General features: G+C 42.9%; 2 protein-coding genes across 3 annotated transcripts; one reads left to right on the forward strand and one right to left on the reverse strand.

The window, feature by feature from the left end:
- Window positions 1–9,813: 9,813 nt before the first annotated feature.
- LOC148022879 (uncharacterized) lies at window positions 9,814–12,206 on the forward strand. Its single transcript, XM_087695817.1, has 4 exons — window positions 9,814–10,302; window positions 10,387–10,526; window positions 10,749–11,131; window positions 11,250–12,206. Exons 1-4 carry the CDS (start codon window positions 9,905–9,907, stop codon window positions 11,802–11,804), a joined length of 1,476 nt encoding a protein of 491 aa, XP_087551943.1. The 5' UTR covers window positions 9,814–9,904; the 3' UTR covers window positions 11,805–12,206.
- A 24,916-nt stretch (window positions 12,207–37,122) lies between these two features.
- Window positions 37,123–237,029, reverse strand: LOC148022880 (plant/protein (DUF810)). 2 transcript variants are annotated; one of them, XM_087695818.1, is made up of 27 exons: window positions 236,714–237,029; window positions 236,548–236,616; window positions 192,107–192,282; window positions 191,935–191,999; window positions 186,458–186,734; window positions 182,383–182,449; window positions 182,122–182,278; window positions 169,489–169,656; window positions 169,250–169,360; window positions 148,874–149,083; window positions 148,651–148,752; window positions 130,053–130,283; window positions 129,728–129,805; window positions 129,422–129,514; window positions 129,149–129,334; window positions 128,831–128,986; window positions 128,618–128,710; window positions 69,212–69,283; window positions 68,019–68,136; window positions 44,620–44,798; window positions 44,412–44,502; window positions 44,178–44,294; window positions 43,670–43,776; window positions 38,880–38,957; window positions 38,675–38,770; window positions 38,502–38,597; window positions 37,123–38,318 (listed from the first exon to the last, which is right to left on the reverse strand). In XM_087695818.1, the coding sequence occupies exons 2-27, from the start codon at window positions 236,553–236,555 to the stop codon at window positions 38,133–38,135; spliced, it is 3,318 nt and encodes a 1,105-aa protein (XP_087551944.1). In that variant the 5' UTR covers window positions 236,556–236,616; window positions 236,714–237,029; the 3' UTR covers window positions 37,123–38,132. The 2 variants fall into 2 exon arrangements, with proteins under 2 accessions (XP_087551944.1, XP_087551946.1); XM_087695820.1 differs by having other exon boundaries at window positions 236,548–237,029.
- Window positions 237,030–288,358: the final 51,329 nt, after the last annotated feature.

Below are 288,358 nucleotides of genomic sequence, written 5' to 3' on the forward strand. Positions count from 1 at the left end.
TGTATAAGATGCCACTTCAATCGCAAGAACTAAAAGCTGGCCATATATACTCATAGAACTAGATCTTCTACTCATTGGTAGCACCATATAAGTATTGAAAACCATATGAGACAAATTTGAGGGATGCCTCTGATGAATTGAATGTTAGCATACTGAAGGTGGCTTAGCTCTAGGAGAGTATGAGAAGTAGAAAATAAGGTTTGCCTATTAATATTATCACACCAAAACAAGAGATCTTTGTGCCATTAGCAATGTATATGATGGTTGGGCCTTCAAATTATTATGCAATAAATGAAAAATATAATCCAAAAAATCACACATCATTTTGCATGTTGACCACGAACATTCTCTTTTAGTTGTTGAGATCGTATATTTTCATTGCACATAGTTTAGAGGGAGTTCATTAGCATCAACCGTAAGAACACGTTATTGTGATTGTTAATATGCACTCCTAGATATAGCAATTGAATTGGCTTAAATTGAAGTTAGTATCATATAAAATGGATGTACATATTAGGTTGAGTCTGGATTGGGTTGAAGGTCTTACTACTATGGAATATGGGGACAAGGGATGTGAGTAGAACCTTCCTCCAAAAAATCACAATGCCACTAGGCAAACTCAAGATCAAATGAAGGTGGCAATGCTCAATGGTGAAGTAAAAAGAAGCTTGTTTTGACTTTGGGCCTATAAAAATAACTTTGATGTGATCTTAGTGCAATAATATAAGATGTATGACCATAGCCAAAGCTTCTCAAGATCCAACTTACAAATTTAGGCCGAATGATGGAGGAATGCTAACCATCTCTATCAAATGGAAGAATGAAACAAATTCTATAGTCAATATGTATGGATCCAATGATGGAAGATTAAGAATGTTCCAATGGAAACAACTCAATGATTTGCCTAACTTTGACAAGCTAGTTGGAGGGGATTTCAACATGATCATTAGCCACAAATTGGATGCCCCTTCCACATTCGTGACCCTATCTAGAGGCGAGTTCGAAAATTCGGTTCTTGTTATTGATAAATTAGGCATGATTGATATGGTGGACTACCTTTGCATTGACAAAGATTTACCTTCAATTCATGTGGCCACAATGGTTACTAAGCTAGACTAGACACGTGAATATCAACACTCAAGGTGGATGTTGACTACCTCATTTTTTATCACATGCGAGTGAGATTGCAACTCAAGTTAGTGGAGTTGCGGCATATGGAAGGGGCTCATAAATTTTTAATTGCTAATGCTAGGCATTTCAATGAGACTCCATTTCAATAAATGTTTTTAGGACTGGCGAAGAAACTTAAGGAGGACATTAATAATTGGAAAGAAGATCCTTGGGATGCTCTCACAACCACTTTGCAACATGCCATTATGCTCCAAGGTGCTTGGCTAAGTAAGAAGGAAAGAAAGGAGATTACATGGGTTAATAATGTGATGTTTGAGATGGAGGCAATTGCTAAAACTAAAAATTTGATGAAATATAAAGCATAAATACAAAAGCGAGCACAATTCATTAGAAGGGTGGTTCTCATAAAGGAACTAGAAATACTTAGCCCAATTTTCAACAAAAGGTTGATCCTTGATCCTGATTGCATTTTGCTTGCATTTATAAGAAGTCTACACATTTAACAAATGTTGGATGGCCACTATTCCATGGGTTTGCATTTTGAAATATTTGCTAGCAACTAAAAATGCCAACTTTTGTAGAAGGTGGAAGTGGTTAGGAGAGGATCTCCTTTTGATGGAGGCGATTTTCAAATGAAAATTTTAGCATCCTAGATGTCAAAAATAGGTTCGAAGAGCTAGCTTTCCAGTTTGTTAAGCTTTAGACTTTGTGGGCCATATGGGGGTGCGTATTGGATTGATTTTTTATGATGGTAAGGGTTTAGATTTCTTGGGCAAAAATTGCCCACAAAGTCTCCTTGTTTTGGGAAGTGAGTATCTTGTGAACTTTGAAAAGTTAGCACAAATGATCTCTCTAAAATCATCAAGGTGATGGGTTTACTGTCCATGAAAACCAAGGACTAATGTAAAGTGGATTGCAAAAGTCTCAAAAAAACCTTCAAATTTATAAAAAAGTTCCTTAAATAAGATTTATTTATAAAAATAGTAATATCATGTGAAATCCCTTTAAAATTTTGAGTTAGAGATTTTGGAATATGCTAAGAAAGATGTCTTTTGATGAACACATGTTGGGTTAGCCGAGATCTGCTGCCCAAACTTGTGGAGTCCATGTAATTTTGGAGGGATACGCTAATTCGATAGAAATATCCATACGCGTATAATGCGCCTCGGTGGGATGGTATTACGAAGGGGACGACGGATGATGGATGGTCCACAGAGACAGAGACAGAGAGAGAGAGAGAGAGCGCCCGGGCCCCGGACATAGCCTCGAGGACTGCGCGAATGCGAAGTTAACGAAGGATATAATCACGAAATAAAATAGAAAATGATGATAATAATAATAATGGACGGCCACGAAAAGGTGAAAAAAGAATGCGAAAGCAAACGGGCCAAAATGAACCCGGGGTGGCAGACTGCCCAACGCACCCCGCATCTCTCTCTCTCTCGCTCTCTGTCTTTTGGTATTGGACAACGCAAAGTGCCAGAAAAGCAGCCGGTGGTCGACCGATGAACGTGCTCTCCTAGGCCCTCTCTCTCTCTCTCTACTCATGTCCTTCCCTATGCACATGGGCCCCCGATCGCATCACCCCACCCACTCCTCCCTTCGATACCGCCCCATCTCTCTCATATGCGCCTTTGATTCCTCTCCCACATCACCACCCAACATGCGTTCCCCCCAAGGACAACACCACTTCCTATCTATTCATCCATTTTATTACCCGGCCTTTTTCCCACCCCTAGCATCTTTCAGCATCTTCCCTTGCCTTGTGCTTCACATCACCTCCTTGCTTTCCTCCAAGCATAGGCCTTCCCCCCTCCATCGTTTCACATTGCTAGATGCATGCCACACGTGCATCCTCTCAAGACCCGGTAACATGGCTAAGAGGGTGATGAGGATAGCATGAGTATTTTGTCGGTACAAGGAGTACTAGTGGCAACTAGAGGCGCACCCATTTGAGACCATCCTAGTAGATCACCCAATCCCTAAGCAAAGTGTATGCCTGCTTGGAGTCACATGCAAGGTCCCTTTAAACATGTTTATCCACCACCTCCGCGAAGTTCTGCATGACTTATTGCAAAACATAGTGTGTTTCTATTGACTTGCACTAAACTTAAGGACAAGCTCTCCTTTTTTTCATGTTTGACAAAGTGCTTTTAAAACAAGAATTAGTGATGCCTTTTGAACATTTCTCAATGTCATTGGTGCCATGGTTAGTGGTATTCTAGGAAGTCAATAATGCTAGGCCCTTTACAATTGTCCTTCAAGTTTGAAGAATCATATTGGCAAACTATGTCAAATCGTACTAAAATTGGCATAGCAAGTGCCAAAAGAATAGATTCCTAACCTATTGAAACCTTGAAGCTAAGAATAGAAGTGGCAAATTAAGGGGTTGGTCAAAAGGGTTGATAAACATGTGCTCCTTACACCTTAGATCTATGAAATCAAGCTTTAGATGGGTTTGCTAAAAGAAGAACTTCAAGTTTTGAGGGTAAGTGAGAAACAAACCCACCATCACTTTAAACCAAATTATTTTACAAATCTATACAAACAAAATAGTGCAAACTATTGCAACTCGAACTATTGCCAAAAGACTCCCCTCCCTCCTCTCACCCCTATGTTGAAGAGTGAAAGAGATATAAATAGTGCCGTTTTAAAACCATTAACTCATATTTTACTATCACTCCCCCACCTTTTTGCATCCTTGAATCCACATATTCCACCATGATGAAAATACACAATGACCCCCACTAAATACATGGGTAGATGTGAGGTAAGGGATGGGGTTTGAATATGAATGTGCTGAGAGAGAGAGAGAGAGAGAGAGAGAGAGAGAGAGAGAGAGAGAGAGAGAGAGAGAGAGAGAGAGAGAGAGAGAGAGAGAGTAGTAACCCACTTGGAAATGATTCATGGCTATGACAACTGGGTTGGTGGTTCACTTCTTAGCATCATGGAGGGGGTAATGTGAATAAAACAAATGGTGTAAGATATGAATCTGACTCTAGAGGTCTAAAGAACAATGGACCAAGTCACATGGGATATGTATGTAGACACATCTATGGAGAAAGATTTGTAAAAGGTCTGCACTAGACAATCTTGTACTACTTTCAAAAACTTTGACAAATTAGGTAGCTTCTTCCAAATGGAAAAGTAACATGTGATCATATAGGTTGCCTCATCAATGAAACATTAAATAAATTGTGATGCATCGTGAATTAGGCAATTACGATGCACCTATTAGTATTTTGGTGAACCTAAACTTGTTGGGAAGATGGATATAGGTTTGTCGTCCACCACTGTGAGTTGTAGTTTACAAGAATACAAGAAAATGTTAAAAGTTTTAATCGAGGACCAATTTGCCACATTGCATTCCAATGCCACAAATCACACAAATGATAGAGAACATAAAGATGTATATGTTGTAAAAAGTGGAGATTGATTATGAATACGTTAGTTAGAATGAGTATTTTGTTGGTACAATAGTGGTTACTTACCAAACTAGTATGCTCTTTGAAAGATGTTTTCATCAAATGACAATTTTCATCTCTTTTATGAGTAATGCCTTGTGAATCAAGAGTCCACACCTTCCTGATATGAGATTAGAGTATTCCTATCCATTTCTAGCATGTACGTACAATGGGTAAAAGCTTTTGAATAATTTAAAATCTTCACTCTCATGGCTTTTAAGGTCATATTGGATTCTTTGTACCCACACTGTAACATACACTTTCTTGTTTTTCTTGCTTGCCCTCTTCTATAGTGCACCAAAGCTCCCTTTTGTGTGCAACTTACTTAATGAGCACAAATTTGGAGTCGTGTCACCATGCTCTTCCCCATACAACTTTTTGAAAAGCTTATTCAATTTAGTAATCAAAGAGTCAATTGTTTTTTAGAATCTATGCTATGAGGCTTGCATTAATGAGTTATATAATGACATGTTTAAATGGGTGAGGTATAGTGAGTTCTCAAGGTTCTTGATGTTTGAACTTCACAAGAGGACCTTTTCTTTGGAACCAAAATACTATGGAAAGACACCATTATTGATAGATCACTAGAGTCACTAGTATCAATATTATATGTCAAGTTACACAAGTAATAAGAACACAAATGTGGAAAAGGTTATTTGTCAGTGTGTATAGAGAGTGGTTTATGGAAATGGAATTACTTATGCTGGAGAGGAACATGATCGTACTTTCCTAACGCTTTCATAAGCCCCATAATTTCCTACTTGGTGGTTGGTTTTGATCCTATAGGATAGCCATTATATAATAACAAGTGATTGAAAGTTATAACAAATACATAGTTGCCCCATTGACCCTTATGTCATTTTCATTTGCTTTCTTTAAACGTTTTTCACACATTTACAAGGGCTTAGAGTCATGAACTTTCCAAACCAACTTCCTCTTTGTCACGAGCCTTAAATCCTACCACACCCTTTTACATTGAAACGGGGAAGTGGTGGCATGAAATTGGGTGGGGGTTTGTCTATGTGAAAGACATTGTGTTGTAGACATACACTTGGAGTGTTCACAATGATTTCTGTTTCCAGTTTCTTTAGAACATTACAATGCATTTTGTTTTTTGGGGATAGAGACTTGCACATTATTCATTACCTCATGCATCACACTAAAAATTTTAGTGTAAGGACTATGGTATCATCAAGTCATGTGAACGTGATGTGGGCCTTCTTTGTTCACAAGGCCAATAATGTCTCAACTTAGAAAGACATGAGGAGAAATAGTATTGAGCATTAGACTTTTGTGGACATCAAGACACAACATGCATGGGAGACACTTTATGCAAATCATTTCAAAATGTATGTGCACTTTGGTAGTGGTTGTGCTAGTTGTTCCTCGATGACAAGTTTTTGCAAGATCTAATAGGCTTGAGGCTTAGTTGGTGGTGCAAAGGTGTTCAAGTAAAGTTTTGTTTTTTTGTTAGTCATTAAGGGCAGAGTCAATGAAGAACAATGTTCTACTTTTGTTAATTGAATGCAAGTCCCTCCATTTTGATATTATCTTGCACAGGGAAATTGGTCTTGACATCAAGTCTCACATATTTATTTGTCTTAAGGGTTGTGCCACACCTATCTTAGACCGACTTTATTGAATAATTGCAAGTAAGGCGAACATCATGTGGCATATTCTTTTGCCTCCTTACTAAAAACATGGGTGCCTTTACTTTGAAAGTATAGGCAAGACTCTAGGTGTGGCACCACCCTAATTGGCCTTGATATTTGATATGAGAAATAGTCAAAGTTCAAGTTTGATGTAAAACTTGAACATGCAAGCATTGTGACAAGTTGCTTCCAAAAATCGCAACCACTAGATCGACAAACTTATGAAGGATATGACTATTTTAGATGGTTGGATGTAACTTTGGTTCACACAACCATTAAGGCCAAGTAATGTTCGAAGGATGTTGTGGTAAAGGTTGATTGGTGAGAGAGTTAGACAACTTCTTGATTTCAATTTAATAGATGCTTTCAAGTTCATAGCAAGTATCGCCAAGCATGTTCATGTATTTCTTTGTAGGTTTATAAGCGGTTTGCACGAGGGTGCCTACAGGCTCCTTAACTTATGTGCTCTAAGATAGCTTATTTTGTATGGCTTGATTGATGGTTGCAATGCCCATAGCCATTTAGTTTGAGAACAAGGTTTGGATGCTTCTAGAGGTCTATTTATGTGAAACATTGGTTATGCGACATGTTTTCTAGATGTAAGAAAACAAAGTAGGCCACATGGTTGGTTTTCTAGTAACCACTTTGCAAAATTGGTTGCACATGTGCTAACAAGGGGAGGAGGGAAGTGAAAAGTGCAACTAGGAGCATGGCCCAATAAAGATGAATTGATATACTCAATTTTGGGAGTTCTTGTTGTGAATAATGTAGAATTTTATAAAAAGACGAATATTTTCTCCTCAAGTGGCTTCATTTTACTAATGAAAGTCAATTGACCTGTTCTTTCGATTTTTCTCAAGTGGCCTTGTTTTACTAATGAAAGGCAATGGATTTGTTCTTTTAAATTGGGTTGTGCAACAAGGGTGATCCTTTTTAGAGAGCTGAAATCTCAAAAACTATCTTCCTAAAAAGGACCTCAAAAGGCTTCATGATAGCCCTTGGCATCAATATTGGTTCCTAATTGCCCAAACATTTTTAAGGGGCACAAACCCTTGCAATATTTGGTAACTTTAGATATTGTTCATCAAGCTTAGCTTTGTCTCTAGAAAGTGCAGTCTTAAATACCCGATATTTTAAGGGAGCATGTAAACTTCTTTCAAGGAGAGTGGAGGGGGGTTAGGCTTGGCCGCATACATCCCTAATTGACGTAGACATTTCCTCTGTTTCTTAATACGAATCTATTCACCGCATTAGAAAACAAAAAACAAGGGCGACCCTGCATTCATTGGTGCGAACATAATAACAAAAATATGATGATTCCCCCGGGGGGGGGGGGGGGGGTTTCTCTCACATATGCGTGTGCTAATGAGACTCCGTAAGCGCGGGTGCGATGAGGCTGGCGCGTGCAAGTGTGTGTGGAAACTTCCAAGGGGGAGGAGGAGGCACGGGGTTCGAATCCGGCCGAGTCAATTCATTGATCTGGTATAATAATATCAGGAGATGAGGCAAGAAGCGTGGAAAGGAAGAACCGAAGGTTCAAGGGCCGGCGAGAAATGCCGGGAGTTCGGTAAGGCCTCGTCCGCAGCACCCGGCCCATTCATTGGCATCATAATCCACTGACACGATGATGACTCATCATCTACAAAGTCATGGATGATGCATGCTTGCTTTGCATGCATCATGGGGGGGGGTATGGCTCCACGTCTTCCGAGGTGTCATCACATCCAAACGCATCCCGTCCTCCGTTTCTCTCTTTTTGATAAAATCTTATTCTCTCTCCTCTCTCTCTCTGTGTCTCTCGCGGAAAGCAACTGCCACCGGGCGCTTTCCCGCGTGTGTGAAGCCGAACCACGGAAATAACTGTAAAAACTGACTTCCCATCGTCCTGCCCCGTTTTCGCCCCCTGTCACCTGCCTACCATCGCTGCCCTGCCCCCGCCTGTACCTTCCGCTAGCATTCACACGCATCCTGCCAACGCCCCTTTGCTTGTTTTCTTTCTCCATTGCAGCCCCTGTGCTTTCTCAAGACAAGCTTCGATGTAAAGTTCTTCACAAGCATATCATTGCACGCAAACGAGACTGCCACTTCCCTGCACCTCTGGGTAGTGGCCATCCATGACACGTGGTGTGAGGTGAGGATATGCATGATCGCCATACACGACGGTCTTGGGACTCCGCAATTATGACCAAATTTTCAATGGTGCGTTTCTTTTGGAGTGCGGTCAAGACTCACGCGGTGTGTCCACATACATATGTGCACGACAAGATGTGGCCAAAAGATATTTCACAACTTCAAACTTGATCGTCTCTTCGAGAGATGAATGCCTAGCAATCCTTAAGGCCGGTTACACACTGCGCAAAATCCTCTGCCTCCTCTCAAAACAATCCATGTGTTTCTTTACACATTAGGCACGGATGATTCATTCAAAAGAGTGCAGCTAGCCCACTCCTAAGAGCAAATCTATGAGCTAATCGGTCAAGGGTTTAAGACTTGTCATATGCTCTATGATTTTGTTTTAATAAAATATTAAAGGAGGTTGTTCTCTTCTGACTTGGGTGTGTATTCTCCCCTTGGGCATGCTCATATATCATCTACCATGTGGGTGATGTTGTGGAACCAATCATTCGATTATACACCATCTTAACACCCCGTTGTTTTTCACCGCGAATTGTCCGTTTGGGGTTGTGTGCAAGTCGATAGAGTCTAAACATCGGATCTTTAGATTATTTGCTAGAGAGCTTAAAACTATGGCTTAAGGCCATGTTGCATTGCTAATGCCATAAATACACTTTACTCTTTTGATGATAATACAATATCACTGCATTATTAAAAAAGCTTTAAACTTGCTATTAAACATTTTGTTTACATGAAAACATACATTAATGAAGAGTGAAGAGAGAATGGGACATTGTGTGTTTTCAAACTTGCAATTGGGTATTTCTTCTACTCAAAATATACATTAACAAAGAGAGAGAGAGAGAGAGAGAGAGAGAGAGAGAGAGAGAGAGTGTGTGTGTGTGTGTGCATATGCAAACTTTGCATGGATGATTACCTAACCACATTAGATCCATATCTTGATGGAATGGCATGTGTACATACATACACAACGTGGAATGATTAGTGCCCTACTTAAGAGAGAGAGAGAGAGAGAGCATCATTTATTGTGAGAGAGAGAAGAAAAGAGGAGGAGGACAGAGAGTCCAATAGTGTCCAAATGGACTTTTGAATAAGAGAGTGACTGGCCTCTCTTTTACAAGGGAACACGCTCTAACGGGTTTTGTAGAGAGACATCATCTACCGGCAAGTCTGGTGTATTCCCGGTGACGCGGAAACAACCTCTACTGGGCATTGGAGAGAGAGGGGGAGGTGAAACATCGAAGTGCGAGTGGGGGCCGCACGCGCGCCGCTGGGGAGGAGAGGTGTTTTAAAGTGGGACCCACATCGAACGCATTTTGGCCACGTGGACGGACAGCTTTGGGACCCACACCCGGACGCATTTCCGCCACGTCGACGGACAGCCCTTAAAACATGATACGCAGGCGCTGCTCGTCGTCTTGCTCCCCCGCGGGCCGCGACCCCTTCTTCTCCTCCCACCGAAGAGCTCTCTCTCATCAGAGTCTTCTCTCTCTCTCTCTCTCTCTCTCCTTCCCGTCCTGCATGACATTACTATCCACAGGGCCTCCATCTTTTATTGCCCTCCCACCGCCTACAAAACAAAAAGAAAAAGAAAGGAAAAAAAACAAACAAACAAACAGCAGACATAAAGCTCTCCCCCTCTCTTTTCCTCCCCCCGGCTCTAAAAGAAGCGAAAGAGAGAGAGATAGAGAGAGAGAGTCTCCCTTCCCTTCTGCTTTGCAACCCAGCCGCTGGCTTATTAAGGTCACAAGAAGAGCACCCCTTGTATCGTCTCATCTATCTCATCACCTCACCCCCCCCAATTGGTTTCCCCTCTTTGATCAGCGTTTATACCTGCCACCTGCTCCTCCCTGCCCTCCCATGGCAGTGCAGGCTCAGCACACCCTCAATAATCCACTCGGTACCGATCCACGGAACAGGTGTGTAGCGCATGTCTTGGCCATTGCTTGCACTCCTGCTGCTGTTGGAGCCTCCTTCTGATATGCCATGATTCTCTTTTCCAGGACGGCGCAGCTCTCCGGTTTCGACTTCTCGGGAATTGATGCGCATGCTTTCTTGGCTCAAATTCCCTTGGGGGTCGTTGATGATTCGCAGCCAATGATAGCGGGGTCGACGGCAGCAGCACAGAGGTCTTTTTATCAAGGTACATGTTCCAAGTAATGTGTGGCAGGCTTTTGAGTTGTTTTGAAGTCTATGGGCATGTTGCTTCTGAGAGAAAATTGAAATCAAGGCTTGAGATTTGTATAGAGGTACTGTCATAAAGACCTTTGGGGTGTCAATCGTCTCTATGCAACTGTGTACATGCAGCACCAGTTACGGCCTTCGGAGCAACAAGCTGATTGGGTACTGCACTTTGCAATTGCAGGAGGAAATGTGGCTCCTGTTATGAGTCCAATGATCCCCAATTTCGCTCTATTTCAGCAGCCTGCAATGAACAATCCTCCACCCACTCCAGCGGTCCCAAGTCGCAAGAGACGGAAAGAAGCATTGAACCGAACCTCACAGCCTCGGCAGCAGGCTGCTGCCCTCCAGCTAGTAGATCTTAATCAAACACAGGGTGCCCCTGCCATCACTATGCCACCAGCTGTAGTCTCCACCGGTCTAAGATTGGCTTTTGATGATGAGCACTCAACTGTTACAAGCTCTCGGCCCGAAATTAGATCAGTTTCAGGTCATTCTCTTCAGGAGGAGCTTGCCGCAGAATTTACTCAGCAGCAGGAAGAGCTAAGCCAGTTTCTGAAAAGTCAGGTATGGCTGTTCAAATGCATCCTTGCAATTGGCAGCAGTTGTCTGTTTTGTTTGTCGTGTAAAGTTGTGATTGATGCATGGTTTGAGAATAATTTGGTCTCATATTGGTCCTGTACAGACTGAACAATTACGACAAGTTCTAGAAGAGAGGACACACAGACATTCACAAACAATGCTGGCAATGATAGATGAACAAGCTTCTCGGCAGCTGCGTGACAAGGAATTGGAAATAGAAAGGGCAAATCGCAGGAACATGGATCTAGAAGAAAGAATCAGGCAACTGAGTTTGGAGACTCACATGTGGCAGAACAAAGCTAAAAGCAATGAAGCAATGGTGGCAGTGCTGAGAACAAATCTGCAACAGGCAGTAGTTCAAAGTAGGGATCAGAGTAAAGCAGAAGGGTGTGGAGAAAGCGAGGTGGATGATGCTGCATCAGCTTATATTGACGAAAATGCTGGAGCTCAGCAAGCAAGGTCGATGATGATGATGATGAAGACAGGACAGGATAAGGTTCCCTCTAGGGTCTGCAAGAAGTGCCGTACTAAGGAAGTTTCCGTTTTGCTGCTACCATGCCTGCACCTTTGTCTCTGCAATGACTGCAGGGGGGAGGTTGAAAAGTGTCTGATATGCAACTGCATCTCAACAGCTTGTGTGGAAGTCTATCTGTCGTGATGGCTCATGTTCGCTGATTGCCAGAAATGGTTCTGATTGCAAGAAATGGGTGCATGGTGGGTTTCTTAGCATTGTCCTGCATGCAGAACATACATCTAAAGAAATTTGCTGAGATATATGTATGTTAGCAGTTACTGAGTTGCGGATGAGATACTTGCAGATACATCCTTCCAGTAACTTACATTACCTTTCACTCTAGGTGACCATACCAATGGATAGCAGTCTTTTGCAGGAAATAGAAATCCTCACAGGGAAATGCTTGGTTGCTAATGGCTTAACATCAAAATCTGTGGTACATGTGATCTTTGGGTATGGGTATTTTGGGTCCACATAATGCTCCAGTGGTTCAGGTTTTTGTTAATCTGTAGCAGTTTCCCATATTAACTAGGGCGCTCTTACACATTTAAAGTTCCTAGCTAATTCAGCATGCAATTGTCTAATTCTCTATAATATGTGGATTCCTAAACACGGTTAATTAACAGTCACCTCTAGTTAACTTGCTGTGGCTTCAAAAGTAGATTACGGCCATACTTTCATGTAAGACATACCTGAAAAGGATTTGTCTCACAGATAATCAATCAGTCAACATAGTCTATGAACTATGATGGCCTAGCCTAAGTTCATTATGTTTCATTTTGTTTTAGGATGAACTTCTGTTGGTTCATACCATAACATAGATAATCAAATAACTACCAGCAAGACAGTGTATGATCTGATAGATGTGCACTTCTAAAGAGCAATAATTATTATTAAGAATTCAATGTATCTCGGAAAATTTGAAAGATTTTATTGGTTCTGGTATATATCAAATTGAGTTCGCAGAAGTGAGTGGTATTTAAGGTCTGACCATTCTTCAGAGGGGCACATCCTCTGAATACTGCTGTAGAGGAACGCGAGTTGGAACATTTTCAAGCTGTAACATTGTTTAAGGTCTAAATTTGTAGTATACACTATAGAGCGCAGGTTATAGAGAATGCAGTAAAGTGCATTGTGGATAACTAGGTTAAGCATGTTTTGAAGTTGTAATGCTTGACCCTTGTAGGCTGCAACAGTTTCCATTTATATCCCCCGGACATCTAAATTCTCAATGACACTACACATCCGATTGACTTGCATGTGATGAGCTGTATTTTTATTTTGGGTGTGATGGCAGTATGATGCCATCGTGTAACAGCTTTAAGCCATAAGCAGCATATGTCAACATCTGAAGTTGCTGCTGTTTATCTGCACGTGGGCAGGGTGGTGGTTAATGTGCAGGGTGATCTTCCAAGCTAATATTTCATGTCGAAATCCCTTGGTCTGAATGAGCTGGAAACTCTTAAACTCTAGCTGTGCCTAACACAAGTACATGACGCTTGTTACAACAGGTACAATTATCACCTTGATTGTTACAGCAAGAGTAGGAATGATGTAAGTTCAATTCAAGGTGCTGCTGATTTAGTTATTGGATTTTGGGCAGGCTGACACCACTTTGGTTCTGCCATTTTTGAGCCACTTGGTGGGCATGTATCTAGGTATCATTGAGCCCTATGCAAAACTGGAATCCATGGCTGGGAAAAGAAATGCACTTAATGCTTGTGACAACCATGTAGATTAGTATATTGTTCACATGAGGTAGCAAAGGCAGCCATTACCAACTGAGAAAGTAGCTTTGTCAAGGAGATCTAAGAAGGTATGGGCAAAGTTGAAATGAAGATTAGAAACCTAAGACATAGCTATGTTTGCTTAGGGTGGTGTTGCTGCAAAACTATCCACATATGCTGCAATAGCTTCATTGGAGGGATCTAATCATTTTCTTTCATGTAGTGATTAGTTCTAAGAAGACATGGGCAAAATTGAAATGAAGATTAGAAACATAAGCTATAGTGATATTTGCTTAGAATGGCGTTGCTGCAAAACTACAAAACTATCCTCATATGCTACAATCCCTTCATTGAAGGGATGTAAGCTTTTTTTTTTGTTGCGTAGTGACTAATGTTGCAGTCTTGACTACTCAAAACATTTGACTCGAAAATTATTAATAATAGGGCTTCCTTGTGAACTTGAAGGACACTTGTTACTTGAAATTAATCATTGCACCTCTCTTTGTATTGCTTATCCAACCCAAAAACCTAACATAGCAAGAGAGAGACTTTCCTTGCTTATTAGTGTGCACGAAAAGTTCGAGGAAGAGAAGTCTAGTCTCAACTAATTTGAGTGGGTGAAGATCTTGACCATGGCATCTTGGTTGATACAACTTGAGATGAGAAGAAAATAATTAGGCTCTATAAACAAATATCAAGAAGTACAGAAGGCTTAGGTGAGAAAGAAAATTGGCCATCCTTTTAGGTGTAAATGATGGGAACACCTATCATTACGTCAAGTAATGTGAATGGTTGAAGTACTTGACCATGGCATCCTTGCTTAGAAAATATAGGTGCAAAAATATAATTAGTACTTCTAAGTCAAAATAATTTGCAAGTGATGGGAAAAAACCCGAACAGCAAGAGACATTGCTTGCACTACTACTACTACTCTTTCCTTCAATAATGTGACTGGTTGTAGAGTCTTTGACCATGGCATTTGGGGTAAGACAACTTAGATGAAAAATAATATTAGTTGTAAGTAATAATTTGGAAAAGTTTAGGTGAGGTGAGGTTAAGGCAACCTTTTTTAGCACCTTGGCCATATAATTTCCTCTAAAAGCATTTGCCTTGTTTGCTATTTGCTTCCTCTTGATTTGAGTTTTGACTTCCTATAAGATTCGCCTTGCCTTCCAAATTACCTAGAAGTTGAAGGGTCTCATAGTTTTACATTTTTCCTTATATTGTATTCTTGACCCTCTTATTGTTTAGGACATAAAAAACTTGCGTTTCTTCTTCATTCCCTTGAAGATGAAGATGGTGGAGTACTTTAAATGCTCTAAGGCAATGCACCCATCTAAACAAATGTTCATGGTCTCCTTTATCTCCACATGTGCCTTTCCCATATGATATGCTTCTTTCCTATAATTAACCAGCTTTAAATTTGGCTCCCATGAAGAATCCTCCATTGAAGTATTTTGTCCTTAAAGGGGAAGTATATGCAACCATGATCTCTTGAAACTTTAGTTAACAATACTTTAGTGATATTTGGGGTCCACTTTAGGATATAACCTTCTGATTTCTTTAACGACTTGGTGAGCTAGTGTACAAATAAAAGGACAAGCTAATTTTTAGACTCATTTCAAGGTGAAAGGTTTGTAAGAATGAAATAGCGTTTATTGCACCAATATGAGAAACACAATATGAAAAGCAACTATATTTCTTTCAAAAGAGCAGCATTCACTACACCAATATGAGAAACAAAAATATGAAGGTAACTATATTTCTTTCAAAAGAGCTTCGAGGGTGTATAATGCTTCTAACCTTTAACAAATATATTGGCTTCATGGAATTCTATCGCATAGACCTTAATGCCATAAATAGTTTTGAATGGCCACCCTACCATGATAATCTTATGATAATCCACTATGATAATCCTATAAACCTAACAAAGATATAGCAAATGAATACAATACACATACATTTAGATTTGACAATACCACACCATAATCAAAAATCAAAAAGTATAACTATCCAAATTACTAGACTCAAATAGGTGCCAATATACCAAATGCTACCTTGAAGAATGCTTTTACCTTCCTTACTAATAAATATCCAAAGGAAAGCCTATACATTTACATTTGACAAGACCACACCATAATAAAAAATCAAATGTATAAATATCCAAATTACTAGACTCAAATAGGTGCCAATATATCAAATGCTACCTTTAAGAATGCTTTTACATTCCTTACCAATTAACATCCATAGGAAAGCCTATACACTTGAAGCTCTGTCCCTTATTCAACATCTTCCCTTCCTAATCTAGCTTTACCAAGTCATCTTTATCTTTAGTAGCATTGATTAGCATGAATTTCTCATAATTGATCTAAATCCTACAACTCTTTCATGTCTTCATTAGCTTTAGGGGTTTGTTCGAGTTTTTCTGACTTGCTTTTAACATCATGAGTAGGTCATCACCAAGCCTTGACCACCAGGTTTTGGGAATTGTAGTGTATACCTTCTAGTTGTTGATTATTTGCCATCTTTTCTCTCATGCAAAATAGGGGATGTGTTGCTATTTCAAAGAGCAAAGAACTTAATGGACATCTTTCTCTAACTCCCATGTGTACCTTGATAGCACCAATGAGAGATCCATTTAGGGATATAGAGCCATGAGGATACTCTACCAAAAAGAAAGGAAGGCCATTGATTATTCTATCAAAATATATTTCTCTTTGACTTTTTCAAAAGCCTTATCCACATCTAGCAGTAGGAAGACTACTTCTTAACTAGTGCTTTTAGCTTATTCGAAAGCAATTAATAACATTGTCAAGAAGAGTTTTGACCTTGATAAAATTTATTGATTTTTGTTAATGCATATTTGAATGATTGATCTTAATTTGCTAGCAATGGCCTAAGCAAGGATTTTGTAAAATGTACCCCATCAAGGGGATATGCCTCTAGTGGCCAAGCTTTGTACATTGAGCTTACTTAGGTATTTGATTGATAATGCTTCTTGTCTAGGAGTTTGCTAGTTCCTCTTTAGTCTAGTATTCATTGATCAATTCCATGACATGTGAATCTTAGTTAGACCAAAAGTATTTCATCATTTCCACAATTAACCCATCAAACATCGGGGATTTTTTTTGTGCCTAAACCATGCATAGTCCTTATAAGCTCTTCCATAGGAAAGGATTTCTTCAAGTTTACATTAACCTCCTCAGACACCACCTTGCTAATTGGCTATAATGACCTATTTAATGCCTCCCAGTTAAGAGGCTCTTTACCCTCATACAAAAGGTGAAAATGGTTTTTGTAGTGCAAAGAAATTAGCTTCTAATTAGTGATCAAACATCCGTTCTCTTACTCTAAGGCCAAAAAGTTTTCCTTCATCCTTCTTTGCCTTTTTGATACAATTAGGGGATATGTAGTGTAGATTAACCGTTATTCTTTTGTTAAACAACAAGCTAACTTTTCTGGACTCCCTAACGAAGGAGCCTTTTCTAATTATTTGTGGTTGGTTTAACTTAGCTTGCTCTTGATTAAGTTTATTGTTCTTGATATTATCAAAGAGGTACTTTAGAATGTCTTTAGCCTAGAGTAGATCTCTTCTCTCTTTATCATAGATCAAGATCGTTGTAAGCTTATGTAGTGCTACAAAGTTCAAACAAAAGCATGCTTACAATCTATAACCTTACGATTTTGATATCTTCACAAATCTTTTCCACCACTTCCTTTATCATATAGTTAAAGGCTCTTTGTTTGTAGTGCATAACATTAACAAAGAGCCATTTATGCATTCCTCTAGACTTTGTAGCTCAATTGCCTTCAAGCTAAGGATAATACGTGCATAAACATCTATATTTAGTGGATTTGGATTACCTTATCGCATGTACAAGTATGACACATTTATATGATTCAGTTGGATTATGTTATCAAAAATACACATACAATATGTTTATCTAATCAAATTGGATTATGTTATTACACGTACATGTATCACACATTATCGCATGTATTTAAATATAATGCATGTTATGATATGCACATATACCACATATTCCCATAAATATGCATCACCACAACGTATTTATTTAGCAAATTTACACTTCAAGGAATTAGGCCCATAGGTGGCTCTATTGAAGCATTTCTTGACTTTAAAAAAAACTTATGGGTGTGTCCACAATCGTGTTAATGACGCACCGAAACACATGCGTTTGAAATCACATTTATCCTAGAAAGAATACATGTATTTTTTGTACAATTGTAAATGCACTATGACTGCAAATTTTATAGCAAACAAAGATTAGGCACTTGAAATCAATGTCTAGTGTGGTAAGCATAGTAAGCTAGTCACACCCTCATTGGCACTGTACCACCTATCTAGTCTAATCCAGTAACCTGGGCGACTTAATGGATTGAAGTGAGAAAAGTGTAATTTATGTTGCAAGTATTGTTTCATGTCCACTAGGCCTAGTTAGCTTGACTCCACACCTTCAGTTCTTCCCCCTTTAGATAGGATAATGAAGTAGAAGCATCCATTTAACTAAGCACCATAAAATACGTCCCATTTCTAAATGCACATCCCCAAATAGTCAAAGATTGTTCCTTTCTCTACTTCCATTATATCCATATATGTTGATCAAATCCAAGTTGTCATTTTCCATTTGATAGTGATCGCAAATGGTGTGCCATCCCTAGCACTATGCTTAAGTTGGGGTCTCCCCTTTTAATTTGGGGTGCGCACCCTAAATCATTACCTTCCTCTCCTCCCACAAAACAAAAGTACTCTTTATAAATGAAAGTGATAACACTTCTTCCATGCATCTTGTATCTAGAAGTAAGATTACATCTAAGTTAAATTTAAGCACCTACTTCCAAAATAAGCCCCTCTTAACACTACCTTTTAGACCCTTAACATTAAAGCTAGCCATTCTTATTTGACATTGTATCGTTCCCTTCTTATGTTTAGATTTTTGTAGCTTTTCAAAACCCTTGTCTCCAATTGGTCACTCCAAAATTGGAAGCCATTTGTATATTTGCATCCATTCCAAGGTACTCAATCCAACACAGTCAAAGGCACCCTATTGAGTGGCGTAAAGGCACTGGATTCCCCCCTCGTATCTTTACAAATGTGTAGCTTTATTCCTAAAGTTCATGGCATGTGGTGGTTTGGCCAAAATACTATTAGACACTGACACTCTTTTGCTTTGTATTGACATTCTTGCCTTTTTGCCTCTTGACCAATAATGATCCATTGTCTTTATCAACTATTTGATTATCGATATCATTTGATTTTGCTCCAACTTGTTCATTGTTCTTAACCACATCCACCCAAGAGCCATTTTTTGTGTGGGACTTGATTTTATCACCATCCTTCATTGCGTGAAGACATTTCTTATGACAGCATCCTCACAAACCATAGTTAAAGCATGCACCATAAAAAATGCTATATATCAGTTTGAACATGAGGTCACCCATATATGGAACATCCTAATCTAGATGCATTGGTTTCCTTTCCTTCATGTTCCATGAGAGATAGATTCTATTCTCAAAATAACTAGCCAAAGGAGTGATATAGAGCAGCTTATTCAATCCTTTAGCAATATTAAGTAACAAATTCCTTTGGCAATGTTAGGCAACAAATTCTAAAAGTAAGTAGGCAAAACATACATTTCAACCTAGATTGAATGTTTTTTCCTAAGAATGTCCTTATTGGCTTGGTTACCATGGCATGATATATACTGAATTAAGGCCCCAAAAGGAGATTCCTTGATTGAGCACCTTTTGAGCTCCTTCCTTCTACTAGACATAACCTCCAAAAACCCCATTGCCCACTTATTGAACTTGGTCCACTCTTCTTTAATTTCAAGGATGGTATTGAACTAGGTGGTAGCATCCATGGCATTGGGTAGTTTCCTAGAGAAGAATATGAAAACCGCTCTAGTGTTAAGTGTGTTAACATTACTACATATCTTGTTACCATGGCCAATCGGTCTTATCTTTCATATTCTCCTTGAGTGATGTGAAAGGGTGAATATGTAGGAGTGAAAATGAGAAATGCACAAGTGGAAGCAAGAGCTATGGCTATGGAAGTTTGAACTCAAGAGAGCAAGAATAAAGATGGAGGTTTGGACTCAAGAATGAAGATGACAATGATGGTTGATCGCCACCTGCACTGTATAGGTGTAGCCACATGCATTGTATAGGTGTGTAAGCATTGAGGACAAGGTAAATATAGGTGACTAAGCATGGGGGCCTTTAACCCCCATCAACTTTCCACTTAAAGATGAATGTGCTTAGAGTGAGAAGAAATGTACAATCTTTACATATGAATGCAACTGGATAAGGAAAAACATCATCTCATCCTATGCCCATCATCTTCCTAAGGAAGGCATAACATCCATTGGGAGACTTTTAGTGAGCAAATCAACAGGATTCTCATCTGTAAAGATCTTGACAAGCTCTATTTGCTTGTCCTCAATCATCTCTATGATAAAGTGATAATACACCTCAATGTGCTTGGTCTTCACATGAAAGATCGGATTACGTGCTAACTGGATGGCACTCATAGAATCTGAAAATAGGGTCGAAGTCATAGAAGGAATATCAAGGTGTGTAATAACTAGACGTAATACCATATGGTAGGAGTCATAAAAGGAATACCAAGGTTTCCAAACCTCCAGTAAAGGTGAAGACATAGCAAGAGGTGGACTTCCTACTATATGCATATGCTACATAATTCAAGTCAATGTAGTCTATGATTTCAGTATCCTTGCGTCCATAGCAAAGGCACAAGTTTGCAATGCCCTTAAGGTATCTCATGATACACTTTGTGACATCCTAATGTCATTGGCCAAGTGTTGCCATGTAACGAGCCACAACTCCCACTGCAAATGCTATGTCATGTCTAGTGGCTATTATGGCATACATCAAGCTGCCTATTGCAAATGCATATGGACTCTTGGTTGCATTGGCCCTCTCATCATTTGAGTGGGGTTGCCAATGGGATTACTATCATGCATATGGAATCGCTTAAGTAACCTATGGATGTACTCCTTCTACGACAAGTAGAGGAGTCCCTTAGAGCAGTTGTGCGTAATGCATATACAAAGTGTGTAAGAAGTATGCCCTATATCCTTCATCTCAAAGCTCCTTTTGAGATGAGTCTTCAAAGCATCCAACTCATCATGAGTACTCCTAGCACAATAAACATGTCATCAACATATAATACCAAAATAATAAGGCCACTATCACGGGCCTTCTTCGTGTAGAGACATAGATCCATAGCATTGCGGGCATAGAACTATGAATGCATAAAGGTATCAGAATTATGATACCATTCCCTAGGTACTTACTTAAGTCCATAGAGATGTTTTCTTAACTTGCACACTAGGTATCCCTTGCGCTTTTCCACAAAGCCTTTAGGTTGCTGCATATAGATGTCCTCATGTAGATCTTCATGTAACAAAATAAATCTTAATATCCACTTGGTACAAGTCCAGATCTAACTATGTAACCAAGGCAAAAATCCAAGCAAAGGGTAGTCCTTTTGACTAGAGGAAAGAAGATGCCATCAAAGTTGACGTTATTTTCCTATTTAAAACCATTTGCAACTAAATGGGCCTTATATGTAGGCTTAGGCAACCAAGGGCACTCTTCAATTTATACACCCACTTGCATGGCAATGCATATTTTCCATTAGACAAGAAAACCAAATCCCAACTTTGGTTCTTTCATAGTGAGTCAAACTCAGAATGCACATCCCTTTCCCAAGATGAACTATCACCTTTGTGTATAGCATCCTCATAAGTTAGAGGCTCATCAATATTTGTTACAATGGCATAATGCATAGAGGGCTCATAATGATTAGGATGATGTGAGGCTCAAGTAGAGTGTTAGAAGATTAGCTAGGGAGCTAGTACATCCTATCCTCTTTGTCCATCATCAACATGATCCTGCACAATAAGAAAATCTTAGGCTAGTGAAGCATTAATAGTAGTGAATGTAGGCTCTCTAACTGAGGTTAGTAGGGCATGGAACCACAAACATCCGATTATTGAACAAGGGCCAAGGCTCACCCATACGTGTAGATCTAGACTTCTTATGAGTATAATGAGTCTGCCTGCCATATAAACAATGATCATAAGAATCAAAACAATAGTAGTCCAAGGAGGACAGGAGATACTACAAACGAGTGAAAACTTTCATTCTTTTAAGTGACATGTACCTAAGGTGATGATGCCATCGGGATACACGAGGAAGGTTAGTAATGGCCCATATGTAATCAATTTATCCAAAAATAAGCAAATGATAAAGACTACCAATTTTGTCATCTCTACCAAAAAAATGAGGTTTCCATGAGTGATTTTCGAAGTAGAATAATAAAAAAGAAGCATGATAACCGGCATCATTGAATTTCCCAATAGAGATAAGGCTTTTTGTCAAAGCCAAGGCATAATGTTCATCATGTGAAACAAAAGAACTACTAGTAGGAAGCTGCACACATATATCATCGATGCCAATAATATCATATACATGATCATCTCCTAGGTGTACTGAACTAGAAATAGCATGATAAGTATAAAACTAGTTGTGATGCGAGATCCATGAAATGAATGAAAGGTGAGAAGGATCGAAGCTTGCACGTGAGAGCTATGGCGGGAGAGCAAGAGCAAGAAAGAGAGAGACAAGAAATGGAAACTCCAACAACCACAATGTGTGGCCGGGCCTTCCTTTATTCAAACTGTCACTAAAAGAATAAAGAATAAGTGACTATGACGGGCGCTTGCCTCCTGTAGTGTGCAGTGGCGGGTACTGTCAGTGTAGTAATACATGGGTGGCTAGGCGGAGGCGCCTTTACCCCCAACAACCTCCCACTTAAAGGTGAATCTACCCCAATGAGAGAGAAAAAAGAAAAGACAGTATAATATGTACACATGTACAATAGGATGAGGAAAAAGACGTCATCTCATCCAATGCCCATCAATCTCCTAAGGAAGGCAAAGTGCTTGATAGTGAGGCTTTTCGTAAGCAAGTCTGTAGGATTCTGCTCAGTTGAAATCTTGACAAGGTCAACAGACTTGTCCTCAATGACCTTGTGAATGAAGTAATACCTCACCTCAATATGTTTCGTCTTCGCATGGAAGAACGGATTCTTGGGCAACTGAATGGTACTCATAGAATTCGAATGCAATGTAGGCAAAGCATCTGTCATACCAAGGTGGTTTGCAATCAAACGGCCTAACAAGATAGCCTCCTTGCAAGCCTCTATGGCTGCAATATACTCGGCCTCTGTAGTAGAAAGGGCTGTACACTTCTATACCTTGGACATCCAAGAGATAGCCCCTCCAGCATAAGTGAACACATAGCCAGAAGTGGACTTCTTACTATCTGCATGTCCTACATAATCAGAGTCACTGTACCCCATGACTCCTATATCCTGGCTGCCATAACAAAGACACATATCTGCTGTGCCTTTCAGGTACCTCATGATACCCTTCACGGCATCCCAATGCTTCTTGCTAGGTGTAGCCATATAACATGCCACAACCCTAACTGCAAAAGCAATATCTGGACGGTTGGCTTTCATGGCATACATAAGACTGCCCACGACTGATGCATAGGGAATCTTGGCCATCTCGACCCTCTGCTCATCTGTTTGGATAATCGACCTGTGAAACCTTCACATGAGAAGGTAATGGACAACCAATAGGCTTAACATTGTGCATGCGGAAGCACTCAAGGACTTTATGTACGTACTCCCTCTGTGACAGATAGAGGAGTCCTTGAGATCTATTGCGCATGATGTGCATACCAAGTATATGAGAAGCCTGCCCCAGATCTTTCATCTCAAGCTCTTCTTGAGCTGAGCCTTAAGAGCATCGAGCTCCTCATGAGCTATTTCTACTAAAAGCATGTCATCCACATAGAGTACCAAAATTAGTAAAGAATCGTCACAGGCTTTTCTCATGTACAAGCACGGATCCATAGCATTGCGGCTGTAGCCTTGTGACTGTATGAATGCATCAAACTTATGGTACCATTCCCTAGGTGCCTGCTTTAAGCCATATAGACTCTTCTTTAGCTTGCACACTAGGTGTTCCCTGCCAGGGTCTGCAAAGCCCTTAGGCTGCTCCATGTAAATCTCATCATGCAAGTCCCCATGTAAAAAAGCTATCTTGACATCCATCTGGTACAAGTCCAGGTCAAGTTGTGCAACCAAGGCCAAGACTAAGCGTAGGGTGGCCATCTTGACCACAAGAGAAAATACTTTATAAAAATCAACACCATGCTCCTGCTTAAAACCCTTAGCAACCAATCGAGCCTTGTATGCCGGCTTGGGGTGTCTAGGGGTACTTTTCAGCTTGTACACCCACTTGCATGGCAAAGCCTTCTTACCCTGAGGTAAGGAAACCAAATCCCAAGTCTTATTCTTATGCAATGAGTCAAGCTCAGATTGCATAGCCCTCTCCCAAGAGTGACAATCACCCTTGCGCATAGCCTCATCATAAGTAAGAGGCTCTCCTGTATCTGTAACCAGTACATAATCCATAGAGGGTGCAAAATGGTCAGGAGGTCGTCTATCTCTAGTAGAATTTCTCAACCCAAGCTCTGCTGCCTGACCAACATCTTGTCTAGTATCAGCATGTTTAGCATTTGGGCCATGAGCATCAGGTGATGCTACGCGCTATCTAGCTGGCTGTGGAGTGGGCTGAACAGGAGCAGGGGGCTCCTCTTGAAAGACAACTCTGCATACCTCAATCACTTTTTCAGGCTGCATATGCATTTTGTCCCTCATAAAAGATGACATTATGGCTGCGGATCACTTTCCACACCTACGGATCCCATAGATGGTAACCCATCTTTCCTGCATCTCCATAGCCAATGAAAATGCATTTGACACTCTTAGGATCCACCTTATTGCGTTTGTCCTTGGGCACATGGCAAAATGCCTCACATCCAAAGACACGTAAATGATCATAAGAGGGGGGCTTGCCTGCCCACACCTCCTCTGTAACTTGAAAGTCAATGCCACTACTAGGCGACCTGTTAATGAGATGCACTGTAGTAGTAACTGCCTCAGCCCAAAAGTGCTGCGGTAAGCCAGCCTGGCTAAGCATGCTACACGGACCCTTTCCTGAATGGTTCTATTCATGCGTTCAGCCATATCATTCTGGGGTGGGGTGTAAGGGGCGGTCAACTGATGCTTAATACCATGCTCATCACAAAACTGCTCAAAGCATGTGATACATACTCACCCCCATTATCTGATCTTAGGCATTTTAGCATTTCCCAGATTGGTTTTCTATCAATGCAAGCTAACACTGAAATGTGTCTAAGACATCAGATTTTCTCTTCATGGGATAATCCCAAACCTTACGTGAGTAATCATCTATGAAAGTAACAAAGTACTTTGCCCCACCAAGTGACTGATAGGGCATGGACCCACATACATTTGAGTGCATAAGAGCCACAAGGGCTCACCCATGCGTTTCTTACCAGAATTTTTATGTGTATTTCTAGTCTGCCTACCATACAAACAACGATCACAAGAATCAAAATGCAAAGAGTCAAAAGGCGGAAAATACTGCAAAGCACAAAGCATTTTCATTCCTTTAAGAGACATATGCCCCAAATGAGTATGCCAAAGGGATACATGGGAAAAATACCCATAGACAAAACATGATCCAATGTAGCTCCTGATACAAGTAAGGGATAGAGGTTGCCAAACTTGGTACCTCTTGCAAGTACAAGCCTGCCATGAGTAATCTTCCACGCAGAGTCTCCAAAAGACACAAAATACCCTGCATCATCAAGCTATCCAGTTGACATAAGGCTGCGTGCCAATGCAGGTACATGGCGTACATCATGTAAAACAAAAGAGTTGCCAAAAGAAAATTGCAGCCGAACATCTCCAATGTCCACAATGTCAAGAGATCTGTCATCACCAAGACGCACAGAACCAGACATGGTATGATAGATATGAAACTAATCTCGACAAGGTGTCACATGAAAGGACGCACCTGAATCCAAGAGAAAGCACTGTGCATACGTAGAATGTATCTTAGAAGTCTGTAAGGCATCGCATAAAGAAGCTACAAGTATGTAATCATCATCTGAATCGGTGGCTTGCATGACATTAACCTCTTTTATCTTCACACTAGACTTTGCAGGTACAATACTGCACTCAGAAGACTTTTCCTACACTTTTTCTTTTCCCTTTTCCTTGCACATATCATCGCGTATTTTATGGCACTACAGTCTAATATGTCTTGCTTTCCCACAATAATGATAGGTAAGATCAGACTTCCATTCTCACGGGACTTACTGCGACCACGTGACTTGGACCTAGACTTCTGAGAGTCCCTGCCCTTATGATCATTATCATGCCTGTCATGTCTACCACCTCTAACTTTCAATGCATGTGAAGAGTGAGAAGCATCATTGTTTCTCCTGTTGATTTTCTCAGTCAATAAAGCACTCTCAACATCTTTGATTTTCAGCCCATCAAGCTTGTTCGTGCATATGGCAATATGGAAGACATCCCATGATTCAGGAAGGGTGCCAGGCAGAAATAATGGATGTAAGTTATCGTTGAACTCAATACCCTGTTGACAACAGATTCTTCATGATAGCATGAAACTGACTGAAATGAGATGATAGGGATGACCCCTCCTTCATGCGAAGGTCCATTAACTGCTTCAACCAATACATATGTGATGCATGACTCTACTGCGCATAAAGCTCCTGAATTCCCATAAGTCCCATGCACTCTGACTCTCATCTTCAACAACATTATGATGGACCTCTTCTGAGAGTGAGAAAATAATGGTAGACTTGCATAGCTCATTAACTTCCATCTAAACATCATCATCCATATCCTCAGGTTTGACACCCTTGAAATGCAAGGGTTTAATCTTCAACTTCTGCACCAAAACCTGCCATATTCGGGACTTCCAATACCCATAGTTGGTACCATCCAACTTGGCAATGTTAAAGAGAGCTGTGTCTTTCAGATGACCAGCCATACTGTCCCAAATCAATGCAAAAAGGCAAAATTGCAGGTTGCTGTAATTGGTAGAAAATGCACTAAAACCACTGCTAAAAATGGCTGAAAGAGTGGATTTTTACTAAGAGAAGCACACGTCCACCAAATATGACCAAGATAACATCAAATAGTAAGCATTATTCTCATAGAAGTGCTCAAAATCTGTAGATTTTAGCTTGCTGTAATAAATGACAGATTTCAGTAAATGAGAGCTAATTGTGCTAGAAGCGGATCCCAAGTCAATCATATACTGCCAAGACCATAACCAGCATCATGCGGGCATAACATAGGCATATGACAGTTGATAAGCATGAATCCAACACCCAAACATGTCATGAAATATCTGCCAATGAGTAGGCACACCCCCCGGTCAACGGAGTAAAGTGTGCCTACCACTACCAAGACTTGACACAAGTAGCAAGGAAAGGGACCCAAGTCAAAGAGTCAGCTCATAAGCATCGGAAGGAACCAAGACATATGAACCATGCATCATCCCAAAGGGTAAGAGATCCCAAATAGTCTCAAAAGCTCAAATAGTATAGACCGCATGCACTAGTGACAAGTGTCCAAGATCAAGCATCAATGAGACATCCCGGATATGGAGGCGGTGTGACATCCATATGTAGCATCCATAGACATCAAGTATATTCCAAAATAAACTCTGACAAGCCAATAAATCTCCAAAATATGCTCTAGACAATCGAATGTCAAGCCCAAGTAAAGCTCCAATAGCATCCAAGCTCAAACAATGTAATTGACATAGGTAGGTGACATGAGCATAAGTGCATGTCCAAAGCGATCAAGCATAGACCGATAAGTGCCAAGATACATCCAAGATAAATATCAAAATGCTATGGAAAGTGGATCTCAAGCTCAACCAATGATTAAGAAGCAATTGCAAACTCTTTTCCAATCCTCGATGGTCAATACATCAATGTACATCTCCAAGACATGACTCGAATAGCATAGGCATAAGCATACATGAGTAGAATAGCTTCAGCCCAACTGTTTACAGCAGACATTCACTACTCTAGACTGAGTATTTCAGGCCTCAAATCAGTACCAAAATGATGGCAATTCATTAACATAGCATCTCCATACATGTAGACATCATCCGGGTATCAATATGCATCAAGTGATCAATCTCGGTAAGCATAGACTTCAAGAAATAAGTGCTGCCCTATTTTGGCCAGATCTGGGACTGTTCAAAATAGTCAATGGCTGAGCTAAATCAGCTCCAAATGCATCTCACATAAGAGGCATAACATCCACAAGTGATCCGATATCAATAGACATCAGTAGAAGCATCACATAAGCCATAGGCATACAAATACATGCTGTCTCAGACCTGAAATCTATTGTAGAATGTTCTGTCATTAGAATTTGGCAAATCCGACATCACCATCACATCTGGAGCGTGCCAAAATCCCAATTTAGACTCTTACCTTGCCTGAATCGGGTTCCGAATGCCCGAGATATGACAAAAAGAGTGATTTTTGAGCCATTTTTGCAAACATGCACAAATAAAATGTGAGCATGCTGCTATACTTGATGGGCCAAATCAGGGTGGGTACGAGATAAGCAAGAGCCCAATGAAAGCCTACAACAGGTCTACATAAGCCTAGGACAAGTCCAAGCAAGAGGTGAAGAGAACAAGCTTCAATGATGGAAGCTATGGCTGCCTTTTCATGAAACCCTGTTGTTCATGTCAAAGAATGGCTGAGAACTAAGTAAGAAGCAAGCTCTCATACCTTGTGTAGATGCCGGGGAAGGCTGGGAAGCGCTTGCGAAGGACTTGCTTTGATACTAGTTGAAAGGAGAGAAGGATCGAAGATTGTACGCGAGAGCTGGTGCCTTTTCATGAAACCCTGATGTTCATGTCAAAGAATGGCTGAGAACTAAGTGAGAAGCAAGCTCTCGTACCTCATGTAGATGCCGAGGAAGGTCGGGAAGCACTCGCGAAGGGCCTGCTCTGATACCAGTTGAAAGGTGAGAAGGATCGAAGCTTGTACGCGAGAGCTATGGCGGGAGAGCAAGAGCAAGAAAGAGAGAGACAAGAAATGGAAACTACAATAACCACAATGTGTGGCTGAGCCTTCCTTTATTCAAACTGCCACTAAAAGAATAAAGAATAAGTAACTGTGACGGGAATCCGCCACCTACAGTGTGCAATGGTGGGTACTATCAGTGTAGTAATACATGGGCGGCTAGGCGGAGGTGCCTTTATCCCCAACAATGAAGCCTCGAATCAAGTAACTAGCATGGAGAGAATGAAGACTAACCATTAGTCAACTGTGTGGCACCAAGTGAAGATGCAATCAATATGTAATTAGTTGACATGCACTTCAATGTATTTATCTTTTTAATTTTGATAGTGGATCTAGTAATCTATTGATCATACGAGGACTTATCATTATCCAATACTTTCCCTTTACCTTTATCATGCCTATCTTGGTGCATCTTATGGCACTATGGTTGTATGTATACCTTCTTTTCACAATAATGACATGTGAGAGAAGACTTAAGACCATGGGATTTACCGTGACCCCACCCATGAGATCTAGACTTAGATCTATTCTATTGTGGGCCTCTACCACATCGGTCATAATTGCATGTAGCATCATTCTTGCCTCTTAACTGTGAGAGCATGAGAGATGCGGGTTGCATCAACATTCTTCCTATTAATCTCCTTAATGAGCAAATCTCTCTTTACATGTGAGCATTTAAAACCACTTTCAGGAGCATTAGTACTAATGGTAGTGCAGAATGTAACCCACGACTTAGAAAGAGTGACAATAAGCAAAAACATGGACAATGTTTTCATCAAAGATGATCTTTTGCAATGTAAGTTGGCTGTAAATAGAGTGAAACACATTCAAATGAGTGGATGTAGGAGTGTCTTCCTTCATTCAAAGGTCCACAAGCTTCTTGAGCTATTACAACTATGAAGTAGGGCTTTGCTTATCATAAATATCACATATTTTCTCCCATAACTACCATGCACAACCAGTAGTCTCACAATGATATTAAAGTATACTTGCTTAAACAAAGGAAAAATAATAGTGGACTTGCATAACTCATCAAGCTTCTCCCAAATATCAATATCCATATCTTTTGGCTTTATCCATTTACATTTCAATGCCTTAACCTAGTTCTTTTGTACCAAAATTGCCAAATCTTGGTCTTCCAATTGTTAAAGTTATTGCCATTCAACTTGTAAATATTAAAGATGGCACTATTTCTAGAAGCCCTAGAAGCACTTGCCATTATGATTACAAAATAAAGAAAGAACAACTATTGTAAATTTAGCAAAATAGCCCCAAAACTCAACCAAAAATGAATCAACAAGAGTACAATGTAATTTACTATTGTCCACAAAGTAAAACCATAAGTGCCCAAGATAAATAAAACCACAAAGTAAAACCTGTAAAGTTTCTGCAAAATAAGATTACTAAAGTGCCATGTTGAATATGTATTTGTTCTCAAGAAAATAACTCAAAATTTAATTATACCAGTAATATCCATAAAATTACTATAAATAACAAGTTAAATATGAGAAAATATCCAATATAAAATGCTTCCACTACTAGGGAAGTTTGGATGGCAACATGACTTATAATGGAACTAGCAATGTCCAATGAAGAGCATGCAACTCCATGTACCAAATATTGTTAGAGAATCCAAAAGTGTTAGATACATAGATGCATCCCAAACAAAGGAGTAATTGACATAAGCCAATTATGCATAGGAGATCTCCAAGCAATCGTGAAATCTACCAAGTTGCTTAACCAACTCATTGCTCATGAATAGTGAAGCTTAGAACATAACAAAGCATGTATCTATGACTACAAACCCATTTGATAAGAGGAAGTACTCGATAAACAAATATCAAATAAAGATTAGTTAGCATTGATCAATAACTATGCAAGAATAGTGTTTTATAAACCAATGAGTATATAGAGAGATCTCATGGACTCTAAAGGCCAAGATTTGCAATAAAATTGAGAGTACTCCCATGGAAAGAAAATTAGAGTGTTCAAGAGCAAAGCAAGTTTAATGCATGTATATCATAACATCAAGAAGCCCAATGATATCGAGTAATATATTCGGGAGCATGTAAATGACATAAATCCCCAATTCCAATATTAGATCACTGACCAATGCAATCTTTGACAAATATGACTGTAAAAGATCCTAAAACCAAAGTGCAAAGCTCAAATAAGAGCATATCAAATATAACTAGTAGTGTTAATCATACATATGATCCAAGAGTATTTTTAAGTGGCATAAAAGCATAGACTTCATTGATATTCAAGACATGTGCTTGCTATCCACCATTTATGATAGAAATAAACCTTCCAATGGCTGATAAAAGTAAGCTCTAATCGATCCTTAGAGCATCCTCAAGCATTAATAAATCATCCTAGCATTAAACTTTCAATGAATAAGTATAAAAAAAATCATAGACATTCAAATGTTGGCTATCCTAAACTATGAATAGCAAGTATGTCCACAACTATCAATTAACGATTGACTATTCTCTTCATGAATAATGCCCAAGATGGAGTCCAATATGTTGGAAAGAACCCCCAATAGCTAGGCAAAACATGGGACAAGGTGGTTGGAGTAAATGCTGGTTACAAGACTAATATAGTAGTCCCCTAAAAATGCACAAAAAAACATAGGGGCTAATTCCTAGCACTCTACATGTCGTGGTTGACCTCTAGAGATCACTCGTCAATTGTTAAATGCCCACCTAGAGCTAGGGAAGAAGTTGGATAAGGTGGGGAGCTAATGCATACCTCAAACAAATGAAGACATGGTTGCCATGGAAGGTTAGTTGAAGCTCTCTTTTTTATGTTGAAGTAGAATGCTTGAAGCTTCTTGAATGCTTGCTTTGATAACAATTGGAAGGGTGAGTGGAAGTTGAGGTGAGTAGAAGTTGAGTGAGAAGAGCACAAGTGGAAGCAAGAGCTTTGGTTGTGGATCCAGGTTCGAACTCAAGAGAGCAAGATTGGCATGTGGAAACTCCAATATTCACAATTGTGTCTTGCCTTCTCTTTATTATTTTATCATAGTAAAGGATAAATAATAAATAATAAATAATAAAATTGACAGGGTGGGCGACCGTGCCACTTGTAATGTACAAAGTGTGCATGCATTAAGTACAAGGTAAATATATGTGACTATGTACATATAGCCTTCAAACCCCAACATGATGTTACGAGGATCTTCAAGCCAATTGAGGATTCACCTCAACCTTGAGCTTATTTCCTCACTTTTCTCCTAGACTTCCCTCTACCATGTCCTTATCCTTATCCTCCTACTGTAGGGGCTTGCTACGAATCCTCAATTAAGCTAGCCACCATGCAAACAATTGCATGGACAAGGGTGGATCAAACCTTATCGTATGTGCACATTTAAACATTGTCAAACTCAATGAAGAAGCTTTAATAATGATAATCATGAGTATTACTAGCTCTCTTAGTTCCATGCTCTCCCTTCAAGTCTATAGCTTCAAAGAATTTGGTCAAGACAACTTATAGAGTCATTTGTAGATTTTCTATTGCTCACAACTTGCTTTTAATAGGGCCTTATGCCTTATTGAGCTATTGCCAATGAAAATCCAAATAGTTATAATATTTTACTCAAGCTACATAAGCTATTATAAGAAAATTTGACCAAAAGCTAGAAAATGATATTCTAAAAATTTGATGTTTTCAAAAATAAAGTAGAATGTGCATTGGGTTCATGATAGACTTTGGCAATTGGCATCATTTATGTGAGTGGACGCACGCACGCACGCACGCACGCACGCACGCACGCACGCACACACACACACACACACACACACACACACACAGAGGATGTAGAAGGAGGTGAGAGAGTCCTTTGAGAAGCATTCTATTATCATATTTATGCAACATGTAGCAATCTATTAATTCTTTATCTTTTCACCTTCTCCTTTTCCCACCTCTTATTGAAATCTTCTTTCTCCTCCTCCTAAGTTGAGATATTCAATTGAAGGTCTAATGAACATTCTAACAATAATACTTATATGCACTAGAAACCTAGAGTTGTTGAAGGAGGACTTTCAAGGTGTGGAGACATTTTAGCAGATCAAGCAACAATTGTTGGGGGAAAATCAACATTGGTTAGAAATGTTTTGGTAGCCTATACATTGAGGAAGGATACAATTTTAAAGAGGCAATACTTATCAATGATGAATATTTGGTCAATGAAAATATTTACATGACTTTTCATATTGATGGATGTATCCACAACAGAGACTCTATCAAGGATTTAAACAGAGATATTCACATTCTCTGTGAGAGATGGGAGAGGATACATGGTAGCTTTGAGAGGACGAGGAAGAGAAGAGAGGCTATTCTGTGGATGTGGAATTCAAGCACTTTCTTCCACACACTCTCTCATATGGTTTGGCATTACAACCCATCAGATTGGTTGTTCGCACAACCATTGTATTTGTGACATACTTAGTTACTCTTTGCAGAGTTCCTTTTACTTTGTAATTTGCCTCAAGTTATTCAATGAGGAGTTATTAATAAAAGTTTCTTTTCTTAAAAAAAAAGTGGAGGTCCCACAACAAATTAGGGCATGGAAAATGTAATGATGGAAAATCGTCAACTAGATAAGCATGTGCTTTGTTATTTGACAAGAATGGACTTGTTGAATTGGAATCCCATGTAGAAATGGGAAATGTTTTGGGGGGCAAATCAGTGCTTGAAGAAGTAGTCAACTCATTATGTGTCCTAAAAGGAAAATTATTATAAGTGATTTTTGGCATGCAATCAATGAATACAAGAGAGAGTTGTTTAAGAGTTCCTATTGGTGGAAGAGGTTGAGCCATTGATATATAGTGGATCTATCCTAATGATGACCTTATGAATGATTAGGAAATTATTTACGTCTATATATCACAAAAGCACTAGATTTTAGTTTTTTTTTTTCACTATTACTCAATTTCAATCATTTGTCTCTTTTCTCTTCCAATTTTCCTCCTTAGTCACCATTAGTCCATTCCTAGAGTAACAATCAATCAATCAATCTCTCTCTCTCTCACACACACACACACACACACACACACACACACACACACACACACACACACACACACACACACACACACACACACACACACACACACACACACAATCTTGTTTCATAGGGTCAGGTTGATTGGTCTAGAATCTCCCTTATCATCTCCCCCTAGGATGCAAAGGTAGTACCTAAGGGGTAAGGGTTAGGGCTAAGCTCTTACCCTAATAGTGAGATGAACCCAAAGACTTTTATGGAAGTCTTGGAACTATCGCCCAAGCCAAATTGAGATCCAAGTTCATAGGAGGAGTGTCTACATCAATGAGTTTGAAACTTGGAAGCATAACTTATGGTTTTGAAAGACTCATTTGCCAAAGTGCATAAGCACTTGGTCAAATGAACTAGAGGAAAAGTTGGCAATAAAAGTGGCTATGACCAATAAAAAGATTGAAGATGAAGTCAAATAAATAATGATCAAAGTAGGAAGTATATAAGGAGATTTAAATAACAATCAAGGTAGATCAATAACTACAAATGAAAGCAAAACAAGGAAGGAGACATCAACACGATATGACAAATACCATCTTTTTTGTACTTAATGAAGCCACATTATACAAGAAAATACATTCCATGCTCATATAGAAGACCTCCCTAAGGGATGGTATAAAGAAACAAAAGAGGGACTATTTAGTGAAGAGCTCCAATAATGCTCAATATCATATAGACTAAAGACAAATAAGGCTGGCATTGCAAGTCAAAGGGTTCAAGTGGATGCTCCCACGGCAAGTCATCAAGTAAGGAAAGAATCAAGCAAATTTGGAGTTTCGAAACATGGAAGATAAATTCAAAGTATTGAAGCAATTAAAAGGGAACCAAAGTATGGATTACAAATGAACTTACACCAACACAACTCAAAGTGTGACATGCAAAATTGCAATATGAAGGCATCTAGAAAGAAGGGAAAATGGGTGGTTTATTGAGGTGGCAAAGTCAACATAAAGGAGTTCAAAAAGGCTAACCACTAGGTTACACAAATGGGCACTTTATAGAGTGAAAAGGTCATCATAGAAACAATAAGTTACTTTTGGGTCATGACATATTAAGTAACTACGATAGCTTTAGTTGGTCTTCTTTTTGGTGGTAATGGTGCTTTGTATGGGTTCTTTTTGTGGCTATGGCTCCTTGAAGTGGATTGTAACTAAAAACTTGGATTTGCGTCTTTGTTCTATATGTCTTTAAGGTCTGAAAGATGTTAATATAATATAACTATCACTCTCACTCTCACTCACCCTTAATTTTCATGGAGAGACATCAGAGGCTTGACCGACATGAGTGCATGTAGTATTAGGTACATTGGAGAGACAATGTATGCACATATAGTTCCATGAACCATGCACCAAATTATGGCTCTTTGATACATTGGCTACATCCATACTCCTCTATCAAATAGCCCTTTGGGGTCCAAGCCTTTATGATAAGAAAGTTAACCACTAATCAATTATGCACTAGAGGGGGAGATTTATGATGGATAGGAGCATATGGAGTGATTGTTGGTCATGATGATACCACACATGATATGAGTGAAGAGTTGAATCCCACACAAGATCATTAGAGCAGAGATATGGGGCAACACCTTGTGGAGAGTTGAACCATGTGATTAGAGTATATATCCTCAAAATGGATACAAAGAGGACTTGGATTAGATCCCTTTTTCCCACATGGCATAATGGTAGACTAATAAAGATATTTCTTCAACTCTTCGAGATCAGAGTGATTAGAGTAGATATACTCATAATGGATACCATGTGATTGGAGTAGATATACTTAGAATGGATACAAAGAGGACTTGTATTAGATCCCTTTTCTTGCATGGCATGAGGATGGCACACTATTAGAGATATTTCTTTAGCTCTTCGAGAATGGTTTTTTCAACTGATTGAGCTATATGTATACTCAGTTACCACATGGGTTATGTATATCTCAATGCATCATTTAAGGATTGCGACAGGTAGACGAGAGGCTATGGAGGGAGACTACATATGCCAACTTTGTGACAAAATGAGAGGGTTTTGGACTTCTATGAGATAGGTGTGTAGGCTGAGGATAAGAGGTGTTTAAGATTCTCTTCCTTTTAGACCTTCAAAGGTGGAAAGTTACTATTTTACAAGATATGAGCCCTCCTCATCTTGGTCCACTAATATAGAGGTTTGTCACTAACTTTTTTTTACTACCACATAGTCAAGATCAATCACCATTGTTGATAGATACCAATAGGGCTACATCACAGAGAAGCCTTGTATAGAGCATTGGCACTTAGTTGAGTATGACACCCATGTCCACTTGAGAGGAGACCCAAACACCCTTACCGTAGATAGATTAAAGCTATAATTGAACACCATAGGAGATAGATGCTAAGGTACCTCAACCACGCAAAGCTACATTTCCAACTATGAAAGTGTAGTGATAAAAAAAAGTAGTATGAACTACTTTTGTATTGTACATGTACATTTTTTTTACATAGAATATCATCTAGGATGTAATCTCAAAGACACGTCTTTTATTTCTTTTTACAATGAGAGACCTACTCTTTATATGTTTTTGTGTAATCTCATTGGCCACATTGGTCTTTTAGGGATATTAACACACACACACACACACTCTCATGATTACTATCATTAATTTATTTCATTGATTATATATTTAGAATGACTATTTTTATATCTTATATGGATTTGTATTTTCTACTAATTCACTAAATAATCACAACTTGTTGCATTTGTCAACTTGTAGCAATGGTTGTGTTGTGCAAGGTGGACATTAGGAGGATTAACGTGATTTGTGGTGCTAGTGGATAAATATTTAAACCAAGGAATTAGAGAAGTGAAAATTATGAAGTGTTGGATGAAGCATGAACACTTAGTCTTGGTATTTTCGTAATAACATATGAGTTTGAAGGGAGGCTAGAGAATTTTAATTGTATGCTTCTAAGGTTAAGCATTATTATTATTATTGAGCCCAAATATATTGAAATTATTTTTAAATATTTAGATATTAGGGAGAAGCAAGCTATTCACAAAAAGAAAAAAAGCATGTATTTATAAAATTTTATTGAACCCTAGATTCATGTAAAGACTATCATCACAATAATAAACGTGCACATCTAAGTTTCTTCCCATTTTGAAATTAAAATCACATTTGTGCAAGTTTTTGGATAAATATAATCCACAAATATAACTGTAAAACCAATTCCTGCAATTATAGAGATTGATAGCAAATGCCTTTAAATGTCTAGTGCATGAATAATGCATAGGATATCCATCTTGTATCATCCACGACATAAGTGTCCACTCTAATATCATTACTATGATCACAAATCATACACAATCCTAAAATATAACCATAATTTAGATTCCAACATCAAAATCTTCTTGATGTCTTGTAGATAAGATGCTAGCAAAAAAGTGTACTAATTACTATAAGCCATATACTTGATTCCTTGAAGAGGATATGGGCTGACACACTACATAACCTTTTACAAGGGCAATTTTGTATGAGCAAAACAAGTCCTTATAGGAGAAATGTCAAGTCCACATTAAAATAAAACATTGAATTGGGTCATACACGACAAGATCATACTTCTATTATATGGAGAATACACAACATCATCGTCCCTTGCAAGCTCATTTCAAAGAGATGCTTGAAGTTCCAAAAACTCATACTCCGAGAATCTTTTAGTTAAAATTTCCACGAGAGAGTTCTTATAGAATGTTTTCGGAGATTGTTTAAAACTCTTCGACTGCCTACAACCATTCTTCTTGCTCATGGATATAGGCAATGCACTTGAGGATGTTTGTTCTTAAGGTGGCTACGCATAGGGTGAGGGGCTGCCTTACATATATATGTTGGAAGAACCAATGAAAACCAAGCTTTCAGGTGGAAAATATACCCCCTTTAGCGTATCATATCACATGCTCATATATTCCAGGCAAGAGCTTATATGCCCATGCACTTCATGACACGGCCGTATATCGAGTCCACCGATCAGAGCGGGGCCAAAATATGCGTCCATAGCTGCCTGCCAATGTGTCAAGAGACGCAAGACGCAAGCCCTGCGCGTGGTATGTAACCAACCTTAATAATCTCACTCTCGTCTTGCAGTGTCGTTCATTCTTGAGAACATATATCACACCTTATTATAGACACTAAAGATAAAGATGAAAGCCTCACACCACTCGTAAGATGATTCCCAGAAATAACTTAAAGGGTGATTTCATCTCTTCAAATCCATCACTTTCACGAAATTCGCCTGTAACAGATCTCATCATAATCTTCCACAGACTACGCATCCCATCTGTTTTGTAAACCATTTCCTTTTAGTTTTGTGTTATTGATTAACGTCACTGTCATCAATGATGGTTGCATCTGGATTCTTCAAGTATGGGCATATTGTGACTCTAAAATGTGCACTTATTTCGATTCAATTACAAGAAGACCACAATTTAAATAAGCAACTTCACATGGATGAAGCAATAAAGAATTGGATCCGCTTCAGAATGGTCGCACTAGCTAAACAGACAAATTGGTCTAGATGATTATGACACACAAGAATTGATCGTCAGGGGTCATGATACACATTGCATATTTGTTGACTGCTTATGATGATGACTTTGGAAGCTTGTACTGTTTCTTAAGATAAGTGGACGCTTCACTGTCCATCCTGTGACATAGCACACGAAGGAAAGAGTCTGCATCATTGCCAGTTCTGGCATGTGTGTGTGAACTAGTACCTGTTACCATTTGCTCGCTTGCACGCTTCAAGCTCTCGATAACCCGATGTGTCTGTAAGAAACATCACATGCACAAGTTCCTTATTATTGCTTTATGGGCAACAAGATATATAAAAATATATGGCATCCTGGATTCTGTTACCAGCAAGCTCAATTGTTGTAACACAATCAGTATCTCAGCACAATATTCTGACTGAATGTAAAGGAATCTTGAAGCAACCAAAGAAACACTCACATCTGATCTGTATAGATCAATGATATGCTTGACAGGAAACCCTGCATTCTCCACGTCCCCCCTGGGAAGGCCTTCTCCATTTGCAATGAAGAATTCCTGTAATATATTAAGACATTTAGTACGTAGTTTCTGTTTCCGAGGGTTTCGTACCATTAAGAACATGTGATACAAACCTTCAGAATTCTCAAATCATCATCCAGCATGGTTGCATCACTTTGTGAGAAAAATCGATTTGGGCCCCCGTCCAACAACACACGCACCATACCATCCTAGCAAACCAAAACAAGACTCAGTTGCATTTGAGACTGGGGAAGATACAAAAGACAAAACACAATATATTTTTGCAGGCTCTACTTTGGCACATGCAAATGCGCATACCACAGAAGCATGGAGTAAGCCCAATGCTACGCGGTCCCTCAAGGGCTCCACAATCACCTCACATATTTGAATTAAGACCTGAATTCAAAAACCGAGCAGATGTTTAAGTAATATACCAGATAAACATTCAAGAAAACTCATATAAGCTGCCAGTGTCAATTGATGAAGCTGAAAAACAATAAAGAACACAAAATTTCCAATAAAATATTTTTTGGAACAGAGGTCTGGAGATGTTCCTATGAGTGGGATTTCCCTGTCAGACATCTTGCAAACAATGGATCAAGGAACATTGCCATTGCCTCGGTCTTTCATAGAACAGTTGTGTCATGGACGCGGGTGACAGGTAGCTATGATGATTTCCTGAGGAGGGGATCCTTTCTTATTTTTGGACAGCACTTAGAGTGGGATTCCCCTGTCAGACATCTTGCAAACAATGGATCAAGGAACATTGCCATAGATGGGAGTTTGTTGCTAATATTACTGCTTCGTTCATTTTGAGTGCCCCACATGGTAAGCCATTGATCTGTAGGAGACACTAGCAAGGAGTCCAAAACCACTCCCCTGGTTTCACTGTTGTCAGAAAAATTGGAATTTGGCTTCCCACAAAGGAGGATATATGTCTCCAGCTCTAATTCTTTTGGAAAATTGGCAACTAACGAAGAACAACTTTATGTCTCAAGGATCACAAATCTCTCTCTACCTGCTCAAGATTCCCCATTATTTACTTGTGAGGATCAGCTATGTTATTGGAAACAGTAAATGCTGTACTCGATGTTGACATTGCATGTCTAGCTTCATACCAAGGGCACTGTAGTCTGATTGCACCAGAGCTTGGGTGCCCAATTTTGCCACGTGGCACAGCTGCATTTAGGTTGGACCATCTGTACTCATTTAAGAAGGCTGTGCATATTTCTAGGCTGCCTGCACATAGTTCAGTTCTTGCTGCAGTACCTTTGCAGCTAGGGTTCACAGCCTAGGATTCTTGTTCATATCTGTTATTCTCTTGTGTTCATTCTCTTTCTACTGTCCACTCACCTTCTGCACCTTTGTTTCCCTTGGACAATATCTATCCTTGCCCTTGAAACTTCCATGCAAGTGATAAATAGATATATGTGGAAGTGATGCGTTTTGGGCTTGCATTTCTTGCCACAAAAGGCTCTACAACTGATTGTGCTTACTGATGCAGCAGGTTTTAACACTTCTTGACTGCAACCATTTGTTGCATTCAAGAAGACTGTTTTCCAGCAATTTTCCATGTCATGGCAGCACCTTCCATCAATTCTAGTGAGACTTACAAACACTTCAGCATGCATAACAAGCAGTCCAAGACAGAAGAGCGCTTTGCTTTTTGTACCAGCAGCACATCATCTTATCCTGCTTATGGTACAATTTTCTCACAAGTTTTCCACTCTCTGCTACCCCCTTTCTCCCAGTGCTAGCATTTTCAGGAGTCAAGGCCCTCCCAGCCCAACTGCATTTTGAGCAACAGTGCTACTTTTTGCTGCAGCACACCCCTGCTTCCCCTCTAAAGCTACAGTTTGGGCAGCAGGAGGCTGTGTTTAGCAACCATGCCACCAGATTCTCCACAGGTGCTGCATTTTGCAGCCCCTCAGGCATGCATCATCCTAAGCAGCTGCGTTTTGCAGGTTTCATCCAATTTTTTGATTGTATATTTGTGTTTTACTAGCAGATTTGCATTGATTCTGGCCAAACCGTCCTGAAGACCCCTCACTTTGGGAGTTTATCAAAGGCTTTCTATATTAAGTTAAACCTTCCTAGATCATTTCGTGCTTTCAAGTCTGCCATTAATCTTCCAAAGAAAAAATTGTCTACTTTTCACATGTGCTTCAAAAAGAAATAACTACTTCCACCCCCTTGGAAATCCCAAGGGTCCTGACTCCTCACCCAAACGGGGACCCCTTACTGCAGCTATTGTGATTGAAAGAGCCATAATTGCAGAGGCTACTACAAGCATATGAATGATGAGTCCAAGTATGGTTCTTCTGAGCCCTAGAAGGAGTCATATTGAAGGCGTAATCAATCTCACGTGGTTCCATCCAACATGGCTTCAGAGTATGCTTTCCTTCACAGAGTTCCACCCTCATTCACTTCATCTCTTCATCATTGGCGACCACTGAGGCCCTCTCATCCTACTAGGCAACTCATTCAAAGGCTCGTTGGCTGGTGGTCAACGTTAGTCAAGATGTGTTCTTCAACATGCACCCTTAAGAGGCAGTTGGCCTTGATAAGATGGCACAATGGATACAGGGAGACAAAGAAAAGACTAATGATGACCAAAGATTCCCATCCAAAAATTAACAGCATGCCCATTTTTGAACTACAGGTTCTGAAACATTACATGAATGTGACTACATGCCATGCAACTATAATTGGCTAAAGAAAATAGAGAATGCATGTAGATTTTGTAATCCCCACTCTTGGGCCTTACGAAATTCCTTTTTGGAGTTCAATGGTTGCTGGTTGCCCTTAGGTGGTAGGCACAAGGATCAGGACCTCTCAAATGCATAAACCTCGTACCATCCTACCCCTTTTTGGCATTTCCCTTGGACCTTTCCTCCTCTGTCCCAGCTTGCTCAGCCTGTTTGTTAGGCTCCCTCAGTGCCCTGCTTGCTTTCATTGAATCTATTCCGCAGGTTCACAATCTCCACCTGCCCTGGCCAGTCACCCTTCTACATCTAGCAAGCCTTTTTTTCACTGAAAGAAGAGAAAAGTTCTACAATAGTACCTTGGGGAAAATCCCCCTAAGATAAAATACAAAGTGCAAAGAATCCTGTGTAGTGTAGCAAAGTACAATCACCAATCTGGTGGGCTATAATGCCAGACAATCTGAGGGCTGGTGTGAAACAAGGTACCAAAGTCCTATGTCTACAAGAAGGCATATCTCCTCCTCCTCTCCCCCTTAGAGCTGACCTATACCCTCTCCCATCTCCTGCTGACAGTTTAGATGGTCTCTGTCTAGATCCTTGAAAGAGTCTCCACTGTGGATACATCCTGAAGGTTTGTAGCATGTCTGCACCTTGCAATGCAGATGTACCAAAAATAATGCAAGCAATCAGCTCCCACATATGGCTTAGGGACCATAGACCCAGAGTATGCTACCCCATTATTTGCTCATGTGCTCTTGTTCATCTATGCCATCTCCCTCTTAGAGTTACCTTAGAAGCACTTGTATCTACAGGTAGGTCCTTGGTCAAAGACCCATACTACAGTTCTCCATCTCACTATTGCCTCACCATGAGTACTGTAAAAGACTGAGTGCTCACCTCTAGACCTAGTGAGCCCTGAGAGTCACAAAGGTGCTGTCTCCAGGTTTTTGCCATCACACCATGTCTTGGACAAAGCCACTGGAGCTTAGCCAAAATGAAATTGAGTGTCTACTGCTGCACTCCTATGCACCAATACACAAAGGAAGAGCACAATCTTCATCCTCCAAAGTTGTTCTCCGATATCTTGCAAGGACTAAGAAATGCCATGTCTAAACCATTGCTGAGTAGCAAAAATGGCAATCTAATCCTCCTCATTTGAATCCTCCTCTCCAACCTGGTCATGAAGTGAAAGAAACAAATATAGAGCCTATTCTGAAAGGGTCTCTTCACAGTAACTCTTCTTTGATATTTCAGAAATCTCCACCCCATACAGACACTACCGTTTGCATTGCCTTCGATCCAAGAGGTTTGCACTTAGGATAGTATACAGAGGTAGATGTTAATAACTGGGTGCAGTTGCTTAAGCCATTTTATGCTGGAAAATGAGCCAAGGGTGATTCTAACTGAACTTATTGGTGAGTGGTTGAACTGAAGTTAAAAGGACAGATAACAGATGGGAGTATGTTTCCAGCATCATAGGACAGTTGGATGCAAACTCACTATGGACCACCAGACTGACATACATCAGATATGCAGAAAAGATAGCAGGCTTTGCCAGCCATCTCAGATTCTAGCAGTTTCTTCCATACTCTTTTCCTATGACTTGGTACTCTAAACCTCTTGGTTGGACTTCACTTGAGGCCGTTGTGCAGGATTTTCTCCCTTGAAAATGCCAGCTCGAGAGTATCCTACCCCTTTTTCTATTTTGCATATCTAAGATGATCGTAATTTCTTCTGGACCTTCGAGAGAGAGAAAAGACCACAACCACCAACTGATCTTCAAAGAGTGAGGTGTAAATAAAAGACATAGGTGATTGCGATCAAAATGCAGGGCTTTTGGCAAGCATTAACTCATCATATGAACTAGCCTATAAGAAGCATGAATTGCGTCAACCATATCTATCAAAACAGGACTGAGACCCTGGTGCTTTAATACCATGTTGGAAGTGCAGTGGGATCAGGTGAAGTTGGCACATAGAGGAGCGAGAGTGCATACAATCACTATGAGATCAACAATGTTAGCGGAAAGACAATTGAAAACAAAAATAGTCATCATCACTGTTGGAAGGCATCAAGGCAAGCATGACCAATAGTGGGTCCCAATAAGAGAAATTCCGACAATGTGGCAGTGAGTCCACTGTCCAAGTGCCTTCATACAGGTCTAGTAAGAGGGAAATCCAGATGTGGTGCACATCACGTGTGTAGGCAGCCCATATTTTATGTGGTTCAACCCACACGAGAAATATACCCACTCATAGCACAGAGCCACCTAGGAATTCCTAGAGCCTGACAGGAAGGTTAGACCAAGTACATTAATGGAGGGCCACAACCTTCTGAAAACAATGAAGATGTAAAGAAATTAAACTGGAAGTAACAGAAGTATGATATTTGAATGAAACTTACAGGATCCAGACTTTCAATCACTTGGTCAATCCGAGCATCAACCACTCCTCCCTTGTACAGTCCATCTATAAAGACATCCCTCAAATCCCAAAAAACTACTTTTGTCCCTGAAACCGGACCATATTCATGTAGAGTCAGTTTGCAACAAGACTTTTTCACATTTGTTCTTCATATTTGTTAACAACAGCCCTTAGATACATACTGACAAAATGACCTAAGAACACTTCCTAAATAAGAACAGAATCAAGAAGTGTAATGTATTATCCTGAGATATCTATAAGGGACTTCACATTCCACAAAAAGAACATTTCAGGCCAGAACTCCCTGTACTCTCCACATCTAGGAGTGTTCAAGTAGCCAATCTTAACCACTTGGGGATTGTTCAAAAAGTGAGCAGTAAATGATCGATAAGCATAGTCATATAAATAAACGTGTAATGATGCACATGCAAGCAAGTACAAAAACTGAAGTCATGAATGAACATATTCTTTATAGGCAACTACATCACCTAAATATTCACAGATCTTGTCGACACCACCATTTATGACTTTTCGTGTAGCATCAAATGCCACAAAATTCCCCTTTACTGGTTTGATAGTCGAATGCCCTCTGTCAGTAGATATTCCTGTAGATAACCACAAAAGCAAATGATAAAACCAACAGCAAACTGCATAGAGCTCCAAAATGATCACTTAGTAAAACTTATTTGAATCTTGCAAAACTTTGTCTAGATAACTGTCACCATTTTCAGAGCCAAAGTTGTCTTCAGGTCTCTTTATTATCCAACGTCTTTTGATATTGTCCTCCAGGACATTCACTTGATTCAATATGTACTGCCAGGGTAGTTAACTGTCAGCTTCACTAAAAACTTGTAGAAAACAAGAAACAGTCCATTGCCTTCCTGAACCAGAAATAATAGATAGATCCTAAGGATTTTCAAGGCCCCATACATGAAAAGTATTTAAACGAACACAAAGCCTTGAAACTGTAAGTATATTTATTTGACTATGATGCTTCTCATTGGAAAGCTGTGGGTCTGCATGTCGCCTTTTGGTGAAGGCTTTGACTGTCGACTCTTTTCCAAAGCGTGTTAAACTGGGGACTGGAGGAATCAAATCATTTTTTGCTCCTGCACAAGTGAATATTGACAGAATGATCATAATGAATCAATGCATCTTAAAACATACTTGCATTTCATAGCTAGTCAAAATAATTATCAGTGGAGGAGGATCCAAGCAAGAGTGCATGTGAAGAAGATGGATGCAGCATAACCACCACACAAAAAAGGGGGAAAAAAGCAAGAGTATGCAGAAAATTTTTCTTTCCCATGAGATAATTCTATTAAAAGCAACTCAATGGTGGTTATCACTCAAGTAAATACACAAACTACCCACTGTTTAATTTGAAAAAAAAAAGAGTAATGGGTTGGCCACTCCCCCATTATGAGCTTAAGTGAGATATCTTTTTCTTTTCTCAGTTAACAGTATAATTAAAACTCTATCAAAAGATACCCAATCAATAGTCATCAGTATGCATGCTATTCCTACACCCTTTCTATCATGCTATAAGAGTACAACCATGGTGAATAATCTACCATGAACTCCATCAAGTGCGGTATACCATACATAGAATGGGTGATGAGTCGTTTCATGTCCATTGTGCCTTCTCATGCTCTGCACCCTCTAGAGCTCTACCATGTCCTGCCCAGATATTAATAATCTGTTAGCATCCACTATATTTCTTCTGTCATCTCCTGCTTGTGAGGTCTGTCAGTCTCTGACTGAGACATTGGAGCTCTGACATTGTGACCATGTCATGCATTTGTGTATGCTGCCTTCCCAGCATTCAGCCATTCTCCCCAGCTTTTTTAGGCACATTTCCAAGTGTTGCAGCTGGGTGGCACTTTGGACTGCAGATTGGCCGGTTTGGCATGTGCAATGCCAGGTGGCCTCTTTTGGGCAGGTCCGCAGCAGCCGCTGCCCATTCAGGGCAGCAGGTTTCCTTTGCCTGTATAGGTTACCACTCTTCTGCCTTTTCCATCATCCTCTTCATCCTTGTCTTCATCTCCTCATCATTGCCTGCAGTCTCTTCTCCCTGCTAATCAGTTCGTCACCCTCAATAGCACGGCCTGTCCATGCATGCAGAAAATGTTGTGTTCAGCCATCTTCATTCAGATCAGATTCTTGTTCCTAATCATCTCTGTATTCTTTCTTCTCTCACACTTTCTCTTTTACTCCCTTTCTTGCCTCCATACTGCACACTCACATGGTATCATTGCCACATGTGAACAGATAGACTCCTTTCAGCCTGCTATGTTTTCTCCTTGCTGCTCCATTTGGCTCCCTTCTACCCTCTTCTCAGCTTGATCATACTTGTCAGCATAGAGGCTCCATTGAGGGCACAACCAATGGTTTGTTGTCAGCATTTCTCTTCTCCAAACACAGCTTTTCTTGCAGATTTGAAGGATCAAGATGTCAGACCACAATCACAAGGACTGTTGGGAACCAGGAGGACCATTGTACTCTGATAGACTTCCAACACCGTGAGGACCATCGTGAAGATCAACAAGAAGGATTTTGATGAAGACTACGGAGATTGGGAGGACCATTGCAAAGACTGTCATGATTGTGAGGATTGCAAGGATCAATGCAAAGACCAATGTGATTGTGATGCAGATTGAGATGCCAACCAGCCTCCCTCCCTTCCCCTATCCATTCACCCTTCTCTTCGCCCTTCCCCTTTTGTGACATCTATTCCTCATCTCTCTCTCATGGCAACCCAATTGCAGGTGCCTATCCTTCCCAACCTTTCTCTTGACCAGAAGCTAGTGGGACAAATTATGCCATTTGGTTATGCAAGATTGAGGCCATCCTTGGTACCTTCTACTTATGGGATTCCATTATACTCTCTCACCCAGCCTACTATGGATCCCTGCAATGGTTCTTCTACAAATTCAACAGCCCTTTGGTACATGCTTAACTCTTGTGCTTGTTCATGTCAGATGCATCCACATTGTTGTTGAAGTTGTGTTAAGCTAAAAATGCGTTAGCTTTAATTAAACATCCTCAAAACATAAATTTATTAATGAACTTAAAACCTTTATTTAAAACAAATGCAGTCCTAGAGAGTTTCTATATCCCACATGCACAATGCAATCCCTAATTTGGGAGGCCCCAAACTTTCTATAAATAGACAACTTGTATGTGTATGCGTATGAAAAAACTATGGACTGGAGGCTGTGTTTGCTGCACTGGAGCCGTCAACTACTGCTAGTGGCACTTCCCAAGCTGTGTTTTGACCATGCAACTACCATTTGTCACTCTTGGACCACTTATAGGCTGCATTATGATCATATCTGCTGTCGTCTACACTGCCAAACTCCTAGTGCTGCTGCGTTTGCAGATTTTCTCTCTCCTCTAGCCGTTTGTCAAACCCAACTACCCACAATTGCCCGTAGCTGCATTTGCTATTGCTAGACACCTTTTAGGCTGCCTTGCTGCCTTTGGGAATTTATCAAAGTATGACACTCTCCAACTCATACTCTCTGCTCCAATCCTCAAGACACAGGAGCTTGGGTGTCCTTAATCCTTTGCTGCATAGTGTGTTTGCTGCACTAGCATTGTATCCTATTTGGATTCATTCAGTTCCTTATTCTCAGTGTTCATTGTCTCTGAGTTACCCTAACCCTAATTGTGTTCTATTATCAAGAAGCAAGGAACTACAGTAGGTCAGATGACTTCAAACACCTCTACACCGACTCACTCCCCAAAGGAGCCTATGCCACAAATTGACTAGGAGTGGCATCCACTCCCAACTCCGCAAGGTTCAGACACGGCCAGAGATCCTTTTGACTTCATTGGAGACGTCATCGATGAGTATCTGCAATTTGATCTTTGTTCACACAGCCAGGAAGTCTAAAGAGTTATGTTGACAAGCCTTCAAACAAAAGATGCATGAAGAAGGTATACTTGAATTCTTTCTCGTTAGATGTAGTGCACACGATTGATGATTTTGCAGGGCCACGAAGACCTCCATAAGGGATGGGCCCCCCTCTTGGAGAGAGAGACCTAGAGTACACTCCCTACTTCCAACCTATCTCTACTACTTCTGTGCAAGGTATACAAGTCTCTACTTTTGTTCCTTCGAGTATCTCTTTTTTCTTCACTGTCTTTGCAACATGTTGGTAAAGAACAAGTTGAAGCAAGAGTGGCATATGCTCATCATGGCAAATCCCCCATTGAAGATCCACTCATGTATATCACTACAAGGAGTGATTATAAGAAAAAGTCAGGTATCTCTTATTCTTCCCTCCCTTCTTTTCATTATGCTTCTCATAGTCAGAATGAGTTTGGTGAATCATATTCCTTGCATTCAACATCTTCATCTTCATTTCAATTTCAATTACCTAATCAAAAATAATTTAATGCATCATTACAAATTTCAAATCCATCCATCCCACCCACTTCTTCTGCTACCTCATCATTACCTTTCATACCTTTTACTTTTGCATATTAGTCACCACACGGTCTTAGACACACCACATCGAGGGGTTTGTCAAATATAGGCATAGCCTTTAGGATCTCTTTACAACCTCCATCCTATGTAGCTCTGGGTTACACCCAACATGGGGTTCCTACCCTTGGTTACCCAAGTGTGGATTAGTTGGTGCCACAATTTGCCTCCATAGCTTTACCTAGTGGACCTATTGGTCACTTTGTCGTACCCCAACCAACATTTGGACAGGGCTTAGGTGCTCTAGTGTCTCTATCTCCATTTTCAATACCTTATGTAAACATTCATGTTCCAGAATCTTCACCATCAGCACTATATGGACACTCACAACTTATTTTTACCTACCAACCACCTCTTCCTACTTATTCCCCTCCCTCCTACTCTTATCCTTCTTACACCATATCCGATACCTCATGCTTCACCTTTCTCAATGGCCAAGTATGCCTTCTCTGACAAGACTTGTTTCAATGGATCTACTTACATCACTTTGTCGAATCTAATGATGCATGCACTTGACTCTAGAGCCTATGGGATCTTGTGTAAGGGTTGGAACCCCAACCCAATCCCACACTTGTTGCATATGAGATTGTCCGTTCATGGAAAATTAGGAATGCCTCCGCCATAGTCGAGTTGAAACAAGGTCTTCTTTTTGAGTTTTACTCATAGTTACAACACTTTGACCTAGCATTCGAGAGATGGGTACACTTGATTGATCACTATGCGACTCAGGATAGGATCTGTCGTATAACACTTGACCATGAACTCCAAAATTTCAAAATCAATGACTTCTTGCCAAGTTCTCTACTAGGAGGGCTCGTAAGTCCTTTGATGACCAAGTCTTGTTGTTTCAAACAAGTTGCTGAGAAAATATTTTCATTTTGACTAGCATATGATCTCATAGCCTACCATGTCCACCTATGAAATTGAGTGTTAACCATTGCATTAAACTCGATTGTTCAATCAATTTCATAGTCCATCTTTAGAGAGAGGCCTCATTGCCATTTCTCTTAAGGGGCAACAAGGAAAGGGCAAACGAAACCAAAATTCAAATCAAAATTAAAATTAAAAATGAAATCAAAATCAAAACTAAGCTAGTAAGGCATAAGAAAATTTTTAGTCATCTCTTAAAGTCACGTGGCAGAATGTACCTAAAAAGAATATGTATGTCAATATTGTCAAAAGATTGGCCATTTTGACCACGAGTGTCAATCAAAGGTAAGAGGCACATAGCCAAAATCAAAGACTTAGATCTTTGTCCCTTAGTTAGGCAAACCCCAACAAGAGTGACAAGGTGGTGGCAACCCGAATCAAGGGCAGTGACGTAGTTAGATCTACACTGCCACCGGTCAACCATCACAGTCAGCGTCGTTCTCAACGCTAGAGGGCTTGTTTGACTAGTTTACTAAGGCTCACCTTGTCTCTTAACAGACATTTGAGGATTTGAGTCTTGTTTATATTTGTGAGTTATCTCCTGACGAGGTGACTACTATAGAGACCCACTCTTTACAATTGAGCACTTTTTTACCCCTTTGGATTATGGACAAAGAACCCACACATTACATGACCCCCATCTCGGAAATACTTCTCAGTGGAGCCCCTACAGCCGCAGGTATGTTCGAGTCAAGAATAACTTGGTTAAGATTCAAGCTTAAGGTTGTGTTAGTTTTGCTATTGACTAGGATTTGGATCTTGCAATGCTAGAAGATGTTTGCCATATCCCCTAGCTTGGGATGAACTTGTATCCAAGTTGGCTTAGTCACTAGTGATTGCTCACGATGAGGCATAGCCTAGTGGCCTCTACCACATGACTTTTTATTTCCGAGCCAATAGCTAAGGGCTCAAAGCTCAACCGCTTCCAAGCTTTGGCCACTACACAAGAACCTTCAATAATGAGCATCTTTGGCATTATCACTTGGGGTATCGTAGGTATGACTCTCTTCATGAGTTGTCATGCATGTGTTTGTGATCTTGTGAAGGTGCATATGTATGTGAATGAGAAATGCATATGTATGTGAACATGTGTACATGGATGTGTATGTGATTGTGTGTAGGTGCATATGTATGTGAGCATACAAGTATAGAAAAACTTTTAGTCCTCATGGGCTAGATTGAATAGGATATACGTTTGCCAGAGTGACTCTCTCTTTCTCATAGTGCTTAATACATGGGTGGAGACTTAACATACTCTTTGGAATAATTGCCCATTGGTTTAGAAATAATCCATCATCTAGGCAATGCTTTCCAAGTCCCACTAGCCTTTGCAATTCAATCATCTATTTTGTTGTACCATCAATTTAGTAGATGGGTCCTCTCCGAGGATGTGTATGCATGATCAATTTTTTGGAGAATGCACGTACATTGTCCCCAGAATATGGGATTCAACATGCATTTGCTGTTAGAGATGAATTGCAGGATTTGCATTATCGGAGCATTTTTTGACCTTGCAACAAGCTGCCGATAATTCCAATCGAATTGATAAATTATACTAAGTGGTTGAAATTAGAATTCATGCTATTTTGGATGAGCAATATGCAAAATATTAACTACTGGACTACTTAGATGCATTGCATGACAACCATAGTTTCCATGCATTTTGGAAATGGGCAGAAACAAGTTTCGATCATTTGAAATTTTTGTGGAAATGGTATTTTAGAATATACCAATAAATTATAACATAATTAATAATAATATATGTGTTTATGTATATAAGATACATAGATATACACATTCTAAGCACACTAGGGACTAGAGCCATTGAACAATCTTAACTTTTAACACAAGTTCCATGATTCACATTGCACAATTTCACATAGTTACCAGTTTTGCAGGTTGCAACTCGCAAGATTCTAGAATTAGCATTGAATAAGTGATCTTAAGTCACCCAAAATAACTTACAACATTTTAAAACAAAAGAGCCCACATGTGACATGGTACATAAAACCATCTAAGGATCGTGACTCAAAAAGTCAAGTTCATTAGACTCATGATAATGTGATAAACCATTGTGGATACATAAAAAACACATAATCTAAGTAATGTCTCAAACTTAGGTCTGCCACATAAACGATAAGGGGCCATGGTTATTTGTTGGCTGCAAGCTGCCCAAATATCAAACAAATGAGACATAAGGCTCAAATAGTGTGCACATGGTTGGCAAGACTAAAAATTTCATGTGACTTGGCTGAAAATTGCAGAAGTTCAGGTCTGAAATCTGCAGGAAAACAGCCTGAATGTTCACAACTGAAGCTTATCTTTCAAGAAGAGAGCTTTCACCATTGTTGAAATGACCACAGACTAGTGTACAGCAGTTGGGGCAGGATTGCAGCAGTTCAAGCAGGTGCTGCAGTTGCAAAATGTGCAGGGAACAAGCGAAATGGGCAGGTGACAAAAAAATGAAGCAAATAAGGGGATTTTACCCTGCCCATGACCCATACTGCCTGAAACACTGTTTCAGGAAAACAGAACCAGCCCGAAATGGCCGTTCTGTCTCAGCAAGGTGGAAATGGCGTTTATGGAAACTATGATGACAACAATTGCTAGACTCATGGTTTTTGCTTGTCTTCATTAAAAATGTGCATGCAAAATATTGTCCCCTTGCATGATACTTAGGGGGCTACAATTACTGAGCCTCAAATTTTCATTCAAATGTGCCAAGATTATTACAAAACTTTGTTGGATTACTGGGAAACTCTTATTGATGCTATTCATGCTGCTCATCATTAGATTATGGACGTGGTATGGGACCTAGTAAAGCCAAATTGGGAAGATTTTATGGATGTCAATATCATTGAGGCTAAGGTGGAGGCCTTGTCCCATCCTCCACATAGAGAAAGCTTAGGATGGGATGGCTTCCCAAATGAACTAGTTGCAGCACATGTTCATAAGCTTAAGGATCCACTTGCTTGAATTTGTCAACAAGTTTGGAGAATGTAGATGCCATCCAAAGATTGTAGTGCTTTGATTGTTATCCAAGTTTCCTTTCCCTCGAGCTTTGCATTAGTGGAGACCCATTTCCATTCTGGTTTCCATTTTGGCATCATTGTATAAAATCTTCTCCAAGATCTAATAGGCTTCAAAAACATTTTCCAAAGTTGATTCACCCATGGCAATATGGTTTCATTAAGGGACAGAATATTATAAAGAATATTTTGAATGTTCAAGTTAGCTTCTAGTTAGGAGGCTGTTATGATTCAATTGAATATTGAAAAAGCTTGTGATCATGTCAGTTGGTCCTTTCTTCGACAATTAATGTCTTCCATGGGTTTTGGCCCTCGAATGACTTCTATTGTTGATACAATCAACTTTGATTTGAGTAGCACGTGTAGTGCTCAAGGAGGGAAAGGAGGAAAAGGGAGGAGGTGGGCTGGCTGGGGGAGAAGGTGGGGAAGCATTGTTATAGTCCTTACATGAGAAGCAACATCCTTGAGCAAACATTGCTGTGGATTTTATTGAGAAATTTGACATTTCACATGGTCACACTAGAATCCACACTTGAGGGATGTCTAGAATTTGACTCAAGAACTCAAACAACAAAATCTTTTCTTCTTTTAGACTCGATCACTTCGTGGTAAGCTATCCTTCACTTCACTACTTAGCATTCCTCTCACTCTAGCCAAGAGGCTAACTCATACTAAGATGAGGTTCTAGTTGCATCCACATTGTTTGATTGGCTTGATAAGCATACAGAACATCATAAGTTAAATAGGTTGTCACAATTGAGTTTTAGGACTATACGAAATGTTGCCAATCCTAGTCCCATTTATCTTTTCCACCATATCAATCAATACAATTGAGTTCCTTGAGGTTACAAGCTAATTTGGACCAGCATGGAGGAACAGCTTCAATGGCATACCCATTGGGTTTCAGCCTTCACTCCGAGGGCTTTCGTGTGCTTGAATGATTTCCTCACACAATCAGCCAATCAAATTTATCATAAGATGGTTAACAAGGAAAAGAGATGGGTGACTAAGAAAAGCAAATAAAGTTTAGTGTTGTTGGGATAATAAAGCTAAGTGGTGTGATGACTTGCTTGAACTATGGAGGTTTAAGCTTCCCTATCAAGGGAAGTTTTATATGGAGGTTTCTTATTGGGGGTCTTCCCACAAGGAATATGCTGCATAATCCAAGATCTCCATTGGTAGATGTGTCATTTGTACCACATGTGATAAGACTCCTAATTATCTTTTTGTTTCTTGTCTGATTGCTAGACATGTTCCGGGTTTCATTTTTTGAGTATAGATTTGAATAATACATCAGCATAAAATTATACATTCTTGGGTTTTTGGCAAGATGCCATTCCATGGCCACTTTGAACCCAAAGCATACCTATCATTTTTATTTGTTGCCTTGGACTATCCTTTCACACATTTGGCAAATGCACAAGGATTTGGCCTCAAGTATCCATCTTGAATCTCATAGTATGATAGGCAACTGCCAGCAACAATTGCAATACTTCTCTATCTTTGGCTCTAGCACACATATCTAATATATCTGGTCCTTTGGGGATATGGATCTATATATGCCAGTCTCAATCTCTAACTAATGTGAAGAGGTGTGCAACTTACCAATAGTATATCTAATCCCATTGAAAAGGCGAAATAGACTTCTAGCAACCCCCAAAACATTATTCCCACTTGCATGGGCAAGTTTTGCCAAATGGCATCCTTCTAATCCCATTTTCTAGCATTATCTAGCTTATTGAATTAAATTTTAAAATATTAATTTTGAAAATTAATTTAATAATTACTATAGTGCCTAGAACCCTTGGACTGGTATTAATTAATCAATTAGTGCCTAGTCTCTAATGTCACAATTGACATAAGTGGCTAATAAATTAGTCTAGGCCAAAATATGATATTGGGTACTATCTAGTACCTGTCAGATATAACTTATTGCTGCCTTTGTTTTTGGCACCAACTAATATCTTGACATCCTAGGCCTGTAACTTGCACATCACATGTGTATCTCACATTTGCACATTTGATAAACTTTTAATCAAAGGCTAAGTAAAACAATAAAATTTCACGTCCTTGTGATAGACCACCCCCTTGAAATTCTTGCAATCACCCTCGATTGCACCACAATGTGCCAAAGCATCTGTTACCACTATTGGAAATATATGCTAGCATTGTACTGAAACATGTGCACCTATTGCTCAACCATACTCGTGCCCTTTGCATGCGAAATTCTAGTCACTTAAACCAATTACAATCCGCACACATGAATCATAGCCGTTGTCAAAACCATAAGGGATCCATCCACATCCCAAAATCCGACATTATTCTGACTACCAATCATTGTAATGCATAAATTGAGAATAAATAATACCTCATAGCAATGATGTATCACATGATAGTCATGTAAAGCATACATCAACTGTAAACCGCATGTAACTTATGTAATTGTACTTCTTTTGCGTCCATATATTTCATACATACCTTGCAAATGTACATCACATCAAAATATACATTCCATGTATTTCATACATTTCAATAACCTTAGAAACGTATATCTTTAAAGCTTAGATGCAAACCATACACATCTACATACTAACTCACAGTGATTAGTACATTGAATAGTAATTACAATGACATGAATACTTTAGTCTGTCAACATACTGTGAGAGGTTGAGAGGATTGAAGCTCAGCTAAGAGTGCAGTAGATTGTGTGGAGAGTGAAGCACGACATCCAATGCAATAGACTGAAAGAGTGTAGAATGAAAGTACAAAGTACAACCCTTGAACCTTAAGGTTGTAAGGGGTGTTCATACCCAAAAGTCTCTGCAACATGATAAGAGCCTGTAAATGTGTAACATAGGCACATACAAAAAAGGAGAATAAGTCTAGGGAAAAAAACCTCTCGTACGGAGAGTAAAAAGTGCTCCAGTGTCCTACTGATCACTGACACTCCTCTATGAGCGTAGGCGTGTGTGAAACCCAACAAACCCCCCTCGAGTGAAGAGTGATTAAAATACAAGAGTCATCTGCCACCAAAGGAGATCAAATTTAAAACATTGCAAAATGCTTCAAATTTGTCATGAGGAAGAGCTTTGGTAAAGATGTCTACCACATTATTGATGGTAGGACAATAGACAAGGCTGATATCTTTTGCATGTAGCCTCTCTCTGACAAAGTGATAATGTATCTGAATGTGTTTCGTACCACTACAATGGCTCTTTGACTGTCAGTGAACAAAGGAGTAGGCTCCATGATAGATGCATCTAGATCAACTAGCAAGCGTCTAATCCATACACATTCAATTGTGGTAGTGAAAGCTGCCTTGTATTCAACTTCCCATAACAATGTGGCAACAGTGGACTGTTTCTTGCTAAGCCAAGATATGCAAGATGAGCCAAGAAAGAAACAATGTCCACTGGTGGAGTGACATGAATCATAATCACCGGCCCAATCGAAATCATTGTGAGCATGTAAGTGCAGTGGTCCCTCCTTGGCATAAAGCAATCCAAGAGATCTAGTACCCTGCAAGTAACGGAAGATATGCTTGACAGCTTGCCAATGTGACATGTGTGGCTGATGCATATATCTGCTCAGGGCTAAAACTGCAAGATGTATGTTTGGCCTAGTGTTGCATAGGTAGATAAGGCATCCAACTGCTTGAGCATATGTGTGTATATCAAACAAATCATTGTCATCATGCAATGATAGCTTCAGTCCAGGTTCCATTGGTATACGAACTGGCTTGCAATCATGTAAGCCAAACCTCTCAAGGAGTTTATCAATGTATCTTAATTGTGATAAACCGATACCTCTAGCATCATGTATGAACTGAATGCGTAAATAATAATGCAAAGTCCCTAAGTCTGACATCTCAAAAGTTTGCTGCAAATTTTGTTTAAATGCTGAAATTTGATCAACATGTGTCCCTGTAAGCAAAAGGTCATCAATATGTAGACAAATGATCAGCATGGATGTGTAAAGGGTAGACTCTGATGGGTTTTTTATAAACCCTTGGCTGAGTAAAAAAGCATCAATCTTTGCATACCAAGCTCTAGGAGCTTGTTTTAAGCTATATAAAGCCTTTTTCAGCTTGCAAACCAAGTGTTCGGATCCCTCAACTGCAAACCAATGGGTTGATGTACATATACTTCTTCATGAAGTTCCCCATGTAGAAATGCAGTCTTAATATCTAATTGATGCACAGTCCATCCAAAGTGGGCAGCCAAAGCAACCATAGACCTAATGGTAGTCATGCGGGAGGTAGGAGCAAATGTCTCCTCATAGTTAATGCCTTTCTTCTGTGCATAGCCCTTAGCTACAAGCCTTGCCTTATATTTGTCAATGGATCCATTTGCATTCATTTTCAGCTTGTAGACCCATTTTGTTCCAATGGCTTTCTTTCCAATGGGCAAAGACACTAAATCCCATGTTTAATTCTTAATGATAGAATCAAACTCAGCTTGCATTGCTGCCATCCAATGCACACTATATTGTGGCATCCTCAAAACATTCAGGCTCCTCATCAATCAATTGTACTTGTTGCCATAACAAACTCCATGGTATGTGCAATATCATGCATACAAGCTTGCCTTCTAATATGGCCAGCCATGGGAGCATCCAAATGACTATCTTTCATAGTTTATAAATACCATCTAGGCATTTGTCTTGCCTCTTGATTGTGCACAAGCTCTTGCTGAATATTCAGATCAGTCAATGGCTGATTTTTTGCATTTTCCAATGGAGCAGCTAGCTGAACATTAAGTTCACTTGCTGAAACTCCAACTGAATCACCAAATGAAATGGGGAATAGCCCTTCAAATACATCACGGGAAGCTTGATATGTGTCAAAACCAGTAAGGGATAATTTTGATTTTTAATCAAAAAGTACATCCCTACTGACAAATACCTTTTTAGAGACAGGACCATATAGTTTGTAGCCTTTACTCTCACTGCTATATCCCACAAAAATGCATTTGACAACCTTGTTATTCAACTTTTTTAAGAGTACCTAGGGAATGTGTACATATGCAAGACACCCAAAGGTATAAAAATGCCCAACACAAGGTTTCCGGCTGTTCCAAGCCTCAAAAGGCGTGACATTCTTTAATGCTTTGGTGGGGCATTTGTTAAAAACATGGCAAGCACACATAATGACTTCCATTCAAAAATTGTGGCAAGCTCTTTGCTTTCAACATACATCTAGCCATCTCCATGAGTGAGCGATTCTTTCTCTTTGCAACCCCATTCTGTTGTGGAGTATAAGCAGTAGTGAACTGATGAGCAATACCCTTCTGCTTCAAAAAATAATTCAGCATAGAGGACATATATTTCCCTCCTCGGACCGAACCGAGAGTCTTTACTTTACAGCCAGATTGGTTGTCAACAAGTGCTACAAAAGCCAAAAATGCATCATACACTTCTGACTTTTTAATAAAGAATAAACCCAATAGAAGTGAGTAATGTCATCAATAAAAGTCACAAAATAGTAACATCCACCCAATGACTTTGTTTGCATAGGGCCACATACACCTGAGTGCACTAATTGTAACTTGGCTGTGGCTTTAAAAGCAACATTACGGAGAAACAAAAATCGATGCATTTTCCCCAAAATACATCCTTTGCATAAGTGCTCAGGAGGTCTCTCCAAAAGAGGTAATCCATCTAATATCTGTGTACGCTGTAAGAGCATCAAGCTACCATAGTTCGCATGCCCCATGCAAGCATGCCATAACTCCGCTTGTAATATAGCAAGAGTAAGAGTGGACCCTTAATACGTTGACTGATCAACTGAAAGAGCATCTAGCTCGTATAACTCATGATATAGAGTGCCGATCAAGACCAAAGTCATGTGTTCCTTATCTCTCACCATGTATCTGTCATTATCAAAGGTGACCTCCAATCCACATCATGCCAAAGAAGAAATAGATAGCAAATTCTTCTTTATACCTCGCATAAACAAAGCATCCTGTAGGTGGAAAATAGAGCCATCAATGACTGTGAGCATAATCTCCCCAATACCTCTAACAAGGTATGATGCATTGTTGGTGTATAGACTTGCCAATGGGAGCTGTACCAATAAAAGCAAATAAATCTTTGCAAGATGTGATATGCCTAGAAGTACCACTGTCAAAGAACCAAGTGCCTACATCCTCAGTAAAACTAAACGCTCTATCAACCCAAGAAGAGTCATAACTGCATGTATAAAAGCAATAGTCCCTATTTGCAACAAAGGATGCTGACTCAATAGCAGTGGAAGGAGCATCAGAAACAGACATCCCAAACTCCTTTTTCTTCTCCTTGGCTATGTGCTTTCTACACTCTGTGATGTAGTGGCCTGGCTTCTTGCAATAATGGCATTTGCCCTTCTTGGATTGCTACCCTCTGTTGCTTTTTATTACCTTGTGAAGTGCTTGGATTTCCAAAGCTTAACGGAGCATTCTTTGCTTGGCTGCCCTTGCCCTTCTGTTGTGCCATAAAAGCCAGCTCAGAGGCTATGACATCCACACCATTGTTTCTTCTTGTTTGTTTCTCATCTAGGAGCAAACTGACTCGCTAAAGAAAAGTAATCGGATGTGGGGAAATCCTCATGGTGAGGTTTAGGGCCGTATGAAAGGCCAAGTACGAGGACAGTAATGAGTTCAATGTAGTAGATATCAATTGTGCATTTGAGTAATACTCATTGACCTTCATAAGCTGCTCACCCAAGTCCTAAATTTTGTTCAAGTGGTCCTGTATAGAATCACCCTCATCCATCTTCAGTGTCCCAAGCTTTTTCTTTAAGAAAGAGATGCCGGTCTCATTCTTAGTAGCAAACATTTGCTCCAAAATTAGCTAGGCTTCTCGTGAAGAAGCTGCAGACCAAATGTGAGAGATGATGGACCGCTGAACTGCCAATGCAATCAACGCGTCAAAGCTTGTGCATCCTGTGTATCCCATGCCTTTTGAGCTGTTGATCTTTGGGGAAGTGGCTGAAGTGGAGCAGGCTGAACAAGCTCAGGTGCCCATTGTCTACGTCCTCCTGGAGGAGTAGTAGGAGCCATAACTCTGGGCCTGACTTCTTCTCTGCTTACATAGTCTCAAGATTCTTCACAATCAGCACATTCTTCATCGTGAAGGATCAAAGTGAATAGTTGTTACCATCCAATCTGTCCTCCTTGGATACATAGGTAAATACATCACCTCCCTGATTTGCCATGGTAATCAATGCCAAAAAAAGAAAGAGCAAGAAAGGAGCAATGTCCAAGATGGATCAACATGGAAATCTCAAAATTTCCAGAAATTACAGCAAATAGGTTGTTGCAATTCGCAAATTGAAGTTCACTCTATCAAAACTGTCTGTAATGCATGCAGTCCAAGGTGCATTTAATGCTCAGAAACACTTTAGAAGCAAAAGCCCCAAAATTTCTTGCCCCAAAATGGTAAAAAACAGTCTATTTCAGACTGAGACTGCAATACATTTGCCAATCTCTGAATTGACAACAAAAGCTCCAAATTTTCACAAAATCTCTGCATGAAATGTGTCCTAGACACTTGCAACTACAGAGATATGTTGCCGAGGCACAATCCTTTTCCTGCAAGTAAGATTTGAAATAAAAAATTGATAAAAAATGTCATTTTACCCTGAATTTGACTGTCGTACTGGAGGGGGACTGGACCATGTGCTGCTGAGGCGTGACGGACCAGAGGTGCTGGCGAGGCTGCAGCCGTATGCAACAAGCTTGGTACTGGTGGCATTGGCAGGAAGAGCGCCACAGGGCGGCGCATTGCAGGGCGCGGGGCGTCTTAGTCCAAGCATCAAGTGTCACCGTTTAGGCGGTAGGCAACAGAGTCCAGGCGGGTGTAGGAGGGACCAAAGGCAGCATAGTAGGCAGTGCCGCGGGTGCTGGGGGGGCAGGCACCAGGAGGAGCACCACAGGGTGGCGCTGGGGGCGGAGCAAGCAAGTGCATGCCAGGGACTGATTGCAGAGAAAGGTGCCTGTTTAGGGCAGGAGCTGACAACACGTGAGCTGGAGGTGGGCAACATTGGCACACGCGGGCTTGTACCTGTTGTAGATGCTGAGCAGAAGTTATAGCCCTGGCAAGAGCTCCTGGAGGAGAGTTGAACTCAGCTCTGATACCAAATGTGAGAGGTTGAGAGGATCAAAGCTCAGTTGAGAGTGTAGTAGACAGTGTGGAGAGTGAAGCACGACACCCAATGCAATAGACTGAAAGAGTGTAGAATGAAAGTACAAAGACCCTTAAACCTTAGGTTTGTAAGGGGTGTTCACACCCGAAAGTGTGCAACGTGATAAGTGCCCATAAATGTGTAACATAGGCATATACAAAAAAGGAGAATAAATTTGGGGGAAAAAAACCTCTCGTATGAAGAGTAAAAAGTGCCCCAGTGTCCTATGATCACTAATACTCCTCTGTGAGCGTAGGCGTGAGTGAAACCCAACACATACGGTATCTTGGATGCCAACCAAGTACATCCGAGATCTACTACATAATTGAGCTATCCATCACTAAGGGAGTGGAGATGCCCACGAAGGGGGCCATATACATGGTCCCTTGGTACAATGGCTTTATTGTGGAGGCGTTTGCACTCCACAACAGCTTTCTTCGGCACCCGGTCACCCTTCTTTTCCCTAGCCTGGCGATTGAGTACCGCCAGTTGGTGGAAGACTTTGGGAGGCTCTTCGGCACCATCCTTCCCGCGTCCTTTGCAGATGTAGTGACAGCCACAGGGGTCCCAAAGGTACGGGTGGTAGTGAAGGAGGTCAAGAATATCCCACAGTTCCTAGAGATTGAGGCAGGCGGGAATTCCTTTAGGCAGCAGGTCATTGTGACTAGGCAACCAGGGCAATGCCTGTGCTGCCACTACTTTGGGCATCAGGCAGCAGTTTGTACACATTTCGGAGCCAAGGCGGCTCTGTCCATAGGTCCGCAGGTGGACGCTGACAGGTTCACACGGGTCTAGAGGCGACAGAGAGGGAGACGGCAAGGGGGGGCGTAGGCAGCCCCTTAGGCCCAGCCTCGTTAGCAGGGTGATTGTGGACGAGCGGCCCTCTCTCGGTAGAGCACTCCACAGCCCCCCCTGTCCGCCCCACCCGACAGGACCGCTCCCCCCCACTTTCTCCACATGTGCCACAGACTGCCTCGCCTGAGTTCCCACAAGCCCCTCACCTGGAGCATCTATCACCCCTATGGTCCGGTCGAGGGCCACCATGGGGAACTGGAGCTCACCATCCAGACCGATGGCAAAACGCACCTCCATGCCTCATAGTCTCTCTTCCTCATCTGCAGCATCCACACCGAACAAATGCCTATTCGGTCAATCACAGGTTTCCCCATGAGCCTACATCTTGCATCCTGGAATGTGGACAGTCTCCACTACAGTGGGGCACGTGGCTCGAGGAAGCTGATTGTCTCGCAGGAGTTGCAACCTGCCCTTGCCAGACGGATAGACATCTTGCTTCTGCAGGAGCGCAAGCTCACCCTCGCCGAGGCTCAGCGGGTTGGGAAGGTACTTCCGGGCAGCTCGCATATTTACTGGGAGCAAGCCATAGGTGCACACGGTAGGAGCGGAGGCGTATGCACCTCTATTGCCCTGAGTCTCACCACTTGTGTACGAGACCACAGGACGATAGTGGCAAGAAGGATTCTATGGATCAGATTGGATATCGGGGACTCGTGTATTGGAATCCTCAATGTCTATGCCCCTACGGAGGTTAGGGCACACAGCAGGTTCTGGGTGGAGATTGTAGCTGGACTCCCAGAGGTGGACTCCTCGATTGTTGGAGGAGATTTCAAAAACCTAGAGGCTTTGGAGGACCAGGAGGCATGGGAGGTCTTTTTGCTTGCAGTCGGAGCACGGGATGCCTGGAAAGACCCTACCTTCCACAGGAGGGAGAGGTTGTTGGACTTTTCCTGGGGATACAGGCGGCTAGGTGGAGCCTTGCTGGAGCGGTTGGAGAGGTTTTATGTGGGAGAGTGGGGAGGTTCTCGTGGAGGCCAGATTGAGTAGTTGACAAGCACCACATTATCCGATCACTGCTCGGTTCTCCTGGCACTTGACCCCCCAGCATCCGCCCTAGATACACGATCCTGTCGGATCCTTGACTCGATCTATAGGAGGGAGGAGGTGTCGAGACAGATAGAGCAGATTTGGACCAAAGAGTGGGTTAGGTGGGATAGGATAGAAGAGGAGGTTGCAAAGGTCCTAGCTGAGTCAAGCAGAATTTGCCAAGAGGCAACCCTATAGGCCAGGCAATAGTGCTGGGAGGAGGAGAGAGCACTCCGGCGAGACCTGGCAGCTACGCAGAGATTATTGTAGGAGGCACCAAGGGACCCCACCCTCCACGCACAGGAGGTGCGCGCACGTGCAGCCATTGCTGGCCTAGAGGACAAGTGCTCGGAGTTCTCTTTCCGCACTTCAGCAGCCTTTTGGTCGCGGAAGGGAGACACGATGTGCAGGGAGTTCTTCCAGGTGCACCAGCCCCGCACCACGGGAGAGCATATACGCAGCCTTAGGGATCCATATGGGAGGACCCGTTCTAGCCTTGATGAGGTGATGGAGATTTCCACCGACTATTACACGCGCCACTTCCAGCAGGAGACAGCTTCAATTAGAGGACAGAGATGCAGACAGTAGGTATGGGATCACACCCCGTCCCTCGTCACAGAGGAGATAGGACACGCCCTCCTAGCCCCCTTCACAGAGAAGGAACTACAGGAGGCTTTCCATACACAGGATGGGCAAAAATGCCCGGGAGAGGATGGCCTCTCTAAGGCTTTCTTCACTACCTACTGGGAGGTGGTGAAGGACCCCCTACTGAGGGCTTTCCAGGAGATCTTCACCTCAGGACAGATGCCAGGGAGGCTCTCGGCAGGCCTTATCAGTCTTCTCCCCAAAGGGGGAGACCGGTTGGAGCTATCCCAGTGGAGACCGATCACCTTATTGTGAGTGGCCTATAAGGCTCTGGCAAAGATGATTGGTAGACGATTACGCCATGTGCTTCCAGATATCATTCATGACACATTCTTTGAGGTGACAGAGTGGGCTCAACATAGTGGGCAGAGATTGGCAGTACTACTCTTGGACTTCGAGAAAGCCTATGACAGGGTGGACTGGGATTTCCTAGAGGGTACCATGGTGAAGTTGGGATTTCCCCACGCTTGGATTCGCGGGGTCTCTGGCTTGTACAGATCAGCCACCAACAGGGTTCTCATAGGCGGAAGGCGAGGGAAGGAGTTCCGGCTGGAGAGATTGGTCTGATAGGGCTGTCCCCTGGCCCCATACCTGTTCCTACTCTTTGCAGAGGCGATGCCTCATTTCCTCAGGTCACGTGTGAGCGGACTACGCAGCCTCCAGGAGACTGAGTTGCTAGACTCGGAGTACACAAATGACACAGACCTCTACATAGAGGACAATGAGGTGATGTTGGAAAGAATGAGGCTGGCTCTTGATGTGTTCTGCACTGCAATGGGTGCGAAAATCAACTAGCGAAAGTCGGTTGGTTTCCTCACACACCCAGACTCCAACACGAAGTGGGGCGTCCACTTGGGATTTAGATAGGTGAGCAGAGGGCAGACCATCCGATACCTAGGGTTCCAGGTGGGACTTGATGTCACTCCTGCCCAGCAGTTTCTTCCTGTTCTAGATTCTATTAGGAGGAAACTGACCTACTGGAGCACGGTTCGCCTCTCACTAGCCAGTCGAGCCTTGGTGGTCAACCAGGTCCTCCTAGTGACGGCCTGGTACATCGCCTCGTGTTGGTGTTTCTCCTCATCGTGTAGGTCAGCTTCGCCGCCTAGTACGGAATTTATTTTGGTCGGGGTCTGATGGCTCCAGAGACTCCAGGGCCAAGGTGGCGTGGGCGACCATCATACGACATCGATCAGAGGGAGGGCTTGGGATCATAGACCCAAAATATCAGAGTATGGCCCTCTTCAGCAAGCTAGTTGTCCGCGGTTTCACACCGGACGGGTAGATCTGGAAGGTCTTACTGCAGGAGGGCCTTCAAGACTGTAAACCGAGGCTTGGCGGTGAGTGGAGGCCATCCCTAAGATGGATCTTCACTTCAGCCCAGATCAGCCCCCCCCAGATCACCTTTCCTGCGGAGCGTACTCCGCGTGTGGCAGGGCCTCTGTAAGGCCCTAATCCAGAGTCCCCCAGGTTGGCAGGAGGAACTAGACCGTCAGTCGGTGATCTGCAACCTCCAAGTCAAAGATAGGGAAGGGGCACAGATAGGTGAGCGCCCCCACATCCAGTGGGTTGGATGGGAGGCCGGCCCGGCTTGCTCCATCAAGACATGGCGGGAGGTGTACAGGATGGCAGACAAGGAGGTACTACAGCAAGTATCAGGGTGCACGAGAGGAGTGGAGTTGCGGAGAAGAGAGATAGACACAGCAATACCTCCGGAGTGGCTTGCCCCCCCTGATAGAGGCCGGGGAGGTATGGGCAGCTAGGTTCTCTCCAGCGGGCATCCCTCTTCAGGTGGTAGGTAGAGTGGGTGGCGCCCCCCAGGGGACCTTTTTCGTCGTTCAGGAGGGGGGACGTCTGGCCCTTGACAGAGGGCAACAGGATGAGGGGATTGCCACCCTTTCATGGAGGCGGATTCGGGTGGTGGGTCTTCAGGGGAAGACTTGGCGACTGGACCCCTATGTTTTCTGGATGGAGCTGAAGGAGTGGCGCCTTTCGATCTGGGAGGGTAGACCACTTGATGAGCTGGAGTGGGATCCAGGAGAGTGGCTATGGCCGGCCTCTGCGGTTGCCAAAAAGCTACCCACGTTCCTAGAGTATACTACCAGGATTGACAAACATGTACTGATGCAAGAGGATATGGACTGGGCGCCGTCACGTAGCAGACCCTGGGCGGAGCACAGCATCACGGAGCCCTTCTGGTGCCGCTTATGGGATAGCTGGAGGCCAAGGAGGGTGTCGTATTTTTTATGGCTAGTGGCACATGGAGGTTTGGCGGTGGGAAGTTGGCTTGCCTAGATGCAGGAGGGAGGTTGTAAGCGCTGCACACAGCAGCCTCTAGAAACCCCAAAGCACTGCCTTTGGTTTTGTGAGGAGGCGCAGCTTGTGTGAAGAGAAGCATGCCGTATCCTTCGACGTATAGCCCCCAGCCTTGGGTGTATTTCACGGGAAGCTTTCTGTTGGCAGGCAGTTAGCCAGGGCTATCACCTTTTGTATGAGGCCGGGATGCAGGACACGATATTCATGATCGAGGCAGGGTCATGCGCAGTGGTTGGTCTAGAGGCTTTACCCATCCGCCAGGTACTGGAGCCCACGGCAGACCGCTCAGAGATATGGGAGATCATAGGGAGTCTTACTGGATGGCATATCTAGAAGGCGTGATGCCAGGTGGCTTGCGGCGGAGAGAGACTTTCAGCACTTGCGACCTTAGTAGAGCTATGGATCTCCATCATTCACTCTCTTTGCGGCTGATGGGATTAGGTGCACGGCGAGTCTAGCGCTCGTCAGGAGCTCCGTGGTCACTTCATGCATACCTGGGGCGGCCAGGGCCTATTCTTTGTGATGCAGGCAGGCAGTCCCGTCTAGCGATATACCCCTCCCCCCATGGCTTCTTGCCCCCATCCCCCCTAGACCACCTTGAGAGGCTTGTATACATGTAGTGGTGACTTTGCATCAGCTCTAGTTAATCTGTTGAGCAAGAGCATTCTGTTGTAATTAGTTTTTTTTAGTAATATAATCAGCCACATTTTACTTGCAAAAAAAAAGGGAGTGGAGATGCAACCTCCCCATTGAGCATCATGAAATACTCTAGACCTTCTATGCTTTGTTCAGCCTGAAAGAGCTTGATCCAAAATCGACTCTAATTGAAACACATCAAGGTAAAGTGCATTATCAAGGATGATCTACTTACCCTCATCCATCCATTGCATCCATCATAGGTGAAACAATACTAAAACTTCACCAAGAAGCACATGGAAACTTTATCTCTAACTTTACTTGCCTCAAAACCTCCACTAGGTTCTAGGCCTTTTTCCCTCTTGAGCATTGTGATGCTATATACTTTCACATTGCTGCAATTCCAATTTAACTAATATGCAACATTGCATCCAATCGACGAGCCCCTCATGTATACTTGACATGCTAGGAGCACCAAATGCATTAGGAAACATTCTTGTTTGCATACTTTGGACAATGCCATGCAGTCTACCCTATGTAACAAAAGTTTAATGTGAAACAACTCTTAAGTAGTGATATGATATGTCAAAAACTCCCCCAAGTCATTGTCATCTCTCCACGAGTGCCATGAAAGACCAATCTGAGGCCTTTCTTCCAAATCTCCTCAGCCATGGGACAGCCACAAATGTCAAAAACTCCCCCAAGTCATTGTCATCTCTCCACAAGTGCATGAAAGACCAATCTGAGGCCTTTCCTCCAAAGCTCCTCAGCCATGGGACAGCCACAAATGCAGTGTCTCTGTATCTCTTTTGGTACCCACATCTACTAGAGCTCTGCTGACCTGTAGCCGACTGGCCACTATCAGACTTCTTTGGGACACAAGCCATTGGAAAGGTGTGATCTTCCTTAGCCTAGAATTGTCCCGAGTCTCCTGCACAAATGATACCATGACTATGCCCATGATGAGCAGCTGTCATGGCAAGAATATAAAAGCATAAATAGATTACATACATTATAGGCACTAGTACAGTGGTGCATTGTGCCTAGGGCGAGTCTGCGAACTGATCTGTACTGTGAGTTGCCATTGTGACATAATTGGGACTCATTGGCTGCCCGTCTAGTTTGTAAGGGAAAAGGTCAAGGACCTCAGTTGTGTCAATCTATTCACAGAACCTACCGTTCCTGACAGAGAGATAAGCTACCTTGTTTGTACTGTGTAAGCTTCCCGGCATCCATGTATATCTTCGCCATGGTGACTGCCATCAATTTCCAGGTATCCTCTATGGAGGTTTACTGATCACTTCACCTGGGCTTTCCGTCCACAAAATGATGCTGTAATTTCACTGCCATTTTCATGTAAATGTAACTCCACCAGGCATACTGCCAGTCACTCTGCTGCTTGCCTTCGAAGTTAGGCCTGGTGTACTATTTTGAGTTGTGACTTTCAGCATTAGTCCCGGGCACATTTAGGTTTTATACAGTGGCTTGTTTACCAAGTTAGACAAAAAGCTTGTGTAGCCATCTAGCTTATAAGTGTACACATATATAGCTTTGGGAACATGAATCTGGTCCCTTCCCATACTAGAAAGTCCCCATCATCCAGGTGTGTGTTCCCAGATTTGCTGGTTGTCGAGAAACTGCTACGGTCAGTCCCATTTTTGTCTAGGCCTACTGCCATTCCTCCACCCACTTTGCCTGGTTAGAAACCTTACCTTTCAGCCATCTCAACCTTGCTAGTGCTACAGAATCTTGTTGGTCACATTCACTTATTCTCATCTCAGCTGCTGTCATTTTACTGCCATTAGCTCATCCCTCAAAGCTCCATCTAAGCTCTAACAGGTTGCTGCCCAATCCGTTCTTTTGTCCGACTGGTCCAAGTTGTACTAGTTCTCCAACAATTCAAACAAAGAAAACAATTTAATGGGTCTTTATTTCTCCCTGGCTCTCCCCTTGGTCTCCCATTTCAGTCTGCATGCATGGACATGTATCCCACATATTATCACTAGTGGCTTATGACGATAAGTGGCTGCAAAATGCATGAAACACAAAATTTGAGTATGCACTTCCATAATGGAACTTTTACATGTGTGCACTATTGCAAAATTTTACATATTAAACATCAAAGTTCAAAATGACAAATTGAAATGGTATTAATATGTTCATCTACTTTGCCTTAAGCTTTGGCAAAAACAGAATAACCAAAAGGACACTGTGAAAGCAATATAGACATATTTGTCCATACCAAGCTGGTTGACAACTTTGTTTGAGTACAGCTGCAAAGCATTATCCAGGCCACTCATCAAGCTTTTCAATAATGGAAATCTCATGGGCAACTTCAGGTTGAAGAACTGATCCACAGCCTGCAAGCAAGATTAGTTATTTTAACATTTCCATTGATATGATAACCAAAAGACCCAAAAACTATCACCATATTATTCTGATTTGTTGTCTCTCAGACAATTCCGACATAAATATATATGAGACTACTGAAGCCAGTTTCTGAGTTTCAAAAGATATCAAACATCTGTAAACCTCATGAGTTCTTGATGTTCTTTTCTGGTTCTTTCCAGTAGTTGATTGGACCCAAGAAAACTGTATGACACAATCTTTGTAGTGCAGTAGCACAAACTCCATCATTGGGGAAACATATTAAAACTAGAAAGAGAAACTGATGTCTATCTCAAATCTAAGCATGCTGCATGATTCTTTGGGATCCACCCTAGTTTTTGAACTTGTGTATAAAGATTTTGGGTTTCCCCAATATATATTGGATCTAAAACAAACCATTTGTATTTTGGCCTAGGTTTGCAAACTTTGATATTTAAATGCATTGCATGTGTGTGCGTGCGTACATGTTTGCGTAGTTTATGTATGGCATGGAGTTCCCAATCCCATTCTATCTATCTTGGAAGCTATCCCTAGTTCATAGTCACAGATATTTGCATTCCTTGCTTCCATTCTATTGTACCAAAGAGCCCACCAAAGTCCTCTACTGGGAACTGTCGGGCAAGGAGAATGGCTGAGAACCAAGAATGTCATTTAGCCAATAGAATTCCTACTTAAATTCTTATAGAATCATGATTTTTCTTTTCATATACAAACCACTTTATGTTTAGTGGAGACTTAATCCTATAACAATTTCCAATTAGCAGAAGAGTTTCAAGCCTTTCTGATCATAGGAAAGAAAATACCACTTTATGTTTACTGGAGAGTTAAATCCTAAAACAATTTCCAATTAGCACAAGTGTTTTGAGCCTCTCTAATCATAGGAAAGAAAATACCACTACAAGGACCTACCATCCAAGGAACCCTTACTGCTGTCAAATTGAACGACATGCTTACTCTATAAGACTGTCCTGAAGGAGGACTTCATGAAACCAAATGGCTTCATTGACATGAAAGACACAATCAGATATGCACACCTTTCTAACTCACCTCCTCCATTATTCGGAAGACTTCAACAATAGATCCACAATGACGTTGTTGGTTTGATAGTTGTTCCCATCTCTGCAGAAAAAGAAACATCAATTTACTTCTCTTACAAGACCATCAGTGAAGATTTAGAGCATGTTTTCATGGACGATTAAAAGTCTAATTCTTACTTAAAACAAAAGATTAACGTATGAGCATAGCAGCACAAGTATTGATTAAAAAGGATTGTACCACACCAACCATTTTCTGCTTCTTATATGTTACTTTGTACTAACTCTCAACATCATACAAACATTCTGGTCAAGAAAAAACAGAGACTTGAAACTACTTGTACAAAAAAGCAGTACTAATAGAAATTATCTATAGTAGCAATCTCAAAGCTTATGAACAATATTTCAAAAAGGACTACAGAGATTTACCTGTGCATCAATGCAATGAGCCAGCAGTGAGGAGAAATATACACTCTTCCAACCATAAAAATGGACAAGTTCATCACCCCCATAGACACGGCGACATAAAACAGGTAAAAAATATGTGGTTACAAGTGTTAAAGTTTATGCAGAATCATGAACGATTCAATAGAACACCAAACAGTAGTGTATGTGAGATTATATCAAACAACTGCAATAAATATGACTGTACCGCAATATGGTAAAGATAGTACAAATATTAAATCATAGTTGCATTCGTACTGCATACGGACTAGTCATTCCATACGGTTCGTACTGTACTGTACAGTACGTGCCCGTACCAATTCATACCAAAAAACAGGCTACTTTTGGCCTATGAAGACTAGACCACAATATTTTTTAACTCTTAAGCCTTATGTTTATTATCATAATTTCAAGTCTCTATCACACTCTCTCTCCCAACTTCCAAGATGAGTATGTAATTCCAAGAGTATCCCTCCCCCCCTCCCCGCACCCCCTCTCTCTCTCTCACACACACACACACACACAAAAGAATGAAGAGCCTCTTTGTCCATCCACCCTACACTTTGCTTTGTTGTATGATGTATTACATATACACTCCCATCTATCTTCTAGTAGCGCGTTGCACATGTTGTGCATGAAGTTTTACCTTGTTACCCTCATGTATTCATCCTATTAACTTGAGTGACATTGCTATTTAGCTCTAAACATGTGTTCTATTATCTAAAATCCAAAATAACTAAGTTTTTGTTTTTGTTTTTTTTTTTCCGTACTAATATCGTGCCATACCTTATAAAATCATAAGGTACCAATTAGTACCCTATTTTATTGTACCGTACCGTATCGCACCTTTCGCACCTGACAACCCTGTATTAAATATAGAAAATCTTCATAAAGTACATAGATTACAAAGCATAAGCGATACATGCATGAGGTTGTGGCAACCTAGTACATAGCCAAAGCTGGGAAACACAATGTTAAGCTATACTGTGCATGGAAATGGCAGGAACAAAAGGGAAAATAAAGCACACAAAAATGACTTTTCCAAGTGCAGCCAGTCAGAGTTGCATCGCCTCAGACAACCTATGACCTCAGGGTGTCACCATCTCTCTGACATTGAGGTGCATGACACATCTTCACAATTAAATGGATTGTATTACAGGATGTCAAATTTAAGGCATTTCCAAGAAGTCAACTGTTGGTTCAGATGCAGCAGGATGGAGCTGCCAACATTTGCCCACAGCAGCATCTAAAGACTCCAAAGCATTGTCAATAGTCTTGTGAGGCAGCACCATTCATCCGGGGAGGAGAGCCTATAGGATACTCTGTCGAGTAGAGCCCAGCTTTGGCGGGTGTCACTTGGGATGCTTTCTGCTGGCAGTCAGTCAAGGATGTCACCTACTCTACAAGATGGAGATGCATGAAACCATCTTCGACCTCAGGGCTGGCTTATGGGTACTCGTAGGCCTGTACTCTCTACCCGGCCATCAGGTACTGGAGCCTGCTGAACCATGCAGTAAGGAATGGAAAATCATAGGCAGCCTCACATGGTAGTATATCTAGAAGGCCCATTGCCAGTTGGTATTCAACGTTGAGAGCCTCTCAGTGTATGCAACTCTGGCAGAGCTATGGTCATCCATCATTCACTCCCTTGGCGACTTCAAGGGGACTCTTGGCATCAACGAGCTTCAGCAGCGAGTCTTTTACACTTGGGGTTGCCATAGCCTTGTTTTCCTTCACATAATACATTAAACCCCGGCAGTATTACCCTCCTCCATGGCTTCTTCCCCCACCAAACCACCTTGAGAGGCTTTCTATAGATGTGATGTGATTTGATTTGAACCTAGCTCTGACTAGACTATCGAGCATTTATACTTCATTGTATTTTCTTCAGAGTAATATTTAGACTTTTAAGTAGAGATTGAGAGCATGACACAATCTTCATAGTGGAATGCATTGTGTTACACCATGGTTAGATGGAAGGCACTTCCATGAAAATAACTATTGGAACCCATTGCTCAAAGGCCTGAGTGATTATCGGGGCATCATAAGTGGAACATTTGGAAGGCTGAGCTTTCAAGTACCATAATCCCCCACCCTCCCCTTTCCTCTGTGAGCTTCAACGCAAGTGAGACCCCTCCTCTTCCCCCACACCATCCCTTCCCATTTTCCCTTGGCCCTCACCCTCTGGTTCTTTGAGGGTTCATGGTCTATGCTTGTGATACCTTTCTCTAAGCCTTGGGACACTTTGTCCAAAGGGGATTTATTAACAGAATGGTTCATAGTCTATGCTTGTGATGCCTTTTTCCAAGCCTTGGGACACTTTGTCCAAAGGGGATTTTTCTTTTAAAAAGAAAAGACACGCATGGGCTCCAGCCACAACATAAGCTAGCCCAATCCAATAAGCACAAAGTACAGTTGAGTGCCATTGCCCTCCCAAGTCTTTGAAAGATAGTGCATAGCTTGTCACTATCACTAATGGGACATTATTGCTTGGTACATCTTGACAAGCAAGACTCTCTAGGTCCATTCATTGGAACATGATTGTGTGCTAAGGAGTACAATGTTGCAGCAATTCCTCTAACATAACACTTTATAACCCCTTCTTTAACAAAGTTGGGTGCCAAAGAGTAGGATGTTGCAGTTCCTCTAACCTACTGCTTTGGAAATCCTTTTTTTAGCATGGTGCACTTCAAAAACTATGCCTTGGCTCTTGGAACTGGCGAAAACCTCTAGATTCCAAGGTGAAAAGCATCAAAGCTAGTTCATAGTGTGATGCTTATGAAAAGGACTGCAGATCAAACATGTGAGTTTGATTTATAGTATTCAGCATCCTACAAGAGAATGATCACCTTGGCAACGACATAATATAGAATACCTAGCACTTAAACACTCTCTAATGCATGTCTCTTGATGCCATGATCTCCTTGAAAGCTACACGAAACCATGTAAAGACAAGATCCCAACGGCTCAAAATGAAAGCCATGGCCAATCCATCATCTCTTGGGCACTTGCTTGAATTGAAGGTAAGCCACAAAGCTTTCACAAGCTCCTCCTCTATGTGAGGGCCATAAGAGATATTTATTCATGCTCTTAATGACTACCCTCCTAGTGCTCTCCCATACCATATAGTTGTCTAACGAAGCCTAAAGGTCTAATTGTGGATCCCAATACTTGTGTAACATCTTGAGGGCCCTACTCTACAAAGCCATCTACTCTCCTTAGTCACCTACTCCTTGTCTAGAGTGTCTAAGCCCTATGGTGCAAAAAGCTTTTCTCTTTGCCTACATGTTACAGAATTCTCTCATATGATACACGTACTCCACTTTGGCTCCCTCATGGTATCTATTTTGGCCTTGGCATCCTACATCATCTATGCTACCCATCTACATTCCAATTCTCTCTCCTCTCTTTAAATTGCTGCGATTGAGGCGTTGGATACCCTCTCCCTATGCAAGAGCTCCTCTCCCTCCTTAAGGCCTCTTCTTTGAAGAAGTATTGATTTCCTAAAACTCCAACCAAGTCTTTGGCTTCTTGGCCATCTCACAACATCCTAGACTCCCATTTTTGTGTGATAATGCCCCTAATATCATATGCTAATAATTAAGTGCTCGCAGTCTTATGAGTTGAAGAGAGATTTCTCCACGTGCTCAGCCCCCAGCCCCCCACAAACAACAACAACAACTGCGTGGTCTCCCTCAGTTGCAGAACAAAAGAAGCAAGAACCATTGGAAATATCACAACTTGAGAGTGTAGAAGCAAGAGGGAGACCACCCACCCACATTCTCCAAATACATACTTTACATTTGAAGGAGGTTACCTGAAGTCAACTCGTGGGCCATCCTCACCATGGATTTCCATCAAGCTCTGCATTTGTGGAGGCCCCAAACGGAATTGCACTTATGTGCCAACTAATCATGATCCTTAATGAGCAAATGATATATCTGATTGACTGATGCATGGTCCAACAACAGCCAATGTTTAAATCTCCAATCCCACCAAGGGCTATCCAAGTGTAAGTGGGGAAAGGCTGCCAAACATACAAGGATGCTGAAATGGTTTCCCATAAGTTATGGTAGTCTTTGGGAACATGAAGATACCTTTGGACTAACCAGAATGATATCAAGTTTTGCATGCAAGCAAAAGCACCTCACCAAACGAGCCAGAGCCTTGACATTTTGTTCAGCATACGCCTACCTTGTTGTTTTCCTTTCCATGAAACAACCTTAGAAGCAGCCAACAGTCCAACTTGTAGATAATTGTCTTGTAAGCGATCAATCACTTGGGCACCAAGAAGACTTCTCAAGCACCACTTTCAAAGAACGAACTAAGTGAGTCAATATAATGGAAGATTTGAGGTTGAACACCGATCAGCATTGACAACATGCCACCATGAGGCTTGAATTCTGGTATTTCCATGCAAAACACTTGTCTTCAAGAAAGAATCTCACTGTAGAAATTCAAGGCTACTGACCAACACACATACCTTCAAAACAAAGATCATCAGAGTGCTATCACGTGAGTCTCCACATTTAATATTGCTCCATCTCTCATTCTTTTAGGTATATAGATATGATTCCAAGAAATACCAAAGTGCATAGAGTCCTTCCCATAGCATGAAACAAAGATTCTGTGGAAAACTGGTCTTTGACCAGGGAAGCAATGGCAAGTAATATGAAATCACGGGCAACATGATAGACTAAGTGCCATGTCCACGATTTCTATTTGAAGACGTACATGAAAAGGCCATCCATGCCCATGATTTTCATTGAGAGGGGTAGCAAAGGCCCATCTGGCACGAGGCTATGCATCGCTAGGGGTACTCAAGAGCCAATGTGCTCACATACAATTCCAAGAGCCTTGCACCAAACTATGGTTGCTTGACACCCTAGTCACACCTACACTACTATATGAAGCAAATGTATGAGGCTACAACTTGTACCATAGGCATGTAAGCCCACCTACTGTTCAAATTGAAATAGAGAGATTATTATGATGGCTAGGATAGCATGAAGAGGCAATTGATCATGATAATAGCACATATGATCAAGAGTAAGCCCTCCACCCCCCACATCCATCATTAGAGTAGGGTTGGGGATAACGCCTATAGCCGTGGAGAAACTCTTCAAGGCACTTTTTTGCATAGACTATGGGAGCTCCCATGCCATAGATACTTCGAATTGACACTAGCGACCGAGTTCATCTAGACACCTAGCAACAAAGGGTGAGAAGGACTATTAGTTATCATAGATGACTATTTGGATCCTACATGGTTTGGATATTGACCACCTCCCACCTTTTGAGTATAGTCTTGAATGCCCTATACTTTCTCTCAATCGGTCAAAGCTAAACCAGGTGATCAAAGTTGACGACGAGGACATAGACCTGCCCATTACTCACCCTAGGATCAAGGATGGAGTTCTTCCGGAGTCATTTCTTCTCTATGATGATGGATTCACTATTCGACCACTATACATGGATATCCATCTCTCCCATGCATATTGGTTGCTATTGGAAAGATTCACACCTCCTCTCACAAGCTATAGATGGAGACAAGCAAATGGACAGATACCCTAGTGGAAGATAGGATTTGCCAACTTTGTTACCGAGAACCTCAGATGGAGAAGCGCTACATATGCAAATGTAGAATACAAGGGTGGTATTACTATTGCTTTCATGATAGCTTCCAGAGTATGAGGACCAGAGATGCCTAGCTCTCTTCCTCTTGGAGCTCCAACGGCATCGCATAACACTACTACAAGACGAGGCCAACTCGCCTAGAGGGACCCACACAAAGAGTTGTGATACACTTCTCTCATAGACGAGAACCTACAAATACTACTAGCATAGCTTAGACAAAGCCACCCTTCCAAACACCTTCCATTCAATGCCATGGAGTCACATTAGACACATCGATTTCACTTTGCTAAGCACGATGGCCCTATCTACTAGGACCAAGTCGGATCAAAGCCATCATTGTGACACCGTAGATGACCACCAAGCATATTAGTTGAGCAACTAAGGACCGCATCATAGCGAATATGCACAAATCTTGAGATCAACTTTAGCTTATAGTCTCCACCGCAATTTTGTAAATAGCAGTGTCAAATTATGATTTCTTCATTCTATTGATGAGACAACATTAGGCATGCTTGTACTATAGCATTGTCCCATTGCACACTTATTTTCCAGCATTGTTTTATAGGCCACTTATTGTACTGTTATCTTAACTTTAGTAATGAAAAGACATTTGGGATCAATGCCCACCCCTCAACTATCTAGGTAGGTGATAGCTACTTCTATTTTTGTGAGCCCTTCTATATGACAAGGCATTTATGAGTAGCACTTACCTAGGTGGATCCTAGTTTCAACACTCAATAATGGTTAAATGTGGCGAAATAGCTTGAGACAAACCCTAGAGAGTTGCCAGCATAACTACATGCATGTGTATTATAAATACTGTGTGTAATTCATGGACCCAAAAAGATGTTCAGTGGTCAATTTTAATGCACATCTACTTCACTGTAAAGCCTTCTGAGTAATATAATGTCACTGTTTTCTAGGAAGAAAAATCTTCATATGTGGTTGCACTGGAGTGGGGTATTTGGGCTTGGTAAAGACCCAATCAAAAGGGCGTAGTGACATGCCAACCACAATCCTCCAAATATCCAACGAAAGGGTCCCGATTTTGTGGGCCAAAGAACATGAAAGGAATCTGTGGTGAGAGAGTTCCACACTAATGAGACAAAAAAAAACAATTGCCATTTGAGATTTGGCATTTGAAAAGGGATGAAGCCCACCAACCATCACACGCCAAAGAAAGGCCTACATTTATGTGAAGTTTTGTTCAGCTAACCTTCCATCATAGTCATTTCCACCAAACATGACGTTTATGCAAGCCCCAAACAACATTGGCCTTGGCAACCAGCCAATGGTGATCCTTAATCATAAGGTAATACACTTCGTTAGCCAAAGCCGATTCAAGTTCAAGTTGACCAGCAAGATACCAATCCTACCATGGACAATCAAAATTAGTGGCAAGAAAGGGCTCTCTAGACTACAACACTATCAAAAGCTGATCCCACAAATTTTGATATTCCCCAAGAATTAAAAAATGCCTCCTGGCACTGCAAAAGAACATCAATCCATTGTGACTCACTTGAGGGGCATAAAGAATAGAAGATAAGCCTAGACATGCCTACACTTAAACTAGGATGGTCCTCTTGTTTCCCATCCCATGAGAGTAGCTTTGACATAGCCAATAATTCCATTTGAAAAGAATTTTTACCAAGCAAAACACCAATCAGTTGTCCCATATTAACCAAATGAGATAACATCAAGAGCACATGATGGATTGTCAAGGCAAAGAACAGGGGGCTCAAAGGGCAGCCCTGTTTGAATGAGTGTGCAAGAGTGAATGGCTCAGTGAGCCCAGTGTTCAACATGGCCCACGAAGAGGCATCTATATTGATAGTATACATCAAATGAGACATGTGTGGACCAAAACCTGTGATGTGCATAAGTTCTGCCACAAAAGAGCTATCCAGATAATCAAAGGCCTTTTGAAGATCCAACTGAACCAGAATGACTTCTTGCCTAGAGTGCTCAGCATAGTCAATGCCCATTTGAACACTCAACACATTATGTAAGATATTCTTGCCCTTGATAAATCCATACTGATTAGGGTCCACAAATGCCACAGTTATGGAGGTGATTGGCCATCACCTTCAAAAATATTTTATACATAGATCGCATCAAGGAAATTGGTTGCCAGTGTTTCAACATTGAGGGCGAGGGTACTTTCGAAATAAGTTTGATAACCCCTACCTTCCACAATACAAGCATGATCCCAATGTCCCAAACTTTTTGGCACGAATGTGTAAAGGGTTTCCCAAAAGGAGCATCATGAATATCACCATCCAAAGAAATTTGAATGTCTCGTATCCCTGACCAAGGCATAAAAGCCAGATGGACCTGGGAAATTTGCTCAGCAGCAGGAGGCATGGAACCAAGAACGTCCTGAAAGTAACTTCTGCACATACAATGTATTGTGGAACCAACCATATGCATGTTGAAGCCTAACCATATTCTCTCAAGCAAGGGATGCCTGCAATCCCGAAAGAATTTATGAGATTGGCATGAAGCATCTTGCAATATCGTGTCAAAGTTTTCAGCTTCGCTTGTTGATACAATCTCAACTGGAACTACTAAATGAGATGCATCAGCCTTGTAGCCAATGGAAGCAAAAATGGAACATCCGAGGAATCAAGCAATAAAGAATGGACCAAGGCCAACATTTCTTCAACAGCCTATCAACGCTGCCTTCAGAGAGACACATGATAAATGCCATAGTGCCAATTAATCTTATGCACATTATGGATCAATCACTCAAAAGAGTCACTACCCCTAGAGGAAAGTCAAGTAAAAATCTATCAAGTAACTGCCCCATATAATCATTAAAAATTGGATGTTTTAGATAAGATGAATTAAAGAGCAAACAGAGCCATCCTAGAAATTGCAAAAAAGGAACAACTGGGTGAAAATGATTAGACACGGCATATTGTTGCAGCACTTGCATGTCCAAAATCATTGGTAAAGACAATAGAGACTATGTGGCAATATGTTGTGCTGATTGAAAGGTAAAGCCAAACTCCGATGGTGGATGAAGCCAAGATCAAAAGTCTTGCTTCAAAACAACCAACTCAAAATCATGCCACGTACGGTCTCACATGTATCCATCATCAAGTGCTTAGAGGTAGACAGTGAGTGATGAACACATTAAAATCTCCAATCAACACCTCCAGTTGGCCAAGTGATAGACGAGCTTTTAGGCATTCCCACACATCCCGTTTGGACATTTGGCACATGCACATCATTCTTGACAAGATCCACTTGATATTCCACATGCACGACCATGAGCACACCTAAATAGTATCGTGCCGAACTCCCTGCATGGAACAAACAAAACCCATGTCAATCCACAATTTTGCTTGCTTCACCCCACAACTCTTATGCTTTAAACCCCATGATACATGCCATTGATTATTGTGCAAGATCCGCCCCATGTCATGCTACTTGTTGCGTGAAAAAATGCCACACACATTCCAATTGGCAAGCTGGATATATCATGATAGAAGGGATTAATGTTGAGGCTGATTTTTCCTTAATTGCACTTTTTGAGCATCAATGCCAAGAGTGTCCTCATCAAGAAAGGACACAGGGAAGCTCTGAGAGGATGAGGAAGAAAAGAGAGGCTTTCCTGCGGATTTGGGATTCAAACACCTTCTTTCATACTACTCCTCTGATGGTTTGGCACTTTAGCCCACCAGATTGGTTGTTCACACAACCATTGTATCTTTGATGTACTTAGTTACTCTTTACAGAGTTCCTTGTACCTTGTATTTACCTCAAGGGGTTTTTCTCCGAGGTGTTGTTAATAGAATTCTCTTTTCTTTGGACAAAAAAAAAAGGAAAATCGGCCACAATATTGCAAACAAATTTAAATCCCAACGCTCCACTTTGGAGGTGAAGGGATCATTCCCTTGTTTTGAAGCAGATCGTGGATAGCGGCGATCCCAAGGGGTAATCATCTTACCACAAGGATTAGAAGCAAGCTAAGCAGGAGCGTCCCTCCAACAGCCAATAGAGAGGCCTTTGTAGTTGAAGATTTCCCAAGGGCCAATGCAACCAGATCATTAGCAATGTGAATTGAACACAACTTGTCTTTTCACCGCACATGGTGTGCAAGGGGTTCGATGAAGTGCTACCCATAACTGTTGCCATGCCCACATCAAACTTCTTGCCTCTTCTAGAATAGACATCAATCCAATCCCCATCAGGTTAATCGGCTTGGATACAAAGTTAGAAAATAGCAAGACTAGCTTCTACCAATGCGCCGTTGCTCTCTCGCCCTCGACATCAAACCAACGCGTCCCCCGCTGTCCCGTGGTGTGTGCCTCTACGCCGCTAGTTCCCTGCCACCCCCCCCCGCCTTCTGTGAAAGACACAAAAAGCATACCAAAGTTCCTGGAGATTGAGACTGGAGGTCACTCCTTTAGGCAGCAGGTCATTGTGACTGGGAAACCAAGGAAGTGCCTCCATTGCCATGACAGCAGTCCCCCACATCCATCACTTGCACCATTGACTACCTCACCTGAGATCCCACAACCCCCATAGCCCTGTTTCCCATACCCCCCCCCCACTGACCCTGGCCAACAGACCCCCCCCTTCGAGGGCGACTAGTCCCCACCTCCACACCAGCCACATACCTCCGACCATCCCTCCATCCCCTGACCCCCCTCTTTCCCCCTACCACCTCCCTTCCCGAGCACCTCCCTTGATCCGCACTCAGTTCAGGTGATTTCGCCGAGACCACCCCTCCTCCTCCCATAGGTGGTGATAAGCCACATACGCCTACATCCTCAGCGCGCCAGCAGTGCTCCCCCTCCCACACAGCCACGAGCTCATCTGCCCCTCTGCCCGTCACACTTTCCTGAGACAAGCATATCTGTTGCCACAAGAGTTCTTCCGCAGTGGCCCATGATTCTACTTGAGTGTTGCGGAGCATGGAGAGTTTCCACTACCTCTTGAGATGGGGATCTTCGTGATTCGTAAGTCAAGGAGGGGCAAGGTCCATCTACTAGCACCACCGGATGGACCAAACTACGCTTTTTTCCTTCAGTCCTCTCACTTAGAGGATTGGACGACGGCATAGATAGAGGAGCAGTTGAAGAGTTAGGTGACGGACCGCACCTCCCAATGGATGGGAGAAGAAGGACTAGCACTGTTTGCACAACAGTGGCCTGGTTGCATGATGGACATTAATTCGTGGGCTAGTGCCAAGGTCCCACACTTGAGCATCATCTTTCGAGCCCCTCCACAGTGGAGAGCTCCGCGGGATGTGATCGAGTGGCCCCTGGTACACGTGGCCCATTTCTACCAGTGTACAGAGTCACGACTCTCGCCATGGTGGGTGATGGATGCATTGATAGTACCACCTAGAGTATCTATCACCCCTATGGTCGGCCGAGGGCCACAATGGGGGACTAGAGTTTTCCGTCCGAACCGGCCACAAAATGTACTTGTATGCCCCATAGTTTTTCCTCCTTATCAACAGCCTCCACACCAAACAGACGCCTGTTTGGTCAGTCACAGGTTTTCCCATGCGCTTGCACCTTGCATCTTGGAATGTGAATAGTCTCCACTAGAGTGGGGCACGTGGTTCTAGGAAGTTGATTGTTCGGCAAGAGCTGCAGCTTGCCCTTGCCGAACGGATTGACATCTTACTTCTAGAGGAGCACAAGCTCACTCCCACCCAGGCCCAGCAGGTAGGGAAGGTACTCCCGAGCAGCTCAATGTCTATGCCCCTACGGAGGTTAGGGCACACAACAAGTTCAGGGTGGAGATCGCGGATGGACTCCCAAAGATGGACTCTTGGATCGTTGGAGGAGACTTCAACAACCTGGAGGCTTTGGAGGACCAACACAGCAGAGACAAAGACTACCATGACATGGCTAGGGAGGAGCCATAGGCATGGGAGGTCTTTCTACTGGCAATAGGAGCACGCGATGCCTGGAGAGACCCTGCGTTCCACAGGTGTAAACGCCCCGAAACAACGTAGTATGCTTAACAATTATGATATTTGCTTGTTTTCGAGATTTAATATAAAAGAGAATGAACACTTAAAGCTGAAAATTAAAATTACTCACAAAATTACAGCCATGAAAATGTAAAAGTAATGGAGACAAGATTGATCTAGCCCACACTTCAAGGCATCAATCCTTTCTGTGTGCGAGTCTAACCCTGATATGCGTGAGTTCTGGTCACAGACACCCAATCGGGCCATATAGATGGAAGTGTGAACCATCTTTTCTCTAACCCACCGCGTGGGTCCACCATAACGTGTGACCACTCATCGATGGCCAGTTCCAATGCACTTTTCTTTATATCTAATTAGTGCAAAGGAACTAAATTTAATAAATCATTATATAGACAAATTAATGAAAAAGGATACAAATTCTGTTTCTATAGAGTTGTGACAACAGGAGGAAAAGGTCGTTGGACATCTGTTGGGGATATAGACGGCTAGGTAGAGTCCTGCTGGAGCGATTGGATAAGTTTTATGTGGGAGAGTAGGGAGGCTCTCATGGAGGCGAGATTGAGCAATTGGCGGGTACCACGTTGTTTGATCATTGCCCGGTTATCCTGACCCTTGATCCCTAGTGTGGGAGCTTTCGCTCAACTGCCAAGACCCACGGACCGCTTATTGTTTCAAGTGTCCCAAGCCGAGCACTAATGGTTACCTCTCACATAGCCGACGCGCCATCCATGTCCATGGGTGTAGTGAGCTTATCTCCATGCCGTTCGAGTTACCTCCTCTCCCGCGTACTCCGGTAGCTCCATGATCCAAGTGCAAGCTTCAAGCAAGCTTCATCCTCAAGCCCCACGCTCCAAGCTCCATCACCGCGAGCAAGAGAAGAGAAGAGAAGAGAAGAAGAGAGAAGAAGACGGAGAGCTTCTCCACCCGAGGTCCCTCACCCTCACACACTCACTCCCTCACACTCTCATACTCCCTCTCTCAAGCACAAGCTCAAGCAAGCAAGCAAGAAGAAGAATAAGAAGAAGAAGAGAGCCACTTTTTTCCACACACCAGAATGAGCTTCTCATTCACTTTTCAACTTTATATACAAAACCCTAAATCCCTTTTGGGCGGTCATCCTTTTTTTCCCTTTTTTACATGGCCGGCCGTGGCCTCGGCCCTTTCCCATTGTCCCTCTATCTTCCTAGCTTCTTTTTCACCGCCCGTCTACATTTACAAATTGCATGGGTGAGAGGCCGGCGCTCCTTGAATTAAACCATGATACGCTTGCGCTCTTTTACAAAAGTTTTAACTTGCGCTTTTCCTTGTGCGCCTTTGTCTTCCATTTCTCTTTGCCTTGGCCTTTGTTTTTGTCTTCTGTTTTAGCTTTCCGGATTCTCCACCGCCTGGCACTCTTTTACAGGATTTCAGGGTGCGCCTTTGTATTTTAAAATGCACCTTTCCTCTTTTGCATTTGCCTTGGGCTTTTTAAGGTTGCCCTTGCGCTTTTGGTCTTTTCTCCTCTTCTTTTTTCTGTTGTGCTACCTTTTTTCTGCCTTTGCCCTGCGTCTTTTTTATTTCCTTTTGCTTTATTCGTGTTGGGGTTAACATTTATCCCTCTCCTAGACTAGGAGCCAGTCCCATGGCACTTACCGTGGCAGGTAGCAGGCATTAGCATGCACGAAGACGTGGGTGGCAAGGGCGTCTGTGGTTGCCATGGGCGGAGTGTTGGTAGAGGTGGAGAGGAAGACCGTTGAGGGCACGTTGGTGGGTTAAGTGGTAAGTGGTAGGGCAATGGGAGTTGGAGGTAGGGCTGTTCTTTGGGGGGTTGCCCTGATGGAGTACAATGGCAAGTTTACAAGGTGATACGGAGAGGAATGCAGAGTTGAGTGTTGGTGAAGATGGAACGACATCCTCGTTGGAGTCTTTAATACCTGGAATTGAAAACCTCTCATAGGTGATTTCTCCCTAGGGGCAGTGCCAGTCGTCTTTATCGTGCACAAGACATAGTTCAATTAGTTTGGAAGACAGGTCGAATTCTAAACAAGCTGAGAGTATTGTCCTGCACTTGAGGACCCAAACTGTGTATATACTTTGGTGCAGATATTATGTGAGTGCTCGTGCATACTTAGATATTACGTAGGTAGAGGACCGCAAAGTGGTCCATAGTGGAAAGAAGTACACGTGAAAGTGGGTGCGACATCCTGTGCATTGTGATTGCACGACGTAGCAGGATAGAACACAGGAATATTATACTATCCGTAGATGGTAGACATTGGGCCTGTGCGATGAGGACGGTGCACTGTTCATGGCCATTCGTGCGGTGCTTGCCCCAATTGATTGCAATGGTATTAAGGCAGAGTGCAAGAGGGAATTGTGTGAATGGGTCAAGGTGACAGGTCTAACCATAGGTGAGACAAGCTCCTTAGGTTTGTCCTGCCCTTGATGTGCCCTGAACTATTGTGGGGGGTGCTAGGGGGCTAGGGGAGTAGGGACGGAGCTAGCCGACCAAGGGCACTGGACGCACCTAATTTGAGGACCCCTAGGTGCAGTGCTGCGATCGTGGGTGCTTCTTATTTTTTCGTTCTTTTGTTTTCTTTTCTTTTCATGTCTTTTCATTTCTTTCTTTTTTTTTCTTTTTTTTTTGCCTACATAAAACCATTGCAATATGCTGAGTCTATGAGCCTTTCAATGGGTTGGGAAATATCAAACCTCGAAGGTTCAGGAAATGGATATGACAGTGATGATTGTGCCCTAGCCTCGTTGTTAGGAGAGCCATTGTTGCGATATTGGTGCGATTGCGGTAACATCCGTCGTGAGCTCATTGTAGAGCTTGGCCCAAGAAGAGAGTGTAGCGCATGACTATGCTTTGGTTCGTGCAATGTGGGCACTTGCAAGGGTGATTTTTCACATTCAGTAGCGTGGCGTTGTTGCGGCTCTTTGTACGGTTGGTGGTCTTGCGGTGGCCTGGGTGTTGAACACGTTTACACGAAGACCTGTGTCATCCTGTATCCACTTGTCACTTCGTGAGAGTATATGCTTGCTTGCGTTAAGTACATCGAACAAATGCAATCATGTTAAGACATAATTTTTGAAAATGCTATGATATTTATTGCGATGCCTATTCCATTGCTTGTTAAAGACGTGGCATACATTAACGATAGGTAAAGAAAGTGTGTACAAGTGGGGAGCTTGCCCCTTTACTCATCAAAAGACAAAAAGTTATGGCATGATGACTTGTCAAGCTACTTGTACATCATAGGGGCTTAGTTGATTTGCACAAGGCGGGATGAGTCCGGGTGGTCAGGCGACTGGGGCTCTGCTGGTGCGGGGCTCCCATGAGATTGGGCAGGGAACCTGTCGGCCGGGACATTAGTGTTGTAGTCTCGAGCCGCCACCGTTTCCAAAATGCCTTTGAACAATTTATTGAATTCTTCCCTGTCCCGAGCTGCCCTTTCTACCCTTGAACACCTGGTGCCCGAGCGTCTGTTGGGGGTTTGTGCAACTGGTGTTGCCACATCTTGTGTGCTTTTTTGAGCTTCGGCTTTCTTGGCCCGGGGATTCTTCGGCCTTCGTCCAGGGCGATGTTGCTTGGAACCTCGTTTCTTTGCATACCTTTTGAGGGTGGGCACGTAGCGTACCAGAGGAGGGGCGTGTGCTGCATGTTTCCATCGTCCGCAGAGAGCGTTTCTGCAAGCCAGCTGCCCTAGGTTCTCCATGTTTTTCTCGTAGGGGGACTTGCAAGATGCAAATCAAGGGTTATGCCTTGATACGGAATAAAACCGTTCGTATGGGAGGGATTATAGCATGGGTTATCAAACGCATATGACTAGAAGGGGAGGGGTGGGACAAGCAGTGCTCGTTGTAGAGGGATGGCCCCGGTGATGATGTTCCTTTAGCCTCTAGCCATTAGCAGATCTTGGCTCACGTTGAGTTACGTGGACTGGTGGTCATGGATTTGGGCAGGCCTCATCCTTGAAAGGATAGACCATAAAGGGAAAGGTGTATAGAAAGGGATTGCACCCTGCCTACATCATTAGAGATGTTGGTCAGGGCTTTCCATGGTGGCAATGAGGGGTGCATGCCCTCCGCCCGGAGGTGGAAATGGTCATGTCACTTCTAAATATGTGGTGAGAGGGGAACCGGACAAGCCTAGCCTATTGACCCCAACTCTTTTTCCTGCGCTTGACTACTATTGCTTGTATGTGTGTTGATAGTGTCTACACAGGGTCACAAAAGCCATTGTTTATTTATATATATATCCATGAATCCATGTCGCTTCATGAGGATAAAAACCAACTATAGAACTCCGGATTGTACTGGGGTGTGGCACATGCATCCAGTACTCGTGGCAACTTACTCAATACCGATAGATATTTTGCAACATCGAGTAGCATGGAACCTTGTCCGAGTCTACTGGCAACATGTAACTCCTCCTCAGTGAGAACCTTATCAAACAGCGAGTTCTCTTGGCTAGATTCAGCTAAGTCCGTACCTCGAATGGTAGTCAACACTCCAAGGGAAGTTGGTGCCACATAGGTTGGGTCTCTTTGAGACCGCCATTTGGCCAATCGCTCCTTTGAGACTGTCATGATCTGGGCTCCTAATTCAGCCATTGCAACGCGGTTCTCACACCAACGTTGTTCAAATTGACTTCGGCCCTCTGTTAGTCGCTTTAATTGCTCTAACTCTAAGAGATTTGGTTGGCAGAGCGCATCATTGAATGTGACAGTTAAGCGCAGTTCGTCACCTTTCTCGCCAGAGATGAGTCGCATGCGTTCATACAGGAGCCTGTTATAGTGCTCGTCAAGATGTTCTTGCCCTTCCCAAGATAAGGGAAATGGCAAGTATTCTTCGAGCTGCTCTTTAGGGAATACGCGCATGTCTGCTAAGACATAGACACGTGCGAATACTTTGAGCTTAGCATCCAGCTCAGTTAAGCATTCGGTGACACTTCTATGTTTGCTCGGTTGCTATCTCATGTAAGGTTCTAGGAGTTTGCCTTGGTTTTAGCGTAACTGGGGCCTCCGGCTTAGATGCGCAAGTTTGGCCAATGCTAGGATTTCTTATGATCTTGGGGTCTCCATGTGTCTCCTGAGGCTTCGTTATTGCGTCATGGTTCTCCTTGGATGTGGCTGATATAGGCTTGTCACCCTGTTGTGACAGCGTTATGTCCACTCTTGATTGGTCAATGCAAGTTCCATTCTCGATGGATTGAGCGTTGCAAGCAACCATTGATGGTAACGTCTGCTTTGATTTTTCAGAGCACACGGATGTGTCTGAGGTTTCACTGCTATTAGGAGAGGCATCAATGGGTTCATTGGTGGGTGGACTCGATGCTTTATTCATCAACTCTCCAGCGCTCTTCGTCTCAATGTTCTTGGGGTCCACAACCACCTGCAACTGTTGTTGTTTTCACCGTTTTCTCCTCTTTTTCTTGGTCAGTGAAGGTGCATCTCTCAACGACTCAGGACCCTGGACTAGACCAACCGTTGTTGTGCTTGGTTGGGCCTTAGCATGTCCTTTCTCTAGTGTCCACATGGGTCATAGCCGTGGCTTACTGATTAGCCTCGCCAGGTTGTGAGGGTACAACTGTCTCCCTTTTGGAAGGATCTAGCTCTTCCGCCAATTCCCACGTGTTTAACTCCTCCAGCCTAGGCTTTAGGCACTTTGGAAGTGTTGAGTTGTCAGGGAAGTTGGTTGCGACACCTCCTTCACAGGTAAACTGCTAAGGACACGTTCTGCAAGGGGCATTCTCACAGCCAAGGGCTGTGACTGCTGTGATCCCCGATTGGAAGTAGTAGCGGCTAGTCCAGTGGGCTGGCTACTCTCAGTGGATTGCTGTGTCAGGTCTCCAGGTAGATTAGAAGTGGTCGTGTCTTTGTTGCTCTTTGCGCATTCACTTGTGCAAGTTACACAGCGGCACGAGGCTGCTATTGCAGTGCTTCCCGTGTCCATTTAGGTGAAGAGAGTGTAGGAGATTTGGGACTCCTACGTGGGCTTCGATTCTGTCATTAGCTTTGTTGAGCAATCAGCCTTATCATGAGTGATGTTGTGCCTGTGGTGCTCATTATCCTCTTGGGAAGTCAAAGGCTCCTTGGGCACTAGTGGACCTTGTGCACGCTTGAAAGTTACTTCCGATATCTGCTTGCTAAGCATGCTAGGCTGAGAATATAATTGTTGATAGGTCACGTTTGGTTTCTTGATTTCAATTGTGAGGAGCTCAATCGCTTCAATATTTTTGGTTCGAGACTTGGATTTTCGTTTAGGTTTCCTCCTACGCCTCTTTCCTTTTGACATAATTTGGGCTTTTGGCAAAGGTGGTTTAGCAGGGGGTTTTGGTACCCAAATCCATCGGTTGCCTGCATAATACCCTTGAGCACGAAGCAACACCTTGGATATCCATTGCAGCGTTGTGCTAGCTCTCCATTGATGCCTTCGTCTATAAGGCTTGGGCTTCTTTCGTGGTCTTCTACGATATTTGTAAGTCTAAACCCTATCCTTGGCCTTGTCTCCTAACCTTTTTGTTTCGAGTATGGCCTCACTCATTGGTTCTCTCCGTTCAACCTACGCTTGTATCAACTCTTTCTACAACTCCTTGCTCTCATTACTAGGCTTGCTTGGTATGTTAGAATGCTCCTTGCCCTTCCCTCAAGGTTTGATGAGGTCACCCTTGCTAAAGGTTGTGACTATCCTCACATCCGGTAGTATCAGGTGTATCCTCTGTGCTACATAGTCAGCCTCACATTTGGTCGCCCTTTTGAAGGGTCTTCCCAGGAGAGTTTCCCTAACATATTTAGCACTATTTGGAGTAACATGAAATAAGATGGGCAAGCTTTCAATTTCAATTGTTGCAAGGATACTGCACTTCCCTATGAGTGCTTGTGGAGGTCCCCCATAAGGGCCAAGAGTTGCATTAGTCGGTGTCAGCTCTGGTTGGCCTAGTAGGGTCCATGCCTCATAGGTCAAGACATTAAAATCTGCTCCTTCATCGATTAGAGCATCGATAGTATGCTCTCTTTTCGCGGTGAGTTTGACCCTAAGATAAGCAGGTGGTACCATGTCTTCATCTTCCGGGTCTTGGCTTGTAAATTTAAGCCTTTTGATGAATGCCCTTGAGTCTCCAACTGCACGGCCAGATGTGGATTCTCCACTAATGTCTTGGCTCGTCCATGCAGTGCTATTCAAGAAGCATCTATTTTCAGGACTGTCATATCTAGTCATTCTCGCCATTGTAGCTCGATGTTGTTGCTTTTCGCTTTGACTAGACGTAATCTGAATGCAACACGTATGTGTTTTTGCAACGTGGCCTTCTTGCCCTCGTTGGCTAGGTTGGCCCATTGAGGTTCTAGGGTCTCTGCTTCTCTCGGTTCGGATATGGGCTTTTGGTTGCTCTTTTGTTAGTGAGAATCCATGTTCGTGTAGAGCCATTACTACACTAGGGTCAAATTTGGAGGACCTGTCATGGCGCGCGGTTTCTCTCCAAACTACTTGAGGGAGGTACGGAGGGGCAGAGCCCCCTCTGCAGGGGTCCGGGGGGACAGTCCATGCCATCCATGTCCACGGGTGTAGTGAGCTTACCTCCATGCCGTTCCAGTTACCTCCTCTCCCGCGCACTCTGGTAGCTTCACGATCCAAGTGCAAGCTTCAAGCAAGCTCTATCTCAAGCCCCACGCTCCAAGCTTCATCACCGCGAGCAAGAGAGGAGAAGAGAAAAGAAGAGAAGAGAAAAAGAGAGGAGAAGACGGAGAGCTTCTCCACCCCACAATCCCTCACCCTCACACCCTCACACACTCACTCCCTCACACTCTCACACTCCCTCTCTCAAGCACAAGCTCAAGCAAGCAAGAATAAGAAGAAGAAGAAGAAGAAGAAGAGAGCCACTTTTTGCCACACACCAGAATGAGCTTCTCATTCCCCTTTTCCCCTTTTTTACATGGCCGCCTGTGGCCTAGGCCCTTTTCCCATTGTCCCTCTATCTTCCTAGCTTCCTTTCCACCGCCCGTCTACATTTACAAATTGCACGGGTGAGAGGCCGGCGCTCCTTGAATTAAACCATGATGCGCTTGCGCTCTTTTATAAAAGTTTTGACTTGTGCTTTTCCTTGTGCGCCTTTGTCTTCCGTTTTTCTTTGCCTTGGCCTTTGTCTTGGTCTTCTGTTTTAGCTTTCTGGATTTTCCACCGCCTGGCACTCTTTTACAAGATTTCAGGGTACGCCTTTGTATTTTAAAATGCACCTTTTCCCTTTTGCATTTGCCTTGGGCTTTTTAAGATTGCCCCTGCGCTTTTGGCCTTTTCTCCTCTTATTTTTTCTGTCGGGCTACCTTTTTTCCGCCTTTGCCTTGTGTCTTTTTTATTTCCTTTTGCTTTCTTCGTTTTGGGGTTAACACCTAGCATCTGCCCTAGACACACGATCTTGCTGGATCCTTGACTCGATCTTTAGGAGGGAGGAGGTGACGAGAGACAGATAGAGCAAATTTGGACTAGGGAGGGGTAGAAGGGACCGGATCGTAGAGGAGGTTGTAGAGGTCCTAGTCGAGTCGAGTAGAATCTGCCAAGAGGTAGCCGTACAAGCCAGGTAGCAGAGCTAGGAGGAGGAGAGAGCACTCCGATGGGACCATGCAGCCACATAAAGATTATTATAGGAGGCACCAGGGGATCCCACACTCCACACACAGGAGGTGCGAGCGCGAGTAGCCCTTGCTAGCCTTAAGGACAGGTGCTCGGAGTTCTCTTTCCACACCTCAGCAGCCTTCTAGGCACGGCACCAGCCTCACACTACAAGAGAGTAGAAACGCATCCTTTGGGATTGGTATGGGAGGGCTCGTTCTAGCCCAACCGAGGTGATGGAGATTGCCACCGACTACTACAGGCGCCTCTTCCACCTGGAGATAGTCTCAACTAGAGGACAACGTTGCAGACAGCAGATCTGGGATCACATCCCGTCCCTTGTCACAGAGGAGATGGGACGCTCCCTACTAGCCCCCTTCACAGAGAAGGAACTAGAGGAGGCTTTCCATACACAGGACGGGCAGAAATGCCCGGGAGAGGATGGCCTCTCTAAGGCCTTCTTCACTACCTACTGGGAAGTGGTGAAGGACCCCCTACTGATGGCGTTTCAAGAGATCTTCACTTCAGGATAGATGTCGGAGTCTTTCGATAGGCCTTATCAATCTTCTCTCCAAAGGGGGAGACGGGTTGGAGCTTTCCCAGTGGAGACAGATCACCTTATTGCTAGTGACCTATAAAGCATTGGCAAAGATGATTGGTAGGCGACTATGCCCCGTGCTTCTAGACATCATCCATGACACACACACAAGCTTTGTCCAGGATAGGAGCATCCTAGACAATGTATTCACATTCTTTAAGGCCACAGAGTAGGCTCAACATAGTGGATAGAGACTAGTCATACTACTCTTGGATTTCGAGAAAGCTTATGATAGGGTGGATTGGGATTTCCTAGATGGCCCCATGGCAAGGTTGGGTTTCCTCCAGGTTTGGATTCGTGGGGTCTCCACACTTTATAGATTGGCTACCAGCAAGGTTCTCATAGCTGGTAGCCGTGGGGAGGAGTTTTGGCTAGAGAGATCGGTTTGGTAGGGCTGCCCCCTGGCCCCATACATGCTTCTACTCTTTGCAGAGGTGATGTCACATGCTGCAGCGAGTATCAGGCGGCTAGAGAGGAGTGGAGTTGAGGAGAAGGGAGATAGACATAGCAATACCTCAGGAGTGGCTTGCTCGCCCAATACAAGAGTTGATAGAGCCCAGGGAGGTATAGGCCGCTAAGTTCTCACTAACAGGCACCCCCCTACAGGTGGCAGGTAGAATGGGCAACGCTCCACCTGGGACCTTCATCGTACAGGAGGGGGGGCGTCTGGCTCTTGAGAGAGGATAATAGGATGAGGGGATACCTGTCGTTTCATGGAAAAGGACATTGATGCAAAAGGAGGGAGATTGTTAGTGTTGCACACAGTAGCCTCTAGAAGCCCCAAAGCACTACCTTTAGTCGTGTTAGGCGGCGCAGCTTGTGTGGAGAGGAGTATGCCACATCCTTCGCCGTATAGCACCCAACCTTGGATGTATCTTATGGGAAGCTTTCTACCGGCGGGCGTTCAGCCAAGGCCGTCACCTTCTGTATGAGACCAAAATGCATGAACCTATATTCATTATCGAGGCAGGATCGTGTGCAGCGGTCGGTTTAGAGGCTCTATCCATCCGCCAAGTGCTGGAGCCCACAGCAGACCGCTTTGAGGTATGGGAGATCAGAGGGAGCCTTATTGATTGGCATATCTAGAAGGTGCGGAGTTAGGAGGCTTTCGGCGGAGAGAGACTTTCAGTATAGGTCACCTTAGCAAAGCTCTGGACCTCCATCATCCACTCCCTTCACGGTCGATGGGATCAGGTGCAAGGCGAGTCCAGGGCTCGTTAGGAGCTCCGATGTCATTTCATGCACACTTGGGGCGACTAGGACCTGTTTTTCGTGATGCAAGCAGGCAGCCCTAGATGGCAATACACCCCCCCTCCACGGCTTCTTGGCCCCATCTCCCCCAGACCCCCTTGAGAGGCTTCTATATATGATGTATTTGTGACATTCATCAGCTACAGCTAGTTTGTTGAATGTGAGAGTGGAGGTAGGATCGAAGTTCAGCACAGAAAACAGTAGACAGTAGAGAGTGAAGCACGGCACCCAATGCAATAGACTGAAAAGAGTGTAAACTGAAAGTACAAGGTACAACCCTTAAACCTTAGGGTTGTAGAGGGGTGTTCACACCCGAATACGGTAAGTGCCCGTAAGTGTGTGTCATAAGCACATACGAAATAATACCATAAGTCTGGGGGAAAAAACCTCTCCTACCGAGAGTAAAAAGTGCCCCAGTGTCCTACTAATAAACGACACTCCGATGTGAGCGTAGGCGTAAGTGAGGCGTGAGTGAAATACCCAACAAACCTCCTGGAGTGAAGAGTGATCAAGAGTACAAGGATCATTTGCCACCAAAGGAGATCAAATTTAAACCATGGCGAAATGCTTCAAAATTGTCACAAGGAAGGGCTTTGGTGAAGATGTCTGCCACATTACTAGTGGTAGGACAATAGACAAGGCTGATATCACTTGCATGTAGTCTCTCTCTGACAAAGTGATAATGTATCTCAATGTGTTTCATGCGTGCATGAAACATTGGGTTCCGTGCCATTGCAATGGCACTCTAACTGTCAGTGAATAAAGGAGTAGGCTTCGTAACAGATACATCCAAATCAACAAGCAAGCGTCTAATCCATACACATTCAACTGTGGTAGTGAAAGCTGCCTTGTATTCAGCTTTACATGACGATGTGGCAACAATGGATTGTTTCTTGCTAAGCCAAGATATGCAGGACGAGCCAAGAAAGAAACAATTGCCACTAGTGGAGTGACCTAAATCATAATCACCAACCCAATCAGAATCACTGTAAGCATGTCACTGCAATGGTCTCCCCTTGGCATAAAGCAATCCAAGAGATCTAGTACCTTGCAAGTAACTGAAGACACGATTAACAGCTTGCCAATATGACATCCGTGGCTGATGCATATATCTACTTAGGGCTGAAACTGCAAACTGTATGTCTAGCCTAGTGTTGCACAAGTAAATAAGACATCCAACTACTGGAGCATATGTGTGTATATCAAACAAATCACTATCATCATGTAATGACAGTTTAAGTCCAGGTTCCATTGGTGTACAAACTGGCTTGCAATCCTGTAAGCCAAACTTCTCAAGAAGTTTACCAATGTATATTGACTGTGATAACCCAATACCTCTAACATCATGTATGAACTGAATGCCCAAGTAATAATGCAAAGACCCCAAGTCTGACATGTCAAAAGTTTGTTGCAAATTTTGTTTAAATGCTGAAATCTGATCAGCATGTGTCCCTGTAAACAAGAGATCATCTACATAAACGCAAATGATCAGCATGGATCCCCCCTCTTTACATACGTAAAGAGTAGACTCAGATGAGCTGTTAATGAACCCTTGGCTAAGCAAGAAAGCATCTATCTTTGCATATCAAGCTCTAGGAGCTTGTTTCAAACCATGCAAAGCTTTTTTTAGCTTGCATACCAAGTGTTCTAAGCCCTCAACTGCAAAACCAATGGGCTGCTGTACATATACTTCCTCATGAAGTTCCCCATGTAAAAATGCAGTTTTAATATCCAATTGATGCATAGTCCATCCATAATGCGCAACCAAAGCAACCATAGACCTTATGGTCGTCATACGGGAGGTAGGAGCAAATGTCTCCTCATAGTCAATGCCTTTTTTTTGCGCATAGCCTTTAGCTACAAGCCTTGCCTTGTATTTGTCAATGAATCCATCTGCATTCCGCTTCCGCTTGTAGATCCATTTTGTTCCAATGGCTTTCTTCCCAAATGGCAAAGACACCAAATCCCATGTTTGATTCTTAGTGATAGAATCCAATTCAGCTTTCATTGCTGCCATCCAATGCACACTCTGTTGTGCATCCTCAAAACATTCAAGCTCCTCATCATCGAAGGTGCTTGCTGCCATAACGAACTCCATGCTATGTGCAGTATCATGCATACGAGCTTGCCTTCTAGTACGACCAGCCATGGGTGAATCCAAATGACTATCTTTCATAGTTTGTAAATACCATCTAGGCATTTGTCTTGCCTCCTGACTCTGCATAAGCTCTTGCTGAATTTCAGTTTCAACACTTTGCTGAATATTCAGATCAGCCAATGGCTGATTCTCTGCATTTTCCAAAGGAGTAGCTGGCTGAACATTGAGTTCACTTGTTGAAACTCCAGCTGAATCACCAAATGTAATGGGCAGCAGCTCTTCAAATACATTACGGGCAGCCTGATATGTATCTAAACCAGTCAGTGACAATTCTGATTTTTCATCAAATAGTACATCCCTATTGACAAACACCTTTTTAGAAACATGATCATAGAGTCTGTAGCCTTTGCTCTCACTGCTATATCCCATAAAAATGCATTTGACAGCCTTGTTATCCAACTTTTTCGGGCTGTTCCAAGCCTCAAAAGGTGTAATTTTCTTCAATGCTTTGGTGAGGCATCTATTCAAAACATGGCAAGCACACATGACGGCTTCCATCCAGAAACTGTGACGCAAGCTCTTTGCCTTCGGCATACATCTTGCCATCTCCATGAGTGTCTGATTTTTTCTCTCTGCAACCCCATTCTGCTGTGGAGTATAAGCAGTAGTGTACTGATGGACAATGCCCTTCTGCTTCAAAAAAGAATTCAGCATAGAGGACATGTATTCCCCCCCTCGGTCCGAACGGAGAGTCTTAATTTTACAACCAGACTGGTTTTCAACAAGTGCAAGAAAAGCCAAGAATGCATCATACACTTCTGACTTTTTGACCAAAGAGTAGACCCAGCAAAATCGAGTGAAGTCATCAATAAAACTCACAAAGTAGTAACATCCTCCCAATGACTTTGTTTGCATAGGTCCACATACATCTGAATGCACTAACTGCAACCTGGCTGTTGCTCTAAAAGCAACATTACAGGGAAACGAAAAACGATGCATTTTCCCCAAAATACATCCTTCGCACAAGTGCTCAGGAGGTCTCTCCAGTAGAGGTAATCCATCTAGCATCTGCGTACGCTGTAAGAGCATCAAGCTGCCAAAGTTCACATGCCCCATCCTAGCATGCCATAACTATGCCTGTAGCATAGTAGGAGTAAGAGTGGATGCCAAGTACGTTGACTGATCAACTGAAAGAGCATCCAACTCGTATAACCCATGACATAAAGTGCCTGTCAAGACCAAAGTGATGTGTTCTTTGTCTCTCACCATGCATCGGTCATCATCAAATGTGACTTGGAATCCACAACGTGTCAAAGAAGAGATAGAAAGCCAATTCTTCTTTATGCCTGACACAAATAAAGCATCCTATAGGCGGAGAATAGAGCCATCAATGGCTGTGGACTGAAACTGCAAACTGTATGTTCGCCGGCCTAGTGTTTTATAGGTAAATAAGGCATCCAATTGCTAAAGCATATCTGTGTATCTCAAACAAATCACTGTCATCATGTAATGACAGCTTTAGTCCAGGTTCCATTGGTGTACAGATTGGCTTGCAATCCTGTAAGCCAAACCTCTCAATGAGTTTACCAATGTATCTTAACTGTGATAAACCCATACCTCTAGTATCATGTATGAACTGAATGCCCAAGTAATAATGCAAAGAACCCAAGTCTGACATCTCAAAAGTTTGCTGCAAATTTTGTTTAAATGCTGAAATCTGATCAACATGTGTCCCTGTAAGCAAAAGGTCATCAACATATAGACAGATGATCAACATGAATCCCCCCTCTTTATATATGTAAAGGGTAGACTCAGATGAGCTGTTTATAAACCCTTGGGTGAGTAAAAAGGCATCAATCTTTGCATACCAAACTCTAGGAGCTTGGTTCAAGCCAGATAAAAGCCTTTTTCACCTTGCAAACCAAGTGTTCGGATCCCTCAACTGTAAAACCAATGGGCTGCTGTATATATACTACTTCATGAACTTCCCCATGTAAAAATGTAGTTTTAATATCTAACTGATGCACACTCCATCCATAATGGGCAGCCAAGGCAACCATAGACGTGATGGTAGTAATGCGGGAGGTAGGAGCAAATGTCTCCTCATAGTCGATGCCTTCCTTCTGTGCATAGCCCTTAGCTACAAGCCTTACCTTATATTTGTCAATGGATCCATCTGCATTCCTTTTCAGCTTGTAGACCCATTTTGTTCCAATGGCTTTCTTCCCGATGGGCAAAGATACTAAATCCCATGTTTGATTCTTAATGATAAAATCAAATTCAACTTGCATTGCTACCATCCAATGCACACTATGTTGTGCATCCTAAAAACATTTAGGCTCGTCATCATCAACTGTACTTGCTGCCATAACAAACTCCATGGTATGTGCAGTATCATGCATACGAGCTTGCCTTCTAGTACGACCAGCCATGGGAGCCTCCAAATGACTATCTTTCATAGTCTGTAAATACCATCAAGGCATTTGTCTTGTCTCCTGACTTTGCACAAGCTGTTGCTGAATATCAGCACTTTGCTGAATATTCAGATCAGCCAATGGCTGATTTTCTGCATTTTCCAATGGAGTAGCTGGGCTGAACATTAAGTTCACTTGATGAAACTCCAGCTGAATTACCAAATGAAATGGACAGTAGCCCTTCAAAACATCACGGGCATCTTGATATGTGTCAAAACTAGCAAGGGATAATTCTGATTTTTCATCAAAGAGTACATCACTACTGACAAATACCTTTTTAGAGACAGGATCATATAGTGCATAGCCTTTGCTCTGACTACTATATCCCATTTGACAACCTTGTTATCCAACATTTTTCTAAGTACCTAGGGAATGTATGCATATGCAAAAGGTACGAAAGTGCCCAATAGAAGGTTTCCGGCTATTCCAAGCCTCAAAAGGCGTGACATTCTGTAATGCTTTGGTAGGGCATCTGTTCAAAACATGGCAAGCACACATAATAGCTTCCATCCAAAAACTGTGGGGCAAGCTCTTTGATTTTAGCATACATCTCGCCATCTCCATGTGTGACCGATTCTTCTTCTTTGGAACTCCATTCTGTTGTGGAGTATAAGCAGTAGTGAACTGATGAACAATGCCCTTCTACTTCAAAAAGGAATTCAGTATAGAGGACATATATTTCGAGAATAGTGCCATCAATGGTTGTGAGCGCAATCTCCCTTATACCTCTAACAGGGTATGATGCATTGTTGGCACACTATACAGACTTGCCAACTAAAGCTGCACCAACAGAAGCAAATAAATCTCTGCGAGATGTGATGTGCCTAGAAGCACCATTGTCAAAAAACCAAGTGTATGTATCCTCAGTAGAGCTAAATGCTCTATTAGCCCAAGAAGAGTCATAACTGCATGTATAAAAGCAAAAGTCCATATCTGCAACAAAGGACACTAACTCAATGGGAGTGGAAGGAGCATTAGAAATAGACATCCCTAACTCCTTTTTCTTCTCCTTGGCAATGCACTTTCTACATTCAGTGATGTAGTGGCTTAGCTTCTTGCAATAATGGCATTTTTTCTTCTTGGCATATGTGTCCCATTGTTTTTTATTACCCTGTGAAGTACGTGAAGTCCCAGAGCTCTGCGGAGCATTCTTTACTTGGCTGCCCTTGCCCTTTTGTTGTGCCATAAAAGCCTGCACAGAGGCTATGACATCCACACCACTGTTTCTTCTTGTTTGCTCCTCCTCTAGAAGCAAATTGACTAACTGAAGAAAAGTAATTGGTTGTGGGGCAATCCTCATGGTGAGATTTAGGGTCGTATGAAAGGCGAAGTACAAAGGCGGTAATGAGTTCAACGTAGTAGATACCAATTGTGCATCCAAGTAGTACTCATCGACATTCATAAGCTGCTCACGCAAGTCCTGAATTTTGTTCAAGTGATCTGGCATAGAATAACCCTCATGGATCTTCAGTGTCTCAAGCTCATTCTTACCAGCAAACATCTGCTCCAAAGTTAGCCAGGCTTCTCGTGAAGAAGTGGCAAACCGAATGTGAGGTATGATAGATTGTTGAACTACCAATGCAATCAGCGACAAAGCATGTGCGTCCCGTGTATCCCATGCTTTTTGAGCTACTGATCTTTGGGCAAGTGGCTGAAGTGGAGCAGGCTGGACAGGTTGAGGTGCCTGTTGTCCACGTCCTCGTGGAGGAGTAGCAAGAGCCACAACTCCGGGCCTAACTTCTTCTTTACTTACATAGTCCCAAAGATTTTTCGCAATCAACACATTCTTCATCATGAAGGACCAAAGTGAGTAGTTGTTACCATCCAATTTGTCCTCCTTGGATACATAGGTAAATACATCACCTCCCTGATTTGCCATGATAATCAATCCCAAAAGAAGCAAAAGAGCAATGCCCAAGCTGGACCAACCTAGAAATCTCAAAATTTCCAGAAATTACAGCAAATAGCTTCTTGCAATTAGCAAATTGAGGTACACTATCAAATCTGTCCAAGGTGCATTCAATGCTCAACATCACTGTAGAAGAAAATACCCCAAAATTTCTTGCCTCAAATTTGTCAAAGCTGTCTATTTCAGACTAAGACTGCAGTACATTTGCCAATCTCTGAATTTGCAACAAAAGCCCCAAAGTTTTACAAAATCTCAATGTGAAATGTGTCCCAGACACTTGCGAATGCAGAGATATGCTGTCCAAGCACAATCCTTTCCTTTGAATAAGATTTGAAATAAAGAATTGATAAAAATTGTGCTTTTACCCTGAATTTGACAATCGGAAGCTGTCACAGCCGTATTGGTGGCAGGTGGGGCTGGTCAGCAGGTGTGGCGAGTTGCTCTAGCCAGGCGAAGGGCGGCCTAGTTAGGCTGCGCTACAAGTTCAGAGTGCAGGGGAGCTGGCGGCGCAGGCACAGGAGACAGGTTGCGCAAGCAAACGCGGGCGGCGCAGAGAGGCTGAAGGCAGTAGGGACCATGCGGCGGCACAAGGCAGGAGTCTTGGCGGGCGTTGGAGGCAATGAGCAGCGCGGGCTAGTGCAGCGCAGGGAGGTTGCGCAAGTGGACTGACAGACCAGGCTTTTTGACGCAATTGGCGGGGCACAACACAGGTGCTAGCGACCACTACTGCACTGGTTGGAGTAGTGCTGGGACTGCTCTGCAAGTGCTGCGGGCGCAGTAGGTTGAGCTGCAGATCTTTGGAACCAGCTATAGTGCAAAGTAGCTCGTGGGCACTCCTGAAGGATGAGACCAGAGTAGAGCTGAACCGAGCTGAACTCAGTTCTGATACCAAATGTGAGAGAAGGAGAGGATCGAGGCTCAACTGAGAGTGCAGTAGATAGTGTGGAGAGTGAAGCACGACACCCAATGCAATAAACTGAAAGAGTGTAAGCTGAAAGTACAAAGCACAACCCTTAAACCTTAGGGTTGTAAGGGGTGTTCACACCCGAACATGATAAGTGCTCGTAAATGTGTAACATAGACACCTATGAAAAAAGAGAATAAGTCTGGGGGAAAAAACCTCTCGTATCGAGAGTAAAAAGTGCCCCACTGTCGTACTGATCACTGAAACCCCTTTGTGAGCATAGGCTAAGTGAAACCCAACAGTTACTAACAGAAGCGCATACAAGAATGTTTTTCTTTCAAGAAGAGAAGCATTGCCCTAGTAAGTCCAAATACTAACTTGGTTGATAATGTCCCCTCCGTGCACCAACAAGAACCTCATAGCCCCTTTTTGTTGTTTGTTTTTTTTTTAAGTGCAGTTGAAAAAAAAAAGGGGGGGGGGGGGGGGGGGGGGGGGGGGGGTGTTGGTGGTGTTGTGCTCAATTGAAAAGCACTCAGAATCAATGTCCAAGACTAGTATTAGTCTCAAATAGGTAGGTGATATACTTGTCCATGCTTGGAAAGAGAATGATGACAACATGCCATCCCTCAATAAAAGAGTAGGCCTTGCCTTGGGTGCAATCGGTGAAAAAGGCTACTAATATTGGCTAGCAATAGGCACCACCTCCAACCACTAAGGTGCATCGAATTAAACCTTGAAGCACCTATTTCCCAAGGGTGCTCTTGTTGAGATCTTGCTTAGAAAACTTAATTGAGTTGCTTCTATCACATCCTTGACAATGTGAAGCCGTGGGTGATTGCCCACACCTCAACATAGTCACATGGAAAACAACCATGAATTGCCATTCCCTATAACTATGTGGTCAAATGGTACAGTCACAAGGACAAGAAATGGGAACAAGGAACAAGGGTGTGCGACCCCAAAAAAGGACATCGCATTTGAATATGTGCTCAAGGGCTCCACTGTATCTCCAGTAGCAAGCACTAGAGTAGAAAAGAAGGGTTGGGGGAAATGTACAATGTATGGATATTGTTTGGGAATTGAGTTCACTCCCTCATTTTACTATGTGGACTTTGACTTTGAGGGCAAAGGATACTATAGAGAGCAAAGGGTTATGAAGGGTAAAGAAAAGAATTTAGAGGCCAAGGTTGAAGGGATGGCAGGTATAGGGAGAGGCTAGTCCCACTGTTCTGTTGATGCTCTTCTACCTACAAGCGGGGTTGTCAAGTCTTTTAGATCACTTCGATGCTACTTTTGTGTTACTAGAGGCTATCATCATTTGTAGGACTCCATTTTAACCTCGGATTAATGATTGGCTGCATTTGGTGAGATATTGCTTTCTTATACACAATAAGGATTGACTTGTCCAAAAGGGAAACACCCCCTAGGGTCTCCAAAAAGATCGAGTGTGGTAGAAATGCTGATTGGTGCTCTTCTTGTTGCCTCTGCACTCTCCAAGTGTGGGATTTCCAATGGTTGTTTGTTTCTTTTGTCAGACATCTATGGAAACCTCTCGCCATCAGTTCCTTTCTTGTCCGATGGCCATGAAGGCTTGGTCATTGCTATCAACCATTTGTCCCAAGTGTCGGGCTATGGATGCTTCCAGAAGACTAGACCTTTGGACATCCCAAGTTTGAGGATATTGTCTAAGCTCATATGAAAGTGCTCTTTTACACTTTTGAGGTTGTGAGGAATGCATTCATCTCTGACTCTTCATCAGAAGTGCATAGTTATATAGTCCGCTTGAGAGGCCTTCTTCATTGGTAGCTCGACATGATTGAGTTGGTGGATATCCTCCCTAGACAGGATTTGATATCTTGGCATATTACACTTTTTCCAGCCCCCTTGCAGGCCATTTAGTTCCTTTGGACTTTTGAGCATGTTGTATCTTTGTACTCTTGGTCATGTTGTGCTTTGGAGATGATGTTTTGGTGATTTTAAAAAATTCCCCTTTACAGGAAAAAAAAAAGAGCTAAGATGGATGCAACTCCAAGAGAGACCTGCAAGGGGGCTGGTGTTGCCGCTCATATGATTATTCTGACTACCTCTCATCCTATCTCATGGTTGATGAGTGTTGTGCCAGAGGACTGTGTGTAGGACATCTTTGTGGGCTCAAGGGGGTTTTATGAGGCCGTTCTCTGATCCTCTCATTAGTGTGATGTACTTTTAAGCAAGCTATTGTTTTAGAGCACAAGCTGGTCACCTCTCATTGTTGGTGCCCATGGTTGGCAAGAGGTGCACTTGGAAAAGGGTAAAAATCAAAGGGTGTTCAGAACATTGGATTCTTGGAGGATTCACAAAATGTCATGTGTTTGTAGTAAGAACAAGCCCTGCCTTAGGGTGTTGGTGTTACACCTTTGAGCATTGAGGCAACCTCTCATCGTAAAGCTCCATAAGAGCCATCACGTGCTCGTGCGGTAAAGTCATTACTCTATGGACTGCAGATACCCACACCGTAGCACACTGGATGTGGATCAGCCCTCGACTTCTAAAGCACATGGTAATGGGACAAATGTTTTCATTGTGTTAGTACATCTTTTGGATGAGGATGTTCTTGCTGTTTTGGCAAATAAAGCTCCAGTAAGGCAGCTGCAACCCCACCTTTGATATCCCCTCTCGTCATGAAAATCGCTCTATAGAATGTTCGGGGTATTTGTTCATGTGGCAAGCAACATGCTATGTGGCAGTCCTTACATTCTAATGCCTAGGATGTTTTGTGTGTGATGCAGAAAAAGAGTCATAAAGAAGCACAAAGAGCCCTACACTATGATGGCTTTAAGCTTTTCTATGCCGACGTTTTTACACGAACCCATTCTGGTGTGCTACTAATTGTCAAAGAGAAATTTCAGCCAGTAGTGATTAGGAGAGATGTATCAAGCAGATTCATAGTTGTGCAAATTAATTATGATGGAGAAGTGCTATGACTGGTGGGTCTCTATGCTCCTAATGATGTTCCTAGTCATCGTGGGTTATGACACCAATTGAGAGCATGCCTCTCCCTTGGAAGACCTAGATTTGTCATGGGTACTTTCAATGTGTATGTTGACCCATCACATTCAACTTCTAGACATGGAATCATTGATGGCCTGGAATGCCAAGACTAAGACGCCATTGCTTTAGCAATTTTGGAATAGGATCTATAGTCTTGGTTATCTCCCCTAGACCATGGCTATACCTTCCATTTGGCGCAACACTTGGAAACTTGGAACCGCTTGGATTGGCCCTACATTATACATGATGATTCCTTTTTGCTCAAAGTTTTGGAAATAACAGTTCTACAAGCCTATGTTCTCTCTCATCACTTCCCCTTAGTATTTGAGATGCATATGCATCCCATTCATCCCTTCGAGCCCTTTGAGCAAGCTGCCTTCATGTTTCAACTCCTCCTTCCTCTAGCATGAGATATTTAATGGCTATATGCAACGGTTGCTACATCAATTTCATTGGATCTTCTATCCCTAGGGACACCTTCCCTTGATTAATTGATATGCAACGTGCAAACAGTTGATATACAATATAAAAAATACCATGCTACCTTGTGCAACCAAAGGTTGCAAGATGCAAAGCAACTCTTAGCTATGACATACTCCATTTTGATAGATTCTCTGCAAGATCCCCTTTTACTTTTTGTCTCCACAAGATTGGCACAGCTATGGCCAAACTTGCTACACTAAGGGACTGCAGGATAATAATTATGAGTCGCGCAATTTTTATCGAGACTTACATGCTTTCTTTTCTAGGGTAAATGTGGTCCACTTGAGCAACTCTGGCGGTGAAATGGTCTCACATTTGTGTGTGAAAATATGCTAGGGTTTGCATTGAGAAAACACAGTATGTACGGCCACAACTGCAACACAAGGACTCAGACACAGTGACGTGCAGAACTCAAACTCTAAACGCAAAATGCAAAACTCCAAACTCAAAATGTAAAAAGCATAAACACAGAAATAGAAAGAAGGGAACTCTGAAGTGAATGAATCAATGCAGTAAATGAATGTAAGAGTGACAAAATGCTAGAGGGCACAATGGTGAGTGTTAGACAGTGACATCCACCAAAGATGGATCCCGACTGTTGTAACCACAAGTCACAGATGAGAGAGTGTTGAATATGTTGGGATAAAGGGCCTTTTTCACCTCCGTGTACATTATTTAGTTGTACATGTGAATGCACCCTTACATGCCCTAAGTAAAATTTCATTTTATTCTTTGTGTACCAACACATTGTTGGTACATCCAAATCGAATCGTTCTCTCTCTCTCTCTCTTTTTTTTTTCGTACAAGGTAATTGTATTAATTACGAAAAAAAGGTACAAGATTACATGATTACATGATTACAAGAGACACGAGGGCCCTAGGCCAACGTGTGGGAAATCCACCAATCATGGCAACGACCCAGCGGCAATTGCCATATGCCAGGGATGCAAATCCTCCCGAGGGAGCAAGTCAGAGTGCCGAATGAGATCTAACTGCCAATGCAAGAGCCCTTTAAGCCTGGCAATATGTCTCGGTACATTAGAGGCCGAATCAAAGAGAAAAGCATTGCGTGTGGTCCAAATGTGCCAGCATCCCCAGTATCTAAAAAAGTGAAATAAGATCTTCATGTGTAACTGTGGCGGTGTGGGGTACTTTGGGCGCACAAAAACCCAATCGAAAGGAGTTAGTGAGGACCCCACCACTGCGTGCCAGATTTGCGACAAGAGTGACCAGATATTCTTGGCGAGAGGGCAACAAAGAAAACGATGTCGGGCCGATTCCGCAGTAGTGGTACAGAAGAAACAATTGCCATTCGAGATTCGACGCTTGGAAAGGGCCAAGGCAAGAGGAAGACCACCAATCATTACCCGCCAAAGAAAGACCTTGCATTTGAAAGGTGCCTTATTCAGCCAGCCCTCCATCAGCGTTGCCTGCCACCATGACAGCGATTTCCGCAGTCCCCAAACAATATTAGCTTTCACACCCAGCCATTGGTGATCTTGAATGAGAAGATGATACACCTGATTAGTAGAGGCCTTTTCCAGACTCAACCGGCCTGCAAGATCCCAGTCCTACCAAGGACGATCCACAGCCAGGGCAGGAAAGGGTTGCCTATCCTGAAGCTCCAACAAAAGCTTTTCCCATAAACCACGGTATTCACGCGGGATCCTGAAAAGTCTCCTAGCAGTCCGAAACGATGCAAGGACATTGCGAGTGGCAAGGGTAGCATCCGCAATCGAAGTCACACCTAAACGGGCCATGCGATTAAATCTTGGTCTGAGCTGATGTTTGTCTTCCCAGGAAAGTAATCTCGATACTGCCAACAATTCCAGCTGAAAGGAGTTAGTCAGCAAGCGGTCCCCTACTAGATGCCAACGGGCCTTTTGGAGCACCACTTTCCAAGAGCCAACCAAGTGCAGTAACAAAGAGGAAGAGGGACTGGAAAATTGCGAGTCAGCATTAAGGACATGCCACCAGGAGGCCCGAAGCCGTGTGTTACCATGGCGTAGCCCGCTGTCCTCAAGAAAATAACGGGCTATGATGGTCCACGGGTGATGATCCACACACATGACACGAAAAAGAGACCAACGAAGAGCCAGCATATGAGTATCTGCATCCAAAATAACGCCACCACCCATGCGTTTAGCGGTACATGTATGTGACCATGAAATCCACGAAATGCCTGCCTGCAGCGAATCCTTCTTCCATAGCATGAAACGAATGGGATGAGTGAGAGCCTTCAAAGTAATAGGCATCCACGGCAGCAATGGCAAGAAATACGTTAGCATTGGTAGCATGATTGTCTGAGCCACTTTGAGGCGGACATGGAATGGCCACGCTTGCGACTTCCAATACATAAACTTCGCCGCCAGTTTTTGTGAAATCCACTCCAGTAAGTCCTTTGGCCGTACATCGACCCCCAACGGGTATCCAAGATGCCTAACAATGGAGCCACGGGAAACCACCTCGCCCTGCCAGCCTAATGACTGTAAATCAGGCTCCGTGCAACTGACAATGGCTGACTTAAAGGCATTGATGCGAAGACCAGAGGCCTGACCAAAGAGCGTCCAAAAATCTAATGCCTTTCGAATGTTGTCCCTGTCCGCCCGCAAAATCATAAAGGTGTTATCAGCCAAAGATTGGCTAATGAAGTGCTGCCCCAAAGGAAGAGACAATCCTGCCAGCTGAGCAGAAGCCGCCATTGAGGATAACATTGAAAGGACCGGGTGAGTGGAGAGGATGCACAATAGCTGGAAGGTGCTTGTGAAGCCGATTCGCCAGCACTTTGGAGAAAATTTTATACATCGAGCCCATCAAAGAAATTGGTCTCCAGTGTTGCAGCTTTGACGGCGAAGGGACCTTGGGAATCAGTTTGATAAGGCCTTCTTTCCATGAGGAAGGCATGACCCCTATTTCCCAAACCTGCTGAAACATGACCGCCAATGGCTTTACCAACTGCGTGGCTGAGTTCTCAAAGAATTCATTAGTGAGACCATCCCAACCAGGACTTTTATCCTTAGGCAGGTGCAACAAAACATCCATAACCTCCTCCTCGCAAATATCCGCCTCCAAAGTGGCTTGCATATCAAGTGGAACCTGCTGGCGGACCAGATGATAGAAGACCGAGCGGGCATGCATAACCTTGCTAGAAGGCAAGGGAGAAGAACCAAGAAGTTTCATAAAATAATTTCTGCATATATTGACAATGGTCTGCGGATCAGTGACCATGCGACCTTCCGAATCCTGGAGTCTAGTCATATTTTCGCGAGCCGGAGAAGCATGCAAGGCGCGAAAGAACTTATGAGACTGGCAGGCACTATCTTGCAATGTGTCAGTCAAGTTATGCAGCTTGGCCTGCTGATAAGATTTCAACTGAAATACTTGAATAAGATGGGCCAAACGCCTCTCCAGTGACAGCAGAAAATCATCATCTGGGGAATCCACGAGCAAGGAACGGACCAAAGCCAGTAAGTCCTCTGCTGCATGTCGACGTCGGCGACAAAGAGAGGCATGATGAATCCCATACTGCCGAGCAACCCGCTACACATTAGAGAGCAGCCGTGCAAATGCAGCCAGGCCGTCCGAGGCGAAGTCCAATAAGAACCTCTCAATCAATTGCTGCATATAGGCCTGAAAAATTGGATGCTTCAAATAAGAGGAGTTGAAACGTAAAGGGAGCCTATCCAGCAATTGCATAAAAGGTGCAATAGATTGTGCCCGCATCTCAAGCTAGAGGGGGAAATGGTCCGACAACGCATATTGCTGCAAGACCTTCATTTCCAGCATCTCTCGAAGAAAATCATCCCCCTGCATGATATACATTCGGTCCAACCGCGACCAAGTAGTTGCATATTGTGCGGAATGAAAAGTAAACCCTGAAAAAGAAGGGTGAAGCCACGACCAAAGATCTTGCTTAAGTATGCGCAAAGCAAAGGAATTCCACGCCCGGCTTTCCGGCGTATCCATTACCGAATGCCCTGAAGTGGACTGAGAAGAGTCAACACACATATTGAAATCTCCCATCAAAAACCCCGTTCGGCCAAGTGACATGGAGCCCTGCAAAGTCGACCAAAGATCCCGTCGGGATGCGGGATCATTCGGAGCATAGAGGCCCAGCAACCATAAAATCTCTCCTTCAAATAAGACTTCGATTACCAGAAAGCGGCCCTGCACATCATTTTTAACAAGAACAGGCTGGTATTTCTCATGGACAATCATCAACACGCCCGAATAGTGCGTAGCATGTGTCCCTGCATGAAACAGACGGAATCCATGACAATCCACAACTTTTCCTGCTTCACCGTGACTTTTGTGCTCAACTGCACACAATACATCCCACTGGTTCTCATGCAAGACAGTCCACATGGCATGTTGCTTATGGCGAGAGCAAATGCCTCGCACATTCCACGTGGCTATCTTCATATATCTTCAAAAAAGGAAGTCAAGAACGAGGCGCCTGTTGCCTCGATTTCACCTTTTCCGCGAGAGCATCTAGGACACCCTCATCCAGAAAATCAGCCAATACTGCAAACGAATTCTGGCAACCTGCTTTAGAGGTAGAAGGAAAATCCACTGCCTTGGGAGCGGGGCGGGGATAACGCCGATCCCAAGGTGTAATCACATTATCTTTTGTATCAAACGCCAGCTTAGTAGGTGGGCCCTTGGGGCCGTCTGTATAGACTTTCCTTGTAGATTGATTACGGGGGCAGACGGGGCCATAGCACACGCAGTCGGGTGTGAAGTGAACATTTCTTTCCTGCGCATATACGTGCGCATGGAATCCCGTGAAGCATCAGGCCCGGGATCTGCCAGGCCTGCATCCAACTTTTTACCTTTTTTTTTTACGTGCCTCAATCCAATCAGTGCTACGAGAATCCAAACCCAGGACCTGTTGTTTGCCTTTATCCACGACATTAGGTGGCTCAAGGGCCACCTGTGTCGGGGCATCAAGCACCGTGTCATCCTTAGGCAGCACAACCTGCGCATCCTCGGAAGACGGTTGCCTTTCAGGGCATTCGGCCATAAAATGCCCCAATTTACCACATGAAAAGCAGTGGCCTACAAAGTTGCCCCATTTTAGGCGAAAATGCAAAGGATGCATGCCAGAACAATTGAGACGAAGCCACCTAGGCCTTTTCCTGGCCGTGTCCCATAACATGCATAAGCGGTTTCAATTCATAGCCCTGAGGCTTGGGGGAACCAACACTGTTCCCACAACTGCCATCGCGTCCTTCAACAATGGCCGATAGACCGCCGGACAATTTTCCACTTCCACCCATACCGGGCATTCTCGTTGAAGCAGACGTTGAAAGTCGGCCATAGGGCGCCATGGTACCACATGGACCAAGCGGCGATCAAAGAATAATCACAACTTGGACAGGAGCTCAGATCGATGTGTTTCCGATTTCAACAGCACCTCATAAAAGCCGCGAGGTCCAAGGAAGATCTCCTCAACACACTCCCCTTGCAATAAATGGTGCATCCACTGGCGAATATGCGACAGCACTGGGATCCTGCCAGTGAAGAAAAGTATAACTGCACGGTCATAAAACACCGAGAAGGACCGCAAGACTGATTTCGGGTCCACCGTGGCTTCCAGCACATCATCAGTTCCCGCGTCAGAAAAAGTTTCATTATTATGCTGGACATAATCGCCAAGCAGAGTATTGGCAAAGTCCAGCAAATGCTCCCAGTCAATCTCCTGTGAATCCACAAGATCAGAGGCAACCTGCGCATAGGAACGTTCCTGAGGACCCATTGGCTTGTCAGAAGTATGCTTGGAGCGTTTGCCCGCAGGCGGCAATTCAGAACCCGGAGGCATCTCCTCTGTGCATGGCACCATATCCTCCGCCTCTTCTGTATCGAAATCAAGGCCAAGGGCTGCCACCGTCCGGTCTAGAAAATCCATATCCAGGCCAGCCATACTGCTGTCTTCTCTCTCTCGCTCTCTCTCTCTCTCTCTCTCTCTCTCTCTCTCTCTCTTTCGTAAAAGGTAATTGTATTAATTACGAAAAAAATACAAGATTACTTGATTACAAGATAGTTGATGACACTAAGCCATCAGGTGAAGAAGTTCTCTCGCTCTCTCTCTCTCTCTTTCTGATTACAAGAGGCACGAGGGCCCTAGGCCAACGTGTGGGAAATCCCCGTAGTAATGCACTAAAAAAGTTACACCAATCATGGCAACGACCCAGAGGCAATTGCCATATGCCAAGGAAGCAAATCCTCCCGAGGGAGCAAGTCAGAGTGTCGGATGAGATCTAGCTGCCAATGCAAGAGGCCTTTAAGCCTGGCAATATGGCGCGGTACATTAGAGGCCGAATCAAAGAGAAAAGCATTGCGCGTGGTCCAAATGTGCCAACATCCCCAATATCTGAAAAAGTGAAATAAGATCTTCATATGCAACTGTGGCGGTGTGGGATACTTCGAGCGCACAAAAACCCAGTCGAAAGGAGTTAGTGAGGACCCCACCACAGTGCGCCAAATGTGCGACAAGAGTGACCAGATATTCTTGGCGAGCGGGCAAGCAAGAAAACGATGTCGGGCCGATTCCGTCGTTGTGGTACAGAAGAAACAATTGCCATTCGAGATGCGACGCTTGGCAAGGGCCGAGGCAAGAGGAAGACCACCAATCATTACCCGCCAAAGAAAGACCTTGCATTTGAAAGGTGCCTTATTCAGCCAGCCCTCCATCAGCGTTGTCTGCCACCATGTCAGCGATTTCCGCAGTCCCCAAACAGTATTAGCTTTGTCACCCAGCCATTGGTGATCCTGAATGAGAAGATGATACACCTGATTAGTAGAGGCCTTTTCCAAACTCAACCGGCCTGTAAGGTCCCAGTCCTGCCAAGGGCGATCCACAGCCAGGGCAGGAAAGGGTTGCCTACCTTGAAGCTCCGACGAAAGCTTTCCCCATAAATCACGGTATCCGCGCGGGATCTTGAAAAATCGCCTAGCAGTCCGAAACGATACGAGGACATTGCGAGTGGCAAGGGTAGCATCCGCAACCGACGTCACACCTAAATGGGCCATGCGGTTAAATCTCAGTCTGAGCTGATGTTTATCTTCCCATGAAAGTAGTCTCGATACTGCCAATAATTCCAGCTGAAAGGAGTTAGTCTACAAGCGGTCCCCTACCGGGTGCCAACGGGCCTTTTGGAGCACCACTTTCCAAGAGCCGACCAAGTGCAGTAACAAAGTGGAAGAGGGACTGGAAAAACGGGAGTCAGCATTAAGGACATGCCACCAGGAGGCCCGAAGCCGGGTGTTACCATGGCGGAGCCCGTTGTCCTCAAGAAAATAACGGGCTATGATGGTCCACGGGTGATGATCCACACACATGGCACGAAAAAGGGAGCAACGGAGAGCTAGCATATGATTTTCTGCATCCAAAAGAGCTCCACCACCCATGCGCTTAGGGGTACGGATGGGATGAGTGAGAGCCTTCAAAGTAGTAGGCGTCCATGGCAACAATGGCAGGAAATACGTTAGCATTGGGAGCATAATTGACTGAGCCACTTTGAGGCGAACATGGAAGGGCCACGCTTGCGACTTCCAATACATAAACTTCGCCGCCAGTTTTTGTGAAATCCACTCCAGCAGGTCCTTTGGCCGTACATCCACCCCCAATGGTATCCAAGATGCCTGACAATAGAGCCACGGGAAACCACCTGGCCTTGCCAACCTAATGACTGTAAATCAGGCTCCGTGCAACTGAGAATGGCTGACTTAAAGGCATCTAATGCCTTGCGAATGTTGTCCCTGTCCGCCTGCAAAATCATCTAATGCCTTGCGAATGTTGTCCCTGTCAAAAACATCTAATGCCTTGAGAATGTTGTCCCTGTCCGCCTGCAAAATCATAAAGGTGTCATCAGCCAAAGATTGGCTAATGAAGTGCTGGCCCAAAGGAAGAGACAACCCTGCCAGCTGAGCAGAATCTGCCATGGAGGATAACATTGAAAGGACCGGGTGAGTCGCCAGGGCAAAGAAGAGAGGACTCAAAGGACAACCCTGTCTGACTGAGCGTGCAAGGACAAATGGCTCTGTAACCCCACCATTGAGCATAACTCTGGATGAAGCCGCAGCACTAATGGTGTAGATCAATCGGGACATCCGGGTACCAAAGCCCATAGCAGACATGAGATCTGCAATGAAAGACCAGTCTACATAATCAAACGCCTTTTCCAAGTCCAATTGAATCAATGCCACTTCCTGACCAGAGTGTCGCGCATAGTCAATAGCCATTTGCACATTTAAGATATTATGCAGAATGTTACGGCCCTTAATGAAACCATATTGGAGAGGATACACAATAGCGGGAAGGTGCTTGTGAAGCCGATTCGCCAGCACTTTGGAGTAGATTTTATACATGGAGCCCATCAAAGAGATTGGTCTCCAGTGTTGCAGCTTTGACGGCGAAGGGACCTTTGGAATCAGTTTGATAAGGCCTTCTTTCCATGAGCAAGGCATGACCCCTGTTTCCCAAACCTGCTGAAACATTACCACCAATGGCTTCACCAACTGCGTGGCCGAGCTCTGAAAGAATTCATTAGTGAGACCATCCCAGCCAGGACTTTTATCCGTTGGCAAGTACAACAAAACATCCATAACCTCCTCCTCGCAAATATCCGCCTCCAAAGTGGCTTGCATATCCAATGGAAACTCCTGGCGGACCAGATGATAGAAGACCGAGCGGCCATGCGTAACCTGGCTAGAAGGCAAGGGAGAAGAACCAAGAAGTTCCATAAAATAATTTCTGCACATATAAACAATGGTCTGCGGATCAGTGACCATGCGACCCTCCGAATCCTGGAGTCTAGTATATTGTCGCGAGCCGGAAACGCATGCAAGGCGCGAAAGAACTTATGAGACTGGCAGGCACTATCTTGCAATGTGTCAGTCAAGTTATGCAGCTTGGCCTGCTGATAAGATTTCAATTGAAATACTTGAAGAAGATGGGCCAAACGCCTCTCCAATGACAGCAGAAAATCATCATCTGGGGAATCCAGGAGCAAGGAACGGACAAAAGCCAGTAACTCCTCTGCTGCAGATCGACGACGGCGACAAAGCGAGGCATGATGGATCCCATACTGCCGAGCAACCTGCTGTACATTAGAGAGCAACCGTGCAAATGAAGGCAAGCCCTCAGAGGCGAAGTCCAATAAGAACCTCTCAATCAATTGCTGCATATAGCCCTGAAAAATTGAATGCTTCAAATAAGAGGAGTTGAAACGTAAAGGAAGCCTATCCAGCAACTGCATAAAAGGTGCAATAGATTGTGCCTACATCTCCAGCTGGAGGGGGAAATGATCCCACAACGCATACTGCTGCAAGACCTTCATTTCCAGCATCTCGGGAAGAAAATCGTCCCCTTGCATGATATACATTCTGTCCAGCCGCGACCAAGTAGTTGCATATTGTGCGGAATGAAAAGTAAACCCTGAAAAAGAAGGGTGAAGCCACGACCAAAGATCCTGCTTAAGTACGTGCAAAGCAAAGGAATTCCACACCCGGCTTTCCGGCGCATCCATTACCGAATGCCCTGAAGTAGACTGAGAAGAGTGAACACACATATTGAAATCTCCCATCAAAAACCCCCTTCGGCCAAGTGACATGGAGGCCTGCAAAGTGGACCAAAGATCCCGTCGGGATGCGAGATCATTCAGAGCATAGAGGCCCAGTAACCATAAAATATCTCCTTCAAATAAGACTTCGATAACCAGAAAGCGGCCCTGCACATCATTTTTAATAAGGACAAGCTGATATTTCTCATGGACAATCATCAGCACGTCCGAATAGTGCGTAGCATGGGTGCCTGCATAAAACAGACGGAATCCATGACAATCCACAACTTTTCCTGCTTCACCGTGACTTTTGTGCTCAACTGCACACAATACATCCCACTGGTTCTCATGCAAGACGGTCCACATGGCATGTTGCTTATGGCGAGAGCAAATGCCTCGCACATTCCACGTGGCTATCTTCATATATCTTCAAAAAAGGAAGTCAGGAACGAGGCGCCTGTTGCCTCGATTTCACCTTTTCCGCGAGAGCATCCAGGACGCCCTCATTCAGAAAATCAGCCAATACTGCAAACGAATTCTGGCGACCTGCTTTAGAGGTAGAAGGGAAATCCACTGCCTTGGGAGCGGGGCGGGGATAACGCCGATCCCAGGGTGTAATCACATTACCTTTGGTATCAAACGCCAGCTTAGCAGGAGGGCCTTTGGGGCCGTTGGTATAGACTTTCCTTGGAGACTGATTACGGGGGGCAGACGGGGCGGTAGTACGCGCAGCCTGCTGTGAAGTGACCGTTTCTTTTCTGCGCGTATACGTGCGCACGAAATCCTGGGAAGCAGTAGGCCCAGGATCCGCCAGGCCTGCATCCAACTTTTTACCTTTTTTGGGGCGTGCCTCAATCCAGTCAGTGCGACGGGAATCCAAACCCAGGACCTGTTGTTTGCCTTTATCCATGACAAGAGGTGACTGAAGGGCTTCCTAGGGCGGGGCATCAAGCACCATGTCATCCTTGGGCAGCACAACCTACGCATCCTCCGAAGACGGTTGCCTTTCAAGGCATTCAGCCATGAAATGCCCCAATTCACCACATAAAAAGCAGTGTCCCGCAAAGTTGCCCCATTTCAAACGAAAATGCAGAGGATGCATGCCTGAACAATTGAGGCGAAGCCACGCGGGCCTTTTCCTGGCCGTGTCCCATAACATGCATAAACGGTTGCGGTTCATTGCCCTGAGGCTTGGGGGAACCAGCACTGTTCCCACAACCGCCATCGCATCCTTCAACATTGGCCAATAGACCGCCGGACAATTTTCCACTTCCACCCACACCGGGCATTCTCGTTGAAGCAAACGCTGGAAGTCGGCCATGGGGCGCCATGGTACAACATGGACCAAGCAGCGATCAAAGAATAGTGGCAACTTGGACAGGAGCTCAGCTCGATGCGTTTCCGATTTCAACAGCACCTCATAAAAGCCGCGAGGTCCAAGGAAGATCTCCTCAACACACTCCCCTTGCAATAAATGGTGCATCCACTGGCGAATATGCGACAGCACTGGGATCCTGCCAGTGAAGAAAAGTATAACTGCACGATCATAAAATACCGAGAAGGATCGCAAGACTGATTTGGGGTCCACCGTGGCTTCCAGCACATCATCCGTTCCCGCGTCAGAAAAAGATTCATTATTATGCTGGACATAATCGCCAAGCAGAGTATTGGCAAAGTCTAGCAAATGCTCCCAGTCAATTTCCTGCGAATCCACAGGATCAGAGGCCACTTGCGCATAGGAACGTTCCTGAGGACCCATTGGCTCATCAGAAGTATGCTTGGAGCATTTGCCAGCAGGCGGCAGTTCAGAACTCGGAGGCAGCTCCTCCGTGCATGGCACCATATCCTCTGGCTCCTCTGCATCGGAATCAGGGCCAAGGGCTGCCACCGTCCGGTCGAGAAAATCCATATCCAGGCCAGCCATACTGCTGTCGTCTCGCTTGCGCTCTCTCTCTCTCTCTCTCTCTCTCTCTCTCTCTCTCTCTCTCTCTCTCTCTCTCTCTCTCTCTCTCTCTCTCTCTCTCTCTCTCTCTCTCTCTCTCTTTCTTTTCTGTACAGCGGCACTGTCCAAGGGCGGATTCTACAAGCACAGCCGATGAAACTTGAGCTTTACCTGTCAGCCTCAGTCGTGGCCTGTCCCAAGAACGCGTGTGGCAGGGCACAACCCTAACAGTGCAGGGGCCTGAGGGTGGAACACAGGGCTGGCAGTCGACAGCAGAGTGGGATAGTCGAGGGCGCAGGGCAGGGGCCGCGCCAACAAAAACCCTAACACACAGGGCGAACGGGCGAAACGCAGGTGCAGAGCCCGCAGCTCAGGCGGGCGATAGCAAGGCGGGGGACGCAGTCGATGGGCCTACAGGCAGCAGGGTGGGGGACTCAGCCTCAGCCGACGGGGCGTGAGAGATAGGCAACAAGGCGCCAGAGGCAGCCGCAGCCGACGAGGCTTCAGAGGTAGGCGACAGGCCTGCGGGCGACGGCCAGACGGCGGCTGCAAGCGACGACGATCAGGCGCTGACGACGGGGCACCAGGCGATGGCGACGCTGCAGGTGACGCATCTTCTCTCTCCCGCCATCGCGTCTCAGCTCTCTCTCTCTCTCTCTCTCTCTCTCTCTCTCTCTCTCTCTCTCTCTCTCTCTCTCTCGGTGTCTGTGGAAAGGCGAGGCTGCACTGTCTCCGTGTGCAGGTCGCAGAACCCAGAGGCGCAAGCTCAGGCATGAACAGAGGATACTGCCTCTCGCTGAGAGGAAGAAAAGATCATGCGCCCTGCGAGACGCTGCCACAAACGATGTATTACCTGGGGCGACCACCACGGCGGCTGACTGGCGAGGGCAGCGTCCGACAGCCGAGGTTGGCGTCCGACAGGCGAGGGCGGACATCAGGGGTGGGCAAAAGCCCTGACGCACAAGGCGGACGGGCGTGAACCAGGCGCACGGGCGTGAACCAGGCGCAGAGCCCGTAGCTGAAGCGGGCGACAGCAGGGCTGGAAGCGCAGCTGACAGGCCGCCAGGTGCAGGCGACGAGCCTGCGGGTGACGACAAGAGGGCGGTTGCAGGCGACGACAAGGAGACCGGGCGGCTGCAGACGTGGTGGCACAACGGGCAGTCGACAGGGCGGGACGGAAGGCGAGACGAAAGAGGGCGACGCTCAGGGGAGAGACGGCAGAGACGCGGGGCCACGTGACGGAAGGGCAACGAACGAGCTTACCCGACGAAGGGCAGACGGCAACGACCACGATCTCTCTCTCTGTCTCTCTGTGAATCTCCTCTCTCTCTCTCTCTTTTCTTTTTTCGTAAAACTCTCTCTCTCTCTCTCTCTCTCTCTCTCTCTCTCTCTCTCTCTCTCTCTCTCTCTCTCTCTCTCTCTCTCTCTCTCTCTCTCTCTCTCTCTCTCTCTCTCTCTCTCTCTCTCTCTCTCTCTCTCTCTCTCTCCGTAAATCTGTCTCGCATGGGTTGGTCTAGCATGGAGAGGCTAAAGCGGTGGGGCAGGGCCCTCCGATGGCGGCGTAGTATCCCTTGTATCTTCGACCAGTGTCTTCTGCGGAGACATCTTAGGATGAACACCCCAGGAGCAGTTCCACACCGCACTGGGAGTACCTCTAGATTGTATCTAGTCCAGATATCAGTTGTACCTACTCAATTTAGTTCAACATAGCATAAATGTTAGCTTCACTGGGACTTTTGAAATCTCCCAGACATTTGTATGCAACATTTTGGTCTCATAGGCCAACTTGGCTTGTTGTAGACGTTAATATAACTCTCTCTCTCTCTCTCTCTCTCTCTCTCTCTCTCTCTCTCTCTCTCTCTCTCTCTCTCTCTCTCTCTCTCTCTCTCTCTCTCTCTCTCTCTCTCATATAGCCACGCTCACTCACCTGCTTACTCCTCTAACTGCTAACTTCTACAACAACTGGTATTACAACATCGGGTTCTGCACGCTTCCCAAGACCAAAGGCAACTGACAGTGCAGGCAGCTCATGAATAGGTCGAGCAGAAAACGGCTGCAGGGAGTCGGGGTGATCAACGAGTGTGGACTAAGCGGCAGGTGTTGTGCGCAAGACGAGTTCGTGGTGGCCAGCGAAACTAGGTCAACGCAGAGAACCAGCGTGGTGGATGGAGTCGTGGCAACCAGGTGATAGCACTGTGCATGTGGGCAGGGGAGTCCAGCCGTTGCGTGACAGGCAACAAGCAAGCGACGCTAGCGGGCAAGCGACGTAACGGGGCAGGATCAACGGACCCGTGTGGACTAGGTGGCAAGTGCTGTGTACAAGACGAGTTTGTGGCGGCCAGCGAAACTACGCCAAGACAGGGAACGAACGTGGCAGATGGAGTCATGGCGACCAAGCGATAGCACTGCGCACATGGGCAACAGAGTCCAACGGTCATGTGATAGGCGACGGACTGGCAACACTGGTGGGCAAGTGACATGACAGGGCATGGTCAACAGAACCCCCCACCCACTCTGTGTCAAAATTTAAAAATGAGAATTTTTTATTCTTTTTCAAATCTCTTTTACCTCCTTTTCTCTAACGGGGTTCATGCGTGGAAGCAGAGGTCACAGATTTGTGCATATCTGGCCTGAAAAATTGGGGCTTTTCTTGTTTTCTGAAGTTCTGCTCAGCTGGGTCAGATTGCTTATGCATTGTTGGATCTGGAATTGTGACATTTTGAGTAGAATTTGGTAAATTTCTGCAATATTTATCCGTGTCGTAGCTGGTTCATGTAAAAACAGCAGAGTATTACTATTTGGGGAAGAACAACAGGTGTATTTGCTGGTTCTAGCTTGTGCTTCTATAGTTCAGGTTGAAGGCCTGAAGGGAGAGGAGGCATCAGTTACCCCCGACTGTTTACCTGACCCTAACCAAGGGGGTTGTTAGTCGCGCCAGGAACGTGGACCGAACCCATCGCGTTGTCAAAGAGTTTATTGTTCATAATATAAATCATGGGATTCTTATGAACACAAAAGAGCTTCACCGAAAGTTATATGATAGTGCATTTACTCTTGTGTTCGTGATAAAAATGGCTGCAACTTCTTCTAGTTCTGACATTAAGAGTTTGATGCAAATTCAACGGTTTGATGGTTAGGGCTTTGACCTTTGGAGAGACTATATGTAGGGCAGGAAGATAAACCCGCATAAATGTTTGATGCAGATTGGGCCAGAGTTAACAAAAAGGTTGTGGCTTACATAAAGATGGGTGTCACTGATGAAATTTTGACAAACATTAAGGGTTTAGATACATGTTATACAATATGGAAGAAGCTGAAAACTACCTATGAGATCACCACACCTGTTAATCACGTGCATCAATGTGCAAATTGGTGAATATGCGACTGGATGAGTCCAAGCCTGTAGCTGAGCACTTGTGTATTTATTGGCATTTTAAATCATCTCAAGGATGCAAATTTGGATTTTGATGATAAGTTGAGGGCGATCTTTCTGATCATGACACTGCATGATTCTTGGGAGACCTCGGTGGTCTCTCTCAGCAATAACCTCAATCTCTCATATGATGGTGTGAGGGGTTCAATCTTGAATGAAGAAATTAGATGTAAGTCTACTGGAGAAGGCATCAACTCAGCTTATAATGTTAGGGGCACGCTGAAAAGAAAAATGCAAATGTTGGACAGAGAAACAGAAGCAAGAGCAAAGGAAAGGAAAAGAGTGACATTACTTGCTATCACTGTGGTCAGAAGGGCCACAAGAAGCTTGATTGCGGGTAATACAAGAAGGAACAAGAGAGAAAGAAGAATGCAGGAGACAAAAAGAAGAAAGAGCATAAGACAGATGCATCTGAGGTAGCCAAAGGCAAGGAAAAGACCAATGTGGCCTACAGTGTAGTCATAGAGAAGCTTTCGGATACAAAGGCTAATGTATTATGTGCAGTTGACTATGATGCCCTTGTATGTCACATGCAGGATATGCAAATTACCAAGGCTGATGTGATTGATGCACTTTTGTCAGTTGATGATGGTGTTACTCAAACTTGGATTATAGCAAAACACATACCTTGGTCCATGTAGATGTACTTGGGCTGATTCGTCTTTGTATTCAATGAGCAAACACCGACTTGTGTCAAGTCTTGGCAATGGTATGTGCATTTTGCCCTGTTGATTGGGGGGTGTACTGACTTTACTGACAGACTTTGTCTGACATGCTTGGGTGTTGGCTCATGTCAATTTGAACAAAAGAAAAGAAAAGACAAAGAAAAGAAAAAGAAAAGTGAAGGAATAAGAGAATCACCAGAAGAAAATCACAGGGAATCTTAGAAAGAAAGCCCTAGCCTTGGTATGACACTCCTCGTCCACATGGTCAGATCTTTGGTAGTATGTGCAAAACCTATTTTTCTTAGGGAGTTGCGACAAGTTTTGTTTCTTTGGTTTCATCGAAGGAAGGGTGTTACTCTTGTTTTGGCTTGCCTTCGCATCTTGTGAGTTCTTACCACCACCAATTTTCCCTTGCAAAGAAGAGGCAACCAAACCCCTCTCAAAATAAGAGTACGTGGAGGACTTCTTGTGGACTTGATCATGTAGCCTCATGTAATGTATTGAATCAAATGAAAGTATTTTTCAAGCAGCTTATTCCAAAAGAATGTAACATGATCATCATTTGACTTTACAGAGCTAGTATTGGCAAACACAACAAGTAATTGCCGATATTTTGTCAACTTGACTTTTAGATCATCCCCTTTCCTAATGGAAAACTCCTAGAGCTCAAAATCGTGATTAATACCATGGGTGTGACCCACATCACATAGCCGTCAAGGAGATGACTCCAATTTTCAGATGCAAGGGGCAAACGTTGTAACTCACAGTGGAACTTAGGAATCAACCCTTCTATAACCTCAAATTTTATTGTGGTATTACGGACTCTTCATTGATGGATGTGATCAGGATAAGCTAATAGAGTGTCCGAGCATAGACTCTAGACCAAGGACAGAAGTTCGACCAAGTGGTGAAATTTGACTCATTGACACAACTCTTACTAGATCCTATACACCAAAAGAAGAAATATGAGAGGATCTTCATTCATGCAACTCAAAGAGGTTGTAGCAACTTGACAATGGGCATCTCTGAGATGAAAAAGATAAATTGCCAATTGTCCCAAATGTTGTATGCCCTCCTTGATCAGGGAGGTGGCTAACCTCATGAACCAGTCTAGATGGAGTAGCAAAGCTCATAGGAGGGGTGTAAGCTTGGCTATATGTAATGCGCAAGTACTCTTCAAACTCCCTTGTCAAGAGACTGAAATTTGGAATAGGAGAGGAAAAGAAGGTGAAGGTAAAGGTGGGGCATTGTCTTTCTCATTGAGTCCATAATGCCTCCTTAGGGCCTCCAATGATGGAGTAGCATGATAAGACATCATGGGATCCCCAAAAGGAGTTGTCTGAGACATTATGAATCAGATAGGGGTCGTTTGTGTACCTCGCACAAAACCAAGACTCCACAATATTAGCTAGAAACACCTTACAAAAGCACCGGCTCTGATACCATGTGAAGATATGCTAGGGTTTACATTGAGGAAATCCGAAATATAGAATGTTATTGAAACACAAGGACCTAGACACTAACGTGCAAAACTCAAACCCTAAATGCAAATTGCAAAACTCAAAATGCAAAAAACACAAACATAGACACGGAAAGCAGAGAACTCTAAAGAGAATGAATCAATGCAACAAATGAATGTAAGAGTATACAAAATACTTAAGGGCAGAGTAGTGAGTGTCAAAGAGTGACATCCATCAAAGATAGATCGAGAGTGCTATAACCAGCGATCGGAGATGAGAGAGTGCTGAATAACAAAGGGCAATAGGCTAGTCACCAAAACACATAGTGGGAGGCTAAATTCTAGTAAGTGCAACAGTGTGCCACCGCAGAAGGCTGAAAATTGATCGCCCAAGGCAAAGAATTGTTAGGTGATGTGTTGATATAGGCAACTTGTTGCACAGCAAAACATAGTTATTGCATCAGTCACTTGATGGGAGCAATGACGGTAGCCTGTCTCTTGGCACCAAATGCTAAAAACACAAGCTGATTAGGTGCTATGATGATAGCACAGATGGAGACCTCGAGAGAGCAGGGTAATGGCCGGAAATAGGCCGCCTAGGGCTGGATGGTGATGGGCTCAAGTTGGTGATGGCTAGATAGCAAATGGTAGGTGGCTAATTAGAGTAAGAAACCTACAAAAAAGCATGGGGTTGAATGGTGGGCAGCATGGCTATTTATAGATGTGGAAGCATCCTACCAAATTAGGTTTTGCATGTGAGACAAACACTCTCTAGAGCCGCTCCTTGTTTAATGAAACTTTTGGTAATTTACTACTTTGGGGTTTGTTTAAAGAGCTAATCAGTGGGTATTCAATTATTTACTCAACATCGGGAGCAATTGTGCAAATGTGCAGAACCTATTTCATGGACTAGCTTGGATCACAATCCTCTATTTCTCATGCATCAGTGCGGCCTGCTCATTGTTTTGTGACCTGGTTAAAGAGCAAGTCCCACCAGATGTTCCGAAGAGTTTGAATATGGACATTACTTTAGATGAGGTCATGGACGCCATGTTGCATTTGCCTAAATACAAGAGCCCGAGGTGGGATGGTATCACCAATGAGTCGTTTGAGACCTATGCTACTCAATTGGTTGCACTTTGATAGCTTTATGCTAGTAGGTTTGGACGACTGGACATATGCGGTCCTCTTGAAAGGAGGATGGACGGTCTCATTACACTAATCCCTAAAGTGCCATGCCCCTCACCATTGAAGCATTGGCAACCAATCTCTTTGATGGGCTCTCTATACGAGATCTTTATCAAAGTCTTGGCTATTGCATGAATATCTTCCGAACATTATTCACTTGCCCAATATAGATTCATCAAAGGGAGAAATATTATGCACAACATCTTGAATGTCCAAATGGGGATAGATTATGCTTGATACATGAAGCAACAAATGGTGATGGTTTAGTTGGACCTTGAAAATGCCTTTGATCATTTGAAATGGTCCTTCTTGGTTTAGGTAATGCAAGGCATGGGACACCCTTTCCCCTTCGTCGATTGGTTAAGCAGGGTTGCCCCGCTGAGTCCTCATTCTATGCCTTGGCCACTCATTCCATTATGGCGATGTTGTCTCATCTAGCGGCTAATGGTGAGGTGGTTGGACTCTCTCTCCCTTCATAGGAACAATTAGTAGGGCAAGCCTTGGTAGAAAACACCTTCATGTTTCTTAAAGCTAATCCGGATAATATATGAAGGGCAATGGCCACATGGACTTATTTGTCCTTGCCTTCTTGGAACTACACATTAATGCATCTAAATCGGCCCTTATCAATTCCATTGAGGGTGATCTCTAAGCCTCGGGCTAGCAAGGTGGGGTGGTGCTAAAGGCTCTATTTTCCGGCATTTGGGCAATCCTTTGGGAGTGTAAGTTATGGATTGGATTTCTTTGAGCATTATGGATAAGTTTGTGTATTGGAAATCACAAGCTTGGCCTTTCTACTTAAAATTAAAAATAGTGCAAACAATCATGATACCAACCGTTTCATATTGCCTTCCCTTGCTTCCTTGGTTGAAGTCTCACTTACGAAAAATTACTCAACCCATCGGGTTTTGGCTTTGGAAATAAGATTCTACATGGATGGGTATCTCTTGGATCACTTAGCACCATGTTTGCACTCCCAAAAGAATGGGTCGTGACACTATTCTAGACTTGGACACGCATATGATTTCTCTTTGTTGGTCCACTGTTCCAAGCTTCGTGCGAGAGTAGGCAACCTTGGTCTTTGATTGTGATGTTTTTCCTTGAGACTCAAGGTATTAAGCATGGAAACACCAAGATTTCTGACCCTCGTGGTGGCAAGTGATTAATGATAAATAACCTTTCCATCTTAAATCTTCTATGTGTTGAATCATCTCCTCCACTCTTGGAGATCGGTCCTTGTTAAATCTTCTTGGCGCCCACCTCCAGATTGGGAGGCACCAAACTCCTTGAGAGCAGAAGTGCTACATGTTTCAAAGCTTCTCTCATGGCAAGGTAAAGAGGAACAAAGGTCGATGTTAAATAGGATGGTGCGCCTGGGACTCGTCACTGTTGCTGATGCTATTTTCCTTGTCAATGGGCATGTTATGTCCATGTGATCTGTTCAACGCTCCTTGCTTGTTTCCCAAGGCTATCACAATTTGTGGGATACCATCTCGACTTCTACAAGCCATGCAGCCTCTTCCCTCGTAGAACCAAGAGGCTCCTTGGTAGGATTGGATGATTGATGGTTGGCTTCTTTTGGGTTGTGCTTCAACCAATCGGATATATCATTTGCTTATACACAATAAGGACCAGCTTGTCCAAAAGGGCAATACCACTTGGGGTCTCCAAAAAAGGCCAAGCGTGGTGGAAATCTATGGTAATGACATTGGCTTAACAAAACACCTTTCCAATCCAAGGTCTTCATTTAGTAAATGTTGACTAGCGCACTTCCTCTTATCTCTACACTCTCCAAGTGGAGGATTTCCAATGTTTGTTGCAACTTTCGTCAGACATGTGAAAATACCTCTTGCAATCGGTTTCTCACTTGCCCAATGGCGCAAAAGGTTTGGTCAGTACTATCATCCATTTGGTTCCAAGTGGTTGGGCTATCAATGCTTCCAAAAGACTGGGTCTTTGGACATCCCAAGTCTATGGATCCCATGTAGGTTGATATGAAAGGGCTCTTTCACTTCTTAAACTTCTATTGTTGGCATATATGGACCATGAGGAATGCATTCATCTTTGATGCTTCATCGAGAGTGCAAAGTCATTTACTCTGCTTGAAAGAACTTCATTAGCAACTCCACTTGATTGAGTTAGTAGATATTCTCCCTAGATAAGATTTGCTTGCTTGGCACACTCCAATGGCTTCTATCCCCCTCTAGTCACTCCACATCCTTTGTACTTTGATTGTGATGTCTCAGGTTTTATGCATGGCCTAGAGCCATCCTCCATCTTGTAATCATGTAATCTTGTACTTTTTTCATAATCAATACAAATACCTATTACGAAAAGAAAAAGAGAAATGAGAGGAGAGCTCTCTTGCAAGCATAGAATAAGCTGAAAAGATTTATGTGATAGATGTTCATGAATGTACACTGCTTAGGGCCTCATTATGTAGGCCTAGGGTTTCCCCCAAATCTTTGACCCTTATTAAATGTTGAGAGATGTAAAAGGCATTAAGCCAAAGAGTGCATTATAAACTCATTAGTTGTCACTGTCCCATGAGTCAAACCCTAATTTGCAAGGATCCATTCATCTATAAAATAGAAAGGTTGCCACCATTCAGCCATCCCTTGTCTTGCAGATCTTCACACTTTCTGCAAGGTCATCACACTTCCTCCATATTTCAGCCATCAGCTCCCCTCTCTAGTGGCTGTCTAGCCCTTGCGAGCGCTGCCACATCTCCATCAACTGTCTAGCCCTTGCTGACTGCAACCATGTGCACTCCAGCCCCTGGTACCCAGTTTCCAGCTGACACCCTACTGCTAGGAGGTGACACACAGCTGTGTTTGCAGCCTTCATCCCATATCCAGCTGCTGACATCATCACCACACCTTTGCTGCCTGTGTTTTCAGGCTGTCTCGGCTGCCCTGCAGTACCCTCTTGCTTTGCTGTTGCCTAATTTTTCTTAGCCTCCAGCGGGTAATATTATGCTGCATTTGTTAGATTCAGCCACTAGAGTGCTGCATTTTGGTTTCCAACTTGCTGCGCTTTCACTTCTAGCATCATCTCAGCTCTGACTGGTGGTTAAAGACCTCAGGATCTGTCCCCGGTGGACATCACTCTTCAAGCACTCCCATTGTTAGATTCAGCCACCACAGTGCTGCATTTTGGTTTCCAGCTTGCTGCGCTTCCACTTCTAGCATCATCTCAGCTCTCATTAGTGGTTAAAGACCTCGGGATCCATCCCCGATGGACACCGCTCTTGGAGTACTCCCCGGTGGACATCACTCTTTGAGTACTCCCATTACTCTGCCTTTGAGCATACTTACATTCTCATTCATTTAGAGCATTGATTCATTCACCGTATCAATCTCGATTATGAGTTGTAGAAGTTTTCTATTAAGGAAGGGGATGATTTGGAAGTCAAGTTGGCTGAATATAGGCGGTTACTTGCATTGTTCACCACCACTAGTTCACCAAAGTCAAGTGATAATCAGGTTACATTCTTTTTAAACAAGATACCTTCTAAATACATTCACTTTATGCAGCACATTATTCCTTTTCCCTCTGAGTTGGAATGCTAGTTCTTGCGTTACACAAGGTTGCATGACCAAGTCCACAAGAATACCCCATTTTCCTATTTAGAGGAGGTTCCGGTACAAAGAGAAAGATTGGAGGTGGCAACAGCTCTCAAATCGAAAAGGAAGCTCAAAAAAAGGGTGACATCCCTTGCTCAAATGAAACCAAAGGCACTAAAGAAACCAAACCCATCTAGCAAGAGTTTCCTAAAAAGAATCTATTTTGCACACATTGCCAAAGATCGAGCCATGTAGATGAGGAGTGTGATACTAAGGCCTAGGGTCTCCCAACTAAGAAACCAAAGCACACCACGACTTCCTCCACTCCCCCTGGAAAGTCCAACTATGCCTCCCCCTACGGCCCCATCTACTCCTCCTTGCACACATGCCACTGGACATGTGGCACATGGACAGCCTTAACCACCGTTGCCTTATAATACTCCTAAAGGTTTGTTTGTCAACACCACTCCATTCGCACTCTTTGCATCCATTCCAAGGTCTTCTCTTGCACACCACCTCGCACCATTTTTCTGCATTGACATGAGTTTCATTGGCAAGGACCTACGGATAGCCATGTGCCTTGGTGGACACACACTTAGGCGAGCCCTCTTAGGGTCCAATAGACTAGTCAAACATTACTTCGCACTCTTAGTTCCTTAGGGTAATGACTTGGGCCCATAGACTACTTTGCCCTCAAGCTTCTTAGGATTTAGGATTTCCTTCCTTTATCTTCCGCTGCACTCACAGACTCGATTACACATTTCATTTTTCATTTTAGTTTTGCATTGTTTTCCTTTGAAGAATCTCTTTATAAAGCTTCTCTTTTTGCAGGTTCTAATCTCTTTAGCAAGGTTTTGTATTTTCTAGGACTAACATGCAACTTTGCAACAGTTTTGCTTGGACTAGAGACATGGAAAGTTCACCATTTCATTGTGGTTTTATTTTCCTTTGAGACTTGCTCTTCTACCAACATGGAGGCTCTCTCGAGATGGATCTTGTGACATCTCTTAATGCTATCATAGTAGTACCTTTTGCCTAGCTCCTTTAGCTTAGGTCCTTCATCCACATCCTTCTTCATGGTTCTCCGTACCACATGAAGACCGACATCAGGTTCCTCTTCCTCCTTCAACATCGATATCCATGGTTGAGATGGGGTGCCTACCCTTTCATGGTATTCTACAAGTTTTGGGAATTGTCTTGGACATTGGCCTCCCTTTCCCATTGTACCTACCCCTTGGACTGTATGATCATCATCGTCCTCTTTGCACAAGGGTTCTTGGGCAAGTGCATAATTTTCCCACAAGGGACAGCGCGCAAGTGGCACTTGTTGCATGCACATTCCTATCATGTAGCATTACTCTATGCATCCCATTGTGTAGAGCACCCCTAAGTAGATCCTGAGTTGTTTCCACCAACGTTACTTTTACCACCTTACCACCACACCTCCATACTTCTTTCCCCTTTTCTTTCATCACCCACACCCATGGGTGGTTAGGATAGCTTGTCTATTTTGTGATGTGATCGGATCCCTTTTCACTCTCTACCTAGGGCACAATATTTGATAGGCCACAAAACATATCTCGACCACCTGAAAAGAAGAAGTGGTTCCAGATGCCTTTGCAAGTCCTAGTACACCACTTGGCAACTAAGGAGCACCCTTTGTCCAATACCTTAGCCTCTTTGGGGTGACCCCTTGGACTCTCAATGTAGGATAACCATCGCCTCTATAGTCTTCATTGGCCATTGGATAGCTAACGTCTTCATCCAATGCCCTGACTACTTTGGGGTGGGACGCATCAAGGTGATTCTGGGCTAGAGCTATTGTTGCACTCCCTTTATAGTTCCAATTTCGGTCCTAACAAGGGGTCTTGCAGTAAAGAATGCATTATAAAATGATTAGCTCTTTAGAATAGCACCAAAGCCTGTCAATTACCTAAAGTTTCATTAAACGATGTGCGGTCTTGAGAGTGTCTATGTCCCATAAGCCAAATCCTAATTTAGGAGGATTCATTCATCTATTAATAGAGTGTTGGACTTCATGCTATGAGAAAAGTTTTTGCCCACCGCAACATTGACCATTTGATCAATGGTGGTCAATGGCTCCTAGAGTCTCACATCAAAAAATGCATCACACAATAATGTAGAAAATGAGCCCCAAAGCACTTTTGTAGAGCCTAACAGCCCAAAATCCTTAAAGTGTCCTACATGCATTCACACTATAGAACCATGTTACTAACTCGAAAGTGCCATGAGCCCATTCACGCTACAAGAACTTCACAATTTACTTGTCCCTCATATTAGACTTCGACTTTGATGTAGCTTGTATTAGACTCCATTCTTGATGTAGCCATATATAGGGCTTATCTTGTATCCCATATTTTACCTCAGGAAAGGTACTCCTTGAAGCATGTATTGCTTATCTTATACTCCATATTGCTTTATATTAAATGTTTCAGACATTCAATCATTAAAGTACCAAAGCTTGAAGGAAGTAAGTTGAATTGAAATAGTATTAGGACTCCAATCAATAAGGATCATAATGATTGCTCACAGTGATAGAAGATAATGACACGTACATAAACATTAAATGTTAAGAATCACAACACCATTTAATGCTAAAGTAATATTAACATTAATAGTAACGTTGATATCAAATTTTAAATCATTTGTCAAAAGAGAAACTTTGATGCCCATACAAATTGAGATTTTAGCTACAAATGACAATCTACCATAGCCTCAAAGTGGTAGCTGCTTGGACCCCACCATCAGTACTACCAAAAACCCCTATACATATACATCACCCGAGCACGAGCACCACACAATAAACAGGCACCCCTCATGCATGCCCCTTTTGCTAGCAATGTCCCACACCACCCTAGACGAGATAAAAGTGTAACTATTAGGCATGAACCATCACGGTTCCGTGAGCAAAAGTGTTTTGTGCACATCATCAAACCTTGTGCCAAATTGTTGGCTGATGCTTTGATACCAATGAAATGCACCCTTGGGATCCAACCTACACACAAGATACGACACAAGCCACATTCACAAATATAAGGCATTGGACATCAGCTCATCTCCCATCCATAGAGCCAAATGTGCTTACGCTTGGGCGTCGGAGCTAGCACCACTTTGGGTCACAACCACATCCCAAGGGTTGGCATCCCGTGCCACCAACCCACACATGAATGTGACATGTGTGTAGGTTGGATCCTAGGGGGATGTTTCATCGACACCTTGACATAGACAGCAATGTGAAACGTGAAAGGAAACCTTGAAACATGAAACAAGACAACATTTCTGGTGCCTATACACAACATACTAGTGACTTGTTTGAGATAGACAAAAAGGTTGCTTTTGGGACTGCCCAAAATCCCACTTAGTGTAAAGAAGAGCTCTTACTCGGGTTACACACAAAAAGCCAGTATGACAAGGTCTTTGAGGGAAACATATCTTCTCACACTTTTAACAACACAGGATCAAGCCATTAAGCAGCCACATAATTAGCTATTTTCACAGCCTTTGTAGCAGACACACTCCCTGGACAGTCACCAACCTAAAAGACGTCCATCTCTACGTTTACTATATTCCATACCTCAGAACCTTTTGTTTTTCGAAGAGAAGAGAAAAGCCTATATATAAACCCCTCAGAAAAAGCTTGCCAACAATGGAATACAAAAATCTCTGTATAGGACTACAATGATACATCAAAGGATAAGAAATCTAATACAAGAGGTGTGTAAACAGTCAGCCCCACTACCTATATTGCCACTTTGTATTATATTTCAACCTAATGACGTTTGATACTGAGGTGTTTTTTTACAATACTGTTACTCACATTTCTTATTTGTCTTTCTTTTAGAAGAAGGAAGTTCCAACTGTAAGGTTTGCAGAATGCAGTTTAGAGGCATCCATGCAATTGAGAACTCATCTTGTTGTGTATATCCATTTCCCACTCATGAATCACTATGGTGTTAGCAACCTAGCTCACAGCTCCCATGAACTGTTTGAGTTCCTCGCATACACTTACTTTTATGCAATATTGAAGTCAGTATGAAAGTCATTTATGGTCATGACAAGAAATTTAAGGACATGAGATATATGTGTAATTTAAGATATCTTGTGAGATTTCATACAAAGCTTTAATGGATTATAAGTACAACAAAATAATACTGTCAATGCTTTACAATGCATCAAGCAGGGGTGGCATGGCAAAGAAAAGGGCACCTCTTGATGTAAGGTACGCTCAATCCACTCAGTGACCCTGCTAAGCTGCATGTTTACCCAACGCATGACTAATGTACCTGAGATCTCCTCCACCTACAGCCATTCATATGCCTTGCTTATTAAAACCAACTAATAAATAAAGGGTCAAATAATCCTCCGCCTGAAAACAAATCTAGTGGATGCTACAAACTTCCACAGAAATAGTCTACTTACTCGATATGGTTTCATGTGTTCCTTGTAGAACTCAGCTTCATGCTCATTGCAGACTGCAGTTACAAGTTCCATTAAGTAATGTTCTAAGCTGTCAGCTGCTGGAAGGACTGATGCAACATCATCAGTAAGAAGGGACACTCCATCAAGGAAGGGTTTCTAGCTAGCACACACCACAGTTAGCTTCACTTTAGCTTACATCTTACTGTCAACAGTTTCTGTAAATTTATATAAGCTCAAACAGCTTCACAAGGCAGTTTCTATAAAGTTATATAAGCTCAAAAGGCTTCACAAGGCATCTGTGCTGCGGATAACACTCACCAGCTCTTTATGGTAAAGAGCATGAAAAAGGGATGCAGAAAAAGCAACTGCATGAGAATGCCACTGAGACAAAATTGGACAAAATACAGTTGCATCCCTTTTAGCAAGAGCATGGGCAGCATTTGCAAGCAATGCCAAACGATGTTCATGATCAGTCTCTGATGTTGTGTCTACTTCCTGCAAAGCCTGCCAACACAGAAGCAGGCATCAGAAATTTTGATATCAAGGCACACACACTCAAACGGTTGATAACACAACAGGACATGAATTTACTCTTTCAAAAGCATTTTTTGTAGAAGAGGTGATGTAATCTTCTGCCTGTTGTGAGATTGCAGCCATTTCTGCAGCAGAGGTCAATCTTGTGATCTGTCAACAAGCAAGAAAAATACTCATGTCTTGACACCCATAATGGGAGCATAACAAAGAATACATATAACAACAAACATGGCCTTATGTTATCCTGAGTCCACATATCAACAGAGCTTAACCACTTGCCTGCCACTGGGATACCATATCAAAACTAAGTATTCTCATAAATAGAAGCACGGCTTCAGAAATTCAAAAAATTAAAGGATTTACCCCTGTCTGATCCTTTTCATCAGCTAATAGCCTACCAGCAACCATTGCTAGAGTTATAAACGCTTCCAATGTTGAGGCCTGCCAGAGAAATCAAAAGCATACCCCATCACAGCATGAGTTGGCTGATAATGCAACAACCCCATGCCTAGTTCTAAACAGATGTTGCAAAGCAAATGTGAAACTGTTTGACACAAGGCAACAATCTGCCATGAAAAGAGCAGATGACATCATTGTCTTGACATATGTAACACATTTCTCTGGCGTCACTTGACATGGTACACAAAAATTCTGAAGTGTCAATTGGACTTTAAGACCAAGCTCTTACATCTGGAAAATGCAAGTGGTAATCTTCCAAACGTTTCTCCAACCATTTCTTTATAGGGCCAAGAACAGACTCAACAAAAGACAGTTCCTTGACAGCATCATTTCCCTCCGCAACAGACCGAAGGCTTTTCATGTAATACCGTTCTTGTGGGCTCCTTTGCCCATCTACCGCTATTTTCTTCATTTGAAGAGCTGCACGTTGTAAAAGTTCTTCTTCACCTGTCAAAACAAACTTCCAAACAAACAAGAAGCCATCAGCTTATTAGGACAAACTACCTGCAGAAAACCAAAAGTTAAAGAAGCCAGAATATGGTAATTCATTCAAATAATCTCTGCAGAACCAACACTTTATATGGATTGGGGAAAATGCACTTGCTTGAAGTGCATATGATGTGGTGCCTGTGCACATCTTTAAAGTTGAGCCACTGACCAACATGACATTTCTAGATTGGAAGACTCATCCTTGTATGGACAGAGATTACTCTCACACTCCCAAGGAAAATGGGAGAGGTGGCAAGGGGACTAAAGTCTCAGATTGCATGAACCTTCTAACATCGCAATCTGGCACCTCCATTCATGTAGAGAAATCTAATATTGTTTGGCATAACAGGACACGTGCAATGGTTTCCTGTTCTACTAGCCTATTAAGCTCCCTCCATGAAATAACTCAGACCTGTTGATATGTAGAACCATATACTTGTGATAATCACTACCGAGGTGTTTGTAATAGATTAGCCTTCTCCTAGGTATATATGCCTACATACAAACATACATGAATACAGAGACATCTTTTGGTAGAACAATATGGCTGAATTAGATCAATGTTCCAGAAGTTCATGCTCAGTAAGAATAAAACGCATATAAAAAACACTGAGAAAAAGCAACTAATGTTGCTGGTCTTATTTCACAAAGAGAAAGACAGTCAAACAGAGATGGCGGTAGTAATCTCTGGAAAAAGGTACACATATTTAACGGAGTGATCTCCATGGTCTGTACATGTTGCAAACAAGGTCCAGTATTGTACCCAATCACAAAAACGTAAGTAGGTTCTCAAGGCAGATGCAGAAATCCCAGATATAGAAAAGTCTTCCCCAAAATTGTCAAAGGTAGATCGGGCTCACAAATAAGCCAATAGTTTGTCTAGAAAACTCCAAGGCAATTAAAAAGAACATGTTGATCCATTTCCTGAAGGCAAAACAACCTGGGTTAAAACAATTTTTGAAACGCACTTCCGTTGTGTGATTAAATCTTGGATGAAAACTGGCTTAAGAGGACCACATTCTTTTCTTTGGATAATCACTCATAGTAGCACAGAATCGCTTGTGAATGCGCAATGCAATGGTACTAGACAAATTGCAGCAAAAAGTTCCCATGATTTCATTAAGGCATAGCTTTTGACATAATATGATCATTTGAATTCACAAAACAGTCCACACAGTGCCGGTTAATAAGCTATCGCATTCAAAACTTCTAAACTTCTATAGCTTGCAAAAAAAAGGTAAAAACAGTGATTTTGAGTGCATTTCAATTACTTGAATGTATGCTTGATCCATATGCACAAAATTAAATAAGTCCATATAATTTGTATTGAAAGTTTCTGGTTTATTGCTCTGAGATATTCACCTTACAGGACAAACCGCATCACAGCCAACAAATTGCACATTGCAACCAACGACTTGCATCACAAAACCTATCCCATTGCATAGAAAAACTTTTGCACATTGGGTTTCATGTAACTTTTGACCAGATACTCAAATTACGGTCATATGGGTACTCAAAATGTCCAAAATGATGCTACCTAGCTAGTGAATGTGGTAGACTGGTAGAATTTGTTCAAGTTAAAAATTTACTTTGGATTTTCATATGCAAAATTTTTAATACAGATCCTTGCTAATTGTACATGTTTCAATTATCCTTAAGAAGCAGATATCGGATGTGTCCACTTTGACAGCCATTATGGCTTTTCATTTCAATTTTGGTATCTAGGACTTTGCCTATACATTTCATTTGAATGTCTTTAAACTTCTTACAAATCAAATGATCCCTCAAGTTGACCTAGAGACTTCAAAAGGGATTAAATCAACCTTACCTCTATCTCCTACATCAGCTAAGAATAACAGCAAATGGGAAGACGTAGAAAGAAACAAAACAACCAATCAAAAGAGCACATCAAATGACCTCACAAACCGAGAGTGCCAACAATGGAATCTACCTCTGAGTATCAAACCCTTGAGGACGAGAGGATAGGGACAATATCCAACATTGTAAAAAACTTGAAGTAGTTAAAGAAAAGATCTAGCCCCAAGATTCAAACATGATAAAGAATCCCCTGAAAGCAACCATCGAATTCAAGATAGCAAGAAGAGAGAAAAATATCATGCTTTAAGCTAGTGAGAGTAAAAAAAAACAGCTTGCCTTAACCACGTAGCAAATCTCCTTCCTTTTAGGGCTTAATAAGTCCTTGGGAAACCAAAACTTAACCCTCTAACCTTCAAGCTACTCGAAAACTATCCTCCTCCTAGTAAATAAGGAGAGCAAGATATCTATCAAGGTGTCAACAGAGCTGAAACTAAGACTGTAAAATCTCTTGTCTTGATGAAAGAGGCCAAAACCAGTGCAGACTACACACTAGGGATGGGAAGGCAAGGAGAGGTGGTGTGCAAAATTGACTTTCAGCTCCCAAGGGCTCAATTAAGCTTGCCTAATTCTACCATGATAATAAAGCCAAATTTTTATAGGAAATTTAAAATATGGATCCACTGATTAGAAATATGAGAGAATATCAAACATTGAAGAAATCTTTGAATGCTCATATCATATACCGTATTGAAAATGATAACAGCACAAGAAGGGAAGTTTTGGCAAGACCCATAACGAATTAGATCAGGCAATATTACCTCATCTAAGAGATCATTTATTCATAAACATATTTAGATCGATAAAAATCATGTCAAATCTGGTCTTTGTTGGGAATAAAGGGCCATCGTGTCTTTTATATCTGCACGGGTGTGAACACACGCTTAGCACATTTGTATGTTCATATATATATCTATCTAAAAACCTAAAGAGGTACACTTGTCATTGTACCCAAGAATGTCGTGCTCACTCTCCTCTCTACTCTGCACTCTCTCTGTGTCTCTCTACTACGAGAAAGCATTGTGTGTCTCGATCCTGACACTCTTTGACTTAACAAACTGGTATCAAAGCCTTGGTTACAACGTTCGATTTCCAAGGAATGTCAGGTTGCAGGACTGACAGAAGTCTACAAACAACACTCGACACGTGAGGCAGAATAGGTCACGTGCAAACGACGTGTAGCACAGGTCGTGCAAAAGACCAGCAAGCAGTTGTGTAGAGGACCATCGGCGCCAAGCGAGCAGGTCAAGTAGAAGACCAACGGCGCCAGCAAGCAATCGAGCGGAAGACTAGCGGGACCAACGGGCGCCTGCTAGAGGGCGACCAGATCTGACGGGTCAACGGTCAGATGGGACCAACATGGCGGCCAAGTAGACATATGATACAGGTCGACGTGGGCAGATGAGCGACTAGCCAAAAAAAAAAAAAAAAAAGGGGTGAGAAGTGGCTTATTTTAAGCCTTGGTTCACGTGAGCATGCATGGTCTTCGGTCCAATGCATTTTTATGCCCGAAAATTTGGGGGTTTTCACGAATTTGATACTGGTCATAAATAACATGACAATTTGACCAAAAAATTGCGGAAATTGCACACATTGGTTCAAAAAAAAATTGGGGCAAATTTGTGCACACCGGACCCGAGAAATTTAGGGATTTGTCCAGATCTGATGCGAGCAAGACACGACAGTGATATTTGTCTCAAAAACTGCAAGAATTTGTGACATTTTGCCTATGACATTTGGAGTTTTTCATGTACATGTAAGAACTAAGCAGAAATTTACCCAATTTCTCGACATTGATGCACATTGGACCCCGTGCAATTTGGGCCTTTTGCTGTTTGGGTGAAATTTGTGCGCCATTTGGTCATTTTATGTACATGCGAAATTAATTCCATGCAATTTGGACATCTAGCACTTGAAAATTTAGGGGCTTTTGCTGAAATTTCTCTATTTTGGCAAAATTGGTCAATTCCATGCATGCCAGAGACAGTGTAGATGTATGGTTGATGCTTTGAGCACAAAAATTTTGGGGCTTTTGACCGTGCGTGTCAAATTTTGTACGCATGGGTGCATGTACAACAGAAATTGCAGCTAAAAATTGGTACTTCTCATGCAATGTGATGTATTTGCCCCTGAAACAGCTGTAATCAGTTGTTGAGTGCTGTAGCACAAGGTTTAGTGCTTCTGAAAATTTATCTGCAGATCTGAAATTTCTGCTTCTACGTGGTTATTTATTGTTGGTTGGTACTTCTTTGTACCTTGGTCACTTCTGTGCAGTTTGGGCCTGCATTCGCTGAAATTTTTCGGTCACATTTGGGCTGAAAATCATGGCTGGCAACAGTGACAGCAGTAATCTCATCCACATTAAGAAGCTTGAAGGAGCACATAACTTTGTAGTCTGACAAAAACATTGCTATAATATCCTGTTGCAGAAGAAGCAAGCAAAGCCGATTAAAACCAAAGAGGCAAAGCCCGCAGACATGGAACAGGAAGATTGGGACGAGTTAAATAAGCTTGCACGCTCAACCATCGAGCTGTCGATTTCTGATGCCTTGCTGTTTAACATTGAATGTTTGGATTCTGCCTATGCTATTTGGACTCGACTGGAAGAACTGTATGCACAGAAGAGTGCCGCAAGCAAAGTGTATTGGCTGAAAAAGCTTATGGATTTATGTATGAAAGAGAGTACTGCAATGCCTACTCACTTGAGTGAGTTTAACTCCATTTTCAGCCAGCTAGTTGCCTTGAAGTTCTTGATTGATGAAGAATTTAAGGCTAGGTTCTTGCTTTGCACTTTGCCAGAGAGTTGGGATACATTCAGGACTACTATGAGCAATTCTAATGCGATCCTTTTGTATGCTGATGTAGAGAGTGCTCTACTCATGGAAGAAATGAATCGGCAGAACAATGCATCCAGTAAGTCTTCCAGTGCTTTGCATACTAGGGGCAAATCACAACAAAAAGGCAAATCTGATAGCAAGGGACGCAGTAAATCACGTGGTAAGGATGTTGAATGCCATCATTGTGGCAAGAAGGGTCACTTTAAATGTGATTACTACAAATGGAAGAAAGAGAAAGGAAAGGGCGAGAAGACAGATGATAGCAAGAGAAGAAAGAGAGTCAACCTAAGAAGAGCAATGTCCAAATTGAAGAGGTGAATGTAGTCGCTCATGACAGTGATAGTGGGAATAACATACTCTTTGTCTCTTCACACTTTAGTACAAATTCTTTACTTGCAAATACGGATGATGACATGCATACTTGGATTCTAGATTCAGGTGCTTCCTTTCATGTCACCCCTCATTGTGAGTGATTTTCTGACTATATCGGGGTCGACATGGTGTTGTCCATCTTGGGAACAACTACGCATGTGACATTGCAAGTATTGGCAATGTGCAGTTGCAGTTTCAGCATGGTTCTATCTTCACACTTCAACATGTACGGCATGTACCTCAGCTCAAGAAGAGCTTGATTAGCACAAAGCAGCTAGATGACGATGGATTTCATACCACCTTTGGTGATGGGAAATGGAAGATCTGTAAGGGATCTAAAGTAATTGCCAGAGGTTGTAAAAGTAATACCTTGTATCCTCTCCATGTATCTAGTGTGCATAACCATGTTGTTGCAATGACCAAGCAGCCAAGCTGAAAATGGAAATTTGCAAGCTCAACAACCAGTAAACAATGATCATTGGGTTAGGAGATCTTCTAGGGCTACTAGCCAAGCTGATAGATGTGTTCATAGTGCAAACAATGTGGCTGATTATGTCATGTTGACAGACTGTGGTGAACCGTCTTGCTTCAAGAAAGCAATGGACACACAGGACAGCAAGAAATGGTATAAAGCCATGATGTCACAGATAGAATCTCTTGAGAAAAATGGCACTTGGGACTTGGTGCAGTTGCCTAAAGGGCAAAAAACCCTTCCATGCAAATGGGTTTACAAGATGAAGGTCACTTCCAGTTCCTTGCCAAAGTACAAAGCAAGATTGGTTGCGAAGGGGTACAAGCAGAAACATGAAGTTGAGATGAGATCTTATCTCTTGTAGTCAAGATTACATTGAGAACCATTTTGGGCTTGGTTGTGCAGCTGAAGATATAGAGCTCATACAGATAGATGTAAAGACTGTATTCTTACATGGTGATCTGTATGAAAACATATAAATGCAGCAACCTTAAGGGTTAGTGGTAAAAGGGAAAGAGAAGATGGTATGTAAACTCAAAAGGAGTTTGTATGGGCTGAAACAAGCACCAAGAGAATAGTATCGTAAGTTTCATACATTTATGCAATCTCAAGGTTTTCATAGAAGTCAAGTGGATCATTGCTTGTACACCAAGAAGGCAGCAGATGGCAGCCTAATTAACTTGGTTTTGTATGTTGATGACATGTTGATTGTTGGTAAGGATAGTGCAACAGATGATGGGAGTTGGATAGATATATGTATTTCAGCTTTGTACATACCTAGACTTAGCTGATTCTTTTCTCCTCTTAAGGCACATTGCTTTTAGGTGGGAGGTTGTTGGGAATAAAGGGCCATCGTGTCTTTTCTATGTGCACAGGTGTGAACAGACCCTTAGCACATTTGCACTTTCACACACACACACACATAACCTAAAGAGGTACACTCGTCATTGTACCCAAGAACGTCATGCTCACTCTCCTCTCTACTCTGCACTCTCTCTCTTTGTCTCTTTGCTATGAGAAAGCATTGCGTGTCTCGATCCTCGCACTCTCTATCTTAACAATCTTTGCATTTGCACTACGTGTATGTGTGTGTGTGTGTGTGTGTGTGAGAGAGAGAGAGAGAGAGAGAAATGCTTGACCTTCCTTGTCTTGCAACCCGCCCTATGTACAAATAGAGAGAGACACATACACAGAGGGGGCCAGGCCGGGGGAGGGGGTGGGCAACGGCTAGATTTTTTCATAGAAAAGACTGGCATCTCTTATGGTAGCATAGTTATTCAAGTTTCTTGGTGGCATGTGCTCAACTCCACAAGGCCTATTAAGGTCTCCCAATCTTTTCTCCTTTCTCATTTGATTGCAACCTAGCAGGAGATGTTACATTTTGCAATTTGGCGCCCTCCTAATCTTCGTAAGGAGGAGAATTCGCTACAAGGAGAAGTGCTAGCTACTTCCAGGTTGTTGGATTGGCCTAATAGAGATTTGCTGCAAGATAAGTTTAATTGGATGGCTCGTTTGGGATTGTAGATAGTCCATGATGGTATTATTCCTAGGTATCCCCATCTTTATTATTTCCAATGTATTCGTTAGCACTTTCGGGTGCCTCATGGCTATCATGGCATTTGATCGACAATACAGGACAAGCTTCTCAGGTTCTCTCCTTTGCCTCCTAGCAGGAGATGTTACGTTTTGCAGTTTGGCGTCCTCCTAATCTTTGTAAGGAGGAGAATTCGTTGCAAGGAGAAGTGCTAGCTACTTCCAAGTTGTTGGATTGGCCTAATAGAGATTTGCTACGAGATAAGTTTAATTGGATGGCTCGTTTGGGGTTGTAGATAGTCCATGATGGTATTATTCCTAGGCATCCCCATCTTTATTCTTTCCAACGTATTCGTTAGCACTTTGGGGTACCTCATGGCTATCATGGCATTTGGCCATCCATACAAGACAAGCTTCTCAGGTTCTCTCCTTTGCCTCCTTTATAGCCATCCTCTCCCTGGCAAGATTGGATGTTTGTGCTTCCTGATGATTTTGATAAAAGGTCAGCTAATCAAATCTATCATTAGATGGTTGAGGTCAAGAGATGGATCACAAGAAAGGCTAATAAATTATGGTATATTCAGGATAGCAAAAAGAAGTGGCAAGAAAGATTCCTCCAACTCTGGAAGTCTAAGGTTCCTTATCAAGGTAAAGTGTTCATGTGGAGGTTGCTTATTGGGGGTCTTCCGACTCGGGATGTATTGCGTGCTCGCAAGATCTCTTATGGCTGTTGTGTATTTCGCACTACATGTGATGAGACATTGCTTCATTTCTGCCTCTTGCCCTGTTGCTCCACAAATTTGGAGTTTTGTTTCCCGTGTGTGGTTCTTGGTGACTCAATATAGCAGATATCAGCCCATTCGTGGATTATGGAAAGGATGACTTGCATGTCTGCCTTGCAATCAGATTATTCCAGCCTCTTCCATTTTCTTAGATGGACAGCTTTGTGGCATATTTAGCATACTTGAAATGCCTTTATTTTTGAGTCGGCCTCGGGCATCAATGGTCATGTGGCATGTGTTCGTGGTTTAGTGTTATGGTAGATCTCCTCTATGGTTTCAGCTGATCTAGTTCTTCTTGACATTGTTGCTCCCTAGCTGGATATTATGCACTCCACACCAACTGTCCTTTCTGTGTGTATTTGTGTGTTAGAGTCTTGGTGATTTGTGTCTGCTCTATTTTTCTTAGCCGACCTAATGGTCTGATGTAAATATTGCTACTTAATTCAATTATCTTCACGAAAAAAAAAAGAGAGGACGGGAGAATCGCCAACTGCCGTGGAACCCTGGAGACATGGCAACAACCTGACATCCGCACCGTTTGTGCTGCATCCTGACCCAGCAATCTTGTTTCTGCCCCAGCATGCAACCCCAATCGACCTGCAGACCTGCACGTTCTGCATATCCACAGGCAAGGACAGGTGTCACTGTTTCTGGGTGGCTGTTGCTGTTTGGGCAGACACGGATATTCTGGCCGGTGCCCCACCCATGCGCCCCTGCAGCCCTGTGCACATCTGTAGCCCCAGCAAGTGCACCTATTACCCTGCCTGAGGCTTCAAACAAGAACAGACAGAGAGGATTCAACAGTGATCTGGGTGTCTGACCTGCACAGCTGTTGCTGCTTTCTGTTCCGTGTGTGCAACCAGGGCTCGTCGTGCAGGCCCTCTGAGTGCAGCAGTCAGAGGAAAAGACTGTGAAACAAAGACCACAAGAGGGTGGTTGCAAAGAATCACAAAGGAAAACACAGATGGCAACTGATGGAGACCTCCAGTAGCATCGGCTTGGATTTTCTCAATCAACACTTGGCACAGGTAGAAGGTAAAGATGCTTTGGATTCAGATGGGGAGTCCTGGGCTGAGGACATCCCCAAAGATGCTGAAAGCAACGAAGCAGGCAAACGTCGCATCAAAGCGGGTGAAGGCCAATTGACTGCCCAAATCAAGGGGCAAATCAGATTGAAGACTTGCTGATCATTTTGAACCGCAAGGGGAGTTGGAATACCGAAAGGGATTGGGAGCATCCCATTGTAAATCAACTTCTTCTTCAATTAAATTAAATAAATACCAAAAGGGGTGCCAATGTTGGGGACAATAGGGTGTCCAATGTTCAAGATTATATGAAAGAGTGTGCATTTCAGTTTTGTGAATTTGTTAATTGCTATAAATAGTGCTTAATCAGGTTATTTACCACCCTATCCGAGGAGGAAAGCTAGTTACATGGTTCCATTGCCAAGATACCACTCAATCTCTTGATTTGGTCGGCCCCGAGGCACCTAATTGCAAGCCATAGCTTTATGCTAGTGCTGATTTTTTCTCTCAGCTAAGAAATTACAGCAATATGTCTTCATACAGTGAGATGGACTCAAGCAGTGATGATGCCTCTCAGTATAAACATTCATGTGGGAATGAAGGAAATGCAATGCTTGACCTTGGACAAGGCTCAGACCATGGACAGCAAGCTAAAAATGTTGTTGTTGCACAAGATGCATAGCATTCAGGGCATAAGGAGACTGATGACCAGCAAAGTGAAGAGGAATTTGATGAGCAGTTCAAGAATCGGATGAGGACAGCAACAAATCTCTTTGCTGAATTGGCAAAGGATCCTCAATTTACCCAATTCTTGAATGCTCCAAAGAAGGACAGCAAAGGCAAGAAGAAGAAGACATCTTCTACACCTTCGGGACAATTGCACCGAAGATAATGCCAAACCCTTCATTTGAAGCTCCCAAAGATGCTAATGGAATAAAACAATTGGTACCTATGGGGCAAGGAATGCAAATGCAAGACCATCACGGAAGTGCCAATCCAATGGATTTTGGACAGCCGGGAATGCATGCTATGATGGGGCAGCCATGATATTTTAGTGGAAGCACGATTTTTCATGCTATGGTTGGACAAGGACTGCATACGGGAATATATGACACAAAACCCTATGTAGACAGACCATCAAACTTTGAGGTACTTTTTGACACAAACAAAGTTGTCAGAAAAGCATATGAGATGGGCAAACTTTCTCTCTATGTTTTATTTTTAGATTGCACATATTGATGGTAAAAAGAATATTGTGGCTGATACATTGTCACGTAAGCCACAAATTTTAGTCATCAGCATGGTTTATCACACTGAGTTGGAGTTGTGAAAGAGCAATATGTTGCGGATTTAGACTTTGCTAATGTTTATGATCAGCTTTGTAATGGCCAAAGGCATGAACACCTTGTGCTAAGAGATGGATTTCTAATGATGCATGGATGACTGTGTGTCACAAAGCAATTAAGGCCTAGAGTTATCACTGAAAGTCATACTCCTCCATATGCAGGACATAGAGGTATTGATGCCATGGTCAAGGTAGTGGAGCATTTCTTTTATTGGTCAACTTTGAGACATGATGTAGAATAGTTTGTTAAGACATGCATCATATGCCAGAAGGTAAAGCATGATAGACAAAAGATGTCGGGTTTCTTGCAACCCTTGCCTATTCCAGATAGGCCTTGGCAAAGCATTGCAATGGACTTTATTTTTTAGCTTCCTAAGACACCTACAAGGAATGATGGGATATGGACTATCATTTGCAAGTTTAGCAAACAAGCCCATTTCATTTCGGTGAGTAAGAAAATAAAGGCTGATTATATGGCATGATTGTTTTTGCAGCACATCTTTAAGAATCATGATATACCACAGTCGATCATTCGTGATGGAGACCCCCGGATAACAAGTTTATTTTGGAAGGGGTTGTTTGAGAATATGGGTACCACCCTGAAATTCTCATTATCCTTCCATCCACAGGCAGATGGTCAGTCCGAGGAAGCAAATTCCATAGTGTTAGATCTTTTGAGGTGTTATATTTTAGACCACAAGACACTGTGGGAGAAGTATTTGTCCTTGGTTCAATTTGCTTACAACAACACAATGCATAGTTCTACGGGCAAAGCTCCATTTAAGGTGGTTCAAGGTGGCAAGAAGGTACCACCTATTCTGCAAACTAAGGATAAGATCTTTCAAGCTAATCGTTATGTGGAAAACTTGGATGTCGCCTATGCAAAGATAAAATATGCACTTCAGAGATCGCAAGAAAAGTAAAAGAGGGCAGCTGATCCCAACAGACCTGCTTTGCAGTTTGCAAAGGGTGATTATGTATTGCTGCGTTTTAAAAAGGCAAGGCTGAAAAAGATGAAAGAAAGAGAAAGATTGTATCCGAAGGTGAGTATGAGATACTATGGGCCCTTCCAGATGTTGGAAAAGATCAACGATGTGCCATATCGACTGAAATTACCCAAACATTGGCAGATACACAATGCCTTTCACGTCAGTTTGTTTAGGCCTTTTCATGGTGATGTGCAAGAGGATATGTCTACTGAAATTCAACTTGAGATCGAGGAGCTGGATGAGATTTTGATATCCGAGTAAATTTTGGCATATAAGGAAAAAAAAGTCAAAGGTAAAGTTTCCACAAGATACTTGGTGAAATTTTAGAATTATTCACCAATGGATGCCAAATGGATGGAAGAGGATGACTTGCCAGTCCATCCTTAGTTGTTGCAGCTTTACCTAGATGCCTTTCAATTAGAGCCGACTTTAGTTCAGGCTCCGTCGGGTTCAACAGAGCAAGGGTCTGGAGTATTGTCTGATGCTCAAGGGGAAGGTAGCACTGCCACTCCTTCAATTCTGGACAACTCTTGTATATAGTGGCTCTCAGATGTATTCAGCATGTATCCAAGTTATTGCGCTGACAATATGTTTGCCATGAGATCACTACTTAGTGTACTAGTCACTGTGAGAAGTATGCAAATGAGTATAAGTTTCACCCGAGCACTAAAACTATACTTTTGCATTAGCTTATGATCAATTTGGCATGAATTTTGCCTAATTTTGAGACAAAAATCTGATCAGTTTCAGCTTAGTTTTTTATCAACGCGAGAACCGTTTATGGTCACTTTTTGGTTCAGCTTTTGATTGATTGCTGGTCAGTTTTTGCAATGAGTCTGTAATCAGTTTGGGGTCACATTTACAACAATTTGTGATCAGTTCTCAAACTAGCAAGTAATTAGTTTATGATCAGATTATGCTCAGTTTTCAATGATTTACATCTATTTCCATGGACAATAACATATGTTATGATACCATTGATGTTTTAGCCATGGTTTATGCTTGGTTATGCTATGCTATGGTTTGGTTTTACCAAATGAGTTGAGCTCATGAGAAATAGACATGTTACATAATAATCTGGCAATGTTTTTGAGATTCTTTGTGAGTCTTATGTTATATTATGATTGGTTAGTAATTTTCAGCATGTTCTGGGCATATGGGATGGTTGAGCAACATTGCGCAATGTTGTCTTGACTATGATGCCTTGTGGAATTCATATCCACTATTTTGCTTTTGATGCATTTGGCAGTGCAATCGAGGCCGATTGCAAGGATCTTAAGGGGGAGGGTTGTCATGAGGACATGTGAGATGTATATGGGGTTAGAGTAAATTTGCGAGCCTGGGACCCGAGGAAATCACAAGATGTCAAAGGCAAAAGTTGCTATAAGTTATGCCGCACAGGTACTTGGTGGTATCTAGTGCCAATTGTTGGCCTAGGTCATTCATTTGGCCATAAGTGTCAGTTGTTGGTGACACTAGAGAAGTGGCATTTAATGGAGCCTAAGGCCAATTTGATGGTTAAAGATGGCATAGAGACACTCGGAAATAGAAGTTGTCTAGCCATTTTAATTATTGGCTAGTCAGATTATTTTTCAGAGCACCAAAATAATTATTAGATTAATTTTCGATATTTAAAGACTGAAAATTAATATTTAATTATTGATAATGCTGAAAAAACCATTTGGGAAGGCTGCCACTTGTCAAAAATGCCCATACAAGGCTGAAAAACGTCTTTAGAGGCTAGAGAAAGGCATTTTTAGTGTATTCAACCTGCAAGAGAGAGGAAGGAGAGGCTGTTGGTCTGATTTGCAACCATTGGAGGATCTTCTAAGGCATCCAATGGCAAGAGAAGACCAATCAATAGCAAGTGATAGCATCTACAAGCTGTTGAGATGGGGCAACGACAATAAATGACTAATTTTCTTCAGTTCTTTCCATCTACAAGCTGTTGAGACAGGTAGCAGTAGTAAATGACATTTTCTTCAGTTCTTCATGAAGAAAGTCTGAATTTTCTCTCTCCTCAATATTCTCTCTCATCTCCCATCTTTCTACAGCCTTGCTCTAAAGATTACAGCATTGAGATTACCAGAGGCTGAGAAATTTTAGATTTCTTTGTTGTAGACCCTAATTTGCAGCAGAAATTAGGGTTTAGCAGCAGCCTCGGAAAGCGTGCCGAAAATTGGAAGCTCCAAGACTTGGATTCAACAAAGCTGAAGTTGTCTTTAGCCTATTCAAGTGCTTTGTGGTTTTTCTTGGAATAGAGTTGGCATGATGGAGTTCTTTGTTTTATAACTTTTGTAGGACCTTGGATCAAACAAGTTTTTGGATACACATTTTTGAGATGGGATTTAGACTTGATGTGATAGTGCAATTTTCACACGATTACTATATCTTTGCATGTGGCAAGTAAAGCATCGAGTACTATACCTCTGGGGTTATTATAGCAAAGTTTTGCACCAAGGTGGAAAAAGGGGATTTAAATTAGTACTTCAGGTATGTTTTAGTGTGTATTATCGTAAGCTTTTGAACGCAAGCGAGAAAATGGGTTCTAACTCTATTCTTTGTCATGTGTTGTAGCATGGTTTTCCAGGAATATCTAGCCATGTTGTATATTCTTGTGTTGTTTTGGCAGATTTTGGACCCATTCTTGTGTTACTTGACAAAAGACCCATTTTCCATGCTAGCTTTCTTTTGCCATTAAATGTAGGTTACCTCCCATAATTTTAATATCAAGAACATCATCAAGTAATTTCTCCAGTCGCTTGTACATGTGTATGTTGTCAATGTCAATGGCTCATAGAAATAGATGCAGTGTAGCAAAATTCTAAACAACATTGTACTTATTTTCAGATGGGATTTTTAAGATAGGATTTAGACTTGATGTGATAGTGCATGCTCTCACACGATTACTATATCTTAGCATGCTGCAAATAAAGGACCAACAAATCATTGAATTTGGGGCATTTTCCATCTCCATCAAAGCAGGTGAAGACCAATTGACTACCCGAATCAAGGGGCAAATTAGGTTGAAGACTTATTAGTCATTTTGAACACCAAGGGGAGTTGGAATACCGAAAGGGATTGGGAAAATCCCATTGTAAATCAACTTCGTCTTCAATTAAGTTAAATAAATACCAAAAGAGGCACCAATTTTGGGGCCAATAGGGTGTCCAATGTCCAAGATTATATGGTAAAGTGTGCATTTCAATTTTGTGAATTTGTTAATTGCTATAAATAGTGCTTAATCAGGTTATTTACCACCCTATCGGAGGAGGTAGGTTGGCTACACCAATAGTTGGGATGTTTCTTGTGTGATGGAGCATAAGCAGCACTCCATGGCCAATTCCACATATGTTTACAAGGAGTTCATGGTATTTTTTAGTGGCCGGGTTCCTCATGAATCAAGAGTTATATTGGCTATTTGGTCTTCACTATATCCTTCTTTGGTTCGTCAGGATGTTTAAGGTAGATGCTTGGTGGTGGAAATTATGTACGAGGCGAAGGTCATGTGGTTGGTAGGTGTGCATGCACCTAATAGAGTCTGAGACCTTTCCATGGCTCATACGGGTTTTGTTATGGGGAATTTCAATGTTTGCGTATCTACGAAACAGGCGACTTTGCCTCACTCTGTAATGGATGGCCCTAGGCATCAAGCATTGGTTACATCCTTATGATTCAAGTTTTACATACCGATGTCTTCAACGTTCAAAAACCTAGGCCCAACTCAATAGAATGTACATTTGCCAGAGTGACTCCTTCCTTCCAGCACAAATTGACACGTGGGTGGAGAGGCATCACATCCTTTCGGATCACTACCTCTTGCTTTTGAACATGGCTCATAGACTGGTGCATACCTTCAAGGCTCTTCTTGCCCGCTTGCTCTTGCATTTCAATCGCTCCTTTCTAATGAATGATCAGTTTTTTCGGTACATGCAACAATTGATTGGTTTGTTTGGCACGTAGGTTCTATCTGCGGGTATTGCTACATGGCCTCTTTTTAGGGATAATGCACGTACCTTGTCCAAACAGTATGGTATTCGGCATGCCTCTATTTTTCATGCTGAAATGCAGTATTTGCACTTTTTGTTGGGACATTCACTTAGTATGCAACAAGCTAGGGACAACTCCGATGATTTGGCCACATATTCTGAATGGCTAAAATACAAAGTTCAAGCTCTACAAGAGAAGGAATATGCTAAGTTCAAATCCTTGGCCTGTTTGGATGCTTCCACAGTTGATTCATCCCCGCCAATATGGGTTCATTAAGGGACATGCCATCATGCATAGTATTTTGAAGATCTAGTCAAATATTGAAAAGGCTTTTGATCATGTTAGTTGGTCCTTTATGTGGCAATTGATATCTACCATGGGCTTTGGTCCCCACATGAGTTCCCTTATTGACACCATCAGTCAGGATGTACTGGCACATGTGTGCCTAATAGCAGAGTGACAGAAGAGATTGCTTTATCTCGTTCTCTTTATCAAGGATACCCTCTTAGTCCTTTATTGTTTGAATTGTTCACTCACCCCATGCTTTCTTTGCTGGATCCGTTGGCTAAGGATGGGGAGATTATTGGTTTATCTTTGCCCGCTCTCAATGTTTGGGCCTCAGATGATTCCTTTATGTTTCTTAAGGCTGATAGAACTAATGTCAATCGGGCAATGGCAGTTTGGAGTTTGTTTGGTTTGGCCTCAAGCCTTAGTGTTAATGCTCAAAAATCAACAATGATCCCTTGTATGGAGACAGATTTACAAGAATTGGGCTCACAAGGAGCTGTTGTTTCCAAAGGAGATATTATGCAGCACTTCTGATATTCCATTGGTGTGGAAGTTCCTCCTCGAGCACAACTTGATTGGATGTTTTCCAGAATTCATGACAAGTTTATGTATTGGAAATCTCAACGCTAGCCTTATCATATACGGCTCAAAGTAGCACAATCTATCATGATTAGTATGGTCTCTTATTTCCTATCCCTACTTTCTTGGACCAAGAAGTCTCTCTTGAAATTGGTACAACCTATCCGTTTTATGTCATGGAAAAAGAAAGGCAATCATTTGGGTCAAGTGTGGATATCTTAGCAACATATTACTACTCCAAAACAGTTGGGAGGAGCTACTTTATTAGATGTTAACCTCCATATGATAGCTCTGAGAATGGTGCTTCTGCAAAGCCCTTTGTGTGCAAAGTTGTCCTTGGACTGATGTTGCGAAGTTCTTGATCGAGGAGACTAGTATCTCCCATGGTCACACAGTTATCCGAGCATCTTGGTGGCATGTGCTGAATTCTACAAGGTCTCTTAAATTGTCGCAATCATTTCTTCTAACTCATTAGATTGCTTTCTCGCAAGAGATACTTCGTCTTACAATTTGCCGTCCTCCTGATCTCCAAATGGAGACTAAACCATTACAATCAGATGTGTTGGCCACATCTAGGCTACTTCATTGGCAAGATAAAGATTTGCAACAAGATAAATTTAATAGGATGGCTTGCTTGGGGCTGCAATCTATACATCATGCTATCATTCCTGGGCAGCTCTATTCTTCCCTACGCATACACCAACACTTTTGGGTGCCTAGAGGCTATAGTCAGATCTAATCCACCCTACAAGACCAGCTTCAGCAGTATTATCCATTACCTACTTTCTAGCTTGCTTTACCTTGGCAGGATTGGATGTTTGTGAAACCGAATGATTTTCAAAAGAGGACAACTAATCGGATTTACCACAAGATGGTAGAGGTCAACCAATGGGTCACTGAGAAAGTAAATAAAGTTTGGCGCGCCCAAGATAGTAGAGAAAAGTGGCAGGATAGATTTATTCAATTGTGGAGGTCCAAGATTCCATAAAGCAAAACTTTTGAGTGGAGGCTGCTTATCGATGGTCTTCCTACTGGGGATGTCCTAGGTGCCTGCAAGATCTCACAAGGCCATTGTATCTTTTGCACTACTTGTGATGAGACACCACTTCATCTCTTTATATCTTGCCCTCTAACTAGACAAATTTGGAGTGTTGTATCTGGTGTTGTGGACCTTAACCCAGCAACAGATGCCCATCCGTTCTTGAGTCTTGGGCAAGATGACTTCATTGTCTTCTTTGCACTCAAATTATACCTCCTTTTCCAATTTCTTAGATGGACAGCTCTCTTGCACATTTGGTGTACCCGTAATGCCTTTATTTTTTATTTGGTCTCAGGTATCCATAGTCATATGGCCCATGTTTGAGGATTACTCTTATGGCAAATTTCTTCCATGGTTTCAGCGGATGTGGTCCTCCCTGATGTGGCTACTCCTTGGCTGGATATTGTTCACTCTACTCCAATTCTGCAGCCTACATGACATTTGTGTCTTATTTTATACTAGTTGTTCAGCTTTGACTTGTGTATCATAGGATTTTCATGGTTGGCCACAAGGCTTGATGCAAGACTTGTATACTTTCTGTTTTGGATGTCCTGAAGGCCTGATGTAAACATTTCATACATTAATATACACTCATTCAGGAAAAGAAAGGAATGCCTGATAGGATTCTTTCCCAGGCATTTTTCTTAGAATTTCCTTTTCTTTTTAAAAAAGGATGCCCCATCGGATAAGTTAAGGAGATCAAGTGCAAGTTACTGAAATAGTTGAAACTAACAGCCAGCAGGAGAGTTTGTTCCCATCACCCTAGGAGCTCCTAGTGTACCTCTACCTATGTGAGGTCATGGGCACCCCTATGCCTTCAACTGCTCCAAGTGGCTTTTTCTAAGATCATGCAATGCCATCAAATTCATGCAGCTTTCCAAATGGTGTATAAGTTGGAGTTAATCTTCAAAAGTAGTTTGCAGTAACAACCTTAAACCCTCCCAGTTTTAACTTCTAGTCATTTCTTAAGTGGTACTCCTATTTGAAAGAAACTCAAGTATTTCCTTCAAATACATATACCTACTTAGTATCACATACTAAAATATGTCATTAATATGCAATCTACTCCATGCTCAAGTTAGCCAATCTGTTGACCATAGCTTTGATTAAGTACATATTAACAATCTGATAATGATACTTGAGTGGATCAAAAACATGTAGTATTATCATCATTCCAGAAACAAAATACATCAGCAATTCCAAGGTTCTCACCTGTCGGAAGAGCACCCAAGTGTAGCATATGTCATGGATGGTTTGAGTGATGCCTAGAATCCGCCAAGTGGATTTTAAAAGCCCCATAATCTCTTCTGCTTCCTACAGAACAGTGAAGTTCATCATCTAGTCATACCTCATGTAAACCTTGACAAATAAACATCTACCATTTGACAAACCCAACATTGCCAATATGACCAGAACTTTAGAAGGAAGAGTGCACCTCAACAAGCTTTCCTTCATCCAATATGTCAAAGACACTGCACAGCAGCCTCTCATATATTCGAACATTAAGATGATAGCCATCGGCCCAATGGCAAACCTCCCCAGTCTGATCGCCTCTAGAAGCCCTCTCAGCAAGAGCAAAAGCCACTCCTCTCATAGCTTTTAGACATTCTGCATGTTGAGCTGGGCCTGCTGGGGAAGGAAGTCCCTAAAAAGAGAGTGCTTAAAAAACTTAAACACAAAAAAAAAAGATCTATAGTTGCAAAACCTAATAATGTATTTGATTTTTTCACATCATACAGTTCCTAGTTTGAAATCATGTCTTGCTGTTACATAGGCTTGGTATAAAGTGTGAGTTCCATATCAGTAAAAAACCATCATTCTAAAGTTCCGCTGTGCATTCTAACAAAGTCTATGGCAGATACACTTTTAAGAGATCATATTGAGACAGGCTAACCTGTAAGAGCAATTACCACATCCAAAAGCAGAAAAACAAAACAGAACTATAAATACAAAAGTTTCGAAAAAGAATTTAAAATCTCTTCTATAACAAGTCCTTTCCTAGTTTGAAGAGTAAAATCATTGAGTTATTTGCCCCATTTTTAAAAATTATAAATTTACCACCTCACAGTCCAACAAATGCACACAAATCCCATATATTTGTGCAAAGTCCAAATTTGAACCATGAGGACACAGAACTAAGTGGAACCCTTGGCTGGAGAAATATTTGAAATTGTAAATTTGATCATATCTCGGACATTGACCCATGAGGTTGCAATTTAAACCTCAATGTCTCGCCTGAAATGGGATCTCCGCTGGTTCCAAATTAGGTTGCCACCCAGGTAGTCCACCTTCAATTCTGCTATCTCAAGGTGTGCAATCTCCAGTATGCATGCATCTAACTTATAAAGGCAAGTGTGCAAGTATGGCTAACCTTGTATGCAATGGTTTGCCTATCTATAAGATCGGGTTTGTGTTCAAATAACTGGTATTGATATATGGATCATTTGATGGGTGTCTCACTCAGTGTTTGTCATTAAATTCTTTTTGGCCAAGAGCCTATGCCACTCCCCTCAACCTCAAGACCAGCAAATTGTATATTTTTCACAGAAAAAAAAGTGAGGAATGCCCTATGGAAACTGAAAAATGGGAAAGCCCAAGACCATGATGATTTAGTGGCAGAACACTTCACGCATACTTGTGATATCTCGGCACCAGCGCTGGCTCACATCTTTAATAGGGCAGTCTGTGAGGGATTTCCAACCAGCCAGTCAGACCATACTATTGTGCCGCTCTTTAAGACTAGAGACCCCACGCTACTTAGTAACTATCAAACTATCATGATTGGGCATGTGTTCACCAAAATATATGGCTCTATTGTGGAACAAGTATTGAGTGAATGGGCTGAGATCCATGGCCTGAGATCAAAAAGCCAGGCTGGTTTCAAGAGGGGATATACAACTCTAGACCATATCTTTACATTGAGGGCAATCATCAAAGAAGGCAAGGCATTCAAGAAAAAGATCTATTGTTATTTTGTGGACTTTCGCACGGCCTTTGACACAATGCCATGTGCTAGACTCATGAGAAGCATACAAGACATTGATGTGCCCGTACAGATACAATGGAGTATCTATGCCTTATATGAGAGAATGACAAGCAGAGTAGAAACACCTGAGGGCAAGATACAGTCAATAGCACCATTGGGGTAAGACAAGGTTGCTCACTTTCACCAACACTATTTGGGCTGTACATAGATGAAATCTCAGAATATGTGGCCAGAACTGGTGGGATCGCAGCAAGCCTAGCTGGAGTGCTAATACCATTACTGCTTTATGTAGAAGATATTGTACTTATATCTAACTCACTTAAGGGACTAAAAGACAATTGGATGCATTATCAACTTTTTGCAAAGATAGAGACCTTAAGATGAACCTTGGGAAAACTAGAATTATGGTATTTAACACTAGAGATATAGTAGCGGCCTAGGAGGCGCCATCTTTGGCATGCCAATTGGTGGTTGACCAACCACCGATACACGCACTAAAAGACATGATACATGCAGCTCTCACAAGAACTCCAATGAGAGTTGCAAAGGTAACCCCATTGGCAAAATGGTGTTTCCGAGTCAGCTTTAGCACACCAGAGCAATCTACAGCAATGTTTACTAGTAGCCCATTCGATGTCCGAGCTGCAATTGCCTTCTTTCATAGATGGATTGAGAGCAAGGATTATTCCACTCTTGGACATGGCACGACTATCACGTAAACCTTGCAGAGTACGAGCGGAAGCAAAGAGAGTACACATGTCGATCGAGGTGCAACAGCAGTTCAGTGAATAGTGAGTGAGTGTGAGAGAGAGTTGACAAATAGGTATGTGCCAATGTGGTACACAAAGAATAAAAGAATGTATTTATACTTAGGGTACGGTACACTTACACCCGCAAGGGTAAGTTCACATGTGTAAAGTAATATATACACAGAAGTAGCGTAAAGGGCCTTTAGACCCAACCACCTCCCACTTAAAGGTCCTAAGCGAACCTTTAACCAACTCCCACTAGTCGAATGCAATGCTCATGTTGAGCTTTTGCAAGGATTTTAGTGAGAACATCTGCAAGGTTATCCTGTATTTTGATCTTACTCAGTGTGACTAGACCATCATCAAGAACCTCTCTGATGAAATGATACCTGACATCAATATGTTTGGTACATGCATGAAACGTGGCATTCTTAGCCAGGCATATAGCACTCTGGCTATCACATCGACGTACATGTGTTTCCGCAGGCAGCCCAAAATCCTTCACCAAACGACCAAGCCAAACAGCTTCTTTCAAAGCTTCAGTGGTGGCTGAAATATATTCAGCCTCAATGGTAGAAAGTGCTACTATCCTTTGCAATCTAGAGCACCAAGAAATTGCCCCACCAATCAAGGTAAAAATGTACCAACTATTTTTATTTTTTAGTGCTCCTACCAACGCACCATTGCTCTCTCGGCCCCGACATCAAACCAATGCACCCCCCATTGTCCTGTGGTGTGCGCCTTTGCGCCGCTAGTTCCCCGCCTTCTATGCCACCTCTCCCCCATCTCCCCCCAGCGCGACCCCTCCTCCGTCTTCTGTGCCGTCTCCCCCCCGCACGACCCCTCCCCACAACACGGACACCCCCCCCGTCTCCCCCCAGCACAACCCCGCCCCGTTCGCTCCCACTCAACGCCACACTTTCTGCTCCCTTGCACGCCTTGCCTGCCCTGCCTCAATCACGCCACTAATCGCCTCCACCTCGAAAAACCCTCCCCCGCCTGAACCCGCACTGTGTCCTCCTCCCTAAGGATTTGGTTCCCCGCCCCTCCACCCTCACCCCCCCCCCCCCCCCCCCGCCTTCCCCCGTACTATGGCCCACGGCTGTATCCCATAGGCCTAACACACTCATTCGCCTCGTTGCAGGCTGGACTACAACGGTGTCTAACACCTCCCCCACCGTGCAAACAAGCTTTCCCCACCCCCCCCCCCCCCCTCCTCGCCATCAACCCTCCCCCCTCCAGTTGCTCCCTTCCTCTGCAGCAACATACCCCCCCCCCTCCGACAGAGTAGCAGCGTGAGTGGTAGGTCCTCAACAAGGACGCACAATGGAAAACTCTGGTCAGATGTCAGTGCATTCAACGAGTACCCCCCACTCAAACACCTTGTGCATCATCCTCTCTGAGGAACAGCTCTTGGCAGTCCGGGCCACTAAGTTGGAGCTGAAAGAAATAGCGATCTTTGCTCACGTCATTGGGCACTCCCTATCGAGGGCCCACCTGCAGGATTGGCTCCACTCCACGCTGCGCATTGGTATAGCGCAGATCATGGAGGCTGTCCCCATGGGCCGAGGATCTTCATGGTTCGACTCACCTTTGCGGAAGTAGCCCGTGGGTTAGTGGAGAGCTCACCATAGATGCCTCCACGAAGGGGGTCATCCACATGGTTCCCTGGTATAGCGGCTTCACAGTGGAAACATTTGCGCTTCACAACAATTTTCTCAAACACCCAGTCACCCTACTTTTCCCCAGACTGGCGGTAGAGCACCACCAGTTAGTGGAGAACTTTAGACGGCTCTTTGGCACAGTTCTTCCTACTTCCTTCACGGATACAATGACAGCTGCATGAGTCCCAAAGGTACGAGTGGCCGTGAAAGACACAAAAAGCATACCAAAGTTCCTAGAGATTGAGGCTTAAGGTCACTCATTTAGGAAGCAAGTCATTCTGATTGGGCAACCAGGGCAATGCATGCGCTGCCAGAACTTTGGGCATGGGCATCAAGCAGCAGATTGTATGCGTTTTGGAGCCAAGGTGGCTCCATCAAGAGGCCACAAGTGGACATTGACGGCTTCACATGAGTCCAAAGATGACAGAGAGGGAGACAGCAAGGGGGACTGCAGTCAATTCCTCAGACCCAGTCTCGACACAGGAAGGAGCAGGAGCGCGAGTGACGCCCCCTCAGAAGAGCACTCCAAAGCCCGCCCCACCCGGCAGGACCACAGTCCCCCACATCCATCACCTGCACCACAAACTACCTCACCTGAGATCCCATAGCCCCCACATCCCCCCCCCCCCCCCCCCCAATTTCCCATGCCCCCCCCTTCAAGGGCCACCAAAAAACCCCCCCCCCAACACCCGTCACATACCTCCAACCATCCCTCCATCTCCCGACCCCCCTCTTCCCCCCTACCACCTCCCCTGCCAAGCACCCCCCCTGATCCGCACCCGGTTCAGATAATCCCTCCCAAACCCACCCCCCCTCCTCCCACAGGTGGTGATGAGCCACACACGCCTACATCCTCCTTGCAATAGCAGTGTTCCCCCTCCCACACAGCCACCAGCTCATCTGCCCCTACCGCCCCTCACACTTTCCCGCGACAGACACAGCTGATGCCACAGAAGTTCTTACGCAGTGGCCTATAGTCCTGCCTGAGAGTTGCAAAGCGCGAAGCATTCTCACTACCTCTTGAGGTGGGGATCTTTGTGGTTCGCAAGTCAAGGAGGGGCAAGGCCCATCTACTAGCACCACTGGATGGACCAAACTACACTTTTTTCCTTCAGTCCTCTCACTCAAAGGAAGCAACGATGACACTGATAGAGGAGGAGCTGAAGAGTCAGGTGGCAGACCACACCTCCCAATGGATGGAAGAAGGACTAGCACTATTTACACAGCAGTGGCCTAGTTGCATGATGGGCATTAAGTGGTGGGCCGATGTCGAGGTCCCACACTTGAGCATTATCTTTTGAGCCCCTCCACAGCAGAGAGTTCTGCAAGATGTGATCGAGTGGCCCCACGTACAGGCGGCCCATTTATACCAATGTACAGAGTCACGACTCTCAGCATGGATGGCTAATAGATGCATTGATACTACCACTCGGAGCATCTATCACCTCTATGGTCCAACCGAGGGCTACCATGGGAGACTAGAGTTCACCGTTCCGATCGCTGGCAAAGCGTACTTGTATGCCCCATAGTTTTTCCTCCTCATTAGCAGCCTCCACATCGAACAGATGCAAATTCAGTCAATCACACGTTTCCCCATGAGCTTACACCTTGCATCCTGGAATGTGAATAGTCTCCACTACAGTGGGGCACGTGGTTCCAAGAAGTTGATTGTGCGGCAAGAGCTGTAGCCTGCCCTTGCTTGACGGATTGACATCTTACTTCTACAAGAGCACAAGCTCACTCCCACCCAGGCCCAGCACGTAGGGAAGGTACTCCCAGGTAGTTCACACACTTATTGGGAGCACGCCATAGGTGCCCACCGCAGGAGTGGAGGCGTATACACCTCTATTGGCCCGACTCTCACCGCCTGTGTACAAGACAATGGGACGATAGTAGCAAGGAGGGTTCTATGGATCAGATTGGATATTGGGAACTTGTGCCTAGGAGTGCTCAATGTCTATGCCCCTACAGAGATTAGGGCACACAGCAGGTTGTGGGTGGAGATCGTGGATGGACTCCCAGAGGTGGACTCCTGGATCATTGGAGGAGACTTCAACAACCTCAAGGCTTTGGAGGACTAGCAGGGCAGAGGCAGAAACTACCAGGGCATGGCTGGGGAGGAGCAAGAGGCACTGGAGGTCTTTCTACTGGCAGTAGGAGCATGCGATGCCTAGAGAGACCCTGCCTTCCACAGGACGGAAAGGTCATTGGATTTCTCTAAGGGATTTAGGTGGCTAGGTGGACTCCTACTAGAGTGGTTGAACCGCTTTGATGTCGGGGTGTGGGGAGGCTCTCGTGGACACCAGATTGAGCAGTTGGCGGGCACTATGTTGTCCAATAATTGCCCAGTTATCGTGACCCTTGATCCCCCACCATCTGCCCTAGAAACACGATCCTGCCGAATCCCTAACTCAATCTATAGGAGAGAGGAGGTGACGAGACAGATAGAGCAGATTTGGACCAGGGAGTGGGGTAGAAGGGATCGGATCGCAGAGGAGGTTGTAGACATCCTAGCCAAGATGACTAGAATCTGCCAAGAAGCAGCCATACAGGCCGGGCAGCAGAGATGGGAGGAGAAGAGAGCACTCTGGCGGGACCTTGCAGCCACGCAGAGATTACTACAGGAGGCACCAGGGGATCCCACCCTCCACGCCCACAAGGTGCGAGTGCGAGAAACCATTGCTGACATTGAGAACAGGCGCTCGGAGTTCTCTTTCCGCACCTCAGCAACCTTTTCGGTGTGGAAGGGGGACATGGTGTGCAGGGAGTTCTTCCCGGTGCACCTGGCTCGCACCACAAAGGAGAGCAGATACACAGCCTTCGGGATCAGTATGGGAGGACTCGTTCTAGCCCAGACAAGGTAATAGAGATTGCCACCGACTACTACATGCGCCTCTTCCACCAGGAGACAGCCTCAGCTAGACGACAGTGTTGTAGACAGTAGGTATGGGATCACATTTCGTCCCTCGTCACAGAGAAGATGGGACGCTCCCTCCTAACCCCCTTCACAGAGAAGGAACTAGAGGAGGCTTTCCATACACATGATGCACAAAAATGCCCAGGAGAGGATGGCCTTTCTAAGGCCTTCTGCACTACCTACTGGGAAGTGGTAAAGGGCCCCCTACTAATGGCCTTCCAGGAGATCTTCACTTCAGGACAGATACCAGAGAGTCTTTCGACAAGCCTTATCAGTCTTCTCCCCAAAGGGGAAGGCTGGTTGGAGCTTTCCCAGTGAAGACCGATCACCTTATTGTCAGTGGCCTATAAGGCATGGTTCGCCGCCTAGTGCGGAACTTCCTTTGATCCGAGTTAGACGGTTCCAAGGATTCTAGGGCCAAGGTGGCATGGGCAACCATCACACGGCATTGGTCAGAGGGAGGGCCTGGGATCATAGACGCAGAGTATCAGAGTATGGCCCTCTTGGGCAAGCTAGTTGTCCGTGGCCTCACACCGAGAGGACAGACCTGGAAGGTCCTATTGTAGGAGGGTCTTCAGGATTGTAGACTGAGGCTTGGCAGGGAGTGGAGGCCATCCCTGAGATGGATCTTCACGTCAACCCAGATCACCCCCCCCCCTTAAAACACCTTTCCTACGCAGCTTTCTCCGCGTGTGGCAAGGCCTCCGTAAGGCCCTAATTCAAAGCCCCCCAGGCTGCCACGAGGAGATAGACCGTCAGCCAGGGATTTGGAACCCCCAGAAGAGGCACAGATTGGTGAGCACCCCCATATCCAGTGGGCTGGTTGGGAGGCCGGCTCGGCTCGTTCCATCAGGACACGGCGAGAGGTGTACAGGATGGTGGATGAGGAGGTGCTACAGCGAGCATCAGGCTGCCAGAGAGGAGTGAAGTTGAGGAGAAGGGAGATAGACGCAGCAATACCTCAAGAGTGGCTTGCTCCCCCGATACGAGAGCTGATAGAGCCCGGGGAGATATGGGCTGCCAGGGTTTCACCAACAGGCATCCCCCTACAGGTGGCAAGTAGAGTGGGCGGCGCTCCACCTAGGACCTTCTTCACCGTACAGGAGGGGGGGCGTCTGGCTCTTGACAGAGGACAACAAGATGAGGGGATAGTTGTCCTTTCATGGAAGAGGATCCGCGTGATTGGCCTTCAAGGGAAGACATGGTAGCTAGACCCTTTTATCTTTTGGCAAAAGCTCAAGGAGTGGCGCCTATGGATCTGGGAGAGTAGGACACTTGATGAGCTGGAATGGGATCCGGGAGAGTTGCTATGGCCGGCCATTGCGGTCACCAAGAAGCCACGGAGGTTCCTGGAGTACACCACCAAGATTAGTAGACACGTACTAATGCAAGAGGATATGGATTGGGCGCCGTCACATAGCAGGCATTGGACAGAGCACAGTATCACGAAGCCTTTCCAATGGACCTTCTAGCACTGTCTATGGGATAGTTGGAGGCCGAGGAGGGTATCGTATTTTTTATGGCTAGTGGCACGTAGAGGCTTGGCAGTGGGAAGCGGGCTTGCCCAAATGCAGGAGGGAGGTTGTAAGTGTTACACGCAACAGTCTCTGGAAACCCCAAAGCACTGCCTCTGGTCGTGTGAGGTGGCGCAGTTCGTGTGGAGAGCAACATGCCGCATCCTTTATCGTATAGCACCCAGCCTTGGATGTATCTCATGGGGAGCTTTCTGCTGGCAGGCGGTCAGCCAGGACCCTCACCTTCTGTATGAGGCTGGAATGTAGGACATGATATTCATTATCAAGGCAGGGTTGTGTGCAGTGGTCAGTTTAGAGGCTCTACCCATCCGCCTGGTGCTGGAGCCCACAGGAGACCGCTCTGAGGTATGGGAGATCATAGGGAGCTTTACTAGTTGGCATATCTAGAAGGCGGGTTGTCAGGAGGCTTTTGGCAAAGAGAGACTTTCAATACATGTGACCTTAGCAAAGCTCTGGACCTCCATCATCCACCCCCTCGACGGCCAATGGAATCAAGTGCAGGGCGAGTCCAGGGCTTTTCAAGAGCTCCGATGTCATTTCATGCGCACTTGGGGCGACCAAGACCTGTTCTTCGTAATGCGGGCAGGCAACCCCAGATGGCGATACACCCCCCTCCTCCATGGCTTGTTGCCCCCATCCCCCGCAGACCACCTTGACAGGCTTGTATACATGATGTATTTGTGACTTTTTTCATCAGCTCCAGCTAGTTTGTTGAGCATGAGCACTCCAATGTAATCTGTTCTTTTTTCTTAGTAATATAATCAGCCACATTTTACTTGCCAAGAAAAAAAAGAAAAGTGCCCACTAGTAGACTTGTGAGTATCCAAGTCACCTGCCATGTTTGCATCACAATACCCCTACAAATCTAATGTACCCTTTCCATAACAATACATTTCCTTGTGTGCCCTTAAGGTACCATAAGATGCATTTCACTGCTTCCCAATGTGCTTTGCCAGGATTTGGCATAAATCGGCTCACAACTCCCACTGCATGAGCAATGTTAGGTCTAGTGGCAAGCATTGCATACATAAGTGAACCACAAGCTGAAGCATAAGGAACATCCTTCATAGAGTTGGCTGCCTTATCATCTTATGGGCAATCTGCTTTGCTAAGCTTAAGATATGGAGATAAAGGAACACCAAGTGGCTTACATCAGCCAATAGAAAAACGATCAAGTACTTTGCTGATGTACTTTTCTTGTGAGAGAAACAAGAGCTGCTGCCTAGGCCATCACGTGCAGTCCCCTTGGTCCTAGCAGTTCGTCAGACCCATCGTGCAGTCCGCCTGGTGCCCACAATCCGTTAGCGGTCGAGTTGACCAGCCTCCACAGGCTCGCCAATCTGTCACGCCTGTAGCAAGCATTATCCCAGCTACCGCCTGTTGGTCACAATGATGACAAATGCACTATCTGCAGTGACAGTCGGTCACAATTGCTTGCGCCGATTCTCGTGCTCTGATACCAATTTGCAGAGTACGAGCAAAAGCAAAGAGAGTATGCACGTCAATCAAGTGCGGCATCAATTGAGTGAGCAATAAGTGTAAGAGTGAGGGTCGACAGATAGGTGTGTGTACCAGTGTGGTACACACAAAGAATAAACGAATGTATTTATACTTAGGGTATAGTACACTTACACCCACAAGGGTGAGTTCACATGTGTAAAGTAATATGCGCACAGGAGTAGCGTAAGGGCCTTTACATCCAACAAACCTCCCAACCTTGATGGGTATTTCTTGCCTCATATAGACCAAATCAGTAGAGCTTTTGGATGTGTCATGTAGCGAGACAAGACCTTCGTAGATGCAGTGTGCAAGGACGACCTCAACACCCATCAGTCACGATTATGATCCCTACTTCAGCATTGGGCTCCCTTCCTCCAGCCATCAAGATTCCATTAATGCACAGAGGGTGTATGATTCGACCAATATATTACACCGGTCTCCTAACACAGTGCTTCACTTGTTGCAAGATGGTAGCAAAAGTGCCCTAGGATGGAGCAGAGGAGACAGAATACTAGGCAAGAGATAGAATACTTGGGCTCACCCAAACTCCTTATGAAATGACGGCAGCGGAGACGAGCCACTAGAAAAAGGAGGCAGAAATGGAGACAAGAAGAGAGACAATGACGAATGCACCAGGCCGAGAGATGAAGGACAGTTGTTAGGGGTCCCAAGCCTACTGCACATAGGAATCCAATCGCGCCACTTTAGGCAACAAAGATGACTCTACTTGAGGTTCCTTCTCCCAAGCCACAGGTGACAAATGTTCAGCCACCTATGGTATCACCAGCAACTAGAGTGGTCTTCAAAGTAGCAGTTAGCACCCTTATTACTTAGCATAAGACAAAAGTGACTATATTGGAGCATAACAAGACTATCACTAGCAAGCCGGATGGCAGTTGTAAATTAGGTTCTATTAGCCACCATGTGGTACATAACTTCTTGTTACGCCTTCTCTAGGTCATGCATTGGCCAAGTGAAGCAACTCATCAGGAATTTCATTTGGTTTGGTGGAGATGGTAGTCCTCCAAGGGCTAAGGTAGCTTGCAATGTTTTCATCCATCCTAGATCCAAGGGTGATGTGGGGGTTATTGACCCATATAGCCAAAGTAGAGCACTAATGGTAAAGCTCATTGTTGCAAGGGGCTGGGTGAGGAGCCATGGAAGAAGCTACTATTATGGAGATTACAAACCATTGCTCCTCCTCATGGAAGGCCATGGAAGCCTAATGCACACTAACGATTTCAGCATATCCAAGCTATAGAGCTTGGGAACGATCTCGAGGTCAAATTTGCTTAATGTACTATACGAACATGGAGATCAATATCTACAGGACTTCATCAAATCGACCCAATGAGTGTTTGAAGAGAAGTTGAGGCAACTGTCTTTTTAATCAGCTACCCAAGACAAAGAGAGGCTACCCCATCGGAGAGAGGACCCTCCTATCTTGGAGGAGGTTCTCTACACAAGTAGCTTCTACAATGGGGGAGAAGTTTGCCTTTTTGGAGCTTCCGGCCCATGTACAAAGACAGAGACTTCAAGGTATCAAGGGGACCAAAGTCATAATGGAGAGCATCAAGTAGGTGCTACCCCTTGAATGGAGGAATGACACAGTGACAAATCAAACATGGGCAAGGCTCTTTACCAAATGAGAGATCCTTCTTGCAATGGTAGCCATCAGTGGAGAGAGTGTGTTTACTTTTTCAATAGAGATGGATGGCAGCCTTAGGTGAGAGGATCTTGATCAATTAGAGTTCACATGATGCTCTCAACAAAGGATTAGAGTTGTGGCTCATTGTGATAGGACTTGGTACTTAGACCCAGACCCTCAATCTTGTATGGAAGGTGGATGGAGACATTGGACATATAGGAAGAGGCCGCTACAAAGGCTTCGGTGGGATCTTGGAGAGTGGGTATGGAGAGATCCGTTTGCAAAGATGCCTCAAGATGTGCCCTTCTTTGGCTATACCACTAGATTGGGGAGAAGAATAGAGATAAGCATGATCAAAGTGGTGCCGGCTGTCCACGATATATTGGAAGATAGTTTTAGACCAAGAAAGATTTCACTCTTTCTTTGGTTACTAGCACATGGGAGTTTAGCAATTGGTACATGGCTTGGCTATGACAGAGACCCTATTCTGTCAGATGGGAGAGGATCGAGGTGCAGCTGAAGTGCAGTAGACAATGTGAGAGTGAGAGACAGAGTTGAGCACGATACCCAATGCAATAGTACTGAATAGAGTGTTAGCTGAAAGTACAAACGATAACCCTTATACCTTAGGGTTATAAGGGGCTGTTCACACCCGAACACAGTAAGTGCCCGTAAGTGTGCACCACAAGCACATACAAAATAGTACACATAATCTGGGGGAAAAAACCTCTCCTACCGAGAGTAAAAAGTGCCCCAGTGTCCTAGTGATCACCCGCACACTCCCATATGAGCGTAGGCGTAAGTAAGGCGTGTGAGATACCCAACAAACCCCCCTGGAGTGAAGAGTGATCAAGTGTACAAGGATCATCCGCCACCAAAGGGCGTCAAATTCAAAGCATCGCGAAATGCTTCAAATTTGTCTCGTGGAAGAGCTTTGGTGAAGATGTCTGCCACATTGCTGGTGGTAGGACAGTAGACAAGGCTGATATCACCTGCATGTAGCCTCTCTCTGACAAAGTGGTAGTGAATCTCTATGTGTTTCGTGCGAGTATGAAACACAGGGTTCCGTGCCACTGCAATGGCACTCTGACTGTCAGTATATAAAGGAGTAGGCTCCGTAACAGATACATCCAAATCAGCAAGTAAGCGTCTAAGCCATATGCACTCAACTGCAGTAGTGAAGGCTGCCTTGTACTCAGCTTCACATGACGACGTGGCAACAGTGGATTGTTTCTTGCTAAGCCAAGAAATGCATGACGAGCCAAGAAAGAAACAATTGCCACTAGTGGAGTGACGAGTATCAAAATCACCAGCCCAATCAGAGTCACTGTAAGCATGTAACTGCAGTGGTCCCCCCTTGGCATAAAGCAATCCAAGAGCTCTAGTACCCTGCAAGTAACGAAACACACGCTTCACAGCTTGCCAATGCGACATACGAGGCTGATGCATGTACCTGCTCAAAACTGAAACGGCAAACTGTATGTCTGGCCAAGTGTGGCATAGATAGATGAGACATCCCACTGCTGGAGCATAAGTATGGATATCAAACAAATCACTGTCATCATGTAATGACAGTTTGAGCCCAGGTTCCATGGGTGTACAAACTGGCTTGCAATCCTGTAAGCCAAACTTCTCAAGAAGTTGCCCAATGTACCTTGACTGACATAATCCAATGCCTCTAGCATCATGTACAAACTGGATGCCCAAGTAATAGTGCAAAATACCCAAGTCAGACATGTCAAAAGTTTGCTGTAAATTATTTTTGAATGCTGAAATCTGATCAGCATGTGTTCCAGTGAGCAAAAGGTCATCTACATATAGACACAAAATCAGCATGGATCCCCCCTCTTTATGTACATAAAGGGTAGACTCAGATGGGCTGTTTACAAACCCCTGACTAAGCAAGAAAGCATCTATCTTTGCGTACCAAGCTCGTGGAGCTTGTTTCAAACCATATAGAGCTTTTTTCAGCTTGCATACTAAATTTTCTGAGCCTTCAACTGCAAAACCAATGGGCTGCTGTACATACACTTCTTCCTGAAGTTCCCCATGTAAGAATGCAGTCTTTATATCAAGCTGATGCACTTTCCAACCAAAATGTGCAGCCAAGGCAATCATAGACCGAATGGTCGTCATACGGGAGGTAGGAGCAAAGGTCTCCTCATAGTCAATGCCCTTTTTCTGTGCGTAGCCTTTAGCTACCAGCCGTGCCTTGTACTTATCTATGGATCCATCTGCATTCCTTTTCAATTTGTAGACCCATTTCGTACCAATGGCACGCTTGCCAACTGGCAAAGACACCAAATCCCAAGTATGATTCTTATGAATAGAATCCAATTCAGCTTGCATGGCTGCCATCCAATGCACACTATGTCGTGCATCCTCAAAACATTCAGGCTCCTCATTATCATGAGTACATGCTGCCATAACAAACTCCATGGAATGTGCTGAATCATGCAGTCGAGTTTGCCTTCGAGTACGACCAGCCAAGGGTGTTTCCAAATGACTATCTCTCATAGTCTGCGTGTACCATCTAGGCACCTGTCTTGCTTCCTGACTGTGTACAAGTTCCTGCTGAATTTCAGTTTCAGCAATGTGCTGATTTACTGCATGTTCCATAGGAGCAGCTGGCTGAACATTAGGTTCATTTGCTGAAGTACCAGCTGAATCACCAAATGTGATGGGCAGCAGCCCTTCAAAGACATCACGGGCAGCCTGATATGTATCAAAACCAGCCAAGGATAATTCTGATTTTTCATCAAATACAACATCCCTGCTGACAAAAACCTTCTTGGTCACGGGATCATAGAGTCTGTAGCCTTTGCTTTCGCTGCTATATCCCATAAAGATGCATTTTACAGCCTTGTTGTCCAACTTCTTTCGAAGTACCTGTGGAATATGGGCATATGCAAGACACCCAAAAGTACGGAAGTGGCCAACAGAAGGTTTGCGGCTGTGCCAAGCCTCAAAAGGTGTGACGGTTTTCAAGGCCTTGGTAGGGCATCTGTTCAAAATGTGGCAAGCGCACATGACGGCTTCCATCCAAAAACTATGAGGCAAACTCTTTGCCTTCAGCATACATCTGGCCATCTCCATGAGTGACCGATTTTTCCTCTCTGCTACCCCATTCTGCTGTGGAGTATATGCAGTAGTGTACTGATGGATAATGCCCTTCTGCTGCAAATAAGAATTCAGCATAGAGGACATGTATTCCCCCCCTCGGTCCGAACGGAGAGTCTTAATCTTGCAACCAGACTGAGTTTCCACAAGTGCACTGAAAGCCAAAAATGCATCATACACTTCTGACTTCTTTTTCAAGCAGTAGACCCAGCAAAAACGTGTAAAGTCATCAATAAATGTTACAAAATAGTAACAACCACCCAATGACTGTGTCTGCATGGGCCCACAAACATCCGAATGCACAAGCTGCAATCTGGCTGTTGCTCTAAAAGCAACATCACGGGGAAAAGAGAAACGATGCATTTTCCCCAAAATGCAACCCTCGCATAAATGCTCAGGAGGTCTCTCCAAGAGAGGTAATCCATCCAACATCTGAGTACGCTGTAATAGCATCAAGCTGCCATAGTTTACATGCCCCAAACGAGCATGCCATAACTCTGCCTCTAACATAGCAGGAGTAAGAGTGGATGTCAAATATGCAGACTGATCTACCGAAAGAGCATCCAACTCATATAACCCATGACACAGAGAACCTGTCAAGACCAATGTCATGTGTTCCTTGTCACGGACCATGCAACGGTCATCATCAAAGGTGACCTGCAAACCACAACGTGCCATAGAAGAAATGGAAAGCAGATTCTTCTTAATGCCAGGCACATTCAAAGCATCCTGTAGGCGGAGAATAGAGCCATCAATGGCTGTAAGCTGAATCTCCCCAATACCACGAACAGGGTATGATGCATTATTAGCACACTGAACAGACTTCCCAACGGGAGGTGCACCAAGAGAAGCAAACAAATCTCTACGAGATGTGATATGCCGTGAAGCACCACTGTCAAAGAACCAAGCGTCAGCATCCTCTGTAGAGCTAAATGCTCTATCAGCCCAAGAGACATCATAACTGCAAGTGTAAAAACAATAGTCCCTGGCTGCAACAAAGGACGCGGACTCGCTAGCAGTGGAAGGAGCTGCAGAAACAGACATCCCTGACTCCTTCTTCTTCTCTTTGGCGATGCGCTTCCTGCACTCAGTGATATAGTGGCCAAGCTTCTTGCAGTAATGGCATTTTCCTTTCTTGGCTTGCGTGCCCCCCTGTTTCTGACTTGTCTGTGAAGTGCTACTACTACCAGAACTCTGCGAAGCATTTTTCCCTTGGCTGTTTTTACCCTTCTGCCTTGACATAAAAGCCTGCTCAGAGGCTATACCATCCACACCACTGTTCCGTCTAGTTTGCTCCTCCTCTAGAAGCAAACTGACAAGCTGAATGAAAGTGATGGGCTCTTTCGAAATCCTCATAGTGAGGTTCAAGGCAGTATGAAAAGCCAAGTAAGAGGGAGGCAGTGAATTCAATGTCGTAGAAATCAGCTGCGCATCTGAGTAGTACTCATCCACATTCATGAGTTGCTCCCGCAAGTCCTGAATTTTGTTGAGATGATCCTGCATAGAATCACCCTCATTCATCTTTAGAGTCTCTAGCTCTTTCTTCAAGAAAGAGATGCGAGTCTCATTCTTTCCTGCAAACATCTGCTCCAATGTCAACCAAGCTTCTTGTGAAGAACCTGCTGAACGAATATGAGGAATGATAGAACGCTGAACTGCCAATGCAATCAGCGACATAGCCTGTGCATCCCGTGTATCCCAAGCTTTCTGAGCTGCAGTTCTTGGGGAAAGTGGCTGAGCGGGCTGAGGTGAAGGGGGCTGAGGTTGCCCTCTTGCACGTCCTCCTGGAGGAGGAGTAGCGGGAGCCACAACTCCCGGTCGTGCTTCCTCTCCACTGACATAATCCCACAAATTTTTGGCCACTAATACATTCTTCATCATGAAAGACCAAAGGGAATAATTGTTCCCATCCAATCGGTCTTCCTTGGACACATAGGTGAATACATCTCCTCCCTGATTTGCCATTATTTCCCAAAAGGCAATAGAGCAATGTCAATGCAGTACGGGCTGGAAATCTGCAAATTTCCAGAAATTGCAGCAAACACAAGTCTGCAATTAATGTGCAAAGGGTACTCTGTCAAAAAAAACTGTCACTGATGCACGCTTCCCAAGGTGCAATTAGTGCTCAGCAGCACTAAAACATCAAAAGCCCCAAAATTTTCTGCCCAAAATTTCTGTCACAAATGTCTGTTACAAAAGCCCCAGAATGTGCATTCAATGTGTCACAGACAGACACAGCACGTTTCCCAATGCTGAAAACTGAACCTGCTGCTGCTGCACGAATCCCTGTGTGGAAATAAAAAATGCAAAAATGTTACCTCTGCAGGTCGAAGACGGGCATGGATCCCGAGACTAGCACGAATCTCGAGGTGGCGCGTCAGAGGCGGCAGCGCCTTAGGGTACTGCACAAATGGCGGACTCCACGGGAGGTGGCGCTGGCTGAGCTGGCGCCTGCCGGAAGCAGAGTGCAGAGGCGACGGCCCTGCACAGGTGGCGTGTAGGTACAGGCGTGCAGGTCCAGGGGCGCAGCAGGCGACAGAGGCGGCGTCAGGCGGAGCAGGTGGCGGGCGCTCAGACGGAGCTGCGCACAGGTGGCAGCGACCTCTGTAGGTGGCGCGCAGCTGGCGGAGTTGGCGGGGCTGCAGGCGACACACAGGAGGTGGCGGGGTCACAGGATGTGACGGGCACAGGCGGCAGAGGCGGGAGCTCTGATAGACAGGTGGCGGGTGGCCTTTAGCAGTGACGTGGCGCTGAGTGACTGATGACCTGATGACGGGCAGGACTGAGCTGCAAGTGACGTGGCTGCTGACGAAGGTACAGGCTGCACGTGCTGTACCAGACAGGTACTGACGAGCTGTCAGTGCTGACGCAAGTCCTCGGGAACCGAACAGAGCTGCTGACCAGCTCTGATACCAAATGTCAGATGGGAGAGGATCGAGGTGCAGCTGAAGTGCAGTAGACAGTGTGAGAGTGAGAGACAGAGTTGAGCACGATACCCAATGCAATAGTACTGAATAGAGTGTTAGCTGAAAGTACAAACGATAACCCTTATACCTTAGGGTTATAAGGGGCTGTTCACACCCGAACACAGTAAGTGCCCGTAAGTGTGCACCACAAGCACATACAAAATAGTACACATAATCTGGGGGAAAAAACCTCTCCTACCGAGAGTAAAAAGTGCCCCAGTGTCCTAGTGATCACCCGCACACTCCCATATGAGCGTAGGCGTAAGTAAGGCGTGTGAGATACCCAACATATTCCTTGTGCTAGATGTTGAGAGCATGAGAAGACTCAAAGCCATTTCTTATGGGATTGCCCACAAGCTCAAGAAGTCTAGAGCAGAGCCCTTAGCATAGTGTTTCATGGCACTACAGATTCTATGATTGCTACATGGGAGAGAGTTGCATGGGTCACTGACAGAGGCCCACAACTTGTGGGTATGAGGATGTACAAGGGTGGTAGGCTTATCTCATCTCAGGGCAGCTTGTGAGCACCACTTTCATGCCAAATTTCTCATAGACAATATGGACTCATGGGCATTGTCTAGCATTATTGCTTGATATATATGGACAGCCAAATGTAGCCAGCCTATTGATTTTTTGGACATATCTACTATAGAGACTCTCTCCAAAATCTAGACAAAGACAATGCATACTCTTTCTAGGAGATGGGAGAGAATACAAGGCAATTCGAGACTATGAGGAGGAAGAGGAGAGATGCTTTTCTCATGACATGGAATTTTGGCATATTTTTCCTCTTCCAAACCCACATGGTTTGGCATGATAGATTTCCCAATTGGCTATTCACTGAAGCTTTGTAATAGATTTCCCTTATTATATAATTCTTGATATGGAAGTCCCTTACACGTCTGCTTTGTCTTTGGTATTTTTGCCTTGGGACACTTCGCTTTGAGGGTTAATAGAATCTTTACTTTTCTCCGGAAAAAAAAAGGCTCACGAGGGGATATTGAGTGTCAATATGCTCAAATAGAAGCATGGTTGTAGCTACATGGATTACACATGGATTATCTCCCACCCCTAGAGTACAGCCTGGATTCTCCTCACTTACCAAGAGGAGCTAAACCGAATCATCACAATGGACATTATCCAGCTACACACAAAAAGGACGTGGGGGACACCTCGAGGATCTGGGAACAAATATGGCTTTCTACCAAAAGCATCTTCTACACATATCCCCTGATGGCTTTGGCATCCATTCGATATACATGGACACACACTTGTCTCATGGAGTACAATGTGCCATTGGCCAGCTCCACACATCCTCACACCAATTGTGAATAGAGACATATAGATATGGAGATGATTCTCTCACCCTTAAGGATAGGATCTACCACCTATATCAGCTTGAGCCAAAGACGGAGGACCACTATACATGTAGATGATCAGTGTACTATGAGATTAGAGGACGCTTCCATTATCTCTTTAGAGAGGGATTTGGACGACTATCCAGGGTGACGGATTTCTTGGATCAAAGATGCTTAGGGCTCTTCCTATTGGAGCTATGCCAACATAGAGATTATCCCTTATGGTCTCAGGAGCATGCACTTGGAGACACATCAGTGTCCACTCACAAAGTTCTATAGAGCCTTGGCCACCCCTACTACCACAAGGCACCTATTTGACTAACCGATGATCCCACCATGGGGAGTCACCCTCGACAAAGCCATCAAGAGATGCAGAGCTTGCCGTCCACACCCAGCTGGTCCACACCCACGTAGGAGGTATCACCTTCATATATAGAGGATATTAGATTGTCATCAAGGAGCCTACCTCGTCCCTTTGGCTTTTCATGTTAGATAGGCCTACGAAGGACATATTGAAATGAGAGTACTCCCACAGTAGGCCCACATTGTATCTGGTCTAGACACCATCTTGTATTCATCAATTATATACTATTTATTTTTCTATATAGTTAGTCCTAGCACTAGTTGACTGCTCTTTTGGGACTTGAAAAAAGTTCCTCGACTTTCAAACGTAACGTTTGGTCTCATAGGCCGATTTGGCCTTTCATAGATGTTAATATGACTTTCTTTCTTTCTAATTTCGTTGTGTGTGTGTGTGTGTGTGTGCGCGCGCGCGCACACACACATAGAGTGAGAGAGAAGGAAGAGACCCAAACACCCCCATCATGGGGTGAGATTTCAATCAACGAAGAATGTATATTTTTGCATGCTACTTTCCAATGGACACATCCAAATATGCGACAAATCAAGATGAGACAGAGCTTTTCAAGATATGGCAAGTTCAAGTTAGTGGCCAAATCATACTATCCACATTATGGCAGCAGGATTGTACAGATTCTCCCACCTAGCAGTCAAGAGGCTTTCACACCTGCTTTAGGCCTTTTTTTGTGCTTTCAACTAAGCCAGAGGAACATTTGTACATCTTTTTTTCCTAATAGATAACTAAACTAGAAGAAGACCTCCCTAATGCTTAATGTGCTGTGTGTCAGCAAGTTTCCATCCTAGTGCTATCTAACTCAATGAGACTTTTCAGACACTCAACACATCATTTCTGAGCACCAAACCCATATTGTAGCCTTGAGAATTAGTGTGATTTTCTCTTGAGCACCCTGTTAATAATGTTCCTTGAACAGCCAGAATAAAGTAATGCATTCAGCAAAACTATTTACACCAACAGGAAATGACTTGAAATCACGAGATATGAGGTACCTCAGCATCCTCAAGCTTAGCAAACAACATTCTCAGCTCTGAGGCATTGCGATCTGTTGATTCTAAGTTAATGGATGGACAGTTCAGAAGTCCTTCTTCTAGTATATTGACCTGAAAACCAGATCAGTTTCAGACATATATTTGATAAATGCAGATTTGCCATAGCTATTCCAATGTGCCAAAAACGAAAGCTTTAAATTAACAAATCAGAATATTACACTTTAACCCATAGTAGTTACCTGACGTTTTTGCCATCTCACATAAGCCTTTCTGTCTGGGAAGTCTGACCGTGGAACAGCACACAGAAGCTCTAATGGCACAAGGAGAGTATCCATCCTTTTCCCAACCCTTCCAGCAGCAGCATTTAGTAGTCCAGTTTTGGTTATTCTGTCCATTGCCTCAGAAATCTGCAATCATGGTAACAATAATAAATGTGGGGTTGCTTCAAGATCTGAAACCATGGTAACAAATACATCACAAATCATGTGCATTAAAAAAACAGTAGATAACAACCAAAAAGCCTCTTCTGCTCCTGCACAATTCAGCAAAGATAACCATGCAAGCTTTATTTGATTGGGAGACACAGAAAAGTGATGTGGCATATGAATAAAGAGCCAATCCAAGAGAAAAACTTCAACGAATGTGAAAGTTAACAAAACTTGTTTTACAAAGCTGATATTTTTCAAACTGTTGATCCTAAAAGATACCTTTGAGAAAGCGGATCAAAGAAAATGAAAAGAGCACTTGCACAGTGCAGCAACCTGTCCAGTTTTTTGTTGGCTGAAGAATATGGGACCAGGAGGAGGACGAGGAGGGATGCTTGCCACCACAGTTGGGATCACACTCATACCTGTATGGAAAAGGGCAAATATACTCGACCATTGTCAGATTTAAAAATCTGGGTCCCAGACATATACAATATGCTACTGTCGCAAAAGTGTCTCTCGTGCAAGGACAAGGAAGTTTGAAAGTTGAAATTTCAAATTTAAGGTTTCATAATTCTTTGGAGAATGTATATTTCCTTGTTTATTGTCTTATTAAAATTAGGGCCAAGTATGAATCATACTCCCATCATACTGCCATACCCATGTGTTTGCCATATGGAACAATATGGAACAAGAGGGATCAGTACTAGGGAGGCTATGACATATACTGTGCTCAATTGTTAATATACTCCTTTCCTCTAAGAAAATCCTTTCAGAGATTTAGAAAGCTCCCATTACTAGAAGCAAAGAACTTTCGTAGTTGTCAGAACAGAATATGCAAAAAAGTTATCAAAAAAGAAGTGTAATATTTCTAGCCTACAAAAAGATGTCAAAAGCGATGAGGAAAAGCACGTTTTCCCCAGCATATGGCCTTCTTTTTTTGCAAATAAAATGTGGCTAATTATATTACTCCAAAAAAAGAACAGATTACAACGGAGTGCTCATGCTCAACAGACTAGCTGGAGCTGATGCAAAGTCACAAATACATCATGTATACAAGCCTCTCAAGGTGGTCTGGGAGGGATGGGGGCAAGAAGCCATGGAGGGGGGGTGTATCGCCATCTGGGGCTGCCTGCCTACATCGCGAAAAACAGGTCCTGGCCGCCCCAAGTATGCATGAAGTGACAACGAAGCTCCTGGCAAGCCCTGGACTCGCCCTACACCTAATCCCAACGGTCGCGGAGGGAGTGGATGATGGAGGTCCAGAGCTCTGCTAAGGTCGCCTATGCTGAAAGTCTCTCTCCACCGAAAGTCTCCTGACACCGCGCCTTCCAGATATGCCATCCAGTAAGACTTCCTATGATCTCCCATACCTCAGAACGGTCTGCTCTGGGCTCCAGTACCTGGCGGATGGGTAGAGCCTCCAAACCGACCACTGTGCACGACCCTCCCTCAATGATGAATATCATGTCCTGCATCCCGGCCTCATACAGAAGGTAACGACCCTAGTTGAATGCCTGCCAGTAGAAAGCTCACCATAATATACATCCAAGGCTAGGTGCCATACAACAAAGGATGCGGCATGCTCCTCTCCACACGAGCTGCACCTCCTCACATAACCAAAGGCAGTGCTTTGGCGTTTCCAGAGGCTGTTGTGTGCAATGCTTACAACCTCCCTCCTGCATCTGGGCAAGCCAACTTCCCACCGCCAAGCCTCCATGTGCCACCAGCCATAAGAAATACGATACCTAGGCGGCGCCACAAGGTCCGTCGGAACGGCTCCGTGATATTATGCTCCGCCGAGTGCCTGCTATGTGACAACGCACAATCCATATACTCCTGCATCAGTACGTGTCTACCAATCCTGGCAGTGTACTCCAGGAACCTTGGTGGTTTCCTAGCGACTACAGTGGTCAGCCATAGCAACTCTCCTGGATCCCACTCCAGCTCACCAAATGGTCTGCCCTCCCAAGTCCAAAGGCGCCACTCCCTGAGCTCCTTCCAAAAGACATAGGGGTCCAGTCGTCATTTCTTCCCCTTAAGGCCCAACACCCAAATCCTCCTCCACGAAAGAGCAGTTATCCCCTCATCCTGCTGGCTTCAGTCAAGGGCCAACCGCCCCTCCTCCTGAACGGTGAAGAAAGTCCCTTGCAGGGCGCCGCCCACTCTACCTGCTACCTGTAGGGGGATGCCTGCTGGTGAAAACCTAGCGGCCCATACCTCCCCGGGCTCTATCTGCAATCGTATCGCGGAAGCAAGCCACTCCGGAGATATTGATGCATCTATCTCCCTTCGCCTCAACTCCACTCCTCTCTAGCAGCCTAATACTCGCTGCAGCACCTCCTCGTCTGCCATCCTGTACAACTCCGGCCATGTACTAATGGTACGAGCCGGGCCGACTTCCTAGCCAGCCCATTGGATGTGGGAGCGCTCGCCAATCTGTGCCCCTTCCCGATCATTGACCTGGGGGTTCCAGATCACTAGCTGACGGTCTATCTCCTCATGGCAGCCTAGGGGGCTCTGGATTAGAGCCTTAGGGAGGCCCTGCCACATGCAGAGTGAGCTGCGTAGGATGGCCTCCACTCACCGCCAAGCCTCAGTCTACAATCCTGAAGACCCTCTTGCAATAGGACCTTCTAGGTCTGCCTGCCCGATGTGAGACCACCTTGGCCCTAGAATCCATAGAGCCGTCTGAACCGGACCAAAGGAAGTTCCGCACTAGGCCGCGAAGTTGCACTACGCAGGATGAGGAGGAGCACCAACACGAGGCGATGTACCAGGCCATCGCTAGGAGGATCTGGTTAACCACCATGGCTCGGCCGGCTAGTGAGAGGCGAGCCGTGCTCCAATAGGTCAGCTTCCTCTAAATAGAATCGAGGACTGGAAGAAACTGTTGGGCGGGAGTGATGTCGTGTCCCGCTTGGAATCCTAGGTACCGGACGGTTTGCCCTCTACTCACCCATCTAAATCCTAGGTGGACGCCCCACTCCGTGCTGGAGTCCGGGTCTGTGAGGAACCAACCGACTTTCGCCAGTTGATTTTCGTTCCCGCTTCAAAACAAAACACCTCAAGAGCCAGCCTCACTCTTTCCAACATCAACTCATCATCCTCTATGTAGAGTGTTATATCATCTACATACTCTGAGTCTAGCAACTCAGTCTCCTCTCTCACTGAAAGTCGGAGGCCGCGTAATCCACTCACACGGGACCTGAGGAAGTGAGACATCGCCTCTGCAAAGAGTAGGAATAGATACGGGGCTAGGGACAGCCCTGCCGGACCGATCTCTCCAGCCGAAGCTCCTTACCCGTCTACCACCTATGAGAACCCTACTGGTGACCGATCTGTAAAGTGCAGCGACCCCACGAATCCAAGCCTGGGGGAAACCCAACCTCACCATAGTGCCCTCTAGGAAATCCCAGTCCACCCTGTCATAAGCTTTCTCGAAATCCGAGAGTAATACAGCCAGTCTCTGCCCACTATGTTGAACCCACACTGTCTCCTCAAAGAAGGTGAATACATTGTTTAGGATACTCCTATCTTGGACAAAGCCTGTCTGCGTGTCATGGATGATGTGTGGCAGCACGGGGTGTAGTGGCCCACCAATCATCTTTGCCAGTGCCTTATAGGCCACAGACAACAAGGTGATCGGCCTCCACTAGCAAAGCTCCAATCGGTCTCCCCCTTTGGGGAGAAGACTGATAAGGCCTGCCGAAAGGCTCCCTAGCATCTGTCGTCAAGTGAAAATCTCCTAGAAGGCCATCAGTAGGGGGTCCTTCACCACTTCTTGGTAGGTAGTAAGGAAGGCCTTAAGAGAGGCCATCCTCTCCCGGGCATTTCTGCCCGTCCTGTGTATGGAAAGCCTCCTCTAGTTCCTTCTCTGTGAAGGAGGCTAGGAGGGAGCGCCCCATCTCCTCTATGACAAGGGACGGGATGTGATCCCAGACCTGCTGCCTACATCGGTGTCCTCTAGCTGAGGCTATCTCCTGCTGGAAAAGGCGCATGTCGTAGTCACTTGCGATCTCCATCACCTCGTCTGGGCTAGAACGAGTCCTCCCATACTGATCTTGAAGGCTGCGTATCTGCTCTCTTGACGTTCGAGGCTGATGCATCTAGAAAAACTCCTTGCGCATCATGTCCCCCTTTCCGCGCCCAAAAAGCTGCTGAGGTGCGGAAAGAGAACTCCGAGCGCCTGTCCTCTAGGCGAGCAATGGTTGTTCGCGCTCGCACCTCCTGTGTGTGGAGAGTGGGATTCCCTGGATCCCCCTACAGTAATCTCTGCTTGGCTGCAAGGTCCCGCCGGAGTGCTCTCTCCTCCTCCCAGCTCTGCTGCCTGGCCTGTATGGCTGCCTCTTGGCAGATTCTACTCGACTCGGCTAGGACCTCTGCAACCTCTTCTGCGATCCAATCCCTCCTGCCCCAATTCCTAGTCCAGAGTTGCTTTATCTTTCTCGTCATCTCCTCCCTTCTATAGATCGAGTCAGGGATCCAACAGGATCGAGTGTCTAGGGCACACGCTAGGGGATCTAGTGTCAGGAGAACAGGGCAATGGTCAGACAACATGGTGCCCGCCAATTGCCCAATCTGGCCTCCACCAGAGCCTCCCCACTCTCCCACATAAAACCTGTCCAACCGCTCCAACAGGACTCCACCTAGCCGCCTGTATCCCCAAGAGAAGTCCAGCGACCTCTTCCTCCTGTGGAAGGCAGGGTCTCTCCAGGCATCACGTACACCAACTGCAAATAGAAATACCTTCCATGCCTCCTGCTCCTCCCCAGCCATGCCCTAATAGTTTTTGCCTTTGCCTTGCTGGTCCTCCAAAGCCTCCACGTTGTTGAAGTCTCCTCCAATGATCCAGGAATCCACCTCTGGGAGTCCATCCGCGATCTCCACCCACAACCTGCTACATGCCCTAACCTCCATAGAGGCATAGACATTGAGGACTCCAAGGCACGAGTCCCCAATATTCAATCTGATCCATAGACCCACCCTGCCACTATCGTCCCGTGGTCTCGTACACAGGCGGTGAGACTAGGGCCAATAGAGGTGCATACGCCTCCACTCTTGCCGTGGGCGCCTATGGCGTGCTCCCAGTAAGTGTGCGAGCTGCCCGAGAGTACCTTCCCTACAAGCTGGGCCTGGGATGGAGTAAGCTTGTGGTCTTGTACTGATGTCCAATTCTATCACTTTGTTCTTGTCTCCTAAAATTTTAATGATCTACTACTATGAGTTCTTTGTTCAGGAATAATCTGAATCATAATCTTTGAGATAGTATGCTAATGTGAATAATCATGATGCATATTTATTTACTACTGGAAATTGATTTAGGAAGTTGTATACTGTAGTAGGGTTATTTTAGGCAGATTGCTGTATACTTTGATCATAATGGGCCAAAACACTTTGGTAGTTGTGCTTGGTTCATGTGCATAATGCTCATGATTAAGGAATCGGATTGGAGGAGATTAAGTGAAGAAAATTGTTATAGGAGCACATGACTATAATGGCAAATATCAAGATTAAGTAAAATGTCGATCCGTCCGGCAAGGGCAAGCTGCAGCTCCTGCCGAAGAATCAACTTCCTGGAACCATGTACCCCACTGTAGTGGAGACTATTCACATTCCAAGATGCAAGGTGTAAGCACATCGGGAAACCTGCGACTAACCGAGCTGACATCTATTCGGTGTGGAAGCTGCTGGTGAGGATGAGAAACTATGGGGCATGCAAGTACGCTTTGCCGCAGGTTTGGACGGCGAACTCCAGTCCCCCATGGTGGCCCTCGGTCGGACCATAGGGGTGATAGATGCTCCAAGTGGTACTATCAATGCATCTATCAACCATGCTAAGAGTAGTGACTCCGTACACTGGTAGAAACGGGCCGCCTATGCGTGGGGCCACTCGATCACATCCCTCGGAGCCCTCCATTGTGGAGGGGCTCGAAAGATAAATCTCAAGTGTGGGACCTCGGCCCCAGCCCACCAATTAATGTCCATTATGCAACCACGCCACTGCTGTGCAAACAATGCTAGTCCTTCTTCTCCCATCCACTGGGAGATGTGGTCGGTCGCCTGACTCTTCAACTCCTCCTCTATCTGTGTCGTCGTTCAATCCCTTGAGTGACAGGACTGAAAGAAAAAGGAGTAGTTTGGTCCATCCGGTGGTGCTAGTAGATGGACCTTGCCCCTCCTTGACTTGCGAACCACGAAGATCCCCACCTCTAGAGATAGTGGGAACACTCTGCGCTCCGCAACTCTCACATAGGACCATGAGCCATTGCAGAAGAACTGTCGCAACAGTTGTGCCTATCTTGGGAAGGTGTCACAGGCGGTAGGGGCAGATGAACTAGTGGCTGTGTGGGAGGGGAAAGATTGCTGGTGCAAGGAGGATGTAGGCGTGTGTGGCTCATCACCTCCTATGGGAGAAGCAGGAGTGGGTCTAGGGGGGGATCACCTGAAACGGGTGCAGATCAAGGGGGGTGCTTGGCAAGGGAGATGGTGGGGGGGGGGGGGGGGGGGGGGGGCGGGGAGGGGCTAGTTGCCCTGGAAGGGAAGGGCTGTGGGCCAGGGTCAGCAGGGGGGGCCTGGGAGGTGGGGGAGGGTGGGTGTGAGGACTATGGGATCTCAGGTGGGGTAGTCTGTGCCGCAGGTGGTGGCTGTGGAGGACTGCGGTCCTACCGGGTTGGACGGGCAAGGGGGGCGGAGTGCTCTACCGAGGGGGCCTCACTCGCCCTCCTGCACCCTACTATTGAGGCTGCAACTGCGGCACTAGCTGCGGCCCCCCCTCCCGTCTCCCTCTTTGTCGTCTCTGGACCTATGTGAAGCCATTAGCGTCCACCTACAGGCCTGTCGGCGGAGCAACCTTGGCTCCAAAACGCGTGCAATCTACTGCCTGGTGTCCAAAGTCGCGGCAGCGCAGGCACTGCCCTGGTTGCCCAATCACAATGACCTGCTGCCTAAAGGAGTGACCTGCCTCAATCTCCACGAACTTGGGTATACTCTTTGTGTCTTTCACGGCCACTCGTACCTTCGGGACTCCTACAGCTATCACTGCATCCGTGAAGGAGGCAGGAAGAACTGTGCCGAAAAGCCGTCCAAAGTCCTCCACTAACTAGTGGTACTCTACCGCTAGTCCAAGGAAAAGTAGAGTGACTCGGTGTTTGAGAGATCTGTTGTGGACCGCGAATGTCTCCACTATAAAGCCACTATACCAGGGAACCATGTAGATGACCCCCTTCGTGGAGGCATAGGGCAAGCTCTCCACTAACTCACGAGCTGCACCCGCGGAGGTGAGTCGAACCATGAAAATTCCTCGGCCCATGAGGACTACCTCCACGATCTACGTTGTGTCTATGAGCAACGTGGAGTGGAGCCAATCCCGCAACTGAGCCCTCGATGGGGAGTATCCAACAACCTGACAGAAGATTGTTGTTTCTTTCAACTCCAGCTCTTTGGCACGGACAGCTGAGAGCTGTTCCTCAGAGAGGATGATGCGCAAGGTGTTTGACTGGGAGGCACTCGCAAAATGCACCGGCGTCTCACAACAGGTTTCCATTGCGCGTCCTTGCCGAGAACCTACCTAACACGCTGCTACGCTACCAAGGGGGAGGGGAAACTTGTTGTTTTCAGAGCAGTGGTGTGACCGCCTAGCCGGGCCTCCAAGCGGGAGAGCGCACGCGGGGGAGAGGGGAGGCGCAGGGTGGGCACGAATGGGGGCGTAGGGCGAACAAGCGGCCATAGGGCAGGGGCAAGCTGTCGAGCGGGAGACAAGATGGGAGGCCGCAGGGCGCCCAGGGGGGAGGGACTATCGCTGTGATGGCGGGAGTTGTCGGCGGCTCAACAAACGCGATGGCGGCCGGCAAGCAAGAGAGACGAGGGCGCAATGCCAGTCGACAGGTTGCAATGGCGGGGGCGGGAGCAACGGCGTGTCAGTCAAGAGTTTTTTTCGCATATGGCCTTCTTGAATCTAGGATTATCAAAATACGATACAATGATACCACATATTTATTGCAAGCTCAAGCAATCTATGGCATCTTTGTGTTCATCAGACTTGTAGCAAAGACACCTTATAGCATGTAAAAGCACAAATGGCACGAATACATGTCATATTGTCAAAAGGAAAAAAAATGACTATATGCAATCTTAGGATGTGATCAAGGAGCCCCCTACCTACTCATATGTTAGTCCCCTTGTGCCTCTTGCACTAGATCCCCTCCCACAACCTACTTGAAATGCGCCCCCCCACCCTGTGGGTCAAAATGAAGCAAATGCAAAAGCATATGGACAAGGCTAAAAGACAATGAACACGAGCGAATGTAGAAGCGTATGAGCACAGATGTACATGAGCTGTTGGTGTATCTCCTCGAGCCGGATCTCTCCCACCAACCTGAAATGAAAAACTGAGGAAGGGGAGGCTAAAATGGGCTATAAACAGCCAGCAAAAGATGGGTAAAATATGGCAGATCGACCAGCCAAATCTGGCCGACTGCTGCCAAAGTTGGCTGACCTGCCAAATCTGCCCAAATGCCACTATAGTTGGCTGACTGAGCAGCAAGATCAAGGGTCCCCCTCAACAACATGTGCAATGCGCTACTAGAAGACAGATGGGAGTGTATATGTGATACATCAAAGAACAAAGCAAAGTTTAGGGCGGATTGACAAACAGGATCTTCATTCGTGTGTGTGTGTGTGTGTGTGAGAGAGGCTTGGTAGTTTTTTTTTTTTTTTGGGGGGGGGGGGGGGGGGGGGGGGGGGGGGGATGCTCTTGGAATTGCATACTCATCTTGGAAGTTGGGAGAGAGAGAGAGACTAAGAGAAACTTGAAATTATGATAATAAACATAAGGCTTAGGAGTTGGAAGATATTGTTTGGTCTAGTGTTCATAGGCAAAAAATAGCCTATTTTTTGGTACGAAATGGTACAAATACATACGGTACGGTGCGAACCGTATGGAACAAACCAATTCGTGCATAGTATGAATGCAACTATGCTCCGGAGCCACGGTCAAGTGCTCGATGTGAGCAATCACGATTGGAGTGCAAGAGAGAAAAAGGAAAGAACGGATGCGGGCATTCAATTGGGGGGGGGGGGGGGGGGATACTCATCTTGGAAGTTGGGAGAGAGAGAGAGAGACTAAGAGAAACTTGAAATTATGATAATAAACATAAAGCTTAGGAGTTGGAAGATATTGTTTGGTCTAGTGTTCATAGGCAAAAAATAGCCTATTTTTTGGTACGAAATGGTACAAATACATACGGTACGGTGCGAACCGTATGGAACAAACCAATTCGTGCATAGTACGAATGCAACTATGCTCCGGAGCCACGGTCAAGTGCTCGATGTGAGCAATCACGATTGGAGTGCAAGAGAGAAAAAGGAAAGAACGGATGCGGGCATTCAATTTGTCCCAATGTCTTTGTACCTTCATCAACTTGGCCTTCTCATCTGAAGAAAGCTTGAAGGCATCACGAGCTCTAGGATAGTTTATAGCCATGATCACAAGCTCCACCAAATAATAAGACTCCAAGATGGTAAGCATCATTACACGCCATTTGTGGTAATTCTCCCCATCAAGCTTTTGATCAGAAGGAAGAGTCGGCAACATGGGGACTTTATGGTCCATAATAGCCTGAAACTCCACATCAATTTCGGGGCTGACACATCCGTACACCGAGATAGTGTGGGTTGGTGGTATGGGACACCAACCCTTGGGATGTGGTCATGTAAATGGAATGACCTGCACAAAATCAATCACAACCCCCTCTAACTCCATGTGCTGCTTAAATTGTTTCTTATAGTTTCCACTATTGCAATTTGATTACAAAGTGTACTTGGCATTCCATTTTCCTAGTGCCCAAACTAACACAAAAAATGCCTAGTGCCCTCTGAGAGTACCCCCGACAGAACTGATTGCACCAATAGTAACCTGAAAAATGCTAGTCCAGGGGAAACCTAATCTCTAACACACACACACGTGCACCCTGGTGCCCCCTCTCCAAGCTAGCCTTCCTCCCCCTTTGCACAAAACTCCCCTTTTTGGGCCCCTTTCTCCTCTTACAACCTACTCACTCTATTGCTACAGTCCCTAACTGTGTCAGCCATCACCGCCACTCTTGTTCCCAGCCACCACTTTTTGTTGCCCATTAGTTAGCCAAGACTATCACCTATTCTATGAGAGAGAGAGAGAGACGCAAGACATGGACGCAAGACATGGATCATGTGTTGTGGTAGGCCTGGGGTCCTCTCCTATACCATATAGGTTTCAAGGCCAAATGGAGCAGCCCTAAGGAGACCACCGCTACCAATAGGAGATGTAGTAGTTGTTTATTCACAATAGGATCCACCAAGCCCTTATCTTATGGGATGGCACCCCCAATGATGTTGATATTACATCCCTTGTCCTTGGCTTCTCTACCCCATCTCTCCTAGACCACCCTAAGAGGAGGTGTTTTGTATATTCTTGTGATAGCTCTAGCTACATTGAGGAGCCCTTTTACTTCTTCACCCTTGGATATTATGATCAACCACACTTTCTATGTCCACAAAAAAAAAAAACCCTCAACCCCCAAAAAAAACTTACAAATTATAAGACCAAAGAGCAATCACCATAGCACTAGACAGGTCACGAGACAATCCGCTTTGGTGGGAGATTGCAATTGAGGAGCTCTATGATGGAATCCATAGGGAGTACAATGTTATTTCGAAAATAGCAGTCGAATTCTCATCTCTTCCAAGTATACAAGTAGTTGCTTGTCTTTAGAGGATGTGACAGCACCAGCCTTGATAAAATTACAGCAGCCATGGACTGTAAAAATATCTACCCAATGTTGCTCGTATAGGTGGGGAGTTCCTTGTCCATACAGGTGGAGACCTTAATCCTAAACAGGGTACAGATTAGATAGCTAGGAATTTTGTATTTTATATTCAGACACATTGGGATGGTAGTGTCACATGACTCAAGTACTTCACTTTTTGGCTCCTTGGATAAGTAAAATTGCACAAGTTGGACAGTTCTTTAAGAAGCTCATCACAGGATCACAACAGCTAATAGGGGGACAGTGCAGTGCACATGGACAAATGGCAGCTAGGACCTGCATAGGTGTACATGCATATGCACATGCAGAGTACTGTAAGTATGCAGGAGTAGTCTGTGATACCCATCACTGGCAGCCAAATAGGAAGCCTGGATGGTGAGCAGCTACATCGAGGCAATAGACAAGATAGACCTGCATAGGTGCACATGCACATGCACACGCAGAGTGTATAAGAATGCAGGGGTTATGTGCAATAGGCATCACCAGCAGCCAAATAGGAAGCCTGGATGGTGGGCAGCTACATCGAGGCAGTAGATAAGCGCCATGGGATGTGACCACATTCTATAGAGCAGGTTCACATAGAGTTTCCAGTCCTCAACACAAAGATTGAGAGAACTTCACAAGGGGTGAGGAGTTTCTGCCAGGTGAGTGGTGTTTCCAGCAAATCCCCAACTTACATCTCCAATTTATAAAGCATAGAATTAGGGCAACAGCAGGTCCTCATTATCCAACTTTCTATGCAACCACATCTCAATCTGACCATAATTTCTCTGGGTGTCATGTCTAAAGAGGGTTAAATTGCACTACAGCAGCACGACCACCTAAGATGGATCGACCATAAGGGATGTCAACCTTTTTTGGCCCTACAAAATTTGCTATGGTTTGCAACTTACGACTAGGCCTTCCAAGCATGAGAAAACAATCTCATGTCATACCGCCTCTCATGGCCTATGCTTTTTGGAAACTTATACCAAAATACATAAATCCTGTGCATCAGACATTAAGCTACTACTAATCTCTCATAGATTCCAAAACTACTCCTAGAATGTAAGCATATTAACTTTGTGTGCCAAACATTAAACAAGGTTCAGAACCTTTAAACACTTCAATCCTCCCAGTCATACTGGCTATCCATGCCTTTCACAGAGAAGGCCTCAAACCAGCATTTGAAAAGCTGCAAAATCTTCAGAGCTACATTGATTTTCCAGCAGCAGAGACTCCACACAGGTCATACTGGCTTGCCCATGCCTTCAACAAAGAAACCCTCAAATAAGCAAGAAAAGAGCTGCCACATACTTACGAGATGCATCATTGCCTAGCAGCAAAGATTCAACATTGGCAGCGAATGGCTGGGTTCAAACTCTGCTTGCCACAAGTACAGATGACAAGTGACCACAAAAAATGCAATGGTGGACTGCAGAAAGTAAAAATTGACTTTTGATACACTTTAAGAAGGATAATGCAAGCTGATTGATCTGGACATTGCTTTGCTTTCAGTTGTTTAAGAGGAAAAAATACCCCATGTTTGAGCGGATTCATCTGAGAAAAAGGTATCTCACAGAAGTACAATACCTAATCACAAAAGACAAGACCTATTCTAAGTGGAAGAAACAAATGACAGCTGTCTAGTAAAAAAGCATACCTCCATTTGTGTCCGTATGTTTTCCACCAGACCTACAATGCCCGGTTCACGACTTGGTTGAGGCTTGAACTTCTCAGATTTACGTCCTGTAAGCTTCCTGACAAGCTTTGACTTTTTTTCCTCTTTCTTTTCTTTACCAGCTGGTAGCACAAGGCCCCTAGAAGAAAAAGATTAACTTTGCTTGTATAAGTCGAAATTGCTAAATTCAAGACTTTCCGTCAGATTTCAGACAGCTAAATTACAAGAGTTTCAACACTTTACCCTGATGCAGCAACAGAAGCAAGAAGGACTTCATATGCAGTTTCACGGAGATCATCCTCTGATATTCCTGTTAAACAATTATATTTTAGACATCAAGAAAAACCCTGCTAGCCTGAAAAGCACAACGAAGAAGAAACACTTGCAATGTCACAATATCAACAAGCTAAACAACCACTTGCATAAGAATAGTGAAAGGTCTCAAGTAGAATTTCAATTCAGAAAAAAGCAGCACCTTCAGGTCAGCACAGTTCTACAGAAGACAAGCTAAGCATTGCAAAGAACCAACCTATAAGTTCTAAAACGATTGATTAGATGCATGATCAGGAACAAAGCACTCCAAAATTTACCAATAATCAAACTAAAAAACTGCCTTCCAACAAAAATGAAGAACAAACCTAGCAAATGAGACTTTTTGGCAATCTGCTAGCTAACCAAACTAGTTAGCAAGTATCTGCTCACATGAGATTAACTTAGAACTCAACAAAGAGCTCACAAATAGAATTCTATTACAAAGTAAATTATCACCATGATTTCAATGGTGGTTGTAAAGGAGGCTTTATGGCCTTGAAGAAACACTTGGGTGAGGATTCAGAACCTTATACATTGATTATACACAAAAAGGATGGAAACATTTCCAGGTGATCGTGAGTGAGTACTACCATTGCTCCCCCGCCTCCCCCCCAAAAGCACCCACCCTATTTGCCACTGCCACCACTCAGCCACACACTACAGGTAGCTTTCTAAGGATCTAAATGGATCTAAAGACAAGACAACAACATAGGGACGAGCTACAATGAGGACAGAAGAAACAGGTTTTGTGCCTTATGGCAAGATAATCTGGAAGTGTTCTAGCACATAGGAGTTTGATGTTTCTGTAGGATAGTTTGCTAAGGTTTTCTCCTATCGACTAGTAGGGTTTTCACTTGGCATCACACCAATTATGAAGCAAGGTTCAACTTGGCTTTGATATCATGAAGGTGCAATGAGCTAGCACCTTATGGCAAGATAATCTGGAAGTGTTCTAGCACATAGAAGTTTGATGTTTCTCTAGGATAGTTTGCTAAGGTTTTCTCCTATCAACTAATAGGGTTTTTACTTGGCATCACGCCAATTATGAAGCAAGGTTCAACTTGGCTTTGATATCATGGAGGTGCAATGACCTAGCATACAAAGTCTCATGGCCATGCAAGACCCATGGCAGGAATATTTAGCACACAATCATTGTCAAGGCAGCCTGAGTTTATCACATAGGCAAAGAAAATGAGGCATGAATATGTTGCTTTTGACCATAAACTCCAGATTTCATGTGAACAAGGGCTTTCCGCCCCTCCTAAACCTACAACAAAAGCTTTGGTGGAGGTGGATCCATTGGCTACCTCTTTGACGTGCTCGTTGTGCTCCAAAACAAGCGGGGTAAGCTCCTCCAATAGAAGCTTCTCACAAGTCTTTGATGTAAGAAGGATGGTGTCGAAAACATCAAATCGGGGAGATGGCAATTGAGTCAAAAGAATCATAGCCATATCCTCTAAAGAGATCGTCCTGTCAAGGGACACAAGCTCATCCCTCCTATCCTCCAACCCGTTGATATGATCCTTCATGAAAGGAGAATCATCAACACGAGCATCCATAATTTCTTCTCGAGAGTAAATGTCTTTTGATGGTACAAAGAAGCTGATACAATGATGATGGACTGATCAGTCCCTACATGCAGCCCACAGTGTCAGTGAGGGTACCAGATCAGGCTAGTAATGACAACAGCATCAAAGACGGAGGAAAACGACGGAGTCAGGGTGTGCACCTGCCAGGGAAGAAGGAAGATGATGATCTGAATAACTGCCAAGTGGGAAATGGCTATAAATAGCCACAAAACCCCTAAACTAGCAGACTAAAATCTAGAAATGCCATAAATGCTGGTTGTGGCACAATAAATGCCTAAAAAATCCCAGATGGCCACCAAAAAATTCCAACTGGTAAGGACAATGTCTGGCAAGTGTGGACAGCCTGTAAAATGCAGAAACTGCCCATGGAAAACACACTAGAACCCGACAAAAGAAATGCACCCAGATAGCCACTCTAGAACGAGCAGCCTCCCCCATCAAACCACATGACAAACCTGCCATAGCTCCAAAAGTCCTCATTTGACTTAGACTAGGCTCACAGGCAAGAGATGACAAGGCATGACAAACATGACTGCTAACAATCCCCACATGGAACAATGTAGCAACTATTTTTGCCAAGCATTACCCACTTAGCAGCCTTGGAGATTTCTTGTAATAATTCTTATTCCATGATATTACACTGAGAGGGGGTGTTGAGATTAGGTGATCAGCTCCATATCATGGGCACCATATTGTGATTGCACCACAGTTTGTGGTGCCCAGTTTTGCCACATACAGTCATTCACAATGGCCAGTTTTGCATCCTTTGCCTTGTATAGGCTGGCACGCTTTTACATCATTCTGTTCTTACTTCAGCAATTTTGTGCCTAGATTCACAGCCCGGAGCCCTTTTTATCTCTGCCATTCTAAGGAATTCATTCTCCTTTCAATGTCCACTCACTTTCTGCACCTCTGTTCCATCAATTCCACCCTTCCCAACAGTGAATACTCAAGTTCAAACAGCTGACTCAATTATTGATGTTCACATGGATCCAGTTAAAGCCACATGAAACATTCCTCCTCAAAAGAAGAAAGGATGCATGACTGTCCTTTCCTAAAATACATAGAAAAGCATACTAATGCAAGCATGCTTTTTCAAGGTCACTGTGAAATATTTCTTCACTGAAACACAGTGGTGCAGAAACAATTTATTTAAGAATGAAATATTTCAATCTCAGGTAGGCACTGTACAGTTCAGTGTAACACTTTAGATTGGCCGAAATTAACATCTTCCCAATCAAGACCCAAATATAAAACCTGACTTCCCCAAATTGAAAGAGTAAAGTTCTCAAATTGCAATCTTGTCCGCAAATGGAAAGGAGACTTCAGATTAGAGGGAGCACTGCAATTCCCCCCTGTCCAAATAGGCCCAAACTCGTAAGTGGAGATTCAGGAAGCTGCTAGCCTTTTTCTAAGAGTTACCTTACTTTTCTGCCAAGAAAAGAAAAGAAAAACCCTCAAAAGCAATCAGAGCTAAAATGAGTACTGTACAATCCAAACGCATGACAGAATAAAAGCATAGGAAATAAACGTCTCCCATGCTGCCCACTTTCCAAAAAGACTGTCTAAAAAGCCAATCTGGACGTTTGTAATCCTAAACCACGAAGGTGATACTTAGTGAAAAAGGGTGCCAGAATCCTGAATGCTCAAGAATTTAAGAGGGCATCTCACTTTTTCCTCCTAGTCTCAGAACCTCCTTGTAGTATCTCAAGCTTGAAATTTCAGATGTGAATGCAATCAAATGGGACATTTCACAAAGACTTTCATACAAATCCACAAAAGAAGAGGGAAAATATTAGGATCATTTGATTTGTTCTTCTAAGTTGTAACAAAATGTATGTCAAGGAAGAAACATATTTGAGGGAATACTAAAGAAATTCGCCCCAACATAAAAAGCTTCAGAAGTTACTTTCAGCGCAGCAACATTAGAAGTTCGCATCTCAGAGCCAATGAAATGCACTCTACAGTGAACTGCTATAAAACTCTCAACAGTTACAAATTGAAAACTGGCTGCCTAATATCCTCAATTGTCACATTAATGTCATCTGAGAACACCTCATTGAAAACATATCCAAGACTAGTCAAGGACTTGTACTACAGGCCAAACTCAAACCATACTTTAAAACATACAACACTAAAAACCATTCATCAGCACCAAAACTGTTGCAGTTCCCGAAATAAGATGATTATGAGGAGAGCTTCAAATCTTCAATGCTTCACAATTACACATAAATCATCTACCCATGATGCATATGTTGTATCACAATGAAGCTAATCCACCTAGCACACCAGCATAATAAGAAATTCCCATTAAAATATTATAGCAAGTTGATAGTCACAAAAACATGTTGTGTCAACAGAAGGACACTTCACCCATACACCAGATGAGTCTTAGCTCAAACAATAGTACGACATGCCTGTTTTGAATGGAGGGAGATCCAGAACCAAATCACTAGCATCATGAAGATGACGACGTGTTAACTCAGGACCAATTCCATCATCTTCGTCATCTTCAAAGTCATCAATCAGTTCATCAACTGAAAGCTGTCGTGATGGAGTCGACATTGAAGACAATGATTTTTGAAGTGTTGTTCGTGGAGCCACAAGCAAAGTTGGTGGCATCCGTGAAGGAGGAGGGCCAGAAGAGTCCACATTAGTGACAAGAAAATAAGTTTGCCCCAAACCTGACCCAACCTGCAAGTAATATTCACATCAGTAAGAAAGAAATCCAACTTGTACAGTTCCAAGAGAGCTGCATCTTTGCTAATCCAACTTGTACACTTCTGAGAGAAGCTGCCACATATATCATGTTAATATAATTTTTATGTGGCAGCAATCACATTAACTGCCAGGCAACCACTTTTCTGTGAGATAACTATTGTCTTACTCTAAATGTACACTTCTTTCTGTTCCTTCCCTCCTCTCTCCTTCCCCTTTCTCAGCCCCCTTCCCACACCATGTTCCACTTCACACATATAACACACAAGAGCAGATTGCTTGCTTTTGAGAGAGACAGAACTTAGAGCAGAGAACTGTGCTGGTGAATGGAAGGATTACAGCTTAATAGATTCTTTCTACCACCAACACTGCCTCCTCCCTCCTTCCCCCTTCTCTGCCCCTTCCCACACCATGTTCCACTTTGCACACACAACGTGCAAGAGAAAATTGCTTGCTCCTGCAGATCAGAGAGAGACAAGCTCTTAGAGAAGAGAACTGCACTCCTGAAGGGAAAGAGAAGATTACAGCTAATCTCTCCTTCCCAATGCCAACACTGGTCACAGCAGAAAGCAGTCGATTCAAGGGACGGTGCAGAAGCCTTCTGCTGCTACCAGTCAGAAGACAAACCTAACAGGGTTCAAAACCAACCAGATGTGTGAGAAACAATCAATCTGATACATCACTCTGTGTTGAGAAAGTCAGCACTTGAGTCAACCTCAAAACCGCGTTTACAGGACCCACAATGCATACAACAGGGTAGGCGGATGCAGCACAGAGAGCTCTTTGCGCTCTCTACTGTTGCTGTCATACACAGTTTTTCAGGAAATAATGTTGTATTAAATGTAAATGCAGCTAAATTGTCCAATTGAGCCTAGCCTGTATAAACTCAAAAATATTGGTGAAAGAAACTGTAGTGAGGTCTGTCCAAACCTTGTAACCACACTGTTCCAGAAGTCCAAAAGTGCACACGAGAGGTACCGCCAGCACATCCCCCCCAAAAAAACACACACACATGAATGCATGCATGCACTTGAGTGCACATGCACAAGAGCGCGCGCATGCACACACAATTTTCTTGTGAAAGCACTGATGATTAGATTGTTTATGTACAAGGGTATTGGATTTAACAACAAAGTCTACTCAAAAATATCAGAAATATAGGCATCCATATAAAGTATATATTCAAGTTGGTAGTAATAGTTTCACAATGTGGTGCGAATGATCCAGATTAGCAAATCTGTTTGCAAGAAATTCTTCCTCACTAATAACAAGACTATTAGTCAAACAAAACCCATGTTTAAGGACCAAAACAAGTCCATGAAAACGTTGACGAGTATGAGTAGAAGCACAGAGAGCTCGAGGTGCTGAACAGTAAGAGAGTGTGATGTGACATTTTTCAGCAGCTTTGACTCATTAACTACCACATCCCGACTGTGTAGCACCTTTTTCATGCTTGGAACCCAAACTCTATAGCCCATTTCACCTTCATCTCCATAATCCATGAAGATGCCTCTATGAGATTTCATATCTAGTTTGGTTTTGCTATCAACAGGTACATGTACATAGCATTCGCAGCCAAAGACCCTTAAGTGGTCATATGAAGCAAATTTGCTAGACCGAATCTCCTCAGGGATGCCACTTTCAAGTGCACGATGTGAAGATCGGTTGCAAATATGCACCGCGGTTTTAAGTGCCTCTCCCCAAAATGATTGCGGGAGATTAGCTGTGGACAGTATGCATCGAATCTCCTCACGTAACGTGCGATTCATTCGCTCAGCCATACCATTAGATGATGAATTATAAGGAGTTGTAAGCTCCCATTTAATCCCATTGGCATCACAAAACTTATTGAATTCCTTAGATACATACTCTCCCCCGTTATTTGTTCTTATGCATTTTAATTTTAAACCCTTTTGAGTATTAACAAATGCATAAAACCTTTTAAAAGCATCCAATGCCTCACTTTTTTGCTTAAGCAAATAAACCCATAGCTTTCTAGAATGGTCATCAATAAAAGACACAAAATAAGAAAAACCACCATGAGTTTTTATTGACATAGTGCATACATCACAGTGGACTAAATCCAAGATACACGCCTTTCTAGAGGCTCCATGAGAGTATGGACTCTTCACATGTTTACCAAAAACATAGTCATCACAAAAGTCAAGCTTTGAGTTTTTCACATCAACTCTTTCACATGAAGAAAGTGCCTGCAAACCCTTTTGACTCATGTATCCAAGACGCTTGTGCCATAACTCCATGTGTGACTATACTTCAGTAACTACAACAAACTTTCCAGGAAGTGCCTTGCAGAAGAGATAATATAGAGTCCCCTTTTTACCACCTCTAGTGACTAGCATAGACCCTTTTTGTATTTTCCACATTCCACCACCAAAGTAGTAAACTAACCTTTGTTGTCTAACTGCCCAACAGAAAGCAAGCTCTTCTTGATGCCAAGTACATACCTAACATCATGAAAAATCAATTCCTGACCATTTTGAAAAGCCAGGTGTATGGTGCCCATTCCTTCAATATCACATGCATGATTGTTGCCAAGGTAGACTTTTCTAAGATTACCTTCTACATAAGAAGAAAAGCACTCCAAAGATGGAGTTACATGAAATGAAGCACCGTTGTCAACAATCCACAATTGTGACAACAAAGTATCTATCACTTCCGTTTTAGTGATATACATGTCCTTCACTATCATAGCATGTGAATTTGAAAATGCAACCAACAAATGAGCATCTTTATCCTCTTCACTCTCCTCAATAACAACACTAGATACCACATTTACTTTTTCTATCTTTTTAGGGATAGAGCCGCCATCCTTTTTATTCTTTTTGCTTTTTGCATTTGCTTGCTTCTTGCGTTCTTGTTCCCTTTTAAAGTACCTGCAATCGGGCTTTTTATGCCCTTTGTGACCACATTGATAACAAGTTACATCTTGCTGTTTTTCCTTGCTTTTGCTGCGATTTTTGTTCTTATTTGCAGCATTAGATCTTTTTTCAATGCTTCCTCTTACATTGTAGGCTGATCCATTGTTTTCCCCACTTACATTGTGTCTAATCTCTTCATTGAGAATAGAACCACGCATACCATCAAATGCCGAGTTGGGGTTATTGCTCAATGACACAACCAATGCTTTCCATGAATCAAGCAAGGTCATGAGCGAGAAGATAGCCCTCAATTTAGGATCAAAAGCTGGCAAGCTTGCATCCTGTAACTGACTCAAAATACCAGTGAAAGCATTCAAATGCTTTGAGGTAGGCTTAAGACTCATCAAGCTTCAAGTTGACCAACTTTCGCATGAGATGTACTTGATTGACAAGAGTTATATTCTCATAAGTAGCCTTGAGTTTCTCCCAAAATGTATAGGCAGCATCAAGCCCCTTTATATCAACCAAGATATCATCTATGACACCCATTTTAATGTAAGTAATGGCCTTTGTATTCATTTTAGCCCAATCCTCATCTGACAAAGCAACAGGCTTATATTCTGCTAAAGCATCATCACAATCCTTTAGAAAGAGTTACCCTCCATAAGATCTTTCCATCCAAAGATCAAAACCATTGCTATCGAATTCAGGAATCTCAAAGAGATTATTTGTGTCAGATGTAGATGCACTACCAACCATCTTCAGCAATAAACAACTGCAATAAAGGGCTAAATGCTTTCAGCCAATCAACAAGTACACACTCTTGTACTTTCAAGGTTTCCAAGAAGCAAATATTTAGCTACAATTTTAGTCTCAAGTACTGGTTACAGCATATACACGAATCAAATCTGATACTTTTGCATTAATGACGACTCCCACTTCAGTAATACATCACCATAATGCCCAAACGTAATGACCCAAATGCTGTATTTACCAATGTTTCACTGCATAGTGAGTATTCAACAATATATATACCAAGAGAAGCTGCCCTTTTTCAAAATTTGAAGCATCCAAAGCTCAAAAAACTCCACCTCAGGAGTGAATCAGCTGCAAATTTCATTGTCCAATCTCAAATCAACTCAAAATATATCACCAATGTGAAAAGCTCCAAAATTTTTGCAGTGAATCTGCCCCAATTGCATCAATACATCTTTCTGAGCATCAAGTGCAAGAAAATGTTGCAGAAATTTCACAAATTCTGCAAAAGCCCCAAATTTCGGGTTCCAAGAGTGCACAAATTTCTAAGAAACTGGCTCAACCAAACGAAAATTTCACTTGCATCTGAAAATCCCCAAATTTCCAAGACCTGTGCACTCAATGTCTACAATTTATGATTCAGAAGTCATTGAAATATGTGTCCAACACCAAATCTGGGAAAAGCCCCAAGTTTCCAGGAGCAAATTTCCACACATTTGTGTCCTATGCTTGCACGCGCGAACATCCGGCAGAGAAGGGAGAGGAAACTAAAAAATTCAGATTTTTAAAGAAAACATTGACTTGACCAACCCGTCCCGTCTGCCGCCTGGTGATACCATCAATCTCATACCCAACATGCCGTGGACTATCGCCGCATGAATATCTCGTCCACCTGGTCACTGTGGACTGGTCACATGCTGGTCCTAGTCGCATGTGCCATTTGTCCCGTCGACCTAGTCCCCATCTGACCTGTCGCCTAGGCCTATTCGGTCGCCTGTCGCCTGTCTAGTCGCCTATCGACTGTCCAGTCACTTGTCGCCTGTGTCAGTTGCCTGTAACTATAAACTGCACCTGTCAACTGCACCTGTTACCTGCTCCCCGTAGCCCACCGATCCGTTACGCCTGCAGCAGGTGTTATCACAGCTGTCGTTTGTTGATCCCAATGATGACGATTGTTCTGTCTGCAGTGACTGCCGGCTTGCACCGTCGTGCTCTGATATACCAGTTTGACGAGTACGAGCAGAAGCAGAGAGAGCATGCACATCAATCAAGGTGCTGAACAGTGAGAAAGTGTGAGAGTGAGAGTCGATCAATAGGCGTGTACCAATGTGGTACACACACAAAATAAAAGAATGTGTTTATACTTAGGATACGGTACACTTACACCCACTAGGGTGAGTTCACATGTGTGAAGTAATATATACACGGGAGAGCGTAAAGGGCCTTTACACCCGAAAAACATATCTATAAACTTTACACTCAAGCTATAAGCACTACAAAAATATAAGGAAATAGAGAGTTAGCATGAAACCTGTTCTTACCATGGGGGGCAGGCTCAATTCCTCATAATACTTCTTGATTGCCTCAGACAACTCCAACACTCCATCTATCATCACAATTCAAGGAAAGAGAATCAATTTATTTGTCCAAGAACGTGCAGCAACATACAAAAGCCCTGGCCTAAAAGACTAAAGCAACTTAGCAGATACTTACTTTTTCGAGCACATTCCAGCACATAATCTACACTCACTTGATCCAAATCAACATCCTCAAGAGATGCAGCCCCAGGGGGCATAACAACCTTCCTCAATACACTGGCTGAAAGAAGAAAACTAAGGAGCTCGTGACGATCCCGACGAAATCGTTGGAGCATCTCCATTTCAGAAGCTCTGCAGAAAAGCCAACAAATACAATATCAAGACCTCAAAGCAGGTATATTTCCTTAGTCCAATCAGTGAATCAAAGATCTAAAAATGTATAAGTTTTTATAAAATAATGTGTTATGACCAAGAAAAGACATGCTACAGTATCAAGACCTTGAATTCAAAAACAGTACAGATGGCTATAATAACAGACTTCTGACTTTCACAGTTCACTGTTCAAAACAAAAGTATCCAAAACCTCAAAGCTAGCATCCCAAATCCAAAAATCTAGGAAACTCCACCTAGTTAATCTCATTGCAAAATGAAAGCGTCTAGGAGACAGAAAGGCAAAGAAGAGATGATTGCTTGTCAGTCACATATTTTTGTTCTGCTTGACCATGGTGGTGACAGCCTTTAAGCAGTTTTCACCAGAGAGCAATTGAAGACAACTGGAGTTTGCTCAATAGCACAATACTTTGAACAGTTTTCACTGGCAAGCAATTGAAAACAATTGGAGTTTGCTTGATAGGGCAATACTTCAGATCAGATTATCCCTATGAATGTATATTCCATTGTTTTCCCATACATTTCCATGCAGACATGCATGATAATATGGTTGGAAGTTCATATAAGACCCTGAAACAGCTGAGATGCACATCGTAAACATTTGTGGTTTTCTGACCATTCAGCTAACCAGTCACATCTGATTCGAATTATGGCATATTCTCTGTCACCTGCAAGGTTCCTACAGTTGCATTTTGATTCTTGAATCAAATCAGTGCGTTTGGCAGCTTGACAACTCCTATTCAACCAAGAAAACTCTGCCAGGTCGACTGATTGTATTGTTAGTAAGAGGGTACATCTCATGGGTGAGAGTCTTATGTCTCTGCATTCCTCATTTTATGCCATTTACATTATTTGTGCTGCCCAGCTTATTTCTGGTGCCCATTTTGGGGCTGATGAACTAATATTGTTTGGCATCACTTTACAGCCTATTCATAGGCAAGCTTCCTCCTACCAATTAAGGCAGAAGAATGGCACAGCAAAACATTGGCCTAGTCCCAATCCACAAGCCAATCTTTTGAAAACTGACTGGTAGGGTGTATAGATGGGCTTGTTGATGAACCCCCAAAGGTCATAGGTCTCAAAAACGGCCTCAGCTTTCAGCTTCCTAACAAATCATTAAGACATACTTGTGGCATGGGGTATGTTGGGTAGAACAAGTGGAGTAATGAAAGGTGCTTGTGGAGTATAGCAAGGTGAAAATGATCCCAAGAGAGCAAGAAAGAAAGAAAAAAAGAAATAATGTCTATTGAAGCCCAAAATGGCATATGAGATGGAACCATGTGCAATACTCATCCTTCAACACGACTACATCTTGGTGGAGAGAGGGAGACCGTGCACATTGCAAGCAACTCAGTGCCCAAGCCCTTTGTATTGTTCTTGTGCCTTGGTATATGAGGTTCATTTCCTGAACATTTTCTCCTTGAGTTCTTGTCATGAGGACATGTATTTTTGAAACCTCGCTTAACATGTGGATTAATTTTTAATCGCATGATTAAGTAAATATTACACATGTGAGGTGCAACTGGGATTAAAGTAAATTTACGAGCCGAGGACCCGAAGAAATCACCAAATGTCAAAGGCAAAAGTTGCTATAAGTTATGCCGCACAAGTACTCGGTGGTATCCGGTGCCAATTGGTGGCTTAGGTCAGTTGGAGACACTAGAGAAGTGGCGTTTAATGGTACCTAACGCCAATCTGATGGCCAAAGATGGCGCAGAGATACTCGCGAATAGGAGTTGCCTAGCCAATTTAATTATTGGCCAGTCAAATAATTTTTCAGGGCACCGAAATAATTATTAGATTAATTTTTAGTATTTAAAGATTGAAAATTAATATTTAATTATGAAAAATGCTAGGAAAACCATTTGGGAAGACTATCACTTATCAAAAATGCCCATACAAGACTAAAAAACGTCTTTAGAGGCTGGAAAGAGACATTTTTTATAAATTCAATCTGCAAGAGAGAGGGAGCAGAGACTATTGGTCTGATTTGCAGCCATTCGAGGACCTTCTGAGGCTGCCAAGGATAGGAGAAGACCAATCAACAATAGGAGACAGCATCTACAGGCTGCTAAGACAGGGCAGCAGCAATAAATGATTGATTTTCTTTAGTTCTTTACATCTACAAGCTGTTGTGGCAGGGCAACAGCTGCATTTGACTAATTGTAAATCATTCTTCACGACAAAACTCTGAATTTTCTCTCTCTACAACTTTCCATCTCATCTCCCAACCACTTTACAACCTTGCTCCGAAGATCTCAGCATTTGAACCCCTGGAAGCTAAGAAATTTCAAATTTCTCCGCTATAAACCCTAATCTGCAACAGAAATCAAGATTTAGCAGCAACCTCAGGAAGCATGCCAAAAATTGAAAGCTCCAAGACTTGGATTGAACAAGGCTAAAGCTATTTTTAGCCTATTCAAGTGGAGGGACCAATAAATAATTGAATTTGGGGCATTTTCCATCTCCATCAAAGCAGGTGAAGGCCAATTGATTGCCTGAATCAAGGGGCAAATCGGATTAAAGACTTGCAGGTGATTCATCACAGCAAGGGGAGTTGGAATACCGAGAGGGATTGGGAGAATCCCATTGTAAATCAACTTTTTCTTCAATAAAGCTAAAGAAATACCAAAAGGGACGCCAATTTTGGGGCTAATGGGGTGTGCATTGTCCAAGATCAGTAGGTAAATTTGTATTTTCAGATTTGCATTAACTGTTTGCTGCTGTAATTAAGTTGTAATCAGGGATTTACCACCCATCCATGGAAGGAAGGTTGGTTACAGTTCTTGTGTTCTTTGCAATGTTCTTCTCTATCTTTGAATTCTCGCAGTCTATTACAGCAATGTCTCTTTGCTTCCATTGCTGCCCACTATTCTAATGTAGTATCAGAGCATGTTCCACTTGGTTCAAGTGCTGCCTGCTGCACTTGACTGTTGCTTTCAGGTCTGTACACAAGAAGACTGCACCAACAGCTTGCATTTTGCTGCTGATCACTTTGTGGCTAGTCCAAGCGACAGTTCTTGTGCAGTTCTTGTGTTTTGCTGCCAGCCTGCACCTCTAGTTTTCTACCTGTGTTTTGCTGCTCCAACTATGATTTTGAACTGATTACTGCCATTTTCTTCAGGGCAGCCGCCAATTTCTCCAAGACAGCTTGCCTTTTGCTGCCAACCTGCATTTTCAGTTTTCTACCTATGTTTTGCCAATCCGGCTGCTGTTTTGGACTGATTTACTGCCATTTTCTTCAAAACCGCTGCCAATTTCTCCAAGACAGTTTGTGTTTTGCTAAGCAAAAGTGCCTATGGTATGTTGTTTCAAAAGCCATCTTGTGTCCCCGAGTGGCATCTCTTATTCCAGATATTGGGACCAAGACAACTATGAGGAAGAAGTGCTTACTAGGGAGACAATTGATGCTCATGCCTACTCTACTCTTCTCTAATGCATCTCTATAGAAGTTCTTCCAACAGCAGCTCCTACAAGTTGGCTTCCAAAGTGTGGGCAAAGTTAAAGCTTATGTACAAGGCTCTGTCAACCATGTGAGCTATGATACTCTATGCATACTAATTTGATTGTTCGGGTAACAAAGATACATGACTAACTTTGCAGAAGAAGAAGAGAAGAAGAAATTCTCTATAAGTGATCAGCAACAGCAAACGCAAATCAGAGTGATGTATCTGTCCAGACAAGGCTGATCAGTAGCTGCAGCAATAGGGTGGCCAGAATAAAGCGAAGTGAGGCAGAGCAGCAGCCTGAAATGCAGGCCTAGCTGAAAAACACAGATCAGCCTACACCAGCAACTACTCTTGAGAGAAGAGAATATGCTGCAAGGCAGCAGACTGCTGCAAACCCAGCCTTTTGACTGTGAAATCTTGTGGCTGCTTGCATAGAATACTCCAGGCTGATCAAGGTGACAGTATGCAGCAATAAACACAGATCTGGGACAGCTTCTAGATGTAGTAGGTGTGAAGGCAACAATTGCCAAGCAACGCCCCCAGCTAGGAAAGAGCTGGCAGCAACATGAACTGAGGTATCTGCCAAAGAGGGGTGTAGAAAGCAATGTTAACTAGGTGCCAACTGATAATGAAACTGCAATGACAAGATGGACTAAGAGGACAAGCTGCCTCCTATTTATAAATGAGTGGATCCTCCTAATTCGGGTTTGGCTTATGGGACACAAGCACTCTCTGGGAAAGTGTGATAACTTTGGTAATAGGCATGTTTTGGGGTTGTAATAAAGAGCTAATCAGTTTATAATGCATTTTTTAAGCTCAACACTCCCTCTCAGGCCCAAAACTAGAACCATGAAGGCCTCCAACGCATAGCTCGGCCCATAATCGCCACAAGGTGTCCCACCCCAAAGCAACAAAGGCATTGGACAAAAGGTACACGTCGGCTACTCAATGGCCTACCAAGACTACAGAGGCGATAGTTATCTTACCATGGGAGCTCAAAGGGTCACCTAAACAAGCCAAGGCATCGAAAAAAGGGTGCTCATCATGTGTCAGGTATGCCCACTTTTACCTCTGTATCAGCTCCTATTGTTTCTACTTCTGAGTAAGATTTCAATTATAAAATCAAGGAGGAAATTTTCCAAATGTTCATTCAATTTTGAGTCCTGAAGGGAAAAGATTTTCGAATACACACAATTAAGAGGTGCATATAAGAAAAAATCAGCAATCCCTTCTATAGGTTTTCCTTTTCTTATTTTTCCTTCGAATTTTATATCTCAAGATCAATTTGAAGTTGGTGCATCATCATCTCAACATCGATTTTCAATCTCCTAAAATGAATTTCCATTCACTTTCACTCTATCTACACCTCAATTTCTAGTTTCATCCATCCCATCCTTCTCTTCCATTGCATCTCACTCATCATTCACACCTACATTCACTTCACAACCCACTTCACCACAAGTGCAATATCACACCACACTAGGGAGTTCTAGAAACTTAGACACATCCTTTCCCCTTAGAACCTCTACGTTTTCACATCCAAGTGGTGCACATACACCAATGAGGGAGGCTAATCCCCCACTTCACATGCTTTCACGAATGTCCGAGCATGGGATATCCTTCCAAGAACTTCCTTTCCAAAGTGCGGACCAATTGGTATCACAACTTGCCCAAACAACTATTCCTAGTGAACCTTCTGGTTATGTTCTAATGCCACTGTTGACAATTTGTCAAGGTTATTAAGTTTCAATACCTCCTCCATTGGCATCTTATCTACCCATCCTATCCACCTTTCTACCCCCCCTTATCGCTCTTATCCAACACCTGAAAGTTCTTCCTCCTCATCATCATCCAAGCATGCATTCACTGGCAAGACTCATTTCAATGGATTGAACTACAATACTTCGCCAAATCTAATGAGACATGTCTTAGACTCATAGACCTTGTGGGACATTGTACCTAGGCTGGAAGCCCAACCAAGCCCTCACCTTGTTCCACCTACGATTGTCTATTCTTGGAAGGCCTAAAATGCTTTTGTCATCATTGAGTTAATGCAAGGATTACTTCCAAAATTCAACTCACAAATATCATTTTGACCTTCCATTCAAGTGGTGGGAACACTTGACTCATTGCTATGAGCCTCGTGTCATAGTGCAACGAATGCAGAAGTGTATGACCAAACTGAAAGAAAATGAGCATGGAGAGAAGAGGGAGAGAGAAAGATATAGTGCAACACAAAAATCTACAGTGAACGAATGCTAAATGAAGGAAGGAAATATGTACAATGCACTGCTAAGTATATCTCCACTGAACACCTCTCTCTGCCTGCAAATCTAAAGTAAGAATGATTGGGAGCAAGCCAACCATTAATAGGTTGAAAGAAGAGCAATAAAATATGTAGGCCGGCCAGCCAAAAATTGGCTAACAGCAGCAAATAATAAATAATAAAAATGCTGCCTACATGCCATGTGGCACTGCTCAACTACCTAGAATTGTTGCAAGCAGCTAGCCACTACATAACACTATTCGACCTAATCCAAAAATGTGTAAATCTGTCCTATAGTGACTTTACTCTACTTGTGCCCAACCAGGGGATGACTAAATCTCGAACACCCCCCCTCAGATCCTAGACGTGCCATAAGGTTGTTGGCCCAAGTGTGAAGTAATTGCACAATTAATTGATAGAGAATGAAAGATAGTGAATGAATTAATGGATGCACAATAACTCAATTGCAAAATGAGAGGTGATGTATTAATGAATGAGAGAGAGAGAGAGAGAGTACAACGCTCAATGCGATCACAATGAATAATGCCACAGTTATGTGCTAATCACACACAAAGAATCCTTTCATTACGAAAAGAAACCCTAACGGCTTAACCGTCATAGGAAACTCTAAATGAAACCCTAACCCTACACCACATTTAATGACAATTTAAATGCCTAGAGAGCCAAGATCATGGATCAAAGGGCATAGCCCCTAAAATGGCTTACGAACCCCCCTCCATGAAATGGGTGAACTGATCTAGGAACAATGACAAAATCTTGAAAAACAAAAGAAAATATAAGGTCACGGTTCCACAGGTTCATCCAAGTGAATATAGCAACCTATGACTAATCATGGAACAAATGGAATCAAATTCAAGGCTTACCAGAAAGCTTGGAACTTCGTTTGAGGAGGATCCTTCATGAAAAGATCTGCCAAGTTGTCTTTAGTGGATACGTTAAACAACTCTATATCTCCAACGTACATCCGCTCACAAACATAATAATAATGAACTTCTCTATGCTTTGTGCGGGCATGGAATACTGGGTTCCATGCAATGGCCAAAGCATTCTAGCTGAGATCATAAAGCTTTTATCCCTATGGCTGCAAGCTAATATCCACAAATACTTGTCTTTTGGAAGTCATCTCGAACTTCTCTCCCTACTTCGAGATGTGAACATAGGAATCACACCTGAACACCCTAAAATAAGACACATCCAACTTTTGACCAAAATAAGCCTCTAAGGTGTCATATGAACTACGGCTGATGTAGAGGATCGATTAAGGATGTGGACAATGGCCACTGCTTCAGCCCATAGACATTGCAATGTCTGTCGATGCTCCATCATAGTCCACACCATCTCAATCACACTACAATTCTACTACTCCAATATATTGTTCTCTTAAGGTGTGTTCATGTTGATAAACTCCCGAAGTGTATGTTCAGCACCGCATGGGTTTTGCAGTTGAAGGATCCGAACACTTGGTATGCAAGCTGAAAAAGGCTCTGTATGGTTTGAAGCAAGCTCTACGAGCTTGGTATGCCAAAATTGATGCCTTCTTAGTTAGCCAAGGGTTCATTAACAGCCCATCAAGGTCTACTCTTAACCTACGCAAAGAGGGGGGATCCTTGCTGGTCATTTGTCTTTATGTGGATGATCTTTTGCTTACACGGACACATGTTGATCAGATTTTTCAACATTTAAGAAACATTTGCATCAAACTTTTGAAATATCAGATTTGGGGCCTTTGCATTACTATTTGGGCATTTAGTTTATTCATGATAGAGACATTGGATTGTCACAATCCAGATATATTGGTAAACTCCTTGAGAGATTTGGCTCCCAAGATTGCAAGCCAGTAAGTATACCAATGGAGACTAGACTTAAGCTATCTTTGCATGATGACAATGACATGTTTGACATTCATACATATGCTCCGGCAATTGGATGTCTCATTTATTTATGCAACACAAGGCCACATATTCAGTTTGCAATTTCAACCTTGAGCAAATATATGCACAGCCCAAGCATGTCACATTGGCAAGCTGCGAAGCGTGCTTTTTGTTACTTGCAAGGCACTAGGACTCTTGGATTGCTTTATGCCAAGGAGGGTTGCTAGAGTTACATGCTTATAGTGGTTCCGATTGGGCTGGAGATTTGGATTCTCGTCACTCTACAAGTGAAAATTGTTTCTTTCTTGGATCTTATTGCATTTCTTGGCTTAGCAAGAAACAATCCACTGTTGCCACATCATCTTGTAAAGCTGAATACAAGGTAGCTTTCACTACTATAGTTGAATATGTATGGCCAAGACGTTTGTTGGCTGATCTTGATGCATCTGTCATAGAGCCTACTCCTTTGTTTACTGACAGTCAAAGTATCATTGCAATGGCACCAAACCCAATGTTTCATGCACAAACGAAACACAAAGATACATTATCACTTTGTCAAAGAGAGGCTACATGCAAGGGTTATCAGCCTTGTCTACTGTCCTACCGACAACAATGTAGCAGACATCTTTACCAAAGCTCTTCCTTGCGAAAAATATGAAGCATTTCGCAACGCTTTAAATTTGATCTCCTTTGATGGATGATCCTTGTATGCTGATCACTTTTCACTCCAAGGGGTTTGTTGGGTTTTACTCACGCCTATACTCACATAGGAGTGTCGATGATCCACAATAGGACACTAGACACTTTTTACTCTTCGTAAGAGAGGTTTTTTTCACCCAATCATATTACCCTTTATTTGTGTATTTATATTACACACTTCGATCGGGTCACTTATCACACATTACACATTTTAATGTGTGAATGCACCCTATGGCACTTACACAACCCTAAAGTATAAGGGTTGTACATTTATACTTAGTCTTACACACTTTGAAACTAATCAAGTTGTGTTGTGTCTACACTTTCACTCTCTCTACTATCTACACTCTATACTGACCTGATAGCTACCATCTCTAACTCAACACATCTCCTCCATCCAGCTGTCGCCTACTAATCCAATCACTCCTAGATTTGCGTTTGCTGCCAAGCATTCATCCCCAATTGGAGACAACTACTGTTGTGCTGCATTTACACTGTCCAAGGGCACAGGAGACTGTTGCCATCACTCCTACATTGTCGCCTCACCATCTATTGGCTGTGTTTGGTGTTTTCTCTCTCCACTACCTATCATTTGGCTCCAGATATGTGTTTGTATTCTCTCTCCTCAAGAGCATCTCCAATCTATCGCCTACACCCACGAAGTACACAGTCATTTGCATTTGTTGTTTTTGCACTCGCTTCACTTCTTGTCTGCATCAGATCCAGCTTGCACAACTGCATTTGCTGGTGTTCGACTCTCAAAACACTACCTTTGCTGCATTTCAAGATTTGTTAAGAGTACAACACATTTTCCCACTCAACATCTCTGTCTCAATCCTCAAGACGAGAGTTCAACGTATAGTTTTCATTCCTACACAGTTTGTTTGTTGCATGAGTATTGTATATTCAATATTCAATCATTCATTCAAATTCCACTGTGTTCATTGTCCTTGAGTTACCCTAACCTTAAATATGTTCTTTTGAGTTTATGCTTTGTCGTACACTTTTATTTATGTTTCTATGTTAGGATATTTCTTCACATGGTATCTGAGCAAGGTTCTTTTCCATGAGACCTAGACCTTTGATCTGAAAGCCCTTCGCAAGAAGCAAGAACAGCAGGAGGGCAAGATGACTTCGAACACATCTTCACCACATCATCACGATGCTCCCAAGCCTAGCACATCGAGGCATGCGACAGAGTGGGTTTTGTAAAGAAAATTGCTAGGGTTTGCACTAAGGAAACACAAAGTGTACGACCATGACAAAAACACAAAGAGATAGACACAAACATAGAAAGCAAAACTCAAACCCTAAACACAAAACTCAAAACTCAAACACAAACAGAAGAAGGGAGAGAAGAACACAACTCTGAAGTGAATGAATACCGTAAATGAATGTAAACGTGTACAGATACTCAAGGGCAGAGCAATGTGTCAAAGAGTGACATCCACCAAAAATAGATCCCAAGTGTTGTGACCACCAGTCGGAGTGACGGAGTGAGAGAAACACCATACACTGATCACCAAGGTGTGAGAAGACTGAGATGACTGCAAAGGATGATACCTGATGATGTGGGCAAAGCAACAAAATGTAGCAATAGAATGCCACAGTAGAACGTCGCAGTAAAACGTGGCAGTAAAACGCAATAGTAGAACGCCGTAATAAAACGCAACAGTAGAACGCCGCAATAAAACATGGCAGTTGAACGCCGCAATAGAACAAGGTGATACCAGCAGTCGCAAAGGCTGGACCGCCACACATGGTGGCAGACTGATGGCTGAGATCTGCACACAAGGGTGAGAAACCTACACATGAGGGATAAGGTTGAATGGGGGGCCTGTCTATTTATAGATGTTGAAGGGTTGCCCCAAAGAAGTAGGGTTTTAGGGGGGACCATTGAAACTCTCTCGGACCACTCCTCGTTTTAGGATTTTTCATTAATTAAGTGTGTTTTGGCGCTGTTTAAGAATGCTGATCAGCTAAAAAGCATGTTTTAACTCAACATCCCCTCTCACGGCCAAAATGGAGCCGAAAGATTAGGCCAACCACTTTGATTTTTTTACTTACCCCAAGGCGTCCCATCCCAAAGCAACCACAGCATCGAAAAAAGGGTGCACGCATGGCGGCTGCCTAGTGGCCTACCAAGACTACAGAGGAGATGGTTATCTTACCAAGGGAGTCCAAGTAGTCACCCCAGAGAGGACAGGGCATCAAAAAAAGGGTGCACGTCGGCTGCCCAGTGGCCTACCAAGCCCTACAAAGGCGAATGCAACCACACGGAACTTTTTTTTTTAAGTAAAAAGTAAATTTTATGGGATGCGGCCAATTGAGTAATAGTGATCCAGAAGATGAGAGTAGGAAGAGTACACCCAACACATCACAAAAAAGAACAAGCTACCCATCTACTCGAGGGTGTCGATGACAAGAAAAAACAAGTGATGAGGTATCCATATGATGATGCAATATCGTGGTGTGGTGACAACAGCTGCCGATGGAAACAGCTTAGGATCCGCTCAAGTGGTGCTCTGCACAATGAGATCCAAGTAGACTACATACTGAAGAATATTCATGTAGCAAGTGCCACTTGGATAGTGTCCCTCGTGGAAAATTTGTTCACATACCCAAGCACCCTAGTACAAAGATGATGAAATCATGCAATGAAAAGGGGAAGGTACAACAAGGGGGAGAAGCCAATGTCGAAGACAAAATGTTGAAGCCTGTAAAATACCAAGAAGGGTAGAAACCCCCTCTCAACCTAGATGTAGATGCCGAAGAAAAAAGAGGAGCCTGATATCGGTCTTCGTGTGGTGCCGAGAACCATAAGGAATGGAAGAAGATGATGTGGATAAAGCACCCCGCTGGAAGAGCAAGGTAGAAGTCACCGCCTTGATAGCATCGAGAGAGATGCTGCACGATCCACCTCGGGAAGAAAAACCTCCATGCTGAAAAAAGAGCAAGCACTCCTAGGATGATGAAACCATGAAAGGAATGATGCGTATCCCTATGACTCTAGCCAAGGTAGGACCAAAGCAATGTTGGGAATAAAGGCCCTCATGTCTTTTAATGTGCTCGGGTGTAAACACACCCTTAGCACTTGTACTTACACATATATATCTATCTAAAAAAACCTAAAGAGGTACACTCGTCATTGTACCCACTAATTGTGCACAATCTCTACTCTGCTCTCTTTCACTCTCTCTGTCTCTCCGCGCGTAACGAACACTGACTATCTCAATCTTCGTGTCTCCCGGTCACTACAAACTAGTATCAGAGCGGGCAAGAGACAACTCAGGTGCAAGGGAGTTGCAGGCAAGCTCGTGAGCAAAGGAGATAGTCGACTGGTGCAGAAGCGTGACGGGCAACAGCAGTCGGCTCGTGCAGAACCGCGATGGGCAGTAGCAAGCATGACGGGACCAACTGACAGACGATAGGTCGTTTTCTAACCTAGCAGACAAAGCGACTGCAGCTGTAGCAGGGAGAGACGAGCTAGTGATGGGACTATCTACAAATAGTGTAACGGCTGTAATAGGGAGTGCAACCTATAACGGCTGCGTGACGAGACCTAGAGCTTCCACGTGACGAATAACAAGCGACCACGCGACACGACTGGAGGCGAGTTACACGGCGCTTACGACACGCGTGGCGGCACAATCAAGCACGTCAACGGGACCCGTCACAATTTTCTTCTTAAAATCAATTTTTTCTTGAAACTCCTTCCCCCCCCTCCCCTTTCCATTACTGGGTGTTCACACCTACAAGCACAGAAGGCAAATTTGTATCTTGAAATTTGGGGGCTTTCCCAAATTTGGTATCTAATACACATTGTAGTGATCTCTGAACCAAAATTGCAGACATTGAATGCACAGGCCTCATAAATTTTTTGGGGATTCTCAAATGCAAGTGAAATTTTTGCTTGGATGAATCAATTTCACTGAAATCTGTGTAATCTTGGGCCGAAAATTTGGGGCTTTTCCCGAATTTGGGGATTGTGATGCAAGACAAGACAATTTGTCTCAAAAATTGCAAGAATTTTGTGACATCTTGCCTCCGACATTTGGGGCTTTTCATGTACATGCACAAATTGGGCTGCAATTTACCGAATTTCTCGACATTGATACACATTGCACCCCGTGCAATTTGGGGCTTTTGCACTTTGGGCAAAATTTGTGCACCATTTGGTCATTTTATATACATGCAGGTTCAATTCCATGCAATTTGGGCATCAACACTTGAAAATTTTTCGGGGTTTTGCTGAAATTGCTCTATTTTGGCAAAATTGGCCAATTCTATGCATCACAAAGAAAATGCAGATGTGTGGTTGATGCTTTGAGCACAAAAATTTTGGGGCTTTTGATCGTGCGTGTCAAATTTTATGCCCGTGGGTACATGTACAACAGAAATTGCAGCTAAAATTTGGGATTTCTCATGTAATGTGATGTATATGCCCTTGGAACAGCTGTAATTAGTTGTGGAATGCTGTAGCACATGGTTTGGTGCTTCTGAAAATTTAATTACAGATCTGAAATCTCTGCTTCTACGTGGTCATTTAATGCTGGTTGGTACTTGTTTGTACCTTGGTCACTTGTGTGACAGTTTGGGCCTGCATTTGCTGAATTTTTTTGTCACATTTGGGCTGAAAATCATGGCTAGAAGCAATGATAGCAGTAATCTCATGCACATAAAGAAGCTTGAAGGAGCACATAACTTTGCAGTTTGGCAAAAACAGTGCTACAATATCTTGTTGCAAAAGAAGCAAGCAAAACCGATTAAAACCAAAGGGGCAAAGCCCGCAAACATGGAACACGAAGATTGGGATGAGTTAAATGAGCTTGCACACTCAACCATTGAGCTATCGATTTCTGATGCCTTGCTATTTAACATTGAAGGTTTGGATTCTACATATGCTATATAAGCTCGTCTGGAAGAACTATATGCACAGAAGAGTACTGCAAGCAAAGTGTTTTTGCTAAAAAAGCTTATGGATTTGCATATGAAAGAGGATACAGAAAAGTCTACTCACTTGAGTGAGTTTAACTCCATTTTCAGCCAACTAGTTGCCTTGAAGTTCTTGATTGATGAAGAATTTAAGGCTACCTTCTTGGTTTGCACTCTTCCAGACAGTTGGGAAACATTCAAGACTGCTATGAGCAATTCTAATTCGATTCTTTTATATGCTGCTGTAGAAAGTGCTCTACTCGTGGAAGAAATAAATCGGCAGAACAATGCATGCAGTAAGTCTTCTAGTGCTTTGCATACTAGGGGCAGATCACAGCAGAAAGACAAATACAATAGCAAGGGATACAGTAAATCACGTGGCAAAGATGTTGAATGCCATCATTGTGGTAAGAAGGGTCACTTTAAACATGATTGCTACAAATGGAAGAAAGAAAAAGAAAAGGGCAAGAAGACACATTGTAGCAAGGAAGAGAAGAAATAGGGTCAACCCAAGAAGAGCAATGTCAAAATTGAAGAGGTGAATGTAGTCACTCATGACAGTGAGAACAGTGGGAATGACGTACTTTTGGTCTCCTCACACTTTGGTGCACATGCTTTACTTGAAGATACAGATGAGGACATGCATACTTGGATTCTCGATTCACGTGCTTCCTTTCATGTCACCCCTCATCGAGAGTGGTTCTCTACTTATACAGGGGGTCGACATGGTGTTGTCAATCTTAGGTACAACTATGCATGTGACATTGCAGGTATTGGCAATGTGCACTTACAGTTTCAACATGGCTCTACCTTCACACTTAAGCATGTAAGGCATATACCTCACCTCAAAAAGAGCTTGATTAGCATAGGGTGCTAGATGATGATGGTTTTCATACCACCTTTGGTAATGGAAAATGGAATATCTGTAAGGGATCTAAAATGATTACAATAGGTTGTAAAAGTGATACTTTGTATCCTCTCCATGTATCTAGTGTGAGTGATCGTGTTGTTGCCGTGACCGAGCAGCCAAGTGTTTCTTTGTGGCATCGCCGGTTGGGACACATGAGTCAAACAAGAATAAAAGTGTTTTCTCATTTGGGTTACTTGCCTTGTCTTCATTATGCTGATTTTGAGCATTGTGATCATTGTATTTATGGTAAACATGCACAGATGTCTCATAAAAAGTCTCTTTCACTAAAACCTTCTCCTCTAGAGTTAGTACATTCAGATGTATGCCAAATGCTAGGATTATCTTTAGGGGGAAAGAAATATTTTGTCACCTTTGTCGATGATACTACACGGAAGGTATGGGTTTATCCTATTCGTAGCAAGGATGAAGTGCTAGACAAGTTTAGAAATTTCTTGGCATTGGTTGAAAATCAAACTGATAAGACACTCAAGTATCTTCACTCTGATAATGGTGGGCAATGTGTCCAAGGCCTTTCAGGCATTTTGTGGCAGCAAAGGGATAAAGAGAAAGCTCACTGCCCCTCATAATCCACCCCAAAATGGAGTTGCAGAGCATATAAATCGGACCATACAAGATAAGGTCCGTACGATGCTGTCTCATGTCGCATTACCCCATGATTTTTGGGCAAAGGCTGTTATGACAGCAATACACTTGATTAATCGGTCACCAAACAGGTCTTTGAGGGGAGAGTTCCCCAAGAAGCATGGTCGGGCAAGCCACCTTCATATGCTCACCTGAAAGTGTTTGGCTGCGAGGCTTTTGTGCACATCCGTAAAGAAAAACACAGCAAACTTAAGCCAAAGTCCTGTAAATGCATCTTCCTAGGATATGGTAACGAGGGTGAAATGGGATATAGATTATGGGATCCTAAGAAAAGGAAAGTAGTACGCAGCAATGATGTTATCTTCTAGGAAGATCGCATGAATAAACAGCCCAAAAAGACTGAGGAGGTCCGTAGGGTTGTATTCCGGGAAGAAATAGCTTTTGGACAGCAAAATGTGCTCGCTGTACAGCAGCAAATACCTGCTGTAAATGAGCTTGAAAATGTAGAAAAAGATGCTAGAAATAATCAGCCAACTATTGCCCATAATAATGAGCCACTATATGTGTAGGAACAGCAAGGACAGCAAGCTGTTAATGCTGATTTGCAGGCTGAAATGCCCGGACAGCAAGCTAAAAATGAAAACTTGCAGGAACAGCCAGAAAATAATGATTATTGGGTTAGGAGATCGTCTAGGGCTATTAGACAACCTGATAGATTTGTTCCTAGTGCAAACAAGGTGGTTGATTATGACATGTTGACAAACTGTGATGAACCATCTTGCTTCAAGGAAGCAATGGACAGACAGGACAGCAAAAAATGGTATAAAGCCATGTTGTCAAAAATGGAATCTCTTGAGAAAAATGGCACTTGGGACTTGGTTACAAAATGAAGGTCACTTCTGGTTCCTCACCAAAGTACAAAGCAAGATTGGTTACAAAGGGATACAAACAGGAACATGGAATTGACTTTGATGAGATCTTCTCTCCTATAGTCAAGATGACTACCTTGAGAACCATTTTAGGCTTGGTTGCACCTGAAGATATGGAGCTCATACAGATGGATGTAAAGACTGCATTCTTACATGGTGATCTACATGAAGATATATATATGCAGTAGCCTAAAGGGTTTGTAGAAAAAGGGAAAGAGAAGATGGTATGTAAACTCAAAAGGAGTTTGTATGGGCTAAAACAAGCACCAAGAGAATGGTATCATAAGTTTGATACATTCGTACAGTCTCAAGGTTTCCATAGAAGTCAAAAGGATCACTGCTTGTACACTAAGAAGGCAGCAGATGGCAACTTGATTATCTTGGTTCTATATGTTGATGACATGCTGATTGCTAGCAAGGATACTCATGCCTTGGATTCACTCGAGCAAAGTCTTCATGGCAGCTTTGACATGAAGGATCTTGGTGATGCAAATTGCATTCTTGGCATGCGAATACTCAGAGATAGGTCAAAAGGATTGCTCTATCTATCTCAGCAAGAGTATATCTCCAAAGTTTTGCAGCGTTTCAATATGGAGGGGGGAAAAACAATTGGGGTTCCATTGTCTCCATATGTGAAACTCAGTGCAGAAGACAGCCCTACATCTGATGACGAGAAGGCTGAAATGGCCAAGATAACATATGCTTCAGCTGTTGGCAGTTTGATATATGCCATGGTTGCTACACGTCCTAACATTGCCTTTGTAGTGGAAGTGGTTAGCAGATACATGGCAAACCCTGGCAAAAAGCATTAGGAAGCAGTGAAAGGTATTATGAGATACCTCAAAGGCACAAAGGAGTTGTGCATCTACTTTGGAAAGCAGAAGGCTTCTGTTGTTGGCTTTACGGATACAGACTATGCTGGTCATGCGGATTGCAGAAAGTCCACTTCTGGGTATGTGTTTACTTTCACAGGCGGAGTAGTCTCTTGGATCTCCAGGCTACAAAAGTGTGTTGCATTGTCTACTACAGAGGCAAAGTATGTGGCTGCCACTGAGGCATGCAAGGAGGCTTTATGGCTTTCACGTCTGGTGGGAGGGCTTGGCATCACAGAGCTACCTGTTCTCCATGGTGATAGTCAAAGTGCTATCATGTTAGCACGGAATCCTGTCTTTCATGCAAAGAGAAAGCACATATAGGTGAAGTACCTCTTCATTAGAGATGTACTTGACAGCAAGAGCATTGAGCTTGTCAAAGTGCATACAGATGATAATCCTGCAAACCTTCTCACAAAGGGTCTTCCAACAGAGCGGTTTGCTCGTTACCGACAGATGATGGGAGTTGGATAGATATACGTATTTCAACTTTGTACATACCTAGACTTAGTTGATTCTTTTCTCCTCTTAAGGCACATTGCCTTTAGGTGGGAGGTTGTTGGGAATAAAGGCCCTCGTGCCTTTTAATGTTCTCGGGTGTAAACACACCCTTAGCACTTGTACTTACACATATATATCTATCTAAAAAAACCTAAAACGGTACACTCATCATTGTACCCACTGATTGTGGACACTCTACTCTGCTCTCTCTCACTCTCTTTGTCTCTCCGCACCGCATAACGAACACCGACTGTCTCGATCTTTGTGCCTCCCGATCACTACAAGCAATCTGCAAGTTAGCGCTACACTGAAAGACAAAACCCTGCAAAAGAGATGAGAATTTGCAAACACAGAGATCAATGGTGAGATGCTCCAAAGCAAAATGTAACATAGAGAAAATCCAACTGAAAAGACAATGTAATGAATGTATATGTGTGTGAGGAAATGCAGCGGAAGACTGAAGAATGAAAAAGCTAAGGACAATGAATCCTATGGGCCCAAACCTAAGAGTGCGAAAAATGGATGCTAGACTGACCTAGGGTATTCTAAAGGACCTAGAGACAAGCTAGTCTAAGATGTCCAGTGTCATGTACATCTAGTAGTAGGGCTCTGCTAAGGGAACGCCTGACAAGGTGGAGAGGAAAGTGAGATGGATGCATGAAGTGCAACGGGATTGGGACCTGCAGACCAATCAGCCAATCCCTGAAGGACAGTGAAAGAGACTATCTATTGAGGATGTGCACGGACCACATGTCTAGCAGCAGCAACGGGTGCTAAAGGAGCAGATAAAGCAAGAGCGGAAGGCGTAGCCCCACTGGATTGTGCAGTCGCAACGGTCTGCCGAGGCTTTTTAGGTGGAAGACCTTGAGCCTTGGAGCAACACTCCTTGTCCACATGGCCTGCTCCCTGGCAATGTGTGCAAAACTGGTTTTTCTTAGGGAATTGCTACCAGATAAGTCTAGATTCTTTGGTTTCATCTGAGGAAGAGGAGTCACCCTTTGATTGGCTTGCCTTCGCATCTTGCGAGTTCTTGCCACTGTTGGTTTTCCCTCCCAAAGAAGAGACAACCAACCCCCTCTGCTTTCAATAAGGCTGTGATGAGGATTTCTTGTGAACTTGATCATGCAGTCTCGCGTAACGCAAGAATTGACACTCAAACTCGTAGAAGATTGGCAATTGAGACTGTGAGATGATGTGCTAAATGAAATTGAAATATTTTTCTAGCAACTTATTCAAGAAGAACGTAACCTAATCGTTGTTTGACTTTGGAGAGCCAGTAGTTGCGAGCTCCGTGAGTAACCGCCTATATTCAGCCAACTTGACTTTCAGATCATCCCCTTCCTTAATAGAGAACTTTTGAGGCTCAAAGTTGAGATTTATGCACCGAGTACGATCTCGAGCCGCATAGTGGTTGAGAAGGTGACTCCAACGCACTGACACGAGCGGGAAGTGCTGTAACTAAGAGTGAAACTCGGAAAGCAATCCATCCATCAACTCAACATTTGCGTTGGCACTGCGGGCTCTCCATTGACGGATGTAGTCAGGGTGAGCTAGTCGAGGGTCCGGTATCAGCTCTAGACCAATGACGAGGTCCCAAAGACCCTGAGACTCACACACTTGTTGCATGAAATTCGACCAAGTGGTGAAATTCAACCCGTTAAAACAAGTCTTATCCGTGAACGCATTCTTGGCCGTTGCAATGGGAGGAATAGTGCTCAGAGATGGGGATGAGAAAGTGGAGTGCACATGGAAATGGGCCCCAGAGTGCCCACTAAGCATCCGGGTAGTGTGCAAGGTGGATCCATAGGTAGGGTTGGGCGGACAAGGCATGAGCATGGTAGCCACATGAGTAACCCAAGGAGGTGGAATGGAAACACATGGAGCAAAAGATGGAAATCCCTGCGCAGGTGTAACCCAAGGAGAGTACGAAGACGCACCATAAGCGGATGGAAACCCCTACGTCTAAGTGGTCATGTGAGATGTGAAGCTAGAAATAGTGAGGGGAATGCCTATCATAGTCATCCCAGGTGCTATGGGTAAACTCATTTGTGGAAAGGTGAGAGGCACTGTGTTAAAGGGTGGCATTCCCCCTAACGAAGTACCTGTCAGAGTGCAGCGATACGGAAGCGTGGGACCAAGACTAAGAGAGAGAGTGAACACAGAGAGAAGAGAGAAAAAAAAAAAGTTATATTAACGTCTTCTAAAGACCAAAACTGGCCTATGAGACAAACTGTGATACAACTGATGAGGTCCAGCTATCCAAAATAAAAGTGCTGAATGAAAAGCTAAAAACTGGAAACTGAAAATACGGTGCTGTGAGTGTGATAAGTGTCGTGTATGTGTATGTTCGTATGTAGCTCTGGTACTCCAGATAATGGCTACAAAAGGGGAACAAATGTCGACTGTGATAGGGGAACAACTGTCGGCTGTGATAAAGTGGTGCGATGTGTATATGTAACAGATGCAGGGAGATATACTATCCTGGGATGTAGTAGCAGTCGTCGAAGTCGCTAATAGCAGGTGATCCCTCCTGGATGCAGGATGTGGTACATCGGCGGTGGAGAAAGAGCAAACTGGAGATCTGAGATCCAGTGTGTCGAGTGTCGTCGAATCTCAGTCTGCTGTCGATGTAGATCAAGAATCCTCCGGATCTCCTGTCGGTGTGGCTGTGGAGTCCGAAACCCACGGATCCTCGTGCGGCGTCGGGTACGCTAGTCCTCAGCCTGCTGTAGTGTAAGCCCGGAGGTCTGGCTGGAGGCTGGTACAGTAGCTCTCACTCTGTCTGTCTGAAAGAACTGTGTAATAGTCGTCTGGGTGGGCCCCTCTCTGACTGGGACCCGCTGTGTGCTCTGCTCTCTGATGTGCCATGCCTCTCCCAGAAAATGGCCAAATGATCTCTGATCCATATCAGTCATACATCCCTGAAGTGAGCTGCTCAATGTGTATCTAGATCTCAACTCTGAGTATGCCGGGCATCTGAGAACAAAATGCTCCTCACTCTCCACCTCTGATCTGCAAAGGGGGCATATCCTCTCCTCCCGTGGGATGCCACTGGCTCTGCCACTCTCAATCATAAGCTGATGTGATGATACCCTGAGCTGTCCAATAAGAACTCTCAATCGATGTGGCATATAGATCTGCATATATCTCGGAATCTCTATGAATCCCTCCTCTGATATGCTCAAGAACTGTGTATAATAATGTGTCATCTTCGATGGCAGTGGCTGTGCAGGGCTGACCCATGTCCTCTGTATATAAATATGCCATATCTCCTGTCTGATGACTCTGTTCCTCTCAGAGAGAGAGAGGGTGTAAGTGGGAGCCTGAGTATCATATAGAAGAGGTGGGAGTCTATCAATGTCCAGCCCATGTCTGTCAAACCAAGCTCTAGTCTGTGCATACCATGATGTGGTATCCCCCGCTCGAGCCATCTCCTGAGATGCCATATATGCTCTGTATGCAATGCGATCTCTGTCCATATCCTGAAATCTGTGTAGGAAGCAGACTGTCTGAAATAGTGCCTCTACTAGCATGGGCGGTGTGGCAAGCTCTGCTCGCACAATGTCATTGGGGACTGAGGCCTTGCTGCGAATCAATCTAGATATCATGATCACCTGAGGTCTCTCCATCAATGTCCATACATAATCGGCAAGGCCTAGCCCCCATATAGCTGCTCCATACATCAGTGCTGGAGTGACTAGAGTATCCAACAGCCACCCCTTGGTGCGGGGCTCCTGGAAATGTGCCTGATGACACTGTCGCTCCATAAGAGCCAATGCTGAGTATCCTCTAGTGAGGCGGTCACGAGCTACCTGTGTCATCGAGAAAATCCCTGAAGCTGCTGTAAAGGTGACTCCCAAATATACATATGATCCAGTGACCTCAATACTCCCTCCTGCTGCCATGAAAATACTATGTCTATGTATCTGAGCTGATGTATGGAATATAAGAACCTTGGTTTTACCAAGGTTCACTGTCATGCCTCTCTGTATGCAAAAATCATCCAATGCTAATAAATGCTGCAGTAATCCCTGAGCTGAATCTGAGACCAACACAATGTCATCTGCATATAGTAAGATATGAACTGTGGCTCCACTGAGATCTATACCTCCACCGGCTCGTTGTTGAATAAACTCTGCTATCTCATCAATGTATAGCCCAAATAGAGTCGGTGAGAGTGGGCATCCTTGTTTCACACCAATGGTGCTCACAAGGGGATCTGATATACCTCCCGGACATCTGACTCTGCCAGTGACCCGCTCATATAGTGCATAAATACCCCACATCATGTCATCATCCACCCCCAGATCAAGTAGGCGTCTGAAAAGCCTCTCTCTCGAAACCATGTCAAAGGCTTTGCGGAAATCCACAAAGCAACAATACAATCTCTGTTTCTTCACTCGTGTCTAGTCGATCAGACAACGGAGAGTAAAGATGTGGTCTATGGTAGAAAATGCCCGTCTGAACCCTGCCTGTCCGGGTGCGCGCATACACTCTCTCTCTCTGCCAGCGTGCTGAGCTCCTCCTCCATCACCGTGCCATAAAGTTGGGCCAAAACTGGCCCAATCATGATGGTCCTATACGTGTTAGGATCCATAGGATCCCTTGACTTGTGGATAGGTACAATGGTATGCTCTGTCCATGAGTCAGGGAACCCCTCAGACAATGCACGGTTGAAGAGGTGAGCAATGAGTGGAGCCAATGTGTCTCTGCTATATATAATATGCTCTGCCTGAACATCAAACTGGTCTCGAGCGCGGCCATGCTGTAACCGTGAGATAGCATGTTTCACCATATTAGTGGTGAAAAAGGATGAAATACCCGGTCTCGGTATACATGGTGTGGGTATCAGCGGCTGTGCGGGTACATGATATAAACTCTGTGCATATCCATGCCATACTGCAGGGTCATGTATCGATGTGGGTGAGCGTGGTTCTCTGATCTGCCTCCATGCCTCTGCACAATCTCTGCTCATAAGAAGGTGGTATATATCCCAATATCTCTCCTCCTCCCATTCCCGCTTTTTACGGCGGGTCAAGCAGTGCATGCGTCTCTGCGCCTGTCTGTGTGTGATTTCTCCTCTGGCCTCCAAATCGCATAGCTGTCGACGTAGATCTCTGCACTCATCATCATACCACCTGTTCTGTGGCATGGTACCGGTCCGAGGGGGGTGCGTATATGTGTGATGTGGAAAACTGAGTGTAGCAGAATCATGCAGAATGCGTGTGATATCAGTGGTCAGTGTATCAAGGGGTGCGTATGGATCAAATGACGTGATGTGCTCCTCCAGATGCTGTGAGTAAACATGTGAGAGCTCATGAGTGAAGTGTGTGGTAGTATGCATGTGGGGTATGATATCTGCAGGTAGTGATGGTAATGAGGTGAGGAGTGAGAAACTGAGAAAGGTGTGATCGGCACCGAGTGGAAGTCTCCCAAGGCTGAAGGACTCAATAGTATGCATCCCATCGATCGGTCCGAGTAGATAATCTACAGTACTCTCGCCCCCCCCATGTGGGAAGCATGTAAGACCTCCTGAATATGGCCATCGTCCCATCCCGTTATAAATAACGAGATGATGTCTACTACCAAGCTCAAGTAAATGCCCTCCATACCCTGTGGCGTCTGGCCCAGTATCTGCTGACTCCCGACTGATCCCCAACTCCTCAGGGTCTAATGCTCTCATGATCTTTGGCTGCTCCATATCAAAACTCTCACACTGTCGGCTCTGTGTACGCCCGTTGAAGTCCCCCATAAGGAAGACCTCACCCAAACTAGAATACAGAATAATGTCCTCTGAGAGCTGTGAATAAGGGGAGGGAAAATCTCTGGCCTGAATATCACCCTGCATAGTAGCATATCTGGACCCTCGTGGTGAAAAGTAGCATACTGCCATATAGATCCATCTCTCATCTGATATCTGCACTCTCATCCATATGTAACTGGCCTCCTCATCTCGTCTCACTAATTGGATATGTCTCTGTATCCCCTGACGGAATAGAACTGCCACCCCTCCTGAGCCCCTAGATGTACTCTACCTAGTAGTAGCCCGCTATGCAGATACCCACTCAAATCCTGTAATGCGTGGAAGCCCTCTCTCTGGGCTCTCATGTGTCTCTGTGAGGCATATAACATCATGGTCGGGTAAAATCTCCTCAAGTCTGTCCGGTCGTGACCATAGGGAGCCGTTGCAGTTCCAAACTGCCACACGTATCGGGATCTCCTGTACAGTCCTCTGCCCCATCTCATAGGCCACGCCCCCCTATTTGGTGGGGCGTCCATCTATAAAAATCCGGCCATCTCGATAGAAGGCCTTACGGCCTTCTCTACATGCTTGGAGTATCTGTGGCATGCATGCTCGTTTGTGTGCAATCTGCATCTGAGTCAGGTCCTCATCCATGAAGATGGGAGCCCTAGTCATCCCTCGGAGCGAAATCCGCTTCCGAAAGAAAGCGGCTCTGTCCTCCGGTGTGCTCATATGTAATATCAGAGCTCTGACCTTGGTAGTATCTCGTCCTGCACGCCATGCCTGAGTAAAGGGCATGCTCGTGTACCCTAGTCAGGTGCATAGCCCGCGTGCGTCCTCCTCCGGAGAGGCCCCTTCGGGGAGCCCGGTAATACGCACATTCAATCTACGTGCGTTCCTGAGCCTCTCCTCCTCTAAGGTCTCCTGAACCCGGACTACCTCCTCCTTTTTATTTTCTTCCTGGACCTCCTTCTTAATGTTCTTCTTCACTACCTCAATCCACCCCTCCTTATTCCCTTCTAATTCTTCCTTCATGTTTGCTTTGATTTTTTCCTCCCATCCCTCTCTCGAAGCCTCAACTTCAGTTTTAATCCATACCTGGAGGTCCTCTCGGTATTCCTTCGTGATAGCCTCTCGGAGGTGCGCTTTGAAATCCGCGTCCTCTCTTGCCTCCCGTAGGTGTAACACTTCCGTTTGTAGCTTGTCCAGGTCCGTTTTGAGATCCCTCTTCTCTTCCGTGAGTGTCTTCACCATCTCCTCCAGTCGCCGGATCCTCTCATGGAGCCGGCGGGTTTCTTGGTTCAAGGCATTATCCGCATCCTTCTTGAAATCTTTCTTCGCCTCCTTGATAGCCTGGCTGATTAGAAGCTCCACGTTATGGAGCTCGAGCGGCATGTCACCTGCCTCCTGCGCTGCCTGACACTTTCGTCAGACCAGTGCAGGGTCTCTTCTGCCCTGTTTGAGCCCTGCTCTCGTCTATTTGTGAATAGCCGTTTGATCTGTTTGAGACCTCTCGTCAGACCAGCGCAGGGTCTTTTCTTCCCTTCTCAAGCCCTGGCCTCCGCTATCTGTAAACAGCCTGCTCGAACTGTCTTGTGGACTACTGTGTATCATTCCATCCTGCAGAGCCCTCCCTGGCTGCGATCTCAGCCACAATGCACAGGCTGCAGGGGATTCGCCTCTGTACTCTGATATGGTCACCCTGGTGAAGGAGCAGAGTCAAAGGAGGTCACCAGGGGAGGCCGAGAAGTCGGCCATTATGCAGGCCTCCTCGCGGCAGCAGTATACACGGCTGGATTTGCAAATGAAGGCCTCTTTGGTTTGTGCTGGATAGATGAGTTAAGTAGGCTGCAATTATCAATGTCTGCTTATCCTTTCCGGATTACGATGCGCCACTCTGCCAAGGGATTCCTTTGCCGGCAAGTTCGAACAAGGCATTGGGCGAAGCTCATCAATGGGATCTTATTACACTGTTCTGCTCCACGCGTTCATCAAAAAAGCTATGATTTGCGCCTCAATCCCGTACGAAAAGCCGATCGACGGTCTATCAAAAGCTACAAGCCATGCTTGTCACTACCGCAATACAGGAGTTTGACAGGAATTCGAGACGGATTGGCAGAATCCTAACGAATGCTGTAGTTCGCAAAAGTTCACTGACGAGAGCCAGCTATGGCGATGGCGCAATGCTAACAGAGAGATGCAGATTGGCAATGACGCCTATCGTCCGGAGCTCCCACCACATCCGCCCACCCTTCCAGCACTGCTACAGATCACAAGTCATGGTGTAGGTCGCAGGGGACAAACGGCCACGAGAGAGAGAGAGAGAGAGAGAGAGAGAGAGAGAGCTTGAGAGAGTCCTAGGTGCCGCACATCCGCCCACCCTTCCAGCACTGCTACAGATCACAAGTCATGGTGTAGGTCGCAGGGGACAAACGGCCACGAGAGAGAGAGAGAGAGAGACAGTGGAAGATGAAGATCTGCTGTATAAGGTGTGCTGTATACAAAGATATGCAGATATATACACGGGCGTAGTGCGCGGGACTGCGTGTCTCCACCTCGACGATGCAACCTGCTGTCCACCTTGAAGTATGCTGCAGTCTGCACGAATCTCCAGCCTGGAATCTGCAAATACAAGTGTGGAATAATGTATTGACTGCCAACTATAAATAGCCAAGAATAATGCGATCAAATATGGCAGGTCGGCTGCATTAAATGCAGCCCGATTGGTACAGATCTGTCCGACTGTACCAGACTGCCACGTGGCAGTTGACGTGGCAGTGACGTGGCTGCCTGCTCCGCCAGGGGATAACTGATAATCGCTAACACCCCCTCTCAGAGCCTGGACGGGGCAAAAGCCTGAGGGATCTGGCATGTCTCCGAAGTAGAGCCTGGGAAAGCGCCTTCGTAAACAAATCTGCAAGATTGTCCTCCGTCTTGCAGTACTCCACAGCTATGGTCTCATCCAGAAGCTTCTCCCTGATGAAGTGGTACTGGATCTCTATGTGCTTTGTCAGGGCATGGAAAACAGGATTCCATGCCAAGGCAATGCAACTCTCATTGTCGCATCGCAGAAAAGTAGGACGAGTCTCGGGGCATCCAAGCTCCTCCAACAATCTCCGAAGCCACACAGCCTCACATGTGGTGGAAGACGCGGCCCGATACTCCGCCTCAGTAGACGAAAGGGCTACCGTGGGCTGCTTCTTGCTACTCCATGAGATAACACCTGCACCCAAGGGAAAACAGTAGCCTGTAGTAGACCGCCTGTGGTCCACATCGCCAACCCAATCCGAGTCGCTCCAACCTGCAAGTACAAGATCTGAACCACCTGTGCCTGGTGGATAATGAATTCCTAAGTCAGAGGTCCCCCTCAAATACCGAAGTATCCTCTGAGCAGCCTGCCAATGCACCGTCTGAGGAGCACTCATGAACCCCACCAAGAGACCTACAGCAAAACAAAGATCAACACGAGTGTTGAGGAGCCAAATCAATGATCCAATCAACTGACGGTAGCGGGAAGCATCCACCAAGGGAGAATCTGAATGTGAAGTGCCCTTCCACTTCGGATCCATAGGAGTAGAAATGGTCCGACAATCCTCCATCGCAAAAGAAACCAAGAGCTCCTGTACATGTCTCTGCTGAGAGATGAAAATCCCTCTCTGAGACCTATAAATCTCATGGCCCAAGAAGAAGTGGAGTAGACCCAAGTCCGTCATCTCGAACGTCTGATGTAAAGCTGCCTTCGTCTCTTTGACCTTCTGTGCATGATCACCTCTGACAATCAAATCGTCAACATACAACACAAAAAGCACACAACCAGCCTCGGAAGTGTGTACATAAAGCTGCGGATCAGCCTTGGAACGCCGATATCCCAACTGTGACTGAAGGAACGAGTCAATCTTCTCGTTCCATGCACGCGGAGCCTGCTTGAGGCCATACAAGGCCTTCTTTAACCTGTAGACTTGCCCATTTGAAGATCCAAAGCCAGGAGGCTGCTCTACATAGATTTCCTCCTTCAAATCACCATTGAGGAAGGCCGACTTCACATCCAACTGGTAGACAGGCCATCTCCTATGACCAGCCAAGGCAAGAACAGCTCGAATAGTCGCCATACGAGCAGTGGGGACAAAAGTATCCCGGGGCGCTGTGCAAAACCTTTAGCAACAAGGCGAGCCTTGTGCTTGTCCAAAGAACCATTGCTAAGGTACTTGGTCTTGAAGACCCATTTGACGCCAATCACCTTCTTATGAGAGGGGCGAGGCACGAGGTACCAAGTGCCATTCCTCTCAATAGCCTCCAACTCGGCTTCCATAGCTTTCTTCCATGGTGCGGACTGTAAAGCCTCCTTCACGAAGGTGGGCTCTCGATCTTGCATAACACGGGTCATCAAACAATAGTTAAAGCAAACAAGCTCCGTAGAATGTGCCTGGTGCCTCCGTGACCGCCGCGGACCATCCTACGGTCCCCACTCCTCAAGGACCCCCTCGATCCCTGAATCTTGGAGTGTGTCGCGGGCCCAACGAGGAGGTCGGACCTCTCCTCGTCGCTCTCTCTCCATCAGCTGAAGACTCTGGGATATCCACCGGTGGTAACTCCGAGGGGGTGACCGGTGGAACAGTAAATTCTGTATCGGAAACAGAATCGGAATCAAAAGGCGCTGGCTCCAAAGGAACTATCTCGGGAGCCCAACTCTCCCCTGGATCTCCAAGAACGGGATGCTCCTCACCCGCTGCTATGGCTGGAACCTCCACGAACCGCACATCTCGACTGGTGTACACATCCCGCTTCACGGGATCATACAAACGATAGCCTTGGGACTGAGAGCTGTAGCCAAAGAACACCCGTCTTCGGGAAGCCGCTTTAAATTTATCACGATGAGTCTTGGGAATGTAAACATAGGCATCACGCCCAAAAACCCTAAAATAAGAAACATCGAGCTTAGTCCCAAAGTAAGCCTCAAAAGGTGTCATCCCATCAACAGCCGAAGTGGGGGATCGGTTGAGGATGTGAATTGCAGTAGCCACAACCTCGGCCCACAGAAATTGAGGTGTCTGTCGGTGCTCCATCATGGTACGCGCCATCTCGATCACACTTCGGTTCTTCCGTTCAAGAATGCCATTTTCTTGAGGAGTGTTGGTGTTAGCAAACTCCTGGTGAATGCCTTTATCTGCACAAAAACGAGCAAACTCATTAGAAACAAATTCACCACCCTTGTCGGAGCGCAAGGTCTTCAATCACCGGCCCGATCGGTTCTCCTCAAAGAGAAGCCAATCCTTGAAGTGGGAGAAAGCCTCCGACTTCAACGCCAAGAAGTAGGCCCAAGTCATCCTGCTGTAATCATCTACAAATCCAGATTTCCAATGAAGTTCTGCTTCAACATTGCTCTTTTGCATTTTCGATAATTGAAAAATCATGGCAAATCAGGGAGGAGATGTTTTCACCTATGTATCCAAGGAGGACAAATTGGATGGAAATAACTATTCACTTTGGTCCTTCATGATGAAGAATGCACTTGTGGCCAAAAATCTTTGGGATTATGTCAGTGGAGAAGAAGCTCGACCTAGAGTTGTGGCTCCAACTACTCCAGGAGGACGTGCACCACGGGCACCTCAACCTGCTCCACTTCAGCCACTTCCCCAAAGAACAGCAGCTCAAAAAGCATGGGATACACGGGATGCACAGGCTTTGTCGCTTATTGCATTGGCAATTCAGCGATCAATCATCCCCCACATTCGTTCAGCAACTTCTTCACGAGAAGCTTGGCTAACTTTGGAGCAGATGTTTGCAGGCAAGAATGAGACTCGCGTCTCTTTCTTGAAGAAAGAGCTAGAGACATTGAAAATGGATGAAGGTGATTCTATTCAGGATCACTTGAACAAAATTCAGGACTTGCAAGAGCAACTCATGAATATTGATGAGTACTATTTGGATGCACGGATGATATCTACCACTTTGAGCTCATTACCTCCTTCGTACTTGGCTTTTCATACGGCCTTAAACCTCACAATGAGGATTGCCACGCAGCCAATCACTTTTCTTCAGTTAGTCAGTTTACTTCTAGAGGAGGAGCAAACACGGAGGAATAGTGATGTGGATGCTATAGCCTCTGAGCAAGCTTTTATGGCTAGACAGAAGGGCAAAGGCAGCCAAGTGAAGAATGCTCCGCAGAGTTCTGGGACTTCTAGCACATCCCAAGCAAACAAAAAACAAGAGGGCACGCAAGCCAAAAAGGGAAAATGCCATTATTGCAAAAAGCCCGGCCACTATATCACTGAGAGCAGAAAGCGCATTGCCAAAGAGAAGAAAAAGGAGTCAGGAATGTCTATTTTTTATGCTCCTTCCACTGCTACTGAGTCCGCATCCTTTGTTGCAGATAGGGACTATTGTTTTTACACATGCAGTTATGACACCTCTTGGGCAAATCGACCATTTAGCTCTATTAAGGATACAGGCACTTGGTTTTTTTACAGTGGTGCTTCTAGGTATATTACATCTCACAAAGATTTATTTGCATCTGTTCATACAGCTCCAGTTGGCAAGTCTGTACAGTGTGCCAACAATGCATCATACCCTGTTAGAGGTATTGGGGAGATTGTGCTCACAGCCATTGATGGCTCTATTCTCTGCCTACAGGATGTTTTATTTGTGTCTGGCATAAAGAAGAATTTACTCTCTATCTCTTCTTTGGCACGTTGGGGATTGCAGGTCACATTTGATGATGACCAATGCATGGTTAGAGACAAAGAACACATGACTTTGGTCTTGACAGGCACTTTATTATCATGGGTTATACGAGTTCGATGCTCTTTCAATTGATCAGTCAGCGTACTTGGCATCCACTCTTACTCCTGCTATGATACAGGCAGAGTTATGGCATGCAAGGATGGGGCATGTGAACTTTGGTAGCTTGATGCTCTTACAGCGTACGTAGATGCTAGATGGATTACCTCTACTGGAGAGACCTCCTGAGCACTTGTGCAAATGATGTATTTTGGAAAAAATGCATCGTTTTTCGTTTCCCCGTGATGTTGCTTTTAGAGCAACAACCAGGTTGCAGTTAGTGCATTCAAATGTATGTGGACCTATGCAGACAAAGTCATTGGGAGGATGTTACTATTTTGTGACTTTTATTGATGACTTCACTCGATTTTGCTGGGTCTACTCTTTGGTCAAAAAGTCAAGAAGTGTATGATGCATTCTTGGCTTTTCTTGCACTTGTTGAAAACCAGTTTGGTTGTAAAATTAAGACTCTCCGTTCGGACCGAGAGGGGGAATACATGTCCTCTATGCTAAATTCTTTTTTGAAGCAAAAGGGCATTGTCCATCAGTACACTACTGCTTATACTCCACAGCAGAATGGGGTTGCAGAGAGAAAGAATAGGTCACCCATGGAGATGGCCAGATGTATGCTGAAGGCAAAGAGCTTGCCACACAGTTTCTTGATGGAAGCCGTCATGTGTGCTTGCCATGTTTTGAACAGATGCCCCACCAAAGCATTGAAGAAAATTACACCTTTTGAGGCTTGGAACAGCCAGAAACCTTCTGTTGGACACTTTCGTACCTTTGGGTGCCTTGCATATGCACATAATCCAAAGCTTCTCAAGAAAAAATTGGAAAACAAGACTGTGTTACATGCATTTCTACAGACTCTATGATCCTGTTTCTAAAAAGGTGTTTGTCAATAGGGATGTACTATTTGATGAAAAATCAGAATTGTCCCTGGCTGGTTTAGATACATATCAAGCTGCCCGTGATGTATTTGAAGAGCTGCTGCCCATTACATTTGGTGATTCAGCTGGAGTTTCAGCAAGTGAACTCAACGTTCAGCCAGCTACTCCTTTGGAAAATGCAGAAAATCAGCCATTGGCTGATCTGAATATTCAGCAAAGTGCCGAAACTGAAATTCAGCAAGAGCTTATGCTCAGTCAGGAGGCAAGACAAATGCCTAGATGGTATTTACAAACTATGAAAGATAGTCATTTGGATGCACCCATGGCTGGTCGTACTAGAAGGCAAGCTTGTATGCATGATATTGCACATACCATGGAGTTCGTTATGGCAGCAAGCACCTTTGATGATGAGGAGTCTGAATGTTTTGAGGATGCACAACAGAGTGTGCATTGGATGGCAGCAATGAAAGCTGAATTGGATTCTATCACTAAGAATCAAACATGGGATTTGGTGTCTTTGCCATTTGGGAAGAAAGCCATTGGAACAAAATGGGTCTACAAGCTAAAACGGAATGCAGATGGATCCATTGACAAATACAAGGCAAGGCTTGTAGCTAAAGGCTATGCACAGAAAAAAGGCATTGACTATGAGGAGACATTTGCTCCTACCTCCCGTATGACGACCATCAGGTCTATGGTTACTTTGGCTACTCATTATGGATGGATTGTGCATCAAATGGATATTAAAACTGCATGTTTACATGGGGAACTTTATGAGGAAATATATGTATAGCAGCCCATTGGTTTTGCAGTTGAGGGCTTGGAACACTTGGTATGCAAGCTGAAAAAAGCTTTGTATGGTTTGAAACAAGCTCCTAGAGCTTGGTATGCAAAGATAGATACTTTCTTGCTTAGCCAAGGGTTCATAAACAGCTCATCTGAGTCTACCCTTTACGTATGTAAAGAGGGGGGATCCATGCTGATCATTTGTCTTTATGTTGATCTCTTGCTTACAAGGACACATGCTGATAAGATTTCAGCATTTAAACAAAATTTGCAGCAAACTTTTGACATGTCAGACTTGGGGTCTTTGGGGTCACATTTCAAGTAGTTTGTGATCAATTCTCAGATCAGCAAGTGATCAGTTTATGATCAAATTATGCTCAGTTTTCAATGGTTTACATCTAGTTCCATGGACAACAGCATATGTTATGATATCACTGATGTTTTAGCCATGATTTATGCTTGGTTATGCTATGCTATGGTTTGGTTTTGCCAAATGAGTTAAGCTCATGGGAAATAGACATGTCACATGATAATTTGGCAATGTTTTTTTATAAGATTATTTGTGAATCTTATGGTATGTTATGATTAGCTAGTAATTTTCAGCATGTGTTGGGCATCCGGAATGGTTGAGCAACAATGCACAATGTTGTATTAACTATCATGCCTTGTGGAAATTCCAATCCACTATTTTGCTTTTGAATTTGGCAATGCAATCGTAGACGATTGCAAGGATTTTAAGGGGGAGGGCTGTCATGAGGACATGTATTTTTGAAACCTTACTTAATATGTGGATTAATTTTTAATCACATGGTTAAGTAAATGTTGCACATGTGAGGTGTAACTAGGATTAGAGTAAATTTACGAGCCCAAGACCTGAGGAAATCACGGGATGTCAAAGGCAAAACTTCCTATAAGTTATGCCACACAAGTACTCGATGGTATTTAGTGATGTTGACCCAGGTCATTCATTTGGCCACAAGTGTCAGTTGCTAACACTAGAGAAAGTGACGTTTAATGGTACCTAATACCAATCTGATGCTCAAAGATGGCACAAAGACACTCGAGAATGGAAGTTGCCAAGCCAATTTAATTATTGGCCTATCAGATTATTTTTCAAGGCACCGAAATAATTATTAGATTAATTTTCAATACTTAAAGACCAAAAATTAATATTTAATTTGAATAATGCTCGAAAAACCATTTGGAAAGGCTGCCACTTGTCAAAAATGCCCATGCAAGACTGAAAAACGTCTTTAGAGACTGAAGAGATACATTTTTATTGTATTCGGCCTACGAGAGAGAGGGAGGAGATGTTGCTGGTCTGATTTGCAACCATTGAAGGACCGCATCTGAGACAACCAAGGGCAAGAGAAGACCAATCAACAGCAGGTGACAACATCTACAGGCTGCTGAGACAGAGAACAACAATAAATGACTGATTTTCTTCAGTTCATTGCATCTACAAGTTGTTGAGACAAGGCAGTAGTAGTAAATGACAGATTTTCTTTAGTTCTTCGCAAAGAAAGTCTAAATTTTCTCTCTCCTCAGCATTCTCTCTCATCTCCCAACCTTTCTACAGCCTTGCTTCAAAGATTGTAGCATTGAGATCACCAAAGGCTGAGAAATTTCAGATTTCTCTGCTGTAAACCCTAATCTGCAACAGTAGAAAATTAGAGTTTAGCAGAAGCCTCGAGAAGCGTGCCAAAAATTGGAAGCTCAAAGACTTGGATTCAACAAGGCTAAAGCTGTTTTTAGCCTATTCAAGTGGAGGGACTAGCAAATAATTGAATTTGGGGCATTTTCCATCTCCATCAAAGCGAGTGAAGGCCAATTAAATACCCAAATCAAGGGGCAAATCAAATTAAAGACTTGCTAGTCATTTTGAACAACAAGGGGAGTTGAAATATTGAAAGGGATTGGGAGAATCCCATTGTACATCAACTTCTTCTTCAATTAAGTTAAATAAATATCGAAAGAAGCGTCAGTTTTGGGGCCAACAAGGTGTCCAATATCCAAGATTATATGGTCAAGTGTCATCCTCCTCACCGAGTCCATAGTGCCATCTCAGGATCTCCAGTGATGGAGAAGCCTGATAGGACATCATAGAAACTAGAGAAGAAGGTGTCAGGGACACTGTGATTCGGTTACGAATCGTATTGCGTGCCTCGGACAAAGACTAGCTCTCCACAATATCCGCAAGATACTCTTTACAAGAGTATTGGCTCTGATACAATGTGAAAAAAACTGCTAGGGTTTGCACTAAGGAAACACAAAGTGTACGACCGCGACAAAAACACAAAGAGACAGACAAAAACATAGAAAGCAAAACTCAGATCCTAAACGCAAAACTCGAAACTCAAACACAAACAGAAGAAGAGAGAGAAGAACACAACTCTGAAGTAAATGAATACTGCAAATGAATGTAAGAATGTACAGATACTCAAGGGCATAGCAGTGTGTCAGAGAGTAAGGTCCACCGGAAACAGATCCCAAGTGTTGTGACCACCAGTCGGAGTGACAGAGTGAGAGAAACACCAAACGCTAATCACCAGAGTGTGAGGAGACTGAGGTGACTACAGAGGATGATGCTTGATGATGTGGGCAAAGCAGCAAAACGTAGCAATAGAATGCCGCAGTAGAACATCGCAATAAAATACAGCAAAAAAACACAACAGTAGAACGTCGCACTAAAATGCAACAGTTAAACGCCGCAGTAGAACGAGGTGATGGCAACAATCGCGAAGGCTGGACCACCACGTGATAGAAGACTGATGGCTGAGATCTGCACACAAGGGTGAGAGACCTACACGGGAGGGATGAGGCTCAATGGGGGCAGCCTGTCTATTTATAGATGTTGAAGGGTGCCCCAAAGAATTAGGGTTTTTGGGGGACCGTTGAGACTCTCTCGGACCACTCCCCGTTTTAGGGTTTTTCATTAATTAACTGTAATTTGGGGCTGTTTAAGAATGCTAATCAGCTAAAAAGTGTGTTTTAGCTCAATAGGCTTCACAGCTTGCTCCTCCATCCGACATGGATGGAGAGTCTTCGGACTACAATGGAGTCTATAGACAATACAAAATCTCACGAGGCAAATACAACCTTATCCTCATGTATCAAGATCAACACCAAATTAAAGGTAAATTTGAGTTTTCCCCTTTAGATTCAATGCACCAGTCTAATGATTTTGTAGAAAGGACAGAAGCTCCACAAAGGACTGATCACCCTAATGTGGAAACTAGCATGGAGTACAAACCATTTTCCTCTCTACCACAATCATCTCCGTCTCTACCTCTTTCATCTTTTCCATATGCTTCTCCACCTTCATTCACTCCTAGCCAAGTAAGTATGCTATTACTTCTCAATCTTTTAAATCTACTTCTCCTTTTCTGCAAGATATTGGTGATGCTCAAGATGAAGGAACTCTTCATACCAAGCATTGGTTCATAAGCCTTGAAGAGGACATATTTTTTCTTTTGAATTGAAAAAAAGGTAAGCAAAAGTTGCAAGAATCTATGGTGAGTGCTCCTTCTTCATCTTTTTCTTCCACTTTTACATCTCATGGTCACTATAATTTTGGTGATTCGTCTATTTCTTCATTTGCATTTAATGGACAAAAGTGATCCAACACAGTTTCCACAACTCAAATAACAAATCCATTTAATCTCCACCCCATCCCACTCGGATAGTTCCGCTACACCTTCCTTTCAGCCCTCCATTACGTGCACCATACATGTCTTCACACATCACACCAGAGGATCCTTCACCCTTAGGCACGTCTTTTAGAACCTTGTCTTTTCCCTAGTTAGGTGTGTCTCTATGATGGAGACTCATCCTCCCATCCCTACACTTTCAACTTTTTCACAGCTTGGGAATGCCCTCCATTACGTGCACCATACATGTCTTCACACATCACACCAGAGGATCCTTCACCCTTAGGCACGTCTTTTAGAACCTTGTCTTTTCCCTAGTTAGGTGTATCTCTATTATGGAGACTCGTCCTTCCATCCCTACACTTTCAGCTTTGTCACAGCTTGGGAATGCCACCCAACCACCACAAAGTGTGGATCAATTGATACCATAGTTTATCTCCATGACATTACCTTGTGGACCTTCTTGTCATTTTGTTGTGCCCTAGCCGACAAGGCTTACGTGTCTTGATGCCTCCACCTCGCCGGCACTTTATGAAAACATTTATGTTCCAATGCCTCCGCATCAATTGGCACCCATTGGACATTATCAATCTATTTCTATCTATCCACCTCTCCCTTCTACTTATCCCCTCCACCACCTCCTTCCTATTCCACTTATCCAACACCTCATGGTTCTTTTTCCTCATCAATCATGGCTTTAATGATAAGACTCATTTTAATGGGTCAAACTTCACTACTTGGTCGAATCTAATGGAACATATCCTTGACTCAAAGAACCTATGGGATCTTGTGCAAGGTGGAATCCCAACCTGATCCCACCGGCAAGCCATCACAACCGACGACATTCTCAACACTAGAGAGCTTGTTTGACTGGTCTGCAGAGGCCCATATTATCTATCTATAGACATTTAAGGATGCGTGTCTCATCCAGATCTACGAGTTGCCTCTTAGCAAGGTGACTGCAAAGACCCACTCATGATGTAAGGTTTGAAAATTCTTGTCCATCCCCTAGTGGTAGCTTTTGATTTGCCCAGAAAGTGGATGGTGTTATGCAATTTGCTTTGTACGAGCCATTCCAGCAGAGAAAGAAAGTTCAAAGGTCTACAAGTGAACAAGAGTGAAGTATAAAAATGAACTTCCTACTCCCTCTTTAAAGGGAAAGTTAGTGGGAGGGAGGGAGGAAAGTGATTCACATACAACCCGGGGGGGAGGCAACCAAGGGGGGGAGGGGGGGAGGGGCAGATGGGGATGGGGATGGGGATATACAAGTTTTACGGACAAGCCCATCTAGAGCCATCGCACCATCCTCTACAACACCATGTGGCATGTGTATTTGCTACGTTACGAGTCTACGAACTTTCACTATTGTGAGCTTGTATTTCATTTCTAATAAATATTGCTAGATCAATGGCCCTTGCATTTTCTAATGTGATTGAACAACCAAATGTGCATCTATAGAATCACTTGAACATTTCAACAAGGTAACTAGTTTTCTGGTGACCTCCTCCATGGCAAGTATTCTTAAAATAGACACCACGAGCATGGTAATGTGACCTCTCCATTCCTTGTGTACTCCACATTTCCAAGGACCCATACTTGTCCAAATAGTATAATCTATGGGGATACAATATATGCTATAAAAGTATGCACTACTAATATTAGATTAACAACACCAAATTATATTCACAAACTAAAGTACAACGAGGTAAGTTGATCATGTAATGGGTGATGCTCATTTCCCCACATGCATTGGCAATAGATTTTGTGAAATCGTCAGCTACTTGATGGAATTCTGATCGTGTTGAAGGATTTGTTGAGGGTTTCAACATGATGGACACTAAGCATATCAAAGAAATGCCAAACTTTACTTCACCTACTCCTTGGATTGTGGATAGTGGAGCTACCCTCATATGAACCCCATCGCGGACATTTTCCTTTCCCGAGCATCTAAAACTGGGTACATCTAAGTTGAAAACAACTCCTCGGTCACTATTCAAGCTCATGGTCGCATCAATCTTGCGACTGACCAAGCCCGGATTGAGCTACGCTAAATTATGTATTCTATATTCCCTAGCTAGAGGTGAACTTGTTATCTGTTTAGTAGCTTTGCCAATTGGATCAAGATATCTTCCTTATAGAGACCATAGTCAAGGTCCTTGACTCTCAAACTGGTTTAGTGATTGCTCGCAGTGGGGCACAACCTAGTGGCATTTACCACATGATATAGTTTCTTTTCAAGCCAGCAGCCCAAGGCTTTGAGTTCCATCACTTCTAAGCTTTAGCCACTGTACGGAACCTATGAGCACTGAACATCTTTGGCATTTTTACTTAGGATATATCGGATACGACTCTCTTTATGAGTTGTTGCATTGACGACTATAAAGCTTGTAGACTCAAGAAACAACACCATACCCCATTCCCTCAACAATCTACACATAGAGCTGAGGCACCTCTTAGATTAATTCATGTTGATCTTTGTGGACAGACATCCACCACCGCCTTGAATAGTGCACTGTATTTTTTTTAAATTGTGGATAATCACTCTCGTTATATATGGGTGTACTTTCTCAAGCATAAGTTCAATGCCTTCACATATTTTTATGCTTCAGTGTTGTTGGTGCATAACTAGACCGGTCCTCGTGTAGGATGCATGAGCAGTGACAATGGGGGCGAGTTCACCTCCCACGAGCTTTCCAAGTCTCTACAAGAGCATGGTATTTCACAACAGCTTACCTCTACCAACTCCCCCCTCATGGAATGGAGTCATAAAGCGTAGGAACCGGGCCATCATGTACATAGCACGCTCTATGCTGTTCACAACAAAGCTCCCTAAGCACCTTTGGATCAAGGCTATTAACACTTCGCTGTGTATCCTTAACCGGTGCCCAACTGCAGTTGTTCCTCCAAAGACTCTGTACAAGGCATTCTTTGGCTCTTGACTTGTAGTTTCCTACTTTAAAGTCTTTGGGAGTCGTGCTTACATGCCCAGCCCTAATGACAAAATAGGCAAGCTTACTCCCTAAGCTCATCTCTTAATTTTTGTAGGATACTCCTCCAAAGTGAAAGCCTATCATCTGATCCTCAGATAAACAAGGTGATCATTAGAAGAGAAGTAGTGTTTGATAAGAGGGACATTGTGCAATCTTCTGTACAAATTCTATGCCCTTTCCTCACATTATTCCTTCTGAGATAGTGCCTACTAAGCCAGGTCTACTACCCACTCCTGACCCACCCACAAATTCTTCACCTCCCAAGCCCCCTCCCCGCAACCCATTACCTTGCTAGTACCAATAGACCATACAAGATTCAGGGATCCTTTCACTAAATTCCATTCCGGAGGGCCCTGATTTGCGTCATTTGCGTCATTGTTTACAACTAATTACATAATGCATTTTGCCCCAAATAGTTGGCGGGACACTCTAGTACCTCCCAATGGCAAGAGGCCATGAAAAAGGAGCCAGAGAATATTGACTAAAATGAGACTTACGCCTTGGTGGATCATCCAAGCTACAAGAAAGTCATCGAGACAAAGTGGATTTTTAAGACTAAGCTAAAGCTGATTAGACTTTAGACAAGTACAAGGCTCACCTTGTGGGGCAAGGATTTCGGCAGAAGCAATGTATTGACTATGAAGAGACTTTTTCTCATGCTACGTGGTTGACATCATTTCATATCTTGATTGTGATCACCGTTCACTACGATTGGCCAATCTATTAGATGAACGTCAAAAGTGCCTTTCTAAACAGGGGTTATTTGGAGGATATAGTCTATGTGGAATAGCCTTCCGGATTTCATTCTGTTGACCAGAAAGATAAGGCCTTTTGCTTGCGGAAGACTCTTTATGAGCTGAAGCAAGCACCACGCCAAAAAATGGATGACTTCCTTAGGACTCACAGATACCATTCTACCCCCTACAACCTGAGCTTATAAGTCCATACTACTTCAGAGAGAGTCAACTATATCCTGCTGTATGTAGATGATTTGCTTATCGATGAGTTCGATTTTGCTGCCATAGCAAAAATGAAGGCCCAACTTTGTTCTACTTTTGATATGACACACCTTCGTCTATTGTCTTGTTTTTTGGGGATGGAGGTAGTTCGATCTAGGGGTAGTATTTTCGTGTCATAATAGAAGTACACTCTTTAGTTAATGGACTAGTATCACATGGATCAAACACAACCTGTGACCACGCCTATTGATCTCACTATCCATCTTTCTAAGAATACCCTCGATCAACCCTTCAACAAGCACATCTTTAGATCTGCAGTAGGAAAGCTTCTTTGGTTGATTCATGATGGGCCAAATTTAGTATAGTTAGTTTGCTTAGTTAGTATTTCAATACACCTAGGATGTAACATTGGATAGCATGTCTTTGTGTTTTGAGATACTTGCGGTGTACCTATTCTTATAGTCACTTATAGATCTCATTTATGTTTGCAACGGTACACTGACTCTGACTTGGCAAGAGATCCTAACACCTGACATTCCCATGGCATCTACCTCTTTACCTTGAGCACAACACCCATCTCTTAGGCTAGTCATAAGTAGGAGACCATGGCGGCTTCCACGGCCAAGGTTGAGTATTCTTTTTTATGGTACCACAAAGGCTATCTACTTAAGGAGCTTATTGGCAGCACTTCATTTTCCATGTGACTCTCCAACGTTGTCTACTGCAACAACAAGAGTGTCGTTGCTCTTGTGGACAATATGATCATTACACCACAAACACGGCATATGGTGGTCCACTTCCAATTCACCAAAGAGCCAGTTGAGCTAAGCACTATATACCTAGAGTCTGTGCCTTCCTCCAACAACTTTACAAATTCATTGACCAAGGTGGTCAATTAGTTGGTGTTATAATACTGACTATATACTGCCCAAGATCGGCTTGGGTACACCCTCCTCTACTTCTTTAGATTGACAAGGAGAGGGTGTTTTTCTCTAGTTTTCCCTTCCAGTTTGGGAGTGGGCGGTTTTTTTCTCTTAGTGGTGACAAGATATTGTTTAGAGTTCCTTTTTCAAACCTTATTGTATATTGTACTTTGTATCTTCATCCACATCATCAAGATGACATGATTATAAAAGGGCACTTGGGCAAGTAATTAATTCCCTTGCAATGACACTGTCCAAGTGGCACCATTGCATAAAATGTTTAGGTGCTGCCTACATTACATGTTGCCAATTGAAACGATTTATATATGTTGTGAAACACTACCTACAACAAGCCTAATTGGTTGTATCTAAGTTGCCTAGCATGTGTCCATTGGTTTTTTGGTCAAATGGGCACCTTTACAAGCCATTCCTTTTCTTATCGTCAATTGGTATTGAGAAACCACTCATTTAGTATAGTCACCATAACATGATCACACGTGCATTCTCTTGCATACCTCCAGTACATTGGCATTCTGTTATATAAACATGCATCTATACGCATTTACCCCTTTTCGGTCTTTCTGAATGGTCAACTCTGATTCCACCATATTCACAGCATTGCACATAGTAGTCTCCCTTGCTTCCTTAGCCTTATTAGCTTACTTTTCACTCATCTTTCTTTTCTCTCTCCACATACCCTCTATATTTGCTACACACTCCACCACCCTATTTCTTCATCATCGACATCCAAAAGTAATGGGGATAGCCTGTTTATTTTGTGAAAACCTTTAGGTATGGCTACTAGTCTCCCATCCATTACTTAATCAACCACCACCTTCCCTTTTTAAAACAATCATTATCAAACCAACCACCCACCCGTACCTACCAACAAAAAAAAAACAACTCGCTAAGGTTCCATCCGCCTTTACAGGACTTAGTAGGCCACTAGGTAACCAACATGCACCCCTTGTCTGATGTCCTAGTCTCTCTAGGGTGACCACTTGGACTCCCTTGGTAAGACAACCATTACCTTTGTAGTCTTGGTAGGCCACTGGGCAACCACCATGCACTTTTTATCCAATGCCCTGGCTGCTTTGGGGTGGGGCACCTTGGGGTAAAACCACATAAAAACCAAAACCACTCAAAACTTTGGATTGGTTTTCCTTTCTAGCTCAGTTTTTAGGCCTAAGAGGAGGTATTGAGCTAACATAGACATTACATGCTGAATTTGCCACTTAAACAACCTCAAATTGCAGGAAATTCCCAAGGGACGGCAGGGTGCCCGCCAGCTCACGGCCCGGGCCGGGAGGCAATACTGTATGCTTGTTCCTGCTGCTGCTGCTGATAGCAGGCATAAGACTATTGATGAGTAGACAACAACAGCTCAAAAGAAGCTTATGACACTCCTTGGAGCATGCATGACAGAAGGTCGTCACGTCCATCGCGATGCTCCTAGCCTTGCTCGTTAGAAATTTCCAGAGGCCTTGCATGATTATGAGTGATGGTTGACGAGGTCTGTTTATGAGTCTGACCGCTTGGTTTTATACAGTACGAGATTCTGAAAGTTTCTATAAATAGGTAGATTGTCCTCCATTCAACCTCAATCTCGTTTTTGTAGGTTTCAGGAGTTGTATCTCTGCTACCCACACTCTATTCGCACAGGACATCTGAGCCAAAGCTTCCCCTTGTTGTTTGCTACCATCTAGCGCTTAATTCCAACCTCCATCTCCTCCATCCAACTGTCGCCTATTGATCCAATCACTCCTAGATTTGCATTTGCTACCAAGCATTCATCCCGACCTGAAGGCAATCACTGTTGCGTTGTGTTCACACTATCCAAGGGCACAAGAGGTTGTCGCCATCACTCCTATACTATCACCTCACCATCTATTGGTTGTATTTGGTGTTTTCTCTCTCTACTAACCCTAACTATATTCTTTTGAGTTTATACTTTGTCGTATGCTTTTATTTATGGTTCTACGCTAGGGTATTTCTTCACAAGGATGTTATGTACTTAGAAGCTCTGATGTCAAAATACCATGTGTTGCAATTTTTACCAACTGAAAGACCATACTTATGCGAAAAAGGATCATACAAACAACACATCACAAAAGCATACGATTGCCCAATGTCCAAGCTTGCCAAATGTGCAATTGCATCCTTTGCACTTCCTAAATTTTCAACAACAATAATGCCCGATTGTTTTTTCTTCTCACTTGCCATCCTCTTTTTGCATTCTTCAATAACATGCCCCTTTTCCCTACAATAATTGTATCTCTTTTTCTTAGTACCATCATCCTTGGTGCTTGAAGAGTCCATAGAAAAAGCTACTTTGCCTTTTTCCATTGAGTTTGAGGATTGCCATGACTTCCCTTTGTTTTGATGGCTTGTTGCAAATGCTTAATTATCCATACTTATATTAGAGGAATGCATCCTTGATTGCTCTTCTTGCAACAATAGTGATACCAAGGCATCAAATGTGTAAGCATTAGCATCTCCCTTTACAAGTAAACGGAGTGTAGTAACAAAACTCTGATAAGTATCAAGTAGACCAACCAAGACCGTAGATCGAGAATTATTTCATCAATATTAGCAAGTTGCTCCATAATGTCCTTGACACGTATAATGTATGCATTCACAAAATCACCCTCTATCATATGCTCCACATTTTACATTTTTATGTTTTCTTTTGCAAAACTTCGCATATCTCCACAAGACTAGTGCAATAAAAATGGCCAACTAAAACAATGCATTGTAACAACAAAGAAAATATTTTGACACCTACAAATGTCAACCATGATTGTGCTAGTTCTGACTACACAAAGAAGCAAACAAGACCACAAAAAACCGTGCCAAAGCTCCAAATGTCCCTACAACCATCACCCAACTCTCTTCTGCTACATGTGACCAGGTACCATCATTTTCAAAATGGACACTACTGCATTTACCAATTTTGGTATTTAATACTGTTGTGTTCTGGTAGCCTACTGCCCTCTCATCCATAGCCTTATCTCAACTCCAACTAGTGGTTGCAGCCCTCACGATCCATCTCCATGTGGATATCATTCTCCTTAGCTTGTTCCCACAAGAGTCATCAATTGTTGAACAGCTCTTCCTTTGAGCATCTTGTACGCTCATTCATTCATTTACAGCATTCATTCATTTACTTTAGATTATCTTTCTTCTTTGTTTGTCCTGTTGCATCTTTTGTTTGAGTTATTGTGTTTTAGTTGTGTTCGTATGTTTCATGTTTTCTTCATGCAAACCCTAGAACATCTTCACAATTCCGACACTAATTGGGTCACTAAACTAGAAAGGGACATAATGTTTTTTGGACAACTTTGTCTTGCCACCTTCCTTTCCCAAGGCACTTATTAAGGAGTTCCAAACATAGACCAATACCTGATCAAATTCTCAAGTTTGCTTGGCATTCTCTTTTACTTTCATATTTCAAACAATAGGTCAATTCACATTGTCAAAAACTACTATAAAAATTGATCTTCATTGAAATACCGAAGGCTTAGAGCCTCGTCCTAAAGATAGGTGGAAGAATCACTTTGCCACACACAAGTTTAAGCATTGTTTTCCCTAACAAGTACCTGAAATAATGATTTTTCCTAAGCTGATTTCTAAGTGACAGCATAGCATTTAAGCATATCAATCGGAGTAGACTTTAGAATTTTTGCTCTAACCCTCGGTTTCAAAATGATCAATTTCAATCATCTGCTACTAAAATACATCGAGTTTGTTCAAAGAATGTTCACTGAGGAACCTTTTTCCATCATAAACATACATGGATTGAGGTGATCTAGCATCACATGGATTCAAGTGTTGAACATTATGAATTGAGAACTTTCCACAATGTGCACAGGAGTGAGCCTGGATCTCACAAAATAATACATACATGATAATCTGATGATATCCATAATACACAAGCATTCAAAATAATATAATGACGCTCCACAAAATTATAGTCCTTCAAAAAAATAGTAGCCAGTACTTGCACTTTGACATTGCTTTAACCTTCTTTGACTTTAGCCTTCACACAATTCTGTTAACATTTACCTTAAGAATGAAACAGGAGACATATACATGTACAGATATTTTCTCATACACATGCATGTGTGCACACACTCGGATCTTCATGAACAATAGTTCTATCACAGAGGTGCCAGAATTTGAGAGCTGAAAATAGGATTTCGAGGAGGTAGAGTGCAATCGTGCCACTCGTGCAAGTGTGGATGGCGCAATCTATTTTTCAATTTGTCGATTTCATTCTACCAATAAGGACCTACAGGCCTCCGTAAATGTTCAAATTATTGTTACAGTAAGCTGCCCAGCAAGGAATAGAAATGTTATGGACTGGACGTCCTTGTGGAAGACACACGTTCCAAACTACAGCGAGATGCTTGTAGACAAAGCGGAAAGGGAAGACAGCACGAGCTTACTTACCCGTCCATGGCATGCCAAATCCAAGGAAGAGGAGAATTTAATGGAGCATTGTTGAGATCGTGGTAGTAGCTGAAAAGGGGAGAAGATCACCAGAAACAAACGTTGAGTTACTCCATTCGGGAATACAGCGAAGGTAAGGTCGAGACGCCAATGCGGATGATGATACCTGGGATACTCATTTCTTCTTCGTTTTCCTTCGTTTTGTTCTTATTCTCTGAAGGAAAAGCTTCTCTTCTGCTGCTGCTTCTTCTTCGAAGCAAACAAACCGTCTATTTTCTTCTCCGCGTTAACGTGTATTGGCCAATAATGCAGCTCAAGCTGTCTTCTACGATATGCAGACCTGAGGAAGGAGCTTCTCTCTCGCCGAGAAACAGAGAAGAGAAAATAATAACACGAGAGCGCAGTTCTGCGAGCTAATAAGATCCATCACAAACGCGACATTTCAACCTCCCTCCCTCTCCTTTTCCTTTCCTTCTGGCGGTGTCTTTTTACTTTTTCTCGCTCCCCTCACGTGGTAGGCCGAGTTGTCTCATTACATCTCTCTACTGCGACATGGTCGACTTCAAACGTCATTAGTAGGGTGTTCCCGTCCTCTATAAAATTTTTCAGCCAAAGCTCTAAACTTTCTATAACCAAAAATAATGTAGTTTTCTAGGCTTTAAACTTTCTTTAAAACTATTTGCGTGTTCTTTCGAAATTTGGCAAATTCATTTCTCACTAAACATCGATCTTGCTACCAAAAACTAGTTCGTTCCTCTTGTGCCACATGAACTTGAGTGTGACAATCGAAATGAGCCCTGTAAAGATATCAATATGCTTCGCGCTTATCAGATCGCAGTTTTAAAGTTTGAAAAAGTAGTAAAGATTTTTAAGATTTTATGTAAAAAGCTCATGACCACGAGCCTTGTAAACGTATCAATATGCTTCGCGCTTATCTGATCGTTGTTTTAAAGTTTGAAAGAGTAGTAAAGATTGTAAGACTTTCTGTAAAAAGCTCATGACCATGGGCTAATACCTATTTGCATTAAGGGTGTTATATCTATTGCCTCATTTATCTTAATACAACCACATTATAAAAAAACCTTAGGTCTTTTCAAAGAATACGTGCTAACTAGGCCAGGTGCTTCGCTAACTAGGCTGTAATTTAGGAGTATCCATCACACTGAAGCAATGTTTCACATGGGTCCTAAAGAGAGTTGAATGCAAGCTCCTCAAATGGTCCAACTTGACAAGCAATGTAGCCAGGCAATTGACAATTGCCAAGTCCATTCTCACCTCTTTGAATTATGCCCTTCAAGAAAATTGAAATTTTGGTGATACGTGGTGCTAGTTGTTAAATCCTTACAACTTTCATAGAAGTATCAACCCTTACAAAGAGAATTGAAGCAAACATGTGAAAAGTTGAAGCTTCACACAAATCCTAACATTTTTCTTACTCAACTTTAGCATTCATTTGGATTTTATGCTTAAACGTGTTTCTTTCTCGTGAGCTTCTCTACACAACTATAGCAAACTTTCTTAACCCGTAACTTCCTTAATCCCTGGCCTTTCCTAGATTTGATCCGTCAATGTGATCGTGAATTTGGAGGATAACATTGCCTAGCAGCCTCTGGAAATTTTAGGGAGGGTTTTGTGTAGCCTCTCCCTCTTGCAAGTGTCCACAAAAGATCATCTTATCTAGGTACTTGGGCAATCTCAACCTTGTGAAACTCTTGCCCCCATCAATGCAACTCACTTAGTGGAAGAAGCTCTTAATTTTAAGGTGTTACAAATTTGTTCAAAAGGTTAAGGCTAGTTGAAAGAGCTATGAGTAAGTCAGGACTTGAATCATGGTTACGATTAGTGGGCTTAGTTTAGCCAATTTACATATTGTTTCACACTCCCAAAAAGGAAAGAAGCAAACAAAAGCTAGTTAACACATCTTCTATCATATTCAACATATTCCTAAGCTTAATGCACAGGGACTTTGATTGCTTTGCCTAAATTTAAAAGGATCTAATGAACTCTTACAAATAAAAATTTTTGTGGTGCCTCTACATGAGAAAGAAGAAACTTGAATCCATGAAATATAAATTTGAAACCTTGCATATTAGCATGTCTTGTGGGTGTTAGACTTAGCCTATTGATGTGTGAATCCTCCAATACTAGCGTAAAATTAGGACATCTATAATCTAGCAAGATGCAAGGTGAAATGTCTCTATATGGACTAGTTTCCAAAGGCATTCACAAGGTAAAATATGAGTGAGTCACCATTTTGTATGATTAGATAGGTGTTATAATGGCTTAACTATTCAAACATGAGTTACACTAGATAATGATAGTACTTGAACTTGTATGAACATTCTTTACTTACTCTAAGAGAGTGCTCTAAAAGGTAGTTTTACTTACAAATTAGCTAATTTTGTATTTGTGGGCCTTCATATTCTCTTAATGCTTATATGTCCCACAAACATTTATTAAAATGTCACAATTCAAAAGTAGTTACTAGTTCATTTTCTAGTAATTAAGCAACTTCCAATGCAATAATGTATTTTAGGTAAAGTGGATGATAAATCTACACTTCTTGAACTCTATTATCAAAACAATCATTTAGAGCAAGCATCAATAAGCGATGTACATAGAGTATTATGGTTACCAATGTTGAGTAGAGGCACTACTCAACTTTACAAAGTGCTTACATTAAACGTTAAGCTTTTGATATAATGTAATGCCATTATTAGTTGATGTATAAAATCTAGCAACTATCTAAGTATAAACTCTTAAACCCCAAGGTTTGACTTTGAGAGACTAAGTCACCATGTTCACCTTCTAGGTCCCATGAAAATGAAATTGAGGATTTCCAAAAAGAGAAATTTGGCTACCATAAAGATAAGTACTTAGACCCACCCTTACAAGAGAGAAAAGTCAAAACAAAATGTAAGAAAACTTATAATAAACATGGAAAATCTACATTTGTATAAAATCACACCTGTAGGTTATGGATATATACAAACCCATTTCACCTCAAACACTAACTCACGAGGATAGGATGCTAGATAGCTTTACATGAATAGATAAACAAGCACATATAAATATAATAAGTAGATATAGACATTATAGACTTAGATTCAAAGTTGTCCAATCTACATAAATCAAACTTTATTGACAGAAGCATTAACATAGTATATATTTTGTGTACTAACATGCTATAGTCTATCGAGAAGAAATGCCAAAAGTGGAGGAGATCATATGTGCAAGATGTTGCATAAGCTTGCGGGGAGAGAGAGAGAGAGAGAGAGAGAGAGAGAGAGAGAGAGAGAGAGAGAGAGAGAGAGAGAGAGAGAGAGAGAGAGAGAGAGACTTTGTGTGTGTGTGTGTGTGTGTGTGTGTGTGTGTGTGTGTGTTTTGGCTATCTATGCACTCACTTTCCAAATGTCAAAATGTTGCCTAAGTATCTCGTGCTTAGTGTGAAGTCACCATAAGTTGTGCAATGAGGTAATCAACTAAAAGATTGTTAGCAACCCATCATGAGAAAGCTTGTCTCTTCAAATTAAGCCATTGTTGACCTTTGGATGAAGCTTAGCAACACTTCTCCTTTTTCTTTTTTTCCTTTATTGAAAAAATATATCAATTTTTTGTCCACAAGCACATAAAGTAGTATTTGTCTAGCCCTTACAATGGTTCAAATGGTGTGTTATTTTTGTTGTTCAATTTTCATAATTGTTTTCCATTGAGAATATACTTTTTCCCTCATATGTTGACCTTCGTATAAAACTCTAATAAGTACAAAGGTAATCCAACTTGTCCAAAAAGAAAGTGCAAGAAAAATACACATTATTCACAAGCAAGATAACACTCTCTTTAGAAGCATACCTTGTAGGTTTGAGATTAAATTTTAATCGGTATAAAGTTTGGATACACTTTGATCCTAATGTATATTTTAAACATGTACCATGTATTTATCTTACTATGATAGGGTAGGCCATTGGTTGTCCACTCAATGCTTTGGTTTGATTGAATCAAATTAGACATGCACAATAATTTAGATTGACCTTAGAGCAATTCCATGTGTGAAATGCAACTCAGGGAAGTCCATGTAGAGATGTTAATGGCCAATCCCCATGCCATAATTATAATCATGAATGTTCTCGTATGAAAGTAGACATTTGGTAGATAGGGAGAAGGGAAAATAAGAGACCATTGAGTTTGAGAAGGGCCACAACCAAATTACTTCTCAATATAGCCTTTCAAAATGTTGGGAGACTAGAGTTGTCTTTTTTGAATGCATCATGATTGCAATGGATTTTTAGGTTGTTAGAGTCCAAAAGATATAATAATTTTCACATTAGTATCCACAACAAAAGGTAGAGCTTGAGTGGAATCACACAAGCAAAAGTAAGAGCTATTGTGGATGGATTGAGAGAGAGTGTGTGTGTGTGTTGCGGGGGGGGTGTGGGGAGAGCTCAAATAGTCACAATGTGTGATTGGGCTTCCCTTGTTTAAATGTCACTAAAAGGATAAATAATGAAGTGATAGTGATGAGTGCCCACCTACAATGTGCATGTGTGTAGGTATTGTTCAATGTAATAAATACACTGGTGGTTAGGTATAGGTGCCTTGCACTAGCGAGGAGAGAACAAGAATAAAGTGACAAAGTAAAAATGTACATAGAGTCCAATAAGATAAGGAATAGATAGCATCTCATCCTACACTAATCATCTTCCTAAGGAAGACAAAACATTTTGTTGAGAGACTTTTAGTGAGCAGATTTCCAGGATTCTCGTTAGTCAAAATCTCGACAAGCTCAATAGACTTGTACTCTATCATGTCCTTGATGAAGTGATACTTAGTTATATATGCTTTGTCTTCATAGGGAAGTCCTTGGCCAACTAAATGGCACTCATAGAATCTGAATGCAATGTAGGGACTACATCAATAATACTAAGGTCTACAACTAGATGGCCTAACCAGAGAATCTCCTTGCAAGCCTTAGTGGCTATAACATACTCTACCTCTATAGTAGATAGGGCCATGCATTTCTACACCTTAGACATCCAAGAAATAACACATCTAACAAAGGTGAAATCATAGCCAAAGGCATAGGAAGAGGTGGACTTTCTATTGTTTACATGTCTTGCATAATCAAAGTCAATGTATTCCATGACTCTTGTATCTTGGCTACCATAACATATGCACATATATGCAATTCCCTTAAGGTACCTCATGATACCCTTCATAGCATTCCAATGCTACTTGCCAAGTGTAGTGTCCCACTTCAAATGCTATGTCAAGATGAGTGGCTATCATGGCATACATCAAACTATCCACTGCAGATACATATATGGGATCTTGGCCATCTCGACCTTCTACTTATCAGATAACATACAATCAGCATGACTAACCTTCACATAAGAAGGTAAAGGATGGCCAAGAGGCTTAAGATCTTACATATGAAATCACTCAAGACTCTTATGGATCTACTCCTTTTGTGATGAGTAAAGGAGACACTTAGATGATTGGGTGTGATGAGCATCCCAATAATATGTGAGGTTGTCCCATGTCCTTCATCTCAAAGCTCTTATTGAGTTGATTTTTCAAGGCATCCAACTCATCGTGAGTGCTCCCAAAAATCAACATATCATCAACATAGAGTATCAATATCATAATGTTGCCATAATGAGCCTTCTTTGTGTATAAACATAGATCCATATCACTACGGGTAGATCCTTGTGAGTGCATGAAAGTATTGAACTTGTGGTACCATTCTCTAGGTGCTTGCTTAAGGCCATAAAGGCTTTTTCTTAACTTTCACACTGGGTGCTCCATGCATTTTTTCTCAAAGCCCTTAGGCTGCTGCATATAAATCCCATCACGCAAGTCTCCATGTAAGAAAGCCATCTTGATATCCATCTAAGAGAGGTCTAGATCTAGCTGTGCAACCAAGCCAATACCAAGTATAGGGTAGTTATCTTGATGATAGGACAGAAGACTTTATCAAAGTCAACATTGTGCTATTGTTTAAAACCCTTAGCAACCAATTTGGCCTTGTATGTTGACTTGGGGCATCCAAGGGTACTCTTTAACTTGTACACCCACTTGCATGGCAAAGCACGTTTTTCACTAGAAAAATAAACCAAATCCCACATATGATTTTTTTGCAATGAGACATACTTTGGCCACATGGCACTCCCATGTAGTCTACCCGTCAAAGATAACATTATAGTAGACCTGCTTAGAGAGTGACAAAATGATTGTAGATTTACATAACTCATCTAGTTCAACCCAATCCTCTACATCAAAGTGTTTGGGCTTTACACCCTCATGTCTTAATGTCTTAATTTGTAATTTTTGCATTAGAACCTATCATATTTGAGCCATTTAAAAGCTATAATTTGTACCATCCAACTTCTCAATATTAAAGATAGTATTGTCATTCGACCCACTAGCCATAATTCAAGAGATGAAAGCACAATCCAAGACAAACGGGCTACTATAGATGATAGCAAAATAGTCCCAAAATCACAACCAAATTAAGGGCTGAGCAAGAGAAATTGCCAAAAGGATGAGTTGTCCACTAATTGTAATCAAGTAATGCCAACAACTAGGTGTGAGTGACTAAGAAATAAAGACTATGAATAACTAGCACTAAAGGTTGTCACAACTACAATGTGTCAATAACCATACATGCAATATGTATAGACATCATGCACATAGGAGATCTCAAGGTAAAGAGAGAAGAGCTACTAAATGCATAATCCACTAGGCAAAGCTCAATATATAGCCCATAAGCATATAAATATAACTAACAATACACTAACAGACATAAGTGCTAGGTCCAAAGTAAGTGATCAAATCAGCCCACTGTAAGGTAACTACATCCAATACATATCAAGAGAGTATGTACATGATGTAAGTGTCCCACGGTCTCAGTGAAAGCACGTTCAAGCTCAATTGCATAAATCCAAAGCTCTACGTGACATCCAAAGGAGCACTATAACTTCCATTAGAATAATATCAAATGCCAAATGAACAATGCAAGCACAAAATATCAAGTACATGACATTCAAGTATCCATGATACATAAAGCGTAAGTCGACAACATAAAATCCAAAAGATTTTTCAAGTTTGTAATTGCATAAGCCACTGAAGTAATCAAGGCATGTTACCATAGCCAATATCGATGTAATGAAGTCCAAATCTAAGCTCAAAAGCTTGCCATAGCATATCGAAAAGTATACATAATAATTGAAGGAGCAATACATCCATTGAGTACCCCGTGTAAAGCATCAATGAGCATTATGTAGAAGCTTTTTCCTAATAAATGCTTGGTGTCCTCTTATTAAAACACTGAAATGATATTGAAATCTAAGCTATTTTAAGCTCAAATTAGTCCCAAAAGCATAACCATACCATCCGAGCACTAAAATAACATCCATGAAGCATCAAAGATGCACTATAAAATTTACTATTTGTTGTCCAAACCAGAATATTTTATTTTATGTGAAACAAAGAACAAAAAATAGCATAGAATAAACTTTCTGAGTACCTTGATCTATAGCTCTCATCGCACTCTTTGTTTCTAGCTATAGAATATCTAAATCTGATATCGTATGCAAAAGTTATGACCAAAATACAATACTGTTGCTATGGCTATCCATGACTTCTATAACATGCTTTGTATCCACTCAAAATTGATAGAATCGATGCTCCTCAACTCAATAAGTACTCAATAAGGCTTAACTAAGCCTTGGGTAGCTTCTTGACAAGCCAAGAGCAAGCTAAAATAAGCTGAAAGAAGGAAAAAGTCAATGCATATCTAGCGGGAATAAATAATTGCTGCCATGAAATGTTGAGCCAAAGCTTTGAATCCAAACTAAAGCAATGGATGAAAAAGCTACTTGAATGGTTAGCTCTAATACCAGCTAAAATGTAGAGCTTGAGTGGAAGCACACAAGTAAAAGCAAGAGCAAAGCAAGATTTATAGCGGGTGGAGTAAGAGAGAGAGAAACTGTATGTGGGAACTCCAATAGTCACAATGTGTGATTGACCTTCCCTTATTCAAATGTCACTGAAAGAATGAAGAATGAAGAATGAAGTGATAGTGATTGGTTCCTACCACCTGTAGTGTATAAGTGTGAGGGTATTGTCAGTGTAATGAATACATGGGCAGTTAGGCACATGCGCCTTTACCCCCCACCCCACCGCACCTCAAAAAGCCGTGCTCAACCCACCCCATGACACGGCACACCCCCCACCCCACCTCACCCCCCATGACATGACGCATCCCCCCTAAAAAAACCGCGCTTCACCCAACCCCCCGCCCCCCACGACATGGCACAATCCCCCCTCACCATATTTAGTCTTTAAAAAGAGCAAGCTTAATATAAAATGAAGTGTAAATTTTTGAAATGGCATTGAAAATTTATCAAAGAAAGTTTAAAACATATAAATTTGCATTATTTTTTATTATTAAAAATATCAATATTGGCTTAAAAAGTTATAACGCATGGGGATGACTCTTAATTACTTGTGCTAGGCACAACTTTTAGATATTTAATGTTGTAGTAGAGAGACATGATGAGACAACTCAAACTATCACAGAAGGGGGAGTGAGAAAAAGTAAAAAGACATCGCCAAAAGGAAAGGAGAAAGAGAGGGAGGGAGGTCACAATGTCGAGGTTGTGATGGATCTTATAAGCTCATAGAACTATAGTGTCTTGTTATTATTTTATCCTCTCTCTTTCTTGGAGAGAGAGAAGCTCTTGCCTCAAGTCCACAAATCATAAAAGGCAATTTTAGTTGCATTATTAGCCAAGACATGTCAACATAGACAAGAAAATAGATGGTTTGTTTGCATTGAAGAAGAAGAAGAAGCAAAAATAGGAGAGAAGCTTCTCCTTCAAAGAAAAAAGAAGAAGAAGAAGAAAGGAGTGATCAAGTAACACCATTCATGAAAATTTGGAGCTTCATCTACATCATAACATTGTTCCCACAAAACTTTTGCATTCATTTGAATTTATGCTTAAACTCGTTTCTCTCTCATGCACTTCTCTACATCATTGTAGTGAACTCTAAAACCCCTTGGATTCAGAGGATGACAAGGTTCGATAGGCTATGGAAATGTTATGGTGAGCTAGTTGCAACCTCTTCCTGTGTCTACCACAAAATATCATCTTATCTAGGTGTTTGGGCAATCTCACCCTTGTGAAACTCATTTCTTGATCAAAGAATATCACTTTGTGGAAGAAGCTCTTAATTTTAAGGATTTAAGGCATGTTTGTTATTCCATTTATGACTTGCATTGGAGTAACAAAGTCATGGGGTGATTGAATAGCTAATGAAAGATTTCACGCCATAGAAGTTATCAAGAAACCAAATCCGTTTCTAGTAATAGCTACTGAGTTGCTTTAAAAGGAACATTTGCCAAACCTAACGAATAACATGAATTCTCCTTCTTGTTGTTATAAATTAATTAATATTTTAGAAATATATAATCCTATTAAAATATATGATAAAGAATGGTCAAATGTTACTCATAATGCTTTTGTCTTGCATATCACATTCTCGTTGTAGTCTCTATAGCCTAAAGCACTTTCTTGCAAACCAAAAGAGATTCAAACTCTTAACCATCAGTAGGTGATCCCTCTTGAATGCATAAGTGAGCACCTTCCTCATGCATGCATTTAGTGAATTTTATTGTCTTTTGTGCTAAAAAATAATGAAAAGCATCCTTTAGGGATTTTTGCTTTTGAAACTCCTTGCTTTTACTAAGGCCTATACAATATGTCTAGCCTTAGATCTCCATCTTTATTTGTTGGTTTCTCTCCAATCACAAATGGCTTAAGATTTATACCTTAGGTTGGGTTTCATTATTTTTTATGTAGCAAGTATTTGGTAAAGACTATAGCTAGATCTTTTTGTACTCAATAGCCATACAACTCAATGGTTGTTTGAGATCAACGGTGTTCTTTTTATTAGGCCTTGCACTCATGAAAAACTACCTATAGTTTCACTATGGAGGAAGATGGGAACAACACCAAGTTCGCATGGCCCTTACGAGCTAGGCTACACATGTTGTCACAGGAGATTCAATCAATTGTGCACCAAATTTCATTGGAAGGCTTGAGACTCCATGGGAGAGTTATAAGCAAGTAGAGACTTGCATCATGGTTGGAAGTAGTGGGCTTAGTTCAATGGCTTTACATATTGTTTTGGACTCCCGAAAAGGAAGAAGGGAAAACAAAACCTAGTTAATACATCTTCTAACATAGTCACATACCTTGATGTGACAAATAAGCATGATGATACTCTTAATTTTGGTTAGAGGATGACAACATCTAGTAGGCTATAGAAATGTTAGGGAGCACTAGTTGTAGCCTCTCCCTCTTGTAAGCATACACAAAAGATCACCTTACCTAGGTATGTGGGCAATCTCACCCCTATGAAACTCTTGCTATGATAAATGCAACTTGCCTATAGAATAAGGCCTTAGTTTTAAGTATATATATGAGAGATATTACAAATTTGTTGGGTAAAGAAAGAGTTATAGACTCCAAACATCAAAAAGTTTTTGTCATAACTATAGCTCTCTCTCTCTCTCTCTCTCTCTCTCTCTCTCTCTCTCTCTCTCTCTCTCCACTTGTGCATAAATTCTCTTAATGTGAAGTGGATAGATAACATGAAAATAGTCTAAAATTATATATCACCCATACAAGGATTTGACTAATCAAAAACTCTAAGCTTTTTGCTCATGACTCATAAAAATGAAATTTCTTATCCACAATTTCTTTATTAGTTTTGAAAGAAAATAAATATTTTAAATTTGGCTAAAACTCAACCTCCTACAAAAAAGAATATCATTATTGCATTTCCATATTCTCTTCATTCCACAAAGGCTCAAAAAACACCCCACATATTGAGGGATTCATAATTTATATTGTATTTGTCCCCTAAAATAATTTATTTCTATGAGATGATGATACTAATTCATAACTTACATAAACTTTTTCCAAACCAATTACCCTTAAAAGAATTCTAGATTAAATGCTCAATATATTTGTTTTCCTCTAATAGAGAGGGAAAAGTGGGAAACCTATAGCCACTTCCCAATTTGATCCTTGGTGGGAAATAGCAAATTATTATATTTGAAAAAAGGTGGTAGCTCTCCAACTTCAGTTAAGTCCTCACTTTCATGTTCTAAAGGAGTCCCTTGTATTAACATGGAGCCATTTGTGCATTGTTCGTGCAATCCAAAGGAAATTAATTTGCATAAATCTCTCATTTTCTTTATCTTCTTAAGCAACTTCTTCTTACATTCTTCCACAATTTAAACTGATCGTATTCCTTAATAGCAGTTAATGTAGGCAAAAGACTTCTCATTCTTTGACAATACCTCTTCTAACTATGCACTCTCTACTTGATCAAAATTGAACCTCTTCATCTTTGACAAGACCTCTTTTAACTATGCACTCTTTGCTTGATCAAGATGAAATCTCAACTTTACAGTATTCATATCCTCAAATTGCAAGTCATTAGCATCCCAAACATCTCTCCAACAACATAAGTCTTTTTTTATATATCTTAAGGGACAACTTATGCTTGTTGACCATTACAAGAGGAAACTCCTCTACAAATACATTAGTTAGAGGCCATATGATATGGTTCAAAGAGGAACCATGTGTGCTAGGGCATTAAACCAAGAGCAAACATTGATTTCCTTCTTCTAATGAACCACTAAATGTTAAGCAATAGAGGACTTTCATATTTTGATCTTCATGCACTTACAAAGTATTACATCCTCACATGTCAAACTTAGATGATCTTTATGAATATATATTAAAAAGGCAAGCCAACTTCTAAGTAGAATAGCCTAAGGCTACATAAAAACTAGTCCTTTAACCATGCCTAAACTCAACCTAATTACCTTATCCTACAACATGTCAAAACCATTATGTCCTTCCTCCTTGGAAGCAATTAAAAGGCCCCATGAAATAGCATGCCATTAGCTAATCACACACACACACACACACACACACACACACACACACACACACACACACACACACACACACACACACACACACACACACACACACACACACACACACACACACACACACACACACACACACACACACACACACACACACACACACACACACACATGCACGCACGCACGCACGCACGCACGCACGCACAAATTTAAACTTAATATGGTGAACACATTTCTTGATCTCCTTATATCTAAGATCATTGGAGCACCCCATATGTCTAAATAAGCAAGTTGATTTTTTCTTTGTTGACTAAAGATATAAGAGGACTCCCTTGTCTAATTGTCTTCTTTAGTTTAACATATTTCAAATTTTTCTAGACCTTCACTTTTACTACTTTCACAAATGCTAGTATGAAAGGTATAAGTGTAGTACTTGTGCAAAATAATTATCATGTTGCTTTTGAGAGTAGGAAATTGAAGCTAGCTAACATCAACTATAGCATGTATGCATGGAAACATTGGAAACACTACTCTTGGTATTTGGTTTTTTAAATTAAAATTGACTAATAAAGTATCAAGCATTTGTTGACCAGGCTACTCATTTTTTACTATCACATTCAATGGATATTTTTCATTCAAAATTTTCATCCCATTAGTCAACACTAACCTAGTCACGACAATGCCATACATAATATATTGATTAGAGTTTTTGATTTAGTACTCATTCATCAAATATGCATTTCATAATTGATATTTGTTTCCTACGTTACTTCACTATTTCATGTGTTTATTTGAAAGAATGTCGCCTCTAGATTAGGAAAATAAAGGCAAAACATCCACATTGCATACAATTGCATACCATTTCATATGGTTTAATCTAAAAAAAGATTTAGCTACATTTGTTGCACATTGCTTTGTTTATCAACAAAATAAATATCATGGTAGAGTAGAATATGGTTTATTTGTTCCAGTTCTTGTGCATAATTTAAAAGAAAGCAATGGAGCAAAGGATCATAAGAAATGGCATCCTACTATGTTGCACAACACGATAGGGACATCATCACAAAACTACAAGAGAGAAAATATGAGAAAGTTAAATATTTTCTTTTATGAACCCAATATAGTTGATGGGCTAAAGACTATGTTTGCTCATGTGCCATACAAGCTTTGATGGCAATCAAGAGAAATTTCAGATAGAGGACAAACAATGTAGAAAGAATGAGTGCTCAATAGTTATGCTAGGTTGAGGGCTATGTCCACCATTGTGCTCTTATGATATTGGTGGTGATATGGACATATGTTGGACGAAAGACTAGATCTAATGTCATAGTTTACAAAATATACCAGTTACTTTGGTCCCATCGTGTAATATAAAAAGTTTTGGTTCCCTACTTGTACAAGCATGTGTAAGAGATTATACTAGAATGGAGTAGACTCTTATATTATCAATTCATCATGATGTGGTTACATTCTTTGCAACTATACATTTCTTGTAGCTCAACATTAAAAATGTGAGGTTCAATGTCCTCTTTATAAAAAAATTATTCACTTGAAGGGTTATGTGGAACAAAAGCCCCCTAAATGTATGATTTAATGCAATTTGGTGAACCTTACAATACTTGTAGCAAACGTGTTGCTTGTAATTGCCATATTTGGTATATTTGTTGCTTGAGGTTTGAAAAGCTTTTGGTTGGTTAAGTGCTATTGCCTCAATCGCAAATTTATACTAAAAATATCTAGTTCTCTTTGTAATGGTGTGGTTGAATAAAATGAGCTCAGTTACTCTTTTGTTGAAACTTTGTAGAGGATGTGGAAAACCAATACCATGATTCTTATTAGATTAAAATAGACTTCTTGAAAAAGAGTCCATTTGAGATTGTCGTTTGCCTTATGCTAGCTTTATATGGCAAGCTAAGTTGAGAGCCCATCCCAAAGAAGACAACATAAACAAATGCACTTTTGCACAAAAGTACTCAAGGAACTTATTTCACATTTTGTAAGTTGAGAAGAGTACCAAAGATCTTTTGTCTATGGTAAATCTTGGAAGCACGACATGACCCTAAAATGCATTAAGGTATTTTTGAAAGGGTAGTAGGACATGCACACCCTTCCAACCACATGTGTTGAACAACATTCCATAAAGCATTTATAAATTGATCATATAGTTATTATTGAAACACATACATCATAAGATACTAGAAAGAAAAGGTTGGTTGATTCAATTTCCAAATAAGTACAATATCGACAATGATATCCCATAACACTAGATGGATTGATAGTGAGGAGAATACAAAAGAGACAAATGTATCAATAAATATCACAAAATACAAGTCCATATAAAGGATAGTAAATATATCTGAGGAAGCCTATATTAAAAGAGCCATGAAGCATCCAATGGACTTTGCAATATAGGACAATCAAACATTAATCTACATGACATAATGCATCACAAAAAAACTAGAAATTGAAAATAGAAAATATGCATGACTCATTGGACCACCACACGTATATAATCTATCGATGAGAGAAGTGAGACCGTGTCTCTCTACATACCAAGTCTCCAAACTTGTGGGATTGTGGTTTGTGATCGAGTGTTGCAAGAAAAATAAAGTAGCATTGTTAGAAATAAGTCTATTAGTACAAGTAGTATATCAAACAAAAAGGTAAGTGTAACCAAAATGAAACTTATGAAATCCTCCAAATAAGTTCTACATCCACCACTCCTAAGATGATGCATGACCCCTGCCTCCAATTGTGCCCTTGCCACCTCGTACTGCTACTGCCATCATCTTGAAGAGTCTGTGATCTCCTCCTTAAGTCTTTGCTAATTCTCTATGTCCGGACCACTTAGGCTTTGTAATGCCACTTTTGATTGTCTTGAGTGCATCTAACCATCTGTGTGACATATAGACATACATATAGTCTATCATCCATGCAATGGAAAATCAATTAGTCTCACTGTAGATATTGAGAACTTCTCATGCAAGGATGTTACTACATAGTCCTTGCCCCCCTTTGATATGTTTTTCTAGTAGTCTAGAATATTGTGCCGAAATATTTGTTGGCACAACTCTCTCATGCATACCAACAGCCTCCTTCCCTCAGCATTCATGAGCATGGCATCAATTTTCTCATCCAGAAAGTACATATACCCTAGTGAGGTGCATCTAAGATGTGCCCTTTCCCACCTGTGATCACACTCTTGGGCATAACTAGGAGACCCTTGTCCATTTGGTACACCTGTAGGGGTGGTATCTCTTGGAACAGCACCCATAGGGGTGCCACCTACAAACGGTTGAGTGAAACATTGAATCAAGGGAGGAGTAGACATTTCTATAGATGTAGAAAATCATGGAGATGATAAGTGTCCACTCGATAGATGGGATGGAGAGATTATATTAGTATCTCCATAGTATGCCCTTAAACCACCCTCTCTAGAACTAGTATATGGGAGCGAGGAGTAACAACTTGTCATAGGGTCACATCATATGTATCTCCACAACACCCCCTAGAACCACTCTCTTAGAATGAGGAGGAGAGGAAGTTTGTAGCTCTTCAAGACATCCATCATAACCACCACCTCCACTGGTCAAGCGAGGTATCCTTGAGCCTCTCTTCGTTAGCCAGCCTAGAGCGTCAACTCCACTTGCTAGAGATCAATGTGTCAAAGCATACCGAGGTAGAATGTAGTAAATACCCAAATGACGATCAAGACAACTCTTGGTCTACCATATCTTTGAAGTGCCCCACTGATCTAGAGACATGCACGTAGAGATATTTTGCAACTCCTCATCTATCATCCCTTGTCTCTTCTTGCTCTTTGGACCACCTATAGTGACTTGTACATCAAAAAATGATGTTAGCACAATCAATATAAGGGTGAAGGTGAAGCACGATAATATATATTTACAAAGAAAAATGTTAGTTAAAAATATATATAATAAAGTATTAATATAAGCAACAAGTCAATAAATTTGACAAGCGAACACAAATACTACCAATTTTACAGCTCCATGACAAGCTATTGGCATGGCTTGGTATACACTAGAAGCTCTATGCATAGGTCCCCATAGAAAGAGGAGTCTACTTGATTCTTGTACTCTAGTCTCTTCACCTAAATTGCCCATGATTGTCTCCTTCACACATTGCAAGCCCTCCTCATCCTCCACCCCCCGGAGGAATAGTGACTCCTCTACTTATATACTCTCCTTGTGTATACTAGGGATACTTCTTTCATCATATCCTTGAGCACTCTGAGGTGTTGATGGCATAACATACCACTGGTGAGGTTGCCGTGGGTTTGGATAAAAGATTACTTGTTCATTAATATCAAATAAGAGCCTGCTACAAAGAATGAAAAAGCATTTATGGTTATTTCGTATCGTGGAAAAAATAAGAAAAAAGGTCATGCACCTATTCACAGTGACCTAGCAAGACAAATGTGTTACACAAAGCTTTCAATCTTTTCTCGGAGTCTACCTCCAAGAATCTAGAGGATCCTTGTTGAATGGTTACTTCTACCCCTTCCAATACCATTTTAAATTATTGTACATCAAATATGATCATGGAGAAGCTACAATAATCTACTAAAATAACACTTTGCAGGTTGCCAAAATACTCCATCTATCACTATAATATTCAAATTTGTGGCCCACCATCAACTTTCTTGCTCAAACTTCACCATGGCACCACAGTCCATCATGGAGTGCATTTTTTTAATGCACTCTACTAAAAAATGTCACCCATGTGACCATGCCATGCTATAGATTTTGTACTATACATTGAAACACCTAGGTTAGTTGCTCCGTACAATTACTAGATACAACAACAAAGAAAACATGCAATTACCTTCGGACTGCATTCTCTTGAGGACTCCCACTCCTCCTTAGAGACTTTCACCACTTGGCATGAAGCTACGGTCAAGATAGCATGTAACCATCTTAGGTATGAACCATGGAAACTCCTCCATGCCCTTGGGATATTGAATAGGCCACTGGCATATACTATATTGGGATTCTAATTGCACTGCCTTCCATTCTCCTGTGGCCTACTCATACCTATTGAGCCACTTCTCTATAGATGCATGGTGAAACATATAAAAATGATTCACTTTCTCCTCAATGGCACCATCCATCCTCTTCTCTATTCCATTCCCAACCACCACATCTCCTGTTAGTTTATCAATGTGCTTCAGCATCCATAGCATCGTGTTATCCAAATCCATCATCAGTAGCCACTTCAAAATATATACCAATGCAGCCTTCAATACTAGTGAACCTTCAACCATGCTGCCCTTTGGACAAGCCTATTGTTACATAAAGCCTTCAATGTTTATATGAAACACTCAAAGAAGAAGATCCATTTGGGATGGACTGGTCCTATAATCTCCATTTCGTCCACAAGATGTACTAGGAGGTGAGTCTCTATCATGAGCATGTTCATGGGTAGGTACTTCTCAAAGAGACAGACTGTCTCCATTGCTCCTTGCCTCGCAAATTCAATGGAAGATGTCTTGATTTTCTTTTGCAAGATTCACTGCACTAAATTCAATAACTTATAAATCATGGAGTGAGACAACCCACAATCATGATCAATATAGTATGCATTACAACTAATTTAATGCATTGCAAACCATATATCGACACAAAGTAATGATGGGATTTTAATCATGTTAGTTAGTCATCTTTAGAAAATGCGAACCCCTGAGAGAATGCATCATACCATCCATGTGCAAATAGACCTGATAATTTGCTTCACCATGTGCTCCTCTTTAATGGATATGATCCAATGAGCATGAGCTAGTTTCACCCGACCATCAAAGCTTCGCACCTACAGCTTCCCTACCTTGTTCAAATCCATTTGTGCCCTTAGAGTGTCTCTCTTTCATGTGATATGGTCCCACAAAAAGTTGCCAATATTCTTGAAAATGTGCATGGGATGTAGCAAATGGTTGATCTATAAAATGGGTCCAATATGGCAACTCATAGAAAATTACAAACTCCTTGTGGAATATCTTCTTCATGGTTTGTGACCTTTGGGAGTCCAACTTTGGTCCACATAATAGACATGCATGATAACTTGAGGTGACTAGGCATGTCACTGTATCTATATCTAATCAACACAAATATAAACGAGCCATGCTAAATACCAACAATGAGAATGAAAGCTCATTTACTTGAGCACTCTTCGAATCCCGAAAAGTCATGCATAGTCCACATAAGAATGGCTTGTATATTAATGGACCACCTCCTAATATGCTTGCTCATGTCTTCCACAGTAATCTCCTCCTTCCACAAAATTTGATCTTGTCAACTAATGGATGGAGATAGATGTTTGTATTCTTGGCTTTATAGCCCCTAAGAACGAGCAAGCTAAGGATCAAGTATCCTTTCTTCATAGAAAGCCATGGCAGGATGTTATAGTTCATAAGGACTACGGGCCACACACTATAAGAAGTCGAGTAGAGTCCATATGGATTCACACTATCCATTGCAATTTTGAGCCAAAGATTTGTTGGATCTCATGCAAAGCTTGGAAAGGTGGAGTCAATGTGTCCCCATGTTGGGAGTTTGGTGATCGTCATTGAATTCTATGTGTGGACCTATTTTGTGCATGCCACGTTGTTAAGCTCAGCATGCTTGATGTGTGAAATATTTAATCGATACATGATATAAGTGAAAAGTGTTTGAGAACCTTTCAAGGGATGATTCGCCCTTACAAGTCTTGTTAATACTTGTGAACACTACACTTCGGACATGTTTTCATGGACTCATATTCTCCTTGAAAGAGCACACAATCATTGACACATGCATGAATATTGTTATAATCCATGCCAAGTTTTCACAACACTTATCGCGCATCATCATAAGACTTGAGCATTGTATTTCCAAATGGTTGTATGTGGCATTTTAGTAGTATAGAAAAAATCCAAATACCTTTGAAGAAATAAAAAATTGTTCTTATTTATGCATTAAGACAAAGGAGTGTAGTATGTACTTGAACAACTTGGTCACGCTTGTATCTCTTCATTCGTGCTTTGACTATATACTTAGGAGTGCAAAGAGTATCTTTAAGTGAGATACTCAACACCCATTATATAATGTTCTGGATGCCTCATCTCTTTAATGTATTAGATGACCCAATATCCATGGATAGTAATGCATCCATCATAGCCTCCATCACAGGGTCCAACATTTGAGCAAGGTCCAAAAGGTTCCCAATGTCTTCTAGTGTCGAGGGCACAGTTTGTGGAGTGCCCTCTAACAGGTCTATTAGCTTAGGTTCTCCTTCCATTATATGGCCACGATCTCTTATTCCATAATAGGTGCATTGCTTGAGATGAACCATAATCTCTTTGTGGACATTTCTAGGGCACATTTAATATTACTGAAGTTTATTTTAATTAGAATTTGATTGTAAAGCATGATCGATACACACTTTGCTTACCATTAACTTAATGTCTAAGACCACTTGCTTAATGATTTTTGGTTGAAACTCATCAAAGCATCACACGTGTGGTCTATAGACAATCAACATTTTCGTCGAATTGCAAGCTTGTATTGAGTGCAAGGATATGGGACACACTAATTGAGATATGCCTCTTGATCTTGAATATCGCGGTCCTCATTGTTGTCCATTTTCTCTATGTCATGGTAGATAATATACTTCTTTCTCTCAATTCATCTCTCCCTCTCTTCCTCCCTCTCCTTGCCTCCATCCCTCTATATTTTTGTTTAGTTCTTTTTTGCTTCTCCCTCTCTATCTATATATATTTTTTTCCCACTCTCTTTCTTCCTCCCTCTCTCATCTCTCTCTATCCCTCTCTATCCATTTTTTGAGAGTCCCTCCCTTTATATCTCTCTCTCTCTTCTGGATCCCCTCTTTCTTTGTTTCTTTCCCTCTCCCTCTCCCTCCTCTTTCTCTTTCTCTCCCTCCCTCTCTCTATTTTTGTCTCTCCCCCCTCTCTCTCTCTCTTGTTTCTCTACCTCTCTATTTGTCTCTTTGTTTCTATCTCTCCATCCTTCTCTTTGTTTCTCTTTCCCCCTCTCTCCTCTCTATGCTTCTTTCCCTTTTTCTCCCTCCCTCTCTTCATTTTACTTTCTTCAATATTTTTATCTCTCTTTATTTCTCTTTCTATATCTTTTTGTTTTTGTCTCTCTCTCTCTCTCTTCTTCTATTGCTCTATTTCTCCATATCTTTATTTATCTTTTTTGTTTCTTTCCCTCCCTCCCTCTATTTCTCTTTTTTTCTCCCCCCCCTCTACATCTCTATTTCTCTTCCCCTCCCTCTTTGTTTCTCCCTTCTCCCTCTCCCCCTCTCTATTTTTGTCCCTCTCTCTCCCTTCCTCTCTCTATTTCTCCTTCCCTCCCTCCCTCCCTCCCTCTCTTTATCTCTCTCTTCCCCTCTCTCTCTCTCTTTATTTTTCTCTCTCTCCCCCTCTCTCTGCCTTGTATCTTTGTTTCTCTCTTCCCTCTCTTTTTGTTTCTATTTTTCTCTCTCCTCCCTTCATCTCTCTATTTTTCTCTCCCCCTCTTTGTCTCTGTACCTCTCCATCCCTCTCTTTGTTTCTTTTTCCCTCTTTGTTTCTCCCTCTCTATTTTTCTCTTTCCCTATCTCTCCCCCTCTTAGTTCTCTCTCTCCCTTCCTCTCTCTCTCTCTCTCTTTGTTTTTCTTTCTCCCCCTCTCTCTCTTTGTTTCTCTTTCTTCTCTCTTTCTCTCCCTCCCTTTCTCTCTCTATTTCTCTCTTTCCTTGTGTGTGTGTGTGTCCACAAACAAAAGGATAAAGAGAAGAGAAGAAAATAGAAAAACAAAGAAGGGAGAAAAAATGTACCTATCTCAAAGGCTTGAAGAAGAATCCCTTTGCTTTCGAAGCTACCTTCCCTTTTCTCCTTTGCACTCCTCTCCTCCTTCGTGGATGGTAGTGGTGGTGACGCTCTCACGCACACACGTGTACACACACACACACACACACACACACACACACACACACACACACAATGCTGCAATTGAATTTTTGCTGCTTTTTTTTTCTCAGCATGCCATCGCTATTAGTGTTGCAAATAGCATCAATAATACCTTGTAGTGTATCCTCCATTCATCTACTACGCATAATGTGATGAGTACCACACTGCAAGTTACAAATTGTGTGGCAAATAAACAAAATCTAGAATAAATTTTGATAAAATACCATGATAAACATAATTTCATAACAACTTTGAGCATTTACTCAAGTTGCCTATGCATTCATGAAACACAACATCATGGCTATGAATACCTTTCTTAGCTTGTGGATCCCAAAGATAATAGCCAATCTCACTTGCATCACCATATCCAAGAAAGATGCATTTGGCACACTTTGGATCTAACCTGATGTGCTTGTCTTTGAAAATATGGCTAAATGTCTCACATCCAAAGACTTGTAGGTATGTATACAAGGGAGGCTACTAGACCATACCTCCTCAGCAACTTACCACCAAGGGTAATGCATGGGATTGATTAATCAAGTAAATGACATTAGTAGATACTTCCTTAGACCAAAATATATGAGATAAGATTACATGACTAAGCATATTGCAAACCCTCTCTTGAATGGTCATATTCATGTCTGTGTAATACCATTTTAGGGGTGGGGTATAGGGGGCGTCCAACTAATGCATGATACACCAATCCTTACAAAACTACTCAAAAGGACAAGAGACATACTCACACCCACTATGGGATGGTAGGCATTTTAGCCTATGCCCAAATTGGTTCTCAACGAAAGCAACAAATCATTGAAAAGTAGCTAAAACTCTTGACTTTTACTTTATAGGACAAGCTCAAACTTTATGTGAAATGTCATCAATTAACGTGACAAAGTACTTAGTAACACCCAAAGACTGACAAGGCATGCAACCACAAATATACAAATAAACAAGTGCTAGGGGCTCATCCATGCATGTAGAATCAAACTTCTTATGTGTATTACATGTCTACTAGCCATATAAACAATGATTGTAAGAATCAAAACATAAATAGTCTACAAGAAGTGAAAGATATTGCAAATGAGTCAAAAACTTTATTCCTTTGAGAAATGTGCCCAAGGCAGTGATGCTACAAAGGTACATGAGGGAGATCAGTAATGGTCAATACATGATCAATGGATCCAAAAACAAGCAAAGGATAAACATTACCAATCTTGGCACCTCTACCAAAAATGAGGTTGCCACAAGTGACCTTCCATGTTGAATCACCAATGAAACATGATACCTAGCATCATCCAATTGTCCAACAGAGATAAGGCTTTTGGTTAATGCTAGAACATGGCGTGCATCATGGAGAATAAATAAAGAACTAGTGGAAAATTGTAAATGTACCCCATTGATGCCCAACAATGTCATATACATGATTATCTCTCAAGAGTACTGAACCAAAAATGGTATGATAAGTATAGAATTGTCTATGATGTGGGTCACATAAAAGGAAGCCCTTGAATCAAGTAGGCAACACTAAGAGAAATGAAGACTAACCACCAGTCAACTATGTGGCACCAAGTAAAGAGGTAGCCAAAAGATAATAATCTAAACTATTCTCCAATGCATTAATCTCCTCAATCTTGATAATGGATTTAGTAATGCAGTAATCATTAGATGTCTTAGTATTATCTTGCACTTTCTCTTTGCCTTTCCCACGACTACCTTGCCAAATTTTATGGCACTATAGGCATATGTATCCATGCTTCCCACAATAATGACAAGTAAGAGAAGACTTAGGATCGTGGGATTTACTACGACCCTACCCAAGAGGTCTAGACTTAGACCTATTCTATTGTGGGTCTCTACTACAGTGATTATAACTACCTCTAGTATCATTCCTACCTCCTGTAAGAGCATGACAAGTGTATGTTGCATCAATATTTGCATGTTCACTTCCTTAGTGAGTAAATCTCCCTCTACATTTGAGCATTTAAACCCATCCTCAAGAGTATTAGTGCTAATGCAATACGAAATGCATCCTAAGACTCAAGAAGAGTGACAAGCAAAAAAAAGACCGTGTTATCATTGAAGATGATCTTTTGCGATGTAGACTAACTACAAATAAAGTGTAACACATTCAAATGAGTAGACATATGAGTGCCTTCCTTCATAGGTGCACAAGCTTCTTAAGCCAATACAATTATGAAGTAGGGCTTTGCTTATCATAGAGATTGCATATTTTTTCCCATAACTGCTATGCACTACCTTAGTCTTAATGATATTAAGGTATACTTGGTTAGCCAAAGACAGAATGATAGTGGACTTGTATGGCTCATCAAGGTCATCCCAAATGTTAATGTGGATATCTTTTGGCTTTATAGCTTTGCATTTAAATGGCCTAACCTGCTTCTTTTACACCAAGACTTGCCATATCTAGGTCTTCCAATAGTTAAGTCATTGCCATCCAACTTATCAATGTTAAAGATGGGACTATCCCCAAAAGCATTAGAAGCACTTGCCATTATGACTACAAAATAAAGAGAGAATAAACTATTATCATAACAATAAATGCCCCAAATTGAGCCAAAATTGAATGTAAGATGAGGAGAATAACTCAATGTATTGCTATCCACAAAGTAGAAGTACTAGAGTGCCTAAAATAAGTATCCACTCTCAGTAAAATAGCTCAAAATTGAATTTCAACAATGCTATCTATGAAATTATTGCAAATGAGAAGTTAATTATTAGCAAATGTCTAAAATAAAATGTTCCCACTACCAGAGAAGTTTGCATAATAACAAGACTTATAATGCAACTAGTAGTGTCCAAGAAAGAGCATACAATCCATAAGCTCCAAAGGCTAAGCTCTACAATAAAAAAATACTCCCATTAGAAGCAAATTGTAATATCTGAGAGTAAAGAAAGCTCAATGCATATACATCAGAGCATCTAGAAGCCGAATGATACCAAGTAATACATTCAAGAGCATATAAATGACATAAATATTCAAGCTTATAAGTGGCAAAGCACTAACCAATGCAACCTTTGCCAAAGATGAATGTAAAGCAGCTCAAAGCTCAAAGAAAAGCATATCCAACATAACCAACAATGGTTAACATGCATATGATCCAAGAGATTCTCGAGTGGATAAAAGCATGTATTTCATTAGTATTTAATACATAAGCTTCTTGTCCATTGTTTATGATAGTAATAAATCCTCCAATAGCCAACCAACTAATCGATCCATAAAGCATCCCCAAGCATTAATACATCATCCTAGTAATAAAGCTTCATTGAAGAAGCATCAAATAAGCATAAATATTCAAAAAATTTCCACCCCAAACTATGAATGGCAGGTCTACCCACAATGGCTAATCATCTATGCCCCAAATAGTACTCAAGTTGGAATCCAAGATGCTAGAAATAATATCCAATGGGGCTGAGCAAGGATTAGAGAAGTGCTAGGAGCAAGAGATTGATGCAATAGATGTAGGGATGACCCCTAAACCTATGTTGCAATTTTTGAGTTGTTATCTTGGGGCCTACCCTGCTATGTCTAATCTGAATGATCCATGGGCAATGATTTAAATTCCCTCTTAGAGTTGGGAAAGAAGCTAGAGAAGGTGGGGAGCTATTGCACACCTTAAAATAGAAGAAGAAACGGCTACCATGGAATCTTGGTTGAAGCTCTCTTAACTTAGCTAAAGTAGAACGGTTAAAGCTCCTTGAATGCTTACTTTGATACTAGTTAAAAGGATAAGTAGGATTGAGAGTGCAAGAGAAGCACACGTGGAAGCAAGAGAGCTATGGATATGGAGGTTTGAAGTCAAGAGAACAAGACCAGTATGTAGGAACTCCCATAGTCATAATGTGTAACCTACTTTCCCTTTATTATTCCATTGTAAAGAATAAAGAATAAACATGATAGCGATGGGCACCACCACCTGTAGTGTACAATTGTGCAAGCACTAAGTACAAGATAAATATAGGTGGCTAGGCACATGCAACCTTTAATCCCTAACAAAATCTATTCTATATATTATTGAGAGGTTTTCCTTTGGGACCTCTAACCAACTAAATGGCTCTCAAGCTTATGTGGCAAAAGGAGAAGGAGTCTGGTATTCAAAAAAATAAAGATGGCTTTTTCTTGAAGGGTGAGTGGGGGTTACATTTATTTTCTATAATCTCCCCCACCCAATTTTGAACACATGTATACACACATACTCTCTCTCTCTCTCTCTCTCTCTCTCTCTCTCTCTCTCTCTCTCTCTCTCTCTCTCTCTCTCTCTCTCTCTCTCTCTCTCTCTCTCTCTCAATTGAATATAGGATAGTAAAATGGTAGAGTAATACTGCAACAATTCCAAGTCTATTAATATGTCGAAATTTGAGTGCAACGCAACTTTGAAGCCTGAAGTTGTAGCTTCATTTGGACTGGTTAGCAATGATCATCCATATAAAGGTGAATGACCAAAAGAGTCTTCAAGAACATACTCCCCCCCCCCCCCCCCCCCCCCCCCCCCCGCCCCCAAAAAAAAAGAATCCTTTTTCACATAATGTATCAAGACCACAACCTATCTCATTCTCAACCATATATAAAAACTACTTAAAGTAGACAAATACCTTTTTTGTAATCATCAATGAATGTGACAGAATATAGATAGCCACAAATGGAAGGTATTTGTATAATAGCAAAAAATCACCATGTACTACCTATAACTTCTTAGTCAACCCAAAATAGGAATATCAGTAGAAATGTGGGATGCCACATTTGACCAAAAGTACAACCCTTAAATACATGTTTTGTAGGAGCCTACATATGTGACAATTTTTGGTATTTGCATAAGACCATAAGCATTGGTGGTGTACTAGCTATAGTCACTCAAAGAAGGCCATCCTTAGAATGTGGCATGCCATATTTGAGAAAGAATACAACCCTCAAGTACATGTTTTGTAGGAGCCTATACATGTGTTAATTTAGACAACATGTATTATTGAACAAGATGCAATGACTGTACTTTAAATGGCCAAAACATGCATGCCAAAATTCACCATTATATGTATGCTAGTAGCAACAACATGTGTATCATGTGTAAGCATCTCATGGATAGCCTTTCATAGACACCTATAATCTGAAGACCATGCTACAAAGACCTTGATGCAACAATAACATCACAATCAATGCAATCATGAAGTGTACATGTGTTGTCCACTAACACAGCCTCACAATTATCTTTCGTGATTTTAAATACTAAGATTAAGTTCTTATTTATGGTAGGTACACAAAGAAACAATGAGAGACTAAGTATTGCCTTAGCTATAGTAACCTACCCTTCACTTATAATTTTTACATAGCATGAGATGTTGCCAGTACATTGAATAGAGTCTCTATATAAAGGCATGTTCAAAGAGTTAAGAAAATCATCATGAGGAAAAGTGTGCTCCCTAGCATCATCAGAGGAGAAGTGTGCTCCCTAGCATCATTGTCAAAATACCAAACATAAAATTTAAGAACTAGGTTACAAGTGTGATGCACACAAGGATCGTAACTACAATGCGTAGTGGATGCATAAAGTGCTCCTAAATGTAACACTCAATGAAAGGGAGCGACGGATCGAAGGTTGGACTCGAGAGCTATGGCGGGAGAGCAAGAGTAAGAAAGGGAGAGACTAGAAATGGGAACTCCAATAGTCACAATGTGTGACCGGGCCTTCCTTTATTCAAACTGTCATTAAAAGAATAAAGAATAAAGTGACGGTGACGGGCGCCCACCACCTATAGTGTGCAGTGGCGATGACTGTCAGTGTAGTAATACACAAGCGGCTAGGTAGAGGCGCCTTTACCCCCAACAACCTCCCACTTAAAGACGAATCTGCCCCAGTGAGGAGTGAAAAGAAAAATAAAAAAGACAGTACAACATGTACACATGTACAACAGGATGAGGAAAGACGTCATCTCATCCCACGCCCATCAACCCCTTGAGGAAGGCAAAGCGCTTTGTAGAGAGGCTTTTCGTGAGCAGATCTGCAGGATTTTGGTCAGTTGAGATCTTGACAAGATCAATAGACTTGTCCTCAACGACCCCACGTATGAAGTGATACCTCACCTCAATGTGTTTTGTCTTTGCATGGAAGACCGGATTCTTGGCTAACTGAATAGCACTCATAGAATCCGAATGCAGTGTAGGGATAGCATCAATACCAAGGTCCGTAACTAAACGACCCAACCAAATGGCCTCCTTGCAAGCCTCAGTGGTGGCTGCAACATACTCGGCCTCTGTAGTAGAAAGGGCCGTGCATTTCTGCACCCTGGACATCCAAGAAATAGCACCTCCAGCATAGGTGAATACATAGCCAGAAGTGGACTTCCTACTATCTGCATGTCTTGCATTATCAGAGTCAGTCCCCACGACTCCTGTATCCTGGCTGCCATAGCATATGCACATATATGCAGTGCCCTTCAGGTACCTCATGATACCCTTCACGGCATCCCAATGCTTCTTGCTAGGTATAGCCATATAGTGTGCCACAACACCAACTGCAAAGGTAATATCTGGACGAGTGGCTATCATGGCATACATAAGACTGCCCACTGCAGATGCATAGGAAATCTTGGCCATCCGGCCCTCTGCTCATCTGTTTGCGTACAATCGGCTTGTGATACCTTCACATAAGAAGGCAATGGACAGCAATAGGATTTACGTCCTGCATGCGGAAGCGCTCAAGGACTTTATGAATGTACTCCCTCTGTGACAAGTAGAGGAGTCCCTAATGCCTGTCACATTTAATGCGCATACCAAGTATGTGAGCGACCTGTCCTAGATCTTTCATCTCAAAGCTCTTCTTGAGCTGAGCATTAAGAGTATCTAGCTCATCATGAGCTTTCCCTGGTATCAGCATTTCATCCACATAGAGTACCAAAATCAATAAAGAACCATCACGGCTTTTTTTGTGTAAAGACACGGATCCATAGCACTCCTGCTGTACCCCTGTGACTGCATAAAGGCATTAAACTTATGATACCACTCCCTAGGTGCATGTTTCAAGCCATAAGGACTTTTCTTCAATTTGCATACTAGGTGCTCCCTGCCAGGTTCTGCAAAGCCCTTAGGTTACTCCATATAAATCTCATCATGCAAGTCCCCATGTAAGAAAGCCGTCTTAACATCCATTTGATATAAATCCAAGTCAAGCTGAGAAACTAAAGCCAAGACTAAGCGCAGGGTGGTCATCTTAACCATATGAGAAAAGACCTCGTCAAAGTCCATACCATGCTCCTACTTAAAACCCTTTGCTACCAATCTAGCCTTGTATGCTGGATTGGGGTGTCCAGGGGTACTTTTTAGCTTGTACACCCACTTGCATGGCAAAGCCTTCTTGCCTGTAGGCAAGAAAACTAAATCCCAAGTGTCATTCTTATGCAGGGAGTCTATCTCAGACTGCATAGCCCTCTCCCAGGAGTGATTGTCTCCCCTGCGCATAGCCTCATCATAGGTGAAAGGCTCTCCTGCATCTGTAACCAAGACATAATGCATCGAGGGCTGAAATCTATCAGGTGGACGTCTGTCTCTAGTAGACCGTCTCACAACAGGCTCTACTGCCTGCCCAACTGCCTGTCCAACACCTTGACCATGAGCATCTGCCAGCTATAGGCTATCCAACTGGCTGTGCGGGAGCTCTCGGCTCCTCCTGAAATATGACCCTATGGATCTCAACAACTCTCTCAGGCTGCCTGTGCATTTTGTCTTCATGGAAGACTACATCATGACTGCAGATGACTTTCCATGCATGCGAATCCCAGAGACGGTAACCCATCTCGCCTGCATCCCCATAACCAAGGAAAATGCATTTGACACTCTTGGGATCCAACTTACTTCTCTTATCCCTGGCCACATGGCAAAATGCCTCACATCCAAAGACACGGAGATGCACATAAGAGGGAGGTTTTTCAGTCCATACCTCCTCTGCAACGTGGAAATCCAAACCACTAGAGGGTGATCTGTTTATGACATGCATAGCTGTACTAACTGCCTCAGCCCAAAAGCCTAGTGGTAGGCCTGTATGGCTAAGCATACTGTATACACGCTCCTGGATGGTTCTATTCATCTGCTCAGCCAAACCATTCTAGGGGGGGTGTAGGGGACGGTCAACTGACGCTTAATACCCCTCTCATCACATAACTACTCAAAAGCACATGAGACATACTCACCCCCATTATCTGTCCTTAGGCATTTTAGCCTATACCCAGACTGGTTCTCAACCAATGCAAGCCATCTCTGAAACACAGCCAAGACATTGGATTTCAGCTTAATGGAATAAGCCCAAACTTTTCGTGAAAATCCATCTATGAACGTAACAAAATACTTTACACCACCCATAGACTGACAAGGCATGGGCCCACAGACATCCGAATGTACCAATGCCAAGGGCTCACTCATGCGTGGCCTACTAGACTTCTTATGCGTAGACCTAGTCTGCCTGCCATAAAGACAATGCTCACATGAATCAAAACATGCATAATCAAGAGGTGGTAAGTACTGCAAACCAGAAAGCATTTTCATTCCCTTCAAAGACATATGGCCCAAACGGACATGCCAAAGAGATACATGTGGGATAGAACCCATAGAAAAAACATGATCAAGGGAAGAAGTTGATACAATCAAGGGGTAGAGACTGCTAGCCTTGGCACCTCTCGTAATCACGTTTGCCACGAGTGATATTCCATGTAGAGTCTCCAAAACATACATGATATCCTACGTCATCAAGCTATCCAGCTGACATGAGACTGCATGTTAAAGTAGGTACATGACGTATATCCTGCATAATAAAATTGCCGCCACAAGGAAACTATATCCTAACATCACCAATGCCCACAATATCAAGAGAGCTATCATCACCCAAGCGCACAGAACCCGAAATAATACGGTATGAATGAAACCACTCTTGGCAAGGTGTCACATGAAAGGATGCACCTGAGTCCAAGAGCCAACACTGTGCATACATAGAGTGTATCTCTGTCATTTGCGAAGCACTAGAAGAAGCTGCTAGGATATAATCATCATAATCAACATTCTCAAGCTGCATAACATTGATCTCTTCAATTTTAACACTGGACTTTGCAGGTACTATGCTGTGATCAGAAGACTTATCCTGCACTTTATCTTTCCCCTTATCTTTGCGTCTTTCATTGCGCAATTCATGGCATTGTGGCCTAATATGGCCCTTTTTTCCACAATGGTGACAAGTAACATCTGCATTCCTGCCATGGGATTTGCTACGTGACTTCCCACGAGACTTGGACTGAGATTTCTGAGAATCCCATCCACGGCCACTACCATTGCCGTGCTTTCCATATCCATCATTCCTGCCTCTAACTATCATAGCATGAGACACACGAGAGGTATCCAAATTCTTACGATTAACCTCTTCCTGCAGAAGAGTACTCTCAACATCAGATAATTTCAAGGTAACAGTAGAGGCACATAATGCAATGCAGAATAGATCCCATGACTCATTAAGAGTACCAAGCAAGAAAAGAGGAGTGACATTCTCTGCAAAAGTGATTTCCTGCGAAGTCAAGTTCTTGAGTATAGCATGGAACTGGCTCAAGTGACTAGACATAGTCACATTCTCCTTCATGCGCTGATCCATAAGCTACTTCAGTCAATATATCTGACTCGCTGGACTTTTCTTGTCATAGAGATTTTTTATCTTTTCCCACAACTGCTATGCACTCTGTTCTTCCTCAAAAAGACATTATAGTGAACCTGTTCTGTGAGAGACAATACAATAGTGGACTTGCATAACTCATCAAGCTCAAGCCATTCCTCATCTAGCATAGTTGCAGGCAGATGTCTGCTTAACCTCAAAGGTTTGGTGTACGATTTTTGCACCAACAACTGCCAAATCTGGCTCTTCTAATAAGAGTAATTCGTACCATCAAGCTTAATGATGTTGAAAATAGCATGATCAGTGACGAACTCGCCATAATGTAGACTAGAAGATGGCAGACAATTCAAAACTGCTCGCTGTTTACTGCAGAAAATGATAAAAAAATCACCAAAATCAAGGAAAAATGGCAAAGAAAGTGGAACCAAAGCTGCTGCCCACCAAGTACTAGTGAAAGTACATCATTTCAGAGTGTTTGAGCATGAAAAATCCATGTCAGTCCATACATATATACTTGCTGTAATAAATTTCATTTTTCAATAAAAGAGAGCTAACAGTGCCAAAATTGGATCCCAAGGCAATTAGATACTGCCAAGACGAAAGCCGGCATCATGCGGGCATAGCATAAGCATATGACGGTCGATAAGCATGAATCCAATACCCAAGTATATCATACAAACATCTACCAGTGAGTAGGCATATCCCCCATGCAACGGGGCAAAGTGTTCATGCCACTACCAAAACTTGACACAAGTAGGTGTCAATTCACAAAGATACGGATCCAAAACTGAGACTTAGCTCATAAGCATACAGTGAACCAAGACATATGATGTATCATCCCAAAAGGTAAGAAGTCCCAAAGTCTCAAGTGTCTGTAACTGCTCAATAGCATGTAACGGCTCAATGCATAAAAGTACCACCTACTCAATGTCTGATAAGCATTCAAGAATGCTCCCACTGGCACAAAAGCCGTATGTACGAGCTCAAGAGCTCAAGCCAAGGCAAGACACAGTGCCAATGACATAAGTCCAAGACAATACATCAATAGTACATCCCGAACATGTAGGTTATAAGCATGTAAGACATCAAATACATCCCAAGATACAACTCTAGCAAGCCAATAAATAGCTCAAGTAAGCTTCGAGAATCCAAGGTCAAGCCAAGACTGAGCTCCAGTAGCAATAGGCTCCAAACAATGTAACTAGCATGTAGTAATGGCATAGGCTAAGCATGTCAAGACTGGTCAGACATAAGCAACATACATGCCATAAGTACATCCAAGACGAAGCATCCAAATTCTTTGCAAAGTGAGCTCAAGCTCAACCAACGATCTCGAATCAAAACCAAGCTCTATGTCGAGCCCCAAGTGTCAATACATCACCATATATGTTCGAAACATAGCTCGAAAAGCATAGGCATAAGTATACATGAGTAGAATGACTTCAGCCCAACTGTGTACAGCATTGATTTACTATTCAAAACTGAGAATTTCAGCACCAAAATCAGCTCCAAATGGTTGCCAAACAATAGGCATACATTCCCCTAACATCCGGGTATCAGATGGGACCAACCGGGCATCAAATGACAATGCCAAACAAGTTGTAGCATCAAATGTCAGTGTAACACTGTCATAAATTGCATGTGGACTGTTATGACAGTCCCAAAACAATGTTTAATCAGTCCAAATGCTATGCCAAAACATCAACCATCAAAACCAAGCATCAAGGCATGTTCATATGCCCGAAATGGAGCCTTTCCAAGTGCCAATGGAGGGGGAGAGCTGCTATTGTGATTGTCAATGCTGAAGACGCATATGGGAGGGTTGCGTGATTCTGCCAACTGTAAATGCTTGTCTTGGGACTGCCGAAAATGGTGGCCAAGCTTCGGAGGGGTCCGGTTAAAGCCAAGGAAGGCCTCAAACAAGCTCCAGCAAGTCTTGTTCAAAGGCAAGTGAGATATGAAGCAAGGGAGCTTCAATGGTGGCTGCCCCAATCTTGTTTACAGCCTGTGAGACATGAGAACTGAAGTAAACCTTGAAGAAAATGATCAAATACCTCTGATGTAATGCCCTGAGGGTGCCCAACAATGCCGCGAAGGTGCTCGGGAAGCCGGGGAGTGACGGGAGCTCGAAGGAGTTGGATATGGCTGTCGGGAAGGAGACCCAATGCAAGTAGGAAGTCAATGGGATGATGAGAATGCCATGAACCAAGCTCAAGAGTCGGAAAGCAAAGCTCTGATACCAGTTGAAAGGGAGCGACGGATCGAAGGTTGGACTCGAGACCTATGGTGGGAGAGTAAGAGCAAGAAAGGGAGAGACTAGAAATGGGAACTCCAACAGTCACAATGTGTGACCGGGCCTTCCTTTATTTAAACTGTCACTAAAAGAATAAAGAATAAAGTGACGGTGACGGGCGCCCGCCACCTGCAGTGTGTAGTGGTGGTGACTGTCAGTGTAGTAATACACGGGCGGCTAGGCAGAGGCGCCTTTACTCCCAACACTCAATACCTTCTTCTTAGAATCAAAATTTGATGCATTTGTTTGACACTACTCTTTCTTCTTTTTCTCCTTATCATCAATAACTTGTGGAAATCCTTAATAATGTGACCTTCATGCTTGATTAATAGCAAAAAAGTTTCTTCTTGTCACCTTGGTCAAAGTTTTCAACATAAAATTGTGTAAAAACAAACATGTGCTTTAAGCCATTACCAAAAGAGGCATTTCCCTTGCATTTCAATGACTTATACTAAATGCCTAATCACGTGAATGCATCATGAAATGATTCTACCTAGATTTTTCGTCTTGTAGTAGGACTAAAGCTAACTCATTAAATGAGAAGACATTAGGGTACCCATTTGTCAGGAGTCAAAGTGTCAATGCAAACCTTGCTAAGAGTTTGATAGGGCATTTAAAACACTAGGAATTAACGTGACATTCAACACAATTTCATCAATTGAAGAAAACTACTCCTTGAGATCCTTGACTCTCATGGATTCATGGAATTGCCCTCATGCATATGCTCAAAATCCAATTGCTGATATAGCTAGGTAGTGCATGCCTCATTATACAGTTGCCAATGTTTGGCAAGTGCATCATAAGCTTCCTTATCGATTTCACATGATTGAATATGAGATGTGATTGTTGTTTTGAAAAATAGAGCCACTAATGCATGAGGTCTTTTGCATCCTTTATATCCCACAACCTAGATTGTTTAGTAGGAACACATCTACCACCACATTACTAGGACCTACCTTGTCCTCCATTATGCCTTGAATAGCACTAGTAGTTGGAATAGGAGACTGATGCCACTTCTCAATACGTTTGGTAATGTGTAACATTCAATACCCCTTTGCTGACCACTCTTTGTTGGGAATGTTTTGTAAGTTTTTAGTTGTGTCGAAGGGTTACATGTCACATTCCATCGAATGGTAGCTAAATTAACACTTTCCTAGATGATACACTTGACCTTGTCCTTTTTTAAAAGTTTTATCAAGGAGAATAGTGCATTGGGGATTCATTTTATTATCTTATGTTACTGATTGTAGAGGTCTTTAAACCCTTCTATTGTGCCTTCTAAACTAAGAATATACTCGACCAACTTGGTCTGCCTTTTATGCGCATCATCCTTACTATTTCATAGTGATGCCTATGAAGCACAATTGATTCTTGTTTGACTTCAAGTGCTTGCCAAAAATACTCATGTTTTACCTTCATCCATGATAAATCAAAATGTTTCTCAACACAAGGAGATGGTGGCTAATCATCGACAATGCAATCAAAATCCACTTAGTCACAACACAAGGAATATGTGAAATATGAGATCATAAATAAGAATGAAAAATTTTCAAGTTAGACATGCAATAAAAGAAAATTCAGCAATACATTGTTTTTGTTGGACTATTACAATGTCCAATGAGTTTCAATGATACCAAGCATTTCCTATTCTCAACTAAGTAGTACCAAAACTCGTTTCTGGGAAATGTTTTTCTTTCAATGATACCAAGCATTTATTATTCTCAACTAGGTAGTAGTACCGTAACTTGTTTCTTGGAAATGCTTTTCTTTCAATTTCTGCCAATATTCCAAGAGTGCCGATCTGTGACCATGTGGTCCAAGTGTGTGGGTAGTTTGTATCTTCACAGACATGTCTATTTCACCGAGTCTTTCTTCAAGAAATTAGCTTTCTACAATTATATTGGTAATAATATCGATAATAAATATGCCAAAAAATAGCAAGAGAAAATCAAGCTTACAAAGCCATTAAAATAACAAAGTTTAATATGTTACCCCTCGAGATATTATCAAGAAACGCCTTGAGGGCATGCTTAAATAGTCGTAGCACTAATTTACAATACTAGATTTTGCACGTTCTCTCCTTGGATAGCTTTACTAAAGTTCCCTATCTTGTTTTAAATTCTTGATAAAAAGGGAAATCTAGATAGAAAAATGACCTAAAGAGCTAAAACCATATTGGAGCTTGGATTTCTCAAGAAGTTTTATCAACCAACTCAATCATAACTTGTGTCCCTTACGAAGATTCTTATCACTCTTCTTACCACAAAAATTTATATTTTTCAATATAGTGCTTTATCATTTTCTAATAGCATTCTTTCGGTTGAGAGCCCATTTTATTCCCAATAAAGTTCAAAGAGAAAGACTTGGTTTATGAAACTTGTTTTTTGCATCTTTTTGTTTAATGATAACAAATTGATGGAGAAACACTACAAGATATAGGCCTTATACCGACATTAAAAGCGACGAAAATGCAAATAACAAAATTTGCCCCTGTTTGTCGCAAAAAGTGTTGTTATTGGTGACGCCATAGAACAATCGGTATCAGCGTCGCTATCAGTGTTGGTATTGGCGTCGATATTAGCGTTGCAAATACCGACGATTTACGACGCTGATACTGACACTGATAGCGACGGTTTGCGATGAAAATAACGACGCCAATAACGATGCGAGCAGTAAATTTGTGATGCTAATAGCGACGGTAATAGGAAAATTTTTTTTTGTGGCAGTGTGTGTTTTATTTGAGCCATACAAAATAGTTTCTGCACTGTGTACAATGCTCTTGCAAACAAAAACAAAGTATACTGAAATTATAACACTGATACATGAAATAAATACATGATCGCATAATAAGCGATTGGTACAATCATGACAAGATATCACTAATACATAGAAAATGTCTACACAGATTAGGCGACCAAAAAATAAAGGTGTGTGAGCTCCAGGGATCCAAGGGCAAGCTACATATCCTCTCCCTCCGAAAGCTCGTCCCACCGCAAAGAAGCATCGAACGGACTCTGCAAAAAAAGAAACAACACATCAGTCCATCATACAATAATGCATTCTAATTAAACATGGTAACTACGGACAAGAAAGATGAGTGACTTACAGGGCCGCTGTATCTATACAATCCGTCGATCAATGAAGTGAGACCGTGCCTCTTTGTATATCGAGTCTCAAGGCCGGTCAGATCGCGATTTGTAATGGAATGCTGCAAAGAAAACAAAATGTTAACTGTTAGAAACATGATTGTCAGTACAAATGATATTGAAAAAAAATAAACAAGCAAAACAAAAGAAAAACTTACAAAGTCCTCCAAATATGTCATGTGGCCGCCACTCCCAAGATGATGGATCACTCCGGCCTCGAGTCGTACCCTTGTCGCCTAGCGCTGCTGACTCTAACGTCCTGGAGAATCTGTAGCCTCCTTCCTCAGTTGGCGCCAGTCGTCCGTGTCTAACCACTCGGGCTTTGCAGCCCCACTCTTGATTGCCTTGCGTGCGTCGGATCGTCTGTGTGACATATATGCACGCATGCAATCCATCATCCAGCCTGTATAAATCTATCTAATGAGGTTGGAACCGGAAACTCCTCATGCAAGGATGCTACTATGTAGTCCTTGCTCCCCTCCGGCATGTTCTTTCAATGATCTAAGACATTGTGCCGAAGAACTTGCTGGCACAACTCTCTCATGCGAGCCATCACCCTCCTCCCCTCATCATTCATGATGATGTCTCCTGACCTATCATCGACTAGATATGCATATCCCCCTAGGGTCTGCCTAAGATGGGTCCTCTCCCATTTGCGTCCACGCTCCTGGGCATATCCAGGAGACCCCTATGCATCTGGTGTATTGACCGGGGTAATATCTCTCGGAGTGGCACCCATAGGGGTGCGACCTGTTGACTGTTGAGCAAAAGCCGGAGTAATTGGAGTAGTTGCATCCACCTGAGCCTGAGCCATGCTCCCTAGAACCGCCACGAGAGCGAGGAGTTGCACCTGTATCTCGTGTCGACCGTGGGCTCACTGCCTCCATATCTCTGCAGCATCCCCTTGACCCTGAAGCATTCCCTCCCTCTCGCTCAAGTTTGCAGCGTCGAGCTCGTCTGCTTGAAGCTGAAGCATCCGATTGCACTGAAGTAGATCTAAAAGAGCGCCCTGACAAAGACCGAGATAGCTCATGGTCTACCATATCTCTGAATCTCGCGATCTGGTCTGGAGACATGCGTGTGAAGATATGATGTAACTCCGCATCGCTCATCCCTCGACTCATCCTGAAAATATCACATGTACAGATAAAAAATGATGTTAGAATAATCATTTTAAATCATACAAAGCACAGTAATATAAATCCTTAAAAAAATATCTCACTTAAAATGCATATCTTATGTACCCTTATAAGCGATTGATCAACGAATTGAGTAAGTGGATTCTCCAAGTATGAAGTATCCTATGGTTCCATGTCAATCTCCTGACACAACTCTGCATACACTGGAAGGTCGATAGACATGTCACCACAAAAGGATGAGTCCATCTCGTTCTCAAAGAATTCTTGGACTCCTGTATTTCCATCATTGTTAGCCGATGTTGGCTCCAAGCTTTCGGTGGCCTCCACCCCTTGCAATATCAACTCTATTTGCATATTGTCTTTATCTATGCTCGGAACATCGCTTTAATTATATACTCTTGCACTTCGAGGAGTTGAAGGTATAACATACCACCATCGAGGTTGTCGGGGGTTTGGATAGAAGATTACCTATTCTATGGATGCTTCCTCTCTAAGTGGATTAAAAGTCTCGACATTCATGGGAATCAATGCATTGATCATTGCCTCCATCTCAGGCTCCAAGATTGTAGGTAGGTCTGGAAGGTTGCCTGTCTCCTCTGGCATTGACGTATAGATTGGCCTTGCAAGTGGTGGATTGGCTCATGCACCCATCCATCACACGCCCACGAACTCTTCTAATTGGCCGCAAAATATGCACTCCTCCTTGGGACGAGACATCACCTCCCTGGATAGAAAATTTGCCAGCTAGATCCAATCTTATTGTATATGGTATTCAATTATCTTGCGAGTACAATGCATGATTGATATTAACTTTTCTTACCGTTTGCTGAAAATTCGCAATCGCCTGATCAATGATCTCAGATTGAAACTCACCAAATCGTTGTACGTATTCTATAGACAATTGACGTTTTTATCTAATTGCTAGCTTGCATTGAGAGCAAGGACATGGAACACGCTGATTAAGATACGCCTCGCGGTCTTGAACAACAGGATCTTCATCGTTTTCCATTTTGTCTACGTTACAACAAACAATTTGTTTTTGTTATCATTCTTTTTTTTCTTAAATTGTTATCCTCTCATTTCATCTCTCTCATTTATTTTTCTTTCTTAAATTATTATATTCTCTTTCCATCTCTCTCTCTTTTTCTACGTTACGACTATGACCACGACCACGACCACGACGACCACGAACACGACCACGACTACGACCACGACTATGACTACAACGACGACTACGACGACGACTACAACTACGACTACGACCGCGGCCACGACCACAACCACGACTACAACTACGACTACGATGACTACAACCATGACCCACGATCACGACCACGACCATGACCACGACCATGACCACGACCACGACCACGACCACGACCACGACCACGACCACGACCACGACCATGACTATGACTACGACTACGACTACGACTACGACCACGACCAGAACCAGGACCACGACCACGACCATGACGACCATGACTATGGGTAGGTTGCACTCACTAAGAATAGGATTGGTGATTCACCTCATCTTTTCTCCATCATCAATAGAATTCTCCTTTACCATTTACAACTCACCCATCTTCTCTCCACACTATTGCACACTACAATCTTTATGAGGGCATGAGATTGGGATCTCCACAAATACCAAAGCATGATCTCTAGCTTAATGGTTGCATATATACTACTACTACTCATGGAATAAACCTTAAAATAGTTATTATGCTCAAATATATGCTTGTTAGAGTATAAATTTGTTCCTAAGACTATTCTAAGGAAGAAAGAGGGTTAATGATAAAATAGTGTCCTTCCTTGCAAGTGATTTTATATTATATTTATTAATTAAAATTGCTAGTTGAAGATGAGTTTCCTAAGAGATCTTGTGGTGATGCTATTTTAGTTTTGCGAAGCATATATATGAATGATGCTGTTTTACTTTTCCGTATTTGTCTTTTTAAGAAGAGATTGATTTTTATGGAATATCCAAAGTTATTTTTGGGATTACGTTATGAAAAATGAATGTTTTTCTTACTGATAGGCTGATTGCCTTCGTTGTATATTTGCGTAGTGGAGACTAAGACAAGTCCCATGTACGAGAGATCTCTTTGTAAGGAGAACATTATGCTAGGAGGCACAAGTATGCTAGGGCTCTCTAGCCATATATCCCTTAGGTTTGTTGAGGATCGGCCTAACCCCTATGAGCCTAGGATGAGCTTATTGTAAGGTCCTATTTACTTTTCTCTCTTTCTCTCCCTCTCTCATTTCCTCTCCCTCCCTCACCCTGACTCTCTCTTTCTCTCTTTCCCTATTAGGTTTAATGATTTTTCTCTCTTTTTCTCTTTCATCTCTCTCTCATTTCTTTTTCTCTCTCCTCTCCATCTCTCATTTTCCTTTTTCTCTTTCTCTCCCTCTCTCATTTCCTCTCCCTGTCTCACCCTCACCCTCTCTTTCTCTCTTTTTCTATTGGGTTTAATGATTTTTTTCTATTTTTCTCTCTCCTCTCTCTCTCACTCATTTTTTCTCTCTCCTCTCACTCTCTCATTTCCCTTTCTCTCTTCATTTCCCTCTCTCATTTCCTCTCCCTCCCTCACCTTGACTCTCTCTTTCTCTCTTTCCCTATTGGGTTTAATGATTTTTTTCTCTTTTTTCTCTCTCCTCTCCCTCTCTCATTTCCCTTTCTCTCTTTCTCTCCCTCTCTCATTTCCTCTCTCTCCCTCACCCTGACCCTCTCTTTCTCTGTTTCCCTATTAGGTTTAATTATTTTTCTCTCTCCTTTCTCTCTCCTTTCTTTTTCTCTCCTCTCCCTCTCTCATATCCATTTCTCTCTTTCTCTCCCTCTCTCATTTCCTCTCCCTCCCTCACCCTGACTCTCTCTCTCTCTCTCTCTCTATTAGATTTAATGATTTTTTTCTCTTTTTCTCTCTCCTTTTCCTCTCTCATTTTTTCTCTCCTCTCCCTCTCCCATTTCCCTTTCTCTCCCTCTCTTATTTCCTCTCCCTCCCTCACCCTGACCCTCTCTTTCTCTCTTTTCCCATTAGGTTTAATGATTTTTCTCTCTTTTTCTCTCTCCTCTCTCTCTCTCTCTCTCACATTTCCTTTTCTCTTTTCCTCTCCCTCACCCTCTCCCTCGCTCGCCCTCACCCTCACCCACACCCTCTATTTCTCTCTTTTTTTATTATGTTTAACATCTCTCTTTTTCTCTCTCCTCTCATTCTCTCATTTTTTCTCTCTCCTCTCCCTCTCTCATTTCTTTTTGCTCTCTTCCTCTCCTTCTTTCATTTCTTCTTCCTCTCTCTCTCTCTCTCTCTCTCTCTCTCATTTTCTCCCTCTCCCTCTCCCTCTCATTCTCTCTCATTTCCTCTCCCTCTCTCAATATACACAAATTATATTTAAAAAAATAGAGAGAATACACTCTCACTCCCTCTCGTTCTCTCATTTCATTCCCCTCCCTCTCCCTCTCCCTCTCTTTCTCTCTCATTTCCTCTCACTCTCTCAATATACACAAATTATATAAAAAAATAATAAAAGAGAGAGAGAATGCACTCTCCCTCCCTCTCCCTCTCTCATTTCCTCCCCCTCCCTCTCCCTCTCCCTCTCTTTCTCTTTCTCTCCCTCCCTCTCCCTCTTTCATTTCCTCCCCCTCCCTCTTCCTCTCTTTCTCTTTCTCTCCCTCTCCCTCTCCCTCTCCCTTTCCTCCCTCTCCCTCTCCCTCTCCCTCTCCCTCTCTTTCTCTCTCATTTTCTCTCCCTCTCTCAATATACACAAATTAAACCCTAAACAAGTAAAAGAGAGAGAGAATGGACTCACTGTAAAGATTTGTAGGAAGGTTTGGTGGCTCCTCTTCACGACAGCGGCTCCTCCTCTCCTTCACGAACGGCGGCGGCGGCGGTGGTGACAAGCCTTCTTCCTCTCCCTCTCTCACCCTTTATGCAAAACAGTCGCTCTCTCTCGCTCTCCCTCTCGAAAAGTTTCACAAATGCGCGAAATGAAACGCGCTCGGGTTTCGACCCGCTTTTTTTTCTCTGTGGGATGTTGCTATCTAGCGACACAAATAGCGATGCCGCTATTTTTGCATCGCTACCCGCTGTCGCTATTCCTTTGTTTCCTTGTAGTGAAACCTTTGTTTGATATTGCTATTGAGTTCTCGTTAACTAAGTGAAAAGTGATAACAAAATTCTTAATTGACTTAAAACTAAAACTCAACCTTATATATGGACAATTTGTTGCTTAATCATGCATATATGTATAAAGAAAGAACACAAAAAGAAAACATTGTGTGTTCAAAAGTAAAATGGATTCTCTTCCAAGGCTAAGTTCCAAAATTTTAATCCTCACATGTTCGCTTCTTCAAAAGATTCTTATACATCCTCTTTTATAATTCTTATGCTTTTATGAGTTAGAAAGGTAGCCTTAGTTTTAGTTTGCAACATATTCACAATTTTAACAATACCTAAACCAACGTTTAGGAGAAATCAAATACACAAAGTGTTTGCATATTCCATTGACTATCTCATTACAAAAGTAATAAATTGTAATCAACGGGTTTTGTTCTAGACACATGTATATTTTCAAAAATAGCCAAATTTGTAAGATCAAATAGGGAAAACTAGGGGAGATGAAACACTATAATCAAGAATCTAGTAGGTATATCAAATTCGTAAAAAGTCCTATTTATCCAAGTAAAAAGGGGTGCCACATGCTTTTGACAATGAAAATGCATAACATTGTGGGTTGATGATGACAAGAAAGTGAGAGAGGATTTGTAAAAGCAAGTACATTTGTAGCTACAAGGTTGAAAACTTGAGAGAGAGAGAGAGAGAGAGAGAGTAACCTTGGGTGTGGTACCATAGTACCTTAGGGATTGTATTTTCATTCATTCGTTCACTCGTAGTGAAGGTGACATTCATTCATTGCTTGAGCTTGTAAGTACGAGTGTGCTCGTGTATGGAGTCGAGAGCTTTGGCCGAGATCCAACATTTGTATCAGAGCTCTCGACTCCCTTCAAGCTAATTAGCCCCCCTGCCTGACAATGGCATTGAGCCTTTAATGTGTTCGACCTCTACATTGTAGTTTGCACAGCTATGGTTAGGATTCGAATGGGAACCCTAACTAGGGTCACACGTGACACTGACTGCTGATAATCTATAACGCCATCTTTGCCTGCACGTGCCATCCCGGACTTATGTGCACTGGTGAGACGCGCCGCCCCACCAGTCGTGTGTGCGCTGCCACTCCTAAGGCACGCCTCCCTGACAGTATTGCACATGTGGCTTCTACACCCGGCCTATCTGTAACGCCTCCCCACGTGCACCTCCTCTGGCGCTCGAGCGTGCCGCTTGCATGTTGCTATCCTTTCTCTGCTTGCCACTTGCCGCCCTGGTCTCTCGGCTCATGTTGGCACCCTCGGTTCCCCCGCCCGCTTCCCCCCAACCTTACCTACCCTTACCCACCATATTTGAGGGTTTTCTGCATCCAACATCAATTTCCTCCTCCATTCACCTCTTCATTTGAGCTTTCTCTTTAAAAAAATTTCTAAACTTTTTTGCCCAACATTAATCTACACCAACTGCGCATCTTGCCATCTTTATAGGCACCTCTTAGACTTGCTGACGATGTTTGGCAACAATGGCAAGTTAGATGGGACCGACTATCCCATACACACAAAGTGGCATAGGTTCATCTATCTCATCTTCATCTAGTTTTGTGACCGGTGGATCGTTAGCACCATGTCCTTCTCCTTTCACAATTGATCAATTGAGATGCCTAGTGGAATGCATTGATTACACTATCGTGCAAGAGACACTCATTCCACGTATTCAGTCATGCACAACAAGTCCAACATCTTAGTGAATAACTTGTATACATGCTTACATGCACAACAAGTCCAACATCTTAGTGAATAACTTGTATACATGCTCACAGAGATTAGTTAATGAATAGGAAATTGCACTGCTTATTTCTACAAAAAAGAAGCAACCTTGGTGCAAACAATCTATTTGGGGAAGAGCCTTAGTAATGCCTTGTTTATTTCTTCATATAAACATCCTCAAGCCCAAACTAAAACTAAATGTGCGTAAAGAGTACTCCTTTCACATCTTGTTAGTAAGTAGATAAGAAGACTCTTTAGTTAGCCCATCAATATATGGGAACTTAAATTTGTGAATACTCTCGAAGGCCAGCTCAAGTGCAAGAAAAATCATTATTAACTTTATTTGCCTCCTTTTTAATTAGAACATATTAGAAATTATGAGAACAACAATTGTAATGGATTTAAAACCTCATTAATTCTTGTGTGCCATATGCAAGAAATGTTTGAAATGGTTTCCTAAAGTATTGAAACTGAGTGTCAAATCAACAATAGCAAAATACATTTGATTAATGATTTGAATGATGTCAAATCTTTTAATGCGGCCTTTGTAGAGCTTATGAACTTGCAAAGATACGTATATATAGTCTTGTAATTGTGGCTTTCTAGCCAATAGATCCAATTTAGCAACTTTCTCAATCTTGTCCATAAAGAATTTTCATAGCTGTCAACATTGCATGGAGCTCATAAACTATTAGAGGCCTTTCCATATCAAATATTTTGATAATAACCAAAATTTGTTGCAACCTTGCTGGTCATAAAGGAATAGAGCATTTGAGAAGTTTCCAAACTAGGTAGTGATCTTATAGACTTCGATATTCAAATCATTTGATGAATTATCTTAGTCTCTAACATTTTCCATGAGTGAAAGCTACTTTAATTTGAAATATATAAGGAAAATAACATGACATAGGGTAATCTAACACCAATGCCTGTAAGTGCCTATATAAGGTAGGCTCCCTCTCCTAACATGAAAAATATTTTAATGCTTCTGAGCATTGCAAGGCTATTCTTTATGTCGTGTGCATGGAATTTTTCCATTTTTAAAATAATAATAGATTTAAATGTACAACAATTATAGTGAATTTATTATTTATAAACAAGTTAACGAGTTATAGTATGACATTGCTTTGCTACATATGTTGGATCATTCCTATAGTCCCACATAGCCTATCTTTCTTCAGCATGAGTCATTAGGCGACCCCAAGTTTTGTAGCTAAAGCCCACGTAGTGTACCATTTTTGTTTGAATACATTTTTCCCTTCTATTTTCACTTCTAGTATTTAGACTTCCTCTAGGTTTCCTTTATTATACTTATTGTGAAATGAGGGAATCAAATAGAGCTATTTAGTTTCAACTTTTGCTATATGTTATATGACTATGTCATGAAGTGCATGGATCCATGGAGCTTCAATGGAGTTGTCAATGTCAATGCAAGTAGCATAAGAAAGAGAGAGAGAGAAGCAAACACACACACAGTATGTGGGTACAATGATAGTGTACCACTTGGGTTTTTCAGATAGGTATATGAATATGGTACAACCCCAAAGGGTACATTCACACCTAGTGTGGGTGCGGGCATGGTGGCCCTTTATTCCCAACAACCTCTCCCCTAAAGGCAACATGCTTGAAGGTAGAGGAAAGAATAAGCTAAGTCTAAGTATGTATAAAGCTAAAAACCTATACCTATCCAACTCCCATCATGTGCTGGCAATGAGCAAATCGCTTTGCTGAAAGACCCTTCATGAGAAGGTCTGCAAGGTTATCATCGGTATGTACCTTGATAAGCTTAATGCTCTTACTGTCAAGTACTTCCTTGATAAAGTGATAATTTTCTTATATGTGCTTTGTCTTTGCATGAAAGATAGGATTCTGTGCTAACATAATAGCACTCTGACTATCACAATGGGGGATAAGAACCTCTGATGCCAAGCTCTCCAACCAGACGTGAAAGCCATAAACCTCTCTCCATGCCTTAGTGTGGGTGGTAGCCACATATTCTACCTCTATAGTAGACAATGTGACACACTTTTGCAGCCTGGATATGATCCTCATGTGAAGCTAAATACATACTTGAAGTAGACTTCCTGCAGTCTGAATGACCCGCATAGTCTGCATCCGTAAAGCCAACATCACAGATGCCTTCTGCTTTCTAAAGGTATATGCATAAATCCTTTGTGCCCTTGAGGTATTGCATGATACCCTTCACTACTTCCCAATCTTCCTGCCATGGTGTGCCGTATACTTGCTAACCACTCCCACTACAAATGCTTTGTCGAGACGTGTAGCAACCATAGCATACATCAAGCTACCAATAGCTAAAACATATGGAATATTGGCCATTTTAGCCTTTTCATCATCAGATGTAGGGTTGTCCTCTACACTAAGTTTCACATATGGAGGCAATGGAACCCCAATTGCTTCCCCATTTCGATATTGAGACATTGCAAAATCTTGGATACATACTCCTACTGTGATAGATAGAGAAGCCCCTTCAATGTATCCTTGAGTATCCGCATCCCAAGAATATGATTAGCCTCACCAAGATCCTTCATGTCAAAACTACTATGTAGACTTTGCTTCACGGTGCCCAAAGCATGAACATCCCTTCCTGCAATCAGCATGTCATCCACATACAAAACCAAGATAAGCAAGTTGCCATCTATATTGCCTTCTTGGTGTATAAGCAGTGATCCACTTGGCTCTCGTTTAAAACCTTGAGACTACATGAATGTATCAAACTTATGATACCATTCTCGAGATGCATGTTTCATACAAACTCTTGTTGAGTTTACATACCATCTTCTCTTTTCCCTTTGCCACAAAACCCTCAGGTTGCTACATATAGATGTCCTCATGTAGATCACCATGCAAGAAAGTAGTCTTTATATCCATCTGCATGAGTTCTATATCCTCAAATGGAACCAAGCCCAAGATGGTCCTCAAAGTAGTCATTTTGACTACATGAGAGAAGATTTCATCAAAGTCAATCCCATGTTCCTACTTGTACCCCTTTGCAACAAGCCATGCTTTGTACTTTGATAAGGAACCAGAAGTGATTTTCATCTTATAAACCCACTTGAATGGTAGAATCCTTTTCCCTTTACGAAAATGCACGAAGTTTCAAGTACCATTCTTCTCAAGAGATTCCATCTCTGATAGCATAGCCTTAAACCACTTCTTGGTATCTTGTCTATCCATTGCTTCCTTGAAGCATGACGGTTCATCACAATTAGTCAACATGACATAATTAGTAGCATACTGAGTAGTAGGGACAAACATATCAGGTGGCCTTGAAGGTTGAGTTGATCTACGAACCAAACTTCAATATTTGCGGACTATGGGGCTTGCAAATCTGCATTTATAGCTTGCTGTCTTGAAATTGCAGCTTGTTGTCTTGCCACATTTGGCTGTCCTAACTATGTGCTATTTTGCTGAGATTGTGGTACATCATGGGCAACACCTTGCCGACCACTTTTAGCATGATTCCATACATTTTGAGGGTCATTTACAATAGGTATTTGTTGCTATCCACCAATGGGCATTCTTTGATGTCCTACAGGTACATCTTCCCTGAATACAACTCTTCTGACCTCCTCAATCTTTTTGGGCTATTTATGCATGCGATCTTCATGAAAGATAACATCGTTGATGTGTACTACTCTCCTTTTCTTCGAGATCCCATAATCTATATCCCATTTCACCCTCATCACCATATCCTAGGAAAATGCATTTACAAGACTTTGGCTCAAGTTTGCTGCATTCTTTGTTGTAGATATACAAAAATGCATTGTAGTCAAAAACTCTCAAATGAACATATGGAGGTAGCTTGCCTGACCACACTTCCTAAGGAGCTCTCCCCCCAAAGACCTGTTCATACCGATTGATTAAGTGAATGGTTGTTATAACAACCTCTACCCAAAAACCATGAGGTAATGCAGCATGAGACAGCATAGTGCATACCTTATCTTGAGTGGTACAATTCATACACTCTATGACTCCATTTTGGAGCAGATTATGAGAGGCAATGAGCTCCCTCTTTATCTCTTTACTATCACAAAACTCCTGAAAGGCTTTTGACACACATTCCCCACCATCATCACCCATACTTTGTGTGTAGCATCATCAACAAAAGTGATAAAGTACTTCTTTCCCCCTAGAGACAACCCTGGCATTTGACATATATATGAATGCACCAACTCTAAAGGAGAAGATATCAATAAAAGAGACTTTTAATGTGATTTTTGAGTATGTTTACCATAGACACAATGATCACAAAGGTCAAAATCAGTATATCTCAAACATGGTAAATAACCCAAATGAGAAAGCACTTTCATTCCAATTTGACTCATGTATCCCAATTGTTGAGATATTGGCAATCACACTCATCTTAGCCTCTTTGTATGGAGCAGTGTGGGCTTAATGATGCAGAATCCCATATACACAGTGGTGGAAAGTGCAGCCTAGTCTATTCCTATAAAGCATTGTCCTTGCTCTCTTTTTGAATGCAATGTCATAGTACTTTTGTACTTCCAGCAAAGTGTCTCTGTCATTGTCAGTCCACTACACAAGATAGTGTTTATGAGTCTAAGATTCCATATTGGAACCTAATTCACTTGTGTGACATTTGGTCTTGATGTATGTTATCTCATGAGCTCACTCTTCCTCTTTCAACCTCCATAGCCATGCTCTAGATTCGACATCCTTTAGCTCCTCTCAATCTGTGGTTAGCTTAGCTTGACATAAACCCTTCATCTTCCACCTCCATCTTCACTCTCTCTCTCTCTTGGCTGCCATAGACAACACCTATCTATCTCTGTTGGAGCAGCCATATCTCTTCAACTAGGCCAAATCTCCTCAAGCTTTCTTCTTGATAGTTGCTCCTTAGGTCAACTGCATCTTTCTAGCCCAAAGTTGCCTGACATTGTGCAACATATAGCCTGGCATTGTGCAACATATAGCCTGACATTGTTGAAAAACACATATATGGTGCAAATTTCATTGCTATAAATTGGACATGTTCTCTCTCCCTACTATAAGCATTATTCCACAAGTTATCATGGGGCGTTTGTTGGTCATATAGGTGACTTACTTTAGCTAAGAGGGCTTAAGAAAATTCCACTCCAGCAGAGAGATATTAGAATATTACTCAGAGGTGGTACTGCAAGAAGCCATAGCCATCCTACTGCTGTTCAACTGATGGCGCCATCATTATGCCTCACAATGTTAAGGGATACCATAGACTTTTGAAGTTTATCATACAAGATACCTCCTGACAAAATTTCAACTCAAATGGTCCACTAGGTGAGCTGCTACAACCAAAATATAAGGCTGTTGTCTTGAAACTATAATTGGCAGGCATAGCCACTTACTTTCAAGTTCATTTTTTCCTTCAGTTTCTCTCTCTTTCCACTTAAACCAAACCTTTGTCACTCTGATCCACTGAGAATTGAAGTTTCTAGCAAGATTTTAGTATCCAATAAGCAAGCCTTGGAAAGATTTTGAAGATTTGAAGCTTTGATTGAAGTACAAGCATTAAGCTAGTGAAACTTTATGCTACCATTGCTTGTGTTTTTCAACACACTGCAAGTCAACTTGGTTACTGATCAACCTCAATCAAGTGAAGCCATTTTGAAGATGGTTCCAACAAGCATTTCGCATCAAATTAGCAAGGAGGGGAGAAATCCAAGCATCAAAGCATCAAACTCAAGTGCCTGAAAGCATAGTATCTATTGATACTTATCAAGTGTTATTTGACACTACATTCCTTGTGTCTCTTGACACAATTAAATGTTTTGCTACTCAAATCTAAGTGTTTTGGTGTTGATTTGCTGCTCCAGCATATGGGCAAAGACTCCAATTGTTTGGTTCAAAGGGGTTGGGTTTCACACTTGATAAACCTGCATCAAGCTCATTTTGATGAAGAAGGGTCCTTGGGCCATTACCACAATGGCAAGGAGAAGAAGCCTTGGGATGCAGACCTTGCAGTTACTTGGCAAAAGAATGATGACAAAGCGTAGGCCATCATTAAGCTAAAATTGGATGATAGCTACATCCACCATGTGGATACCTATGAAACCTCTAATGATACATGGAAGAGATTAGATACTTTGTTTGGTGCACAATCAAAGTCATCTAAGTATGGATTACTGGTTGAAATTTTCAGGTTAGATATGAAATCAAACACATCTCTTGCAACTCACTTAAACTACATGGAAAGTCTCTTAACTCAACTTGTAGGAATTGATCTCAAGATGGATGAAGATATTTGTATTGCTGTGTTGTTAAAAAGCCTGCCTCCTGACTATAATAATGTATCAACCACATTGATCAACATGCCTAGTCCTAAACTGGTTGACATTAAGGCCTCATTGCTAGAAGACAAAAAGAAAGTAAAATCCAAAGAAGAACGAAGCACCTCTAAAGATGAACAAATGTTATATGTAGGTACTAGGTAAAAGGGCAAGAAAGATCAACTAGTATGTGAATTCTGCAAAAGGATCGAGCATACGAAGAAATTTTGTCATGCCAAGAAGAGGCCCCAAAAGGCCTATCTAGTTACTATTAAAGAAGAAGAAGACCATGGAGAAAAAGAAGAAGAAAACCACCAAGAGAAGGACAAACCTCATCAGTCCTTCTATTTTGATAGACTTTTCTATCATTGTATTGCCTAGCCCTAATGCTTCTAACATAAGCTTGTAAACTCCCCATGTAACCTTGTACTATAGCCTATGTACACTTTATGAGGCTCTTGTTATAGCCTCCGCATGTCCATCACATCTTTGGTACCCACACTTAGTTTCTGTGAGACACACTTTGTACTTCTCTAGTTGTGATTAAGAAGGGGTGTTGAGATATTGGCAATGACACTCAACTTAGCCTCTTTGTATGGAGTAATGTGGGCTCAATGATGCAAAATCCCATATGCACAGTGATGGAAAGTGTAGCCTAGTCTATTCTTATAAAGCATTGTACTTGCTCTCTTTTTGAATACAATGTCATAGTACTTTTGTACTTCCAGCAAAGTGTCTGTGTCATTGTTAGTCCACTATACAAGATTGTGTTTATAAGTCCAAGCTTCCATCTTGGAACCTAATTCACTTGTGTGACATTTGGTCTTGATGTGTGTTACCTTTGTTAACCCTCAAACGAACGAAGGTGGAAAATCCGGAAAAGCTAAAGCAGAAGACAAAGACAAAGGCCAAGGCAAAGAGAAACGGAAGACAAAGACGCACAAGGAGAGGAGTCCTAAATGAGGGAGGAAGGCGGACAAGGAAAAGCACAAGTCAAAACTTTTGTAAAAGAGCGCAAGTGCATCATGGTTTAATTCAAGGAGCGCTGGGCTCTCACCCCCCGTGCAATTTGTAAATGTAGATAGGCGGTGGAAAGGAAGCTAGGAAGATAGAAGGACAATGGGAAAAAGGGCCTAGGCTATGGCCGGCCATGTAAAAAAGGGGAAAAGGGGATGACCGCCCAAAAGGGATTTAGGGTTTTGTATATAAAGTTGAAAAGTGAATGAGAAGCTCATTCTTGTGTGTGGCCAAAAGTAGCTCTCTTCTTCTTCTTCTTCTTCTTCTTGCTTGCTTGCTTGAGCTTGTGCTTGAGAGAGGGAGTGTGAGAGTATGAGGGAGTGAGCGTGTGAGGGTGAGGGACCAAGGAGGAGAAGCCTCTCCATCTTCTCCTCTCTTATTCTCTTCTCTTCTCTTCTCTTGTCTTGCTCGCGGAAATGGAGCTTGGAGCATGGAGCTTGAGGATGGAGCTTGCTTGAAGCTTGCACTTGGATCGTGAAGCTACCCGAGTGCGCGGAAGAGGAGGTAACTCGAACGGCACGGAGGTAAGCTCACTACACCCATAAGGTAGGCATTGCGCATCGGTTATGTGAGAGGTAGCCATTAGTGCTCGGCTTGGAACGATTGAAACAATAAGCGGTCTGAGGGTCTTGGCGGTTGAGTGAAAGCTCCCACATTTTGGTTCTGTTGCCGGGACCAACGGATTCAAGCCTTGAGCGCTTGCGCACTTTGAATCGAGCATTGGAGTAGGGTTTTCCCCGAACCGGTGCTTGAGGTAGATAGGTAGGAAGCGAGGGGGTTGAAGAGGGTATTCGATCTCCTTGGCAAGTAGGTTTTTTGCTTTCTTGAGATTTATGTTGCGGAATGGAGTAGTGTAGGTATTTATTTTGTGATCTAGATGCATTTAGGATAGGAAAAAACAAAGAAAAAACAAGCAAACAGTAGGGTTTTCTGTTGCTGTATAACAGGCTAAAACAGGGAAACAGGGGACCAGATTCAAGTTTCTGGGTGAGTCAGGGACAAGGAACTAGCTGTAAGGTTCTGCAGCGCTGGGAAAGGACCTTAAGGGGCCTGGGAGGCCAGGATAGACCACATTTCCTCGGTTGGCCTTGTGTGTGATAGAGAGGGAGAGAGAGCTTCTGGTTCACAGGACGAGGAAGTGCTACCCCGATTTCTAGGCGCCAGCGATTCGTGCTGCTCTAGGTGAGTTTGGTGTCTTCCAATAGTGCTCTAATCAGATCTAGGAAGTCTGTGGTGATTGTGTGTAGCAGACAGTAAGGAGGGGTCAAACACGCTAGAATCACGGCTCAAATGCACGGGAATCGCGCCCGTCGTCGACGCAGTCGGATCAACTTGCAGTGGTCCGATTCCCAGAATCGGACCACCCAAGTCTTGGGGTTGAACCGTCCGACTCTCAGAATTGGACCGTCCGACTGAGGGAGTCGGACCAGCCCTGTCCCATTCCCAGAATCGGACAGTTCGATC

This window comes from Lygodium microphyllum, chromosome 16 (assembly GCF_053477565.2).
Source record: "Lygodium microphyllum isolate KBCC chromosome 16, Lygodium_microphyllum_v1.1.10, whole genome shotgun sequence".
Classification (NCBI taxonomy): Eukaryota; Viridiplantae; Streptophyta; class Polypodiopsida; order Schizaeales; family Lygodiaceae; genus Lygodium; species Lygodium microphyllum.

Coding starts and splice junctions, on each gene's coding strand:
- LOC148022880 (XM_087695818.1), bottom strand. Junction 182,450..186,457: donor TCTCCCTCCATTCAAAACAG/GCATGTCGTACT, acceptor ATTGTTTAACAG/GAATATCAGAGGATGATCTC. Junction 149,084..169,249: donor CTAAGCTTGAGGATGCTGAG/GTACCTCATATC, acceptor CTCTCTTTTTAG/GGACTTCCTTCCCCAGCAGG.
- LOC148022879 (XM_087695817.1), top strand. CDS start 9,905: ATGACATTACTATCCACAGGGCCTCCATCTTTTATTGCCCTCCCACCG. Junction 10,303..10,386: donor GGTACCGATCCACGGAACAG/GTGTGTAGCGCA, acceptor TCTCTTTTCCAG/GACGGCGCAGCTCTCCGGTT. Junction 10,527..10,748: donor ACAGAGGTCTTTTTATCAAG/GTACATGTTCCA, acceptor TTGCAATTGCAG/GAGGAAATGTGGCTCCTGTT.